Source organism: Ptychodera flava, chromosome 6 (assembly GCF_041260155.1).
Source record: "Ptychodera flava strain L36383 chromosome 6, AS_Pfla_20210202, whole genome shotgun sequence".
In the NCBI taxonomy this organism is placed as follows: domain Eukaryota; kingdom Metazoa; phylum Hemichordata; class Enteropneusta; family Ptychoderidae; genus Ptychodera; species Ptychodera flava.
The window spans coordinates 37,661,041-37,940,292 of record NC_091933.1 but is presented as its reverse complement, the minus strand read 5'-3'; the positions used below and the strand labels follow the sequence as shown (position 1 = coordinate 37,940,292).

General features: G+C 38.4%; 8 protein-coding genes across 34 annotated transcripts in view; 4 read left to right on the top strand and 4 right to left on the bottom strand.

The window, feature by feature from the left end:
* The window catches only part of LOC139134484 (protein TASOR-like), a 6,846-nt gene extending 6,674 nt beyond the window's left edge, over positions 1 to 172 (top strand). Inside the window, exon 3 of the mRNA XM_070701343.1 lies at positions 32 to 172. Within this exon, the coding sequence (XP_070557444.1) occupies positions 32 to 172 (141 nt within the window). The remainder of the gene's footprint in view (positions 1 to 31) is intronic.
* A 20,887-nt stretch (positions 173 to 21,059) lies between these two features.
* LOC139135688 (microtubule-associated protein futsch-like) lies at positions 21,060 to 47,345 on the top strand. 2 transcript variants are annotated; one of them, XM_070703313.1, is made up of 9 exons: positions 21,060 to 22,427; positions 23,154 to 23,872; positions 30,531 to 30,996; positions 31,531 to 32,061; positions 32,782 to 32,887; positions 34,742 to 35,093; positions 36,196 to 36,359; positions 36,897 to 45,652; positions 46,126 to 47,345. In XM_070703313.1, the coding sequence occupies exons 2-9, from the start codon at positions 23,235 to 23,237 to the stop codon at positions 46,372 to 46,374; spliced, it is 11,262 nt and encodes a 3,753-aa protein (XP_070559414.1). In that variant the 5' UTR covers positions 21,060 to 22,427; positions 23,154 to 23,234; the 3' UTR covers positions 46,375 to 47,345. The 2 variants fall into 2 exon arrangements, with proteins under 2 accessions (XP_070559414.1, XP_070559415.1); XM_070703314.1 differs by lacking the exons at positions 21,060 to 22,427; positions 23,154 to 23,872; positions 30,531 to 30,996 and having other exon boundaries at positions 31,839 to 32,061; positions 32,782 to 32,930.
* An 11,957-nt stretch (positions 47,346 to 59,302) lies between these two features.
* LOC139135687 (properdin-like) lies at positions 59,303 to 79,101 on the bottom strand. Its single transcript, XM_070703312.1, has 10 exons — positions 78,882 to 79,101; positions 71,830 to 72,018; positions 70,667 to 70,819; positions 69,824 to 69,994; positions 68,300 to 68,473; positions 67,855 to 68,028; positions 63,453 to 63,635; positions 61,119 to 61,295; positions 60,421 to 60,488; positions 59,303 to 59,913 (listed from the first exon to the last, which is right to left on the bottom strand). The coding sequence occupies exons 1-10, from the start codon at positions 78,940 to 78,942 to the stop codon at positions 59,854 to 59,856; spliced, it is 1,410 nt and encodes a 469-aa protein (XP_070559413.1). The 5' UTR covers positions 78,943 to 79,101; the 3' UTR covers positions 59,303 to 59,853.
* A 13,122-nt stretch (positions 79,102 to 92,223) lies between these two features.
* On the bottom strand, positions 92,224 to 117,623 carry LOC139135686 (coiled-coil domain-containing protein 66-like). Of its 2 annotated transcripts, none has more exons than XM_070703311.1 (15): positions 117,467 to 117,623; positions 115,644 to 115,705; positions 114,785 to 114,810; positions 112,904 to 113,273; positions 109,946 to 110,302; positions 109,464 to 109,627; positions 108,745 to 108,943; positions 103,821 to 104,136; positions 103,349 to 103,442; positions 102,017 to 102,178; positions 99,038 to 99,182; positions 98,392 to 98,577; positions 95,888 to 96,675; positions 95,605 to 95,688; positions 92,224 to 95,159 (listed from the first exon to the last, which is right to left on the bottom strand). In XM_070703311.1, the coding sequence occupies exons 1-15, from the start codon at positions 117,475 to 117,477 to the stop codon at positions 95,100 to 95,102; spliced, it is 3,024 nt and encodes a 1,007-aa protein (XP_070559412.1). In that variant the 5' UTR covers positions 117,478 to 117,623; the 3' UTR covers positions 92,224 to 95,099. The 2 variants fall into 2 exon arrangements, with proteins under 2 accessions (XP_070559412.1, XP_070559411.1); XM_070703310.1 differs by lacking the exon at positions 117,467 to 117,623 and adding an exon at positions 116,817 to 116,995.
* A 6,766-nt stretch (positions 117,624 to 124,389) lies between these two features.
* LOC139135685 (DNA repair protein RAD52 homolog) lies at positions 124,390 to 141,713 on the bottom strand. Of its 2 annotated transcripts, none has more exons than XM_070703308.1 (11): positions 141,201 to 141,713; positions 137,690 to 137,791; positions 133,819 to 133,912; positions 132,853 to 132,920; positions 130,515 to 130,633; positions 130,315 to 130,390; positions 129,200 to 129,507; positions 128,810 to 128,967; positions 128,049 to 128,234; positions 127,167 to 127,460; positions 124,390 to 126,207 (listed from the first exon to the last, which is right to left on the bottom strand). In XM_070703308.1, the coding sequence occupies exons 1-11, from the start codon at positions 141,246 to 141,248 to the stop codon at positions 126,167 to 126,169; spliced, it is 1,494 nt and encodes a 497-aa protein (XP_070559409.1). In that variant the 5' UTR covers positions 141,249 to 141,713; the 3' UTR covers positions 124,390 to 126,166. The 2 variants fall into 2 exon arrangements, with proteins under 2 accessions (XP_070559409.1, XP_070559410.1); XM_070703309.1 differs by lacking the exon at positions 141,201 to 141,713 and adding an exon at positions 138,878 to 139,034.
* On the top strand, positions 139,252 to 188,242 carry LOC139135682 (ELKS/Rab6-interacting/CAST family member 1-like). Of its 22 annotated transcripts, XM_070703285.1 has the most exons (20): positions 139,252 to 140,196; positions 156,421 to 156,828; positions 159,450 to 159,563; positions 161,728 to 161,883; positions 162,877 to 163,044; positions 164,075 to 164,242; positions 164,886 to 164,948; positions 166,607 to 166,885; positions 167,438 to 167,578; positions 167,982 to 168,005; positions 169,906 to 170,102; positions 170,581 to 170,604; positions 171,256 to 171,391; positions 173,611 to 173,742; positions 174,664 to 174,824; positions 175,826 to 175,979; positions 177,139 to 177,219; positions 178,423 to 178,440; positions 181,992 to 182,055; positions 184,176 to 188,242. In XM_070703285.1, exons 1-19 carry the CDS (start codon positions 139,444 to 139,446, stop codon positions 182,016 to 182,018), a joined length of 3,204 nt encoding a protein of 1,067 aa, XP_070559386.1. In that variant the 5' UTR covers positions 139,252 to 139,443; the 3' UTR covers positions 182,019 to 182,055; positions 184,176 to 188,242. The 22 variants fall into 22 exon arrangements, with proteins under 22 accessions (XP_070559386.1, XP_070559391.1, XP_070559387.1 ...); XM_070703290.1 differs by lacking the exon at positions 178,423 to 178,440 and having other exon boundaries at positions 177,139 to 177,195; XM_070703286.1 differs by lacking the exon at positions 178,423 to 178,440.
* Positions 188,243 to 200,252: 12,010 nt separating this feature from the next.
* On the top strand, positions 200,253 to 267,693 carry LOC139135681 (protein Wnt-5b-like). Of its 3 annotated transcripts, none has more exons than XM_070703281.1 (6): positions 200,253 to 200,838; positions 205,362 to 205,452; positions 241,946 to 242,181; positions 242,386 to 242,648; positions 245,954 to 246,243; positions 265,304 to 267,693. In XM_070703281.1, the coding sequence occupies exons 3-6, from the start codon at positions 242,108 to 242,110 to the stop codon at positions 265,760 to 265,762; spliced, it is 1,086 nt and encodes a 361-aa protein (XP_070559382.1). In that variant the 5' UTR covers positions 200,253 to 200,838; positions 205,362 to 205,452; positions 241,946 to 242,107; the 3' UTR covers positions 265,763 to 267,693. The 3 variants fall into 3 exon arrangements, with proteins under 3 accessions (XP_070559382.1, XP_070559384.1, XP_070559383.1); XM_070703283.1 differs by having other exon boundaries at positions 200,322 to 200,838; positions 242,510 to 242,648; XM_070703282.1 differs by lacking the exon at positions 200,253 to 200,838 and adding an exon at positions 204,289 to 204,563.
* Positions 226,471 to 229,254, bottom strand: LOC139135680 (F-box/LRR-repeat protein 14-like). The gene has a single exon (XM_070703280.1). The coding sequence runs from the start codon at positions 229,130 to 229,132 to the stop codon at positions 227,942 to 227,944; it is 1,191 nt and encodes a 396-aa protein (XP_070559381.1). The 5' UTR covers positions 229,133 to 229,254; the 3' UTR covers positions 226,471 to 227,941.
* Positions 267,694 to 279,252: the final 11,559 nt, after the last annotated feature.

Below are 279,252 nucleotides of genomic sequence, written 5' to 3'. Positions count from 1 at the left end.
ATGAAATTCACACACTGACTTCTGTTCACAGTTCAAAGAAAAAAGGAAAGAGATGAAGTGTGAAGGCAGGACAGAGAAAGAATTAACTGAAAGCCATGCTTTTTTATCTGTAGAAAATCTAGAACAGGTAAGAATTCTGTCTCTCCCTCCCTGTTCATTGTTCAACTGCTGAGAGCAATCTAAATCACAAAATAAAATTTTTTTGCAGCCTTAAGTTGTATATTAATAATTAAATTTATACCAGATTCGACAGTGTCAACCCAGTTTACAGAATAATGGTAAGTCCGTGTATTTCCCGTATGATATCAAAGAGTAAACTACTGTTCCATGCAATTTCTTTTCAATGAGGTAACCAGTCGTAACAAAGTGTAACAAAGCCTCACATGCGACATTTCGATTGTCTTTTGATGCTGTAAGGGCTCATGCACAAAACATCACCTTTCATGAAAGGTACTATTGTATGGCTAGGTCAAACATTTCACATGCAAAACTTATATGTATATACCATACAGTCCTGGTTTTTTGTGCATAACCCAATTGTTGCGCATTGTTAGTGCTGTTGACGAACCCAGCTTATATCATAGCAAGGTGTATTTTAGGATGCTTTGAAAACATATCGGTCATCATAACCTTGTACAGGACTGAAAACTTGACAAGCACCCTAGCAACCTATTTAAAAGTTTCCATGAGGCTAACAATTTTGTTGTGGTGCTGAACTATCACATTTTTCATTATTTACTTTGCCTTTAAATAATGGCCCATACTTATTTGTTTTATTTATGTTGATTCTATAGTGTACAATTATCGCACAAAAAGTTGTGTTTACTCAAAATGATGAAAATTTAAGATAAGTTGTAAATTACATCGATAATGGTTCTTTATGGGGGAAAATTGTTGTTTACTCTTGAGCAGTGTTGGGGCTAAAGGTCTTTTGAAGTAATTACATCTGTGTTGAAATACTACAGTAGGGCTGTGAGCAAAGGAGTACCAAGTCCTGTAACATGGCTAGTTGCTTCCTAAATCACAGGCTTCACCTTCCAGTTATTCTTGCCAGCTAACATTCTTGAAAATTCTCTTGAAATATCAGTCCGGCAAGCCATATCACAATGCTCTCCATTCCAACATCTGGGACAGTGTAGCTCACAATCCAAATTTACCAGTCTGTAGGGACATATGAAGTAAAAATATATCAAAGCAGTCGTAAAAATTACTGAACCATGAGTCCAGGGGTTGATTTAATCGCCCCTAGTCTGGGTATGGCTGAAATAACTCGGACAATATGTACCAGCAAACATTGATGTTCTGTCTTCATTAGCAATTGTAGCATAAACACTGGTAATTTTCACTGTTCTGCAGCATGTTCTATGCAAATCTTTGTCTTTATTTCACAAATGCAAACCCCGGCCCCAACATGGCATCATTTGATTGTCTCTGCTCCGCTTAGTATTCGCAAGAATGTTTGAAATTAAAATTACAACATGAAAGTTTTTAGCAGCCATGGAAGAGATGAAGGTCAAAGTTGATGGCAGCCATTGATTAAAAAAAACTGATGGGTCTGCAAGCAGAATATTACTCAGGCACTGACATTTATACACTAATGTTAAATGTTATGATGACCTTTGATCAGATGTATCTGTGTATCATTTTCAACAGGGGGGGTTACATTTCACAAAAAGCAGACTGAATTTCACTGAAATTTTGAAAATAGGCAAAATTTTCAGTGCACTTGAACTTTCAGATCAAACTATCTTCCACAAGTTCCATCGGATTTGATGAAGTCATTATTCAATGTATGCCTCAACAGAGATGTTTTTTTTTTTATAAAGGATCAAAATTGCAGAAACCATCGGCAGCTCATTTGAGTCTGAATATCTTGTGCTTTAAGAATTGTCAGGAGCTCAATCCAGACATTCCATAAAATTTCAGTTTGGTGAGAAAAAGGATTAATTGTCATTCCCCATGCATACCATAGAGTCGCGCAAGATTGATCAGTAACTCAGGTCCGGACCAAAAGGCATGGACTTGAAATTTTCAGATAGGTCACCAGTCACTATATTATCTGTGTCCTAATTGTTTTTGCTTGACACACTTTTTCCCAAGTTTTATCAAGGAATTTTATCTGAAGAGCTTAAGGTAGCTTTCCACCTTTGCGACGACCTATTTTCAAACGTGAATTTTGCCATCAAGATGTGTACTTTTACCCAAGTATTATATATCACCTGAAAGCTATTTCTATGAATTTTTTTGTTTTATCAAGAAAATTAGTGTGCGATAAATTTTTTTGAAGATCTTAGTGAAAGTGTAAAGAAAATGGGTGGTCTCACGTAAAAAAGTTTAAGTCTGAGCGGATAGGGGCTATTGTTTAGGTGTTAACGGGCAATTGGTCTTCAGAATACTGGCTACAAAACCGTGTCTCAGATTTTTGAAAAAGGCCTTAGTTTTTTCACATCGTTGAGTCAAAGTTTATCCACCGATTAGTCTTACAATGCCGCCTAATTAAGCAGCAATAACTCGACTTTAAAAATCTTCATAAAAAGACTGAGACACGGTTTTGGAGACAACCTACTCGACAAACGTCTGTGAAAATCTGATGAACTTCCGTTCACGCGTTCTTGAGTTAAACTCTTTTGAACGTGCTGCAATGTGACAAAATGCCGAACTGGAAAAAAGGCGATTTAGTAAATTGGTTCGGGTTTTTCCTTTTGAATGGCAATAAACAATGTACTCAATCGACAAAACACTAAAACCAGATAGTGAAATCAAAGTGTTCAACTTCAACAGTATATTCACTCATTGAAATCAGTGTCACGGTCGAAATGAGGCTAAAATGGGTGAATTTTGGGAGCGTTGTACTCTTTTTAGAGCGCAATCTACACAGTAGCTGATGAGTAAATAAACTTGGGGAGTGCCAGGGAAGGGATTATACATAATCTGTTGACTGATTAGTTGTAAGGTTTAAATAGAGTATTAACTGTTCGACCTAACTGCCGGAACTGCTACGGCATCTCGATGCCGTCTACACGAGCGCTTGGACTTATTACCTCCATGACAAGCGTACACTGTAGTGTAAGTTTATGGCAGCATTCGATTCGACCTCGGAAACGACTCACGGCTGCGGAATGAAAGCGAGCCCGATGAGTGATATAGAGAAAACAATATTGGCTGACAACAAAAATATCTGCGTTTGTATGTGGATGTACATTTGCGGTGTCTGTGATCATGGAGATAAAAAGAACAGCTCCATGCTGTGATCCATTACGGTTAGAGTAACCGAGGATTCTAGTAAGCAGCCATTTTTTAGATCTTCACGCGCCTTGAAAACCGATTAACACTAATCAAACTACGAGAATTTCTGAGACAATAGTTCGTCCTCACTCTGTACAGCATTTCTGTGGGTGGAGTCATTTATGCTAAGATGATCCAATCGCCTGTCGGCGGCATAAAAGTCAAAGGAGAGAAGTTGAGAAAACATGAACATAGAGAAAAGTACGTCATTTCATCAAGCGCAAGTTGCATGCCATAGACCGCTCGTCAAGCGTCATACGTCACAGATAGATAACTCTCTGCTGTCGTTCGTATCCAACATGAGTACCATCGATTCCAGGCGAATATGATATCAGACCCGTCTTCATTACATGTAAATTTCAGGATTATAGGATGGTGTTTTGCACTGTATTCAAGTAGTTAGCCCGTAAGCGTCTCATTCAATGGTTTACCGACCAATGATGACATGTTGATGAAAACTCAGGGCGATTACGTTATTACGTTGTGACGGTCAAATTCATATTGAAATTTGTCTTCGGTCCTGCAGCATTTTGGCCACTGCCATGATAACTGATAACAATGTTGTCGTGTCCATTCCCATAAAATCATTTGATTCACATTCGTCCGGTGTACGATGAATATTTGTTAGTCGACGTATTACCTTGTCAAGGTCGGTAACGAAATGGGACAAGGAAAACGGGACCGCGGGATTGAAGCGACTTCGACATTTCAGTTCACTGCCGTTGTGCCAAAACGTCTGCAAACCAAAGCAGCTATTGTTTTGTGGCGCGTGATTTCTGCATTGCTACGTATTTTGCCTTGGGAAAATTTCCTGTCGATGTCTTGAAGCCCATGCAATTTGTTTCCACCTTGTATTTTCTAATCCCAAGTAGTTCAAGAGCCGCGGTTTCTGATATTTCATTTTTATTCATAAATTGTTCAACTCACTCAGTATTCTCATCGAACGGACAATGTCGGGTTTCTAGACCTTTTGGCGCAAAGTCGTTTCGGCCGCACAATTTCCGACGCCAAGACGTTTAGGCAACGCGACCAAAGACGTTTCGGCACTACCTGGTTGGGGGAACTCGTGCCAAATGTTACAAATCAAAACACTGAGAAGTATAGTGTCAGCATTTGTGAGAACATGGTGAAAAACCGTGAGGAAAGGAGAGTTTCATATCATTTTCGATAGCAATAGCCGCCGACACTGTCAAAGTTTGAAAAGCGGCGCCTAAACGGCACTGTAAAAGTCACACTGGTCAGAACGCAAAGGTCTTTCTTATGAATATGACTGGTCTGTCAGTTACTTATAAGTTTGAAGGGGAAAAAATAAATCGTAACGGGGGTGTCGAAATGTCTTGGGGCCAAAAGAAGCCGAAACTTCGGCCGAAAGAGGCCGAATGTTGCTTGAATGTTGAAGATGTGAAGGGTGTCTGTTGCGGTATTCAAGTGTTCCCGCTGTCACTGAGGCCGCCAGTGGAACGTACCATTTATGTATACGGGACAGCCTCTTCAAAGATGTTGAACATTACGAAACTTATCCACCACTCCTGGTGCTTTTACAAAAGCACAAAAATGTCCCAGATAAAACATTTAGTGTGTGGGCCATTTTTGTAATCTGAAATTGTACCGTCAACAATGTCATAAGTCTGACCTTGTCCGATTGTGTCGATAAATTATGATCTTTTGGGAGCGGCCACCCCTATGAGAAAAACGGTAAGACCCACCTTTCACCAGGTACACTCTATGGTCTTGACCCACGCAGTGAACGGTAGGTGTTAATGGGATTTTCACAGCGGATGTTGTCTAAGTGCATGTGAATACTGTGACGCTGCTTGCTTAGCGTAATCCCTTGTCAATCAAGACTTAACGGTAGTCTCAAATGCCAAAATGTACACCTGTGCCTCTCGTACATTTTTATTCCAAAATTTCACCCAAAAACAGGAACTTCACGACCAAGATATTCTACACACAAGGAAGATCAATATTATAGGAATACTTTTCAGGGATAAAAGAAAAATCGTGTTTTTATCTCAAAATACCAAAACAAAGGCAGAAAGCTACCTTAAAAAAGTATCATTACTTATCCACAGAAAATGGCATTTTTGATCTTTACTAATAACAGTTATTCAGTAAAATAGAAATGATTTTGAAAAAGTTCATTTGATTTAGAGAGTTACCATTGAACCCTAATCCTGCTATGCCTGTCAGTTCTCCATCTGCTGAGTCAGTAAAAAGTGGTATTGAGTCAAACCTTATACATTGTAGGTGTTTTCACCTTCGTAGCATGGTATGTTATACTGGGTCCGTGAAAATCTAGTTTGCAGCATCTATGTTTTCAGAAACCGTCAAATGTTCAAGTCTTTGAGACATGTTAGCGGTATGCCACATTGGTTTTCACCACCTTGACCTGATGGTGACATAGGAACGCTGCAGGATAAGTGGAAATAGTAGTTTTAATCTTTAAGATTTAAAAAATTAATGATTTGCAAATAGTGGGTTTGGAGAGCATCACCGTTAATGGTATTTGTAATTTTGAAAAAGTAACTCAAAGTATAAAACAGAAATTAATATGGAAATAGCGTGTTTGGTTTTGAGTGATGCCATTCGACTGGGTGTACAAATGATGTGGCCATTCAGTATGGGAAACAAGCCTCACGTCTCAATTTAAAATATCATCCAGGTAAAAAACGAGGCAGTCATCAGCAAGTAATTGAGTCATAAAAATGGCATCAGTTTCATTAGTGTAACAAAGTATCCGGAACAAATTTAAACAGAGTATAATTCAACTCTTATCAGTGTGTGCTCAATATTTGTAGAGTCAGCGGACTGGAAAAAAAAACTTGTTATTAGCAGTACCACTACCTGTCATCTTGTGATTGGCTGAGCTGAAAAGTAGAATCGCTATCATGCTACACTGACTCATGCTAAATGCTGCCATGGGGAAACTCCTGTAATTTATCCCCTGCCGTGGATTACGTGGTGTTGTTAGTTTTGGTAACTTATACTGCATAAAACTCAAGAGCTTAGGTGTATATAGGACAAGTAGCTCTGGCCGATATTTTAAATTTGACTGAACCTTGTTTCAATTACAGTAATTGCTACAGTGATGATCATGATAGATTGTATTGTTTTAGAGAGTTAGTTCATAGAGACATCGATGACTGATGGCCCAGACTGTTGGCTCTGTTCCAGAATGGGAAACCAATGCTGACTGCACCATTACACAGAGAAAATTTAATAATCCTTGTAATTTATTCATGGCATTATTTTACTAATCAGAAAATACATTACTCACGGTGCCTGCTCTACAGTATAGAATGAAATGTGAAATTGCTTCAAGGACATTGCCATGTAAATATCATCGGGCAGGGCAGCTCTTTCCTGCTCTGAAACATGCACAATTTTACCTGTAAAACTTTGCAGCAGTAGGTGTTGGCATCCTAACTCTTGATAATCTATGTATTAGAAAGGCATAAAGATGTAAGACAGAATGATTATGTTAATCAGTGGAGAGGAGCATCCAAAAACACACGACGACAAATGCTACTTCTTCTCTATTTTTCCAAAAAAAAACAAAAAGGGATCAGTTCTTTCGGAGATCTGGTGGAAACAAGGGCTTCATGGACCAATTGTTTCGTTTGGAAAATAAGACTGCACCTGCAATAAATCATGAGAAATGCAAGGTTTTTATGGCTCTTAAATGCATGAGCGACTACAAAAGGTCATTTGCAATCTTCTGTAGCCACAACTTCCATTCCAGTAAAGAAGCCTTATAGTGTTATTTCAAATGTCAGCATGTTCGTCACCGTAGCTGAGCTGCCATACAGTCTAAATATTGAACTATGGACATTTTTTTTCCCTCAACATTGTGTCTTTCCTGATCAATTTTTTCGTTGAGATATATAAAAATTCTTGACATTTGAAAAACAAATATCATTTAACAAATTATTAGCATTTCAGTGAAGAGAGATGTTGATAAATGTTCATTGTTTTGCAATAAAAGAAATGTATTTTTAGCGTGTACTAAAACAAGCAATCAGCAACCATTAAATTTATGTACTGCAGTATACAGTTACTTGTCCAAGATGCTAAATATATCTTGAAAGTAAATAGGATTGTCGAGGATGAAGAATAAATGGGGCAGACTATTTAGTTTATTAGTTTATAGATAAATGGTACAAACTGTTGCTTGACCCAGTAATGTCCAGTGGTTACAGACTGCAGAATTTCTCTTCCATGAGAGACAATGAAACACAGAGTGAGACAAAAATGTCTGATTTTTGTATGTGGTATTTTTGTTTTGTTTCTCTGTAGGCAAAAGAAATATGTCAGCAAGGTTTGAGAGTGAGTAATAGTACCTCCTCATGCTTGGGTAATCCCGCAATGGGTAAGTGCACCATTTATTTACTGTGCTAGTAGCAAGGCTGACAAACCAGACTCGCAAGGAGACTTTGCCTATTCATTCAGACCCACTGTGCTACAGTGTGAATGGGTGAAAGGGCATAGGCTGTAATAACTGGGGCGCAGACCAATTGATCTGTTTGATGTTGTGAAACTAAAAGCGCCTCCGATGAGGAAGTAATGAATAGCAGTAACTGATCAAACTAAATGATGGCTTGGACACTGGCTCCGTATTTGTTATGATTGCAGTACTGTATCTAAAGCAAGACTGCCTATGTTCATGCTCTCCTACGAGTATTAGGCCCAACTCTGTAATAGGAAATAATCCGACTGCACCACAATAAGGCAGTTACAGATTTTATGATGAATTAATGCAATCTTTTTGCAGCCCAAGACTCTATCGTCATACTGCCTGTTTTTATGATCCAGCTGGCGTCTCCCAATAATTTAACGTTTCTTCCTGAACAGGTGTGTATGTGTCAAGATATTCAGACCTTATCCACCGGACGCTAATGAATGCGGGTGCACAGGCAGTACTTATAATCTTCAAGCTCATCAAGGTAATGTCTAAATAGTCCAGGAATTTCAGTTTTCTCAAATATTGTCAGAAAAAGCTCTGGATGCCTTCTGGCTTAGTGAAAAAAAGATTTTTTGTAAGTGATTCAATACTGATTTAATTTTTATTCATGTACAACTAGGGGATACTAACGCTATTTGATACTCAACAATTAGTTATGTGTGTCAAGGTACACTGTTAATATCTTTGATAGCAACTTTTATTTTTAGATCGTCTCTTTGAAACCAAACACTGGTGTTTGCCTTGGTTATACATATCACCAGATCACGCATACAAACAATGTAAACACGACTTTTCTGGTTTTCTTTTCATGCAGTAGCGCATAATGTACTCTCAGTATATTTCAGGGTTTTGTCAAGGGAATAATATCTGTAAGCATCAAAAATATTCCCATTATTTCTGTTCTAGGAAAGAAGAACATTTTCTTTTTCCTCTTCCTATATTAGTCTACTGAAATATGAAATATTAGGCGTGAAAACTTAATGCTGAGTTCAGTCCTGACAAAAATTCAGTATGTACAATAACACGTAAGACATTACACATGGACAGGCTGTGTTAACAAGTTAGTACCTCGGCATTGCCTTGTGATTTAGGAAGTAGAATGAGAGAGGTGGTTTCAACAAAGAGAATCAAAACACAGGGAAATACTTCAAAAGTTCCAACTAATAAGCCTTAAGCACATTTATTTAGTTCATGCGTTACTGCACACCAACAGTGACACAAACCCTAAACCTTCTTCAAGGTTGTTCAGTTGCCAACTAGGTATTCTTAGCAAATAAACCAGTGGCTTGAATTATCTCAAGATCTTCTCCACAATTACCAAAGAGTAAAGGAAAAAAATGGATAGATAACTCTATATTTAAAAGAATATATACAAGAAAATTATGCAATGGGGGTTGTCATGTTAGACTGTATTTGGTTTGTTTGAAACAGAATGTAGAAGTAGTTATATATACACTGATATTGGGTTTCAATATCACTTGATGACTGCATATTGAGGTCGATGTGCATCTGCACAAAGCATTAGTGAAAGTCTGACATTTTAATTTTTGCAAAAGCTGTAAAACTTTAGGATTTGGAATTGACTATTATGTTAGGATATAAGGATCTCTTGCCAATCGTGCCGTTCCAGTTATTTTTAGAATGTTGACTGTATTTTGTCTGTAGCTTTCTCATTCATGTTTTGTTGGATCTGCAACGAGTGGTCTCAGCTATCTGAAAGGAAGGAAGTCAAACTGACAGAACACTTTGAAAAAAGAAAAAATGGCAGAGACTGTCAATTTCTCAATTTTCACGTTCTCCTCATTTTCTTTAGAAGTTGACACCTTCATGGGCAGAGAATTTCTCAGTTTTGGACATTGATCCATCAGATTTCATTAGAGAAGAACTCAACTTATGTGCTGTAGTTGAATTAGTTTCTAAAATGCGCCATGTTACATATTTTATTCTGATATATTGTAGTGAGCGGCATTACCACACATCAGGTAGACTTTTCACGAGTGGCAAAAAATATACAAGGACCTCTTTCTCTGCAAGATGTTATCATAATTTCATATGCATATTACTAAGTAGGAAGTAAATCTGACCGTAAAAGTTTGCATATCAAATCACTCATGTTGTGACCATGGTAAACTTAAGACAAGTTGCAATGAAGGGAGACAATTCATAAGTAAAAATACACTCTAGGAGCTACTTACATGATAGATAGGTGACATGTTGGTGTAGTAACATATACCAACTTTGAAATTTGTTGCTAGTAAAAATGCACATGGCTTGCATGGCATCCTCAGACAGAAACAGTATATCTCCAGAGATTACATTGGCTTTAAGCATATTGTGTATACATTTGTAGGAAGTTGAAATTTTAAAAAAATCATGCCAGCAAGGGAATTTGACAGTCTGTTATCATGTTTTTCTGACAGTGTGTACAAATAATGTACTTATTTTGACTTTAGTACAGTCAGAGTATTTGCTTAGCTGTAATTTATTGCTCCAAGTGTTTAAAGTGAACATTTCAGGGTTATAAATTAAGCACATTTTGAAATTTCTGTGAGTGTAATATTGTGGCAAAGTTTTGTATGTTACGGACCTTTCAGCAAGCAAAAGTTTCAATCCAGAATACATTACTTTATTCTGTCATAGGATTCCTGAAGTGAGGTGATTATTAGTTGCCATGTATATATTCAATGCTGATGAGGGAAAAACATCCTTTTGTGAACAGAGAATCTCGGATTTCATGTGTTGCTTACATGTTGACATCTGTATTCAAAAGCCCAGTAATTACACTTTGGAAACATGGACAGAGATAGACAATGTTTGTATGTGTGCAAGTTTATCACAGTCTAAATTGCTAAATTTAGATCAGATAGTTCAGTGAGCAAGAAATCTTCAGTAAATGGTATGTTATCAATGGGTACAGAGAGTGGTCAAATTCTTTGATGAAAGACCTCGGTGATTGTTATCACAAAGCCCTTTAATGATCGGTAAAGGAATCAGAAAAAGAATTATTTGTTTTTAAATTTACATACTTTTGTTCAGGTTTTGCCATTGTCCAACAGAGAGTCATGACAAATTTCTCACAGAGCACCCCTTAAGAAAAGGTGGCTCAATCTTACTTGATCTTAGCGTGCCTTTCACAGCACATGAATGGAGAAACATGCCTAGGATGATGTTGAAGTATAAGGTCTAGTGTGAACCCAGTTTTCTTCAGTCTTGTAACTTCTTTATCTCAGGGCAAAGTGAAAGCTGTCAGTGAAACTCCACAGAACTGGAACGTTCAAGAACCCACTCCGAATTTTGACTGCCACGTCTCCAAAACGGCCAATGTGAACATTGCCAATCTCACCACACAGCAAGCATTTGACTCAACTCAGGTAAATGCCACAGTGGTCAATTTCAAGCCATCAAGAAAGCACGACCTTCATCCCATTCCTCTTCTTGTAAGAAACGTGATGCTCGTTTTCAAAAGCCTCCAAGTGGGAGTGATTTGAATCATAAACAACCAACTTTCTTTGTCAGACATTATTGAAAACCCTTACTTTTGTAACTGATATGCAATCAAGAAATGTAAAAACTTAAAAATCAAATGAAAAAGTTAATTGACATGCACTGTAGAAATGCAAAAACAAAAAAAAAACAAAAGAAAAAGTTATGAACAGCATTCAAAATAGATTTTGTGCATGTTCATAGAGAAATATATATCATGCAGTATCACCAAGTAGTTAAATAATTTGAGTACTACTTTACGTTATTTTAGGTATTCATATAGAAAGAATGTCACAAGTTGCTGATTTTAAACGTCTGAACGATTTCACCTTTTCCTATGTTGTCAGTGTGCTAATATTTTGTCCTGCAGATTTACCTGTATGAGTTTGGAGAATTAGACATGGTAGAACGTCCCAGACACATATGTCCATGTGCTGTGGTACGTTTCCGGTACCAGACACCACCAAAGTCATCAGTTCACAGTCAACAACTCTCACTAACAACTCCCACCAGGACAAGGTAATGATACTGTCAACATCAGAGTATGGGACACTAACTGGGATGTCTTGCCATGATACTGTGCAATTATATCCAGCAGGTGTATTGGTCAATTTATGACTGTCTTTTTTCCAAAATTTAAGAACTTGGTCCTAAAAAGTTTGCCTACTATTTTCCTCAATTTCTTTTAACAATATCCAAAGTAAGTCACATTGTACTATTGCTGTAAGAGAAAACAAATATCTCCACCCTAAGACGACCATTTATGTTGCTTTTGTCTATAGCAAGACAGTTTAGCCCAGATTTATCTCTTGAATACACTTATTATAGTTCAGCCACAACATTTTGATGTTGTATATGTGATTTTCTTGATTTGGACACAGTAAATTCCAGTTTATTTGAATACATTAAGCGCAAAGGGGGACATGTAAATAGGTCTCTCTTGTCAGTCCGTCTGGAGTCATTGCTCACACATCTCAACCAATATAATTCAGACTGAAAACAAGGACAATGTATTAGAATACACATCCATTTGTTTTGCATTACAATCCAACATGGCTGCTAAATGGCCGTTATGTTGATATTTTTATATCCCAGAGACATTGCCCAGACACCTGCCATTAAATATTTATGTGTTTTGCAATATGATCAAATGCCTATATAACATGCCTGGGCTTACTTGGTTGCAAGGATGATTTATCAATGCTTTATACGTGTGCATACGTTAGTCTGTATCACAAAACGATCCTGTATGGCCCAAGGTAGATTTTTTCATGTCTCAAGCCTTAATTCAGACATGACTGAAATAAGTTTAATGAAACTTGTATGCTTGAACCGAGTTTATTGAAAATTGACTCAAAGACTCATAATGCTATAGCATGCTTTTCATCCCATTTCATAACACTCTTCAATATGACCACATTTAGACAATGTTGTCATGAATTTTTGGACATAGATTTTGAGTACCGATTTTGTACCATTCACATTATTGTTGTTTAGGTGAACACAATTTTTCAGATATGAAATAGAAATACATTGTTGTGAACATACTCATCAATGACCAATTGAGATGTTGAAATTTTTCTGTATTATCATTAAATAACAAGATTGGTGTCATATTTCAGTACATCCTTGAGAAGTCCTGTCACTCCTCCAGTTATGGGCAGTTCACCACAGGCGACAAAATATAGTCCCTTTTTCAAAAACCCAGCAAGTCTTGAAGGTACTGTGTCACTTGTAATCTTGTTGATATTACCAATATCTACTTTATAGTATTATGTTTGCAAAGTTAACGTACCAAAATATAGAACAGTAATCAATTTTAAGAATGACAGAAATCAAATTTTCTAAGGAAGATATATTAAATTTGGAATTAACTTCATTACAATTTTTCTTTTCAGTTCATATAATTGTAACACGCTCATAAGCTCTAGAGGGCGCTTTTCATGGTCCAGTGGAAACATTTTTTCACAGACATTGACTGACATTCAACAGCAGTAGCTAGAAAATCTGTAATAGCAGCTTAATCTCTATTTGACTGGCAGCTTTCGTTCATGAGCTAAGCTGCCATGAAAGAGAATCCAATTACTCTCAGGATTTGTTTTGAGACAGCAGAACTAGGCAAGGGATAGGATTTTTTACTCTCCAGTTCACATTACAATGATGGGATTAGGGTACCGTGACATGCTTTTACACATCTTGAAGTTCGCAACATCCTGTTTCATTCAGGAAATGCAACATAAAGCAAGCACGATTGAACACAACTGCTGCATGGAGCTGCATTGTGTAGATGCATGATATTCAGCTGATGAGTTGTTTACTTGAAATATCGATTTCCATGCCTTTTCTGTTGGAAAAATGCATTAGAGGAGACTGCCCTCGTATTGTTGTGAACATGATATACGTTATTGTTGGTAAACCAGCTTTAAATCTTTCCTGCAACATTATCTGCAGGAAGTAACGCCCAGAACCACAACCTTTAGATCATGTTACGTCTGCTTTTATTCCTGAGCCACAAATGGATTTCCTGTCAGAATAAATATTATCTTTCTGTTAAAAGGGTTAGTAGGATGTACTTGGCATCAGTGGAACAGTAAATGATAATAGTGTAATAAAAATGAATTTTTTTAATCTATATTTTGGTGCTTCTTTGAAGTATAGTGCTGAATTTTCTAGGAAAAGATGGGAATCTGTACACAGATTCCTTCTGCATGGATATGAAAATATTTGTTTTTGGTCAAGCTTTTATGTAATAATATTTTCACCAATGCAACGTGGTGCTTACATACAGAAGGAAATGGGCTGAGAGGATTTGGTAGACATAGAAAAATATATCATCTTCTATTGAGTAGATTTTACCGTCATATTCTCTCTGTGATATTTCAATCTTTCATTAAATGCTATTGTCTCAACCCTGGGTCTCAACACTTATTTAAGCACAGAAATCTGAATCGATTGTCTGTAGCACCAATTGAAAGACATCTGCAAGCTACAAAACAAGTGTCTTATCAAATTTATCTTTTCTGTTCTCATACTAGCTGGTCATTATGAAGTAATGAATGACAATGCTTATGTGCTGTGGTCTGGACTGTTCCATAATAAAAATAAACCACTTTGTAATGTGAAGATGTTATCCTATGCATCACCCATTCAGCCAGTGCTATTGTAAGTATCAAATTTTGTTTCATGTGAGTTTCATGTGACCAAATGCCACCTTTTCTCCAAGTTTTGTTGCGGTATTGTGTGAAACCCAAGAACTTCATTTGCAAGAGCACCTATTTCATCTACTTTTCAGTATTTGTGTGATTGCCACTGTCTTTTCACATTTTGTGATTCTTCCTTTCGTGCATTATCGATCAAGCTTTTTATCATAACGATATGTCTTATAGTTCTGACTCTCATAATCTGCATATGTGAATACATAGCATTCAAAGTTATGACAAATCTCTTTAAGGTAGTATGTCCCCACTAAAGTGAAAGACTTAAACTTTTGCTCAAATTTTCCTTAAGGAAACTTTCAACCATTCTCTTTCAAAATCAAGAATAAAAATCGGGGGTCACCATGCAAATTTCGGTACTAGAGAAAAAGTACCCAAGATTACCGATATTTGAGATTTAAAATGGCTGCTACTCCTGTGTTAACTCTATGGAGAAAAATAACATTTTGGATTTTTGAAAATGTAAGATGGTGAAAATTTTTCTTGCACCAAGAGCTTTTAAATGAGTCCTCACTAGTGGTAGATCAGAAAAGAATTATGAAAGTTTGAGAGTCCAAATATTTGTACCCGAACCGTATGTTACGTATTAAGGTGGGACCTAATAACTCAATTACATTACTTACAGCTTTGGCGCAAAAATCACTGAATGTTGTACTTCATCCCCTAAACCCGAAAATGAGTTAAACTTGTCTTTTGATTGTACATTCAAAACATATCACCAGTAAAGGAATCGTATGCAGACAATATTCAAAGTGTTCTGTGCAGTGATGTATTTTTTTGCTGTCTGTCTACAGACCAAGTTCAGTAAATTTGCATCTGAAGATGCCCATCAGTAAGTTACAAAATCACCTTGCACCAAGAATATTCAGCAAAGGCTTGCCAATAAATACAGGAGAGAAAGAAGGTGAGTGTACAATCCCTTTTTCATTATCCCTGCCTGACTGAAATTGTTGTCTGCATTGATGGGCAATATGAATTTCAAAATCTCCCAGTGCTTCTCAGTGACCTTGGTCTGTTCTTTTGTTACTTGCCAACAATTCAAATAAAAAGGGGCTGTTTTCTCCTCTCAAGAGGGAATTGGTGAAAATTGAATGACATGACAACAGAGTGAAAATGTAAGTCTGATAATGGACCAGTATAACAATCCAAATGGCCACATATGTCCGGACCATCACCATCAGGAGCAGAAACTACATCGACAACTTTTTGGTCTGTTAGTTAGACATTCAATCCACCGGTAGCTTATTAGTGGCATTGCACTGAACAGCCCAACATAGCATCTTAGATAAAACTTTAATCCTTTCACAACCATGGCTTCGGCTCAAACCTATCGGTATCAATGGTGAGAGTGGACCTAGCTGTTTGTGGGAAATGTGGGGTGAACCAGTTAACAACACACATATGGTACTGAACCAGTGCTGACACTTAACTTTTAGTTTATTGTACTGTTCAAGGACAATCACAATCAGGGTTATTCGTCCATAGCTGAGTGTTTTTGTAAGTCAATAGGATAAATATCAACTCAAAATTGCAGTAGAAAATGGTTCTGTGAAATTTCTATGTCAGAAGTTATAGAAGAATCATACTAATGATAATATTGTGATATGATTTCTTGTTTTAGTCCTCATTGACGGCAGATACTATGTGTACTGTGAAGTGAAACCTATCAATGATCTCAAAGGAAGGCTATCCAGGTTAATGAAGTATCTGGAAACAAACAAAATGGTAAGTCCTGATTGGCAGAAAAACTGATGTCATTAATGACACACATTTACATTATACACATACTGATTGGCCATGAGGGTAACATCATGTTTATTTGCCTAAGAGCTGCCCTTACACAACCAGTTTCAGGAGGCCATAAACAAATACATCCTGCTTCCCAAATGTGGCCAGTCAAAATGTGTTTTGTAACATACCTCAATCTAGTTGTCTCAGCGAAAAATCGAGACGTTCCTCAGCTATCACTAGTATAGGTCACAGATAGCAATACTAGATTGTGTGTATGCATAGATGGTGCATTCATAGAATCATCATAACTTCAAGTCCTGTAATGTTCTTTTTTTTTATCAGGTTGCTGTTGTACCACTAGTTGAGATGACAGAACTCTTCCTGTTCCCTACTTCACAGCTGACGCATGATTTGGGTATAACATCTCCAACTTACCCAATGGCATTCCATGGTATTTTTGTTTCATATAAGCCTTCAATTCGCCACATAAAAGGTAATTGTTAGTCCCCATGGACACCGTCCGGGGGGACTTATAGGTTTGGTCATGTCCGTGCGTGCGTGCGTGTGTGCGTGCGTCCGTCCGTTCACACAGATATCTCAGAGATGCAAGAAGCGATTTCATTCAAACTTGGTACAAGGATTACTTCATATGTCATACAGATGCACGTCGATTTGTTTTGGGATACGATCCAATATGGCTGCCAGGCGGCCATTTTGTTACGATTTTTTCATGTACAGAGCCATAACTCAGACATGTTTCAACCAATTTTATTCAAAGTTGGTACAAGGACATTGACCAATGTCATAGATATGCACGTCAATTTTCTTTCTGATACGATCCAATATGGCTGCCAGGCGGCCATTTTATTACGATTTTTTCATGTACAGAGCCATAACTCAGACATGTTTCAACCAATTTTATTCAAAGTTGGTACAAAGACATTGACCAATGTCATAGATATGCACGTCAATTTTTTTTGTGATACGATCCAAATGGCCGCCAGGCGGCCGTTTTATTAGTCCCCACGGACACCGTCCGGGGGGACTTATAGGTTTGGTCATGTCCGTGCGTGCGTGCGTCCGTCCGTGCGTCCCTCCGTTCACGCAGATATCTCTGAGATGCCTGGAGCGATTTCATTCAAACTTGGTACAAGGATTACTTCATATGTCATACAGATGCACGTCAATTTGTTTTGTGATACGATCCAATATGGCCGCCAGGCGGCCATTTTATTACGATTTTTTCATGTACAGAGCCATAACTCAGGCATGTTCCAACCGATTTTATTCAAAGTTGGTACAAGGACATCAACCAATGTCATAGATATGCACGTCAATTTGTTTTGTGATACAATCCAATATGGCCGCCAGGCGGCCATTTTATGACGATTTTTTCATGTACAGAGCCATAACTCAGGCATGTTCCAACCTATTTTATTTAAAGTTGGTACAAGGACATGGACCAATGTCATAGCTGTGCACGTCAATTTATTTTGTGATACGATCCAATATGGCCACCAGGCGGCCATTTTATTACGATTTTTTAATGTACAGAGCCATTACTCAGGCATGTTTCGACCGATTTTATTCAGAGTTGATTCAAGGACATTGACCAATGTCATAGATATGCACGTCAATTTGTTTTGTGATACAATCCAATATGGCCGCCAGGCGGCCATTTTATTACGATTTTTTCATGTAAAGAGCCATTACTCAGGCACGTTTCAACCGATTTTATTCAAAGTTGGTACAAGCTTATTGACAAATGTCATAGCTGTGCACGGCAATTTGTTTTGTGATACGATCCAAAATGGCCGCTGTGCGGCCATTTTATTACGATTTTTTCATGTACAGAGCCATAACTCAGGCATATCTCAACCGATTTTATTCAAAGTTGGTACAAGGACATTGACCTATGTCATAGCTATGCACATCAATTTGTTTTGTGATGCAATCCAATATGGCCACTGTGCGACCATTTTGTTACGATTTTTTCATGTCCTGAACCATAACTCAGACATGTATCAAGCGAATTCATTCAAAAGTATGTGTATCACAGACCTAATGAAGAGGACTCTATCCTCTCTGAGGACCTGTAATCAAAATACCCATTAACAAGTGGGGACTGTGTCATCAACGATGACTTGTTATGATTTTTTCATGTACAGAGCCACAACTCAGACATGTTTCAACCGATTTTATTCAACATTGCTACAAGGACATTGACCAATTTCATAGATATGCACGTCGATTTGTTTTGTGATACAATCCAATATGGCCGCTAGGCGGCCATTTTATTACAATTTTTTCATATACAGAGGCATAACTCAGGCATATCTCAACCGATTTTATTCAAACTTGGTACAAGGACATTGACCAATGTCATAGATATGCATGTCAATTTGTTTTGTGATACAACCCAATATGGCTGCTGTGTGGTCATTTTGTTACGATTTTTTCATATACAGAGGCATAACTCAGGCATATCTCAACTGATTTTATTCAGAGTTGGTACAAGGACATTGACCTATGTCATACATATGTACGTCGATTTTTTATGTGATACGATCCAATATGGTTGCTAGGCAGCCATTTTATTACGATGTTTTCATGTACAGAGCCATAACTCAGACATATTTCCACCAGTATCATTCAAAGTTGACATTGACCTATTTCATACATATGCTCGTCAATTTGTTTCACGTCATGTAGCAGTAACATGTCAATTATTGAAGTTTCGTAAGTAGGCTGATATGTCAAGAAATATGTACTGCATCAAATTCATGAAACTTTATACAGATGTTAACCGATGTTAAGCTCACATTGCTTTAAGGTGGTTGGAAAGGCTAGAGCGTCAGTTATAAATTTCAACAAAACTATTAAAATATAAAAGTAGTCAACATTCTCTGTGGAATAAAAAAAACTAGACATTTGGGCACAAAGGCATTGCAGAGTTATAGCCTGTTAAAACTTCTGAAAAACTGACCAAATAAGAAGAAGTTGGGGAGTCCTTAGTGTATTAACTATGGTAGAGGTCCCCTAGCTTTTAATAAAATGTTTGAAAAGGGAAAGTCATTATTTGCTGTTTTTCAGGAAAGTTTGACAAGGCGGTGCTGGCATTCAGAGTGAGTGACTGCTATTGTAAATGCATTTTTAGATTCTTTGAGTGTCAAAGAGGTGTCAAAAGTGAGATTAACCAAAAAAACTGCTCTATGACTTCAAAAGAGGGGTGCAAATATGGCTTGTTTTCAACATTTTTGACAGAATAACAGTTTTCCTACATAATTGTATACCAATTTAATCCAACTTTGAAATGAGATATGGACATGGAATTTTTACAGCCTATTAACAAGGTTACAGATAAGATTTTTACGGCACAATTTCCCTGTATTTGAAGTACTTTTTGAAAAATCACATTTTGAAATTTGAAAGAATTTTTAATAATTTTTTGATATATAAACCCATGTAAAACCATAAAAACAAATTTCATTTACAAATCCTGCCGTACAAATCTTACAATAAATAGTGTCAACATATTTATAACTAATTTGGTAATATTAATACTATCCAATTATTATAAAATTCAAATAAGTAAAAAAAAATATGAAAAATTAAATTTTAATATTTACTGGTGTCATATTTCAAAATCATGGCTGCAAATATACAATTTTTATATTCTTTGGAGAAAATATTAACGAAGGGAGTTATCCTGAAAATTTGAACTAAATATCTTGATTCTAACACTTGAAATTTTACATTAACTCTGAGAAAAGAATTGGTGCAAAAATAGCCTTTCCAACCACCTTAACATTGAAAAAGACATTTATCAGTGTCATTTTAATTAATTTGCAATTGCATAAGTAATGAACTTTCCTAATTAGGGTGATATAGCCACAAATTAATACAACGTCAAATGTGATGAAACTTGATACAGATGTTGATCTCATAGTGTTGTAAATACTGCATCAAACTTTATGAAATATGGTACCAGTGATAATCTGTTAAGTGTTAGAATTGTATGCAAAAATGTTTTGCAACATCCTGTTGATTAATTCCTAGTTGACTCATTTTATGAACTTTAGGATGGTGGCCTACATTGGTTTTATGTTTTCATCACCATGGAACTCATTCTTGGCCATTGAGCGCCATCTGTATCAAAGTATTTTTATCACAGACCTAATTAATGAAGAGGACTCTATCCGAGGACATGTAATCAAAGTACCCATTATTAACAAGTGGGGACTGTGTCATCAACGATGACTTGTTCATTATGGCAAGCAGTGCTGTGAAGGAATTGTTCTCCCCAACATCTTATTTTGTTGGCTTCAATCTGAACACTTACAGGTATATGGTCACAAAAGTGACCAGTAATAAGTAGTAAGTGATGCTGTGCAAACTCCGTGTATTAGAAGTGAACAAATTTTGTCATAGGATGCGTGTGAGCATATTTTATCACGTTAAGGCCCACTGTAACTTCACTATTTTCATTAACAGTAGACAGCTTTCTCGTCATGAATATTCTCTTTGTATAATACTATCATGTCAAATTTCAGCATATGCTTTTGCAACTACATTTAGAAATATAAACCTGTTAGTGCATACTGGTTGCATAATTACCTTTTACACGGGGAAGTCGCCATTTAGCACAATGGTCTTTTTCTTTTCTTCAGTGCTAGGTGCCATGAGTACTGAGAGGCAGCCCGGTGAAGAAAGTAGCATGTTCACGCCTGTCATTGGGGAGCCAGTCATTGATTCTTCCCCTGCCAAAATCATGGAGACTCGAGCTGCTATCGCCATGGCGGTAGACCAGCAGAGACAGCAGCAGATAAGGGCAGCCAGCAGAGCCCAGGCAATGCCAGCGCCTCTCCCGCGTAGACCGACTCAGAGATTTCCGTATGCCGCTTTTGAACCCGAGGAAGTCCAAGTTGCAACGACAGACATGTGGCAAGATCCAATGAGTGCCATCAGAAGTGTTGCACAGCCGCCAAGTGGTCTTGCGCCCTCACAGCTGAGGCCCACATTTGCTGTTCCAGACCCACTGCAGCACAAACAGTACAAGTATGCCGCCCAGTCGCCAACCACTCCACCAATTCAGCACAGTCCGCAAGGAACACTGCCTCATTATCCTACACATTTGAGTCCCAACCCTTGTGATGTTACCGCACCTATTCCCCCCAGCACACATAGCTTGGACAGCTCAGACAGAGCTGTCCCATCCAGTAATACTGCACAGAAAGTAAACATCAACAGTAACAATTCCAACGGTGGAAGTACCGCACACAAGTCACTGCATTCCAATGAAAATGTACCTTCAGAAGTCACCTCCTTCTTACATAAAATACCAAATATTCATACACTGAGTGCGGACAAATTGAACAAGATCCTTGAACAGTTGAAGCCTGCCCTCAACAAACCCTCTCTCGTCAAACCGGCAGAAGGGGATGTCGCCCCAGTTGCTCCAAAGCAACCAATACCACCTGCAGCTGCTGCTGCTGCTAATCTTCCAACTCCTGAGGTGGTTTCTTCCACCAAAGATATCTCAGCTCCAAAGGAAATGCAGTGTGAACCATCTCCAGCCACTACTGTTGATTCAGATAAACAAGACGATGTTCGGATTGTCGTGTTGGAGGAAGAGGTGTCGCCAAGTGCTTCCGAGAACAGTCAGAACTCAAAAGACAGTGCAAATGCAGATTTCTCCCTGGAAAGTCTCAAACCGGAAAAAGGAGTGGATAAGAGGAAGGAGATTGATATCAAGCTGAAGGAGTTCTCATCAAGAATCAAGGAGTTGCAGGAGGAGCTAGAACGCAACTTGGCTGGTAAGTCTGCCACTCCAAGCGAGACAAGTGTCGATGCCAGTGAACCGGATGATAAATCCCTGACAGATACAACCTCAACTACCACGCAAAAGAAAGAAACGGAAACATCTCCCATGGACAGAGAAGATAACAAAGCAGAAGGCGACTTAAAGAGTGACAACGCACAAATTGTGAAAAAACAGAAAAGTGGCACCATCATGGGTGTTGATGAAATGAAAGCGTTTCTTGATCAGACATGTACGCCACCAAGAATCGACAATGCTGATGACATGAAAAATTACCTAAACGCACGAGTGGCTGGGAAAGGCGTGAAACCAAAGAAAAGGAAACACCCAGAGTCACCAACTTTAGCATCAACAGATGAAGCTAACAATGACAAAAACCAGAAAAGTTTGAAACAGAAGGTGGAAAACTTCAGAAGGTTTGAAAGTAGAGGTAAGTCATACCCTGTGGCACACTAAACCCCCCACCAACCCACTCAAAGAAAGTTTTTGCATCATAGATGAAATTTGATACATTTTAAATCTTTGGCTATTTAATAAATCAGAGACAAATGGTTTTCTTCACATTAATGAGGAGCGACACCTAGAGGAAAAGTGATAAAAACTAACAAAATGGCCAATGCGCAGCATCTCGGAAACTTATTTAATTGTTTGAGGTAAGTCCTTATTCAATTGGTTGGCTAAATCTGACCGTCAAAATTGAATATTACAAAAAGACTCCCTAAGTTGCCGTGAATAGTGACAATCAACCAATCAGATAATACCGTCCGAGCACGCTGCACATCAGCAGAAAAATAGTGATAATGAGAGATATTGAGTCATTTTTAAAAATTTACTGGTTACATCATTGACTTTTCTCCAGCTATTAAAAGCAACTGTCCTTGAACTTCAGATAGAGGAAATGGCAAGATAAACCATATTGCCCGTGAATGATGAATCAGGTTTATATGCCTGACAGGTGGCATGTAGCTTACCGTTGTGTGTGAATTGTACAGCTGAAATGAAACACCTGAAACACTTCCATTTCCACGATTGTAGTGCAGAAGAATGTGGTTAGGAATGGAATCCTCTAGATCCTCAAGTCGCTGTTAATCTGCACTTGAGATTTTGCTTTGAGCAACATCCATTTAACCTTGGTTATGTTGATTTTGCCATCCAGATGTTTTAGGTTTTATGAAGGGTCCTGATATCAGCTCTGTAGGGAGAATTCCAAAGAAGTCCAAATCCCTGGAAAGTTCCGATGATAAGCACAGTGATGTTGATAAACTCTCAGACAGCCAGTCTGTATCAAACAATCACAAGGTCACTGACAGACCTGAAAGCGCAGCGTTGGAAAGGGGCACTACAGGCAAGAATGCAGAAAGAGAAGCGCATGGATGTGAACAAGAAAAGCATGGTTGTACCACTGACATCAGTGAACTTGAAGAGTATGGCTGCACAGCTGACATTCGTGAAAGGGAAGAGCACGGTTGTACAACCAGTGTTCGTGAACGGGAGAAACATGGCTGTACTGGGGACTCTCCCGCACAGGAAGAACATGGTTTTACTGCCAACATGTCTGAAAAGGAGACACGTGGTTGTAACACCGATATTCTTGATATATCAATTGATTTCAATGAATTTGCCGATCAGCCCACTGCCTCAGAAGAGTTCTGAGAAAGGTGACAAGACTTCTCCAGAAAAAGCAGATACTTCCAAACCAGAGACTGATGAAGAGCTTGGGCATTCTACTCAGTCTGTCTTCATGCACCACAAAATAGTGATTGATGGCAGTGACTCTCTTAGGGTAACAAAAATGTGTTCATGGAAACCAGGAGAAAAACAAAGGGAACCAGAGAAAGATAAACTGGCGACATCTATCATTTCTGCATTGCACAGGTTGGTTAGTCTGAGTTTTCCAAGTGTTTAGTTGCAATAGAAAGAGACAGTTTTTAGCTCCGCTGTCAGCGACGCGGAGCTTATCAAATAGGTTGATTTTCCGTCGTCGTCTGCCGTCGTCCGTCGTCGTCCGTCAACAATTGCCTTCTCCTCTGAAACCGCAAGTCCAATTGCTTTGAAATTTTATATGCAGTTCACTTGGGGTGACCTCACTTAAGTTTGTTCAAATTGTGGTGAAATTTGTATTTTTGGGGCAATTTTTGGTGTTTTTGGTAAAAAATCTTCTTCTCTGAAACCGCTTGTCCAATTGCTTTGAAATTTGATATGCAGTTTACTTAGGGTGACTTCAGTTAGATTTGTTCAAATCGTGATGAATTTGCATATTTGTATTTTTAAGGCAATTTTTGTCGTTTTTGGTAAAAAATCTTTAAAAATCTTCTTCTTCAAAACTACCAGTCCGATAGCTTTGATATTTGGTACATATGTCTCTAGGGATGATCTATTTCAGATTTCTTCAAATTGTGCAGAAATATGCAAATTTGCATTTTTTAGGTAATTTTTGCCATTTTTGGTCAAAAAATGTGTATTTCCAAAACTACTCATCTGATAGCTTTGAAATTTGGTATACAGGTTCCCATCGATAAACTCAATGACATTAATTGAAATTATGATGAAATCTGCAATTTTGTATTTTTGGGGCAATTTTTTCCATTTTTGGTCAAAAAATGTGTATTTCCAAAACTACTCATCTGATAGCTTTGTAATTTGGTATACAGGTTCCTACAGATGAGCCAAGTAATATATATTGAATTTCTGATGAAATCTGTAATTTTGTATTTTTGGGGCAACTTTTGCCATTTTTGGTCAAAAAATGTGTATTTCCAAAACTACTAATCTGATAGCTTTGAAATTTGGTATACAGGTTTCTATAGATGAACTAAATGATATTTATTGAAATAATGATGAAATCTGCAATTTTAACTTTTTGGGGTAATTTTTCCCATTTTTGGTCAAAAAATGTGTTTCTCAAAAAGTACTGGTCTAACAGCTTTGAAATTTGGAATACAGGTTTCTATAGATGAACTAAATTTGATCTTTTGAAATTATGATGAAATCTGCAATCTTTATTTTTGGGGGCAATTGTTGCCATTTTTTGTCAGAAAATTTTATTCTCAAAAACTACTCATCAGATAGCTTTGGTTGACATGTTCGTAGAGATGATTCGATGTGATATATTCAAAGTATAATGAAATCTTCAATCGTGTATTTTTGCAGCTTATTTTAGCCACTTTTTCCTGGCCATAGCATTGAGCTTTCAAAGATTTCCACCTTCTCCATCAACATGTGTCAAAAATAGTTATTCTCTACATAAACACAGCGGAGCTGTATCGGCCGCTAGGCAGTGTGCCCTCTAACTAACAAGATTTCAAAAAACTTTTGAGTCAATTTAAAAACTTGGTTATTTTTCTTGAGTCACCATGTATTATTTCCTATTCAGCTGAAAATTTTCTTGCGTCACAGAGAATATTTTGAGTCATGACTCAAAAATTATGCTTAGAGGGCACACTGCCGCTAGGTCGCTGGTTATTTAGTATAATGGAAAAAGGTGCATGTCAGTGTACCGTTGAGTATATCATATTATCCATTTTTTGCTCACGTGTTCACACACGTGAGCATATGGTTTAGCCATGTCTGTCTGTGTGTGTGTCCGTGTGTCCGTATCCCCATTATCTCAAAAACGGCTGAACGTATTTCAGTCAAATTTGGTAGACATCTTCAGAATTCAAATGGCTAGAACTGGAAAGGTTTTGGTGGGCGTGGCTTGCATATTAATGAAGTTATCACAGTTTTAATTTTTGTGATACATGATAGTCTATGGGAAGCATGATGACCATGGTTTCTGGACATCTCGACCCCTAACCAACTCGACCCCAGTCAACTCGACCCGCTACCAACCTAACCCTGGTTAGACCTTATAGCCTTGCTCCTTCATGCCAAATATCAAAGTCACAGGTCTTGCCAATTTTGAGAAGAAGATTTTTAGCTCCCATTTGCCATACATATATGGCAATTGGGAGGTTATATGGTTGAAAAAAGTCTGTATGTGAGATGTCTGTCTGTCTGTATGTATGTATGTATGTATGTATGTATGTATGTATGTATGTTGATGTCTGTCCGTCCAACGCAAAAACTCACGAACTGCTGCACGTATTAAGCTGATTTTTGGTGTAGTGATGCCATATATGGTGTAGATGTGCCGTTGTTAAAATGAACTTTTTAGTCTCGTAGATATGCAAATGAGGTAGAAAAAACGGCGAAAATGGTCAAAAATCAATAACTCAGGAACTACTCATCTGATCATTGTCATATTTGAATTTTAGGTACCTTAGGCCTTACTCATTTGAAAATATAGATTTGATGTCAATATTTGATGCTTTCTATTTTTAATGAATTTTTTTTTCTTTTTTTGCCATTTTAGTAAAAAATCTTTTTCTCTTAAATCAATGGTCAGATCGCTTTAAAATTTGGCGTGCAGGTGCCTTGTGATAACTCAAAATAGAATTCATCAAAATTATGGCAAAATTTGCATATCTGTATTTTTGGGCAATTTTTGCCATTTTGGGTTAAAAAAACCTTCTTTGAAACTGTGTATGCCATTACTTTCTAATTGGGTGTGCAGGTTCCTGAGTGACCTGAAGATGACTCGGTGAACTCAAGGCGAAATTTGCAAATTTTGTGGTACTTTTTGCCATGCTTTCAATTTTTTTACACATGTGAAATGTAGTAGGTCATTCATTCAAAGTCAAGTACTGCCTGTGTGAATGAGCAGATTATGATTGTGCTGTTCCAGGCTGAGGTGTTATTTATAGGAATGATGCAATGTTAGACGGTAATTGATGTTTTAACTGAATTTGACTTACATTGTATGTAACTCTTGCACTGTATAAACCCTATCAATTCACCCAGAAAAAAATAATTAATATGATTTTAAATAATTGAATTAATTAGGAAATCAACAAAGCCAAAATAATTTTAGCATAGAATTATTAGAAAGTTCAACTTTTTTGGCAGTTCATAGTGAAATGCTTGCCATCTTGGATGATTAAAACATGTAAAGGCAACTTTCCTGAATCCCAACTTTGACATATTCTGTACTGTCATGTATTGTTCTCTGTATGTTATCTAAAAGAAATAGTTTGTCATGATAGGTTGGTCAAATAAATAGAGATAGAGAAAGTTCCAATTTCCATTTATGGTTGACTTAGAAAGGAGAAAATAAAATTACTTTTTGAGGAAGAAAATAGAGTGGTCAATTAAAAGAGTGGTCAAAGTGATAGGGTTTTTATGGTAAAGCTGGGTTATAAGATTCCTCATGTTCTATTTATAGCAATTATGCAATCTGTGTAAACAGTGTAATGAAAGTGTTACATGATTCCTTATAATGCTTTTGACAACCTTGAACTTCTGAAGTTGCAAACATTTGTCTCTTCTGTGTGCTTTCTCTGAGTACCTACAGGCTCAACTTATTCAACAGAACTTACTTGCAATGTTAATTTGAGAGTTAAAATGTGCTTGGTTAATAGGATGAAACTACTGAAAAAAATAACCAGCTGAAGATTCTTTATAACCTGACAGATATGCTGTTTTTTTTATGATGTAATCTTGATAAGCAAGGCATGTTTAATTAGAATGTAATTAAGTCTTGTTTATATTATTATAAGCAGTAGTATCAAGTTGAACAAGCTGATATTGATAGGTTGGTCGGCTGTTGGAGGTTAAAAGCTGTAAAAATAAAATGTATGTATGTATGCATGCCTATCTGTCTGTCTGTCTGTCTGTCTGTATGTATGTATGTATGTATGTATGTATGTATGTATGTATGTATTTTAGTTAGTATGTGCGGATGTATGTCCGTCAACATTAAAAACTCCTAAACCGCAGCACCTACCATCTTAGTATTTGGTGGACAGTTGCATCCAGGGGTGGAGATGTGAATTTGTTGAAATGAACATGTCAAAGTCAAAAATATGCAAATGAAGGAAAAAAGGAAAAATCCTGCAAATTGCTAAAACTCTGTAACCACTGGCCAGATTTGGTTGAAACTTGGTATGCAGGCTCTTTATAGTGACTTTAGTTACATTTCTTTAAATTGTGGTGAAATTTTGAAAGTTATATTTTTGGGCGATTTTCCCGTTTTGGGTCAAAAAATCTTCTTTTCTGAAAGCGTTCATCCCATTGCCTTGAAAACTTGTATGTATGATCCCCAGGGTAGGCCTTTGTCAGATTTGTTCAAATTGTGGTGAATTTTCATATTTGTATTTTTGGAGCAATTTTTGCCATTTTCTGTCAAAAAATCATTTTCTCCCAAAGTATTTGTTGGATTGCTTTAAAACATGATAGTCTTGATCCCAGGGTTGTTTTCTGTCAGATGTGTAAAAGTCATTATGATATAGAGCATTTCATATTGCTGGGGGATAAGATTAATTTGGACTTGCAATGGAATTTTCTTTGTAATCATCCTGTAAGAATGCAATGTCATGTGTGTACTAGTACTTAGTATCTCTGTAAAATGGAGCACAGTGTCATTGACACTATTTTTAAAGTATTATTTTTCTGATTTTTCTATGACCTTTGACCTCCCCTATACCTATGCAGCTAAGCTATGGCAATGGCTTATTCTGGCGTATGTTAAAGTCCAAGACAGCCAGCGTCTATTGGACAATGGCCAGTAGGGGACCAAATTGCTCTCCACAATTTTGGGGATTCCACTTGACCTTTGACCTTAGCATCTTCCTGTACCTCATTAATTATGCGCATATCTAATTCTGAGCCAGCCAATAGAGCTGGAGGTCTGATTTTTGGTATATAGGTATAACTTAGCAATACAATTTTTTTGACAAAATGTCATGTGACCCCGATGACCTTTGACCTCAAATATACATATATGGCCATAACTAAGTAACCCCAAGTGCTACACCCTTCATATTTGGTATGATGGGAGACCTTATGACATCACATCCTGTACCTCATTAATTATGCGCATATCTAATTCTGAGCCAGCCAATAGAGCTAGAGGTCTGATTTTTGGTATATAGGGATAACTTAGCAATACAATTTTTTTGACAAAATGTCATGTGACCCCGATGACCTTTGACCTCAAATATACATATATGGCCATAAATAAGTAACCCCAAGTGCTACACCCTTCATATTTGGTATGATGGGAGACCTTATGACATCACATCCTGTACCTCATTAATTATGCGCATATCTAATTCTGAGCCAGCCAATAGAGCTAGAGGTCTGATTTTTGGTATATAGGGATAACTTAGCAACACAATTTAACTTGATTTTAGTCATTGAAACTTGCTATATACATCAAAGATACTGTGATATAACATTATTGAAAGTCAAAAGACATTTTTACTTCAGCCAATTCCTATTTGCATATTAAATTAATTTTCATACTTAGGGATATTCATCAGAATTGACTTGATCAAAATTGATGTAACTTGCTATGTACATTTCAGACACTGTAATACAATATTATTGAAAGTCATTAAGCATTTTCTCTTCAGCCAATTCCTAATTTGCATGTTTAATGAACTTTCCTAATTGAGATATATATCTGAATTGATTTGACCAAAGTTGACAAAACTTGCTACATATATTGCAGATACCATGATACAACATTATTGACAATCATTAAGCATTTTTACTGAAGTCAATTCCTAATTTACATATTTAATGAACTTTGCTTATTAGGGATATATACTGGGATTTACTTGCTCAAAGTTGGCAAAACATGACAACATTGATGATTATACCTGGTTAAAACAATATCGAAAGTCATTTCACATTTTCATGTCAGCTAATTTACAATTTGCATATCTAATGAGCTTTCACAGCTCGGCATATATGGCTTGAAGGACTTGGCCAACGGTAATTACACTTGCTATATAAAATGGTGATACAATAACAGCAGTCAAAGAACTTTAATATTTTTATTTCAGCTAATTACATATTTGTATACTTCATGACCTTTGAGAATTAATCGGCGGTGATTATTGTTCGTTATGTTGATCATAATACTTTCAATGAAGTTGCAAACATGTGGCAAAGGTTCAAATTTACACATAACTGTATGAAACACGTGAGCATTTTCAGTTCATATCTGGTTCATAGTTTCCGATTGCATGTCAGAGAAGTTTTGGTACTTGCATAGTTTAGGCTAACTCATTCAGTATTCAGTACTTCTAGAGACCTATAGCACTTTTATCGCTCAATTATCTATTGATAAAATATTGCTACACAAATTTGATGGTGGTCAAGTGACTTGTCTAAAATTTTGTGTAATATGTTTGCTTTCCTTTTTTCTGATATTAGCAAAGCTTTCATCGACCTGTTCTATCACATTTTATTAAAACCTGTTTCTCCAGTTGGTCAAAATAAATTGATCAAAGTGGTTGGTTGATATTTAACTTTTCTGTAGTACCATTATCACACGTCCTTTTCCCAAAGTAGCCGGAATGAATAATGTTTATAATTAAATGTAATAATTCAGTTTCATGGAAGAATACTCGTACAATTGATATTAGAGGTATTCCAATCGGTTGTGCATTCTGTATTTCAACCACTCTCATTTTTTATGATTCAGCTGTGGAAACTTTGGCTCTGATTCTGAAGAACCAGACAATGATGAGCTGATAGGAACAGTGGTGTCTGTATTGCACAATGTGAAGGATAACAAAATTGCAAATGACAATGCCACAGAAAGGCAAGTGGTGAGGAACGAATGGAGCATGGAGGATGATGCAATGCTGAGTGAGCCTTTAGGAGACGACAATTCATTAGAGGAAGAATCAGTGTCTGACGGGAAGAGACTTGTGGAGGTGTTGCGGGGAAGAGATGCAGCTAAGGTTCCGGCCGGTCTTCCACATTCCAGTTCATTAGCTGTTAGCAGAAGTATTCACACAACTGATGTCAAAGCTGATGATGTTGGACAAGCAGACCCTGTCCAACGGAGTGTTTCCATCTTTACCAAGAGCAGCAGCCATGCAGCTGATCAGAAAAAAGAAAGTGATATGAAGTCAGAAGCAAGCAAACCAATTGATAGTGTTAAAGTAAGTGTTCATGTTCCCTACTGTTGTGTGGCAAGTTGCTATGTTAGAAAAGCATGTAATGACTTTTTCCTTGTTAATTCCTCAAATTGTTACTATTATTCAATGAAATCAGACTACATTTAAGCCATGGAGAGTGAGATGTGCTCACTCATTACAGAACATCTTACACCACTGTCTTGGCTTAAAACCATGTAGCCCGTCATACTTTGATATATTCATGCTAAAGTTATGAAATATATTTATGGAATGTGTTAATGAGTATTTTGGTTTTTAATTGTCTATTGTGAATGCATTTCTCAAACAGGTAAATATACGATAACGATAATTGTTATGGATTGGTATAACATTTTCACATCTGTATGTATTAAGGAGATAGCTGCTCAGAATGTCATTTAGAAATTTTGGTATCTGGGCAGTTGTTTCGTGTTTATTTTAAGCTGTGTGAGACTGTGACTTACAGGTGACTGTGCAGTAGGAAATTGTTAAATTTTGATCCTTATACCACTAAAATGTGAAACTTTTTTTACACATCAGGAGAAAGAAGGAAAAGCTGATGAAATAAACAGTGATGCCAGAAGAGGTCGCAAACTCATTCACATTCGTGATATTCGTCAAAGTAGACGATTTCACCCATACAGCAGTCTGAGTCAACCAGAGGAGAAAGAAACAGGGGTGCAACAGGACCTTGACAAACTCATGCAGAACCTTACTTCAAATTCCTATGCATCAAACAATCAAAATGGAGAGGACTCCCCAAAGGGCGACTTCTACACCAAACCATCGGGCTCTACACCAGCCAGATTCAAGACCTGCGACCTGCCTGCAAGATTTAGGAAGCCAGGCTCCAAACAGACGTCCGATCAAGTGAAAGACAAAACCTGTGAGGAAGAAAGTGAAATCAGCAGCGTTGGTCAGGAAGAGGATCCCAGGAAATACAGATCCAAAGAATTCATGGATAAGTTAGCAATGTTGGATAAAACTATGGAGAGTGAAGATCTGGAAGAAGGCCAAATACCAGACGATGATGAAGAAGATGCATCTGCCACAACGCACAGCCCTAATGCTGTGAGTAGCTATGACAAATAATTCACAAAAAGAACTGCTTTATCACAAATGCATTCCAACAATTTAAATTGATAAGGACAATGTACTCATCCTGTGTATAAACGTATTCTGTCACATAGGATAACATGTATGAAACGAAATGAATTGACATTTTATAATATGTACAGGATGCGATGTCTTTTCAAAGTGTTTGTGCTGATGTCACATGTGACAGATCATTATCGGTGTTAAATAATCTACGGCCGGAAAAGGTTCTTGATTCAGTGTAATAGTGATCAAATTATAACGTGATATTGCACATACATAAAAAAGGTTACGGGATACTTTGTACGTTCCCCAGAGAACACGATTAATTGTTGCACACAAGTTACAAGTACATGAGTCACTTGTCAGTAATCGTTTGCCCAATACTCAAAATGTGTATAAATTTACCTTCAAGTTTGAGTTAAATTTAATCTAAAACAAGTAGAAAAAGTTACGTCTTTTCTCAGAACACAGTGATTTAAAGTGTTTTGTTACTTACCTGTTTGAGAGCTCAAATATAGTTATTGAAAGTGTCGTGTATCATACCTGTTTGAGAGCCTTGCTGGATTTTCTCGCAAAACATAGTAAATGAATGTGTTTTGTATCATGCCTGTTTGAGAGCCTTGCTGGATTAACTGTCACTAAATTAACATTTTGTTGTTTCTGTCAACCTGCTGTTTTTTCATGATAACTCAGATTCCAAAAGAAACCCATGGACGTATTGTACAAGTTCTCCATGAAGGGAAGACTATGGATGCATACCCACCTAAACCAGTCGGTCAAGCCATACCGATACTACAGGGTCAGAACCGGCAACAGCTCCAACCTCAAGCCAATTTCTTTAGGCATGCCAACCTTCTAAGTGTGATGTTGATGTTGCTACTTTCTTAGTTTCCATCAACTAACCAAACATGTGCTAGAAACTCAACCAAGTGGCTGTCTTGATTATCGGGAACTATGGACAAACACAATTTTTCTCCAAATTGGAATCAAAAACCGCACTACCTTTTGACCAGTTCTGTTCAATTTGGAATGTTGGTGACAATTCGGTCCGAGGTACAAAACAAAAGTAGCTATCAACGTGACACCAGGAAAAAGTATGCCTCATAACCCGCACACTACATTCCCATATTATCTAAATTTTTTGTGTTGAATATACTGAGTGCTAAATAACCAGTGGCTTTTAACGGTGTTGTGTATCTGTTTGGCTGTACATATTTATTTGCAGAAACTAAGCATGCCCGGTTGAGGTTTTAGAAACTACATGCTTCATTGTTTCCGTTGCACAATGAAACAACAACTCCCGAGGATGCAAGTTGTTTCATCGCTAGAAGTTGTTTCATCGTGTAACCAAGTATTACCATTCTCCATTTCATGCTTTCTGTTTATTTTGTTTTATGCTATTTATTATGCACCCAACCTTCCATACTAACATCTTTATGCTTTCAGTTTGGGCACCAGTCTCTTTCTGTGCTGTCAAACGTTGACGGTAATGATACAGTGTGAACTATGATTTTGCTGATCCAACATAGAGTTTACGCATGATCAGACAGTTTTTAACTTGGCTTATGAATGGATTATACTTTTGTAAGTCTTTGAACAAAGGAAAGAAATGGTCATTCAGACACATTCTGCAGACATTATGATAAAAGATTCAAGACACTTTACAACACCATACCAAAATTAGTGAAATCTTTACCCTTGTTTGGTTAAATTTCTAAAATTTGTAGTGATTTTGCTAGAGAAGGAAATCAAAGGAACACTTTTTGAAATAATAAGTAATGGTGTGGAAGTTTCTGCATAAGGTAGTTGAAGTCTATCATCCAAAATTATGTATGACATACTGAAGGAAAAGTTTGGTAATTAAACAACAAAGTTAATCTCAATACAAAATTTTAATATGCTGTTAATAGATACTAGAATGTCAAAGTTTTCCGCCTACTGTTTGCTGGCAAGTCTGGACGATTTTGTGATTAAAACTAATTGAAAAGAGACTGGTGCCCATCTTTGTGTGTTCTAAGAATCATGCTTAAAAAGTTTGGTAAATGTTGTGATTCCTCTCCCCTTGCCCCTCCCTTTTTTGTCTTCAGCCCTTGTTTTGCATCTGTTTGGCTAGTTCTTGGACGTACAAACACTTGACAAATGTTTACATGTCAATTTTATGCCAAAGAGCCCTTAGACATTTTCGAAAGACTACTCCGGCCAATCGTTTCTCGCAGTACTGTTCAATTATACATATACCTATGACTTTTTTTATATAGTGGAACCATCTTCAATTTGCAAATCAATAATTGAAAGTTGACAAAGCTACAGTCCCTAATTTGCTTTGATTATTGCTGTAAAGGAGAAGATGCAGTGATATAGAATGTTGTTGTGTTTTCTGTGTCACCTCTGGGATATCAAATATTGTTCTTGTACTTCTAGTCATTGAAACACTCAGATGGTTTTTTTTTCAAATACACAGAGAAAGATGTTGACTCATTTGAATTTTATGCTTGGGTCTTCATTTTTCTCTGGAGAGGCAAATTGTCATTTAGAGGGAAAAGTTAAATTTATAATGATAATCCTCTTGACAAGCCTAGATATCAGGAAAACTCAGTATTTGCAACTCTGCACGAGATTTCATGTTTTCACTTATTTTCCTTTCACTGTACAGAACTGTGCAAGTCCAACAAGCAGACTACCACCGACAGCAAGCTGCAAACGTCCAGACCCCATGGGCCAGAAGAGTTGTCACCAACACAGTGCAAACAGAGCAAGACAAGGGATACCTGGCTTTGCAACAGCAAGCAAGATATTATGCCGAAAGACAGCGAATTCACCAAATTCAAATCCAGCAACAGCAACAGCTGCAGCAGATTCGGTCCCAGTTTCAGCAAATCCATCACCAGCCCCAACAGCAGCCCTTCTACAACAGTTACCAAACCTACAATCAGTACACTCAGCCAGCCAACTACCAAACATGGAACTGGAGGAGATGATAATGAACAGAGTGTCCAAGGGAAGGGGTAGGTGTCTATTACCGGTAGCTATTATCCTCTTTGTCCTTTTCTTTTTCAGTTTTGTAAGTCATCTTTTAAAACAAGTAGCACCTTGTGCAAAGTTGCTTACATAAGGGCGTTCCTAGTATTGTTTCAGATTGCAAAAGCAAACCCTCAAACATATAGTGTAACAGCCCAGTGTAACAGTCAAGTGTAACAGTCAAGTGTAACAGTCCAGTGTTCTCTACTGGTTTTATTAGCTCATAGTTGGTATTTAAATAAATACCAAAAAGAGCTTATATGGTGAGTCGATGGCGTCTGTATGTCTGTATGTATGTATGTGGGTATGTATGTGCGGATGTATGTCCGTCACACGCAAAGGCTCCCATACGGCCAAAGCTACCATCTCAGTATTTGGTGTACAGGTAGATGCAGGGGTTCAGATGTGACGTTATTCAAATGAACATGTCAGTGTCAAAAATATGCAAATGAGGTAAGAAAAAGGGGAAATCCTGCAAATTAGGAGGAGTGGTGGCAGTAACTGAAACAGCCCACACATCTGAGTAAGAGGTTTTTGACCTTTAACCTATTTGTATGCAGGGTACCTATTATGTGTGGGAGTGGTGGCAGTAACTGAAACAGCTTATTAGTCATTTCCTGTCATTGTTTATGAACTGTGACATATTTAACAGACCTGCTCAAACCATGGATGTCTATTTTTGTACATCCATGGTTGAACATTCTCTGCTATGCATGTTGCTAAAGTTGACCTCCAGTACCTAAAGTTTCAGACCTTATTTGCTTTTGTCATTCTTGTTTTTCTGGTTTAAATATTTCTTGTTGTTTTTCTGGTTGTACTGTGCAGAAATCATTGTCATAACATCAACGTAGAATTTTCCTGCACTGAACAGATGGAAACAATACTTATTGTTGATCTTTGGTATGTACCAATTCTGATCAAACTTGAGCAACACCATATAATTGCGGTATTTTTATACTTTGCCATTTGCCCTTTTATGTCTGTTCATCATAAAAAGTAAAAAAGTGGTTTGTGTGAGTGCTATAAGTGACAATACTTGGTCTGCCCTCCTTTTTTTAAATTCCTTTTTAATTTCAATTTCAATTTCAGGGGAGAGAATCATTTACTTAACATAGAAAAAATGCAGATGAGCCCTGATGGGAATGTAAAAGAACATGATGACATATGCTCTGTACCCAAGGAACAGGAGAAAGAGGAAGAAAAATTGAAGGTTGAACACAAACAAGACACCCTTTCACATCTTCAAACAAAAGGTATTGAAAGAGGAGAATGTGTTTTCTGTGAAATTCATCTTAAGTCTTCACTACAGATATTTATTCTTTCAAAAAATGGTCTTATTGATTTGTCAAATTAAGTTTGGCTGATGGCCATTTCCCGAACGTTAATGGCTCTGTGAAATCATAAGGACAAGAATTTTAAGATGAAATGTCAGTTGTGCAGTGTTTTGCATGGTTGTCATGGTACAGCCATAGGTTACAAATAAATGTATCAGTCATCATGTCCAAATGTTTTGTTGGATATGTTCAGGAACAAGCGCATGTACAAGACATTGACAAACAGTGCATCTAAACAAACACATTAATCAATCAACAAATGGATTTCATGTATTTTGAGAAGATATGCCACCCTCTGATATATGTGTTGCGCTGTTCGCATTCCATTTTGTCAGTCACCGTGGGAAGTCACTGTGGGAAGTGGTTATATTCAATGAGGTAGTCTTGCTGTCTTAGACATGTGCTAAAGACGTACAGCTCATGTTGATGGAACTCCATTTCCTTTGTCTATTACAGATGAACAATCAGTACTTATCCATTCATCCATCAATGTATCCAGGGATCCCCGCCTCAGGAAAAGACAATCTGGCAAAACTCCACAAGTGACGAAAGATGCACATTCATCATCAAAGGATATCTCTGAGATGCTAGAAATTACAGAAATCCTGAAGAGTTCACAGAAATTTGAAGCAGAAGCCAAGAGGTCGCGCATATTCCTCACAAAAAGCAGCAGTGACATCATTCAATCAATACGACAGAAAACAAAAGGAGACTCAGAAGGGCAAACTGTTTCAAAAGTTGAGTCTTCCAATGTAAAAGATGCTTACATGTCTCTGACTAAACTGTGTTCTCGTCTGACAGAAGAGCATGGCACAGCGGTGCAGAACATGCCATCTTTGAACGAGGGCCAGGAAAGTAGTGATATTGCATTACAGCAGTTTACTGATGATGCCACTGACGAAAGGATAAGGTGCTGGCTGGACAGCATTGACTCAAATCAAAAAGAAGCAGATTCACAGGATTCCACACGTGGAGAGGATTCAGCAGAGAGTACAAATGTATGTGGCTCAGCTGCTGAAACAAACCAGACTGCTCCCGAATCTCACCTAACCTCTGCCAAGAAAAAGAAAAAAATTAGCTTTTCACAATACAAAGAAAAGGCTCTGAAAGAACAACCTGGTAAGGAAAAACCAACAGCAGATCACAGTGGTATTAGAAAAGGTGTTCTTCAACCAGAAGAGCAAGAGAAAGCTGTAAGGCGCAAGAAGGTCCCTGTATCATTGACTATCCACTTGAGAAGGAAAAACATTACAGATGAAGGGATGAAATTACCAGGGGGAGTAACTCCTCCCAGCAGTTCAGATGTTACTCATAAGGATATATCTTGTAAGAAAGAGAAACCAACTCTTAAAGAAAGTGGAACTTTGATGATCGTTGAAGATGCAATGGCTCATCCAGAAGACAGTTGTAAACCAAAGCAGGGTGACAATGAGTTCTGGACTACTGTAGGCATGAAAACTGCAGAAACCAAGGGTTCCATCCACAAAGATAAGATTCCTTTTCTTTCTGTATTGTCTCCAGTAAAATCATCAAAATCTTCTCAGGAGATGGAGGAAAACAGTGATGTTGTATACCTTGACAAGGACTCTGCCAATCTTCACAAATCACAGATCACTTGTGAGCTCAAGATGTCTTCAAGTTTACAAAGTTTGAGTAATTCTTTAGAAGATGAAACTTCAAATTTGGCAGCTGTTACTTCAGAGACTGATAAAAATAAGCGTGAAGAGAACTACCAAGGTCATGAAGGGGGAAATGGACATGAAATTGGGGTATATGAAAGTGACGATAAAGAAAATATCGAAATAAAGAACAGTGATACTGGAAAGGAGAAGAATACACACGGAAACGAGGAGGAAAGCAAAGATGAGTTGGAAAAGGAAACAGTCTGTGGATTAAAAGATGCAGAATCTATATCCTCAAAGGAGAATTCTGTCGTTGAACGTTACTCTGTAGGAACTTCAAGTTACACCAAGACTGGGTTTGATTTTGACAGCAAAGCTGAGAGTGAAGGGTATTCATATGATAGAGAAGCTCAGCGCAAGGAGAAATCTGCTGAAAGTAAAAGGTCACATAGATTGCATCAGTTACATGCTGAATTAGGCACAAAAACAGATGAACTGTTGCAGACCATGTTTAAGTGTTTTGAAGAGAGGTATCGAATTCTACTAGACGACTTTCATGTGAACATTCCAGCTGGGTGTGACAGTTTATCAAAATCCTCATTTGCAAGTGCCAATGGTAAACACCTTTATCCCTTGTCAAAATGCAGTCTTGGAGATGGTGTAAAAATCAGTGAAAATACTGCTCAACGTTTCCAAAATTGTGTCTTTCAAAAATCTAAGGAAGCCCTACAAAGAATGGAGAAAGAGTTCAGCAAGATATTCACTCCACGTTGTACAGTTAGTGAAGAGGATTCTTTTAAACGTCAAACAACCGAGACATTCTGTAAGGCATTCATTGATCTTAAGGGGGAGATTATGCAAGTCCTAAAGGACTATGGTGTGAAGTTGCATGAACTGACACGAGGAAGCTCGGTTGATTTATATGGTACCAATAAAATTCACTTCGGAAACTTGTCACATTTATCGAGATGTTTTGAAAAATCTTCATCCAAAGAAGCCCTAAGATGCATCGCATTGGAGGAAGCAAAGCAGCACTTTGAAGAGGAAGTAGAGAGTATACTGAATGCTGCTGTTCCAAGAAGAAGAAAATATAAAATATGTGATACTTTACAAGAAGGTGACTCCACGCCAGAAGTTGGATCTGAAGGCACTCCTACAGAATGTGACTTCCTTCTCCAAGGACAACATAGTCACTTTTGTGACAACTTTGCATGTGGGGAGTGTCAAAAGTCTTCTGGTCCTATAACAAGTAGAGCAGCTTCATCAGAACCCCAGTCCAAAATAGCTATCTCTGTATCTTCATCACACAACAAGTTTGAGATCCCAAAACAAGATACAAAAGCAATTCCAGGAACTCAAAAAAGCTTTCCTATCCCAGTACACCGGAATCATAATTCTCCAGGCAAACCTCACTCCCATCAGTATGCAATACCAGTGATTGGGAACCCACAAAGGGAAAATGACGCAAAAATGTCTCCATCAAAGGCATGTGTGAGTGGTATCTCTTCTCGTTACCTGGTCAGCTTTGCTGAACAGAGTTACAGTTTGCCAGCACAGGTGCACAGTCAACATAAAGACTCTAACGGTCCATCCCGTCTTGAAGGAAGAGTGAAACAGGAAGGCATGGATGGTCAGACAAGTTGTTCTTGCCAAGGTCATGAATCATCAAAGGGGCTGTCTCTGACACAGACGAGAGGTTTGCATCCACCAGTGTCACCGGCAAACAGCTTACATCATCCATGTCAACAGAGACATTGCAATGCAGGAAAGACCATCGAAATAGCTATGGTACAGAAACCTGATGGAGGAGACCAATGTCACTTAAACAAGCATTCATGTTGCCATCTCCAGCAGAACTCAATCTCTGGCTTGTCAAGAAATACTGCATTCAGTGCTATTTCTGATCCCATGGATTTCCATTTTACAGAGCTTCAAAGCACAGATACTGAAACTGAGTCACTTCACCTTGAGATGTCAGAAACACCGGCTATTTATTATGGGCTACCACCTGCAGCTGTACCGGAAGACATGCACAGACAATTCCACCTGGTTCAGCCAAGAGGAAACTATGAAGGTATCCAAGAGCAACATTTTCAAGCAATGGCACATTTAACACCATTAGTCCAACTTTCAAATGAACAGCGGCATACCGAAAGCCAAATTTCAGACAAAGAGGACTTTGACAATGAGGCATATTTACCAGATGAAGCAGAACTATTCCCAGCAAGTGGAGATGTCGATGAGAGAGCTTTCCCTTATCCAGTTAAGCAAAAATTCCAAGGAGAAAGTGGTGCCACACCTACAACAGACCGCCCGCAATCTCCACTGTCAAAGGCTATTGCAGACTTCCTTGCCTCTGAAAAACTGAAGTCAGGAATGAAGCAGTCACAAAGCAAGACAAGTGGTATAAAAAGCAGCTCTGCAGGTCAGCCTGCACATTCAAATGAGCAAGACATGGATAGCATAGACACTACTTGTCTGGCTAACACTGGTACTGCTCCTGTCCATCATAGAACAGTTGAAACTAAGCAATCATCTTCAAGGCACAGGGGAGTTTTGGCAGAAAGACATGAAACTGCTATAGTTCCGGTCAAGGATAATGGACATCAGTCTGCACATCTTCCAGAATTACGACTTGCTCCTCTCATTGATCCATCTTTTCAGACTTTGTCCGGGACTATGAAGTCAAAATTGTCAAATACCACCAACAACGCCTTGAAAAAATTTGCAGAAAACAGGGAGGAATTGTTACATAAATATGGATTGAACTCAGAGTTCGTAGCCAAAGTCACATGTGAACAGAAAGAGAATATGGGGCTTCAGCAGTCAAGAAGTTCTTCGAGAGACAGAATTCTACCACTTTCTTTCAAGCTTAAAAAGTTTGAAATGCCTAATAATCAAAAGGTAGAAGATGTTTTATGTACTGTGATTGGCCAAACATCTAGCAGACTCAGTGAAATTCTCCAACAAAGTCAACGGGAAAGTGCAAGGGAACATGACAGGCATGGCTTTTCACTCAAAACAGAAGACAAACCTCTTCCTGATGCTCTTACAAAGACAATTTCAGAGACAACTGAAACTATTAGCCTGGAACTTGATAGGCTATTACGAAACTGTCAGACTGAGCATGTTGCAAAGAAATCCCCATTGCAAATGGATAAAGAAGCGAGGTGTAAAGCTAACAGATATGCAGAAGAGCTCAGAGATGAAGCTCATCGGGAATTAGACCAAGAACAGCATTTTGAAATCAACCCCAGTCATTGTGTAGAGCTCAAGGATAAAATTGAGACCAGTGATATAGAAAGCTCTTCTGACTACAGTCAAACAGAAGATGATATAGCCAAGGATGATTCTATAATATCAAATGAAGATAGTATAAGTGAGCATAAAGATAGTGTGAGTGAGCAAAAACAGGCAGCGAACAATGCTGTTGATGCAGAGAAGATGAATGATGAGAAAGAAAGTTCTAGAGCTGCCTCTGCAGAAAATACTTCAATACAAGGAAATTCAAGAAGTGGTTCAAAGGACCCTGATACAAAAGCTCATAAGACAACAAGATGCAACAGAAGCAGGAGCAAGGAAAGTTCTGAACCCAGGCAGAGCAGTCCCTGTGTATTAAAACACTACGAAGAAGAGTATATGAAAGCTATAAGAAAGATGCATGGCAAAATGAAGAGATCTGGTAGCAGCGATAGCTGTATCAGGACCCATTCAAACTATGTCAGCGATAGTGGCAGTTGTATGAGATCATATAATGAAAGGGATTACTCAAGTCACAGAAGCAGGAAAAGAAAACGACATGATGGCCAGAGTTCGAAGGATGAATACAAGAGAGTAAAGAGGTATGGAAGGACCAGATCAGTATCCCCATATAACAGGGAAAATGAGCATCATTCCAGGGATAGCTCAAGAGAATCTGACAACACATACCACAGAAAAAGGAAACACCACAGCACGAGAAGTTTGAGTCCTGTATACGGAAAGAGCAGAGGTAGATCTTTAGAGTCGGTGTCAAAATCTCACAGAGATGATGGTTATTGCTCATCAGACGATCATTCAGCAAAAAGGCAGAGCAGACGTTATGCAAGGGGTTCATCTGCTGGTGATAATAGGGACATAGACAAAAGCTGCACAGCCAAACAGTCTAGTGTTAAAAGTGGAAGCCCAGAATATGTAAATAGTGAACACACACCTGTGAACCAAACTACTGAGTGTGAAAGAAAGATTGAATACACTGTGACAAGAAGTGAAAGTTCAGAGAATCCGGAAAGCAGAGAAAAGACATTCAACAACTCAAGAAATGGCACTAAGAGGAGTTCAAGCCCTCAGTGCCAAAATAGTAGGTCATTTTCTATTGACAAAGATGCTAGATTAAAAGTGAGTATAGTTAATGATAGAATCACAGATGCAAACACAGACGACAGTGACAAAATTTACTATTCAAGCAGTGCATCAGTAAACTTTGGTAAGGTCAATAAACAACAGTGTGAGCCAGATTGTAACAGTAGAAGTGCTAGCCCTGACTGTAAAAGAGGGAAAAGTGGTTCTGATCAAGAGGAAAGGCCTTCAATCCTTAGTGATTATTCAAGATGTAAGTCTCAAGATTCAGAGGGACAATACCAGAGCAGGCCTATAGATCAAGACACAAGGACCATAAGCCAAGATACTCATGAGAGCTCATGTGCTTCCAAAGGTCAATCTGTGACCAGTCAGAGAGGTGAGGAAGATAAGAGAGCAACAAGTCCAGGTTTAGAAAGCTTTGGAAGTAGCTGTCATCCACCTATCACATTAAAGGATTTCGATGAGGAAAATGACCAAAGTAAACAAGGGGTGAATGGAGGATACAAAATAGACAGGCTATCACCAGACCAAGATTCAAGACCCTGTGAAGATAAAGATCTCCACACAAGAAATTGTAGTGAAGACACAGCTTCTTCTATCAACCAAGGAGCCTATCTTGAGGGTACTCTTGATTCTGATAGATCAAGATGTTCAAACCAGGAAAGCGTTAACAGCAGTCTGTATTCCAATTGGTCAACAGCAGACTCTGATCTCAATAAAACAGTGACTTCTAACTTTGAAAACACTACTCTCTCTGATCTTAACAGTACAAGCATTTGTAGTACTGATGTTCAAGTTGCAAGGAGTGTTAGTCAGGAATGTAAAGCGAAAGGTTGTTTGGATCAAGATCCCACGTCATGTACATCTATAGATCATGATACCACCAGAATTAGAAGTCCTGAACTTACAAAGAGGGATCACACAGATGACAAAGAGAATTCTATGAGGGCCTGGACCAGTTCCGATTTCAGACCTCAAGGGACAACAGAACATCCTGGAGTCAAGACTCCCACTTTAGAAAGTGAACATGAACAAAGATCGGCAAATAGCTCTTCCATCAAGCTTGGTGTTGATGTTTACAAGACCCATGGTGTTGTCAAAAGTGAAAATGCAGAGAACCTGGCAAGTCTTCCCTTTGAGAAAGTCTATTGTGACACCTCAGTGACCGTGAGCTCCAAAAACCATGGAAAAAATTCAGCAGACTTTGAATCAAGGAATGGCACTTGTGAGAAAATGTCACCTTCATATACACAGACCAAGAATGGCCATAAAGAAACTCTCAAAACTTGTGAAAGATCTCAATCAGAGTCCCTGGTTATTACAGTCAAGCAAAAAGAGTCAGTCGATTACCCTAATTTAGAAGTATCTGCCATAAGTAGCCAACTTGAGAGGGATTATTTGAGTTGTGCCGAAAAGGATACCCTGATGTTACTGGATAGTAGAAGAGGAGCATGCGAAGGCAGTTTACCATCAGAAAATGAAAAGTCACTCTCCAAAATTTCAGGGGAGACCATTGAAAAGGGAAGCCAAAAATTACAATTGAAAATGGAGGATGATTTTGTCAGGAAAATAAGCGTCATAGAGTTTGACACCAAGTATAGTGAAAGTGAAATGCATCAGAGCACAAACAATGAATACAGAGCTGGAATGCCAAAAGTGAGAGTGACGATTTCCAATGATAAAAACACCAGCTTGCCAGATGTAAGTTCTGGCAAAACTTGTGATGAACTAAGTGACAAATGGAAAGCTATTCCCTCAATCATTGGCCCAGAAGTGGCATCAGTTGAAGCAAGGGAAGCATCAAAGGATGTTTTGAACAAATTCAAGCCAGTGATTGGAAGGCCTGACACTGTTGATGTCTCATTGCCATGCCTAAAGGAGCCAATTCCGTTTGCAACAAGTGATGGGAATAAAGATGGCAGAAGACCAAAAACATTGGAAGATGCAAGTGAAACACAAATAAGGGAGGCTTCCGTACAACATAGTGTGAAAGAGTCGCAATCAACATGGAAACCAGTTGTTGATACTTTTGTGAGTCCAGTACAACATAGTGTGAAAGAGTTGCGATTAAAATGGAAACCAGTTGAGACTTCTGCCGCTCCAGTACAACATAGTGTGAAAGAGTCGCAATCACCATGGAAACCAGTTGTTGAGATTTCTGTTAGTCCAGTACAACAGAGTATGAAAGAGTCGCAACCAACAGGGAAACCAGTTGTTGAGACTTCTGTTAGTCCAGTACAACAGAGTGTGAAAGAGTCACAATCACCATGGAAACCAGTTTTTGAGACTTCTGTCCCTTCTGCACAAGAGTGTTGGAAAGAGTCACAATCACCATGGAAACCAGCTGCCGAGACTTTTGCTACTTATAATCCAAGTTGCGTTCTTCAAATGGCCACAGATGGAAAGAATGTTTTAACTACAGCTCAAAGGAAACGGAGGAAGTTTTCAGAAGAGAAAATCACCAGTCAGGTTTCTGCAGAAGAACAAGAGAAGAAAATTCCTGAAAGAAGCAGTACTCCCGATACTTTCTGGAAAAAGAAAATAGGCGGTAAAAGAAGTGCTTTTGAGGATTCAAAGGACACCATATCAGATATAAGTGCTGCAAATCCAAGTAGAAAATGGGAGGCTGTGAACCCAACAAGTGGAGCATCCAGCTCTAGTGTAGGAGAGAAAGACAGAATTAACAGTAAGGGTTTTGTCAAAGAACCATTTAAAATGAAACCATCATTTATTCCCATGGCATGCAGAATACAGCGAGCCAAGCCAGTTTTCAATAAGAACATTGATTTGTGGTCTAAGTGGAGAATGAAACCTAACAACAACGCAGATTCTGGAGCAACTGTGAAAACCAATGACCAACAGACATCATCTTCCTTCCATTCTAATGCAGAAGACTTAAATCTGCAGAAGTCTCTGCCAGCTGAAAGAGATTCTGCTCACATCGTTCCAGAATCATCTCAACACACTGCGTGTATGCCCGGGAAAAATACTGTACATAGGCTCAATACACAACAGGTACCTTCTTTGCCAACCCAAAAAACTACTTCCAAATGGAAACCAATACCTGAAAGTACTGAGCCCAGCAATGGCTCAACAACGCTGAAGACTTCAGTGGACAGCTGTGGTGCTCGTGTTTGTCAGAACCCAAATCCAAGAACAACACCTGGAAGTTCAAAAACAGAGGAAGACACTCAGTACAAGTTCTATGTCTTTAATCCTAGAAGAGACCTTGTTTGTGAACGAGTTAAGGTGAGTGGTACCTACCCTTCTCTGTTTGTACATTTTTTCAGTGTGTACTGTCAGACCATTCTTTGTAGAGAAGAGAGAGTTGAAATTACCTGGCTTAGGTGTATTGAGAAATAGAAATATTTGTTAGCTAACATGGTAACATAGTGATTTGTCAAAGCTGTCGTGTCAAGAGTATTATTCTATCATCTACACCACAGAATCAATTGTGTGTGCTATGATTAGAATATCCATAAGCTTCTACAGTATTGACTGAACATTCAATACAGTCCATAGAATTTGCATGATTAATATTTTCCTTCACCTTTCCAAACATATCCAGTCTCTCCCAGTAAGCTAATGACCTTGAAAATATTTGATGTACGAAGTCTCCCTTCCAGTGGTAATACTCTCTTCACACAGTCCTAACATACAAAATTGCTTTGGTAGGTACGTTACAGTCTCAGTTTGATTTTGCTTGTTTTTCTTCTCTGTAGGGAGTGATGAGAACCACCTATCGAAGTGAGATTAATCCTCTGTACGTGAACTTTAGTGATGATGATCTCAGCAACTTGGATTTAGTCATTCTTGTTCGAGAATGTGACGTACTGCGCATCAAGACCATTCCCCACATACAACAACTACTAAAGCGTTCAAAAGTCAGGATAATGAAGTTTACTGAGTTTCAAAACGTCATGAAAGGAGATGTTAAAGATATCACTAACATTGTCAACATGGTCATATAAGCAGAAGATTTATCAAATCTTTGAGAACTCCAACAGAATGTTTAATTTACATGTCTAGACAATTTCTTGATTCTTCCCCACTGCTGCTTCTTTCTCAGAAAATAAATAACATGCCTTCAATTTAAGGCATTTCAGAGTTTCCTAAATGATCACTATTACAGCAATGGGGAGATTTTAAGGACAGAGCAACATAATGTTATTATTTTGTTTACCGCTCTGTTCATAGTTTGTTTGTGTATGCCTTCCTGTCCACGTGGTACTTAATCTTGAAATCATGTTCTTCGTTCCCATCAGAGCCAAGCTCTGCCAGTTGACTCAAGATATATAGTAGAGTTAGCATGATTAATTGTGTCCCATTGTATTACCTTTCTCCATTTGAAGGAAAAAAGATTACAGAGTAAGAGTAGGCCCATTGCACATCCAGAAGAAGAAAAATCAATGACGTTCCAGCTCATATTTATTTGTAAAAAATTGAGAGTAATTACAGACGTAGGTTTTTCTTTCTTATATCACAATCACGTACAAAACCTTAATTGTTTTCATATTGACTTTCAGAGTAACAAACTCTACTCTTTCTACATATATCAAATCAGACCCTCATATTTTTGTATGTTTCGAACCTTTTGCAGAAAAATCTTGCTGTATATAAATATATTATATTTTAGATGGTGCTAATCGTGATTGTTAATTTGTATTTTTGGTAGGAACAAAATGATGTGTTCTTTCTGTTATGTAAAGCCTGATTGTAAAATAGATGTTGGTAGCATATACTCAAAAAGGAAGATTGTTTTCAGCTCTTCAGGAGCGACATCTGTTTTGCATACCATTACACGTCACTGAAAGTATGGTATCACATGTTGACATTTATTGAATTATAGTGTTAATTGTTATGTTTTCAACTGCTATAGTTTCTTCATTTAGGATGTTTCTTTATTGTTTGAGAAGGTAAAAATAAAATTGTGTCACCTGTATATTGACTGTTGCCAATGAAAAATGATTTTTACACTGTGCTTGAAAGAAATCCCATTGAACTTCCTTAACATCAGGTATATTTTTAGCTCATATTTGGTATTTATATAAATACCAAAAAGAGCTTATATGGTGAGTCGATGGCGTCTGTATGTGGGTATGTATGTGCGGATGTATGTCTGTGACACACAAAGGCTCCCATACCGCCAAAGCTACCATCTCAGTATTTGATGTACAGGTAGATGCAGGGGTTGAGATGTGACATACAAATGAACATCAGTGTCAAAAGTATGCAAATGAGGTAAGAAAAAGGGGAAATCCTGCAAATGTGCAGGAGTGGTGGCAGTAACTGAAAAAGCCCACACATCTGAGTAGGAGGTTTTTGACCTTTAACCTATTTGTATGCGGGGTACCTATTATGTGTAGGAGTGGTGGCAGTAACTGAAACAGCTTATTAGTCATTTCCTGTCATTGTTTATGAACTGTGACATATTAACAGACCTGCTCAAACCATGGATGTACATGTTGCTAAAGTTGACCTCCAGTACCTAAAGTTTAAATACTTAGGCCAGGAAGAAAAAATAAATTGTTCATCGGAATCGCCGCTTCTACTTTGGCATATTTGGAAATTTTTTTTTTTTTTGATCGCGGCAAATTCTTACTTCCGCATTACAAATGTTTAGTACTGCCGCTGGTGGCGCCCTACACTTTGTCGAGTTTTCGCGGGCACGGGATTTTTAATGAGACTTCCTACATGTTTGTACGGACTTAGTTGACCGCCAACACGTTGTTGTGACGTCTGAATTTGGCGAATCACGACGCAAAGTGGGTCGATTTGGTTGGGTTAGTACATGTCACATCATAAGTATTAATTTGATCGCCAACATTCGACGTGATGGCCAACAGTTAGTTCTAAAGACGCTATTCAGTGTTTGTCCTGATATTACGTTCGCCGATTTGTTCAACAAGATCGTGACAGCAGATGGACGGTGCATCCGATTGAATGAAAATTGCATCGAAAGTATAAAAAATTACGGCAATGACAAAACACCGTCGATGTTAAAGTACGATCTGAATGATGACTATATAACTTCACTCCGATCACAGTACAGTGTTGTTAGACCATTGTGTAAACTGTGTAGAGACAGTGTAGACAGTGGTAAAGAGGTCAAAACATGAGGCCAAAGTAAAATGAAAAATCTCAGATGCTAGGTCCCACCAGGACAATATTAAAGGACAATACTGAATTGTTGGATTTCAGTGATTTGCTGTACATTTCAGTTTTATTCTGAGAGAATGTTGAAATATTCAGAATATGTAGTGCAAACACTAACTGTGAATGTAATGGCCTATGTTATTGTTGGGAAATATAGTCTTGAATTCAGTTACCAGTATCATTGTTTCTTGTCTGAGATATTTCTGGTAAAAAGAGAAACAATTATCTTGCCTTTTCTGCATCTGTGCAAAAATGCCAGAGAACCGCGTTTACCTTCGGCCTAAAAAAAAATTAAAAAAAAATTTTCGCTCGCCGCTCCTGGACCTTGGTCCAAAAAATCCGATGAACAAGATTTTTTTTTTTTCTCTGGTGTTACGTGCAGAGAAAACGAACAAAAGGGTGAACTCAGCAGTTAACGTTTAAACAAAATTTATTACGAAAATAAAACTAATTGCTAAGTTAGGGATAGGATACAAGCTTTAAAGTGTACAGACTACTTATCTCAGCTGGGACGGCAAAGCTCCAGTCTCAGAGTTGTAACAGTCAGTCGGATGAATGAACAGTCCTTTGGCTTGCAGGCTTGAATTTGCACAAAGTCCACAGTATAAATCCAGCGTTGACAGTGAAGGTCTTGAAAAGTCTTGAGAATGACTACTGCTGGAGTTTAGTAACACACAAGAGACACGATCCCAAAGTCTGACTGGAAGCTGAGCACGTCCCTTTTATAAAGGCATATAAGAACAATCTAGAACTTTTATTGACATGCTAATTACTGTTCTAAAATTATCTCTCTTACACAACTAATTAAATTTCTAGAACATTCCAAACATGACTAATTGAATTCAAGGTTGTGAGGTCATTAAGGGCAGTGACCTTGAGAATGTTCTAGACTAATTGAACTCAGGTCATGATGAGTGTGGGGGAAATGACCTACATAACACACCCCCTCTTCAAAAAAGAAAATTTTTCAAAGAAAAATCTTTCTTTTACAAATGTAATCTTGAAAAAGATTTAAGTACTCAAAATTTCTTTACTCTAAAGTAAAATTTCTTGAAAGTGAACAACAATAAACTCTAAATACGAGAGAGACAGTCTGCAATTAAATGTCTCTGCCTTGGATATGTCTAATGTCAAGATTAAACTCCTGTAACATTAAACTCCATCTTAGCAATCTCTGATTTTTGCCTTTAAATTTCTGCAGAAAAACAAGAGGGTTGTGATCCATATAAACCACTATTGGCTGATTTGAAGAAGTAACATAAACTTCAAAATGTTGTAAAGCTAATATCAAAGATAAACACTCTTTTCAATTGTAGAGTAGTTTCTCTGGGATTTGTTAATTTGCGTGAAAAATAGCAAACAGGATGATCTACACCATGACTATCCTCTTGCAATAAAACAGCACCAGCAGCCGTATCACTAGCATCTACAGCTAATTTGAATGGCAAAGTGAAATCTGGTGCAGACAACACTGGGGCACTTTGCAGTATGGCTTTAAGTGTATCAAATGCCTGTTGGCATTGCTCTGACCAAACAAACTTTACTTTTTTTTTAAGTAAGTTAGTCAAAGGCTCAGTAATTGCGGAGAAATTTGGACAGAATTTTCTGTAGTAACCAGCCATACCGAGAAAGCGCATCAGTTGTCGTTTGCAGTTTGGTATGGGAAAACTTGAAATGGCACTGATTTTGGCATCAACAGGTTTTACCTCACCCTGTCCTACAGTATGTCCGAGGTAAGTTACCCTCGCCCAACCAAACTCAGATTTGGCAAGGTTGACAGTCAACATTGCTTTGCTCAGTCTCTCAAAGAACTTCCGCATGAGCTTGATGTGTTCCTCCCAGGTGTCACTATACAGGACGACGTCGTCAACGTAGGCTGCACACCCGTCTAGCCCGGATATGACGTCGTTGATCATCCGTTGGAACGTTGCCGGAGAGTTCTTCATTCCGAATGGCATCACCTTGTACTGGAACAATCCGTCTGGTGTAACAAAGGCGGATATTTCACGAGCACGAGCCGTCAGAGGGACTTGCCAAAATCCCTTCAGTAGGTCAAATTTCGTCACATACTTGGCTTTTCCCATTCGGTCGATGCAGTCATCAATCCTCGGGATTGGGAAAGTGTCTGTCTTTGTTAAAGTGTTGACCTTCCTAAAGTCTGTGCACATACGATAACTGTGATCTGATTTGGGAACAAGTATGCACGGCGAACTCCAGTTACTTTTACTGGGTTCAATAAAGTCATTGTCCAGCAGGTATTTGACTTCTTCCTGGAGATATTTTGCTTTTGTTGGATTCAGTCTGTATGGATGTTGTTTTACAGGCTTACTGTCCCAACATCAACGTCGTGATAGATGACGTTTGTCCTCGTTGGAACATCTTGAAACAGGTGTTTATATTCATGGAGCAGTTCTTTCACCTGTTGTTGTTGTTCTGGCTGGAGGTGTGCCAACTTTGTAGACTCCAGCTTCTCCAGGATTTCTGAGTTCTGAAGCTTGACCGAGCCCAGCTTTGAGTTTAAGTTTAGAGTATTTTCACTCAAGTCAGTTTCAGTATCACTATCTTCATAATGGTTTGAACTGACTGCACTGACAGGCTGAGTTATAGTAGGATTATCCCTATCCAAATATGGCTTAAGCATATTTATGTGACATAGCTGTTTTGTTTTCGCCTGTCAGGTGTTATTATGATGTAATTTAAATCACTCAATTTCTTATCAATTAGGTATGGCCCAAAGTAACGAGCATGGAGTGGTTTGCCAGGAACCGGAAGTAGAACAAGAACTTTTTGACCCTGGTTCAAACTTCCGTTTTGAGGTGTTTTTATCATATTTGGTTTTCATTGACTGCTGAGATGACTCAAGATTTTCTCTGGCTAATTCACATGCTTTAGAGAGTTTTGTACGAAAATCTGACACATATTGCAAAATATTCAGACAATCATCATCGTCTGATAGGAATTTCTCTTTAACGAGCTTAAGTGGGCCACGGACTGTATGTCCAAATACAAGCTCAAATGGGCTAAAACCAAGAGACTCCTGAATTGACTCTCTAACAGCAAAGAGCAAAAAATGAATTCCTTCATCCCACTGTTTCTCTGTGTCAAAACAGTAGGTCCTAATCATGTTTTTCAAAGTTTGATGAAATCGCTCAAGAGCACCCTGACTTTCTGGATGATAGGCGGATGACCTGTACTGTTTAATGCCTAGCTGATCCATTACTTTTTGAAAAATACCAGACATAAAGTTGGAGCCTTGATCGGACTGGACACATTTAGGGAGGCCAAATAAAGTGAAAAATTTGACTAAAGCTTTCACTATAGTCTTTGTCTTTATATTTCTCAGTGGTATGGCTTCTGGGAACCGAGTTGATGTACACATTATTGTCAGCATGTACTCATTTCCTGATCTTGTTTTTGGTAGGGGCCCAACACAGTCTATTAGTATCCTACTAAATGGTTCTTGAAATGCAGGAATTGGCTGTAAAGGGGCCTTTGGAATGGTCTGATTTGGCTTTCCTACCATTTGACATGTGTGACAAGTTTTACAGAAATGTGCTACATCCTGCCTGAGATTAGGCCAATAAAAGTGACTGAGAATTTTATGATAAGTTTTCCTGACTCCTAAGTGACCAGCCCAGGGAGTTTCATGGGCCAGGCGCAATATTTCAGCACGGTAGGGCTTTGGAACCACAATTTGATGTTTTATAGCCCAATCGTCATCAACCAAAACATCTGGAGGTCTCCATTTACGCATGAGAATACCAGACTTTGTATAATAGGAAACAGAGCTATCTGAAGTTTTACCTTCATCATCTACCCTGTCAAACAAAGACAAAATATCTGGGTCTTTGTGTTGTTCTGCAATGAGATTTGATCTAGAAAATGTCTGACTTTGGTCAGCAGAAGTTTTACTGGAAGTTTCAAATCCACGAGGGATAACGGAATGATCCGTGTCAAACACCTGACTGAGAAAGGTGTCATTTAAGTCAACATCTGTGACATTATTTTTGAGAGTATTTTGATTCTCGGAAGTTTTCTTTGACATGGCTCGAGTAATGGCACATGAAGGAAATAAATCGGGTATCTCTTGTTCAATTGGCTCTGGATCCTGATCTAAACTAGGATGATCAGTCACAAGTGGATTAGTAATGACCTTGTCCCCAGCAAGGTCGTTTCAAGAAGAAGGTGAATCCCTTCAAAAGGCAAAAAAGGCCTAATACCTAAAGCCACAGGTCCAGAAACAAAGTCCGAAGACAAATAGACATTATGGAGAGGAACAGGAATGTAGTCATTACAATCTACCCCCTAATAAGAACTTTAGAACCTGAAAATGACTTTTCAGAAAACGGCAGGGTATCTGCCAACAAAAGAGACTGGGAAGCCCCGGTATCTCTTAAATTTTGACAGGGGTAGCGGAAGAGAAATCACTAGAAAGTGATATAAAACCATTATGAATAAATGGCTCGAAAATACCCATAATGCTATCTTGAGAAGAATTGACCTTGACCTCATTAATTGGGGATGAGAGGGGTTTAACCTCAGAAAATGTGTTGCACACATTATTAGACTCTAATTGAGTTGATGAAGAAATAAAGCCGGTTGGCTTAGATCCACTTTGACCACTTTGACCTTCACGTTTTCTTTCAATTTGAAACACTCTGACATTAAATGGCCGTCTTTCTTACAATAATTACAAGAAGTGTACCAACTGTTTGTCAGAAGGAGATTGAGACTTGGGATCTGATGATGTGTGGGAGTGTTACTTGAACTCTGTGAACTGTTGTCATTTGATTTTCTACTCTCCTTTGAAAAATTCTTGGATGAAAAGGAGGAGTTAAATTTACCTGCATTGTTTCTGTATGAAAAGGACTGGGATGGTTTGCTGAGAAATGAAGATTTGTGGGTCAACGAATAATCATCGGCCAAACGTGCAGCAACCTCCAATGTATCTGCCTTTTGTTCATTGATAAACGTCTTGATGTCACTCCGGATGCACCTTTTAAATTCCTCAATCAAAACAAGTTGTCGTAATTTGTCATAATTCTGACTGACCTTTTCAGAAGAACACCAGCGATCAAACAGTTGTTCTTTTGTTCGAGCAAATTCAACATAAGTTTGGTCTTTCGCCTTCTCACAATCCCTAAATTTCTGACGGTAAGCTTCAGGCACCAACTCATAGCCCTTGAGAATTAATTCCTTCACAGAATCATAATCTGAAGCCTGCTCTACTGACAACTGAATGTAAATTTCTCTGGCTTTACCCACCAAAGCACTCTGCAAAAGCATAGACCAGGACTTCTTCGGCCAATTTTCTCAAAATGAAGAAAATATTTGTCAACATCCTTTTCTTGGAAAGGGGGAACTAACCTGAAATGCTTAGTGATGTCAAACTTGTCCGAAGGGAAGAATTTTCCTGACTGTCCAAGCTCTAAACGTTTTATTTCTACCTGTAATCGCTGTTCTTCTAATCGCAATTCTTTTTCTCTCTGTCTTTCTTCCATTTCTAATCTTTCCTGCCTTTCTTTTTCTTTCTGTCTTTCTTCCATTTGCAATTCTTTTTCTTTCATTTCCTTTTCTAATTCCAATTTCTTAAGCTCCAAATCTGCCTGTCTCTCTTTTTCCATTTGTAATTCTTTTTCTCTCATTTGTAATTCTAGTTTCTTGATCTCCAAATTTGTCTGCATTTCTAATTCTAATTTTCTGAGTTCAGAGGTAGACTTGGGCTCATAATCTTTCAGGGTGGATTCCTCAAATTGGCCTAAATCAACTAGATGTTTGGCAATACGGTACTGTATTTCCCTCTTGCGCATAGATCTTTTAACTTCTACTTTAAGGAAATTTGCCAGTGCTATGAGGTTGTCTTTTTGAGGGAATTAAATGCGTCCTGATCAAGGTCATCCATAAATTCGTCTGGTTTAAATTCCGCCATGATTGGATTTGGCTGAGTTCACAGTGTACAGTAGTTTTGAAAAGGCTGGCAAAATGTTGTCAAACGGCTCAAAATATTCGTCTCCCGGACGAGCCCCCAATTTGTTACGTGCAGAGAAAACGAACAAAAGGGTGAACTCAGCAGTTAACGTTTAAAACAAATTTATTACGAAAATAAAACTAATTGCTAAGTTAGGGATAGGATACAAGCTTTAAAGTGTACAGACTACTTATCTCAGCTGGGACGGCAAAGCTCCAGTCTCAGAGTTGTAACAGTCAGTCGGATGAATGAACAGTCCTTTGGCTTGCAGGCTTGAATTTGCACAAAGTCCACAGTATAAATCCAGCGTTGACAGTGAAGGTCTTGAAAAGTCTTGAGAATGACTACTGCTGGAGTTTAGTAACACACAAGAGACACGATCCCAAAAGTCTGACTGGAAGCTGAGCACGTCCCTTTTATAAAGGCATATAAGAACAATCTAGAACTTTTATTGACATGCTAATTACTGTTCTAAATTATCTCTCTTACACAACTAATCAACTTTCCAGAACATTCCAAACATGACTAATTGAATTCAAGGTTGTGAGGTCATTAAGGGCAGTGACCTTGAGAATGTTCTAGACTAATTGAACTCAGGTCATGATGAGTGTGGGGGAAATGACCTACATAACACTGGCCTTTTAAATACTTATGTCATTCTTGTTTTTCTGGTTTAAATGTTTCTTGTTGTTTTTCTGGTTGTACTGTGCAGAAATCATTGTCATAACATCAATGTAGAATTTTCCTGCACTGAACATATAGAAACAACACTTATTGTTGATCTTTGGTATGTACCAATTCTGATCAAATTTGAGCGACACTGTATAATTGCGGTATTTTTTAAAACTAGGAGTAAGAGAAAAAAACTTTAGGCCCATTGGACAAGTTGTTGGTTTGTCCTTCTGTCTTCTCATCAGGCCTCGCTACTTAAATATGGTGTATCTCCTGCAAAGTTGGCTCAAAGACTGAAATTGTAGAATGTTCCACTCTCCATAATTTTGGTTTCATCATTAAAGCTATTATCCATTTTCACAATCTTTCAAAATTGGTAAAAAGAATTTCACGCTGCTCCTTACACATACATGTCAATTTGTTGTGCTACATGACCCAGTATGGCTCCAAGGTGGTGATACTTTGATCATCCTTTGGACTCCTGTTGAATATGTTTCAGTTGCAGCAAGAAAGAAAGAATTGCTACATCCATATAAGAGTTGGGGAAAGATCATCAATTAGGGACTACTATTATGTACAGGTCTGCAGCCAAAGAGTGGATTTTCTGAAACCGCAGTTTTCCATCAATTATTCCTGTCAAACAGCAGTGACTTTATAAGTAAAGGCCTTGTATGTAGGACAAGAAAGTTAATTTCGAGCCCTAAATTGCAGTGAAGTTTAACTGTTGCCTCTGTAGGCCTAAGAGCTGATCTGATTTAACTATTTATGTTACAGTAATATGATCTAAATTTCACCATGAAATGGGAAGAGTTTCAAATCATTAGCATCATGCGAAAAAAAAAAGTTGGACATGAAATCGGGAATCTATACTGTGAAACATCACTGTCAACACCTCTCCCGCGTCATGGTCTTATCCAATCACACGTGCAACAAGGAAACATATAAGTAAGGTTGCCCGGTTGGTTTTGACTGTTTGAATTGCCACTTTTGGTCTCAAAACGCGGGGATTTCTTCAAAAATATTCATACATTGATGTGATTTCCGAGATAATGGAATCCTAGAACCACGAGGTCATAAGGCGTAATTAGTTGTAACAAAAGTGAAAAAAATGGTAATTTTTTTATGAAATGTTGATAAAAAGTATTGCATACTTGGGCTGCCTTAACAAAAAATGGTACAGGGGCTGAGGAATTCAGGGGGTCAAAAATTTAGGGGGTAGGAGAGGGGGCTCTTGAAAGTTTTACTCTACATATAGGGGTACCTGAAAAGTTTTTGGTTCCCTTTCACTTTTTACATTTTCTGATTCCAATGTTTGGTAGGCAATTCAATGAAAAATATTTTAATGTCATCCAATTGTTCTAATGTTAGTATTAATTTAACAAAATCTAGAACCTTTTTGTCACATTTCATGACTTTTATCTCGAAAAAACTTAATTATGTTTACCAATATTTTAATGTCATCCAATTGTTCTAATGTTAGTAATAATTTAACAAAATCTAGAACCTTTTTGTCACAATTCATAACTTTTATCTCGTATGGTTTTTCGAAAAAAGAACGTGGGCTAAGTAACAGGGCAGAAGCTGCAACTGTTGATAATTTTTTTTTCAATATTTCTATGCAATATGTTAAATACAGTTTCTTGCGGTCTCCCCACAGCATGCCCAAACACACAGTATTTAGTATGTCGACAATGCCTTTATATATAAATATGTATTTGGTGAAAACTGAATTAGAATCCAGACTGAAAAAGTCATTAATTGTCAATGATACAAATGCACGGCACACAGACACAGTTTGTGTTGGCAAGCTGAATATTGCAGTTAAACATGCTGTAGAGGGTAGAACAAGTACGCAGTTGTATAAACTGAACAAAAACATTGTCAAAATCATCAAAGTTCATACACTTATACTGCCCTGCTATTGCAGTGTCACTGTCACTGCAACCGGCAGTGACAGAGAGAGCTCTAACTCTGATGTAGTTGAAGAAAAGTTCGCTCATGACAGTGAAATATATCAAGATCGGGCCAGAGAGCAACATTTGATAAGGAAGACCAGGAGACTTGAAAAGTATCAGATTTTTTTGAATTCTGGCATATGAGAATAATCAAATCTTAAAGAAAAAGATGGGGACACCATGCTTGATTTTCTAAATTTTCACATTCTCATCGTAAAATAACACAACACTAAACCTGAACAGTAAAGACTCTAATTTTAGATGAAAAAAATGTGCGACTAAATGTGTTTATTTATTTTTACCAAATTTGCAATTATTACACCCAAAATTTCAGAGATTAAAATTTATTTTATGGTATATTCTACCCTTCCAGTATTTTCAAATTGAGTAGCATCTAAGCCATATATGTCTTGTACTTTTGAATAAAAATATTTTTCGGTAGGTTACTGTGATCAGTTTGTCACAATTTGGCAAAATGTAGCCGGGGATTCACAATTTGCATACTCTTTCATGATCGTCATTTTGTGTGCTCGTCAAAAGGTGCCATTCGGACCTGGCCAGAGTTGGATTAACTCAAGTCGACTTAGAATGATAAATCCAATAAGTCCGCTGATGCTTTTAAGAATGAATCAATTTAAGGACTTGCCTTATGTGAACGTGGCTCATCCAACTGCTAATAACAGATAGTGACGAACATCTGCGGGCAGAACTGCCTAATACATGTTTATTTTCACTCTGTGTGCATCCCTAATAATATGCCGCTATATGATACTTGGGGGACTTGAACAATTTTGATCATTTCGGGGGAGACTTTAAATTTTTGATGGTATTGAGGGGGGAGTCAAAAAAAAATAAATCGCGATTCCTCCAGCCCCTCTCACCCTTATTTGTGACACAGCTTTACGAAAGTACCCAACTGCACACGAATCCTGAATGATGATCAGTAATTATCCCAAATTCACGCAGTTGTAGTACAGACCATGTTATTGATAAATTTATGCATTGATTTATAATCGATATTCGTGTGAATTGCTAGCTATGTGATCATCGGAGCAGCGCCCATCAGTAACGATCTTTGCTGAGTTCATTGGTGGCGCTCTGTTTCGCCACTGGTGGCGCATTTCACGCGCAATGCCGTATTGCAGCCAGTCCCTCCACTTTCTTCTGGTGGACTGAGGGCAGTGTAAGCGGGTAGTGACAAAGACTACGATATGTTCATTTGTATCTTAGACGACTGGATAGTCATCCGAGTTCAACTAGACACAACGTTTGATACCTTCAAAGTTATTATACTATCTAGTGACTGACCCCAGCTGATAGGTGATGAAAGTCTATTTGAAATTTTGAAGTGATGATTATCGGCCGGTACTGATACTGTATTGTTTTAATTGCTTTGGCTTTTTTAAAACTTGCGAAGTTTGTCGTACAGATACATGTCAGGTTGTCTAACGCCATAGTACTTATTGAATACAAAGTTGCCGTGTGAGTTGTGGTTCAGGGACATTTTCCTAAAAGTGTGAGTAACGTTAACTCTAAAGAGTAAAAAAACTTTTCAGCATATTTAGTCCCTGAAAAAGAAAACTTGAAGAGGGCTTGCACGTTGTGCGATAGCGACGGCGTAAAACGTATAACAAAGAGTTCTGCGGAGTTTAATCCTGCGAAAGTCCTCGGAAAGTCTTGTGCGCAATCTAGGAACTGGAGGCTTTGTAACTTCAGGTTAAAGTTCTCGGTATAAGAGCTTCATGAACTGCTGGTTAAGTTCCTCAAAAAGTCAACCAAATAAAAATCCGAATTTTTCACTTTTGTTATATAGTTTGCTTTGATGGAATTAAATTACGTTTTCTGATAAAGGAGTGCGTGATTAGCTCTGGACGTGCTGATGGATAAATGCTGCAATCAAACATTTAGCCATTACAATGTTCTCTCGTGCGCTGCGCGCTTGGGTGTACGTTCTGAGCAAAGGAAGCCCTTGCCTCGCAACCTTACGGACATGAGATTTGCGAAGGTGTGAAAGACTGTTTGCCCGCATTAAGATGAGTCGTCGGCTGAACTTCGAAATTGGAAAAACAAAAGCCTGTGTGATGTGTGTGTTCAGGGATGTCATTATGTATCCCTTAACAGTCAATCAAAAGGCCTAATTTCCGAAGATATATGTAAGTAATGCGCTTTATTTATTAAAATCAACGAAAAACAGGAATTTTCTTTCTAAGAAAGTGTAAAATAACCTCAGTTTTTTAATTCACTTAAAATGTTCATATTTTGAAAATATTGTACGTATCGAGACCGTGGAAATTGTGATTTGGCAGTAAATAAAAGAGTGAACAAAAACGCCACGTGCATAAATGTGTCACGGCCAAGTACGTCTATACATTCATTAAGATATACAGTCATATAGTGCGGAAAATAATATGTCCTATATATCGTATATTTCAAAATACACAAGCAGAGTTAAGTACATTTACCTTGAACTATATCTTAATAGAGACAGAAACCAGACAGCCATACACTAAAACTTAAATGTACATCCTGAGACGAAGATATGGTTTGCAGATACACGAAACGACCCTCTCCCCGTAAAATGATATTGCTTCAAGTTGAAAAGAAAATAACATGTTCATGAAAGAAGCCTCGAGCTAGTCACAACTTTGGCTTCATGAATACAAAATCCCCCTTTCTATAAGTTCACAATTTCGGCTTGCTCATTCGCCGCTTCCACTCTCTCCACTGTATTCTTCGTCATCGCCTGATTCGCCGTCATCCTACAAGAGCGTAACAAACATATTGTAAGATTGCGACATGCTGTGGTGAACTTTGTCACTCTATTTCAGTAAGGCACTTCTGTCGAGTGCGGGCGGTTTTCGAAATGTATGTAGTGTCTATTTTTAAGTCTTGTAACTCTTGCACAGTTTGTCTTGCAGGAGAAATTGGCAGGGAAATTACCGATTTTTTTCACAAATATAACTTTGATAGCGTATAAGTCTACAATCGATTTATTTCTCCAGTACGAAAATTATGACAGTGACCCCCAATTTTTATTCTTTAGTTTGAAAGATAATGGTGGAAAGTTTGCTTGAGGAAAAGTTTACATGTAAGTCTTTCATTTTTGAGGCGAACTACCTTAAAGGTGCATCCTGGCAGGGGGATACCAGTGGCAAATCGTTATCCACGACCGTTACCACCGATACCTCGCCCTCAACGACAAGGATGTAGCAAATTCAAAACCTGTCGCGTCACATTCTTTCAGAGTAAAGAATATGATATCTTACCATCCCATCGCCCGAACCAGAGCTATCATCTAAATCTGGATAAGGAACATCGATATCATCACCACCGCCTGTTAAAGATAATTGTTACAGTGAACATCATAATGCAACGAATTTACATAACGATTCTATTACAGGATCCAAAACTATGATCGTAGTGGAATAAAGTTAAAGCGGCAAATATAAAAATCTCAATCACAGAAACCGTTATTTTTCAAATTTTCTGACTATTTATATCAAGCTTTGCTCGCCAGGGTTATTTTTTATTTTCTCTGTGCAGGTTGACTTCCCATTTACGGGTGGTTTTGTATGCAAAAAATCATTTTCCTCCACAGTTCCATTGTGCAATATATTCTTTCAGTATGTGAAATATAAAAACAGTTTCTTATTCTTCTGCCGAATCAAGCCGAAATATGCGGCGTCCATCTTGTTTAAACAGCCTGAACGAGTTCGTGTACAACTTCAAGTATTGGTAAAGTTGTATAGGTAAAATTGTGTATCAGAATACAGACTGAATATGTAGATTTGCGCCTTGTAACTTCATATCTATGCACGACAGCCAGACAAAGACAACTTTAATGTAGTCTAGGCCACAAGGGCAATTTTTACCGAAAGGTCACGTACAGTGATATTTTGCTTGCAGGGAATTATAATGAAACTGTGGAAAAGAAAGGGTATTTTATAAGACTTTGTAATATTACCTGGACAAGCTGGTAGGTTTACACACGTTTTCGCCTGATACGGTTTGCCAACACATTTTCTACCGCCGTTTTGAGGTGGTGGATTGTCACAGCTGCGCAGCCTCTGTTGAAAACTCCCACGGCCACATGTGTGTGAACATGGTCCCCATGGTTTCCACTCACTCCATTGACCATCAACTGTAATAGGCAGAAGTCAGAAATGTATGAAAATACATACGTACACATAGATAATACAATATATACATAGTTATACACATATGTACATAATGTAAAAAATATATATAAAATATTTAAAAACCAACAAAGCAAAAAGCAAAAACAAAAGTTCTATTTGTCAATATTATCCATAGTAAAACATTTCAGCCGAGCTTTAAAAATTTCAACATTGTAGCTGCACCGAATATCATCAGGAAGTGAGTTCCAGAAACTTGAGGCACGCATAGAAACGTCCTCTGGCCTGTTTGTGTACGGAATTGAGGGAGTAGCAATTTATGAGTTGAAGCAGAGCATGTCTGGTAACCATGAACATCATTTAATGGCACAAATTTCTCAGAGAGATATGTTGGTGCAGTATTCAGAAGACATTTATAGGCTAAAACACATGTAAAATAAAAGATGCGTTGTTTAACGGAAAAAAACATAGGTTGCTTCAAAGAGTGAATCAACATTGAGAAGAACTCTCAGTGCTCTTTTCTGTAACTTATACACTTTCTCGATATTTTTTAAATTGTATTTCCCCAAACTACACAACAGTAATCAATAGCTGACTGAATTAAACCGTAATACAGAACTTTTCTAAGATGACATGGAATGAATTTGAATAATCTTCGAAGTAAACCTACTCTCTTACTCAGAGTGAGACATAAATCGTCAATATGTTTGTCCCAAGCAATAACATTGTCCAATGTAACACCTAAAATCTTCTCAAATGAAACACAAGAGATATTACACTCATTAATGGCAATATCAAGTCTATCACCCATAGTGTCTGCACATTTTAATTTTTGGCGAGACCCAACCAACATGGCTTTCGATTTGCCTTCATTGATGACCATGCCATTGTTAATTACCCAATCGTTCACTGAAGTGGCGTCGTTTTGGAGCGACTGATTAACATCGGCAACTGAAATGCCAGATGTAAGGAGAGTCTGGTCGTCAGCATACATGTCTAGGTTAGAATTACACAAAGTCAGTGGCAAATCATTAATGAAAATGGTAAAAAGCAGTGGACCTAATATTGATCCCTGAGGCACACCAACAGTAACTTTTTCAACGTCAGAGATCTTACTCATGTGACAAACAACTTGAGAACGATCTGAGAGGAAAGATTCAAACCATTTTAACTCATTTCCATGCAATCCATAAAGAGACAATTTCCTAAGTAGTACATCGTGATTAACAAGATCGAATGCTTTAGAGAGGTCCAAAAACAAAACACCTGAAAGCCGACCACCATCAATGTTTTCAAGTAACTCATCACAAATACGTATCAATGCAGTTTGACAAGAGTGGTTCTTTCGAAAACCAGACTGAGTATCGTGAAGGACACCTTTATCAGACAAAAATTTATACAAAGTACAGTGAACATGACTTTCAATTACTTATAAATAGCTGGTAAAATAGAAATAGGTCTGTAATTGGACATTTCTGTTAAACTACCATTGCCTTTATAAAGAGGAACAACGCGTGCATTTTTAATAAGTCTGGAAAAACTGTAATGTATGTGTGTGTGTCCTCCATTGCAGATACAACATGCTTTAAATATTACCACGAGCGGGTTCAAATAAACATTTCAACATTACGTGTCTTTTATTAGGTTGGGTTCTCTATAAAGAGGTATGATCATGACATAGTATAAAATATATCGTTCTGCGCCATTTTAGTGAGTACTTTCCTCTCTGAAAAGATAACTGGTGTCATCGAGGAAGAAGAGCGTACTCTGCATGAGTTCACACAAGTTTCGAGGAAACAAACACAGTCTCTCGGCGACTATGAAGCAGGGACTGTGCAGTAATTTAGCTTTTCGTTGCTGTAGTTTCAAGCTTTCGCCGTTGCGAATAAGCTAATGATCGCAACGGACTACAGCGTGTATATGTGTTCGTATATCTGAGACACATTGATTATTTCAAATCTTAAACCACCTGTTAGAGTTAGGGTTGTTGAGTGGGTACACAATCTCGATGTTCTTTCCAGAAACCCGATATCACAGGCGTTTTCTTACCTTGGTGGCTCGGTAGGAAATGTTCAACCAGCATGCCGATAGCTTTTTCAAAATACGTATGAGTATGATCGACCATATTTCCGTGAGGAGTAACATGAAATGTCTTTTCTCACCTGGACATCCTACGTTATTGACACACTCGTCCGTGTCAATGATGTTGCCCGTACAGTATCTGCCGCCAAATTTAGGTACAGGGTTGGTGCACGAGTGAGATCGAATGCGGTATCCTTGTTCACCGGTACATGGAGTAGCTGAACAGGGCCCCCATTTGCTCCATTCCGACCAACCTCCATGCACTGTAAAAACCAACATTCACGAGAAAGTGGTCAATAGATGGCTGACTCTTTAACGAGAGAAAACACCGCATCCCTCTTTGTTCAGTTTCGTCTCTTTCACGAATGAGTTGAAATTAAAAAAAAACGAAAGAACCCTGAAACATACTTCGAATTCTATAAAAGGCATTATACGGATATATTTCACTGGTGTGACAGTGTGTCAATGACTGATGTGGTGACTGCTGAATGTTGAGGGGACGGTAGTTGCACCATTTGATACCGTTTAATCCCCTTTGGCTTGTTTTCGTTCTATAAGGTACTCTCTCTCTCTCTCTCTCTCTCTCTCTCTCTCTCTCTCTCTCTCTCTCTCTCTCTCTCTCTCTCTCTCTCTCTCTCTCTCTCTCTCTCCAAACCAGGTATGTTTGCATAGACTTCTGAATTGTATGGGTTATATATTATATATATATTATATATATATATATATATATATTATATATAATATATATATATTATATATATATATATATATATATATATATATATATATATATATATATATATATATATATATATATAAACTTGCATCTTCTCAGAGGGGTAAAGTGCTCGATGCAGGGACGCAGAGGAATATTACAATAAATATGAGAGCACATCAAGTATGTTTGGTACCTATTACTCGAGTTTCACGCATACACGCGATCGTCAGATAGTTAGATTTTATTGTATGAAATTTGCTCCAGGTGCTTACATATAAGTATCAGGTTCGGTCAAACCATTTGTTGTGGAGGGTTGAATTGAAATTTGACAAGTAAAATTTGTTTTCGTGTCGGTACTTGGAGACCAACTCGGAACGCTTGTTGAAAAGGTTGGACTTATCTGCACTGATTATGAATAGCTTCTCTGTAAGACAAAGGTTGCATTTCTTAGACACATTTGAGTGACTACTTCTTTTCGCTGGATTGACCATGATATATTAAATGGTTTGTCCTGAGATTTCAAGTGACATACATACTTTGATAACTCTGTGCTGTTGGCGTATGCCTTGCTTCGGAAAGATTGGACATGATTTGCGTAGCGTGTTTTTTAAATGTGTTGTCAGTTAGACCGATGTAATGTTTCGCCTCATTGGCATCGCTTGTAACAGTAGCTTTATAGATTATGGATTTAGACTGGCAAGCCCCCTGGAGTGGGCAATTGGTCTTGATACGGCATTTATACATTCATCAGTGAGTTTTTTATCATTGCGTTGGGTGACCCGTTTGTTGTGTGATTTCATAATACTGTCCATGTTCTGCATGCAGCTGTAGCTTAATTTGACTGTATTTCTGTTAAGAACTTTAAGTAATTTACAATCGTTCGGGAAATGTTTCTCAAGGAGACGGAAGAATTCCTTTCCGACGTTGGTTTTCACACTCTTACTGTAGGGTGGGTTGAGTCATGTAATTCTACGTGTTGACAAGCCGGCAAAGAAAACAAGAAACAGACAGCGTTGAATTACATATACATACAAGAAAATCTACCTATCTGACGATCGCGTGTATGCGTGAAACTCGAGTAATAGGTACCAAACATAATTGATATATATATATATATATATATATATATATATATATATATATATATATATATATATATGTGTGTGTGTGTGTGTGTGTGTGTGTGTGTGTGTGTGTGTGTGTGTGTGTGTGTGTGTGTGTGTGTGTGTGTGTGTGTGTGATACGGTGACTTTTGAAAGACAGTCAATATTTTGGAACAAGGAACGATTTTTGTCAACTTTGTGTCAATTTAGAAGTCTTATATCGGTCAGAACAATGGTGAGCGAAATGTCCTTTTAACCTCACTTACAGACGCTTAGCAAAAATCAAGAAAAATTATTTTATGATAGCTATCTGTGATATACTCCTGATCACTTAATTCCTGTTAGAAACCGCAATTAAACTGTAGGTTTGCCGTTGCACACAGTATAGCTACATTGAACACTAATACATGTACTAGTATTACGCGTGGCGACGTTATCTCAGTTTGCAGTTGATTTTGAGATGCTCAATGGCATAAAGAACCATCAAGCAGTAACTTTTCCCATGTCTGTTATCTGTTAATCTACACTCATTGTACAGGACGTCAAGAGGAAATCCAGGTACTGCAAGAGAGGGAGAACATACATCCTACACAGTCATACCGTGGTTCAGAGTACCCTGTTTTCGTATCCTGTTTTCTTATCACAGTTTAGCATAATGTCAAAGTGGAGATTACATCGGATCATGCTAGATTGAAATGATTTGCACGCATCCCGTCATTGTCTGAGACACACATCTCAGGACCTGGCTGTTTGCAAAAGAAAACGATTGTATAATGCACACCTTTCCCCTTGCTTTGGTGTATGGTGGGAGTTCAACCTACAAACCGTGGGCATGGGCTCAATACACATTATGTGCTCACGACAAAGCAGCAAATGTTACGACGATGTGCAAAGGTAAATGAAGACACGATATTGGAAGTAGATTTACCATAGAATAATTTACAATCTATAAATTTGAGGAAGAAGGGAGCTATGTCATTCTATGTTGGAGAAACAACAGATCGAAAATCCCCTCTTCTGTTACTCGACTCAACAAGTTACATGTTATAGGATAGTGTGTGTGCAGTCCCTCCACTAAATAAACATGTCAAATAGCTACCTTTAGAAGACCGTTTACAACCCTCATGTGATCTTTGTATTCCGATATTTGATATTGCATAGCATGTGTAACATTTTACTATAATATTGTATCATGTATTATGTATCGTGTATTACGTACTGTTGTGTCAGACATGTAACCTCCCGAGACTTACAGCATGGATAATGTGGACAATACTTTCGATTATATCGTCTAACGTTAATGTTATAATCCACTGATGGGTAAACAAGGGCATCGGTGATGTTAAACTCATCTTTTTTATTGACACGTGGAAGGATACTCCATAACAATTATGCGGTGATGGGGTTCATACATGTCTAAATATTCAGCGTTTAGAATCTACAACGATTTAAACTGACCTTTATGTATGCATTTTACAATAAAAATGATTTGTGTGTGTGTGTGTGTGTGTGTGTGTGTGAGAGAGAGAGAGAGGGGAGGGAGGAGGGATAGAGAGAGGGGGAGGGAGGGGTGCAAGGTGCATATTATGCTGTTCTATCCCAGGAAACCAGATAAAATCGATGACATGCGACGTTGTCCGCAAATAAGATAACAAAAGAGGAAGGGGAAAGTTGCTTCTAAATAATATCAATCACGTAAGATGTCATCCGTCTTTAGGGGTAAATTCGCTTCTTTCCCTCGTTTCACCATCTCTGTATCTTTTAAATCAATCAAGACCTTCAGATAGTCCTTTACATTGCTTGTATAGAGATATGAGCAACGACACCCGCAAATCTGAATGTCATTTGAGTTCGCTTCCTGTACAACACCGTGATAGCACAAGCCCTCCGGTGGTGATAGCATCAGCTTCTGCTCTTTTTACTACTTTCAGGATACTGCACTGTGTTTTTTTTTCACAGAAAACCTTCAATTTATCTTATACTAATCTAAACGCGAAATATAATCTACGGCTGTTATTATATTTTTAAAAAAGTAAACAGAACGATTGGATTTCAATTGAGAGAAAAGGTTTGATCTCCTATTTGCGAAACGCTGTAACTTTTGATATATTTTCAAGTTTTGTTGTTGTTGTTTGTACATCAGTTTCTCCATCCTCTCCAATAGTAACTTTTGTTATATTTCAAGTTTGTTTTTGTTTTTGTTATTTTTTTCTTTTTTTTTGGTAAATAAACAGTTTCCCATAGGCCTACCTCTCTAATTTTATGCCAATACACCACAGTGTTCAACTTGTGACTGAACACAATCTCTATGTGTGTTGTTTAAAACATGGATTTAAGTCCGGCCCAGAATTCACTTGTCAACACAAATATTGTATGTTACACACGAGGTGTGGTGTTGTCAAGGCGAATACTTTCATGTATTTCAACATACTTAAGCGAGGAAAGCAGTATTTAAAGAGATAAAAAAATAGTATAAGCTACAGCCTGTCAAAACATACTTTCTTGATCTTAGCTCTTGAATTTTTCATCAATTTCTTAGAATAGTTTTAAAATTATTTATTCTTTCAAACCATGTTACGCTGGCTATCTTGAAGAACCTGTAGACAACACCATGTTTCTAAGTTCACAATGTTTCATTTTCATATCAAGTTCGTTACTTACCTGGGCATCTCCTTGGAGCATTGCACCTTTTTACTTGTTTTGCGAACCCCTCGCAGTCACGGCCGCCGAACTGAGGCTCCGGGTTTGTGCATGTTCGCCGTCTGCTGGTGCGTCCTTTGTCGCAAGTCGCTGAACACTGGGACCATGGACTCCATCCACTCCAGGAACCATGAACTGATTGTTATCAAAACACAACGATGGTTGTTATAACTGGTAATTTCATGCGCACATTTGGAAGGGGCGAGGAGTACTGATGAACGCCGACAAAGTTGAGAGTTAGGAAGAGTTGGAGATGTCAACGGTAACGTATTAGTCCTTCGTTGATCACTGTACTTGTTGTTTGTGTGCTAAGTGCATCTGTCTCCGCTCAAAAAAGACCATAAAAAAATTTGTAAAACATGCCATTCTAAAATTGCTTTCTCTTCAATATCACCGAATAACTGACCTGGGCACGGATCTAATTCGCAGATCTGTATCTGTTGACTTTGACCTCTACACTGCTTGCCGCCAAACATTGGCGGAGGCTGGTCACACTCTCTGATACGCCTCCGAGTTCCATCGCTGCCGCAGGTCTTAGAACACGCCGTGTACTCCGACCACTGACCCCAATTGCCATCGACTGCAAGTTAATTTGAACAGAATGACTAGTAGCGTCGGCAAATACTTTTTTTCTTGAAATTGTTATGGGGAACACACTTTGGGATAGGTTCGGGTATTTTTTAAGGGTCGCCATGGTTCGGGTAGGGAGAGACAGAATGGCCAAAGACAACTGATGCGTGTTGTGGCGATGAGTAACCAAATCAACTCTGACCTTTATTACTAGTAACACCACAGGTCAATATATACATTACAGTATGGATAATCATTAGTATCTAATAAAAAAGACACGCCTAATTAAATACGAGCTCAATCAGTAATTTGGAAATGAGTTGATAGACGGAGCTTCACCATACACGTGATTCCCAACAGTTGTCTTGATTATCCGGAAAGGATATAAATTATAGCATTCTCATTATTTGGACAATTAGCTCATACATTAATGCACATGATACACACGTCGTGCTAGATGACGCGTTTTTTATGATGTACTATGATGATTTTTACACTTGCAATTTCCATTGTTTACCTGTCGTAATAATTCCTCACCTTCCAAATCGTTTCCGATTAAAAATCAACTCTAGTCGCGATATCGATCGCTTCAAAATTGCATTCATAGACAGGGTGAATAAGATCCGTATGGCTTCAATAGACTTGCATGCACACTCTCGCTCAGTAACCTAATCTGTCCCACAACCAGTCTAATTTATTATTTGTGATGGCATGTTTTGTTTTCAAATGTCCAATGCAAAAACCATCTGCATTCTCTTGTTTTCAAATGCGAAAAGTGGTCAGCAGTTTTGTTCATCCCTTCGCGGTAGATTTATTTGCGTGTTCGTACATTCCATTGAGATTCTTTTGATAACATCTTGATGCGAACAAGAAGCATTATTTTGACGTAAAAAATGATTTGTTGACGGTCATCGAACATCATTCGAGACATATGCGCGTCATGTCGTTTTTCTTCATTCATAAGAATAGTCCTCAAATTCTTCATCATTCCCAACAAAACGACTAACAAAATCTCCTCAGACTAAATAATAAACGAAACTATTTTGCAGTCAGTTGAAAAACATATAAAGCAAACCAGTTACTATGGCAACAACAGTCTTATACAAAAGTGGTGAGAGATGAACGCGAATAAAATGAGAAGCCACACCATCGCATCGCTCATAATCATATCAAATATAAGGGACTAGAACAAACTTTTTTCTCGACTGTAACTTTAATAAGATGCTTGACAGCAGAGAAAAAAACGTTTAGGGCCTATGTCACCTCAAATGATTTTCATATGTATGACTGTGCGTTTAATTCGATTCCTACGCCTTTCGTTTGTTGCGTTGGTAAGCTTGTCACATAAAATTGTACTTACTTGGACAGTTTCCCATGTCACAGTCACGTGATTGGATCTTATTCCCTTGGCAGTCACGTCCTCCGTGCTGGGGAGGAGGGTTATTACAAAAACGCTGTCTGTTTTCCCTCCCAAAGCCACAGGTGACCGAACAGGATGACCAGAGACCCCAATCGCTCCATTCACCATTGACTGCAAATGTTAAGGGGGAAGGGAAAAAATCACTCAGCATCTTACACGAACAAAGTAATAAATATCGTTTTCTTTCTATCATCAGGTTATTCAGATTTTTCCAGCCATGTGTTGAAAGTTTCGCCTCATTTGCACATACAAACGGGTCGAAATCGTGCATCCAACCATGGCGCCGACGACATGTCTCGTGTTTAAGGGCAAAAACAACATTTGAAGTTAAGAATGGGCCATTATATCTTTGGATAGGGTGGCCAGATCAAGAATGTGCATCTTTTTTGCCTTCAAAGTTTGACACATTCTTCGGGGCCGTTCAAGTTTTCATATTAACTTCACATCACACCACATTTTTCAGAGCTCAATTAATTTATTTAAGCGAATTTATTCAGCAAAGTGTCATAAACGTTTCGGCAATATTTTGCCCTCAAGTGTTTTAACCATTTTTGACCACCCCTCGAGACATATAATGATCGATCCCTTTAGATTTCCTTCGTACATTCTGACTTCATCTTTATTTGGCAGACTCTTACAAGTCGGAACTTCAAGATACAATACCGTTTGTTTTCTAGGATTTACGCACCAACAGACCGTGAACACAGTCAACCTTGCGAGAGAGCTGCGTGCAGCTGTTCTTCGCCCCTATCACATCTTGTGACAGGTTGACTTTAGACCTACCTGGACAGATATCTTGCATGACGCAAGGGATGACTTGCTGGGAGTTTCCACGCCCTCGGCAGTCGTGACCATCTTTACACGTGCGTTCTCTCCGGCTGTAACCTTCCTCACAAGTCTTGCTACACTCACCCCACTCGCTCCACGGATTCCATGCTGAAGGAGAACATAGCGGTCATGAAAGTAACTTGAAACCAATATAAACCGACTTTCACAGGTAACACAGGTACTTTACATGCACTTGTCATCGTCTACCCTTTACCCTGTTATGGAAAACAGTTGTAAGCTAGATATGTTTCCATTTTACCGTACGAAACGGAAAGTGTTTGCACAGTCGCAAGACAAAGCTTCGATACGCTTTACGGTACGCAAGAATCCACCTAACTAAAAGTATTAAAATTGCTGCCAGTAGTTGCCGTGGAAAGGCCGGTAGTTCTTCGGTGATGATTAACCGGATATGGGTTCAGGAAACACCTACGACTCTAGGAATAGATTTTCAACGTGGGTAGCACCAGAAACTTTACTTTTCAAATTGAGCCGAAATCCTGGAAAATTCTTTAAAAGTTACAGCCAATAGGGCTTACTGTTACTTATGACAATACTGAAAATTGCCTGAGAAAGGCTAGCTGCAGCCTACCCTACATGTATAAACACCTTCGAGTAGACGGTTCTAGTATCGACCTTGATGTATATTATAATACGTGGTTGCACTTGACATTCATCATTTGGAAAATCGACATTATTTGATTTCATGGTTGCCTTTATACCTTTTTGTTTCTTTACATGTTACAAAAACGCCAAGTCAATAGCGATTTCGCTATAGAAAAACCTGATGAAAATAGTCTTGGTACAACCAGGTTCTACCAAAAGGGGGCGCTAAATTGATCCGCTCTTTTCTGAGCCAACTGCTCTTTGTCATCATCGGTTCCTTGACCTATGCTCTCCTCCAAGCAACGACGTGCTACATAAATACCTTGATGACATATATCTAGAAGAATGACGCAATCAAGGTATTTACGTCACTTGCCTGCAAGGTAGGGTTTGAAGTCGATATATTATGACAATCAACTACTAATCACATCCATTGCGTACTCACATGATACAAACAATAACCAAGAAACATCAAATGTCAATAACACCACTTCAAATGTCAAAATCAAACCTACGATCGTCATCCTCTTCTGGCTGTTCTTCCATTATTTGCCGGCAACTGATGCAGTTGCGTCCTCGGAAATTCGTCCCCCATCCTTTACCGCCCCGTCGACAACAGTCAACGCCATCCACGAAGTTGTCCTCTATTGGCTTTCGACAGCGCCCTTTCTGAGGAAGATACTTCTCGAAACAGTGGTCAGCCCCTTCGGACAAAAACAGGCAAAACAAAACAAGAATAATGAGTACATTGTCAATGTATAAATATTCGGTTTCATAATTTAGCGAGCGAGACTATGGTTGGTATACATCAACTAACGTTCAAAATGCTTCTTTCGGACAATTCAAAGCTATCAACCTACAGGTTGGTATACTGTGGAATTTTCGAGCAAGACATTTGTTGGGCGTGTCTGAGTCTCCACATAACAGTCTCCTCATTCTATTTGTCGGAATCAGCTGTACTGCAAGCGTGATGTATGAGTTTTCATATCGTCACGGAGGAAACTTTTAATATGTTAATTGCCACGTAGAGCGGTGATTTGTAATTATTAATGTCGGCAACTGAGAGTCGACGCAAATGGCATCTGCCAATATGAATTACGCATACACATAATGTATCATAATGACTTTGTGATGAGATGGGTCGTCATCGGAGACTGTAGCACAGTCACTCGTGATCAGTCTATTCCGCTCGGCGTCTAAGCCCCATAGACGTGTATACATATGCCTGAGAAAGACCCAACTTGGGTTTTTCTCAGGCATATGTACACACGTCTATGGGGCTTAGACGCCGAGCGGAATAGACTGATCACGAGTGACTGTACCTGTAGCAGCGCCATATGGCTTTCCGTCAAGAAATGAAACCAGGTCACTACAGTTTGCAGAAAATGATATTTTATTACTCGTCTTACAATTGAATAGAGTGCAACGCTGTGCAAAATCTATACGAAAGGTGCCTGACAGCGCTATTGTGTTAGTAAACCATGCTTAAAGAGTGTAGCTGTACCAGTAACTGCGTGCTGTTTCAACGAACCCCATGGTGAAAGGCTATGGAGACGGACGACATTGCTGCAAAATGGACGACAGATGCCGTCAATCAGTTTCATAGACATAACTTTTTTATAACTTACGGTGTTTCAGGGCGACTTCTAATAGTTGATTCAGTCTTGCCAGCGATTACAGAAAGCGTGGCTATCAAGAATATAGCGTTTAGCGCAATAGCAATGACAATGAAAATCGTATTTCCCTCAACGCTCCGGGATTAAAATCTATATTAAATGGGTTCCAAGCGATGTAAAGCGAAATCTGTAAATTGTCACTTTTGGCAACGCGATGCTGTACACCCCGGCACATATTTGTTCAACATTAGGTATCCTGCAATTTAGAAACGTATTTTTTCGCAACACGGAGGCTGAGTTATCGGATAATCGGATGTCCAGGTTACTTGCCACTTTACTCCGAATTAATTGTTCCCGTTAAGGTAGTACGAGCCCTTAAACTTTCGCTCAATTCGCCTCAAATCTCTCTCGAGGAAACTTTAAATGTTTCTTGTTCATATAAAAGAGTATTTCATAATATTTTCAGAACATTTTACCGTAAAACAGTCAGATTGGGTATCCATCTTTGAACAGGTGTAAATTTAAATTCCTCTTGGTAGTGTCCCGTATTTGGCTTATAGTTAAACTTTGTACATTTAACATTCCGACCAACGGTTCAACATTTCTGAAAGTACACCTTTCGGTGGAGCAGGAAGGGTACACACAAAGACGCTAACACTGAGGATATTTAACGTATCCGTTACCATACCTGGCGGATGTTGACATCAATCAATACTCGCTCACCCGTGACCTGATTATTTCACACGTGAACGTCTCGATCGAGACCAACCAGCCGTAACTTCGATCGCTTGTTTCTATTGCTAGGTTCATTATTCATGGCACTACAGTTCATGGGTGTATTGTTCGTTGGTACTGCAATTTCAGCCATGCTAACACATACCGTGATCAATAACCGGAGACATCACTGACATCGAGAAGTTTTCAAAGAAGAATAGACCCACTTCACATTGTCAGAAACGTAGTCAAGTGGTCGTCTGGGCGTGTCTGGTGTAAAGTAGACCTTAGAGCACTATACTGCAGCTCGTTCTACAAGTGCGAGATGAGCCTTCATAGACAAAAGTCTGTTTCTTTCTAGACTCTCTCACAGCCTCTGGGTTGCCACGCAGCGTCTGATCTCTACCATACACTGATGTGCCCTATTTGTCGGGCTAAGCCAATCCCAAGGCAGACGCGTATCGAAACCAGGATATGCCAACACGATGGGCCTAGTTACAACTTTCTTAATATACTCTCCCACATACATTCCCTCCATACTAGTTGTCCATCGAATACACTTGTTTTCAAATCAAACGTCGACGCTGACCTTTAAAATGAGCGAACGTGTGACCTCTCCCATTCTTATCGCTCCTTTTAGACATATACATAAAACGTTGATTTAATAGTTTGCTGTTTTCTTCTGGCGACCATGCATAATAATTGTATAATTCTGTTCAGCAGTATCGCCATTGCTGGTTTGAAGATCACAGTTGATGTAAGGCTTCCGACGGTGTGTCACGTTTTACTTGCGCACCTGTTTATTCTCTGTTTTTGTCTCACTTTTTATATCCCCCTCTCTATCTCTATCTGTCTCTGTATCTTTTCTGCCCTCTCTCTCTCTCTCTCTCTCTCTCTCTCTCTCTCTCTCTCTCTCTCTCTCTCTCTCTCTCTCTCTCTCTCTCTCTCTCTGAAGAAAGTTGTTTGCAATCGACGTAGCTACGACCATTGTCAGGATTTTTTGATCGGCTCAGGTTATTAAACGGGAATTCTGATTGCTGCTAAAAACTGGCTTAAATTTCATCAAAGCAGTTAGTCTATGTAAAAAAAACTCTGCGAAATATATAGCCGTAATCACGCATGGGTTTAGAGGGCGTTACTCGAGGGAACAGTCTAGTCCCCGCTTACGGTCGTAGCACAGCAGTATTAACTTGTGGGACAAGTACGTTAAAGTCTGCTCTGCTGGCATTCTTAGGAAGATGTGCGATGCATCACATTCCGAACACGAACAGGGGAATTGTGAGTCTCTGAGAATCGCCAGAATAGAAATTCATCTCTGCTTTCCTGACCTACGCTGAAGAAACGCATGTTCCTTGTCAACAAAACTTGTGGAGTTGACATCAGTCTAGAACACTTGCGGATCTCTATAGAGATTTTCCTGTATGTTTATCCACTAGTTTGATAAATATCGCTATTCGGATACATATTTCCAGGGTAAAAAAGCAATTTTAGACCTAAAATGTTCAACATAATGGAGAATAAGCAGATCAGTGATGACAAAACACTGACAAGCCGGAGGAGAGTGACTTGAACATAACTCATGTCCGAAATTTATTGACTTGGGCATACAAATACTGATCTGTGGCCAAAGTTGCAGTTATTGTGGCTCTAAAATAGATCCTCGCCTGCAAATCTTCTATCAATTTCTCTTGATTAGGAAGACGTTTTTTTACAGACAAATTGGATTAACCCTTCCGTGACTCTATCACTAATGGGATAAAGTATACGCCACCATCTTGCTAATTGCATTACATCTGTCGTATCATGGATTTGCACTCGCTATCTCGCCTTCGGGTATGGAAACTACACAGAAATATGAAGCAAATTAATGCTGGAGTCCTCATGGTTGCTGAAGCACTGGAATACACGATGTGCGCGGACAGATAACCGTTATTTATTCACGATGACGCAATATTGTAAATTATACACTTCCGGTTTCTCTAAACTGTTGAAAGGCGGGGTTGTCATATAGTAGGATGATGGTGGCGAATTTCGAGGTACTTGGCTAAAACCACACCGATCAATTGACATATATTTTTTCTGTTTTTAGGGGGTTGGATTAGAGACTCTAGTGCAGAAATGCATGAAAGCTGCTACTTTGTCGGGGTTATCCGATATAAAATAAACGTTTGTGCAGTAAGAGTCGCTGAGCTTGATTGGCTATCACACCAGGTGTTCGCCTTCTTTGTATAAACTCGCAATTGTTATGTGAATAAATCGATAGTACCTACGTTCAATATGTAATGGAACGAAGTATAGCTATAAGTATAAAACGATGCTATTTCAACTCCGAAAAAACAGGTATGTGAAACATCCTAGCGGAAGAACAATGTTGACATAATTTTGTCCATGGTTATGCAACGGTATTTAAAATAAAGTAAACTTGCCCCGAGCAAGTACTTCTTCCGTCCTGTCAAAAGTCCCTAAATTTTGAAGGCGGGCGAGTAATTACCATCTGATGGATCCATCCACGAAAAGCATTCTAGCAAGCCAGAGCTTTCTTCCGCTCCTCGGAGCTCTTGCCGTAAAGAGGCGCGTGGAAGTTTACGACGACGTCCAGTTAAGACGAGTCACCTTAACGTAGGGACAGACGAGCAATTAGGAGTCAGAAGGACTTCAAAAGTATTTTCACTGTCAAACAGTTCCATGACATGTCCAGAGCAGTACCCAAGGTCTGTCGAGAGACAACTCCGATTATGTCACAGGAACTCGAGCAACAACCAAACGCAGCCCTAAAAGTTGACGCAGGGGAGTTGTTCGCATTCGTAATTCTTAGTTTTTGTAATTACGTTTTACTAGATGTTAAAAGATGGTGCCGAAGGTTTGATGACGGAGTTTTAAAAATTCTATATAGTACTAATCGGAAATATAAATTGCGTGGCTGCTCGTGCTTGTGTTTTGTACATTATATTGATTACATTCAAAATCTTTGGCTTCGTATTGTAGATCTTGAATGTTTCGAAAACTGTCACAGTACCAATAATAGCAGTCTAGAGGAACACTCGAGCTACATTAACTTAGTGCTTTTATACATATATACCTGGTAAGGATAGTTCTAGTATTCTACCAAAAGGGTTCTTAAGTATGTGTTTTGTGTAGGATATTCATTTTAGCCTATTTAAAACAGAACGAACTAGGGTTGCGCGATCGACAGTTCGTGCCAAGAATTTCAACTTTCCCCTAGAGAGCTTCTTACAGGTTGCATGATGACGTAATAAGATGACAGCCTTGAGAGGCTGATGGTGTGTGTATGTTGTGTCTCAAATGCAAAGTTCGATCACTCATTGGACTGGGGCAAGTAGAATCCAGCCCAAATTAGAAAAAACCTATTGTTCCGTTCCAATAGGCTTGCTTGGGTTTCGGTTTTAAGCCCGGAGTCAGACTGAACGCATCGCTGGTTGCGTTGTCGGGGGTAACCGACCGCCTTTTGTACCCTCTGACGGGCCTTCCGCTTGCACATTTTATTGTTGAGCCATCAAACTCATCATGGTCTACCTGTAAAACACTCTACGAAGCCTATTAAATGTGCCTCGATGATTGAAATTGTCGTAGAATTCCAGATGAGCGACGGTACCTGTCAGTGGGGAAAACACACTCTCTCTCTCTCTCTCTCTCTCTCTCTCTCTCTCTCTCTCTCTCTCTCTCATCGCGAATGGAACAAACATTGAGTGGGCGTCAAAACGTCTGCAGTCACAATTAAATGTACCGCTATTAACCTGACAAGGATTTAAATAGTCTGCTTCGGCTTGACTACCGTCGGACAATGGACAATTCACTGGAGTCAAACATCAAGTGAGTCTTTTAAAAGGTAGCGACATACCTTATAGACACTTTCAGATTTTTATTTTTTTCTCATTTATAGAAGTCCTAAACTCCAATAAAGTATATATTTTCTGAAAGCCCTGATATTGGGAAATCCGACAGTGCACAGTACAGAGTCATTATTAGCATAATAGTCACGTGACAAGCGTTTTGCTGAACCTTCCAAAAATCGAGTTATCCTCCCTTTAGAGAACGCACTACAAGATTTTCGGTCGAAATTTGTGCACTAAAAAGCCTTGATAATATCCTTCAAATCCGTGTTTACATGCCTTTGTTTTTGTTAATGCACTGTTGAAGGTGTTAGACTAAGGTGCTTTTCAAGGAGTTGTAATTGTCGCGCCATATTAGTTTGAATGGAGACTCGGAGAAAAATCGCAGACACATATTTGAAGGGTATTGCTAAGGCTTGCCATTACACAAATTTCAACAGGAAACCTTGCAGCATGTTCTCTGTAGGAAGGAAAAACTGACTTTTTAGAAGGTTCAGCAAAATGATTGTCACCTGACTATTATGCAAATGATGACTCTGTACTGTGCGCGGTCAGATTTCCCAATATCAGGGCTTTCAGAAAATATATACTTTATTGGGGTTTGAGACTTCTATAACTGAGAAAAAAATAAAAAAATGTGAAAGTGTCTATAAGGTATGCCGCTGGAGAGTAGATGCAAGTGCAAAAATCGAATGCGGACGATGTGAGAGTGACAGGGGCTGGCCCGATCGATGGCATCTGACGCACCAAAAAGTATGGGATCAATGGACGGCTTCCAATGTGATAATAATGTGATTACAGATTTTAAGACTCTCAAATAAATATTTCACACTGAGTCCTTCTTAAATCAATCGTGTTCGAAAAACAGGATTACTGAGTCCGTCCCACTACGCAAAACAAACGATATGCATGAGAAAGGCGTCCATTTTCTTTATTCAGCGATCTCAATCCGTTTTCAGTTTCGTCTGCACACCGACAGACGATAAGTTATAATAAGAATCGGTTATCAACAGAACAGTTGTGTTTTTCAGCGCTTCCCGGTGATAATGCAAAGGGCAATCAAAGGTGTTTCCCGTGAAGCAAAAGTACAACTATGCGTAGCTGTAGTACAGTACACTGAAATGAGCCCCCGCCCGGGAAAATTAATACTAGGCAGTCTGTCGAGAGAAACTATCATTAGACTATAGTCTCGTTACTATATCAAGATTACAAAAATATCCTTTGAGTAACCGTTGGTCTATAAAGCTCGTTACACTCCTGCCTTATTCCCACGGGGATTCGATTTTGTCCTTCAGAAACCCGAAGAAAACAAGCGCCGTTGAAATAAAGAGTTAGCCTGGGAGAATGAACGAGGACATTGGAGGAACATGAAAGAAGGTACTTTACCTGCAAGCGAAGCTAGTAACGCTGACGACATACATAGTAACACAGTTATTATTCCCGTCATTTTGAGCGGTGCACGTAGTTCGCGAGCCTCCTCCGCAAAGGAGAGTTGAACCTCTAATGCATGTACATGAATGCGAATGTACGGCTCAGTGCCGTATCTGCTTCCCGTATGCAAAGAAGCCGGGATGTGAGCGCTCGGTGGTTCTCAGAATAAACCATTCCACGTCAGAGGGAAAGCACCGGGAAGGAACTGCGAGGGACAACCCGAGTTTCAAGTTACGGAAATAAGGATATATATGTTCGGACAACGCAAAGAAAATTCGTAGAAAAAAATGACTGCGGCATAAAGTTACCAATGTAGGTTAGAGATAGATAAATAGGTGAGGAGAAATTATCAAAACCCGTACACAATGTACCTTTACTTTATTTTCCCGTGCTTCACACCGTACGGATGACATGGCTTGAAGAGGTACGCTCTGTGGTCGAGCAACGAGCTTTCCGTCTTACCTTTCATTACGCATGATTACAAGTTTCTCGTCGACATAAAGTCGCGAAACGTAACACTAGCAAACCGAAAGGTATTGCGATATGTCACAGAAACTGAACCAGGCATTCCTCCAAGATAAATTGTCGAGCAAAAATGCACGTTCAGCGCCAGCCCATCTTTATGTGGGGCCACCGAGTTCACAGCAAAACACATCGAATCACTCGATAGGATACCTTGAAGGAAAGTATTTAAACCCTCTGACAGGATCTAAGAAACGTCAGAGATTTGTTCAATGGTCTAAAAGGGTGTCTAAGCGCTTTTTTGTATACGTCATCGAGCACTTTTGCACTAAAAATGTGGACACTTCTTCTTACCCAAAAATGTTCTAGTGAGGGTGACTTTCTTGCGGTATCGAAAAAAAAAAGGCCAAGCAGCAGGCATTACGTAATCAGAGTCAACTTTATATTAGCAGATTTTTACAAGATGTGAAATGAAAGATTAAAGAATATAAATAGGACAAACTGGTTAAGAACAGATCAAATGCTCAATGGCTATATCAATATAGCCCGCAAGCTTGTTATAAAGTTATCAAAATCTTTACATGAGTGAATGAAAGTGGCTGGCTAAATAGGAAGGATGAGGTATTTATCAGATGGTTCAAGTTGAAGTCATGTACAAGCAACGTGCAAAGGAAAATGACCGTCAATTAGCAATTTCAATATCATACCGCTGCAATATCTGTGAATACATATTGAGAAGCTCAAATACACTCCATCGCTATCGGAGAGAGAGAGAGAGAGAGAGAGAGAGAGAGAGAGAGAGAGAGAGAGAGAGATGGATGAATTCTACGGTCGATGAGATTCGAATTATAAAACAGTTGCAAAGTTTCGTCATGGTTGAAGTCCAGATGAACAGGTGAACATTAAGATGATGACCTTGGGTAAAGGTTTGCTGTTAAAAGTAATAACCATACCACACAATAATCGGAGCGTAATAATTCAAAATCGGATCAATGAACACCATGACAAAAAGTTGCAGAGTCCTGACGGGCGGCACAGCTGGCAGGAGCTTTGAATTTTAATTAGCGTAAAAACTGAACATTGACGGGAAAGAATGTGCGTATGCATGTGAAACTAAAATCACGGGCGACTCTAGAATAATGTCGTTCGTGGCAAATAAATTAAACGCATTTTGCTTTAGGAAATGTAACAAACACTTGTTTGTTGTTGTGTACAGTTTCGCTATTTCAACGTTATCGATGTGAGTTCACGTACAAGAAAATCATAATATGGTATCCTGAACGGCGTTAGGGATTACTGGGGAATTTCCCGCGTGAACACCACGTGATTCCTGGATATAACTCGATCCCACTCAACTTCCTGACATTGTTTTCAAAACGTTACTGTCATACATTGCAAATACGCAAAGCCTACCTAGCTGACTTATCATTAACCAACTTATCCAAGGAGAGTTGTAATTATCGAAGTCGATCCATAAGGCTGCATTCACAGACACCTGCGGGGATTCAAAAAAAGTTCGCAGATTTTTTCAAATGCCCTCCCCTATTGATTTGACTCACAATGCGCTCAAGCCCCCCCCCCCTTAAAGGAAGGCAAAATGTGGCTGATATATTGCTTCATCCAAAACTATCAAATCATGATACATGAGAGTCTGTTTGGCAAACTATTAACAGTTTATCTCTACATTTATATGTGTTTGATAATTCATGTAAATGTACTTTGCTTGAAGTGGTAGGTAAAAGTGCATGTGTGTGTATAAATAATTCATCGATAATGTTGATTGACTACATGGTAGTCTATGACAAAACTGTGAATAATTTTTTCCATATATAAAACTAGCAATATCTGTTCATTTATAGACGTTGGATAATTGATATAAATGTACTTGATACTTGATTAGAAAAGGGTAGAAGTAACAAATACTTCCTAGGTTGGAGAGGGCACATGGAAAAAAATCTGAAATAAATAAGTTGTTTTCCATGGAAGATGATACACCTCTGAACGATATTAAAAGCATAAACAATAAAATGTTGAATTTTTATAAAGAATTATATACATCTAGATCTCAGACTGGTGACCCCACTGCTACTGCAGAAATTGAGGATCTGTTTCTAAACAATCCAAATATTCCAAAACTTTCTCAGGAAGAGTCTGATCTTTGTGAAGGTTTGATTACTTTAGATGAAGCATGGATAGCTTTGAAAGAAATGCCCAACAATAAAACGCCAGGCAATGATGGTCTCACGGCAGACTTTTATAGACATTTTTGGCCTCTACTTGGCAATCACTTAGTGAATGCCTTAAATCACAGTTATCAAAAAGGGGAATTCTCTACATCACAAAGACAAGGAGTGATCATTCTCTTGGAGAAAAAAGGAAAAGATCGTAGATATATAAAAAATTGGAGGCCAGTGTCATTACTCAATGCAGACTATAAAATTGCTACAAAATGTTTGGCTAAAAGATTACATAAAGTGTTACCAAAAATAATTCATGAGACACAGTCTGCATTTGTTAAAAATAGATACATTGGGGATGTGATAAGACTGGTTGAAAGTATTATGACATATACAGATGAGAGGAAACTACCCGGACTTCTACTAACTATAGATTTCGAGAAAGCATTTGATAGTCTGGAATGGAAATTTTTGATAAATTCATTGAAGTCTTTTAATTTTGGAGAAAGTTTCATAAAATGGATAAAATCAGTGTACAGAAACATCTCCAGTTGTGTAATGTATAGAGGTACATCCACTGGGTACTTCTCATTGGGCAGAGGTGTCAGACAAGGAGACTGTATTTCTCCGGCTCTCTTTATTCTGAGTTTGGAATTGTTTTTGATTTCAATGCGTAACAATAACAATATTAGAGGTATAAATATAAATAATCAACAGATAAAAAATGCTACATTCGCAGATGACTTGACATGTTTCTTGCATGACATAAAATCTGCAAAACATCTCTTTGGTCTTCTTGAAAAATTCCATAAAGTTTCTGGTCTGAAGATCAACTATGATAAGTCTGAAGCCATGTGGCTAGGTACAATGAAAAATCGAAGAAAACTCCCCTCCGGGTAAAATGGCCAAAAGGCCCAAAAAAATTGTTGGTGTTTATGTATCACACGACCATGAGATAGCTGGCAAGCTGAATACTGTTGGACCAATAGAAAAACTACAAACTACCTTAAACATGTGGAAAACTAGAGATCTCACCTTACTGGTAAAATTCAGATAATTAAATCATTAGCCCTGTCCCAAATTCAATATATTATGAGTATGACTATGGTTCCTAAAAACAAACTAAAAGAAATTAACAAAATGTTATTTCAATTTCTATGGAAAGGTCCAGATAAGGTTGCCAGGTACACAATGGTAGGAAATGTAGAAAATGGAGGACTAAGAATGCCAAATATTTTTGCAATGTATAATGCCACAAGAATAGATTGGATCAGAAGGTATTTTAATGAACAAAATAACCACCCATGGAAACTATTTTTACTAGTTTACTAAAACCAGTTGGAGGTTTAAAGTTATTACTGAAATGTAATTTTAAAGTAGAATTACTGCCATTGAAAATCACTGGTTTCTTTTACAGTATGTTGAAAACATGGGAAGAGTTGAATTTGAAAAAACCACACTGTGAAAATAATTTGAATCCAAGAAAAACTATTTTATGGAACAATAAGGACATTTTGATTGGAAAACGTTCTATTTTTTACCAGGATTTTGTAGATGCAGGAATCCTATATTTAGAACAATTGTACAACGAAAATGGCCAAAAGCGAGACTGGGATTCTGTACACAATAATGGTATCCCTCAATCATCCATTTTGAAATGGTTTGGACTAAAAGTGTTATCCCAGCCAACATACAAGTGAATCAGCAAAGTACAGCTGATGATGAAGATGAAGTAAAAATTGTATCGAAACACAGGTCAATCAGTGTGGAACTGTGTAATATAAAAGTAATCACACAGCTGATTAATGACATTAATTTTATACCACCAAAATCAGAACTGTATTTTGAACATGAATTTAAAATCAATGTTACTAACTGGAACGAAATTTATCATCTTCCATTTAAGGTAACTATCGACTGTAAGTTAAGGGAATTTCAGTTTAAAATTTTACACAATATCCTGTATACGAATGCTAGACTGAGTAAAATGAACATACCTACAGTTGATAATGCTCTTTGTTCTTTCTGCAAGAACAAAGAAGAAACTTTACTCCATATTTTACATGATTGTCAACATGTGCAACTATTTTGGGAAGCATTTTTCATGGGGACAAAAATTAAAATTGAGAGTAAGACCAAAAATATGGCAGATCATGGTGATCCCAAACTTTCTAGTATTGTGAATTTCCTACTGCTTATTGGTAAAAGGTACATTTATATTTGTCTTTGTAAAAAGACCTTGCCTAACTTTACAGCATACAAAAGATTTGTGAACTCTATACAAAAAATTCAGTATCACATTGCCTTGAGAAAAGATAAAATTTTTGCCCATAATAAAAAGTGGAGAATTTACAGTACTAATATCCACCAAGACCCTAGCACAACAGACATACACAATAATGATGTATGATCACTACTTTATTGATTTCTGTAATGTCTTTTTTTTTCTCAGATTTAATGAGACATGTATTTGAAAATTTATGATAACTCCAATAAAAACGCTAAAAAAAAAAAAAAAAAAAAAAGGGTAGTTGCAAGTGCATATTTTGTGTACAAGAAATTTGATTTTGGAATTTCACCGAAAATGTTGATTCACTATACATTGGAGTCCATGGGAAAACTATGAATATTTATTTACAATACTGAACTAAATCTGTGCTTTTAAATGTTTGACAATTGATACAAGTGAACTTGATTCAAACAGGGTTTTTGAAAGTCCAGAAGTGGACAACAAACATAATATTGGAATTTCACCCAAAATTATTATTTCACTTCTCATGGTAGTCTACGTGTAAAGTTTTAGAGATTTTCCCTGACAAAACTTGCTATATCTGTAATATATGAGTAAATATGTGTTTAAATACAATGTATTGACTTTTAGGCTGTAATAAGTTTCTCGATAAACAATAATAGTGCTCTCTGTACAAATTCAAGCCAAACTATAAACGGAGGTAAACATTACAGCCATTGTACCTTTTGTGATCATCTAAGAAAGGTTTGGAAACAGGATGACTTCCATCACCTGTCGGGAAATCTGGAAACAATTAACATATTTGTATAAAAGGGAAATTAGGTGTACCTTTTGGCCAATCAAGTATGTTTTGTTCTGTGTATCGACTGCAGTTCTGTTTGGCAAATACTCTGTATATGCCCGTGTAAAGACCATAATCACTGTTATTGATGACAAACGAATTCTTGTCTGGACTTGAATTCAATTTTAAACAAGAACAATGCTGACTGTACACATATGGCTATGCTGGACTTTTCATCACGCTTTAGGGAGTAGACAGTTTCTTCGGCCTGGGGGGGGGGGCCGGTGGATTTTTTTTTGCCGACGTCAAAAAGTGGCTGACCCCCCTATTCCAAATTTTGAAAACAGGGTGACCCCCCCTATTCCAAATTTCGAAAACAGGGTGACCCCCCCCCCCCCCGCGCGCAACATAGGTAAAACAAAAGGTGGACATAAATTTTATATTATATATATATATATATATATATATATATATATATATATATTATATATATATATATATATATATTATATTTTACGTTTTACATATATTTTAAATAGTCATTTTATGTTTTAATGAAATTGTTGACATGTCAGTTGTAAGATAGGAATTTCAAAGTGTCAATCTTAAAGTTTGAATATAGTACATTTTGAATGAGCTGTATTTTGAATGAGCTGTGAATGTATTTCACACTTTCTATGCTTAACCAGATGTCCTGAACTGTTGTACATAAATCGATGTCAATCATTAATATCAAAGAGGAAAAAAGCAGTGAATCAAAAACTTTGATGGGTGTTAAGACTTGCCAACCATCCAATTAAATTCCTGAGGAGCCATAGAGAGCTTTTGTAGCCAAATCTGATGTGTACAGTGTCTGAGAGGACCTTTGAGACCATAAAAGCACAGCTAATAATGACAAAAACTGCCTTTTTAACTGTTATTTTGTTCATAAAAAAGCATCTTTCTACAGAAAATCTGAGACACAAAGGAAAATAATTTCATCAATGAGAAGGAAAGATATCCTGTCATGTTTCTATCTCTAAAATAAGTCACTGTATCAAATATATATTGTGAAATAATAGTGCATGTCGCTTTCTCATACTGAATTCTCATAGAGAGAACAGAAAAGTATCAGAAAATTTGTCATGCTTTTCATATGAACTGCAGATTTCATAATGGTACACTTTCACTTAGCAAACATCAAGATATCTCTGGCATATATCTCTGATTTATTAAAGTATGGCGCCCAAAGGGCGCGCCGAAAAATATGAAACATCCTGATATCTCTGATGTATATGCCTTGTATATTAAAGTCATGCACCTGAAGGGCGTGCTGAAAAATGTCTGATATATTAAAGTAATGAGCTTGAAGAGCACGCTGAAAAATATTGAACATACAGATATCTCTGATATATGTATGCTTGATATGTTAAAGTTGGGGGTGCTGAAAAATATGACTGATTATTAAAGTTACGCGCCCAAAGGGCGCGCCGAAAAATACAACTGAATGATGAAATTTGTGGCTGACACTAGCATTTTAGGCAATGATGAGCCTGTGTCAAAATTCAAAAACACACTGACCCCCCCTATTGGGCATTTCAAAAACATGGTGACCCCCCCTATCACCAAAGTCAAAAACAGGGTGACCCCCCCCATGAATCCACCGCCCCCCCCCCCCCCAGGCTGAAGAAACTGACCAGTCCCTTAGGGAGTAGAACCAGAAACTGCAGTGGATACACAGAACAAAACCACACAAATATGAGCCAAATGTTGTAGCTTAAATTGACAACTCAACACATATTTCACATCAATCAGAGTCAATTTTGTTTCGAGTGTCCCATTTATATGTCCTCAATCCTTTCAAGTGCCCCCAACATACCCTGGATATTTTCAAGTCCCCCTGTCAATTCTCTCACCATCCCCCTCCAGAGGTGTTTGTGAATGCTGCCTAATTGTGAGAAACACAACAACATGCTCTATATTAGACGTTAATGAGCCAAGACGCTCCCCGTTGTGAGTCAAATAAATGTGTGTAGAATCAGCCCCGCTAGCTAAAGACACAAGAACACTGACAATTTTGGAGGACAAAAGTCCACTATGACTATGTTTAAGGGGGAGGGGGGGGGGGGGGGAGATCTATTTTTCTGCTGACATGACACATTCACCCCCTCTCCCAACGAAATGGTCTGTTCTTTACTGTGACCACAGTGAATAAACGTGTCACATTTGGCAATTGGCTGAAAAGAGTTGAGATTGAAAATAAAAAGTGTATATACAAAAACAAACCAGATATGAACTGAATATGCTCACGTGTTTTACAACAGGTTAATTAATAGTAGTACGCTTCACAGAACCATGAGATATATGTTATCACTATATGTAGCAGGCTTTTTTTAAACTTCGCACAGTACTCTCAGAGTTTAATCACTAATTACAAAACTTTATTTAATATACAAATGAGCTGTCAATTAACTTGACACTGCTCAATGCTTTATGGGACAATTAGATATCCATCAGATCAATATTTGTAGCACGTTTTATTTTATTTAATGCTGTAATTTTAGAGTAATGTCACTTATTAGAAAGTTCATTAAATATGCAAATAAACCCTACATTAACTTGACACTGTTCATAGCACAATTAAATATTTATCAAATCAATATCTGTAGCACGTTTCACCAAATTTTAGTGCCGAAATTTCAGAGTTATATACCTAATTACAAAGTTTATTAAATATGCAAATGAACCCTTAATTAACTTTATACTACTAAATGCTTTACAACACAGTAAGATATCTGTCGTATCAGTATGTGCAGCAGTTTCATCACATTTGATGCAGTTATTTCGGAGTTATATGACTAATTATAAGACTTCATGGAATATGCAAATGAGCTAATTATTAACTTGACACTGCTCAATGCTTCTCAGTACAATTGGATATTTATCAGATCCACATCTGTAGCAAGTTTCATCAAATTTAACGCTGTAATTTTGGAGTAATATCACCAATTACAAAGTTCATTAAATATGCAAATGAACCCTTAATTAACTTCACACAACTAAATGCTCTACACCACAATTAGATATCTGTCGGATCAGTATCTGCAGCAGATTTCATCACATTTGGTGCAGTTATTTTGCAGTTATATCACTAATTACTAAACTTAATAAAATATGTAAATGACCTATTTGTTAACTTGACACTGCCAAATGCTTCTCAGTACAATTAGATATTTATCAAAACAATATCTGTACCCAATTTCACTGACTTGGGTGCCGTAACTTCAGAGTTATATACCTAATTACAAAGTTCATTAAATATGCAAATGAACCCTTAATTAATTTCACACTACTTAATGCTTTACACTACAGTTAGATATCAGTCGGATCAGTATCTGCAGCAGATTGCATCACATTTGGTGAAGTTATATCGGAGTTATATGACTAATTACAAACCTTCATAAAATATGCAAATGAGCTATTTATTAACTTCACACTGCCTGATGCTTCCAAGTATACTTAGATATATATCAGTTCAATATTTGTTGCAAGTATCATCACGTTTGGTGCAGGAATTTCAGAGTTATCTCACTAATAACAAAAGTTCATTAAATATGCAAATGAGAAGATAATTGACATGACACTCACAGTATCATCATAATGTTCTTAGATTGTCATCTGTGAAGAGTTTCATGAAATTTTGTGCAGTATTTCTTGATATATGTCTACACTGTCATTACCGTCTCCATAGGGAAACCATTGTATGGAAAAAAACGATATTGCAAAACTTCATTAATATGCAAGCCACACTAACCAAAATCTAATCAGTTCTTGCAAGTAGCACATGGTACCTGTGTACCAAATCTGACTTGAATTCGTTCAGGCGTTTTTGAGTTATCGTGTAAACAGACAGACAGACAAACACACACACACACACACACACACACACACACACAAACACACACACACACGGACAGACAGACAGACATCGCTATGTGTTTACACACGTGAGCTAAAAACGAAAAGTATTTGTACTTAAAAGCATGAAGTGGTGAAGTTGATGGTATGACTAAACATGACCTTGGAAACGGAAATGACATTGACATTGGATGGCAATCACCACTAGTTACATATAAAGTGTTGATCTGTCAAGTTTGTTTCAAAATTTCTTCCACTTGCAATCAAAGAAAGTTCCAAGAACAAGAGACTACATCCAATGAGTAAGAAGATGAAAGGATGACACTCACGTTTTGAACTTTTCTATTAATTTATTAACATTTTGAAAAATTAAAATCAGCATTGTTATTAGAATTGACATAATCGGTATTTACAGAACATAAAGATTTAATGAAGCTACATTAACATTGAGAAAACACTTGCAATAATAATCAATAACATATATACATATATCACTTGGTCATTTCCAAACTGATATTGGCAAGGTACTTGAAAGGAAAGCAGACTGCATGATAAATTAGTAAACAAATAAACATGCAAACAAACAAAAGAACACAAAGAAATCCACCAGCTAGAGAGATGACATCTGATTACTGAGTGAACTAAACACTGTTATTTTTCCAGTTTTTTTCACTTGAGATGTATTTTTACTCCCTTTGTATGAGTTTTTCTACAAATTAGCAAGCAGGCTGGTTTCTATTCCACACTGTAACAAGAATGAAGATACAACAATAACTTGTACTCTGATCATTGACAAGCATTTTATCACACTATTAAATATCAAACGTGAGGTAGATGTGAAAAACATCTAAATGACCCCATTCTCAATTTTTTGTTTTTATCCTTTTTTGAAATTCTTGTTGTTTTTTGTTTTTTGCGGGGGGGGGGGGGGGGGGATTTAAAAAATAGTGACAATGTCACTGGTCGCTCCCATATAGTTATCAAAACAAGCTAAAATCAAGCTAAAAGATTTTTTTATCACAAATAGAAACAATTCCCCCAATAAAATAAAATTATGCAAATTTCACCAGAATTTGATCAAATCTTACTGACGTCACCCGTAAAAACCTCTACACTAAGTTTCAACTCAATCGGACGTGTGGTTTCAGAGTTAAAAAAAAAATTTTGATCAAAAATGAAAAAAATAGCCAAAAAATGCAAATATGCAAAGTTCACCACGATTTGCCCAGATTTGGGAAAGGTCACTCCTATGCACTTCCATACCAAGTTTCAAATCAATCAGACTTGTGGTTTCAGAGAAGAAGATTTTTGACCAAAAATGGGAGAAAATTACAAAAAAATTCATGAGAAATAGCAAGTCCAAGATACTGACCCAAGATGTGCACAATCATTTCATGTCAGCCCAAAGTACTTACATGCTAATTTTTCATCTAATCTGCTCAATGGCTATTGAGATTTTCAATAAAATGTAAACTAGTAAACATATATACATACGGCTATAAGAGCTAACAAGCGACCCAATGGTCGACAGAGCTCTGCTGTGTTATGTAGAGAGCAACTTTTTGTGACATATGTATTGATGAAGAAGGTTGAGATCTTTGATAGCTCATTTCAGGATGGCCTGACCTAAAATGGCAAAATTAGCTGCAAAAATACAAAATTGATGATTTCATCATAATTATGTATAAAAATGTATTCCAAATATCAAAGCTATCACATGAGTAACTTTTGAGAAACAAATATTTTGACCAAAAACGGCAAAAACTGACCCAAAAATACAAAAATTGAAGATTTCATCAAATTTCACTATATCACACTAAGAGAACCCCCAGGAACCTGTATACCAAATATCAAAGGCATCAGACAAGTAGTTTTTGAGAAACACATTTTTTGACCAAAAATGGCAAAAATTGCACCAAAAATACAAAATTGCAGATTTCATCATATATTCCGTATATCATATTCAGTTTATCTGTAGGAACCTGTATACCAAATATCAAAGCTGTCAGACAAGCGGTTTTGATGAAATAAATTTTTGACCAAAAATGACAAAAAAATTCCTTAAAAATACAGATTTGCTTATTTCATCACAATTTGAACAAATCCAAGTTGGGCTTTCCCTAGGGACCTGTATACCAAATATCAAAGCTGTCAGACAAGCGGTTTTGATGAAATAAATTTTTGACCAAAAATGACAAAAAAATTCCTTAAAAATACAGATTTGCTTATTTCATTACAATTTAAACAAATCCAAGTTGGGTTATCCCTAGGGACCTGTATACCAAATATCAAAGCTGTCAGACAAGCGGTTTTGATGAAATAAATTTTTGACCAAAAATGACAAAAAATTCCTCAAAAATACAGATTTGCTTATTTCATCACAATTTGAACAAATCCAAGTTGGGTTATCCCTAGGGACCTGTATACCAAATATCAAAGCTGTCAGACAAGCGGTTTTGATGAAATAAATTTTTGACCAAAAATGACAAAAAAATTCCTTAAAAATACAGATTGCTTATTTCATCACAATTTGAACATATCTAAGTCGGGTTATCCTTGGGGACCTGTATACCAGATACCAAAGCTGTCTGACTAGTGGTTGAGATTTTTTACCAAAAACGCCTTTTTGGCACTAATTTGCATATTTTTGGCAATGACAACTTCATTTGAACAAAATCTCATCTACAGCCCATCATCCATGTACACACCAAATATCAAGATGAAATGTACAGCGGTTTTGGAGTTTTTGATGTTGACGGACAGACATACAGACATACAGACATACAGACGTACAGACATACAGACATACAGACATACATACATACAGACATTTCCCTAGCCTATAAGAATAGCTTCCATTGCCATATATACATATGGCTATGGGAGCTAAAAAAATGAAATACATAACAGCAGGAGGCCCAGTCATCTATTAAAGCGTCAATTCATGATGACATTGTGATTCATTCAGTGATTACAGTAACAGGAAGATGGCAGAGGTAAACAGAAAGAGAACACAGCCAGTAGATAGCCATCAAAAGCCGATGTCAATAGAGATCTCCAACTTCCACAGTAAATCGTAATTGAAGACCATTTCCTAGGAAAAGTGACTCAGATTACCTCATTGCTGTTTCTGTGTCAACGGCCTTCCTGATGTCATATGCAACGGTTGTGTACTGAATAATTATATTATACTTTCTTCCCTTCCTTTAACCCTTTCACCCCTGTTTCTCTTTACAGAGGTCCAGTTTTGCCATGGGAAACATCACAAGGTTGTACCAAATTGGGTTCGGAAAGGGTTAATATGTGATCATTGAATCAAGCTTTGTGATTTGACATAATTACAATTCCTGAGAAGTGCACAAAAAGAGCTGTTCTTTGAAGTGCAGGAAGACATGCTATGTTTTTAATCATTGATGTACAGGAGAAATAGTGTATCTAACCCGTGGGATTTGATATTTGAGAGCAATTGCACATCCTTACATCAAATATAAAAAAAAATTAGATGACATTAATAATTCAGCATGCAACGTAACATTTATCATTGATTTTGATAGAGAGAGGTCTTGTAGGGAATATGGAAAAATATGGACTTAATGCACAAATGTCAATTTCACTCAGTACATCCGTTTGGAAAGCCGTTTGAAATCATTTCAAGATGTGAACATGATCGTAAAATTTCATCACCCCGATAATTCACAAGTTCATAAATTTGGGAATATGCACAGGAAGTTTAATAAATGCACGTGGTGGCAATCTGTGCTTTAATAGGAATGGAAAAAAAAAATTCCAGCCAGAATATATCACATTTGTACGAGTCGGCATTTCAAGGTAGTGGCAGACAGTCATAATTCTGACTGGAGAGCCGTGAATAAATTACAACGGAGCTCTGAAGGCCAGACGCAATGCAAGATGAATACACAATCAAGACGGCTATTTGAATGATGGGCCAAAGCACGCAAGTATACACAAATTAGTACAGTCAGACCTTCAGGTAATAAATCATTTAAACCATTTCATTGTTGGTGTATTCACTGAGTCCTTTTGCTCCAAACGGAGTAGAGTCAGAGTGATTGGGGAGGGGGAATTCTTAAGAGGAGGGTGGGGACAAATATGTCATTATTAGATTTTCCGCTAGTAGATAAATATTATTTTTCAAGTTGATGACTACAAATCATTTGAATAGATGCAATGAATGATTAACAAGTTGATCAATCATGCACTAATGATCACAACTACATGGCCTCTTACTAGACTCCACACAGTCGGGGGAAAAATCACTCAGACAATACGGCTTCAATGATTCCCGCCTAGGGCTGTTTACTTTCTTCGAGAATCAAGTACTTCTCCCTAATGCTTCCATGGAAAGGACAACATGTGAAAATGTCTGCCAGACTAGCTTCCACAACAAACTGATCACAGTGTAACTGCCATACTGACATATTCTCTGTCTACCTTCAAGGGCCACAAATCACTCCTTATGATGTTTATGCCCAACTCTCCATCAGGGAATTACTGATCTTCCGGATATCAGAGTCGTTCAATTTTCAAATTACTTCATAAATATTGATGATTAATGTCTTTGCATGCCACTCCAGGTGAGACTGAGTGATGAAGAGAAAAAAGTGACCGGATAGTGATGGTAACCTTGAGACGCTAATGGTTGTTACTTAAGGCGCTCTTAGTAAGAAAATAACTATAATTACAATAAAAAAGCCAGTCTTATGTGCTTGTAAAACTCTATCAAGTCTCCAACTTGAACAAATAATTGAAGATGTTCTTAATGGCTTCATTGTACTTTGTGATCAGTTATGCTAAAATTAGAAACAGAAAAACGTGCCAAAATGTGGTCAGACAGCCGTTGACTTAAAAGGATACAAAATCGAGAGGAATTTTACTACAATAACATGTCAGGTGTTGCAAGGATAACGATGCAGGCCCTCTGGTTACAAATTCTATGTCTTTCTAAGTTTGTTGTTTTCTGACACGCTGTTCCTTTTAAGTGTGCATCCATTTAGACTGAAAACTAATTGATCGGAAAAGCTGAATTCCGTTGATAATGCTTCATAAAAGAGGAATGCATCATTGCATGTTTATCTCACAACAGCATGACTTTATCAGTACACACTGGTAAGAGATTTATCTTGTGAGCTATTACAACTCTATGCTCATCAACTTCTCATTGGCCATGTGAAGTAATTTCTCAGATGCATTATGTGCTGGGGAAAGCCAAAGTCTTGTTTTTTAGCAATTACCAGTTGCACAATAATGCAGGTCTGTAACCACACGAAGAAACAGTCATACAATATGTCAGTTTCAGTTGAAACTGTATGATCCTGCTCATCAAAAGGTACAAAGGTAATCCAATATTTCCTGTTCCGGAAGAATCGGAAAGTCTGGAATACGATCCCAGATCCCTGACACTGTGTAACCTAAAAGCTACAGCCCATCCTGCCATTGGCATCTCTAAAATCTCGGGGGAAAAAAATCTATATAATTTCTATTATTTCCATTGTGAAACTTTTTTCCTGGATTTGCTCTCAACCAAAACATGATGGCTACATTCCATGAACAAGACAGAAGATAGAAAGATCCAGGAGAATATTAAAGAATTTGATTTATGGACATGAATACACTTTACATTTTGAAGACTGACAAAGCTTGACAATTAGTGGTAGGTATTTTATGTTTTCTAGTTTGCCATATTTCCCGAAATGAGTCTAAAACCAATGAGCTTTAAACTAGAAGCAGTAAAAATTGTGAAAAAACAATCAAAACAATATAATATCAGATAAATATCAAAATAGCAACAGTATGGCACAAACGGAAAGTGTAAGATATAAATGTCATAACAGCAGATTTGTTGGACAAAAATCACTCTGAGAATCTCAATGCCTGTGTACAGAGTATTAGAGAGAGCATAGTTGGGATATTAACTATTTCTGTGATGGACACAATGTAATCTGGTAGATTACATGGAAAACCACTGAACCATGTAAGATTAGTGTAAAATCTTCAATTACATTCCAACACTCTCTTCATAACAGCTTTCTTATCCAACCAAACCTGACATACACCTGCTGCTTTTGTTGAAGCCACTTAATGTACTTTACATATATCTTGCTATCACAGGTTAAAGAAGTTGTGATGAATATGTGGCATATATGAAATCTGATATGAAGAATCATCAAATTATTCAAGGCGTTGAAACCCCCTAGCACCCCTCAGAATGCTTCAAAATATAATTACAGCTGCCACTTATGAAGTTGGACAATGAATTCAAGGTACAATGTACAAACTGAAGCAGGTTATAAGTTCTATAAAACTACACCTGTGCAGCGTTCTTGTCTGATACGTTACTGAAACGTAACATTGTGTTATACAGTCAACTAAGGATAGAGAAATGGAAGTTTGGTAATCCTTTGTAGTAAAGTTCTTGTTTAACTCTTTCACAACCATGGTTTAGCTTAAACCCATTTTTATCAATGTGATTGTGGACCTGTTTACAGGGAATTAGGGACGACCAGGTTAAAAGTTACAAACTGCACTTGTGTGGTTTATGTAAGTTTAGCCACAGTGTGTCGCTTTCATTCCGTTGAAGTCTGTTCTCATTGGTGATGGAATGGAGTCAAACCAACTTCTAGCTCTCTCTGCTTCATTATCAAACCCTGAAATAAAAGAGAGAAAAAAAATCTTAAAATGCTGTACTTAAACTCTACTACTCTAGTGTAGTACATGTTTGATGTGTTCAGTGTATTTGAAATATTTTGGAGGGTATGAAAATAACAGAACAGCATTTTCATCAAAAGAGTCCTGTTCTCTTGCATAGATTCAAAACAATTTTTCTGAGGGTCAGGGTTCAACCCAAACACAATTTTTTTATGTATTCTCTGAAACAGTTTTATGTTGCCAAACAATTTTATGTTACCGTTTATTACTTTCAATAGCTTGGTTGGGCTCATCCTGTATGGCTACCACTCATTGACCTGAGTGCTCATTTGTCTATGTCAACATAGAAATTTGAACTTTAAAGTGTACTTGACATGATACCAGGCATATCTTTTCAATTGAGGACAGACATGACAGACATGAAATAGTTGTTAGTGTACATACCTGTCTTAAGTGTGACAGTTGCTTCAGTATCATCTCTTGTCGATTTTCCTTGTCTTTCAGTCTGTCTGGATTTAACAATGGATCCTGAAATGACGAGATACAAAGATATCATCACACAATGTCATCAGTGCTTCATTGTCAAAGTCATCATAAATGTCTAAATAGAACCCTTTCATTGCCAGCTCTGTGGTACAATCCCACTTGTTTTCAGTAAGCGGGTGAACCCATACACAGAGAAACAGGGGTGAATGGAGATATCAATAAAAAAAACAGTGTTCATTACCATTTCTTGGTCAGTTTTTTTTTCTTTCCTCAAAGGTCTATCTTCCAAGCTTTCAACAGAATTCCTCCGTTGCTTTGGTTTGTACGTTTTTCTGTTCTGCTGGGGAGTGTGTGGAACACTGTCTGGATTCAGCTCTATAGCTTCACTCCTCACGAAGGGAGTAAAGTCCCCTGTCTTCAGAGGGGGAGAATCTGGGATTTGAAGTGGTGGGGACTCTGCCCGTGAGTACTGTTTAGTCCGTCGACCCTCCGGTGAGTATGAACGGTGTCTGGTGGACCGTCCCTCGGGTGAGTTGTACTCCTGTCTCCTTGTTGATCGCCCATCAGGTGATAATGTTCGTAGCCTGCTTCGCACGGCAGGTACGGGAGGAGAAGAGGATCTGTCCCTCACTAGCAATTTGTCTGGAGCATTCATCTCTTGAAGCAACAATAACTCCTGCTGTCGCTTGCGAAGTCTTTCCTCCTTTTTGGCTTTGTCTAAAGTCAAGTCTTTCTCTGATGCTTTCTTCACCTTTTTAGTATCAACTGGTGGCTTCCCCCACTGAGGTCGCTCGGACAATTTCTTGTAACGCCGTTTCGGTTTCTCCTCAACCGGTGACGGGGTTCTTGCAACTTTTCTCGGTTTGACCTCCTTGACTCGACTTCGACTCCTGTCAGCGATACCAGTACGATTGGGTTTACTTTGAGGTTTCTGTTTGGGTTTGAACTTGAATTCCACACCTGCGCTATCTTCTCTGGCTATCCTCTCAAGATGTGGTGGAAGACCATCAGTATTTAAGTACGGGACTTCTATAAAATTCAGAAGAAACAGGAAATAATTTTGATGATGTTTACCTACATGTACACCATGGTAGTTCTAGATAATAAAGGATAGATGTATGCTCTGCTGGCACGACATTACTTTGGTCATGTTTTATTGCTATACTATTGGTAATACCTGTAAGGTTTTGTCTGCTTCCACCTTCTTGGCAGGCAGAATGCAGTGTTAATTTCTGATATTTACTCAAATTTCACAACATTTCAGTTTCAATTTTGGTTCACTGTTACATCCACAAATATGGAGATTCACACCAGGGGAACAGTGCGGTTAACAGAAGATCTAACATGGACTAAAAACTACTGTCAAAATGATAGAGCATTTTAATATTTGCCTCTACACGTTTAATATGAATGAGGTGCTGCACAGAATTTTCTCAGAATTGACTGCAGTAATTCCAAGAAGAAGGGTGCCCAAGGCGTATGATGTATCCTTTCTCTGTAAATGTGTAAATAATTGATAACGACAGCAGGAACCCACTGTGAATGGCTGGTCGAATGGTGACTTTAACCATGTAAATACTGCTTGCAGTATCTAGGTTACACAGTGCATCAACAAAAATTTGCATCAATAATAGAACAGACAGCTAGAAAAGTCTGACTGATATGCAGACGGAGTAAAACCAATTTGTTTGTCTTTCATTACTATTTCTCACTGACAAAACATTTTCCTGAGAGTCCTGTGATGTAACAATGGCTGTCTGGGATTTCCTTTTCTTACAATCAGCTGTTAATCCTATCACCTCCACAGGTTACAGTGAACAATGTTCAGACCGAATCAAATTAAATTAAAAGTTACTCAAGTTTCAACTTGTAGATCACGCTGCCTGTCTCAAGTTCCATTGGACTTGATATGTCATCAGTTCAGTGAACATCAACAGTCTGTACGTTGTATGTTTATGTTTGAAACATTGGCGTGATTAAATATGACACATGCCAGTGGTAATTATTTTAAACTTGAAGTTGACGTACTTGTGGAAATACCATACACACAAAAGATACTTTCAGCAAAAATTAAACTTGATATAAAAAGCTTATCCTGTCTTGAGGGTAGCAATTTGTCCAAACAACCCCAACGCCAACGTCAAAGCAGTTATTCTGAAATCATATGCCCAGAGGTCTAGCAATTACTCAGCGTCAAAATTCTCTATTTCACCATCACAAATGAAATGGTTTTATTGTTCACTGTGAAATGTTACTAGACGCTTTGAAAGACACAACAATGGGGAGCCAGAAGGGTGACAATGGTGTGATTTGGTACACAATTTCATCCAATACTAAGCTTCTTATTTGAAAATGAAGTTTCAGAGTCAAAAGCCTTCTGGAGGAGGTGGATTTACAGACGTCTTGCCTCTGTCACCATGTAAATATTGCATGCTCACCATAACAGGGTGAGATTAAAAGATTTCTGTCACCTAAATTTATATTGTAAAAGCCAATCACCTGATTTTCACTTGAGAAGCCATGCGACACCTAGTACACCAATGTTATTAGCACTGTTGATGTTTATGAGTGGACATGGCTCAAACACTGCTTTTACCATATATGAATATATGCAAATTTGTAATGACTGAGCACTATCATGTGGGTGAAACTATGTTCTGACAAAATAGGGGTGAAAAGGGTCAAACACATTTCTTTTAACATTATTTCTGTTGTTAGAGATATAGATAACATAGACGTTCTGACCTGTTTGAATTGCCTGTTCCTTGACCGGTGACGACGTATCACCTCCAGGTTTGTGCACTGATCTGAAATCTTCCTCCACCAATGGCGGCTGCGTTAGAATTGAAGGGTCTACCACACCGGCTCTGGGTGAAAATTTCTCCTGGGGTAACGCCATTCCCCTCGGAGAAACATTTGGTGAGTGATGGGCTGTGTATTCAAAGACAGCGAAAGAGAGCTTCAGTGTAAAATGAAGAGGTTAACATGGACTGTGTCTTTAAAACACACACTGAGTGAAAGTTGTTGTTTTATTTTCTCGCTTTCAGCATTACCATATCATTTTATGGTTATGATATAAAGCAAAAAAATTACATTTGTCACAAAATATCAGCAGCCTGAACAATGAAAATTGCTTAGGATACAGCACCAACTAGGCTATAATGATATAAAGTCATATATTTTATTTAAATTTGAAGGAATACAGGAGGATTACAAAATGTTTTCAATATGCCACAAGGATGGTATTGCAAAACTCATAATTTTTAAGAAATATACTCAGCTTCAGTCAGGGAACAAGAGAATCTACCAAAGATTACAAAAAAAGTGTAATCAAGTATGGATAAATTGCATTAACATCAGAAGAGAAAACTATGAAAGAAATATTGCTTACCATCCCAACTTTTCTGTAAATTGTGAACATCATGTCCTCCGTCAATCAAATGCTGCATTCTTCTGGCATGTCTCTCCTGTGCCGCTTGTTCCTGTGCGATCTGCATACTCAGCATTAATGCTTTGGTTTTACGATCCAGTTCCTCCTGTCAGAGACAAGAGCCGTCCATTTGTAAAAGCGATATGAGAAATTACTGTGTTCAATATAACTAGTGCACACATACCTTTTGAAATTGCCACTACACACCCTGCATATACCTCTTGAAATGTACATTTGTTGTATGTTTAGCCTACATTGAGTGTGATTGGGCATGACAACCATCTGTCTACTTACACATGTAAACAGTGTAAACTGACCGCAATCTACATGTAACTAGGAGCGCGCAGTACAAAAAATTTACGCACAATTCTCTTTTATTTGTATTGTTGAAGGTTACTTTTCTCATAACTTTTTCAGTTCTGCATGTAAGCAATAATGTGCAACATCAGAATAACTGTTAAATAATATCTAGTAAAAGTACGTTTAGATATTTGAGTGAAAGTTTCCAAATGACCATTAAACAAAAATAAAAAAGTCACATTCTGTGGGTACCACAAATGCCATACTTTTGGGCAGCAAGTGGGTCATTCTCTGTGAAAACTTAGCATGCAAATTTCCTAAAGTTTGTCATTTCCTTTGGAAACAATCAAGAATATCCTTTTGTTTCATAAAATAGGTGCAACTAGTCTCCCGACTTTCCATCACATTATTCGGTATGGCTGAAGACACAATCACTGGAAAATTTTACAAAAAGGCTATTTCCTCTCTCAATCATGCATAATTTGCCAAATCATTAAAATAAGAATTGAGAAGAATAGTGTCCTTAAAATACGTCTTCAGAATTTTTACAACTAGTTTGTGAATTCGTCTACACATGGGAGACATAGTAGACTTCACTGAGGAATCTCTGAGGATACAGATCATAATGAATTATGGGAAATCTACAGTACAGTGGAGCTCCAGCAATCTGCAACCTTGTGTACCTTTCAAAATATACCACTCTACATGCCTCTCGCAGTGTGCCACTCTTTGCACCTCTTAAACTATGGCACCACGTACCTCCTGAAACATGTATTCACTATACTTCATGAAACATAGCTCTTAAAATATGCCATTCACTACACCTCTTGAAACATACATCTCTTAAAATATGCCATTCACTATACCTCTTGAAACATACATCTCTTAAAATATGCCATTCACTATACCTCATGAAACATACATCTCTTAAAATATGCCATTCACTATACCTCATGAAACATACATCTCTTAAAATATGCCATTCACTACACCTCTTGAAACATACATCTCTTAAAATATGCCATTCACTATACCTCATGAAACATACATCTCTTAAAATATGCCATTCACTATACCTCATGAAACATACAAGTGACCAACATACTTGTATTATGTATGATCAATAAATACGCGGCCAAAACTGTTTTAACAAGTCATCATTGATGACACAGTCCCCACTTGTTAATCAGTATTTTGATTACAGGTCCTCAAAGAGGATAGAGTCCTCTTCATTAGGTCTGTGATAAAAATACTTTTGAATGAATTCGCTTGATAAATGTCTGAGTTATGGTTCAGGACATGAAAAAAATCGTAACAAAATGGTCGCACAGTGGCCATATTGGATCGCATCACAAAACAAATTGATGTGCATAGCTATGACATTGGTCGATGTCCTTGTACCAACTTTGAATAAAATTGGTCAAAACATGCGGATATGCCTGAGAAATGGCTCTGTACATGAAAAAATCGTAATAAAATGGCCGCCTGGCGGCCATATTGGATCGTATCACAAAACAGATTGACGTGCATATGTATGACATAGGTCAATGTCCTTGTACCAACTTTGAATAAAATCGGTTGAGATATGCCTGAGTTATGGCTCTGTACATGAAAAATCGTAATAAAATGGCTGCACAGCGGCCATTTTGGATCGTATCACAAAACAAATTGCCGTGCACAGCTATGACATTTGTCAATAAGCTTGTACCAACTTTGAATAAAATCTGTTGAAACGTGCCTGAGTTATGGCTCTGTACATGAAAAAATCGTAATAAAATGGCCGCCTGGCGGCCATATTGGATCGTATCACAAATCAAATTGACATGCATATCTATGACATTGGTCAATGTCCTTGTACCAACTCTGAATAAAATCGGTCAAAACATGCCTGAGTAATGGCTCTGTACATGAAAAAATCGTAATAAAATGGCCGCCTGGCGGCCATATTGGATCGTATCACAAAACAAATTGACATGCATATCTATGACATTGGTCAATGTCCTTGTACCAACTCTGAATAAAATCGGTCAAAACATGCCTGAGTAATGGCTCTGTACATGAAAAAATCGTAATAAAATGGTCGCCTGGCGGCCATATTGGATCGTATCACAAAACAAATTGATGTGCATATCTATGACATTGGTCAATGTCCTTGTACCAACTCTGAATAAATCGGTCGAAACATGCCTGAGTAATGGCTCTGTACATGAAAAAATTGTAATAAAATGGCCGCCTGGCGGCCATATTGGATCGTATCACAAAACAAATTGACGTGCATCTGTATGACATTGGTCAATGTCCTTGTACCAACTTTGAATAAAATCGGTTGGAACATGCCTGAGTTATGGCTCTGTACATGAAAAAATCGTAATAAAATGGCCTGGCGGCCATATTGGATCGTATCACAAAACAAATTGACGTGCATCTGTATGCCATATGAAGTAATCCTTGTATCAAGTTTGAATGAAATCGCTCCAGGCATCTCAGAGATATCTGCGTGAACGGACGGACGGACGGACGGACGCACGCACGCACGGACGCACGGACGCACGCACGCACGCACGGACATGACCAAACCTATAAGTCCCCCCGGACGGTGTCCGTGGGGACAAAACTGTTTTTAATAACAAGGCACTGTACCTCTTTTTGTTTCTGTTTGAGCTGATCTGCCTGGAACCTGGATTGAAGCTCGGCTCTTTCTAATGCTAATTTCCTCTCCTCTTCCATTTCCTCCCTCCTCTTTCTCTCCTCCTCTTCTCTTTTCAACCGCAACTTCTCCTCAACCTGCGCCTTGATTGCCATCTGTGAAAGAAAGAAAGATGGCAAAACATCAAGATGTTAGTCATTCCACTGCAAGATTACCTCGTCTAGATTTTCATCAGGCTTGTAATCTTCCAGATATAGCTGATGGTAGAGCTTTGAAGCTAATGGAGGACTATGAAATTGAATCTACCAGGAACAGGTCACCCATGTAAGCTGATTTTACTCTGTCATTGTCTGCAGTGTCATTCACGATACTTTACCGTTTGAAAAGGGGAGGGGGAGGAAGAAGAGGGGCTAATCCAACAATACTGGGTTTCACAGAAAATACTAATCACTCATAAAAGGTTACATTTCTGAAAGCCAGTCCCGTGATCTAAACTTTACCGAAAAATATGTATGGGGCTAGGAGATGAAGTGACAAATAATAAATGGATACAATATTCTTCCATCAGCTAAGTCTAAGTGTCTAGAAATACAGGGCATACTGCTCTACTTTTCACAGTGTATGCCACCATCATTAAAATTTTACAAGTAATGAAGGCATGTCTTTCAGTCATGTCATCTGGAAGATAATACCACTGTTACTGGGCGTTGTGTCAAAGATGTGAAAGCAGAATGGTTTAAAAGATACAACAAATCACTATCAGCTATCAAGAACATTTCAGATAAGCATGCAAGACTACCCATGATGAAAACTAATTTCAGTTCCTTCGTAATTGCATGGAAGTCAGCAGACAGAGATAATATTAGAAATTTTGGTTTTCTCAGGTCGCTTTTTCAGATAAATGTCATGGAAACACATCTTAGCCTTTCACTTTATGAAACTAATATTGCTTTAAATGGCAAATTTTAGTTGTCAGGGAAACAGGAATTTGAAATTAAAGTACTGTCATTAAAATGATTATCTTTGAGAGACTTTCCAACATTTCAAGACAAAAGTGAATTACTGAGCAAGTCTGATACATACCAGGTCAAATTTTTTAATGAAATTTGCAAGGCTTTGTGAAGAAAGAAATGTAACTGCCATTTCTTTATCAAGCACGGTCACACAAATTTTTGGATGCATTTTGAAATACAGCATCTCTTACGTGAAAGCTCGAAGAACATGGCCAATGTTGCAATGGTATTTCCCTGCATTTCTACATGCAAATCAACAGAATCAGCTGACACTGCAAACCTAAAGAATTATCTGAAAATGTGTGCCTGTACCTGATGTTCTAGTTGCTTCTGTCTCATTTTATCCAGTCTTTCTTTTTCAGTCGGATCCATCAGAGACTGGTGGCCTCGTCCCCTTGCATGGATTCTACGGCGACACAACAACAGTTTATGTTAGTACCAATTGTACAGAAAAGAGGATTTGCAGATCTTTTATTTTCTGATCTCTGAAATTTTAATTTCATGTCAGAGTATGCCTCTGTGTGTATTTGTTGAGTGAGATGGTACGCTGAAATCTGAAAATTAATAAATGACTGTTGGATGCTGAACAAGATAACTGTAACAATGTAAATTATTAACACTGAATGCCTTGACATTAATAATCAATAAAATCAGGGACAATATTTGTCTGAGGGCATGAAGAAATATATCATGACAGAATATTAAGAATAAAGAAAGAATTCTACTGGTCAAAGGTCGTATGCAGATACTGGTCTTCAAAGAACTTTGTTTATCCAAGTCTTACATTTCACTTGCTGCATTATTAGGGTTAGCTATGGACAGCTCGACTGGCTTGTTGTAGCTTGGGTCTGCTGTCTGCGGTGCACTCTTGGACTGCGTTTGAAAAGCTCTTCCAGCATCCAACTCTGGCTCCCGGTGAGTCGCCGTTGTCTTGACAACAGCATCATCAACCGTCTGAGTTACAGCAGCTGCATGATATCGTGGATTCTGTGGCAGGCCACGGATTGTGTCAAACTTGTCGGCCCACGTTTCTTTGAAGTCTCCGAGGCGTTCTCTCTTCTCTCTCTCTTTCCTTTCTTTCACCTCTTGTCTCTGTTTCTCTGTAATTAAAGAATCCATTTACCCTGATAACATAATTGTCTATTATGGAATTTTTGCAAATTAACATAGCCATTCATTGACGATTGATCAGACTATCTGAAGCTCTTAATAAAATGAACAATATTGATTGAAATTTCTTAAAACTCATGAAACTACCTATGTAATACTGATGTGTTCATTAAAGAAGTGTCTGACTCAAAGTAAATTATAACAGACAAATGCTGATTTCAACAGGATATTTGACAGGAAACACCATCAGAGAAATTTCTTTTCTTTTCACTCTCAAAGAAAGAGATGGTTGTGGTTTGTCTCACAATTCCCATCCAGTGATTCATTTAGTGGTAACAACAGAACAGTTAATAATTCTGCTGAAATGCATGGTTGATGAAGTCTGAAAACTCCGATGGGGCAGATAATTCAACGCATTCACAGCGCTTTCAGTGTTTTTATAACTCACTGATGAGTGGAGAGTAATCCTGTGTTGCAGCTTGTACTGGGTTCAAGGATGTCTGGCAAATGATTCATTGACTTACAGTATTTCAGTTCAAAACAATATGACTGTGAATCTATGAATATCAATTCTATGCACGGCGGCCAAAGCAATGACTGCTTCATCTTCTCCTTACACCTAAATGCAGGGATGAGCAAATCGGCTAGCCTAACCTCCTGGGCTGGTAGTTTTTTACGACTGTGCTGGTAGTTTTCATGCCTGGGCTAGTGGTTTTTATTAGCTGGGTCAGCCAAATGGAAACTTGAGTTATTTAGTTGTTAAATGGGAAATTACAGGATCGTGGGCATATAATAGGGGGATTACTGATGACACAGCCATTTGCATACACTGGGCGGGAATTTTTGAATTCTCATAGCATCGCTCAGACCGTATGATAAATTTGAATAATCATGATGGGCACTTTCATGACATATGCAGAGCAGGGTCAAATGGTGGTACAGGGAACACATTTTGAAACATATGCGTTCTACGACAAAACGGAGCATTTTTTCTTTCAGTTTATTTTTGACTCATGTTTAGTTGCTATGTATTCACAAACATCATATGCAATATTCAATGACAATAAATGCCTGAAACATGGCAAAATTATGGGATTCTGGGATCAAACACACCACTGTGATGTCCGATCAGTAGCGTGGCTTTTTTGCATTTCCATAGATTTATGATAATCCGGCTTTTATAGGGGAATATGTTTGCTGCAAGGATAATGGGAAGTGAGGCTGGATACAAGCTAGGGGATTTGATGAAAATCATTTGTTTGCCCTGCTAAATGTATGCTTTATGCACATGTCACTATTATTCCTTGCGTAGCCCTGACTATAAGTACACAGTTACCAGGTATTATAGACTCCCATGATTAAGTTCAGCAACCTAACCTTCAGAAGGTCAAACATGTTTGGGCTGTAACTTTAGTTGGTGTTTTCAAAGCCATGGAGCTTAAGAGAAATCTTATATTGACAACACCTATCCCAATATTGCATTGCTTATTATCAGAGTTACAAAACAAACAACTTCTTTATTCTAGTGTGGCCATGGCACACTGTCAAGGGCCAAGCAAAAGAAACAAAATTTGAGAACCTCATGCACTGTCTCGTGACTGATTTTGACCTCAGAAAATGATGATACTAGCCACGGATTTGATCCTAGGGGTGAAAGATGTGCAAAAAACTGGGATGAGACAAACTATCATACAAGACGGGCAAAAAAAGTTCAATTTCATTCAATTCCATGCTGCTACTCTGACATGGTGCTGTGGTGAAATTACAATTGCTACATTCAGTCAGAAAAGGTGGACAGTCCGCACAGCTTTATGTTTCAACCCCACTGTCCCTATCTGTAGGTCTACCTGACTAGTTTTAAACAGCAGCAATGTACAACAGTTAGAAAGTTGAAGGATTAATCATCAAGCCTACAATTATTTCCTTATGCAGAGTCTATCAGAAATAAATGAACAAGCCAAAACTGGCAAGATTGAAGAACCCTGGACCTACATGTATGCTCCGCTCAGGGTTTTACATGACGCGCATTTCTGCGTCCTTTACGCATAAAACCGGACACAGGACCCCTCAAAAACTAAACTACGCGTCCCTTCGGACGCAGAAATACCTGTTGCTAGTGTACATGGTGTATATCTCGCGAAGCTACTGGACACGTAAAACACATCCCAGTAAACCTTACCGACCCCATACTTTAATGGAATGCTCCGTAGTGCATTGGCCTCCACTGTTTGATGACCAATGGTACCCGCGGAAACAAATTTTATTACCGTAAAAAGTGACTTTCAAAATGTAAACTCATTCTTAATTGGTCGATTTCTTGTTTGCGTCGATTAACACATGTTTATGCATCATGGCGGGTCGTGTCAAACACCCAAACAGGCCGATCTGCGAAAGTTTTTTTGGCGGCCGCAGCAACCAGCACGAGGCAGGTTTGGTCGAGGCCGAAACAGCAGATGCGATACTGATACATCAGGCCCCCGGCCAAGTCAGCAAAATTACGAACATTCAACAGAAGTTGGCTCGATAGGTTTAAATGGCTTCGATACTCTGAAGAGCGAAACGTCATGGAATGCGATGTATGTTTGAAAGCAAATGTCACATGCCCGTTCATGAAGGTTGTTCCAATTTTCAACATTCAACTCTCACTCGTCATCAGGACTCAAAAAGTCATCTCACAAGTGTTAAAATCCTAAGCTTGAGGTCGCAATTTACTACTGCTTGCGAATCTGCAGAGGACCGGCAGTTGCAGGGTAAGAGTAACGAACTCGAGGCATACGCTGCACAATTACGTACTGTTTACCTGATCGCTAAACGTGACCTTCCATGCGATGTATTCACTGACATCATGCATCTACAGAATCTGAACGGCTTAGACATTGAAATTACAAACGTCCTCAGATAGTTATAGAGTTTGAAGAGTGTATTCAACGTGTGATCGAGAAGTCCCTGATTGATAGTATACATGCAAGTGACTTCATCGGTATAATGTTGGATGAGACTTGTGACATTACCGTTCATAAGAAACTGAGTATATGTTCGATATATTCAGAATGGCGAGGCGAATGTTTCTTTCCTCGGTAACCAGCAAAATTACAGATGCCACTGCTGCAGGGATCGAAAACGCCTTGATTGAATTTTTGATTAGGAAAGAAATCTGTGACGCGGCCGTAGACAAAATATACGGACTAGGAACAGACAAATGTTCATCAAACTGGTTGGCCCCATCATAGATGATTTTGACTTCATGAACACTGCTAGGTTATTTGCCGAAGGAGTTGCTGGCAGAGTGTGAACTCAAACCTACTTGACTTGCTAGGTGAATGCCATTTCAGAATATGGAATTACTTACCTTCTTGTCAATTTGCCAAATTTGAATACTTGTTCAAATTTCACAACGTTGTGAACTTGTCATTAAAGTTATGAGATAATTTCAATCATGAATAGTGTTCTTTGAATTGATCAATGAGGGCCCTCAGTATGAACTAGAATTTTCATGTAAGAGTTATTTTAAGAAATGTGCAACCCATTTGCCGTGTTTTAATACTAATTGAACACAGTGAAGACCATGGCATGGATAAACAATAAAATATTCTTGTGAAATAAATTGGAACCCCCATATTTTGATGTAGGACTCACGTTTTTAAACACCAGGGGTCCCAGGGACTCTCAAAAGTAAAAAGTGATGTAAAACCCTGTCCGCTGTAATACAATTCAACACTATCCTGGGGGGTATGTTTTTATTATCTTTGTTAATTGTATTGTGTGTATATTAATCACAAACATCACCCTTATACAAGCACTGATTACAGTAATAGCTATCAAGAAAGATGTGCAAAGTGTTCTTCAGGTGACACAGAGCCTTGAAATTGTGACTTTGCAAATTTTTTTGGATATCTTTTATTCCTGCAAGTATTAAGCATGGTTACTTATGCAATGGTCCTCTTCCATTGTCATTGAGCAAATCAGTAGCATATTGGAAAATTCAACTTCTTGGCTTCAAGTAAAATTCACAATGATAGTCGAAACGGTTCTAGGACGGTCACCCCTGGACAAGGTTACCCAGCAGTCACTACCAGCCTTATCCCTTACCCTGACCCAAACTGGTTGATGGGAATTATCTGCATGATAAATGACTATGACACCTGACCTGATAGCAAAGATTGTAACATCATATCTAGATTGGAGTTCATTACAAGGAACGGTACAACAAAAGTTTCACCATGCCACTAATTTTTTGTGATTATCTATGTTTATTATAGGCACAAAAAATGAAAACTACAACTATAGCGACAACAACTAAGTTTACGTGTTTATCTAAGTATATCTTAGTTTATTTAAGATTATCTGTTAATCAAATTTGATTAGGTTACAAACACTTGATTGGAAATATTTGAAGCATAAAACTTTAAATGCTCAGGATCTTTGCTTAAAGGTAGGGGAATCGATCCCAGGGATTGAGTTTGTTCTAGTCTGTAAGAGGATTATGAAGGTGTCATAGCCTTTTGTTTTCCATTGAAATCGTAATCTAGTAAGTAAATTTCCTGGCAAGACAATCTGACGCCTGAACCATGCCTTTAATAAACAAAATTCAATAATACCTAATTCTTCTAACCACTGCTGTCTCTCTTGTCTTTTGGTTGCACTGTGATAGTGTTCTCTCGGTGACCCCTCACCCAGGACGAATGAACTTCTCATTGCGGCAGGCACCTTGTCAGGTGTGTACTGGCCTCTAGAGGGCGCTCCTCTCTCCACAGGCTCAGTTGTTGGAGCCCTGGACTGCCTTGCTTGGGGTTCTGGCTGTTGATGTGCAGAAAAAGGAAAGGATAAGTTATGCATAGGGTATATATTGTGATTTCAATGGTGAAAGGTTGTGGCTGAATACGATTGTTACATCCACACCTTAAACTTTCAAAGGTAAACCACAAAAGTGCGGTGCTTTTCAGCAAGTCAATCTCAGAATGACAAAAGGTGTAAAGGCACAAAAATTGTAGGTTTCTTTCTCATCACAGGTCTCTAGCAAAAGTGATGCAGTGAAATAGCTTTTTGTTTCATTTTTGCTGCTTTATCACGTATCTCAAAAGATACAACTGCCAAAGAACAACGCCATGTGAATGCAAATTCTCAGAGTAAAACTGTACGGTGCATGTACCTGTGACTCCACAGACTCACATGCAGGGGAGTGCAGTGCTAGTTTTTTCAATGCAAAAAAATCTGATGGGGACTATGTCTAACTCATTCATGAGAATGGGAAATAAAATTGTTTTTAGCATAAGTGTTGCAATAATCTTATTTTAGGTTTCACAGATGCAGTTCCTACCTTGTACTCATTGGTTGTTATTGTGTAATTTTTATTAGGAGCCCCGGCACCAGCCTTGCCAAATGGATCCCATGCCGAATACGCTTGCTGCATTTCTTTGTCATGTGATCGTCTGACACTTCTCCTCGTTTCCTGTTCTTTTTTCTTCAAAGCAACTTGTTCATCTGTGCATTCCAGAGAAGTGGAATAAATGCAAGAATACCAATGGAGTGATTTGCACATTTAGACACAGATGTCACCAAAACATTAATGCACAACCATTGAATGAGTCTTCAGTAAAATGATTTTAAAAAAAGTTATATTGATGTGATATTTAAGTTTTTCATTACTCTATCCCAACTATGCATAAGAGCCTGACCACACCAAGAAAACCATGATACCTATAACATATGGTTGTGCTGGTGGTGCTAGCTGTAACACTACCTTTGGTATTTTCCTGTCACCATCCATGATATACATGGGGACTAGTTTACAGAACTCACCAAGCTCTTGTTTCCACTGCAGTCTTTTCCTTTCAGCCAGTGACTTATCATTGAATCCCGTTGTACCGATCACGCTGCCAATGTTTCCCATACCAGCAGTGTAGTTATCATCAATATCATCTCTGGTTTTCTGATTTGCCCTACTCTGGACAGTTTTACTTCTCTCACTGGCCTCATCAGCTTTGGATGTCTCCTCTGCTGTCTTCACATCATCTTTGCTCTCGGTTTTCTCTTCTGTTTTTGCAGTTTCATCCTTGACTGCTGTGTCTTTCTTTTCCTCTTGTTTGCTTGCCGGTCTTTCTTTCTCTTCATTGTCTTTCTCCGTGCTTTTTGCTTCTCCTTTAGATTTGTCACTCCCTAGAGACAGAATAATATATCAAATACACTGATTGCAGTCTTCGCTATGTAATGCTTGAAAAGACACATGAAAACAAAGAACGCAAAAAATGACAAATATTTTTCAAAAATCAATAGGCTTATCTAGTTTTTCTCCATCCATAAACTAATAACATAGCTAATAACATTAAAAAGATGAAGACGTCACCGTGTTGATATTTTACTATAGTAATCAATAGAGAGGGTCGGCCAAAGGATTTTACTCTGTGTGTATATTTGTATGTGTGTGTATGTTTGTGCATGTGTGTGTATTTGGATGAGTGTAGTATGTGTGTGTATTTGTACTATTCGGATGTGTGTGTATTTGTGTGTGTGTGTATATATTTGAATACAACTGGGTGGTTTAGGGTCACTTTTGACTATTCTTAAAAGGGACTATCATTACTTTTCAAACAAATTATGCCACAGTTATTGCTGTTTCAATGTGAGAAATTAATATGTTGTTCTGCTAATACTAAAACATGTTGAACTATCAATTATCAGAGCTCGACTCAAATCTTGCATGTACACATAACATGTAAAATATGCTGATGACATAATTTCTGGTATGTACCATAATTTACACCATTTATTGTTATATCTACAAGCAGGAAGGGAGTAGAGATCTGATGATTGAAAATGTTTCAGTGAATAGAACAACATGAATATAGTTGCTCACATGAATAACCAAACAAAAATTAATGAAATAATTTGAAAAGATGGTGACTATGTAACTTCAACTCTCATGACTATTTTTGAAGTTTTGGCTGTAACAGTTTTGCTATGGGTGCGGTACTTCAAGATGTGGGCACTGCCTTTAGTTTACATGTATGCTAAAATCTGGAGTCACTTTGGAGTCTTATTTATAGCAGAAACTGACTGTGATAGCATTGATCTTTAGCTAAAGTAAGCCTTTATTGAAATCGTATCCCAGTTGGGATCTTGATCATAAAGTACAATAAAGGTTTTGCAAAAACAACAATGAACGAGTATATATAATATATATATAAATATAAATATCTATACATGAGGTCAACATATTAAAGGTTCATAAATAGTTTACTTTGTCTTTTTCATTTTGTCTTGTCTGAGTTTAAAACATGTATGTATGTATTTTCCCAATTCACATAGTGATGCTTTATCTGTCCTTGAAAAGATGCTTACAAGGTCTTGTGTGCCTCTGAATGCGTTTTTACAAATGTTTAGTTTACTGAAAAAATCATGCCTAATGTCTGTGTATCCTTTGCAATGAAAAAGAAAATGTATCTCATCTTCTACTTGTTTGTTTTGGCAAATTGGGCATGCTCTGTCTATGACATCAAGGTTTCTATATCTACCTGTTTCTATGTGTAGTATGTGTGCACTAATGCGTAACTTGCAAAGGGCTGACCTGTGATCTGGGTTTCTAGCTATGTAATATTGCTCCACTCTAATTAAAATCAGATGTAGGGATTAGTTCACAATTCCTCCCCGCCTTGTCCACTGTATCTGTCTTGAGCTAGTCCTCACCAGATACTTAAGCAAGCACAACCATATAGTAGGGTTGAAAACCAAGTTAAAGGTTGAAGGCCAAGCTATCCCTATATCAAATTTTTAATGACATCAGTTTACTTGTGATTAGATTGACACTGCTCGTAGATCAAATGCTATACAATAGTGTGGTTATCACTCAACAAAGAGTAAAGCTGCACCGCATTCTGTGGAGATGCCATTTAAAAGATCATGCTGTAATATAAATTGACAAAACAGGAAGATTTTTACAAATAAGACTGGGATCACTCTGGGGGGTTCTCTCTTTATTCATTGTACAAGCTAACCTGAACCAAGCAGACTGCAATCATTCAGCATGGTATATTTCAGGCGCCCCTATGTGTTGCCTTATGATAACATCTATAGCATGGTTGCGACTGGACAGCTTGTCTATGACTAATACATGAGTTAAATGTCATTGAAATGATGCACGAGTTCCTATGTATGCATATTTATTTCCATGGGAAGAAGTGTGACTGGGACGACTGATAAATAATACTTCTGTTGAACTCACATTGATTATGATATTTCCCATGACTTTGCAGCGACTCACTCATATGGATGCAAAGAAAGAATGTCATGATAAAATGACTGACTGTGGCACAGATTTCCCATGGGCTTACTTTGATGATTTTCACATGATAAAGGAAATAATTTCTCTCATACTGGGAGGAGGAGCGTCATTTGAGAGGTTGATAAGCAGATGACGTTACTTAACCCTTTGCACCCTGAACCCCTGGTACTCTATGACGTCATCGGACATTTCTGTCCGAGCCGGTTCAAAGGGTTAATTAAGCCATCAATTTATATTACCAGCGTTACAGCAATACATTAACATGTAATGTTGTTACAATAGACCTACATATGGCAATACAAAATTATCAATTCTTTTTGGGACTATTAATCCAATTTTGAGATTTTAATTTGATGTTATTACCATTGTTTTAATTTTAGCGATGAATAAGTCTTCACAGAAATTACAGTATATTTTCAAACAGATAGCATGTTACAACACACAGAGAGAATTGCCTAGCGCCATCACTCTAGACTCACCTTTGACAGCCAGGGAAGCTTCTAACTGTGCAGATGTACCGATAGCTGCCAGTATGGCTTGTAATTGTTCCTTTGTCAGCGTCACAGTGTCACTGTCTTTCTTACCATCATTTTCTTTCCGACTCACGCTTTTCTTGGAGTTCTTCGACTCCTTGCCCTTCCTCACAGACAATGCATTCTTCTTGATAAAGTCCACCTCAGGTTTCTTCTTTTCTGTCTCAACATTTTCGTTGTTTTCTTTATTTTTGCTCTCTGCTGCCCCATCCTTCTTGGCAATGGTTGTCCTGGGTGCAGGTTTTGGAGGTGGGTTCTCAACTCGGCTTTCTGTCTTGCGTATTGGAAATTTCTGGGCTTTCTTCTTGTAACTGAACTGCACAGGTGGCAAGAAAACGCAGCATAAATGACAAAATCAAGAGAAACTTGTCTGCAACATGACATGATTTCATCAATGAGACAGTATCTCCATTGTAACAGGAAAGATTAAACTTGAAAGAGCATTATATGTATGATATTAATGTAATGATAGGAAACTTGAACTCGGGCACATGTATTGGCTTCAATATGTTATCAAGACTTCTGAACGCTACAGGTAGAATCCATGTCTCTCTTGCGTTTGTAGGAGTGGAGTACAGTTGCATATGTGTGTTTGTTGTGTGGAAAAATTTTGCCATGTAACTCAGAAAGTATTTGGGTGTTTTCATGGGTTTCAAAATGTCTTGCAAAGACTAGTGTGGATCTGTTATAGATTGTCCTAAATGACTGTCAAACTTTATTCAAACTTTTCTCAAAGCTGTAAAAGTTTGACAAAAATTCAGTAACTTTGTTTTTCATTCTATGAAAAAAACAGTCTACTCATTCATTCAACACAAAAGGTCACCAGGGTGCCATTACGTCTCACTGTTGATTATTTACTCATACAATGTACGTCACACTATGACTGGAAGGTAACTGATGCCCAGACTCCCAAGAGAATGAACTCAATGGCATGCTTGTAGACAGTGTCTGCAATTTTCCATTGGTTTAGGCTTTTGCAAGAATTCTTCCATAAGTTTTACTAGTACTTTCAACAATTTGTGAAGATATAATCTAACCATAGACCCTTGAGATTTCTCAAGGGTCTATAAATTGTTACTGGTAAATAAAAATACAACAAAACAATGCACCTAACATCAATGTCCTACTTTCATGGTAGTCTGATCGGTTGGCACCAACCACAAAGTACATGTATCTCATGTCCACTGTAACTCCTTTATGACCAGGTTTTGATAACATCCTACAATTTTTCTTGGAAGAAATTGTACCTCCTCAACAACATGAAACATGAGAAGAGATGAGTGGAAATTTCTGAAAATGGTTGCATGTAAAACTTAAAGTTTATTTGTAATCTAATAATCTGGTAAGGATCCAATATCCACGGAGATATCGTACTAGTCCAGCAGTTCAGTGACATGTGACATCTGCCTTATTACTTATTCACATGTATGTGTTTGTGACTTTAGTGACTTTTCTGCTCACGTTGCTCACATGATTGAGAAATGCCTCTAAAAGTAATACTATTAACAAATGTGAATTACCCTGAACTGAAATACCCATGACAAATGGCAAGTGTCAATTATAACTTTGAGAATGTGGAACTTGACATTTATCATCTGCTTAAATTTTCTTGAGATTATCAGAATAACCTCTTTCCTTTCCCTCGTTTTGTCTTTACATAGTGGCTGACGTAAATTTTATCAACCATTCTTTCAGCAAGTTTCATGCAAATAAACATATGGCCTCCAAAACAACACAAAACATGACTAAAATAATGTCTACTGATCGCAAATTTTGTCCCTCTATTGTTTCTTTGAAAAAATTTAAAAATCTGCAAATACCACTCACCTTCTTTTTCTTCGGTGGATCAGGATCTATAGATCAGAAGGCAAAAATACATGTTTTATATCATTTATTTTGATATGCTTATTGCTTCTTGTAAAGTTAGGGAATATACCTAGGATGAATCATTAATACTTGCATGTCTGTATAATTTACTTTTTTATTTATTTTCATTTATTTTTTATTATATTTTTTATTTATTTGACGACATTAAATTTTCATGTGAAGGCTAAACTGTAAAGTGAACTCAGGTTGAACCCAAAGTTAATCTGGTGACCTATTAGTAAATCTGTAAGTATTGGGTGTTTCATTTATAAATGAAGTTACACTTAATATGGCATGTTTGAACTATGGACTGAAGCAAGATTTGCTGCTCCTGTCCATGCTTTAACTTTATGCCAGAATGATTTTGTGGCCACATTTTCAATGCATTAGAAGGGAACCAAATTTTCATGGTGGCTAGCTCTGCAAGACAGTAAATGCAATTCCATTGTATTACTGAAAGTTGAGTGTATTGATTTAGGAGTATACCAAGGTGCTATTGAAAACACTCTAGAGTCACTTTGAACATTTGTTGGAGATATCTTGTTCCTTACAGACCAGACAGACATCTTTATTTTTATGGCTCACTTTTTTTCTCTGTAAATTGAGGTATGTAATATTCTGGCAATGCATGGATGAACATCAAAGAAACACCATGTCTAGTGAATCATTGATATCAATTATAGTACAATGAATGTAAAGAACTCATTTGCTACACACATTTTGCTCATTCTGGGTTAAAAATAAACAGAAAGGTCCTTTTCAGGCTCACAGCTTGATACAGAAAACTATCCTTATCTGAGCACGTTAAAATAAGGCTTACCTCCAATGAGATAGATTCCTGCACTGCCTTGCTTTGCAAGGGCTGCTATGCGCAATCCTTCTCTGCAAAATGAAGGCAAATCTTTGTCAATAAAATTGTGGGTACCATTAGCAATAGCTATGGCGTACATGCAATTTTGGCCATTAACCCTCTGAGTACTGTAATTTTTTCCCGCCTAAACTTTAGAGCAACATTTTACAAATTTTTGTGATTTTTTTCTGTAACTTTTTTGACAATTTTGGACCAAATGGACATCATATTTCATTGGCTACAGTTTTTTCTCAAAATTTTGGCAAAAAATCTGAGAAAAATTGACTAGGATTTATTTTATAAAGGGGACAAAAATAGACTTAGGTGCTCAAAGGGTTAAAAAAGCTGACGAACAATGCATGCATACATGCATGCATTGTTCATCAGCTTTTTTAACCCTTGTATATTGGTCTCTATTAGACTGCAAATTCAGCGTTTTTGTTAAGGCCGGTACCCTGGTAAATGTTATCAAGGTTCCCAAGTAATTTTACCCGGGTTCCCCTTGGTACATCAATGAAATCAGATTTAGGGACTGTAGAAATGTTTACCGGGGTTCCCAAATCATTTACCAATGTTCCAGAACCTTGGCAAAAACACTGATATTATTGTAGATCTGAAGTTGTATACTGAGATTTTCTGTATGAAAGTGTGTCACTCTTTCAAAGTTACAAACAGAAAGTCAATCTTGCCACCATTTCTTTATTCTTACTATAAAATATTGTCAGTCAACACCTTTCATTCATTACTGTAACAGTCAGTCCTACAAATATAAAGTAAAATCTGGTATGTCACTGAGCTTCATTTCACACTCAGAAAGCTGTCAATGTTTGATTTGTACAGGGCACTGGTATCGCACTCGAACAGGTTGCTTATTGAGAAACATACTGCTAGGCTTACAAGAAGAAGACAGAATCATTTTTCATATGCTGCAAGCTGTATCTATAAAGCACATGATTTCCCCCCCCCCCCAATCCGGCCAAAAAAAGGGTAAAAAATCTGAGTAAGCAACTGCAAAATCGAAAACTACAGCGAAATATAGATAAAGAAAATGAAAGACTATCTTATTTGTGACTCATTAAAAGCTGTTGGATTCTTTAAAAAATTGACGCAGATTTTTAGACTGAAACTTGACGAACAACTTACGCATCAGCCACTCTCAGTTCACTCAGGACTTTGCGGTTATTATCCATTTTCCTTAAGTTTTACAACTTATGCCCCAACGTCGACTTGGCGTTATATTGGTCAATATTTTTTTCCGTATTCGGTGTGTGGCGCATAAACTTGATAAAGCAGACTTGCCCTGCACGGCTGCTGTCCGTTAGTAGGTTTTTAAAAAAATGTCACCTCGGAATTTTATTGTTACAACAAACAAAGAAGGTGAAGTAGATTGGTTTACGGACTGCATGATATGCATGTTCAGGGGATCATGTTGGAACACATCTCACGATAACAATCGCCATGCTGTGTCCGGGTTTGTTGATCAACCATGTACTGAACTTCACACGTCGTGTCTTTGACTGCTGTCAATGACAAGACGCTTATCAGTACGAGTGCCTGACAACGCAATCTGCTCGACTGTGGTCATTCGGCTTATTACGAGTCAGTTTGATTTGTTAGCCAAAATAATGAGAATTTACCAATCTCCTGTTTGTAGTCTGCGGCCATACACCGGTCTCTTTAGTGAATGCACATACATAAATTGCAGGCGACATACGGTCTAAGTGGTCGATCGATCGACCCGCAGCCTTTTTACGACAAGGTGATATTTTTGTGAATGTCGATATTCTACTCACCCTGTGTTCATCCTGGCTATTCACAGGTCCTCATCATGTGTACTTTCAAATTATTTGACCGACGGGTACAAAAGTTCGAAGTATTCGCTTATTTGACATACGAAACAAACTGAATACTGTTGGTAGATGTCGTTGTTAGGAATCCATTTTATGATTCAGGGGTCAAAGGCTAATCGTTACTGAGCGTGAACATTGAGGGCGATGTGCTGATAGTTGCATGTGGACGCTTGACCCGCAGTAACACTCATGCATTCCTATGTAATACTGATCTAAGGGGAACACCATTTGATTTCGGGGGGGGGAGGTATTGAGGATTTTGAGAAAAAAAAAATTGTCGCCAGGTGAGATAGAAGAAAAAAAAATTGATCCTATCATGGCCTGAGAAAAAAAAATGTCATACCAGACAGAAGTGAAAAAAAAAATTGTCACAATGCACCAGAAATTAGCAAAATTTGAAAACCCTATTCTCATGTATTCTTTGCTGGCTCGCTGCCATAAGGCAGCGCAAATGTTTTTACCACAAGCAATTCTTATGTTTTTTCCCAGCACTTATGATATAAGCATGCACTACATAGGTCGCTACTTCACACCTCAGTACACTCAATGTTTTCCTTCCCTTTTCTGACCCAAGAAATCATATTTCATGATTTCTGTTGCAATATCTCAATGGCATAGGGCACTATCTAAAGGGGACTTTTTGACTTCTGTAAATTGTGAAAATTTAAAAACACAAGACAGGAGTCAATAAACCAATATATTATTCTCTCAATATAAATATATTAAATGATGTACAAGATGACAATGAAAAATTGAGGAACAACAAATATAATGAAATACAAGGGAGGGGTTACTAAAAAAATTGAAAACTTCAGGGAGCGTTACTCAAAATGTGGAGAGGAAGAAGGGGGGTGGGGTTACTCAATTTTTTTGCGCGAAATAAATTGAAACACATCTCAGATTGCACCATTGCACATATCCATTTCTCAAAATTTTCAATGCGAAAGGGGGGCACCCCCTCTCGTGGTTGCTCTCCCCCTTGGGTCTTCTAACAGATTTACTGGTAAAAGACAAATTTAAAATACCTATCAGATTGCACTACACTGCACCGTGGCGCACATCAATTTCTCAAAATTTTCACAGGATCTAGGACAAAACTGACTGTTGTGAATTCATCCTTTATTATCACAGAAACATGTTTTAAGTTACCTCAGTTCAATGACCATTTTGATGGTTAAACATACCATATTCATGCTTTTCATTAGAAGCTGGCAGCTGGAGAAATGACACAAGAAGGTCACAGATTTTCCGTTCCTGTATATATATTTATCTTCAGTCTCTGGCAAACAGAACTGTTTTTCACAAATTGTACTGGCCTGGCATATTGTTGCATTTCAATGAAATCTTTTAATTTTAATTTTCACCTCCACTACAGAAGGTAATGCTAGTTTATTATCACAGATACTATTTAAAGGTATACTGTCACCTGTTCCAATTTTGCCACAGTTACCATGGAAAGAAAATCTAACAAATCACAAATTTTAAGCAGGTGGCCGCTTTTTAAAAACAGCGCCCTCACATGGTCATTTTGAATACCAAGGAACGCCCCTTTTACCATATATGGGCATACCAGTACTTAGATTACAGGTGACTGTATACCTTTAATTGTGTCCCCTTGAAATTCATATGAATGCAACTGAGTAACATTGTGATTTGAGACTCAAATTGAGAGTTCCTGAAATAATAGAATGTGAGCCAGGTAATTTATCCCATGTTCATCATCTAACTGATATATGTAACTGAAAACCTCTATGAGAACCAAATATTTATGAATGTTCATCACACTATGTCGGCAAAAAATAAGGTTCCTTCAGATATTGTTGTCACATTTTCATCAGCTGCTTATTTTCTTTGACAATGACTGCATGTCATGTTACTAAAGCTTATGTTTTTTGGCGATGAGTCTTTTGAACTCGGTCATGTGGCAGTATCATGTCAATTCATTGCTGATTTGCATATACAATGAATTTTTGTACTTTATAGGCTGACATGTCAAGAAATGCTTCACCAAATTTCATGAAACTTGGTACAGATGTTGAGCTCATGTTGCTTTAACAGTGAATAAAGAAATTTCTCAGTGTCATGTTAGTTAATTTTAATTTGCATATTTCATGAATTTTCTTAATGCGAACGTCAAAATGAACCGGAGATCAACTTTGATAAGCCCCTATCAATTTCCCTCGCAATCTTCCAATATCCCTTGGAAAACACCGAGGTACTTTGGGTTAGGGGTGGGACCATTTGATATCCTGGGGGGGGCTTGGAAGATTGGTGGAGAGCCATTATTTTTTTTCCCACGTGCTTCACCATGAATTATTTTTTTCTACAGGGCATATGCTGGCAACTTTTTTTTTTCACTTTCCTTCTTCGAGATATATTTTTTTTTTTACCAAATTTCGGTGCAATGTTTGTTTGCTTGGTTTTTCACACCCAGTAACAAGATGCTGTTCTATCGCACACAGACTATATTCAAGAAACTAAATGAAGTTATGTAAATACATGTACATTTTTGATTCACTTTACAAAAACATATTTGTAAAATCATGTACATTTATGGCATTTACTTGTTATTGTTGTCCTTACATTGAAAGTAGCCGGGTAATTTAAGAAAGTAGACGGGTGGACTGCGAGGGAGCGAAGCGACTGAGTGGCGAGTGAGCGTAGCGAACGAGGGGGGGGAGAGCTCGAGAGGGGGGTGTCCCCCTCTCGCAAGGCGAAAAATGAAATTTTGGAGTGGAAATGGTTTTCTCTGGTGGCATCTGAGGTGACATTTACTGACTGAAACAGTACTTTTGTTGTGTGTCTTAGACGTGGCTCACGTACAACAAAACAAACAAACATGATTTTGTTTTGTTTGTATTATTTATGACACACTTATGGTTTTATTTGCAGTGAAGATGTAACATTTAATCGTAAATCACCTGCTGTCTGCTCATTTCATTGCCCATTTCCCATTCTTCATTACCACATAGTAGTTTCCCCAAAACCATCAAACTCATTCAATTCTAATCAAAAACACATTCGCTTTTGTTAAGAAAAACATTGGTAAGATAATTCACTATAACAGTGTTCGCATTTACGAATAAAACATGCGTATATAGAAAACTCATAACAATGAAAAAATGTGTAGAGAGTCGATCCAATGCGTAATAATATTACGCATTGGATTGAGTCTCTACGCATTTTTTCATTGTTATGAGTTTTCTATGCGCAAACGATAATAGTAAAATGTTTGCAGGCTGTCTCTCTTCTTGTGGTATTTTGACAAAATCCTTACATTCAGATTTACACATTTCTGGAAAACACTGGTGAGCAATTTCAATTTCAGCATACTTCCTCTAATCAGAAGGTCATGTATACTGTACAATTGTTCATATTCAGTTATTGTTCCTCAAGCTTGAAACGGTTTATGCTTTATAAAACTCTAGAGCTACTGCTTGATTTTTATTGATGCTGCAGTGTGCATCGAACAATTGCCAAGATTTTTTTTTCCGAGTCGCAATGGTCCATAATTTTTTTTCCATCAGCCACCTAAAGCCAGATTTTTTTTTTCGAGCAACTCCACCTGGCATCTTTTTTTCCCCCAAATCTTCCAAGCCCCCCCCAGGATATCAAATGGTCCACCCCTTACCACTCAAACCACGTGGTTAGAGAGGGACTGTGCTCTATAACAGCCCTGATGACAATTATCACGTAAATTATTGACCTTGAGGCATTGACATCAAGGTCAAGACTGTGATGGGATGTAAATCACATGAACAACACTGGTGTAGGTTTGTTTGGTTTACCTTGTTGATGCTTTCCTGAAAGGGTTCGTATACTGTGTATGCGCATGTACAATTACGATGACTACTGATGCTTACGTATTAGTAACATCTATCCATCAGTGTCTTTTGTGTGTTTATTGACGGATCATCAACACGGTTGTTAGGGTGGTACTAGGCTGAAAAGCGACCAGCAGATAATACCTCCTAACATCCCCCAAATGTATGCAAATGGCCATGTCATAATCCCCCTATTGCACACCCTAGGTCCTGTAACTTTCCATTTAACAGTTCATTTCTAAGTGATGCAAAATTCTGTCTCAGTCTAGAAGAATATGGCGCCAAATTACACCAAATTGATGACTTTGTGATGGACAGTTGAAAATCTTCTGTTGTGCCCACGGAAGTGGACAATACTACAGTATTGATTAACCTTTTTCCTGCCAAGTCCACATTTCACCACCAGGTCAAGATGGTTAAAATTAATGAAATACAACGTATTCCATATGATGTATTTTAACATAATACTGTACATTTGAAGGCTGTTGGACAAAAGATGCTATAACATACCAAGCCAAGTGGGTGACTATACGTCATGTTTTGGCTCAATACCGCTTTTTACTGACTTGGCTGATTGGGGAAGTGATACAATTATTACTGTCTGGCAGGAAAAGGGTTAACACAATATCTTCAGTAGACAACCATGTAAGTCAATCATGTTGAATGCAAGGCCTTCATACTGTTTGGTATATTTACGTACAGCTATGTAATTTATCTCTAATGAGAAGCTATCTCCAGATTTTGAAAATCTAATCGTGATAATTTTATTCAGTTCAAAAACAAACTGACAAATCACATTTGATCTTGGAAATAAATGAATTTTTTCTCAACTTTACACTTTGAAAAGTGGATCTTTAATGATTCTATTTTGTAAAAATTTCAAAAACAAAAATAATTTAGATCTTCAAAAATCAGACACTTTACAAAACCAAGGCCTTGTTTTATGAGCTATGTTGGTCAACTTTTTAGAACATTTTAATTCAATGCAAGTCATCATGGATGACAATTGCTCTTTGTCCAATTGATTGTTGATGACTATTTGGATTGTAACACTTGTCTGTGATTGGTGCCATCACAAATTAACATGCATAACAGTGCATTGTTCTTGTATCAAGATTCGATGAAATTGATCTGCTGAAACATGTCTGCCAATTATATTCTCAGACCTGAAAATTCATGACAGAATTGCAGCCCAGCGACCACGATGGATATGTAGCATGACACGAGTTGACATACATATATATATCACAGTACATTGTCCTTGTAGAAATTTCAATTTAGTGGAATTTCCTCATGCATGTCCAAGTGATGGTTCCAAACTTGGAAAAAATTATAAACATAGGGCCAAAGTCCCTGAAGCTACTATAGACATGGAAACAAAATTAAGTATTTCCTGACTGTATGAAATTATCTCACTAAGGTCATCCTAGGGACATGTAAACCAAATATTAAAGCTGTCTGACCAGCGGTTTTGAAAAAACAAGCGACTCAACAGTTGACAGAGCTCTGCTGTGTTATGTAGAGAATAACCTTTTGTGACACATGTATTGATGAAGAAGGTGAATATCTTTGATAGCTCATTTCAGGATGGCCTGACCAAAAATGGAAAAAAATTCCGTAAAAATACAGATTTGCATATTTCATCAGACTATATTAGTCTATAATAGCAAATAAACGAGAGTTAATTACATTCTAATTAAAGTAAACTGGACTTGCTTAAATCAAGATTTACGTCATAATAAAACAGCATATCTGTCAGGTTATAAAGAATCTTGAGCTGGTTATCTTTTAATATCAGCATTTTCATCCTATTAACCAAGCACATTTTAACTTTCAAATTAACATTGTAAGTAAGTTCTGTTGAATAAGTTGAGACTGTACGTACTCAGAGAAAGCACACTGAAGAGACAAATGTTTGTAACTTAAGAAGTTCAAGGTCATCAAAAGCATTATAAGGAATCATGTTACACTTTCATTGCACTGTTTACACAGATTGCAATATTGCTATAAATAGCACGAGGAATCTTACAACCAGCTTTACCATAAAAACCCTATCACTTTGACCACTCTTTTAATGACCACTCTATTTTTTCCTCAAAAAGTAATCTTATTTTATCCTTACCAAGTCAACCATAAATGGAAATTAGAACTTTCTCTATCTCTATTTATTTGACCACCCTATCATGACAAACTATTATGAGCAATTCTTTTAGATAACATAAATGGTAGTTCAGAATACATCAAAGTTGGGATTCAGGAAAGTTGCCTTTACATGTTTTAATCCTCCAAGATGGTAAGCATTTCACTATGAACTGTCAAAAAAAGTTGAACTTTCTGATAACTCCACACTAAAATTATTTTGGCTTTGATGATTTCCTAATTAATTCAATTATTTAAAATCATATTAATTATTTTTTTCTGGGTGAATTGATAGGGTTTATACAGTACAAGAATTACATACAATGTAAGTCAAATTTGACCAAAAATGACAAAAAAATTCCTTAAAAATACACATTTGCATATTTCATCACAATTTGAACAAATCTAAGTTGGGTTATCCCTAGGGACCTGTATACCAAATAACAAAGCTGTCTGACCAGCGGTTATGAAGAAGAAGATTTTTACCAAAAACACCTTTTTTGGCATTAATTTGCCTATTTTCAACAATATCAAAAAATTAAAAAAAACAGTTTCTCAAATCATATTTTTCATCTACGCAACAAATATCAAATCAGTAAGTACTGCGGTTCTCAAGATATTTGAGTGGACGGACGCCTCACAAACGGACATACATACATACATACATACATACATACATACATACATAATACATACATACAGACTGACGCCGGACGCCGGACGGATACCCATCCCAATAGCTTCTATAGACTATAGTCTATAGTAGCTAACAAAATGGCCCCTCACAGCCATATTGGATTGGATCGCCACACACGTTGATATGCAAATGAAAAATAGTGCAATAAGTTACTGTACATGTCTGAATGGAATGAAATTGACAAGCATGTGTATACGTCATTGTACACTCTAAATGTACCAACTTTATTATGAGATTTGTTCAGAAATGTCTGCATAATGGATCTGAACAAGATAAAATCTCAACAAAATTGAAGTGTATATGAATGTTATAGCACATTGTCCTTGTACCAGGTATGCAAGTTTGAATGAAATCGGTCCAGGCTTGTCACAGTCATGAGCAGCAGAGGATGGACAGATCAAGTCCAATCCATAAGTGCCCATAGACAAAGTCCTTGGGTACTTACAAAAACAGCATCAAATTTGAGGTTCAATTCAAATATAGTTGCCCTGAGCTATGGATCCATAAATTGGTTTTCATGCATCAAATAAAAAAAATCATAAAGATACAATAAAATGAAGCACATCATAGAGTTAAAATTGAACAGAGACTGACAAATGTTTCAAAAAACTGTTGTGAAAAGGGTCAAAGTATCACCAGCACAAAACAAAAAAACAAGAGTAACATTAAATTAAAAGGAGTAAATATATACATGTATCAGGATATTTCATCCAAAAAATTGGGCTCAGATTCAATTGTGTGATATGAATGAATGAGTGGGGAGATTTAACAGAGTTCATTAGATAGGAAGTTTGTTCTTGTGTTTGTCATTGAAATAAGGTTGACTTGTTAGTCATTGCACTTCAGCACAGACTTGCAGAAATAACATATATACATTTGGATATGCAACTATTTTTCTTTGCGGATTTACATCCGTTCAATCAGTGAGTCAGTTATGTACACGTCCTGCCCCGAGGCACCCGTAGAGTAGTGTATCCAACCTTTCTCACTTAAGCAATCTGTTTGTCTTCATAGAATGTTAATCAGTAATTTGAATTATGTTCCATTGTAAAATGGCTTGGTATGGTCCCAGTGTTTTATTTTCTTGTTCATGCCCAACCAGTTCAAGATGTATCACTCTGATGACTGATCATTCACTCATTTACACATGTTCATGAAATCCTCAGACAAGTTTGTAAACATTTTTTGAAAAGAATCACCATCTTTTGATTGAAACTTTTGCCAATGCGAGATTATTTCTGATATACGGGTGACACCAAAATTCTGCAGCCAGGTGATTTAGCTATAAGTATTTAATACATCATTTTTGCTTTACACAGTTCTCTGAACATCTGTTTAAGGTAGAATGCACTTAGTACAGATAGTCAGACTCTCAAATTTCTACAATTATTTTCTGATCTACCACTTGTAGGGGCTCATTTAAAGCTCTTGGAGAAAGAAAAACTTTTACAGGCTTAATATTTCAAATATCCAAATTTCAATTTTCCCCCCTAGAGTTAACGCAGGAATGGCAGCCATTTTGAATTTCAGAAATCGTAAAATGTTGGGAAATTTGTTTCGCTTGTTCCGAACTTTGCATGGTGACCCCCTATTTTTTAATGTTGATTTGGTAAGAGAATGGTTGAAAGTTTCTTTCTGGAAAGTTTGAGCAAACATTTAAGTCTTTCACTTTTGAGGTGCATACTACCTTAATAGTGCATATTTGTGAAAAAGTATAAATCTTTATCATGAAAAACAATAGAGTTTCTCCAAAACTTGTTGGTCGAATGGTTAAAATGAGCAGGGAATCACTGGATATATTAAAAGTATACTCTGGGCAATTCTTTTAATGTAAAACACTCCTTTAATAAACAATAAATTTATATTTTGTGTGCAAAGGTCTAGTGAAAAGCATGTGTCTGAGGGACACAATTTATTCCATCATGGCTACAATGTGGATGGATGGAGATAAATGGCAGTGTCATCTGACAGAAAATTGAAAGGTCACAATGAATCCATTTTCCTCCTCTTTGCAATGCAAGGTTCTGAAAGAAAATGAAAAAAACAATAAAAATGTAATCAGAATTCATTTCTGTGATACTGTTTTCTGATTTCCTAAACTAGTAATGATTATGACAGGCCTGTATATCAAAAGTAAAAGCACTTGACTCAACCAATGATGTGAAAGATTTGACCAGTTTAATATGTGGATCTTATCCAATACAAGCTGACTGTGATAAAATATTAGGGGCAGATTAATAGTGAAGGTCCTTTTGATTTTTAGCAAACCACTGACACACACAAATACAGTCATGAAATGACATTGGAAAGAAAATTCATGTGTTACAGTTGAATATCATACTTCTATAATAAACACTGTGCTTCTCATGCAGGTCTGATGCATTTATAGGAAGGGATATGTAAAATTATGGAACTAGGTAAATATTTCATTTACATACAATGGGGATACCCTACATACATTCTGAGCTGTTTTCAAACTTTGTAAAATTGAGTTAAAAGTATTAATACGAAACTTTTGACAATTCTTACACTTGTGTGAAAATTTTTATTGTGAGTTAAACTACAGCCGTCTACAGGGTATTGCAAACAATATTTGTCCAGAAGTTATGGTACATAAATGTCATGCATTATTGCAATAAACGTTTTATTATGTATCATCATACAAGACTAATTAGCAGCTCATAAAAGACAGACTTTGTCTTTTACCCTATGAGCTGGTAACAAGTTATTAGATCAGGACCATAAGCCTCCCTGTCCAGTAGAACAAATTAATGAAGGGGATTAGGGAGGGTAATTAACAGATATGGACTGTTTTCTTTGAAGTACTATAAAGAGATAGTGAGGATCAAGTTATGGGCAAACACATGACACAGGTAAAACTTGTCATGGAAGCAGAAGGGGAGATACATGACTTTCTCATAGCTTCTAGAGGCACATTGTTTGCAATACCCTGTGTGTTCACAATGCACATACATGTACTTACCAGTGTTTGACCTATCACATGCTAAACCTCTGCCTGTGATGTACCCACTCTTCTGTCTTGTATTGTAGGAGTTTGTTTTCACATTTGGGAAATGTTCATTGATTCTGCCATTGCTGGAGTTTGTTGATGACTTCCTCAGAGTTTTGGATTGGTTTTCTTTGTCTACTGCACTATGGCTGACGAAGGCAATGGCTGGGCAATGGTTTTGATTTGGCGTGTCAGTTTTCATGTCTGTAGCTTTCGTTTCACAGATGTCATCCTTGGCCATTTGAGATGCCCAAAATGCAGGATCATCTAATATCATCGTGTAGAAAATTTGTCAGAGATTTCAAAAATTGTTTTTGTAATACTCAGTCATATAATCATGTGGAAAAGTTCAAACCAATTTACATCTATGTATTGGATGTCTTAGAGCAATGCCATTACTAATTGCTGGATAATCTGTGTGGTTTGGTATACTCTGTAGCTTATGTGCTTATTGAGCTCTTTCGGTCAATTTAAGAATTTTTCAGAACATCTTTGAATCAGTCCTGTGTCAATTCTTAAGTCAAAGAGAACACTTGTACATCAATGGAAGGGAGAAACTATCAAGTTTGATGTGGGAAAGATATAATGCACTTCTCAGATTAGGCCTACTCTGAAATATACTCATGAGCACTGGATACTGCAGTACTCTGTGAATACAGGACGCAAAAGAATGAAATAATGGCGGTTCAAGTGTAGGATATACAGCCATACACAAGAATAGAAATATGATAGTTTATTTATGTACATTCTGTTTGTGCCACTGTCCAGTAGAAGTTCCTGTTTCAGTCATCCACACCAGTCATCTACACCTTTTATTCAGATGCTAAATTTGGAAAGTAGACAAATCTGACCCACCTTCACCCATGAGTATGTCTTCCAATGGAGTGTCAAGTACAGCATCAAGCAGCACTTCATCCTCCTGATTTAATTTGGTTTCCATGGTCACAGCCGTTGTTTGTGGAGGTAGCATTGGTTTCTGTACGCCGGTGGTCCTTGCAGGCAGGTCAAGAGGAGTTGATGTCGCTAGGGGTGACAATTTATCTACAAGAAAGAAAGGCATTTGGTATGGATATAAATGTAAGACAACGCTACGAATATCACTTTACAATACGGGGGAATTAGAGAAAATGAATAATTTAACTTGGGACACATGACAAAAAGTAAGCAAAATTTTTTCCAAATTTTAGAAAAATATGTCAAGCTGAATTTTGTAGTGGTTCATTTCACAAATGATGTGTATTGAACGATGATCGTCAACAGAACCTGCAAATGGCGGACTTTCTCCATTCGGAAACAATTTGAATCCATAATTAAACATAAAACTGAAAATGGAGTCAACAGAAGTTTGGTGTTTCTCTGACAATTCTTAAGGCCTAAGTTGTGTTTTGTTTACTACAGTACATGTGAGAATTTTGTACTGTATGGCATTGTCTTGGGGAAGACTACACCATCCACTGTCCCCGTTTCCCCATTCCTGGATTCTATTCTGGCCACCGGAAACAATGGTGACAATGTAGAACATGGAAATGAAAAGAATTGGCAGATACAGTCACACAGTGACAGACCAAAAGTAATTATGGTATTTGCATCGAATGGTTGATAACCATCTCACTCACCAAAGGGTGGCAGTTCATCTGCTGTACTTTGTTGTTGTTGCTGTTGCTGTCGTTTTTTCAAGTTCTCTCTGAATTCCTGCTGTTTTTGTTGCTGTCTCAGCTTCCTCTGAAGGAGTATTTCCTCTGGTGTTGGAACTTTGCCTGGCGGCTGCTGGGGACTGAACTCAAAGAAAGGAAAACATTTTAGTAAAGTTTCATGATACTGAACTACCACACTGCCAAATATCTGATAGTGTAAAATTTCAGATGTAACTGGTGTTGTAGATTATATGATGGTCGAGACAAAAGTACTGAAACATTGAACAGAAACTATAATATATCACGTCACAGAGAAGTAAAAAGATATATATGATCAATTTTCTATGTGACATCAGTTTCACAAAATATTACCTTGCTTCTTTTGATGATCCAGGATCATTCTGGGAAGATGTAGCTGTATTGCAGTTGTTGGGGATGTTGATTGGTTGAAGTGGTGGCCCAGATGGTTCTCTTGGAGTGATGATTGGCCGCAAGGGTGGCCCAGGTGATTCCCTGGGAGTGCTGATTGGATGGGCTGGAGCCTTGTGTGGTTCTTTAGGAGTGTCCATCGGTTGAAGGTGAGAATCAGATGGTTCCTTGGGTTTTGTGTATCTGGCTTGTTCAACAACTTCATCAGTGTCGTGGCGTTTCATCTCACTGACATCATAGGATGGCTGAGACTGGATTTAAAGGAATTATAAACGTTGAAATTCTAAACTCAAGTGAAGATGTCAATACATATAAATAATTATCCCACTTTTTTTGCCTTCAATGCCTGTTATCTCTTTTAAGGCTGTTATTCCTTTGATATCACCTCATCATAAAAGTGCATTTTAAATGCTATGTATCCATGTGGGTCTCAGAAGTGACAAACAACTCAATGAAAATCTTGGCTCCCAGACTGTTGGTTTTACCATTAAATATCAAATACAAGTTTACTTTACTATTATTAAATATTTACATGTTATAGCTTGAATGCCAAATTGTTGAGAGGTAGATAAGATGAACAGTCCAACATGAAGGAAACAAGTAATGATTAAAAGTCTGGCATACATTGAAGTAATTATTAATCTTCCATGATGTCAGACATCTTTGGTCACAGATTCGAGGCAAAAATGTTTCCATGGAGAACACTTAGTTGTTCTCGTGAAAAACTGTCTTCACAACACAATGACAAATGTTGAAAGTATTATAGCACTGACACATGATGAAACACCTGTGGAAGATGTCCTTAAATAGGAATGCAAAGTTTTTACTTTTGTTCAACAATCTTCTTGTTGATCTTTTCTCATTTTATTTTGTATTTCCTAAATTTCCTTATTTGTCAGTGTTGTTTTCTCCCTTACCTCTTTGTCTTTTTCCAGATGTTTATTCTGGTTGCAATTCTTTGGAAAAATGTTGCGGTTTAACTTTCTGAAAGGATGATAAAATATGTGATGTTGATGTTTCTTATTTTCTTCAGAAATGGCAACTATGTGACAACTTACTGATTTTGGTGCTCTTCCTATACACTTCAGATAATTTTTGTCTCCAAGACAGTTTCCTAAACCATGACCAAAACTCCTGAAAAGACAATAAATAGTTTGCAGAGATGATGAGCAACTTCTCATGATAAAATACAGATAACTGAACAAAAGGAGGAAGACCTTCACAGCTGCATGCACAAAAAATTCAGACATATGCTTACTTGAGCGCCCTCTTGAGGCCATCTGTGACAGCTTCTTTCCTGGCCTTCTCTATTGACAAGGCTTTTGATTTTAATCCTTCACTAACTCCATAGCCAATGTCTTCATGGTGCATCCCATCCTAAAATGTTGAAATCAATTTCAATGGATATCATATTAATAACGATAATCAAGACAGACTTACAAATAGAAATGAATTTGGTAAATGAGAACTAAAGTGAGATGCCACAGTCAGAAATTTCAGCCTTTTGACACAGAGTACCAGCCCAAACCAAAATTCCAACAGATATTATCTGTCCACAGATAAAAGAGCTAGGAAAAATGGACAATCTGAGATTTCTTGGTCTTTTGATTTCAGAGAAAGAGGATCAAACCAATATAAATGAACTCAGAATGCAAGACTGGAAACCTTGATTACTGAAACTGTTATCTGGAGTTGAATTCATTGAACATTGATACAAAAAATACTCTTTAAATATGAGGATGGTTTGAATATTTGTTTAGATAAATTCTTGTTTGAGTGTTCTTAATTTGATAGGTACCATGTCTTTGGCACGGAGGGTCAAATAACTGTCAAGTTAACTTTGTCAATCTAAATCAACTGGCATGAATCTGTTTTACTGCGGTATACTGACACCAGAGACTGTTCAACATCATGTTTTAGATTAGATTATGTTTTTTAATTTAAAAGTGCCACTTTCTACACCCCAAGGACTCATTAAAGCATGGTCTCGCCACCATAATTAAAGGCAGCCCAGTTAACAAATTGGAATATGGCTTGCCTAGAGTTTGCAACTATTTCAGGTCATCTGATTAATTGGTCACCATTAGTTATTGAATAAATTAATAAATTAGATAGTTGCTTTCATGTTGTGCTCAATTGCATGAGAATATATGACAAGCTGATCATATCACCAAAAAAGACTTTGTGTCACACGAAAGATTCACATTTCTATACTTGGTTGTTCCAGGGGCAAGGATGGCAATCATTTTGAATCATAGTTTTAGGTAATTTTTTTTCTAGTGCCAAATGGTGATCCTTGGTTTTTATTCTTGATTTGGTAAGAGAATGGTTGACAGTTTCCTGAAGGAAAGTTTGAGCAAAGTTTAAGTCTTTCACTTTCCAGGTGCCTACTTCCTTAAAAGAGACAATCACACAATACATGTAAATGATAACCAAACAATACATTTAAGTTATTAAGTTTACCCTATTCTTAGGTAAACACATGAGATTTAAGTGGAGTATTCCATACTCATAATTGCAATAAAATAATGTGTAGAAATGTCTTTTCACTACAGTGGTTTCAATGGTATGAAAGGAGAGGATGTTGGCCATGGATATCACAGAAATACACGAGGTTGGCCAGACGATGGCATGATGAAGACCTTGTTGGTTTCCTGTCATTGTCCAATTATAGCTTGACATTTAGCCTTTGTTATACACATATGCCGTGACACAACATACATGAATATGTCTGTAAATTATCTGAATTTGTCTTTAAGTTAAGGATGCCCTAGTAATTTTATATGCCATGTGAACTGAATCTTCAGAATCTTTATAATGGGATACTCAAGATTAGTTTTTTTTAATTAATTGTCGGTATATTTTTGGCTTAGTTTGATAAAAAAAGCACACATTGCCTTCAGTTGTGAGATAAAAAAGACAACATTGGATGTAAAGGGAATACAGAGATACAAAATGCACAAGAATACCAGTATTTTGGAGAATAAAATTGCCCTGGGTTTGAACACGGTTCGCGTAATGAGTTCCAATTGAGATAATAATGTATTTCTTGGTAATAAAAAACAGCGGAAAAGGTAAACCTTAAATTTTTGGTTATCAAACTGTTGTTGCTGGCAATGTTCAGAAACATTACAAAGGAACAAAGCAAAAAGTGTAAATTGCTGAGCAAGCACATTGATTTTCTGTGGGAAAAACAAAGTCTGACACCTCTTGATATTTTTCTCATCTCAAAGCAAAATGGAATATTGATCTGTATTTGACATTATCATCTTCTGTTCTGCAGATTGCTTGCCTCAAGCATTAAACATCTAACGTAAGCATCTGAGTTTGATTTTATCATATATTAAGGACAGCAAAATGGTAGACAAAACTCAAATTTACCCCAAGCTCTCTCTCTATCCTCCCTTTTTCAACATAGATTATTTTATGATTATATGGGATTCGATGGAGGCTGTGATATTCTTCATCCTGTAATATATTTATTAAATTGTCTTCTTTCAATATATCTATTATTAAAGCTACTGCATATCATTTTTGATGTCTTTTTTCTTTAACTTTTTTGACAATGGTTTATTGAACTTGAACATTGACCTTACCTTAAGCTGCACACGAACAATTGCACTGACACCAACATAATACTTGGGTCCAATTTGATCAACAAAGTCTGCAAGAGAAATAGGCAAGAGAAAGCAAGGCAAGGGACAAGTTAGGAAATAGCCTTGTGATATGAAATACAGGCAAATTATGGAATTTCTTCGATATTTTTGGAATTTGCGTGTCAAGAAGTGGGGAGATTGTCGAATATACTGCATTGGTCTCTGCAGTGACTTGCAAGCATACTCTAAATATTAATTTTAAGAAACAAAGCTGCAGTACAAGATACCAATAAACAGTTTTGATTGGTAGCCATGAATTTTGCAAGTTGACTGCATTTAAAGATTTGAAAATATTATGCATACGATATATGAGTCAGCAATGTTTAAAATTAACTTATCAGGAGACAGATAATTACATGGTAGAAATTGAGCTTCCTTTATGTCAAGGAAGCGTTTTTAGCAGCATACAACAGCTTACCCTGTCATTTTGATCATTCCAGTAAAATGAAAGTTTTGCAAGGGCTTTCAGAATATTTGTCAAAGTATCAACTATGGTATCTTGGACAATTACCTAAAGCATCTTGAAACACTTAGTAGGCACATTAATATGTGTGTCTGACACATATCAGTCATTGTTGACTTAAACACTAACTTATTTCCAGGCAGATATATATTCATTACAATACACAACTCGTACTTTACAGGGTAGTTTACACAAACTGAAAAACAGAGTATGCACACAAGTTATAGGACTAGACCAAAATGCAGCTGCTGTAGTTGATACACAGAATAGAGCTACTTGTATAATCCTACATCATTATAACAGAAAATTTGAATGTTTTTTTTTTCGCCTCCAATGCTATATATTGTGTATGTAACTGTACCATTGATATAATGAGGTTTCACAAGATCTCTGAGAAAGCTCTACAATAAAAAGGCTTGACATTGAGAGCTCTTCAAACTTACCAATATTCTGATGAGTGATAGAGTGAGACCAGCCATTGAATCCAAAAGTCTCATTTGCAAGTTGTACTATTCTCCAACCCTCTATGTACGCCAACTGAGAGGAATTGAAAGTATATAACAAATAATTCACTTGCTGTCAGAGAATTAGCCTCATAATGAATACGAGCATCATTATTTACATGCAATTAGTTTCACTTCCTGTGATTTGGAAGTCCTGAAAATGTTCATTACTGGCAGATAGGCCTATAGAAGACAGTATGCAACATCACCTGGGCGTTTTTTATCAGAAATAGGAAGTATTGACATTATCTAACAGATGGTGAAAGGCTATTTTACCATTGTACAGAACCTTATGATCATATTACATGTATGTACCAGTGTTTTTTTAGCAAAAGGTTAAGGTATTGCATTGATCAATGGTTTGGGAACCCCAGTAACCTTTACACTCTCCTAGCGTGATTACCTTAGCCTTTTCAAGTCTGAATCTGTATACCCGGTATGTATAGGGGTAATTCAGGTATGTTACTAGAAATTCAGGCGTAAAAAGGTTTTCAATATACAAGTGGCAATGAATGGTCTCTGGTAGTTGTTTTTAATCTACTGAACAACAGTCATTAAAATTACATGTAGTTATGATGTACACTAAATGTGTCTATGAACAGTATAATAAAGGTCATTGCCTGGTCATTGCCAGGCAACATAAAAGATAATACTGCTTTTCTATAGGCCTCCCAAAAAAGAAATACTACTTCACAATTTACAAATAAATAATTTATCAACTTTGAATTTTTTTATCAATCAAAAATACATTTGCCATTTACCGGTATATATTTGATATTTCTCTGCAATATTGCAGGCTTTTGAAGTATCAACTGTATCAAGACAGCTGTACAAAGAAAAATTTTTCTCTGCTGTCATTAGAGAAGCAGATACAAATGATCACCACTATTTTGCTGAAGTGTCTTGTTGCTTTATGGCTTGCAGGTTGCTACAGATGGAACGGAAGCTCCGTATCAATCATTCAGATGACACGATAATTATGCATTCAGCTTGCCTGAATAGATGTAAAGATTTCACCATTGTGATATTGTGTTGATTGATGGGCTTGTACATGCGGATTGTCTGAAACATTAGATCACTTCCTCAGAATACAATAGATCCGCCTGGCCAAGATCTGATATTAATCAGCTAAATGGGAATATGAAAAGACATAAATTTAACAATGCAGATGATTTCTCATCTGAGGGAAAAAGGGCATCAAAGCTCACTTGAATATTAACATAAGTACATGGTGCATCAACACTTTCATTTTCTTTCTCTGTTTGAAAATTACTAATTTTGTTTCCCCACTCTATCAAAAACGGCCTTAGAAAACCAAGTGAATTGTAAGCAGAAACACTCAATAGGAGATCAAGTCAATTTCCCCTCATCAAAGAAATGAAATTCTACAGAAATCCTACTTTTTCTCATCTGAGGGAAAAAGGGCATCAAAGCTCACTTGAATTTAATTTCATACTAACATAGAGCAGACTCATTTGATTAGATGTCTGGATTATGAGTAACAGAATATGTTCTATTGTCATTTGTAATATTCCCTGTAGTTTAATTTTGCATCTTTCTTTAATCCATTGAATTTGCAAAATTAAAGTCTAGTGGGGGTTAATACTTTGATGGTAGATTTTCTGGATGATGAAAAGAATGACTGACATAATGTTACCACGAGTCATTTGTGCTTCTTGGATCAATTATTATCCTCATTATTTCTATGCCACCAGCAAACAATATTTCCCTCCATGTGAAATTGGAGTTAACTATCAATTTTATATTTAGAATTAAGAGTGGCATGATCAGGTACATTTAGCTGTCTCCCCACATGGACATAGCAATGAGAGCAAGTCTGGTGTGTCATCTGCTTGAAAAATGAAGAAAATAAAAAAATATAATGGGTTGGGATTTGCCTTCAAAATTTCTCTCAGAATAAGGATTTCATAAACTGTGTAATCACAGTCCATTAGAAGTCTACTATATTTAAAGAATGAACCACAACCTTATTAAATGTTGTTGCTTTTTTCGTAATTCTTTGAGAGTGTTCAAATTCTGTCTCCCTCTGTCATTTGCACGTTGCTCATACAGGTATTTATAGTAAAAGCTTTACAAGATTGTATGCACAGTCCTACATATGTACTGTGACTACAGAGTTTCCATAAAAATATCTATGCCACACTTAAGCACTGTCTTCCAGTCACATGATGAAAATGTTTTGCTGTATGGCTGGACATATACATAAATTGCATGTAACATTCATATCATACAGGGTTCAAAAAGACCTAGTAAGAAGATAATATTTAAGCAATAAAGCACACCCAGCGATGGTATACCACGAGATTTTGACCAGTTCACGACATGTATATGCACGAGCTATAGTGAGTGCATATATGGAGTGAACTGGTCAAAATCAAGTGTTATACCCTCGCTGGGTGTGATTTATTGCTATTACATCATAACAGTACATTGAAATTCTGGCATGGAACGTCAAAAATGGATTTTGCTCAAGCTGAGAGCTCGCGCGTATGCCAGCCGTGGTATATCGCCAATATACCACGGTTCTTTTCGCGTCCCGACCAATCAGATCACTGTATTTGCACCATCAATATACTGGTATGATATAATATCCGATATCCATGTATTAGAATGATCATTCTGTCTTTCGCCTGATACCAGATTAAAATGTTTTCAAGCTTTTCCTTAGGATTGTACCATTGACATACTTTCTATGGTAGTGCATATTCTTGGCACTGAACAATAAAGGTAGTAGATTATGTGGTTTCATGAATCAGAGTGGTGAATCCTGGACTCTTGTATTGGGGAAAAGCCTGGGCTTTGATAAGAAATAAAGTAATACATTCATGAATCATTTGTAGACAAGGTATACTATCAGTCAGTGTGACCAGCACATTTTACCCAATACAATTGTGTTGGTGTATCATAGACGAAGAATTCAATACATTTATGGTATTACAGGTAATATTTATGCATTACATATAGTATTTATATTTTACAATTGTACGTCTCCAAATTTTTCATTTGTTACTCGTTCATCATTCTAGATACAACATGGCAGAAATAAGACAAGGTGAACCCCTGCAATTCTTGTAGATCTGTAACAACATTTGTCCCTCTTGCATTACCTGATGATTGGAGGCACATTGTCCTTCACTCCATCTCAAAGAATAATGAGACACTCAGGCAAAAATATACTACACCTGGTGAAACAATCACCATATCCTTGATTTTAACTGCATACACATGACTATTTACAAATTACTTTTCCCTTGCTTTTCTCAAGCGGAAGTTCACCATGCTCTGTACTATGTTGGTAGTTTCTGCTTCTTTTCTATTATGCACATTAAGTTATAACCCTTTCCCTGCCAGACAGTATCACTTCCCTATCAGCCAACTCAGTGAAAAGTGATATTGAGCCAAAACCATGCTTATTCCCACTCATTTGACTTGGTCTATTCCAACAGCTTTATGTAATTACTCCACAAAAGTCATGTTTACAGTATCTGTAATTTCAGGTGCCTCCAAATGTTCATGTTTCTGTTAGAATGCACCAAATGGGATAGTGTGCTTCACTAGTTTAAACAAACTTGACCTGATGGTGAAATATGAACTTGGCCGGAAAAAAGTTAAGCCAAGTCATACTCATAATTTTCCTCACTGATTGGTTTCTAATCACACCTTGATGACTCTCATTGCTATACCAACATGCCCTCAGCATTTTGTAATGACATCATTCAAGTCTTTCAACAAAATGACACACAACTACATGCAATGTGTGAAATCTATTGCATTTTACAGTATATATCACCTTTTGTCCTCCTGGACCAACTCGTTGACTTATGAACTCAGGTCCCAATCTTTGACGGAGGGCAGCTTGTATGGCTTTATGTTCCTCATCACTGAATTCCTTCTGTTTTGAGCAAAAACAAAGGAGTGAAGAACGTTGGGACAATTTGATCAATGCAAGGGATGCTGTAGATTATTACTGATGTGAATTTATGGCAAACACAAAGTGAAAGTGCCCATCATGACTTAATTTATAATGCACCAATGCAATGAATTTGATGATTGATATATTACAAGAGATACTTCAAATGAGTATACATACAGAGAGACTTCAGTTATAGACTGACTCTCACCACTTGCAGTAAATTTATGGTTTGAATGGTTACACCATGTGTGTATGAATGATGATCAGTGGGTGCACATGTCTCTCCCATTGTACTTAAGAAAACTTGCCCTGACCATAAAACTTCTCCATGCCTTTTGATATTGAACAAATGTTTCACTGCAAAATTTGAACAAAGTATTTCCACTGTTTTGATCAATAATTCATATAGCCCTGACCCATACATGGATGTTCACCACGGGTCACTCCACAGACCACAAAATGTTGTAAGTTTGTTTTTGAAAAGAATTTACTTTTGTTTCTTCATAAAGTTCCGAAATTAAAATAAACAGCAAAAAAAAATCTTTGACTTTGGTGATGTTGTTGTGAGTGGCATGCTGAAACGACTGTCGTGATTGTAGACAAAACAATGTGTACTGGAAACGTTCGCCGCGCGCTGTAATCTAACACCAAAGACTCAATTTGTTGCAAATGTACTTTTCTAATTAGTAATGATAAGCAGCATGCAGACTTGTCGAGCTCTCCAAGGCAAACCGGATACTCAATCAAATTCCACTGTACTTGTTTTCACCGCGCTGAGACGCGAAAATCACGCAAAACCCCGCAAGTACCCGGATGGTCTGCGTTTGAGAATACATGAAAACCATGCCCTTCCACAAAAATTGTGGAGAGACAGTAGTATAACCATAGACCCTAGCTATGCGTGAATGGTATCGTGTGCTCTCTGAACGGTGGAAATAAACATGATGCCATCTCGGCGTTGCTGCAGACAGAACGGAAGTCTTCCGCTGGACAGCTCCACTGCCTGGTGACAACAATATAACTGTAGCTTTCATTTGCATTTAGGCGTTCATGTGCACTTTTTACCTTTCCGAAACATGTCGTGTGAGCTTTAGCCATACTCCAAACACGGTCACTCCACCAACGTTTTAACACGGCTATCAACACAAAAAATATCCAGAGATTTCTGAGAGGTCATCCACTTTGCCGTCACGATGTCTTTTAAATGCGCACATCCGAACAATTTGAATTTTGCGCACTTTCCGTTTATAAACCAATCAAATCACTTCGTACGATTTTTGTCACGATGACTTCGTGAACGACAATTTGTGTACTATTTCATAATCTTAAATTATTTTCTCGGAGATATGTTGAATTTTGGCACAATTTTACAGTTTTCTGAGTGTTTGTGAACGAAATTAGAATATCTCGTACTATCATGAATTATTAATCACGAAGCCATTTTGAATATGATTCGTCGACTAATGCATTCAATTCAAACAATGGCACGGTGAAGTACGCTATCCGCAAGTACACATGTCGGAAGAATTCCCCCAAAATATTGTTTGGTTTTTGTGGTATTGATACTTTTACTTTATGATGAGTAGATATCGTATATAAGCACCTTGGCGGTGACTTATTGGTCTGAAATAATGTACAGCCCGCGTCGTTCACCGCGACCTCAAAGAGATGGGCAGCAGCAGTATCAGTCATTGGAATCAACTGCAATCGGAGGAGGGTATCATCATCAGCAACGCAGCAGTCCTGCCCACGCTTCTCCCAGACTTTTAAGTTCCCCACATCGGTCACAGACCGTAAGTGGGAGTATGTCGGCCAGTTCCGGTCACCTTCCGATGGAACAAGTCCAGTCACTGAGTGCCGTTTACAACACTAGTCTTGAATTTATGGGAGAAGGCTTGCCTGCTAGTGCCTCCGCCAGTGACAGCAGCTCCACGGGAACAACAAAATCACACTCTCTACCCCGACAAAGCTCATTTGGTCTCTCGGGAAACATGATGCCCATGTCTCCACAACACACACCGTCACACAGTCGGTCCAACAGCCTCGGGTCGGGAAAGGAATACCGGAAACAACTTCCAGAACATATTCACACGACAGAAGCAACCATGTCATCCCATGCCAGCGTACCCCAATCTCGTGAACTCAGACACGTCAGGGACACAGTTATTCTGGATTTGCAAACCCAATTGGCGGAATTGCAGAAAGAAAATGCCAATTATAAGAAAGACCTCGAAGCAAAAGAAAGTAAACTCCAGTCAAGTATGAACAGCATCAAAACCTTTTGGAGTCCAGAATTGAAAAAGGAAAGAGCTCTGCGAAAGGAGGAAAACGGCAAACTGGTGCTCGTAACAGAACAAAATAACTTTGCTCGAGAAGAGAACGAGGTAATCCATTTAGAGTTTTATAAAAGTCTTAACTTTTGTTTTTTGGGGGGTCTGTCGATCTGTTGTGGTCATCGATAAACAGTAGTGTACATTCCATTGAAACACCAACTGCTACTTCCTGTGTTGGCGACTACAGCTATACAGTGGCCTTGTGTGACACATGCATACAGTCAACAAAACAATTCACACATTCACATAATATTGCCTTATACGTCAACATTGTATGGTACACCCAACCAAAGGATTGAAAGTAGCGCTTACATCATCATGACATACACCCTCAGTATATTAGAAGTTTTTCGAGTGATCTGAGTGGATACCATAAGTTCAAGGAACATGCTATGTGTATCATGAAATATTCAGTAGCACATGAAGTAATTAAATATTACAATCCTCTGAGATGTTCCCCAGTATTGCAAGTTATATCAGTCTCTTTGTTTCGTTGTCTTCATTTTATTTTTTCTCTGGCAGCTCATTTCCAGTGTTTACATTACGTATACCTAATGTTTGTAAAATCTGCCAGGTCCAGTTAATTGGTTGTTTGGCCATGAATTTATGAATATTTTTATCTTTTATTATTCATTAAGTGAAGAATGTCTAGATAAAAACCGGTAGGCAGTGAATGTAGCTACCACTGTCAATATTTGAGATTTATGCCAGCAATTCTTTGCAATTTTCCAATTTTCCGTCTAAAATCCTGTTTTTGAAAAATGACAGGATGTCACATCATATTAATATGAACCGGAAAGTTCTGAGTTTCTTCATGTCCTTGTTCAGGCTGGTATTACTCTATTTATGTTGATTGGTATACTGACTGATTTCTTATAATTACAGCAAGACCACAAATTTTTAGATTTCTTTTTAATTAATATTTGTGAAGATGTTTCTATGATCATCATACAGAACTGTAATGAATAGCCTAGTTAGAATCTATCTATTATTCAGTTATCTCCATAATTATATCCATAATTGTATGTAGACACTGGCTGACAATATAAGCACACCTGTAGAAAATGCAAACAACACATTGTTAGACCATTGTCTTCACTCATTGATGTTGTATCTTCTGGTACTTCCTCTTGATCTGTTCCAGTCTGTGTTGTTCATATTCTCAGTCTTTGATCTAAACTCGTTGATCATTTGAGTGCCCTTCTGCAGGCATCTGCATTGATCTAGTTCATGATAAGAATATCATGACACATAATCTTTCAAATCAAACTGACTATTCTGTTCAAAAAATTGAACTCAGTTAAAATATTCATGTTGATAAACATTGCAAATAAGTATCGTTTGATGAAAATGGTAAACTTCATATGTTGATGACATGTATTATAAACTAATTGTGTGTACGCTAGCTGTCAATCAAATAATAGACTGGTGTAAACTAATAAGAAATGTGACCATAACCTCAATAAGGATGTTAACTGGAACACCCTCTCTCTGTTTACAATACATCATGGAATGTTAAACAATGCTCATATATCACCACCTTTATTTGTAACCTTTGAAGTAAATCAAATAGCGAACAATACACGGGGAAACTCCATTGTTGAAGTATGCATTTGGGAAATCTAAATTACAGCTGCTGTGGTGACCTTTGACCTTAGCACGATGACTATTGACATTTGCTCTGATAATGAATTTTAATCATTGATTTAAACCAGTGTAGCCATTAAGATCAGCAAACACAGTTAATTATGTAACTAACAGAAATGATACATTATGCTTCCGTGGATGTAATCCTCGAAGATGGACATCTCGAAGATGGACAAGTTCTTGCATGCATTCAGGGGCCATGAGTTGTCAAGGTTAACATTGCCATGTGTGCAATTGAGACAGGGAAAGTAAAATGTCATATGGTGCTATGTTGCCCCTTGCTGACTGTACATAGACTTGAAATAAATCACATCTTTGTTAGATTTAAGTTAGTCATTCTTGTTTGCCAGAGTGTGCAATTCTCGTGACAAAATTGATTTTCAAAAGAAAGAATATTGATATGAAGCATGATTTTGTTATAGAATATGATGCTTTTGTCGTGGTATGACACATCATGCACGACATGATCAAATTTAGAAAAATTCTGCATACATGTTATTTATCTCCTTGTATATATCTGTGTGCTTCTTGAGTAGTAATAGAATATTTGTCTGTGACATTGAAATGAAACATATCAACCTAATACAGGTAATTTATTCATGGGTTTTATTGGTTATGTTTGTTTGACGTGTGTGTCAACTGAAATTGTTTGATGTAGATGTAATTTGGAATTTAATACAGTGAATTATTGCCAGGTGAGGCTCAGTTTATAGGGCTGGATTTCCTTCCAAGAACCTCCCAACTTTTGATTATCAAGTCGATTTAGCAGTCAATGAACAGAGAGATCCCCTGTCTGCACCTCACTCTAATTCCTTGATGTAGGTTAAGTGCAGAAACGGGAAGATTTTGAGAAGGCTCAAAAATTTATCTCACTCCTTCAGAATAAATAAGGATTTAAACAGATAACGATGGGATTGAGACAAGTATCCTTTTCTTCAGATTGTATCGGAGCCGGTAGCAAACTTGCAGTAATTACAGGTCTAGTTCACATGGCTACATCTAAAACGTGACTTTCTTTCATTCCTCCTATTCACTGTAAATCCAGCATTATACTTTATCTTTGATATTGAATATTGACCATTTAATGATAGGTTTCGGAGGCTGTTCTGGCAGCCCAGAGAAATAAATTATTTGATGATGAAATAAATTAATTGATGGAAAAATGAATGTAAAAAACCTAGAATTATTTTATTGTACACTAGCATGAGAGGCAGAGTACAGAGTTTTATATTCATTGCTGTACATAGAACAACCCTCAATAGTGAATTATGTCAGTGAACTCTTGTATGATACAAGGAAAAAGTGGAATATGGTACTACTTGTCATAACTGTATTATCATTTCAGCTGTTTGTTTTTGACAGATAGATTGTCCAATGATTAGTTCTAAAATGCTATGAACGCGATCATTCTCGCCCCTCTGGCAACCATGATTAGAATTTAAAGTTATTCTCTGAAGGGTTCCTTCATGCTGTATTGTTGAAACGAGAGGTTGCTATTGATATATAAATTCGCACAGAAAACCATCAGTCCCTTTTGAAATTCCAGACAAGGAAAATAATAAACTGAAGTAAAACCTTCCTCAGGACTGAACGTCAACAACAAAGAATTGACCCTGTAGTCTGCTGAGTTGACAGTTTCTGAATAATGGACCTGGCCAGGGAAGTATTGTCCTCACAAAAGATGAGATCCATTGATGAATACACCGCCAATGAGCCTTAGACTCTGAGCGTCAGCTACTTGGCATGGAAAGTAGTATACTCCCAAAAGGTGAAATCCATTGATGAATTCACCAGCTATATGGCTGTGAGCATCTCCTGCTTTGGCATGCTACTCATGTCAGTGTATTTCAAAAGAAGGTGAAAAGGAGCTTGGAATATGAGATACTTTTTTAGGGTGGGCAACCAATGAATATTCTTATTATAAGCTATCCTATTTAGAATTGATCTCACAGCTCCTATCAAGTGCATAGGTATGTTTTTCATCTCTGGTATGTGGAAACTGAAATCTTATAATATCACACTAATGACATGTTTCAATTAATTTTCTTGATAGTGCAAGCCACAATGAATTGTCAGAAGGCTTGACATGACATTTCTGTATTTAAAGTACTCAACTTGCCCAATCATACTTCAGAATGTGAAGAATTTCTCATTTATCGCCTCTCATTTATCAAGTTTCCTATGATCAAAGGTTGCTAGCTTTGTTGCTTTATCAATGTAAAGAGGGGCAAAAACTACACGATGCCAACGTCAAACTGGTGTGAATATTTACGAAGGATACAAATTGTAAATCAAAGATCTGGTCAGCTTTTCCATCTGAATGTGAGTCACTGTAATCTCCCAACATGCTTTGTGGCACATCTCAATTCAACTCCATTGTATGCATATACATACTGCAGTGAATGGATCTTAGTAGCTGTAGGTCATACATTGCTGGGACTGAAGGACTTTGTTCCTTTATGAACAGCTGGAGTGAAAATCAGGTGAAGATAAAAAATAAAATGAATTTGGTCGGTTAAAACAAAGAAGAGAAAAGTATTTGGCCAGACTGTATTTTAAAACTTAGACCAAATTCTTTTTGCTTATCAGTGTATTCCCTCAAGTTAAACCTACGACAGTGCAACGCCCGATAATTGAATCCTACATCTCTCACTCAACTTCAAAAGATACTTTCCAGAAACTATAGTTGGATTGTGACTGGGCTACATTTAATAAAGGAGTAAAATAGAATCTTTTTGAGGATGTCCAGCATCTAGCACTGTGTGCAGATGTGTCAAAGAAATTTCTGTCTGCCATCAAAACAAACATCATACCTGTACAAAGGGAACTACACTTTACAAATTTAGAATCATATCCCTGAACTATATAGTGCTTTTATGCCTTTTGTCTTGATAGCAAACAATTCATGAACCGAAAGGTTGATGCATGTACCCTGTACGTTCTTCCTCTTTCATATCCCAGTTCCACATATATACAGTGTCCATGTGGGTCCAGCCATGCCAAAAAAACGACAAGATTGTTTTTGCATAAGGCTATGCCTTCAAAACCCACTGATTTTGGTGTTTGAAGGTACTGGATGGTTTTTAAAAGACAACCCATTCCCAGTGATGAAGGCAGTATCTAAGTCGTAATGATGATAATACTTAGGCTGCAGGTTTTAGTACAACAATAATGGAAAATTCAAGGTCACTTTAATGCTACTGTTCAGTTTGTTGTTGTGGTCAAGTACATGTACCTTAATGAATTTCTAAGAAATGGACTCTGAATGAATGAAGATCTAACTAAATTACTCTCAATATAAAGTGAAGTACAGTAAATATGTTTTATTCATTCGCTTTCTCTAAGTGTATGCTTCTATTGATTATTGGTATTGGTTATTGGTATAATATTTGAATTCATTTAGATGAGACAGACAATCCTCTATGGGTGGCATTGTATACATATACATATAACATCAAATATAGAATTTGCAGGAAAAAATTTTTACTATAAATATCACTTATAAAATGCACAAGGTTCAAGTGTTGAAATGTGAAAGGTACAGAGGTAATACAGTACAGGAACTCACGCACAACTGAACAAATATTCTGTGAAATTGACTTAAATTTACTCTATGGGGTATATTATTGTTAGTAGAGGCCTCTTCATTTTTATGAATAAAAATGTTATAAAAACTACATGCTTTGCAGACAGGTCATAAGTGGTAAATTTCCTGTTCATTTGCCATTTCATATCTCAAGTAGAAAGCAATAATTGCAACACTTTTTTCCATGTGATAACATTAAAGTTCTGATGTGCCTGGAAACTTAATTTGCTTGATGACATTCTTGTTCACTTTATGACTTGATTAATGTTTTTCTTGGAATTTTTGATTGGATAACTCTGGCAAATTAACTTAAATTTCCCATTAGTTTGAAATAAAGTTGTCCAAGACCAAACTCATTCCGTCAAAGGGATGTACTTTTTCGTATTCTTCAAATACAGTTGTGCTATTTTGAGATATGCAGTCATTCTCATTGATTGAACAAAGAAGGGAGGAAATACTGATGGGTAGAAAATTTGCCATGGATTGCAAAAGACATGATTGCTACTCGACTCTCAAGTACATTCATCCAGAGTACACTGATGAGCAGTGCCATTAGGGCTTTCATAATAGCCATGTTGTCCCAGGCATCAGTGAGCCCTCAGAGAGGAGTGTCTGCGTAGAAGGCAAAATGCCCAGTACTCTGGCTAGTTGTTTATGGGAACAGATCTGTGACCCTGGGAATGATGTCATTATGGTCTGAGCATCATCATGGTATTATAAAAGGATAAATGATGTCATTACTAGGATACTAGCATTTCCATTGTCTGATGGTTGTGCTGCATGCTAGATTGGAATATGCAAAGAATTCTGTAAAACATACAAGCTATGCTATGATTGAAGATGAATTATAAAATTTGCAGTTGCAAATTATTGTGGTTCTTGACAAGAATACTATTTGTTTACATTTACCCTGTATTTGTCAAAATCTATTTTCTCATAGGATATATTCTTGTATTTGATTTTCTGAAATTTGTTAATTTTCTAATCGTAATTTTTAAAGAGGGTGGTTGACCATGACTAAATAAGGTAATTTACTGTTGCTTCAGAAAATGCCTGTCTGACCTCTATGTGTCAACAACTCAGTTGATAAATTGTCAGTGTTGTTTAACAGTGTCTAATAATGGATATATCTACAGAGAGAAATTGCTTAATTTAATGTGTTTATAAATGTCACCCATATGGTATTGGTGTATCCAAGAAGCAGTGTGATGAAAATATGGTGAGCCCAAATTCAAAACATATTACCATCTCCTGTACCAGATGCTGTGCTATGAAGTGCTCTCCCTCCAGTATACAAGGATACTGTTTCACAGTAATCAAATACTTGTTTAGGTGAAATGAGATCAGGGAAACTGTACTATAACTGTTTGATATTTTGAACTGTGTTACAGCTATGGGTCATTGCTGTTATTTACATTTACATGTAACATTTTACATTTCTTGTTTTCGAAAATAAAATGATACTGAGCTGTGTTCACTCAAGTGGTGTTGTTTAGCAATAAAACTACTAGACTGAATGAAGATGACTCATGAGAGAGATGAGACAATAAAGTGTCAAAATACAAAGTGACATTACTGATGACACGTCCTTTGGCTGTTTTTGTAAGGCCTTCTTCAGGAATGGGGTGGAATGGAATGGAATGGCAATTCTTATTTTATCCATGTGTTTTATATTGATACAATCATTCAAGGACTATTCCAAATCTCACAAGGAGTAGGTTTATGACTACAGCATGTTGTCATTAATTTCTGTGATATCTGCATATAATAAATATCCATGGGGCATAATACTCATTGTATTTATACAACTGCATGTGGTAAATAGATGATTTGAATAAAGCACACTAGGTCAAGCCACTTCAGATAAAACAGTCAGGGTTGTATAGTATAGTTCAAGGACAACAGGTGATGGGGTAATTTGCTGGTCAACCGCAAATACATGATTTCGTGAGTGCTAAGATGCAGCCAGGTGATTTAGCTATAAGTATTACATCACTTTTGCTTTACACAGAACGCGCCCAGGGTACAGATAGTCAGACTCAAATTTCTACAATTCTTTTCTGATCTACCACTTGTAAGGCTTAATTTTGAAGCTCTTGAAGAAAGAAAAACTTTTGTTGGCTTAGTTTTTCGAAAATCCAAAATTTGATTTTCCCCCCATAGAGTTAACACGGGAATGGCAAGAAAGAGCAGTTAATTTATTTATTTGTTTGTTTGTTTGTTTGTTTGTTGATATGTATTTCCGATGGTTAGGGTTAGGGTTAGGCTTAAGTTAGGGTTAGGGTTAGGGTAAGAGTTAGACTTATTCACTCCCTCTATATATTCAGATATAGAGGGAGTGAATAAGTCTAACCCTAACCCTAACCCTAACCTAAGCCTAAGCCTAACCCTAACCCTAACTTAAGCCTAACCCTAACCCTAGTCATCAGAAATACATATCAACAAACAAACAAACAAATAAATAAACTGCTCTTTATTGACAAATATTAACAAAACAGCTTTTCGCTGTTATTTTATTAAAAATAACAAATAAACAAATACAAACACATACACACAAACAAACACAGACACAAATAAACAAGGAGTACGAGTCCCCTATGCTTGAAGTAAAATACAGGGTAGGGTAGGAGTTTAAAAACATCACTTTATGTGTCTCATCGCGTACCTTACCGTATGTTGGTAGCGTATTCACAATTTTGATACTTAATTAAAGAAACACTTTTTACAGGTATCCAAAACTGAGTACCTGTAATAAAAACCCATCATTTCATTTACCGGTATATGCAGATACTGTGGGAGAGTTATTATTTTTATATTGTCATGAATAGGACAATGACACGAACAAAAACTGTAAACATAATTGCAATAAAAATATCTCTTAATAGTTCAAACTATGGCCATGATATGAGAATGCTTTGTGAGAACCAACTGTGCATCAAATGAAAAATTATCCCAACACGAATGCCAAATGGCTCAATTCAGATACACTGATTGGAGACTAACTACCATCAATGAAAAGCGTTGCAGTTTTATGACGTGTTAGGCACCCTCGAGAAACATCATTAAATACAGCAAAAGTATGTAGTGCTTGAATTGAAAACCTTGTTCAACATTGCCAATGAAAAGTTGAAGGATGACTGAAATCAAACTGATGTGAAAGCTTGTACCCGAAAGAAAACTGCCATTCCTGTTTTGTCCAGAAAGTATACAATCTTATCCAGACATGATGGAGCCTTTCCCTACATCAATTTTTGACATCTTTTTCAGTATTGATTAATTTTCCTCTTTGCATACATGTAGATGATGAACACTGGCATCAGTAGCCCAAACGATGACCTTCATAGGCCTATTCCTTGAATTTATTTCAGGCTTTGACAGATGTATATTGCAGCAACATACCGGTATTGAAGTCACTGCACAATTCATCAAATTTTTTCCCGCGAGCCACAAATGAAACCTGCATCTCACTTTGGTTGCCAGAAATAATGATACATCAGCATGGAATCATTTTTATTTGAGACTGCCCAGATATAATTTTACTGTTGGGAAACCAATGAATCATAAAATAAAACTCATTTAACCAGTTTTCGCCTTATTTAATCATAATATTTAACTATTGTCAACATTTTCCAATGGCAAGAGAGCACATTGTGACCATTCAAACAGAAATTTCCTGCTACTACAAGTTGCCTAAGTTGATGTCTTCTGTAAACACTGACATTTCCTGCAGGTTTGTTTGGACCGTGGTAAAACGACAAAAACAGTCTATTTAACCCTTCATTGCATGGATCATTATTTTTCATGAAACTTGTCAATTACTGTAAAATAACTGGTTTTTACCGCATCAATTGTCATTCTCTCTCTTTCCTTCTGTGTACATTTATCTTTGGGAATAGCTCAGGTCGAGCAGCTCAACTGTACAAATATTTTACAGGTTCATTCAACTGAAAACTGATCACGCAAAGCAAAACTAGCAGTCAATCTTCCGGGCATGTACAGGTATATCAGCTATACATGTACCTACTGCTACTTTACTGTATGTCTCCAATCTGCCATTTAGTTTGTGAAATTGTAGGGTTTTTTATCAATTTATACAGAAAATGATATCTGATACCCATCCCCATGATTGATAGCAATGGTTCAATTCATATTGATTCAATAATTCTCTGACATTCTCTTTTCTTTCATTTTGATATTTATTTCTGAGTCAATATTCCATTTGATCTGCTTCTTGAGAGTGCATGCCTACGAGACAAAAACATACTCTACATGTATGTGTGTTAGTCAGAATAGTATTTTGCAGGATGGCACACTGGGAGATGACAGCTCGTTTTTCAATACAGTCTAATTGGTGATATAGGACATCACCATGGCAACTGAGATGATGTCACAGGCAAATTCAAAAGTAAATTCAAGTTCAAACATTATTGTTCAACCAAGGGAGTGTTTTAAAATAGATATTTGACATTTGCGGAAAAACATGCATTTTCAGCATTATGTCCATTAGATGCAACAATGGGGGCTGACCTTCGGATTTGATGGTGTTGATCACTTTCAATAGAATGCTCCAAAGTAATATGTTACTTTCAACTGTAAGCTTCAATTGATTTTAACATTTCAAAGACACCAATTCTTTAATTTAAAAAAGAATGAACATGGTCCAGTGTATATATTTGATTGAGATTGCTGCATCTCCAGCAAATGAGCAAATTCATATCATACTAAGCACATCTTCCTACATCGGTTTACCATCAAAATAGATTGATCACATTCATCAAATGCTAATGATGCATGAGTTTATAAGGAAAACTTTACCTCGGTAAAGATAGACTGGATCTCCCTTCCCCCTTCATCCAAGAGCAAAGTTGTAAATATAAACACATCTTTGGGAATGTGGCAGGAAGCAATAAGGTACTGTGTATGTAAATAGCGTAATTACATAACTTGTGATTGCCCTACAGTGTGTTTTGGTAGACCAGGATGATTTGTTTAGTTTACATCACAAGGCCTGCAGTGGTTGTTACCAAGGTTTTGGAGCATATCTTAGGTGGCATGTCAACTTGATGGTAACATGGCCACTGTCTACAATGCAGACATAACGAGGGGGACCTGGAACCCTGGGTAACAATAAGCCACATACTGTGCTGAAAAAAGGTCTGCCCTGGACGTCACATGACCGTACCACATATGATTAACATCATTTACAGCTAAAACCAATCGGCAAATAATAAGTTATTATCACTATAGCGGCACTAATGATCTGTGGTGATAGTAATTTCTAACCAGCCCAAGGCTATATATGGGCTGGTCTTGAAAGACAGAACTGTCTACTATACTTCACAAGTGAAGATCATTTACATATAGTTTGCATATAGCAGTGGTTTTGTTATTGTTCATCTTAGATGTTGCTTTAAATACATCCATATAATACTTGAGTGACAAAAAAATTAAGTTTGCCATGCAAGTGACTCAAAAATCAACCAACTTCCAATTGGCGGTAGTTGATTCAGGAGTGGTTATCTTACTTTATTGTACTAGACATTGTAGGAAGCGCTAGAAAATTTCTGGAATGTCTGGTTTTATATCTTTCTTTGGCAGAAACATAGTTTCTTTCGGAATAACATGAAAATATCCATGGACAGTTTATTTTTCTTGGAATTTCTTAGGAATCTCTGATTCCCCCTCACTATTGCAGGTGCTCAGCTCATTACTAAGTCCATGGTCATGATGTAACAGTTCGAATACATTTACACTCAATGCAAATGAAAATTATGATGGCCGGTTTAAGAAAGGGCAGACATCCCTCAGTCCTGACTTGAATGATGCTCAGTTGCAATGGCTTAACTCGCTGTATAGCCAAGTGTCAATGCATAGTATATTTATTGCAGTAATAATTTCTGGGAATATTCTTATTAGGTTATTATCTTGCTATCTCAGTGTTTGATTCAATTTAATGTTTAATATGTTTTCCACAGCATATTTGTCGCCAAGAGTATCTTTCTTTTGCTTATTCACAGTCATTTTATGATCATTACAAAGAGTTTCTGTGACTTTGGAACAGGTGCAAACTGCAGATCTAGCCATCACTATCTACCCCTAATGCTAAAGGTCAAAAAAATCCAGCTGAACTAGTAGGACTTACAGGGTACTCTGTATCAGAGTGGAGTACACCTAGTATTTTTTGAAGTCATCGTTGGGTTTCAATAACCTTGCAGACAGAGGAGATCAGAAAATGAAATAAAAAATTGTTTTCACACTTTTATGTGTCCTTTTACCCTGTATTTGTAAATGTGTTTACTGTGAATTAGTCCTGCAGTAGGTGTTGATATGTTCTTGTTGGATGATATGGTGTTTTTTAAGTGAAATCGTTATTAATATTTCATGTGCCTCATATGATTTTATTTAAACCCTGACGTCAAAAAATTATGGATTTGGTGTTGAACAATCATATACACCAACTGTTGCTGAGCAACTTATTCCCAAGATCCAAGTTACATGTGGGCTGTCCTCAGAATTTTATATAGAGTTAATAGTGGTACATGAATCATATGCTTAATTATATTGAAATGTTTATGATTAGTACACATGTGATTGTCATTTACTTTATGTTGCACCATTTCAAAAATGATTTCCCATGATATCAATAAACTTGAGCATTAATAGCAATACGTAATGATATATCAAATTAATCCCCTGTGTCCTAAGGTGTGGAGTATAAATTACAGTCGTCATGTTCAACTTGGCAACTTCATAGTACACAATGTACCCCACACTGCTTATGACCCTCCCATTGAGATTGTAATTAGCCTGAGATAATTCAGTCTGCTCTATTTGTGTAGTTACATGAAACAATCATGAGGGACCTTGCCTAAACTTGTGAGCAGAGCAATGGACACATCCCATTTGAAATGCAAATACATCATGAAAGATAGGTCTGAATGCGTAGTGTGTGGCATGCATGGTTGAGAATGGGGCCCTGTACAGGACAAGGCATACTCATATACACACATGCACACACATCCTGTAAAACTGCTTTTAATTCTGCAATAGAGAGAGAGTATGGCATATCATTATTAAAGGTAAACTTCAGCAAAATGCTTGATGTAGTTAACATCATTTTATTATCAAAACTTTAAGGATTAGATTACAGCTCTCCTGTGTTACATGTGTAGCAGTGGCTGTTTCCCTTATTAGTAGTTCTACAACAAACTAACTCAATAATATTTTTCAACCTCCTGGCTGTGCAGTAGCCAAAAATTAAATTTATTTTCCAACAGCACTAAATTATAGAGGTAATTGGATATCACTGAGTCCACATACAAAGATGTTATCTTTCAGGTGTACACGCTCTTATGGAGGAATTTGCCCATCAGTTTTTCTAATTATTTATCGTTAAAATATTGCATATTTAACATTCAGTACATCCCATTGTCTTCCAAACCTTAAGGTGTTTATTTTAGTGATTTCAGTCAAAAGAAGATGGTGTATCAGTTTCATCAGCAGCATACTTTGTCAAATTGATTATACAATACAATACAGAAAAAAAAATGAAGGTGATAATTACAGCATGGTAGTTTGCCATAAGCTCCAGTAAAATGCAGTTAATTTCAGAAAGCAATATGAGCCAAAAGGGCATTTGAAATTGAATGTTGCTGAACACGATTTTCATTCAGCTTCTCTACTGTAAGAAGAGATCTGGCCAATTTTTAGTTTGTGAGTGTAGGATTGGTTTGTGGATGTACCATAGAGGGGATGAAGATGATACTAGGTTGTTGGAAGTGTATGTATCTGCAAAGAATGTAACCTAAATTAGTGAGTCAGTAAAGAATAATCATCATTCCATGCCCTATTTATCCTGACACAGTCCATGTAGCCGACAATTAGATGCAAATGATATGCAGTTAAGGTCTCCTCAACTAACTTTCAGCTGGTTGTTCACTTTCTACTATTTTTATAGTATTTTATACAAAGACACAGACTTATTCTACCTGCAACTTAAAACTGATAGTGATTTTGTAGCTCATTCTTTACCATTTTTCATAGTTTTCGGTAGCCGGTAACAGACACTTCGTGTTCGTGTCGGCTACATGGACGATCTGCCCTATTTATCCTAATATAGTAGCTGTAGGTATTTGACTTTGATGTACATGCCGCCCAAGTGTTTTCTTTCAGAGTTTGAAAGAGAATCAATAAAAAGTTGTCTGAAAATGCCCGACTGATTGTGAAGTGCATGTGATGTACATGTAACTGGGGTCATTACTGGACCCGAAGAAAGATACCAGCACAACTGGACTTGGGTCCCACTCCATTGTGTTGTGATTGAGTGATGTGACCCTTGCCCAGGGTAATGGAGGTGAAGGGTCACAGTGGAGAATAGACACTGAAGTCCAATTTGATAATTTGAGGTAGACTAGATCACCACCTATGGTAGTATGGTACATGACACATATCAGTCACATACCTTGGTGTTGAAGTAATTTACATTGTTTGTTTTTACTGTTCACATGCCCTTCACGATTTTGTGTACTTGACGTAGCTTTTGCAACATGTATTGGTAGTCTTGTGTGTACACTCAAATCCATATAACATGAATGATTAAGAGCCCAGTTACGATTTGAATTATTTAATTCCTCCATCGTGACTAATTTTAAACATGACTTTCCCCAGGTTGTCTAATCTTTGAACTATCATCTGGAGTATAAATAATAGCATTAGTGATAGTTAACTTTTATGTTATTTTTTCAAAGCAGTGAAATAATAAATACAGTTAGGAGATATTTACATTTATACAAACATAATCATAACTTGTTAACATAGAGCTACTAGAGTTGGGATGATGTTTAAATTATAATTCCAGAACATTTGCATGTTTGCTCTTATGATATCATTTACAAACCATAACAGGCCATTGAAGTGGCCACATCACATGAATTATTAAGGAATCTGTTATCAGTTTCTACCATTGTACAATCCATTTGATAATGGCAAGTTTGTTTCTAATTGGTAAGAGAAGGTTGCTTGCTAGCAAGTCAGCCAAGTGGGAGAGGTCATTTCTGGGCAAGTAGCCTTGCGGTAATTGAAAGAGTAATGTCTATAGCAAGACCTGCATGAGATCTAGTAAAGGTACAGTGCAGAGGCTCTTGGATGTATCGTTTTCCAGATGTTTGTTTCCAACTGGAGAGTATTCCATTAATTCTCATACTGTGAGGACATGAAAAGCAAATTAGGCAATGATGTTTTGTGGATGTACCGTTGACATTCTACAGCAGTGATGGCAAAAGATTGATCAAATTATGCTGAATGACAGTAAATTCTTGCTCACAGTAATGCAATACTGCCTACATACCCTAAATACAGGAAAACATTACACAATTCAAATAACATAATGAAAATTGCATCGCTGTAAATTACTTCCTTTGAGGAATGGGTCATTTGAGTTTGAAATATTAACTGTTATTTCAAGTTACTGAAGAATACAGGTGAGCCGGATCTAATAATCAAGCTGTTTCTACATGAAAGGCTTGCCTCATTATTACATGTTTAGAAAGGGTATAAATATGCAGTACATCAAACAGTTGGCAGACAGGTGAGCCTGAGAACATAATAAATCTTCTCATAAATGGTGAATCATTTGGCCACATAACATAGCGCAGGCTGTTTATGTATCTCCTGGCTGATACATCCCTGATTGTAAAAGAGGCTGGTGCTTTTAAAAATCTGTCAACCATAACATGAATTATTATCACATTTCTGCAAGTCTCACTGATACTTCGAGAATTATAAACGGGGGGCTCATCATGATATTACATAAATAGTACTCTGTGACACCAAATTTATATGTAAATTACTTCTCCTCTCTGAGATTATTTTTCTAAATTTGGATTCTTTTATTAAAATTTTAACATTTCTACCTTCATGTTTGATTAATGGGCTACCTGATAATAGTCTACAAATGCAGGGAATTGCTGGTGAAAATGACAAGTGAGAAAACATAGTGACAGTTTTATTCAATGTGTTGATTACTTTCAAATGCCCTTCATCTGTAAACAATATGACTATATTATTTATTGTCTACCATGATATTCTATAGATTTACATGTCAAAAGGCAAAAAGCAGGCAAAAAAATAGTAAAGTCTGTTGGTTATTTTGCATAATATAGTTGGATTTTGATAAATCCTCATTTCTATGTATTATGCGGGGTATAGAGAGTATACAGGCATCATACTGAAAGTGTAAAAGCAATTATGGTACATATGTGTAGCTGCTTTCTTTTGGCAAATGATCAACTTCTGGTGGAAAGTTTCGGAAAACTCCCCCATGATATATCAAAGACAGAAGACATAGACGCTCATTGTTCTACTTGTAGAATCCACACAACATGATTACACTCACTCACCTGACTTGAATGAACAATAGCAAAGGTGCAGTGAATAACGCAACAAAGGCTGTGAGGTAACCATTCCTTCAAGATGACAGTGCTTTTGAAAGTGTCCTTGCCAATAGCATCAGTTCATGTAGGGACTGTCTGTGATGTAAAGAACAAAATGGCAGATATTAAAACAATGGCCATCACTGTTGAAAGTCACTTCCTCAAGTCTTCTGAAATTCACAGATGAGTTTCCTGTAATACAGCTTCCAGCACACTTCCTGGTATTATGCTGTGTGCACCCCTAAGAAGCCTGGGTGATGTCCAAGCAGGGGTTTGCCCTTGTCTTGTAATTCTACCCGGTCATTCCAATGAATGCATGAGTCACTTTCACAATATCGATTTTTATGTACCACAATTGGTACTCTTGTAAGTGGTGCGTCAGACACTCTAGAAGGGTGAGATCAGAGAGAGTTACATACACACTGTCCTGGTATAACAGGATATTGCTTGTTAAAGCACAACACAACACAGAAATGGATTCGCACAGCTGCCTGTGTTCGATATCAGTTCTCTATTGCACAAAGGTAGGTGTAATTATTGTTGAATAGATCAAAATTCAATAATTCTGTTATGTACAGGGAGTCTTACTTTTTCTTTGCATTTTACCAACAGCAACTGACAAAGACTATCCAGTCTTTGCAAGATGAGTTGCGCACCCAGCGAGACTTGAAACAGCATTTGGAGGACCTGGTACAGCTGAGTTCCTCACCACAGGAGCAGGAAATCTTAGCTCTGAAGACAGAAAAGGAGAGGCAAGCCAAGGAACTCTTCCTGCTCAGGAAGACCCTGGAAGAGATGGAAATCCGCATTGAGACTCAGAAACAGACACTTGCTGCCAGGGATGAATCCATCAAGAAGCTGTTAGAAATGCTGCAGAGCAAAGGCTTACCGGTCAAGAGCCTGGAAGATAATAAAGAAGCTGACCGTATCCGCACCAAACTTATTGAAACTGAAGCTAAAGTTGCACAGTTGGAGAGTGCATTAGGTAGTAAAGATACAGAAATAAAAAAACTAAAACAGGTAAGCAAAGGAAGTTTTTCGATAATCAGTAGTGTTTAAGAATTTAAGAATAAAGCTGTTGTGGCTATTTTATGAAGTTGGAGTGTGGTAATATAGATTGAGATGTCTGCCTAAGAACTAGCAACTCAAGAAAAGGGTAGAGACACAGATTACTCATTACAAGGAAGTGAAAGTCTTTAAGTTTAACTATTGATATTTTGTTTTATGAGAAGAGTTTTATTCAAGATACTGTACCGGATGATTTGCAAATGTCATACAATCACAAAGACCAAAACTGGTTTAAAACTAGTATATGGTCCATCAAAACTTTACTAGATTTGTGTTGCTTTCATACCTTGTTGAATTCAAGAATATAGTAGGGGAGTACTGCAGTACCCGAGGTAATTGGTGAAACACATGAAAAAATTATAACAGGGATTCAACAGCAAAGATCAAGTAGAGTTACATAATTACAGGATTCATCCCTGGATTTCTGGGTTTGGATTTACTTTGATTGTGTTACCATAGCTTACATCATCAAACCTCAGTTTTGCTCTCTGATATGACTACTCAGATCCTAAATATAGAAACAGATAGCCCTGTTGCTCTTTGTGTAAATATCCCATCAATGTTTCACAGACTTTGATGGTACGTAGTAGAACATCATGCTTTACCTGACAGGTACACTTAAATAAAGTTTGTGATACAGTAAAATTATTGTACCCTGGCTTTGAACATCTTACAAGATATGGACCAAACATGTTGTTATTGTACAGTTATAATTCAAGTCTGCTGTCCTTTAATCAGCCTCTTCAACATGAAAGTTATTTGGCTGCTTTATTTTTCTGGGAATGCTATGCCCGATTTCAATCATTGAGAAAAGTGATATTTGAGAAGAGTCCACATATACTGTGGTCAAAAAGTTCAAAGTTTGTTGATATCTCTTGGCTGAACACATCTGTACCTACTCAGATAATGTTTTGTGTAGTTAGGTTTATATTAGTAAAGTACTTGGTCCGTCCAAGTGCTTACATTAAGTTTTTTTGAAATTTATGCAATAGAAACACTCTTGTTTTTTGGTAAATTGAGCAATCTTTGAGAAAAGAAAGATTCATATTTTTGAGCCAACACCCTAATCAGTTGAAATCTGATAATAATGTTATGGACCTTTCTAGGTCTCAAATGATCAGTTTTCAACTGTACAGAAACACAAGGGCATGCTGTTTTCAAGTTGTCACTTTTCAAGCTGCTTTTTCCAATACTTCAGTGTGTCCCACAGAGATAATTGAGTTAACATGCACTAGATTTCTGTACTGATTCCCTGACACATATTTTATTTTCTAAAGGAGTTTCAAATTTTTCCCATTTTGCGACTGAAGAAACCTTGATATTAACCAAGCGTAATGTGTTAATCTTCATTTGATTATGAATATAATAATTTACTGTACTAACAATTGCTTTTGGTGGTTATCATATCATAAATGTCAGATATATTACTTTCATGACTATTGATAATACAGCTGTTGTCTGCCTTCTGTCACTTGCATATTGATAATGACATGTTTGCCGCCACAGAAGCTGTGACAACTCTCATTCTAAATAAATATCCAGGCAGGAGAATGAACCCGAGATTGCATGGCTGTCAGCATCCATTGTAACTGTTGACAATTCATCACAGCGTCAGAGCAGAGTATAGTAGTCGACTCCCTCATGTCAGCGTGTACTTGTTTGAATGTGTATAATGATGTGTCCTTGGCTGTGTTTAACTTTTCTCAGAAGTTTGTATCAGAAAGGAGAATATAAATCAACCAAGATGGTGGAATAAACATCTCTAAAATGGAAATATTTTCTTTGGGACCCAAACTTTAAAACTTATAGGTTTTGCTGAATTATTTCACATAAATTTGGGAAACCATACAATTACACTCTTTCATGGTCAAATCACTTACAGTAGTCAACTTTTGCAACTTTGGCTGAGTCAACAGTTTCGTACCATGCAATCAATATGTCCTAACTTGAATACTGTGGGTGCTATCAAGTGTCTTTTGCATGAGCGTATGACCAGACACTAATATCTATGTTTACAGAAATGGATGCATCATCCTTGTATGTACACGTACATGTATACTTGTTTGGGACATCCATCCTGTTCAGGGCCCTGGTTCAGGGTTTGATGGCACTGTTTACATTGTGAGAACCATAAACCACAGCAGTTTTGAAAATATGCTTTACCTCAGTACACCAAAGTTCGACTCCTTTTCTTTAAATTCGTCAGAACACAGGATGTTTTTCTATAGACAAACTATGATAATATGTTTCCAGTATCATAGTCATAGCCTTGCAATTATAGCTAAGAACATGTAGGTCCTCCATTCTAACATTGTCTGCGTGTTGTAGTACATTTTATTGTATGTTCAAGTGAAAGAGGGACTAAGGGTTCTACTGCCATTGGTCTTTACTCTGCATTGTGATTGCAATGTAAATTCCAAGAATTAATAGACAGCTATGCAGTACAAACTTTCTTGAACGTAACAGCATGATATTGAGTTCTTCTTTTCTTACTCTCAAATGTCTTCTCCTTCTTTCCTTGTCAAATTTATCTTATCTTTTTTTCTCTATTGACACCTGTACCTGTCCTGAAGGGCTTAGAAATTAATGCAGAGACAAGTAGAAAGCTTGAACGGCAACTTGGTTCTTCCTTGCAGTCCCAAGACTCCTCTAGAGCCAGTGCTCTTAAAACAATCATAGAAGTCAAGGTATCCTATTTTGTGACAGGTCATATGGTAGTCATGTGATAGTCATGTGGTAGTGATCAAACTGTCCCAGTCTTTTAAATGTATGTTTGTAATTTGTTCTTCCTCTGATGTTCAGTTTTCTATAAGCAATACATACAACTGTACCATGTTGTGTGTGTTGCCACGTTAAAGACCCCTTCTGCTTCTAAATTTGGCAGTGTGCAAATGAAGCATGGGTTAGTTCATCACTGTCTGCTGTGAAAATAAGTATTGGTTGTAACTCTGAAGAAGTTTGCATGTGTATGATTTTGTCATTCATCCTCTAACACCATTATTTAACCCCAATAATAGTGCAATTCAGATTATATCCTCCATGTAATTTCTCATATCCTATCAGCAACCTCACCTCTGACCCTACATACTCAAACTTCTCACATTTGACCTGTTTGCAGGTCAGGTAACACCTACCCTAAATACCTGTAGGTTTCTGTTCTTTTTCGTAGTTTACTCATGTGGTTATGAAAACTGTCATCAATTAAAATAGTCATATTGTTGTCATAAAGTGCAATACTATCAGTGCATGCCCATGGAGTTTCGAGTGTAGAGAAATAAAACTTTATGAAAATGGCAATGAATTGTTTTGCATTTTATGCTACACATAAAAAAACCTGTATTGTGATATAATTGCTGAGTTTCAGTCAACAAGTATACAGATCGAAACGTATGAAAAAGACAAGCCGAAGGTCCATGTACAGTGCTCAGTGGAACAGTCTCATCAAATGAGATCACCAAGCCAGTCTCACAACAATTGGTATCATGTTCCTTAAACTGATACCCTACTGTCAACTGAATATGAGTATCAAAAATCAGTTACAGTGATAGTTATGGTTGTCTGGTGACAATGTTTGACAAGTTGTAAAGTTTTCAATTTGATTAAATCAATTTACATGGTCATTTATCTTCCCATTTGATCTGAAGATTTGTACATAGTAGGGATAGTGAGCTACACCTGTGTGTATCTGCATGTATTGTACTTCTAGTATTAGATGAGAATTTAAATTCATGCTTTTAAAATCACACCTATTGCTTAACATTTATACATAATAAGTTTTTCTTCAACCATGTTTGTATATTATTTGGACATAACTGACACTTTTCCTCAGTGTAGTGTGTGTTAACTATATTTTCATTTCATGCAATTTACACTTTCTCAGCATTGCCAAGTTCAATGATGTCATTGTGCCATAAAACTATTAACATGTCTGTAGCTTTGCAATGTACATTTGAGGACAGAATGTTGACACCATCATTGCAAAAATGTAAAGCTTCACGACGATAATTTGGGTAGAATTTTCTCTCACAGTGTTTTCCCTTTTGAACCTGAAGTTTTTCATTATAGTAACTTAGGCAAGGTTTACCAATAAGTAATGAAATGATCAAGAATTCATAGGTTGTTCTGTGTACATATAAATAAGGCTGTTTTTTATTTGTTTCATGTCACGTTTTTAATTTGGCAGTCAAATTAAAAAAGTATAACAACCACTCTTTCAAGAGAAGATTAGATAATCATGAGGGTTTAACATCGATGCTTGGATAAGTTGGAAAATTCATCCATCTGAAGAGGACTTGCATGTTGTTTGCGGTAGTTTGCACCTCGAGATTGAAAGACTTAACTTTTCATCGACACTTTCCATAAGGAAACATTAGACCATTACTTTTGGAAATCAAGAATTAAATTCAGGGGTCACGGTACAAAGTTTGGTACAAGAGACAAATTGCCAATATTAACTGATATTTGAAATTCAAGGGCTGCTATCCCTGTGTTGACTCTATGGCCAGTATGGGGAAAATTTAAATTACGGAGTCCCAAAAATAAGCAAATGAAAACTTTATTTGCTCCACAAGCTTCAAACTGAACTTCCACAATTGGCAGACCTAAAATGTAAGAGATTCAGAGTCTGAATATCTGTCCCCAAGGCACATTCAACTTTAAGATGAAATTGTTTGATCGATGAATTACTCCTACATCTTTGACCTTGGTAATGTAGACTACTACCCCCTTTACCCCCCCCCCCCCCCAAAATTGATGTTTAAGATGTTTTAATTCTAATGTTACACTGCTGGTTACTACAGTAGATACACTTGATGTATTGAATTTTTGTGATCTTTCTTTTGACTGATCCAGGACACGAAAATATCTTCTCTTGAGGCCCAGATTCAAGAGCTTGAAGAAAATCTTCAAAAACTCCGTTCCAGTGGTGCTATTAGTCCTGAAGAAAGGAGTGAAGAAATCAAACAAATAGAAGAATATAAAGGACATTCCAAATTCATGAAGAGACAGGTCAGTTGCCCTATTTCACGTGCTTCAGTCCAGGCTGTTACTTATTAAGACAATTCTAGTCCATGTAGGTTTTCAAGGTCAATTTTCACTCCAAGGTAAAATTTCTCTAATGATGCCATTGCATTTGAGTTTTGTCATCATTTCCCAACGTTGATGAGGACCCCATTCATTTGACAATGGGACAAAGATTGTAAATGGATGAAAACACTGTACTAATGCATTTGTATGTAAGAATTGATGGTACAGAGTTGATTTGACTATCATTATGTTGCATGTGATGGGTCAGAATGAGAAACCTAATGGCAGTTGATAGTTATACCTGGCTGTAATACATTGCTGAGATAATGCTGTCGTGCATATCCTATGTCTGTCCTTTGTGTCCTCAGCTCATCAACAATGGCAACTTTGATCTCTGTGCATTTCTGTGTGGTAAAATGTGTCCTAGCTTTGACACAGCAGATTCAGGGACAAAAGTCAACTGGTAACAATTCTGTAGAGGTACAAATTTACACAGAACAAAGGTTACTGGGCTATACATTGAATCAGGAATGAGTGTACACAATAAGTAGTGGCTTAAGAAATCTTGCTTACCTTAACACTTAAACCTTTTGTGGCAGTCCATTGCCCTTATACAATAATAACTTTTCACGATCTTTCAAGGTTTTCCCAAACTTCCTTAGTCAACTGTTCATTCTTTGAGAAATCGCTTGCTAGTAAAAATCACACAAAATGGATTTTTCATGTACTAAAACATATTCAATATATTATTATATGTATTTACTCTTAAGTTTTCCCCGATAACAAATAGATGTAGTTGCAAAGTATATGTAACTATATACTGTACTACTAATATCACAATATATGTTCAGAAACACTGGAAATATGAAACATAATTCTGCACTTTATGGTAGAGTAAGTTAAACGTGACAACTAGGGACTGCAGTTAACTGCATTGTAACATGTTGAATTCTAATACCTTTGTCGTCTGCACAGATTGAGCAACTGAAGTCTGAGCTAGCCCAGAAGGATGCTGACCTCCAAGCCACCAAGACCAAGCTGGACACACTGACCATTCAGTTGTCAGACAAACAGGCCCATTTTGAAGTCCTCAAGGAGTCTCTGGCTGCCAAGGAACAACATTCCAACATCTTACAAGCTGATGTAAGTTAACAAATATTAGCCTATACTGTCAGTGAACTTTGTGCAGGTTCTCTGTACATGGACACTACACACTTTGTCATTACTTGAATGTAACTCTGAATAGTCTAGTTGAGGTAAAACATTCTTTGAAAATGAAGTCAAACACTTTTGTTTACCTTTTGTATAAAGAAAGTTTTTATCATGTGTCTTTTCAAAATATTCTTAAATTTCTTCTGTTTTATACTTTATTACCAATGAAACAAATGATTCTAGATTAAGTAAAAATATTAAATTCTTTATAGTGGCATCTTTTTTGTGCACCTATGGTGATACTTAATTGTATTTTTTTTATTGCTAATGAGATTATGAATAACTTGTTTGTTTTCATTTTATGATTTTCAAATTGAATCCACAAAAGCTGTGGTGTATTATATACAGTTACTGAGTCAGCTGATGGTAGATTTCTAAAATACCAATTGTGTAGAATTCAATTCAGGCATTGTTGTCATGCACATGCGGCAAGCCATGCCACCGATCTGCACTATCTCAGTTGATATAAATATTTGCAACTTAGTATGGAGCATAAATCAAGCCTTTGGAGACATTGGGACTGTGTGATTCACGGCACAATATGCGATGCGGTCAATATAAGCATGCACTTTCATACCATACAGTCTTGGAGCAAGACTAGCTGTAGTGGAGCTAAGACTAATCGGACCATGAGAACTTTCACCTTTCGGAAAATGTATCCCTTAGGAGCATGCTCATCCCTAAAGAAGGCAAAACTAACAGATTTAGTAGGAAAGGAGATGGCTTGATTAAAGATAAGACACAGACAGGTGGATGGATGGATTGGTCAAAGAGATCAGTGGTTAGACAAACACAACTAAACTGAGAAGTCATGGATCACAGAGATAAGGAGAGACATGCTTTGATTAGGAGAGATGGAAGAAAAGGCATGGGAGAAGGTGGAAGCTTAGACAAGAGGAGCAAGTGATTGATGGAATGAGTGAGTGTGTAGTAATGACAGTATTGTTTTGTCCTTTCACAGGTGGAAGCTCTGAGAAGCCGTATAGAAGAAAAAGACATTGTTATAGATAAAAAGAATAAACAAATTGGGAACTTCAATCAGGACAAGAGTAAATTCAACAATGAAGTCACTGAGCTCAGAGAGATGTTGGATATTAAAGACAGAAAGATCAATGTCCTTCAGAGAAAGGTAGGCAAATAAAAAATGCATTAAATATATATCACAACTCGCAGGTCACCGGTTTTTATTACTATTGCCAGAAATTCAAGAAAAAATATCGAAATTGATCACAGGTTTTTGGATCAGTAAGGATTTTAACAGCCATGATGAAGATTAGCTTTTATGGAAGAAAATGGAAAGTTCTCTCTTTACTACAGCTGTTACCGTTACAGTATGGAAATCAGTTGACACTGTAGGTGAAAACTGCTAGATTATGACAATCCTGTGATTCAGAATTTTCTAGACGTTGTCTTGTTAAGAGCTTTACTGTAGATGTCTCACGAAGCTTGGTTTGCGGAAAAAATTAGTGTAGAAAAATATATGTAATATGCTTTCAATAGTAAATCTGGCTGATTCAGTTTTTTGTGTCAATAGAGAGCCTCCCACTACCACTATCACGCTCACCCACCTATTATTGACCACAGTTTTACAGCACCAGTGTGTAAGTAGCAGTGTTTAGCACCATTCTGCACATATATCATTACAGCTCCTTGCCAGCTCCCTTATCCCCTACCCCCAATTCCTACCCTTCTCAGAAAGAAAGAAAAAAAAACAGATGTAAATCTCCAGATGTGATCTCACTTGTGATTCTTTTTCTCATTTGTGTCTGGAGCTATCTGACTTGAAAAATATGGTGGATATCAAGGATAGGAAAATTAATATCTTCCAAATCAAGGTGATTTATTTTGTTTAAAACCCCCATGTTGTAATGTGGAAACTCCCTCCCCATATTCCCTGTGCAGTTCCCCCTTACATATATCATGTTTTCCACATTGGTTGCCATGACATGGTTTGCACTTGAGTTTGCCTCTCAGCAATTTGTTCATGTTCCATATCAGTAATTGTTCCCTTCTTTAAGCCTCCCATTGCTCATTCCATCTTGTTTTTCTGGTTTGTCCATGATTGAACTTAATACTTTAATTTCTCTGTTTCTCTGCATGGTCAATACTTTATTTATGTACATTATTATTACCTGCCAATAAATTTAACATACCGTAATACACTTGTATTTAGATGTGTGGTTTTGACATCTATCACTTGTAAATGTAAAAGTGTTGACCAAAAGTGTTTCACATGTTTCAGGATTTTGATTTAAATGATTCAGTAGCTGTGATTTTTTGTCAGTATTTGTTTTTTGGGTGTTTTGCTATTTTGTAATTGCCTAATATTTTGACATTTGTTACAAAATCATATGGAATCACTCACTGTGTTTGAGCTGCACTCACATACATAATGTATTTGTGAAGGAGTAAGTGTAACTGAAAGATTTATTCTTTTCAATGTGGTGCATATCTAGACATGCACATAAATTGTGCCTTTTTTTCGACAATTGTGTGATTCCACTATACGTACAACAGTAAATAAAGTCACCCTGAGATGAAAAAAATTAGAACATAAAAAACCCAGACTTATGGGTCTCCTTTATCACATTCTTTTTTGATCGTGCCCTGCAAAATGTTTCTGGTGTACTTAAAATTCCATGAGTGTACAAAAAGGATAGAACTTTATTGAATGTTTGTCTTGTCACAATAGACAGGTACTATTCAGTGGATTTGGGTTGGTTCATTTGATGAAACATCCATATGTTCTGCGTGGTATCAATTCAGAAATGCCAATACAAAACAATTACTTAACAGTGTCCTGTTCAGTAGCAGCACCACTGTACCATATGCCTGAGTATGTACACTAGCATAGTTAATATGTGGAGCTCATCATAGTATGACTACGAGACAGACATACATACAGTGTATGGAGGTGACTTGAACAGTGCACAACAACTTACAATGTTTATTGACCTTGTTTGATACTTTTCTGACATGTAATTGTAATGAAAATTACCAAAATTAATGTTGACTAAGATTTAACTATGAGCATTTATGTGTCAATGACAAACCGCCAAAATATGAAAGTTCACTTCTGAATTAAACCTGAGAATGCTGTTTCCATACCAGAGTTCCACATATTTATGAAAAAAGTGTTGATGTCATCACACAAAATATTGTCCTATGTTTGGTCACTATTTGCTCTTCAACAGTAATTCCATATTGATAATCCAAACACATCCATCATTATAAACATGCTTCCCTTGCTAGTAAATTGCAATGGTTCTACTCCGGAATAAAAAGGACGTGATGTGTTCTATAGACTCAGTACGCCCAATAGATCACGTGATGACAGTACAAACAAACCCACGTGTAGAAACATGTGTGAAAATACATGTTTATGTGCGCATTTGTGCGCATGGCTTTGTTTGTACCATGGTCCATTTGAATTCCGGGTTTAACCTATTGAGAGAATATAAACTGTCTCCTATTTTCACCCCTGGTATTGCAGTTGGACAATCTGCAAGAACAGCTTGGAGATAAGGACATTCAAATGGGCAACTTAAGGGAGAGGATGACAGCGTTACAATCAGACCACACCAGCTCAGACAGTACAGTGTCAAGTCTTGAAGATACCTTGGCGGACAAGGAAAGGACCATAGAGAGGCTGAAGGAACAACGGAATAGGGAAGACAGGGAGAGACAGGAGGAGAACGATTTGACCATGAAGCAAGTTAAGGAATATAAAGACAGGATGCAAAGCCTGCAGAAGGAACTAGATGAAAAAGAGGTGAGAAATGCCTTGAAAAGTGAAAAAGAATATTCACACCACTTCCTTCCGTAGTCAGTTTAAATCAATCAACACAATTCAATTTTCCTCAAATTGCAACTTCCTGTGTGTGATGACTCATACAACAAAAAATAAAAATGATCGCCAAGTAGTGGTACTTCAATAGCACTTGTGCATCACAAATCATTTGTAAAATGATGCAATTACCATGGAAACAGAATTGATTACTACGGAAACTTAATAACATTTCCCATGAGAAAGCTAAGTACATTTTGACCAGTGTAATTTCCTTCAGATATTTAGGTACTCAAATTAACCTTCTGTAAAAGTGTAGATTTTGTTGTACAAAAGTTCTATATGTTATTTCTCATCCATACTGAAACATGAGAAGGCAGTCAAAATTGACAACTTTCAGCTACTGTTATGATGATCAAATGATGTTTGTTACATGCCATCTTTCTCTAAGCCTTCGTAGTGGCTTGTAGTAGTGGCTTGTATTTTAATTGAACCCTATAAGTTTTGAAATCAATTTCATGTTGTATGCGTATACAGAGTAGTTTAATGGACCTGAAAGAACACTCTTCATCGTTGGCATCAACGGGTCTCAAGAAAGATTCTAAAATCAATGCCATGGAAGGATTAGTGCAACAGAAATCAGAAGAGATAAACAAGCTAGAAGCTGAACTGAAACGAGTAAGTTTCCAATCTCTCCATGCGATAACCAGGAATATTAAGTACCCTTCATATCTTAAAGGCATTACCAGGACTGATGAAAATGACAATTACCAAAAGGAGGCTGATAAATTTTTGCCATAAGAAGCTGTGAGGTCACGTGAAAATAATTACATTGAATCATCATTTTATGTCAAAATTTGAAACCAGCAACAAGAACAACCCATAACAAGTATTAATTCGTGCTAAGAAGGTAGTTTTCCATTGATGTAGTTATAGTTGATCATATACATTGTATCGTTCCACAATGTGGTGTTTGTGTTCTTTCAAATCCTCTGTAAATATCTGCTCATAATGTTATGCCGATGCCACCCTCACAATGTGATTGCTTGCTTTGTCCCCTTTTTTGCTTGCTTGTTGTCAGAAAACCCGTCAGTTCTCATTTTGGGTAAGTTGTTGTAACATTGGCAAGACAAGACAAAGAAACTATTTACTTCTCTTTCTGTCTTTTTATGTGTCTCATTATGTTGTCTGGAATCTGTTTGTGGAAAGAAATCAATCATCTTTGACATTTCACAAAGTATACCAAAGCTGATCTTTCTGATAGATGTTTAGAGTATCTTAAAGATGATCAGCCTGGGAGATCTACATTCCATGTTGCAAGGACGCAAATGTCTAATTTTATGTCACCATAAAATGATCTCCAGCTTTCTTTCAACGAGTAACCCAATGAAGTAATGCCAAAATAGTTCCAAAATTCGACATAGACTCAATTAAAAGCCAGAATACAATTTACTGAGATGAAGATATTAATTTAAGAATTTTCAATAAATGTGTTTTGAAGGACAGTGCTTTGTTAACTCTTGTTATCAAACAAAATTAGAAAGCCCGATGTAGACCATACAGCTGTAGTTTTACTTAGACATTATTGGGGGTTCGGAATGAAACTTTTTGTGTACGGTATATTCAGTGTGTTCTATATTCTACCTTGGCCATTAGTCTTGTATCATGTTCTGTGTGAAACGTAAGAAATTGATAAATATGTGTATCTTCCATGTAATAAAGATGAGGAATTCAACATCCAAATGGAAAGAAATGAAAAAAACAAAACAAAAAAAACACTAGATCAAATGCCTTGTGAGAAGATTTGAAAGTGATTCCATTTATAGCAATATGGGTATCATTTTTCTATTAATACTCAAAATCAATATTTTCAAAGATATTTGCTTGAAACAAGAGTCAACACCCTTGAAATATTTTCCTTTGCAAATATAGTCTTTAGTGAAAACATGGTATTGAGTTACAGTTGTTGAATTACAATAACTGGTGTTTCAGTAAATGTTGTTCATTGTAGTCATTATCCATAAATGCAGAATTTGTAGGTTTAAGTAAATTGAATATAACTTGCCTTGTGTGCTTCATTGGTGAACAAACATGGGCAGATTGACCTGTCTGTTGCAATTTCTAACACCAGTCATTGAATTCTTTTGTTAATAGTGTCAATTTTTCATCATTCGTTTTGACAATCATTCTATTCACATACTTCTTTATCAAATACTTGCTCGTCTAATCCCAGATGTTAACTGTGTATCATGATTCATTAAAAACAAAGTACATGAGCAAAATATTGAAGACCTGGTAGAGTTCATTTCTTAGAGGTTTAAAATATGACAAATGAGTAAAAATGACCAATTCTTTTAACAGATGCCAATCACTTAGACTACTTATAGGCTGTATGTTCCTTTCATATTGCAACTCACACTCACAACCATATAACATACACAGATATATATATATATATATATATATATATATATATATATATATATATATATATATATACACACACACACATTCAGCTGGTCTATTATATGTGTGTAAATTGGTGTATTGTTCATTCCCTTTATTTTAATGTAATTTTTTTTTCAGAATTTGCACTAGCTTTTTGTTTCCTGTTGGTGGTCTCCTTGTGTCTTTAACTTCATTTCTTATTCTTGAAATTGGCAAAGTATTTATGATGAAGACAAAATTTTTGTTCTTACTAACGGCAATTATAGGTGTGTTTTTACTGCATGAATCTACTATAACTACATATCTTTGTCAAGTTTGTATAGACTTGCAACATTTCTATAAAATTACAAATTTTAATGTTATTCTTTTCTATGTGAGGTTGTTTCTGGCTACAGCTTTTTATACAAAATGCTTTCCTTACTTAAAAATTATTGTTCATTTGCTTTCCATCACTTGTGATTCATTTTGCATTTAGTTTTGGCCAATTTATTTATACCGAGAAACAAAGTAAAACCGGTGCACTTTTAATTTGATTTTTTCCTGGGTGGCAATTTCAGTTGAAGGAAGAAAGAGAGAGAGAAAGTGGGAAAGACTCAGATTTGGCTCAGAAGATTGTGGATTTGGAAGACCAGGTGGAACACTTCAGGGAACAAGTGAGTAAGTCACAGCTGGAAGTGGATAGGTTGTTGGACATCCTCAAACACATGGAGGAAGAGAAGAACAACAAGGATCAACAGATTGCAGAGCTGGAAGGGTGAGTTTTGTTCTCTACCTGGAAATTCTGATCCAATCACTGCAATGCTCCTTTGTTATATCCAAAAGATCTGAGACAGCTGGTGATACACAAACAAGATCACAGTGTCTGTTATGTCTGTCCTGTGATTCCTAGATCACACCATCTGTAGATCCACTCTGAACTACAACAGTCACCATCAGCACCAAGTTCAGTAATATTTCCAAAGTCATCAAGTCACGGTTTAAACTATCACCATTCTATTTCATGTCTCCTTCCATCAATTAACCTATGACTTTTTCTTCACGTCAGAATTAATGAAAGCTCTGTATATTCTGCACCTTAATTCACTCAACTCTATTAAGTGTTTTTCTTTCCCAATATTGTCACTGTGGTGAGTCATAGTTCAGGCCCCTTGGGGCTGTGCACAATATGCTCACTCGCACTCATTTCCCATAATTAATGAACTAACTTCTATTAATTAAAATGCTTACTGTAGCAAACTTAAAGGAGACTTGCAAGGGTGAGTGGTTTCTTCTCTCTGTCTGACCTTTGAACCTTGACCCTTACTTTGCTATCCATCCTACTGTAGTGGCTGTTAACCTTTCAGATGTAGTGAGATTAGTATATAAAGAGCAATTTTCCCACCATGCATTTGTGTATTATGTTTTTGTAGAATGTTTATATTGTATGTTTGTTTTACAAAAATTAATGGTAACTTTGTTCCCAAAGAGAGACACAATACAGCATTTACAAAGCGTATTTGATTTGCAATCCTCGAAAGATAGACATTCTGCAAAATTATAAAAGTAAATTGTAAGATCATCTGTAAATTCAGAAGATCCTTAAATTGTATTTAATAGGTATAGTTAATCAAAAGCTGGTCAGTCAAAAGGAGAAAAAATTAAATTGCACGTTATTAACCCTAAGTCAGGAATCCATTTTATCTGTTTTATTTCATTGACATAGACTGACATAGACCAAAATAGAAGCCATGTGTTGATCTCTATTTAAGTAAAAAGAAAGAAGAAAAATCATAATATTTTTGCAAAGTGAAAGCTATTCTGCATTTGACAATTTACAGATTACCTTTAATGAACAGTGGTATGATGATGAACTCAATTGTATTTGGATATCTTCCATATTAATTATGTGTTTACTCTGACACTGACAGGCAACTGAAAGATGTCAACAAGAGGCTAGCAACACTGAAGCGAGAGCAGGCCACTCAGAAGAAGAAAAATGCCCAATTGTTGGAAGCAGCCAGAAAGCGGGAAGGTGATCTTAGCGATGATTCTCAGCAATTACAGGTAATATACCAGAAAATACATGATAAGGCCAAAAAAAAAAAAAAAAGTTTCTGGTCAGCGCGTGCGTCACTTGAACAACAGCGCGTCACCCTTTTTTTTCCTAGTTTGAGGCCGGCGGCTGTGGCAAACTACATACTGATTACTATAACACCAAACCAAAACGGCTGAAAGAGAAAGAAAATTCTTTGGGGCACATGATCAGTGACTGCATGAACAGTTTAAATGTTACTATATTGATAAACTACAAAACTCAGTGTTATCCCCAGGCCATAGCGGTCCCGCTACGCTTTCGCCTCCCCCCCCCCCCCCCCCCCTACGCTTTGATTCTCCCCGCTACGCTTTAAAATATTCCCGCCATCCTTTAGTTCACACGCTCTGCGTAGCTACCAGCTGATGCCTGCATTGTCTACACATAAGCGCTCACTGCAACTTTTAACCTGGTGAAAGAGTGGAAGGTGTGAAGTATGGTATGCATCAGATAAGTTGTCCGGAAGTGTTGAGAGGAACGTTAAAACAATAGAAGAATCGGCTGGGTTGTTCACAAATTTTCATTCCAGAACGACTATTACGACCAACAAAGACAGTATACATCGCGGACAAGTGTTCACAGAGGTAGGCGGTGTAGCACTAGCAGGGCCTTTGATCACATTCCCATGCTTTGATCAACGAAATGGACCGCAAAAGAAACAAGAGTTGACTGGTGAGGTTGATTATGATTGTACAACGATGAGTTTTGTCTGAGTACGATCGCGATCGAGTTCACATTGCATAAATTTCAATATGGCGGCGGCCATGTTGGTCGACAGGTTCATAACGTGTTGACATTGATCCTGGCGTCGCGTGTGGTTCCACTCTGACACGTTCTCTGAAAGATTTTACACCTGATTTTCGAGGGATTCTAGTCGTACTTAGTTCATGTCTTGTGATCATCTTGGTGGTATTTTTAAAATCAAGAATCGAACGACGATGTTCAGTGGAAGTAGAAGTTATGCGGGGAGGGGGGGGGGGGGGCGCTGGTTGAAATCTATCTGGTATTACTCTTGTAAAAGTAATGTAATGGCCAGATTTGAATGTGCAAATACTGTCAATGCACCCCAGAATATGGCTGCCAGTGTACAGCTTGAATACAGTTACTTTTTTTGGCAGTTATGTTTGTCGTTCAAAAATGATATAAAATTCAATTGCATTTGAATTGTGTAAAGCTTAAACTTGTGAATTTTCCTCTTTGTTGGCAAGTTTTGACAATTTATTAGCAATATATATATTAATGAAACTCCAATCAGACGAACCATTTCTTGCTCTCAAAGTTTCGATCTGATCTTCTGTTTAATTGCAATTGTAATTACAATACTGTGATGATTTATTTAAGTGTAATAAAGAGTTTCCATGATGTTCAAACTGCACACTTTTGTGTTACCATTGCATTTTGTTGTGAGTGTACATGTATGTGTGGATGCATGTGCAAGCTTACATCCATATGCAAATATAAATTAATGATATGCAAATGATTATGCAAATTAGCCGCTAAGCTTTGGCGCTTTAACTGACCCTGCTCCCTCCCTTGAGGAGGAGAAAAAAAAAAAAAAAAAAAAAAAAAAAAAAGCCGCGTCGCCGCACCATTTTTAAAGAAAGGCCTGACCAGAAACATTTCTTTTTTGTTTTTTGGCCTAACCAACAACATGCATTTTATAAATTTGGTATATACCAGAAAAATTTGTAAAAAATTTAAACTAAGATAAGTTTATATTATAAATGTTGTTGTATTATACATGTAGTATTATAAATGTTGTTGTATTATACATGTAGCTATTATCAGCTTTGTGAAATGCCACACTTGAGTGTTAGTGATGCAAGAGATCATATCTATAGAAGCAGGGTCTCACAGAACTATAAAACAGAGAAAGATATGAAAGGAGCCTGTTGGTGAGCAAAAAAAATTGCATGGCCTTTCACTACCTCTTCCCAGTGTCAGACACAGGGAAACTGGTGAATATCGATGTTGTATTCTGGAAATTGCCAAACAGGACTTCTGCTGGTAGTGATGCAGAAATTTTGCATGAATTGATGTTTTGATCGTAAAATGTGTAATATGTATAAATGAATTTGAGTGAAATAATGGCTGCATGAATCTGTAGCAATAGTGTGGGAACTGTTGCATAACAGTATGGTGGATGAAACGAAGCGTATTTTTATATTTTATACTTCAACTGTGTTTTCAGGCAACTCTCAATCAGAAAGATGAAAGAATTGAGGAGTTGGAAGAGGCATTGAAGGAAAGTGTTAGCATTACTGCCGAGAGAGAAATGGTGCTAGCTCAACAACAAGCCAAACTCTCAGCTGTTGAGAAACAGGTAACCTCATCACCAGTATAGATGTGGCAAAGGCAGAATATTCGTTGAAGGTTGAATGTTACGATTGGCCGCTTGTTTGGATTGTAGTACTTCACCAGTGATTACTTTTCTGTTGCCACACACAGTTGCTGTTTTCCCTGTGTTTGTTCACACTTGTGTCCCAGACAGTCAGTTAGCAGAATATTCACAGCTTGTTTTGAAAATTTATTTGAACTGAACCTGGTCTCTGAATGCCCATGTTTTGCATCAAAACCAAGAACCTCCCATGTAGTTTCTGCACAGTTAAAGCCCAATGATCTGTGTCTCTTCACAAAACTTTAATTATTCTACATGTATATCCAAATTAATGTTATGTAATTTTATCATACTCCAAGTTGATGCTTGGTATTACTCTTGTAAAGTAATGTAATGGCTAAATTTGAATGAACAAATACTGTCAAATGTACCCTAGAATATGGCTGCCAATATACAGCTTGAATACAGTTTCTGTTTTGGGCAGCTATATAATAAAAGTATAGCGGCTCTGATGGGATCACTGTTAAAGTGGCAGGTAGAATATGACTGTCCGATGTTTTCATTTGACTCCCAGGTCTGTAGGGTGGAGATGTCAACAAGGAAACTGTCCATATTACTTTATATGTAATTTGGAGACAGTGGCAATAATATTTGGTGATATATTTTCAAAGAAAAAAAAGGAATTAAAACACAGATCCTGGGGTTGTAATATTAATGAGCATTTATGATTTCAATGGTAACTATATAGACATGCTAGTGATCATACATCATAAAAATTATCTTCAGTTATGTATTACAGTTATGTAAAGCTAGTGCTACTATCATGATATGATTCAGTTTACAATATGGTAATCGCAAACCAGTCTTCCATTTTCAAATTATTGGTTTTATGTGGTTTACTTTCAGTTGGAAGAAACAATCAAAGAGAGAGACAATCTAAAGAAGCAGCTTTCAGCCACCAGTGGTAAGCTGGCGGACATCACCATGGCCTTGAAAGACAAAGAGGCCAAGATGCAAGCTATGCAAGTAGAAAAGAGAAAACAGCTAGCAGAAGTGTTGGAAATGAAGTAAGTCATCAAACTGTTGAGGCAGTGCCATTGTTCAGACCTTGTTTGAAATGTCTGAGTCGTAATTACATATGACACTCACACGAACAGCATGTACAGTGACTGCAGTATCTGTCTGTGTGTCATGTTTACATATAAAAAATGAAATCTGTAATCTTCCCAGAGAGAAATTCTACTAGTGTGTTTGTGAGTGTATCAACTTTCTTCTTGAAACTGTAAATTTTGAATTGACTGTCCTACATTCAAGTACCAAAGCTTCGGACATTATATTTTGCTTGACCTAAATGTCTAGAATATGGTGACTTTGTTTTAAACATGGAATTTCTTGTAGAGATAGAAAAGGTTCTGTTTCTCTTCCTTGCTAGCATCAATCTAGACGTGTCAGCCCTTTTTCATTTTCACCTTAAAAATCATGATTAGAAAAAATGGCAGTGCTCTACACATGGCTGACAAATTTTCTAGGATATCGTTGACACTCTGTTCATTTCTGAACTGTTACAGTAAATATATCTTCATCGTCTTGCTTCATGCCACATTTATCGATGTATGTAAACATTGCTATACGGTTTTTGTGTTAGCATTTGGATTGTGTCAGCTCAAAAAGAACAAAAATTAAATAGGAAGGTCCTTCTGTTTTGCTGGAAACATTGTATGAGAAGCAAACATACAATTTTTTGCCATACTGTATCCTTATTTGACATTATGATCTATTTCCAAGAAGTACAGGTGACTCAGTGAAGGTTGCATTGTGAAGGTGCAATGTCAGAATTGAGTAAATACACATAGATCACATGGGCTGTTAATGGATATTTATAATTCTTCATTACTGTATGATCCTTCACAAATATTGACTGACAGAATTCAAAATGTTAATTAACTTCATACAAGGTACTAACAAAGTTATATTTCCTGAACTAATGAATCGTTACACTGCTGACCAAAGTGCATGCTTATTGATGAAGCCCTGATTTTATAATGACATTTTTCTGTGGTTGCCACAGGCAAGAAGCTCTACAGGCAGCCATATGTGAGAAAGATGCCAACATTGCCTTAATAGAAATGAGCTCCAAGTCACTGAAGAATGCAAGGACAGAGGAAGAAGTTAGGAAACTTAAAAAAGAAAAAGATGAGCTGGTTAGACAACTCAAACAGCAGGTGAGTTGTCTGTGCATTTCTGGCATACCAGTAACATTTCAAATTACTTAAACAAAAGAAATGGCATTCAGCTTAGAACATCATCAAATTTGTTAGAATTGAATGTAAGACATAGAGGATCAATATTGTAGGAAAGAATAATAGTGGATATGAAGCAAAATGCTGCAAATTATTGTTGAATGTAATTTATGTTGATCGGGATGAAAATTACAGAATTCCGGAATCATTTTGTTTTTCCAAAGGGAATTATACTTCACAATTATCAGACTGAATTTTTTTGAAAGTGTGCTCAATTTTTTACAAACTTTCAGATTTTCCAAAATTTCCACTTTATTTGACAAGTCCTCTCCAACACCCATCAATAGTTTAAATATTGATGAGTACTTCTGAAGGACCAAAAGTATGCAAGCTATTGGTAGCTGTTTTTTTGGACTGAATTTCTCATTTGTTTTTTGAGATGTCACAGGCTCATACAGTCTTTCCAGAAATTTAAAGGATTAATTTAACCCTTTTCCTGCCAAGTCCATATTTCACCACCAGGTCAAGATGGTTAAAATTAATGAAACACAACATATTCCATATGGTGTATTTTAACATAATACTGTACATTTGAAAGCTGTTGAAAACATAAATACTGTAAACTTGATTTTTTTGGATTAAAGATGCTACAACAGAACAAGCCAAGTGGGTGAAAATACGTCATGTTTTGGCACAATACCACTTTTTACTGACTTGGCTGATTGGGAAGTGATACTGTCTGGCAGGAAAAGGGTTAAACATGTTACAAACATACAAGTGATATATGCTGATCTCTCTTATTGTAAGACTGAAATATTCATGAATGAAATTTGATTAATGATCAGTCTGTAGTCATTGTGTATTCCCAGAAGAAGTTAAATACCCCAAAGTATGTCTCCAGTGTCCAACATATTGCAATAGCAATTTCTGAACATGTTGTGCTTTGTCAAAGAACACTACAAAATATTCTGTCAATTTTAAAAAGAATCAATCAATCATTCTGTGATGCATGTTCAGTGTACAACTCATGAAATTCGGCCTGTACATCAATAGCATGGGAATTTATGGAAAGTCGATGCTAGAAAGGTAGAATTGATGCTGCTAATCAATATTTTCATTGCCTGTATTTTGTTTGTTTCAGACTGAGAGACGTATGAAACTAATGCAACAAGGGAGCGCCAATGGAGAGCATAACGAGGTACAAAGTCCTTCTCCAGACCAGGTCTCTAGTGCTCTTTCCTTCATTACTTATTTCTCCTTCACTTTATTAACACTCCTTCATCTATCCATCTTAGCATCCCATTCTGTCGGATTCTCTTCTCTTACACAGTAATTTGCACATTAGCGTCTAAAACACTCATCATTTCTTTCTAGAGTCTTTGTAGATCAGAGTCTTTTCAAATCTCTCTATCTCAACACCTCTGTCTTTAGTGTAACTTGATATTGATAGTACTAGGGAAATGTGACCTGGTTTGTTTCTGTGCATTACCATACACTGATAATGCTCCTTTCACAAATGTAGAGATGTAAATAACACAAACTTATCATTACAGTGGCAGCTGTCACTTCCAAAGTACAGTTCGTCGTGTTCTGTGTCTTGTTAGGAGATTTTCTTTTCTTGATTGTACTGTTGTGAGTTTTGTTGGTATGTGATGTAGGAAGTCGATACCCCAAGTAAAGTAAATTGTGTCACCTATAGTTTTATAAAAACATTATAACTTAGTTTAATACACCAGGCAATTCACTCTTCTTTTTTAACACTGACAAACCCTCTGTCACATACATGTAGCACCAAGCACACGTGGTTTGCAGAAATAACGCCACCAGTTAAATTAAAGTGGCACGCATGAAACACATATTACTCTGCTAAAGACTTTTAATGCATGTACATCTTAGCTTTGCAATTTTTCAAGTGATGGCTGAAGCCACAGGGAGTGACTGTGCTAGGAAACCAAACATCATACGCTATCACATAATACGAAACCATCTACCTTTACTGTCGTACTTATGATGTACCCTATTGCCAGAGTGCTCTTTTCAGCAATCTCAGTATTTTTCCTCCATAAAATGCATTTGAAATTGTCTGTTGTATCGTTTATGTCCACATGTTCTGTGCCAATACTGTATGGTTTGAGGGAATACATCTTTCCAACAACCCACTCACTGTCAATGCCCACACAGATGTTAAAAGTGTCCTAGCAGCATGTCACTCATGTGTTTCAACTCCTAGACGTCCATAAAACACGTGCTCTCCCCTCTCATTTCACTGTCTTGCTATAGTGGGCAGATTTATCAGCAATACACCCTGAGGTCTTGTAAGACTGCCATCACTACTAACCAGTGTACATGTAACATTCTGTACTTTGGTGATGTAACTTGCATTCTTCTGTTATTATTTCATGGCATTTCTTTGCAAACATTGTAGGACGTTAGAGATCACAAGGTACATCTCTGTCCTGATATTTTATGTTGCATGTTATTTCCATCCTGTCTTGAAATGCATATAAACTGACCACAAGTCATCTTGGCACCAGCGTTTCACATAACCTGCTTTACCATTCATAACAAGCTGTTTACTTCATGTAATCTTTATTATCATAACACGTGTCTCACCCTGGGTAAATGGACAATGTTTATACATAACACATAACTTAAACATTAGCTGTAAGCCATTGAATTTTCTCAGTAATACCAGAGCAATAAGTGTAGACTAGTGTGATCTGTATGAGAGAAGCAAGGCATTTATTTATAAATAATTCTTGGTGCAGGTAGCTATTTAAAAAAAGGTGGGAAGATTTTGCCAGCATCATGATATTTTTTCTATTGCACTTCAACTGATAAGCTCATTCACTTGTCAAACTCATAAATCTGATATTAAGATTTGATATTTCTTGGTTCTTTAATTTGTTTTGTTTTGTTTCCTGAATAAGCAGAGAACATGCGTGTTTATTGCATATCTCAGCACAGAGAAACAATGAAATAATTATGATAAAACACAAATCTCAAGTTTGATTAATTAAAGTGGAATGAAGAGAAGTAGGCAGTATTTTTCACAGAGGAATTATTTTTTTCTTACCATACCATTGTTCAGTTCTTACGATACTGCAAAATTTTTTTTTAAATCTCATGCTTGAAGCAAATCCATGCATATATGACTTAATTTTTTTTGCTAACTGTATGTTTGATATCACGTTATGACCATGTAGGGAGTTGATCAAACTAAAAGGTGTTTTACATTGCATTCTGTTCCATTGTAAGTTAATTTCACTGGTAACCAGTTCTGGGCAACAATGAAATATCATCTTAACCAAAAACAAACAGTTTTGAAGCTCCATTGTCAATGACTTTACATTTTCAGGTTAATTCAATGTATGTGGTTGAGCTGCAATACAAAGTCCTGTATGTTTTGATGAAATTGTTTTTGAAATCATACAAAACTAACTGTTAGGCTCAATCTTATATAGAATATTGGACCACTGTGATTTGCAAACTGAGGCTTTGCATTCCAAATCCCATATGCTATATTCCAAAACAGTAGCCATTTTACCCCAAATTATCATTTGTTACCTAAACTTGAAGTAAAACTCACATTTTCTGGAATTAAATCCCTACTAAAACAAGAAAGAATATCATCAGTCTTTGAGATTGGAGCTTTGAAACTCTATGTTTTACTTTTGTGATATATGTTTTCTCATTCTCATCATCACAATTACCGTGTACTAACAATCCATGGAGCACAAACCCTGGATATTGTCAAATGTTTTATGAGTGTACTGTCATTGTTGAATGTAAAAGTGCAGCCTACAGTTTTTATCTCCCCTCTATTTTACCTTAAGTGGTAAATGGACCAGAGCTGAAATAATATTTGAAAATGTATTTGGACAAAGGTGCTGATATTTGGGATGTAAGCAGGAATGTTGCAGTCCTGGCTTTTTTCACAAAATCTGAGTACTTCTGTGTACATTTGATTATTTCCGTCACAATGATGCATTTCATATATAGGCAGATCCATCTGAAGTACATTTTAGAGGAACAACCTGATTTGAAGTCTCTGTCATGTGTCTGTCTCATTCATACTTCACCAGTGGCCATTGGAAACGATTATTTCAATCATATCTTCTAAGAGTGGGTCCATTATTGATTGATGCAATTTCAATCCAATCGATGGGAAGTGCAATGCATCAGTGAATCTGATCTCAGGATCCAAGAAAATGTCATCCATGTAGCACTGAAATGAAATCAGCAATTTGCTGGTAAAAAATGTAGTATTTTTTCTCCTGTAAGATTTGTGCCAGGAAACCCACTACCAGACACATCATTTCAATCCTGTTTATTTCAGTATTTATGTATGGCCTCTGGCAAAAATATACAAACTGTAAAGCTTGAATACAGATCAAACAAAATAATGTCTACCATATCAGCTTTGTTTTGAATACCATTGACAAAATATTTAATTTGATTAACATTCATGCTCAAAATATATATCATGAACGGATATGAAAAAAGAACATTGCTTTTCCAATACATAATTTGCTCACAATGATGTGAAAGCACAAAATACATTATTGTGTTCAATATGAAAGATAACATGTATGGAGAGACAGTACAACATCATGCAAGATTTGGAAATATAGCAAGATATGATGTATGATATGGACAGATAATACAGAAATGTATCATGCACATCATCCTTAATTGTAATTTGAATCATGACCAATCATCTCATTTCATCTAGGATGATGAATGTTTTACAAAATCTCACACATCTCTGTTACAGGAGTACAAATTGTGTTTCATGATGGACATATTTTGTTTATTTCATTTCCTGTGGAACAAAGTACTCTTCCTCATATTGCATCTTAATTTTTTATACAGAGTTCCAAAGACTGCAATTTTGTGACTAATTTGTATTTATGTAACGATTTACTGGTCTGCATTTTGACACTATGTAGCAATTAACTCATAGGCAATTCCTTCCTGAGGTCCAGCATATAGATCAGAGTTTGCATGTCCTCGTATAATTTTGTGTCAAGTTCTCTACATTTCATCTGTGCAATGCTTTGTCCAAAATGTGTTCAAGCAGAACACAAAAACAATGTTATTCCATGTCTACCAACAGGAAGATTTGTATGCACATGTTGCATAGGCTTAACTGCATCCGATGGTTGTTAAAAAACCAGAAAATTCACAATATCAAAAGTGTTCTTCATATGTTTTGCCATACATGTTTTCACTTCAGGCCATCACCTTGTACATGCTACATCCTCTCTCATAGAATATCCCCAGTCTTGTCATAAAGAGACCATCAAAAAATCTGAAAAACTAGGAAGTACTTGCACAGAACTGAAAGACAATCATTTTGATAATTCTTGATGGCTACTCGTCTTGTTAGCATTCTCATCAATTTCAGAGGAAAAACTCAAGTAAAATGTAGCAGCAATGAAACCTACTAGGAGCCTGTACAATACATGTGTATATTCTCTCACCAAATTAATTCTCAAAATTTTCCTCTCCTTTCTGATGTCTGAGAAGGGAAATGACACAAGTATGTGTGGATGGGCATTGACATATAGCAAAGAGAAAGCAGAAAAAACGGGGTATAAAAAATGACTCCCTTGATATTTACCATCCGTGTGATTTTAAAACCCCCAGTGGACTGTATTTGTTCACACATTTGAATATTTGTCCACTGAAGCCTTTCAGTCTGATATTACAGGATGAACAAATTCCATGAAAGCAGCTTTCATGGACTTTCTTGTATGTGTAAAGCCAGCTTTCCAAAGGCAATAAGTCCAAATGTCATACTTCAATACAGTAGCATTCAATGGTCCTGCATCATGACGGTGTTCCAATAGACATTGGCTTTCACACACAGGAATCAACAATGTCTTCTGGCATAAAAGGAAGCCATGAAAAATCTCCATTTCTGCTCTTGGTGATCACTGTTGTCGTGGTAACTCATTGTTTCTTCATCTCTTTGTCATCATTACACAGGATGAAGAAGAAGGGATCTGGGCTTGAAGGGATGTAATAGGCAATAAAGTCATGCTTGCATTGGGTAAATTGCTTTCTCTGTCTTTGCATGTTATCACTGTCTTCCAATATGTTCTCCACATGATGGTAAACTACTATTTTTCCCTATGTGCCAACAACCTCACCAGTGAAAAGTTTGACTCTAGAGGGCGCTATGCTCTACATTTCAGCATGCATCTGACGCTTCAAGATTTGAAGTGAAAGTTTGGACAGACATGAACACATCATCAGTGTCTTTGAAATTGGCTTGATGCTGAATTGCTTGTACCAAATCTGAGTGAATACAACATATATACCTGTAGTTGCATGACTTAATTGATCATTTACAAGACACTGTGCATATCTGTTTGCTCACATTGTAACAGTCAATTCCTGTACAGAATACACGGCAGAAATTTTAAGTTTCATCAAGTTACTGGTCCAGATAGACCTGTCATTTCTTTGTTATTCATCTTGCACATTCAGAACCTCCATCTCAACGCAATACTGATGTGCCCATGTACTTTTGTATTGATTATGTCATATGTGTTGATGTGTGTAACGTTTTAGTTTCAGCTCGTGGTTTTACACAGAGTTTATTTTATGTCAAATGATCCAACATTTACAAGTATCAATATTAAACATAAAAAGATACTCACTTTTTTGTATCTTTTGTACTAATATTGTAATCCTGCTCCTTTGGTTTTTTTTATGTAGTGTACATTGTGATTGTGATAGTTTATGTGTTTACTGATAATAATTGTTTTCTAACCAAAACCTGACACCCTAATAATACATGAACGTAATGTAAATAGGCATGTGCAGTGTTTTTGTCAAGGTTGATGAGATGATAAATGTTACAGGGCTCCCTGGACATTGCACTAGAGTATATGTTGGTGATCTGGTGAAGTTACATTCTTTGGAAAACAAATTTTACTGTACATCATGACTCACGCTGCCCAACCTTGGCAAAAGCATTGTTCATGGCCACTGTGGAAAGACCTATTACTTATCAAGTATTTATTTACACACCATAAAGTAACAAACAGTTTATGGACATCATGTGGTAACACAATTATTCCCTGTAAAAGCGATGTATGTATAAGTACTCACAAGCACATACTCATGTACACACACTTGAGCCTATAGATGTAAGATATACTATGAAATCAAGAATCGTTTGAGCCTATAGATGTAAGATATACTATGAAATCAAGAATCGTTTGTGGCTTGGCAAATGATTCGATGAAGACTAAATCCAGTTGAAAGTATGTCTCCGTCATCCATGTGAAAACTGACATTAACAAGATTTTCATTGAACGAATTAATGTCAAAGATATCACATATGTCAAAATAATGAAAAAGCTCTGAATGATTAATATCTCTTTCACACTATTCTTACATCTATAAACCAAATGATACAAACTTAAAAACATGTAATGCATGCATGTATATTTTTTTATTATACAAATACAACGTATACAAGTGGAGTATGTATAGCAGATATTTACAGAATCATACCATACTTACCCATTAGTATCTAAAAATAGTTTTTGTATTGTGATAAAGTTGAATTGTACTAACAGTGAACTCTTCCCACAAATGTACAGTTTTACGTTTAATCCTCTTAACTCAATTCTCACGTCCTCAGTACAATGTAATGTGTCATGTCATCTTGTATTGTTGTACTGTCTGTTCACCATTACGCATTCCACCATAGAGACCCTGGAGTGAGATTCACTCATGATCTATGATAGTCTCTTCATTTACATGTAACAGTGTTTCTTTATGCCAGTATTATGAATCAGTTCACTGCAGTTTCAAATAAGTGTCTTCAAAGAGATCACATTTGACAAACGTCTTGTGAATCGGTTAGAACTTCAGTGAGAATTTACCAGTACCTACTTGGTGCTTTTTAATTATATAACAGCTGAAAAATTCATTCAAAACTTTTCATGTTTAAGGGTACCAACAGATTTGCTTATCTTGTCTGTATCTATTCAAATTTCCATAAAAAAATTCCAAGATGAGAATAAGCTTTTTTCGCTAATTAAAAAAAAAATACTGCCCAGTGTAAACCATACTGAAATAGCACAATACATTTATCTTGCCTAACATTTTCACAGTTTTAATTTATTTTTTCATAACACTGTTTTGTACCTACAGGAAATGGAAATGCTATTTAATATTGCTCTGGATTCTGCAGTTAGGTGAAAAGAGGAAAACGTAGAAAAAAGAAAAGCAGACAGATGGAAGGACATGATGGCTCCCTTTCACCAAATGTATCCATGGTCTGTAACGCTGGAGGTAATCAGAGTTATCTACTGGCATCACTGTTTAGATTGGCTGGAACAGAATTTGTAAATGAAGAGGGGACAAACGTGATGTGTTTGAAATTTTGAGCAGACCATATTTGCCTATTCAGAATGCTGCAGGACTTTTTATAAACTCCCCCTTGATGCATGTGAAATGGCATTTATGTCTCACTTGTTTTCTAGATGTAGTTTAAAACTTCCACCATTGTATAGAGCAGAATGTCTTTGTTGGGTAGCATTCATTATTGACTGTTGAACTGCCTCCATATCAGTGTATTTAGAGACAACCTCCGTGCTAAAATCACTTTTGATTTGTGTTAGGTAGTAAAGAATGATGTCTCACATTCTGTGCAAATAACTGCAATATATCCTGCCTACTGAGTGAATTCCCCTCTTTGGGAAGGGCATTGATATCAAGGTGTCAGACCACAGATGATCTGAGTAACAAGTGAATTTCAGGACGGTGGGTCATCCCCAATTAGCACACAATATTATCATTCCATGTTTTAGTGGACATCTGATACATGTACATGTAAATTGGGAAAAATTTCTTTTTAGACTGAACGTTTGAACATGATACATGAAATTCTGAAAGACTCATCACCTCAGCTAATCTGTAATCCTTTCGTATTTTGCTGTCAAAGACAATCACTGAAATCGTCGAGTTCTATGTTGTTATAAGATTTTGACACCCTAAAAACACGATACTTCCCTACCGTCAGTGATTGCACACAAGCTATTGTCTTTCTTGTATTAAAGCAGTTACATCCTTTGGAATTTTTTTAGAATGTTGATTCTTAAAATTCAGAGTTACAAGCTTTGTGTCACTTCATGACAGGGTTAACTAAAACGCTTCACAGAAATACTTAGGTAATTACCAGGAAAGTATTTGCAAAATTCTCACAAAGGTAACCCTAGCAAACTGCTTGTGCAGATAGTCGCACACCAGAAAATTTTTCTTTAAAAGGCAATCCTTGAAATTTTCACCACCGTTTTTGGTTAGAAAGAAGGAAATTGTATGTGTTGCTATAATTCACCAGTTACTAGTATGTAAATGTCAGAGATAGAAGACCAAGTTAATTATCCAGTACGCAGTACAGAAGGTAGTGTTTCAGCAGTTGAGCTTGCCAATGTTTCTCATAGAGGGCAGTGTCCGTCAAAGTGTTCTATCCTGGCAAATCTTGTAGAGGGCAATGTTTTTATTATGATGTTCACAGCAAGTTTTTACATGTAGGAACCATAAGGATTCAGGAATTTCTAAAAGCTAAAATGAATGTTCAGTGAAGGTCTCGAGTGACATCTGCTTGTTTACATTTTTATGTCAAATTTTCCAGTATGTGCCTATTTTGAGGTCGCACAAATTAATGGATATTTAGACTAGGTTCCACTGTAGACCCTAGTCTCATCATAGGAGCTATGATTCTGCCTGTGCAATTATTAGTGTGTAGTTATAAATTTAAAAAAATATGGTTAAAACATTGAATTCCAGTAATGTTATAATTGATGGAATGTGCCTGTCAATGGTTATAGTCTAAACAACATTAAGTGGTGTCAATGGATTGAGACGTGTGTAAGGAAATGAAGGAAATTCATTGGTGTATCTGTCCCGGGCTATGTGAGACTCAGTATAATTTGTCCTCCTGAAGCCATGTGAAATCTCACCCTTCACTGTGATTACAGTGAAAAAAGTAAGTGGTTTGATGAACTTGTTTTGGTGTGTGCTCTGAACATACTGGCACAGCATTGATTTTTGTATAGTAGATGTAGACTGAACAAAATTACCTGCAAATTAATGTCACTCAATCTGTTCATCCCATTTCCCTATAAACAGGTCCACATTTACCATTGATAACAATGGGTTTGGGACTAAACCATGTTGGAGAAGGGATTAAAGCACCTATGTTTGTAGTTGCCAGTCAATGGTTTTCTACTAAGTACTAGTATGGTTCAAAAAACCCTAGTGCCAGTGACATGTCTCTTTTACCATATATGGATGTATGTGTTGTACATTTGCAATGACTGAGCAAGTTTAACCCTTTCACCACAGTGGTTTTGCCCAAATCCACTGTTACAATGGTGATTTTGGACCTGTTTACGGGGAATTGAGTTTAACAGATGTCAGAATTGTAGAGTCTCCCCAGTTGAAGGAGTGAGTAAGAGTTTAATTTCAACAGTCAAAGCCAGACTTCAATTGAAAATGAATTGACAACCTGTTTGTGTAGCCTGCGTTGACATACCACAGTCAGGACAGGAAGACTGGAATGGAAATCATCAATCCAAGCCTCAAAGGATTGCAAAACAAAGCTACTGTACATATCTGCTCTAGATACTTATGAAAAGTGTAGCATAGATGTTGATAAGCCAGTAGTGACAGTTGTAGATTAACAAAATAAAAACCCAATCACACACAACAATCAGTGTTTACACATTTTAATGTGATTATTGTATACTTTGTAGTTATGTCCATAGATAAGAAAATATCTAAATGCTACCAAGAAAAAAAAGAATTTAAAAAAACTACAGATTTTTTAAATTGTTTAAGATAATTTTTTCTCACAAGACTTCAGCAATACATTCACTAAATGCCATTAACAAATTATCTTAGACTTGTAAGAATATGAAAGCTCATTGTTATAACTTGCCATTGTATTTAATTTACAGTTATATTTGCAGAAGTATGTTGCTGTAGCGTTCATAATTTTTTTCCCCTAAATTATTATTGGTCACAGTGAACATGCTCATCTAAGTTTGAATTTTGATTGAAACAATGGTGCAAATACATAGAGTGCCTATAAACGTCCTAATATTATCCTTGTAAGGACCCAATACTTAGGCACAAGTGGAATACTTTGTGATTCAGATAGATATTTAAACAAAGTTTTGTTTTATTTGTCCTTAATTTAAAAGTTTATATGTACTTATGTTAATAAATTCTGTCCTGCCACCAATTGACAAACAACTGCTGTATTGGTCTCATCCAGCATCATGATCCAGTGTTCATACCAACATAGAAAAATTTAATTCACTTTACCATTCAATAACAGACAATAAAATTTTTTTTTTTACTTTTTGATTCAACTTCACTCTGCCAATAGCCTAAAAGTGGATAGGGTTCTGTCTAATGCAAGCCAGTCTGCCAACTCAGAAGTTAATTCAAAACTTTGTACGGTGTTGCTGTACGTTGTCACCAAGAAGACCATAGAGTTGTCTATTATCAATGACACCCTTGGTGCTTTCAAAAATTTGAGACAAACTAGTTGCACGATGTGGTAAACATTTATGAATTAAATGAATGGCCGTGATGCACCAAGGACAATTCTTTGGTTGTAACAACATATTATTAACTCTCAGAAAGTGCAATTACCACGATTGATATCTTCTGAAATATAACAGTGGGAGAGTTGACAAGGTTTAAAATCAATAATTTACTATGATTTAATACATAAAATTTACATGTGCTTTTAACAAAAATGAGTTTGCAAAATTATGCCTAAGTAGTGAATTTTAATGCTATTTACTTTTATTGAACACAACTCACATTGGTAAAATAATAATCTATATTATGAATGTTACTTTATATTTCTGTTGGGTAGTGTTCGTTTCAGAAAGTGGGATAGGTAGATTACAAAAACATCTCCATGATTTCAGAGTTGTTAAACTTGGCCATACAGATATCATTGATGTGGACCATGCGTTTTGTTTTTGTGACCATTTTTCCTCGCACCATCATCAATTTGAGTTTTTGTATATTTTGTATCCTACAATGTTGTTCGGTAAAATTTTTGCATATTTCGCCCCGCATTAAAATGTTCACTTTCAAAGATCTCCAGGGGGTTTGTTATGAAGTATATTCCTCTCTTTTTCTGTATTTTTTTCTGTTTTGAAATAAACTTTATGAGACTGAACCTGCATACTGCATACCATCACTTTATGAAATTTTGATTTCAGCTTATGCTTATTTGAGTGAGTGTATGTTTTTGTGTGTATATGTGAAAAATATTCCTCAAGTATAGAGAAGATCCCTGACAACAACATGTACATGTTATTTGTTGTCACAGTTGATTCTAAGACAGTGCGCCCTCTTGAGGACACACTCTGAGTGTCACCGGTGGATGTCATAACCAATAACCGGTGTGGCTCTAATACTTCATCACCTACTGCTAATATAATTATCATGTATCACTGTGTCTGTATACTATCGAGTGGTAAAAATCATCATCAGTCGAGAAGCAGGATACAAGGGACAGACAGCCAAGCTGTTCTTGTTGAAAATTACTCCGCTTTTCTTTGTCTGACAGGCCGAGGAGAGCGGACAGTGTTTCCTCATTCCTCTTCATAGCTGGCGCGGGCAGCTGGGAAGAAACGGCCCAATGAGCAAGCGTGGAGTGTAGTATATATTCGGGGGTTTGCCGAGGGGTAAGGGAAAGCTATGTTCAGACATGGCAATGGGAAATTTTGTAGTTGGGAGAGGGCAGTGCAGTGGAGGGTTTTATGGTGGAAAGAGGGGAAGCTGAGAGATTTCCTGATGGGGGAAATTGATAGCAAATTATTGAAACTGTAGAGGGAAGGCAAGTATGAAAAGCTACCATTTCCCATCAAAATATTAGTTTGGTTCAAAATACATATGTAAAACAACTAGGGAGAAAATGTCTTGAAATCGGCTGAGTATTGATTTTGAGAGCTGAATGAATAGTTATTAGTAAGATGCAGTCCGTTGCTTTGTTTTGCTCTCTCTCTCTCTCTCTCTCTCTCTCTCTCTCTCTCTCTCCAAATACCCTGAAAAACGAAATTCGCATGGCAAACACCACAAACATAGGAAACACTTAGAAGTTGCAATTAAGTATCATAATTGAAAAAAATGATCTTCTTGAAGTAATGTGATTGTCGGATTATTGGCGAAGGCATCAACATGTAAATATTATCAATCAATAAATACTGCACTGGCATCTCAGCGGCTTTCAGAAGACGTCTTGGCCGAAAAGGGCCCATCCATTCGCAAGTTACCGAGGAAAATCTACGTGACACGTCTATTCTTTTTCTTATCTATACAAAGGGTATAACAAACTTAGGTGAGGCTGTAGACTTGCTGCAAGTCTGTGAGCATATTGATTTATCAAAAAAGAATAAATTTGAAGGACTAAACTTCAACAGACTGTCGCACTAAGTGGTAGGCTGTTTTGTATATCGTGGGGTGAACGCCTTGGCCTAAAGTAACTCAGCTGCCGAGAAAAGCCAGGCGACTGGGGGGACAGTATAGTGAGGGTGCATTCCCTGAAATTGTTTTTGTGTACAAAATTGTTTTTGTGTACTATTAAGATATAAATAATACAAAGTGAATTGCCGTTTGGGATCTGTGCTCACGTGTAATAGTTGTCGGTAAGTCTTTTGGGGAACGCCGTCAGAAGATTGTGTGAGAACAGTTTTAGAATAGCGCTTACCAAAATACGACCCCGTCCCCGAATTTTAGAAATAAAGACCTTGCCAATATTGACGGATTATGGGCCGCGGAAAGGGACGTGTAGGGTTTGTTGATTCACAATTGTATCCCGGATAACTTTAGAAACCGCTCTAAACTTTTTCATACCCAATCAGAATCTTATGTCGTCAAGTGCAATACTGAGTAAAGGACTGCAGGTCTTATTGTCCCATAATTGTACTGAATACAGTTCAGTGTTGCACTCCTTGAATCCCTTGTAGAAATACCGAGTATTCAACTTCTCAACGCGGGCTTGTACGTGTATCATGACCAATATCACTATTGACAACTGAAAATTAGTCCGTACCAGAATTGTGTTGGCATTCATTTGTAATTTGCATTTCAACACACGCTTCTGGAAGATGAAGAAGATACGAAAATGTGCATGTTTTATGGATAAAACTGATGAAGACATGAATGAAAAGTTTCTGCTATTTTTCCATAAAGTTTAAAGCAAGACTAAGAATGAATTTGTAATTTGCGAACCGCGATAGATTTATCGAGATCTAATGTTTTAATGATTAGTCAATGTCACAGTCCCTCTATCCCATAGAGGGACTGTGTTCAATGCCCTTCGTGCTGGAGACTTCAGTCAGTCTTGTAGAGATATAAGTCTTCTTACTTGTTGACTGCATCAGTCGTTTCTGAAACCATGCAGCATTCCTCTTCCTGACCATGATACAAACACCTGATTGTTGATTTCAGACGGTAGCGGCATCACAGTCCACCGCCATTTTACAGACCAGCTCCGAATTATGAACCCAAAGTAAGGCAACATTTCCTGTACCAATCTAAATAGTCCAGTCAATCTACGAGATTTTGGCACCTTACCCACCACAAATTGCAACAGAATTTTTTTCTTCAGAATGCATTTTAATGAGGTACCCAGAACAACATATTAAAAGTTTACTCGAATCCACCTTGGGGAAATATGTCTAATTTGCATAAATCAAATATGGCGGCCAACCATCCGACAAAATAATATAATTGGCTATATATCACATATTAAACAAGCTATTTCAGTGATTTCAAAGTCTGAAACTAGTTATTTGGCTCAGGGAATCATTTTGGAGGTATAATGTTTCATATAGGCACCTCATTAATTTGCATAATTCCAATATGGCGGCCAACATTCCTACAAAAGACATTTTTGGTCATATACCACGTATTAAACAAGCTATTTCAGTGATTTTAAAGTTAAAAGTATATTTCTTAGGCATGGACAATCAATTTTCGAGATGCTATGATTTACATAAGTAGTTTTTTAATTTGCATAAATCCAATATGGTGGCCAACATACCTACAAAAGACATTTTCTGTCATATACCATGTATTAACCCTTTTGGCGCTAAAGTATGTTTTTGTCAACTTATAAATTATACCACAGTCAATTTTTCTGCTTTTGCAAAAATTTTGATAAAAATATGTAGCTGCTGAAAAATGATATCCATTTGGTCCAAACTTATGAAAAAACCGTAAAAAGTTCACAGAAATTGGTAAAATATTGCATTAAAATGTTGGTGTAAAAAATTACAGCAGTCAGAAATGTTCACAGAAATAGGTAAAATATTGCATTAAAATTTTGGTGTAAAAATTACAGCAAAGGGTTAAACAAGCTATTTCTGTGATTTCAAAGTTAAAAGTATATTTCTTTGGCGTGGACAAATGATTTTTGAGGTGCAATGATTTGCGTTGGCACTTCGTTTATTTGCATAAATCCAATACAAAAGAAATTTTCTGTCATAAAATGTATTGAACAATCTATTTCAGCCATTTTGAAGTCTAATTATATTTCTTGAGCATGAAGAGATACCTTTTGTGGTTCAATGTTTTTAAAAGACAATGTCATGATTTTCAGAAATTAAATATGGCTGCCAAATTAATGCCCAATTAGCTTCTAATATAAGTAAGGTTATGGTAGAGTTTTTAGGAATAAGAATATCAAGAAAAAATGTCAACAGGGCACTGCACCTAACGCACTGTATTTTGCTCAAAATATATTTTTGCAAATATTCTTCCAATTTTTATTAATCTGTTAACCCAAGATTAAAAATTGGTTAGGTTCACCTTTTAGCTTGGCAAGCAGTCGTAAGTTGCATGATATAGAAGGGTTAATTTATGCAAATGTATGCAAATCACCCGAATTCCTGCTTCCCTTTTTCAAGATTTCCAAAGAATATGACTCTGTTCTAGCTGGGTCATATTCTGAAATTTTCACATTATGTTTTTAAATGCTATATAACAAAACAACTATTTTGTTTTGCATTAAAATTCTTACATTTTAAATAAGATGCATTTTTATTTTGCTAACCGTGATTTTAAGCACTTTTTTGCGTGTCAGTCATTCAGCCCATGCCATTTTAGAATGAGCATATACTCTTGTTTCAAGTAAAATATTACATTTCACAAAATAGTTTCTATGGGTTTCCTTGTCATCTTAGATGAGAAATATTCCTTCGAAAAAAAGTGTGTCGGCAACGTGCAGCTCCACCTTAAGTCCATGAAAATTTATTTTTAAAAATATGGAAATATACTGTAAAGTTACTTACAATAACGATCCATTAAGAATAAAAGTTTATTTTAATAGGTGTCTGTGATACCTGAATTCGTTAAAATACCCCATAAATATATTGTATTTTTAAAAGAATGTTAAAGCAAATTTGGTAGACTTACATGTATGACTTCCGAACGGATTAAAATACGTATATGTTGATGTGCGTTTACTAGTGAGATGTAAGAAAGTCATGCAATTTTAATTATTTGTGATTTATCTAAATATGACAACCGTTAATGATTGTTAGTCATCTAATAATAATCTATTTCGGAATATAACATTGGATTCATCTGTGTACGGCATTATTTGTGATTTTATAGGTGCTTTATACTCTACAGTGTTAAAACATGTAATCTTTAATGTTTACTGTTTTAAAAAAGTAGTGGACAAAATCTTTAGTTTCTTATTTAAACTGAACCCCTTCCTTATGGACGAGTGCATCTTTGGTACGTCCCCCTGGACGATAGGCAAGAAGTCATCACATGTAAGAGCAAAAATACAATAAACACAACAAAGATAATAAAAACGTCAAAAAAAAATACTGTGACCAAAAATAACACATACCACAATACAGACAAATTAAAACTTAGCGCTGATGCAAACAATATCAGACTTTTAAAAACTTGATCGACACACAAACTCACAAAAATTGAAAATTGTTAAAGTTATTCAAACAACTCATTAGCCCAACAGAATCCAACTGTTACACGATACAAACAATGCCATGTACATCTGGAAAAATGACACTTGGAAAAATGACTCAAGAGATGTACTTCTTTGTATTGTGTAATAGTGTTGGATTCTTTGTTTGGACTAATTGTAAGTCTTTGCTAAAGCATACAGTTTTCAAATTTGTTTGAGTTTGTGTGTCCATAAAGTTTTTATGAATCTGACATTGTTTGCAATAGTGCTAAGTTTCAATTTGTGTGTATTATGGCATTTTTTATTTTGGTCATATCATTTTTTCTGTTTTTTAGCTTCGTTTTGTTTATTGTATTTTTGCTGTTATGTGTGATGACTTCTTGCCTATCATCTAGGGGATCTTATAAAGACGCACCCATCCATAAGAAGGGGGTTCAGTCTAAATTAAAAACTAAAGATTTTGAACACGTCTTTTTTAACAGTAAAAATTACAGATTACATGTTTTGACACTGTACAGTGTTAAACACCCATACAAATTACGAAAATGCCGTACACAGATGAATCCAATGTTATATTCAGAAAGAGAATATATTATTCAGAAGACTAACAATCATTAACAGTCGTCATATATAGAAAAAGTAAAATTTAAAAATACCGCAATTATACGGTGTCGCTCAAATTTGATCAGAATTGGTACATACCAAAGATCAACAATAAGTGTTGTTTCTACCTGTTCAGTGCAGGAAAGTTCTACGTTGATGTTATGACAATGATTTCTGCACAACAAGAAAAACAACAAGAAATATTTAAACCAGAAAAACAAGAATGACAAAAGTAAATAACGTCTGAAACTTTAGGTACTGGAGGTCAACTTTAGCTACATGCATAGCAGAGAATGTTTCAACCATGGATGTACAAAAATAGACATCCATGGTTTGAGCAGGTCTATTAACATGTCACAGTTCATAAACAATCACAGGTAATGAATAATAAGCTGTTCCAGTTACTGCCACCACTCCCGCACATAATAGGTACCCTGCATACAAATAGGTTAAAGGTCAAAAACCTCTTACTCAGATGTGTGCGCTGTTTCAGTTATTGCCACCACTCCTGCACATTAGCAGGATTTCCCCTTTTTCTGACCTCATTTGCATATTTTTGACACTGAAACAACGTCACATCTCAACCCCTGCATCTACCTGTACACCAAATACTGAGATGGTAGCTTTGGCGGTATGGGAGCCTTTTCGTGTGACGGACATACATCAGCACATACATACCTACATACATACATACAGACGCCATAGACTCACCATATAAGCTCTTTTTGGTATTTATATCAATACCAAATATGAGCTAAAAATGAATGTCGAAGGACTTAACAGTGTTAAAAGTGCTTCTTCATACCCAAGAAAAATATTAAAAGTTTAAAATCACTGAAATAGCTTGATTAATGCGTGGTATATGACCAACAATGTCCTTTGTAGGAATGTAGGCACCATATTGGATTTATGCAAATTAACAAATTACCTATGCAAATCATCGCATCTCGAAAATCATTTGTCCATGCCAAAGAAATATACTTTAACTTTAAAATCACTGAAATAGCTTGTTTAATACGTGGTATATGACCGAAAATGTCTTTTGTAGGAATTTTGGCCGCCATATTGGAATTATGCAAATCAATGAAGTGCCTATATGAAACATTATACCTCCAAAATGATTCCCTAAGCCAAATAACTAGTGTCAGACTTTGAAATCACTGAAATAGCTTGTTTTACATGTGATATATGGCCAATTATGTTATTTTGTGGGATGGTTGGCCGCCATATTTGATTTATGCAAATTAGTCATATTTCCCCAAGGTGGATTCGAGTAAACTTTTAATATGTTGTTCTGGGTACCTCTCTGAAATGCATTCTGAAGAAAAAATTCTGTTGCAATTTGTGGTGGGTCTAACCCTATTTTGACTGGACCAATCTAAAGAATTAACAGAAGAAAAGTGGGAGCAACGCTTGAGTTTAATTTGGCCCGGTAATCGTATCTTTCAAAACAGTGGAAGAGTAGCGGGTTACCTGAGGAGTCAAACTTTTAGCAAGTAGCTGGTGGAACGGCGTGCTTTAGGGTCTGGGAAGAATTAACGGCGCGGGGAGAGGGGTGTTGTGATGGGCGGTGGGAGAGTTACAATTTTTCATGCAACAGTTATGAAAACGTCGTTTCATTTCAGGGGCGTCACCAATTTTTGTGCAAGGATGACATCCTCTAGCCTCTGTTCTTCTTCATCATCACCACCGACACCACCATCATCATCACCACCACCACCACCACCACCACCACCATCATCACTACCGCCACCATTATCATCATCATCATCATCACCACCACCACCATTTTCGTCATATGGAAATGTAACACTGATATTGATCAGTAGATGTATGATGAAGGGTAGACGCTGCATGCCCATCATCATCATCATCATCATCATCATCATCATCATCATCATCATCATCATCATCATCATCATCATCATCATCATCATCATCATCATCTCGTCGTCGTCGTCGTCGTCGTCGCCGCCATACATTCATGTAACACTGCCATTGATCAGTGGATGTATGATGAATGGTAGACGCTGCATGTTTTGATGGCTTTTTCAGTACTTTCTGTTATCATAAACGAGTTCCTATTTCATCCATGCACAACATTCCAGTGCCTATTGTATGCTTGGTTGGATTGTCAACACACAATACATATAGTCAGCAACTTTATGGTTGACAAAAAAATTGCTCATGCAAACTGCTTCGTCGACAATTCGCTGACTGACTACACACATACTGTATAGATTGAGTTGACAAGGTAGATAACTTGTATTTCTAGAAAGACTATCAGGCTCGTGGTTCGAAAATGTATCACTGAGTTTGGCTGCACGCGGGCGACATCGGACACTGCTGCTTGAAATTCGGACAAATTTGGAATCTAAGTCGTTAAATGTCTTTCTAGTGTTCATCGTATACTTTGGCAGATGCCAATTAAGTTGTGTTTTCGCCGTTTTTGCATTCGTAATTTCCAAAACTGAAATCGAAATCTTCGGACAAAATTTATTTTACATAGTAATGGGATAATCCATCATTTTGCAAAAGGGCCACTGAAATTAAAATTATTTATCAAAAGGGTGGGTCACTTGTTTTTTGATCAAGGAGAAAGGGGGGCAAGCATTTTGTGTGCAAACAATCGGGAGAAACTCAGTATTTTTCATTCATCAAGTTTTTAAAAAGCACCGACCCTCCCCCTGTTAATTCTGTCCGGGTCCCTCTGACAACAGACCCGTTTCAAACCATGATCTTGTTTCGCCCCTAACCTATAGAGTCTCTTACTAACTGGAGCGCTGACGCCGCAGCGACGGGTTCAATCACCGATGCAGGGGCCCTCCGGTACAAGCGTCCAGTTTTCAAACAGTTCATATACGCTCCAGTCGGCAACTTAGAAAGGGAGGTCAAATTTACCTTTTTTCCACCACGTACCTAGCCTCCGGTAAGGTATGAGCAAACCCGTCTGCAAAATATCCCGAGTGAATTGTATTACGGAACAAGTAAAGTGTCGGGTAGGAAGAATCGACTCTTTGCTGCAGGGTGTAACTTTATAAAAACTACTTGTCTTTATCTGCAGTACTTGTTTGTATCAAAGAAAGCGACGCTTATGGATATGCAATTCACATTTTCAAGATTACAAACATATCAATATTGTTCCATTGAAATATTTGGAATTTAAGGGATTTTGCAAAAATGGCGTGGGAACTCTAACAGAGGGGGGGGGGGGGGGGTGAAAACTTAGTTTGCCAGCGGTAGCTCCGGTTTACAATATCTGCCATGAAAGCAGCATTGACCTGGAGAGGAAACGTCAACTTGTCTAATACTAGAGGGAGTTAGGTAATGTTAACAGCCAAGCGCAGATTCTATTTCAACCAATCGCCTAGTTCAATTGGGGTTTTTGTAAGCAGCTAGACGAGAAATGGTATCCGGGCTGGCCGCACGGCATTCTTCGACCACGATGCTAGCATATTATAGACCACTTCCCTCACAAAGGCAGAGACTTTTTAGCCTTTAATCCAACACACTGTCAATCGAGCATATCGCTTAAACAGTCGAAGACCCCCTTCAAACGAAATGCATGACTGGCTTTGGTGTATATGTACCGACTACTTTAACTAACAGATATGTCAACAAAAAAAGATAAGTGTAATGTTTTGCATACTGTTATTCGTAAATTATTTAACTGACTGCTAAAAATTGAATGGAATAATGTGAACGGTTGTGTCGCTCTTTCACAAACATATACAAAATGTTTTCCTGCAATATCGAGTGATAAATGTCCCTCAAATTGCTTATACATGGCATCCCTTCCATTCAATGATATTTTAAAAAAGTCCCTACCCTTCACTGAAGCGAATACTCCCGCTCTCTGACATCAACTCTTTCAATCTCTGAACCGTCTAAACGTTTTAAGGAAACCTTCAAGTATCATCGAGCCTGTCTCTATCTTTAAAGTACCAATCACCACCGAAAACATTCAATTGTCAGCACTCTGCAAACAGACAGCAGCTGTTCTAAATCTCACTGATGAGGGCGCCGTCCATGAACAAGTGAAACAAGATAAGTCACGGTGAGCAGTTGCCCGAGTCTTGAACATGCTGAAGGACGTTGACTTCTCATGGTGATGGATATAATATATATATATATATATATATATATATATATATATAATATATATATATATATATATATATATATATATATATATATATATATATATATATATATATATATATATGTATACGTATAAAAAATTTATATATACATATATACGTATAAAAATTTATATTTATATACACATACTGCTGGAGAGAGAGAGAGAGAGAGAGAGAGAGAGAGAGAGAGAGAGAGAGAGAGAGAGAGAGAGAAGAGAGAGAGAGAGAGAGAGAGAGAGAGGGGGGTTTGGTCACAATATGTCACATACTATTCTCTGAATGTGAATAGCGTGACTTCAATACTTGGTTTCATCGAATTAATTTTCGATATCAACGGTGCATCGTATAGGTTTGCCTTAAAGTCGGCCCTTCTCACATGTTCACATTTCTGCATTTAAATTCAGCAAAGATCTATTTGAAGAGAAATAAATCGAATTAAGAAATCTCCTAACCTTTTCGAATTTCTTCTTACGTCAGGTGAACACCTACACAAGGTGAACCTGTCAACCGATGAGGGCGCTTTGAATTGTGTCAAGTGGATGTGACATCGCAAGTTGCTGGTGCAGATAAAGTATCTAACATGAAGACTGGCGCACGGAATCAATCATTAACCCGAGGGTTAAAGTCATGATAATTCCTTAGATGTTTAATTTCGTGTTGCCAACAATGCTGCTAATGAGTTTCACAATGTATATTAATACTTGACAACAAAGATGTTACGTGCAATATTCATTACAATATTCATCTCTGGAAGCTACCTTTTCACAAACCATCAGAAGAGTGACATGTTGCCTTAAACTGATCATTTTCATATCGTTATCTTTGTATTATGTTTTGCCATCGTCAAGTTGAAAACGACGCTGGGATGACGTTAAATTTTCTTTATGATTTTATGAAAATACAGGCTACTTTTTCTTTTTCTGAACAAAAAGGTCAACATTAGTCTTACACTATTGAAGAACGTTCCCATATTTTACATTCCCTTACAGTGTGTTCCGTTACGTCTTCACAGACGGCATCTTCCCGACTAGAACAATCCCATAATCCACCTACCATGGGCAACGTCTGGTGTTTTGTTGCAATGCTGACTTCTCAGCAAGTATCATGACATGGTAGAATGTATGAACTGATAATATCAGTTACCTTGAACAAATCCCTGATATCCAATTATCGAGAACAAAGACTGCGACTGCGTCACCAAATACATGTAATACTTTCCGTTTGTCACTGTCCAGTTTACTTAATTGAATGTGAGTTATAGACATAATTGAAGAGATGACACGGTGCCTTGCATACTCACGTACTCATTTACTAAGATTAGCAAATGTTACTCCTGACGACAGTAACGCCGATGGTGTAACAAAGATCATCATCATCATCATCATCATCATCATCGTCATCATCATCATCATCATCGCCACCACCATTATCATTATTTGTGTTAATTATTTACATTGTTTAGTGCTTGTATGCGAGAGTATGACTAGTCAATATATGAAGTCTTGAAGGTAAGACGGTGGCTCAAAATCGTTCAGTTCTAATCTCCCTTCTTTAAAAAAAGACTGGCAACACCGAGACAATCAGGATTGCCATGAAAAGTTTCATCAACTGACAAAATATCGCTTGTCCACTTGCAATGTTAATGCTCATCGCGAATAGAAGAGGGGAAAAAGCTATCGTATGCTCACACATGTCCTTTGTTCAAACGCAACCAGTTTTGTTCGTTTTATGCTTTTCACAGAGCAGAGTTTCCACCGACAGAACAAATTAAGCCACATGTCTTATCAGTCTAAGCTCGACACAGTGAACATGATGTATCCGTTGGGTTCAATTAAGGACATTAATCTTGTTCGGATACAAGTACAACATGCGCTGTGTATTTATGAATAGCACAACCTGAACACAACCTGACCATCCGACGAACTGTTGAAAAATCTGAGATCTTCCACTATTTTGAAAGCACCCTCGAAGTCGACATAACATAATTTCCGTTCTGAGCCCATCGCCTGTTCTGTTGAGTGATTTCGTATACACCAATCTCAAGGAGCTGGAGTTGTTTTATTAACTCCGAGAGAGCGGAGTCAGAATATTGAAACGATAAGTTGTCTAAACACATATGAACGCTAAAAGCTTATTCTAAAAGGTTTGTAATACAATCTCATATCTCTGTTTCCCCATTAGCAGGAATATAAGCAATAATTCAACGGCTCCAAAATAGTTGTAAGCGTTATTTCTACTTTTTTCATCGAAGCACTCTGTTTGTCTTGTCCCCGTCAACGTCAAATGACCGCAGATGTCAGGACACCAGGTTGCTCGCTACAACGGATAATTAAAGGTAAAAAGGGGGAAATTTCAGTGCCGACATCCGGCGTATATCCTTTAAACATGATAAAAGAGCAGCACGCAATGAAACCATTCCAGAAATGGTATACCTATGTTGCGAATAGCACAGGTCATGTAAACAAGTTTGTTTGGGGTCTTGGGCGATATGCCTCGTGCTCATGCGTCGGTACTTCTCTGATCGTTGACGTCTTACAATTCGTAAAGTTTTGCCGCGCGTTTCGCAGGAGCGGCCAACTATACTCTGTATCATGTAGCGGTGGGTAACCGTATCTTTCTGCAAGTTTAGCACAAAAACCCGACCGTATAATTAAATGTATTGGGTTACCGGAGCCCATTCAGTCCACTTCTTACAAGGGGTTTACCACAGGCGACTCTCTACTCGGGTTCTGACTTCTAAGAGTCGATAGAACGTTTTATGAAGTTTACACGAACGGAGGGTGCGCTCCGTCGCTTGGATTACAATTGACAGGGGAGCCTACACGGAGCTGATCTGTAACGCCCCGGCAAGACCGTCGTCTCCAGAAAGGAACGTGAATGTTAACCCAAGTAAGAAAATCCACCGAGGAACATGATACAGGATTTCTTAGCGGAGAACTTCTGGCGGTAGAGAACGAGAGACGATTATCCGTCGTTTGTTGATAGAGGGGCCAGTATTTAAGAGAAAGTGGTTCCCCAAGAAAATCAACTGTACCTAGGATCCCCGTTGGAGAGTTTTCTTTCATCTGGGAACTCGTCACTGAATAATCGTCTAAAGGTAGGTCAATTGTTTTATGATGAGTCTTTGGACCACTGAAAATATGTTGTTTGGTTTGCCATTGCGGAAACACTGAATCTCCGACTTTCCTTTGAATTATATCATATCGACTCAGGACCGTGGTTTCATTCATGTGTCTTATCGGGGCAGGCCAATCAACTAACAATTAGCAGGTGGTGTAGAGCGGTGCGACACTCTCACGGGGTCGAAGCAGGGCGGGATAGGTTTACGGCTTGCTTGACCGCTGCCTCCCGCCTCGGCAGACCTAACACCGGCGCAAAATCTGATGCCTAATTAATTGGAAACACGACACCGGATTCTCGTAGATTTATTAATTGCTGTGTAATGTTCACTTCACCTTTGCAAACAAGAATAATCACACGGAATATTTGTGAATATTTATAGGTGTCTATCCTTGAACTGGTCGCTTCGAGTCAGTGTGTTCCCGGTCTATATCGGGGTACACAGTCACTGACTGCCAAGAACCGGCCGTGAGAGCGAGAGAAAGCTGCATGCTTGTCGCGATAGTTGGATTTTGCTCGGTTTTGATGAGCTGATTTGCTCGGTCTTGATTGGAGCTAAATATGACTTCACCTTGAAAAGAATGATTCAGTCTATGTTTCTTGCCAGATACCCTGTGTGGATGAATGAGATTTTTTCCCATAGGCAGGTGTACTTGTGTAAAATTATTGGCCGTCAAGCCGGCTTTATGGTTCATATGGTGTCAAAACCGAGGACTGGAATGGATCGCTAGAGCTATTCGCTGTGAATGTCGGCTGTTTTGGCTTTGGAGCTGCGTATTTTGCTTTGTTGTTCCCAGATACAGGTATCGGTAGAAAAAAACTAACCCTTTCATTATCCCCGTATGTCGTCTGCGGAATTCGCTCACAGTCAGAAATATCAATCGTGGCGCGCTCTGCACTGGCCGAGGAATTCCTGATACGTCCATTTCTGTTTTGGACCAAAACGGGGATTAAAATTCTTCAAAAAAAAGTTTGCGGAAAAAGGGGCAAAGAAAGAGTGAGTTGAAAGCAAAGACAGGATGGATGCCTTTTAACTCTATTTTGCCATGGTCTGACCTATACTGTTAAGCTCAACTCACGCACGTCATTTTAGTGGTATTGTACCTTGTGATAAGTTGCTTATATCTTACGGTGCTTTGTCTTAAAATGTAATTGGTCGCGGTCGTAAAATATGTACGTTTCACTGTTGTTGTTTTCATGGATGTCCATGTGGTTTCCCATCGGAGGTGTTGTTGTTTTAAGATACATTTCTGAGTCTTATCAAAGCGTCTTTGTCCGTGTGAAATTAAGGAGAACTGCAAATTCTGTCAGCCAAGCTCTTTGGTATCTACCGGGTATTTTCTACACTCAATTACTCGTGTAATCTTGGGGCCGTTCCAAAATAATCACTTTATATACGGTCACCGACTGTTCAATAGCTATTTGAAATATTTTCTACATATTTCCCCATAAAAAATCATATATGTGAGACATTCTGTGACCTTAATTACCGTGTCCACGATCAGCTTATGCTGGGCTTTACGCTGCCTTTGTTTGTGTTTTTATTGTTTTTTCTTACCCAACGTCATGGTCCGCTGACTCTGTGACAAACGATGTATCATTCCAGTAAACCAAGCGATCTGTTTCTGTCGTTGAAGAGCTTGGTTTCTGATCCTTGCCAGAACGGCCAAAAACAGCGACCTGATTTATGATGTTGGGTGCGAGTGCAAAATCGGAAATTTCACACCTCATAGTTTGCCGGGGGCCTCTCAGATTCAAGTTATTGACCGGCTCATATGGATCTGCCTGAATTCTGCCCATCACCTGAATAATCCGAAACACATTCAGAGTTGGGTTCGGACTCAATTTAACATGAATTTACAACATTAGTTCCCGCAGACTGAGACTGATTTATCATCGTCGTCTTTGACGGAAGCCAATATTTCAAAAGATGACTCTTTCTAACAGCAGGAAAAATGTCAAAATTTACAACGGCAAAACTGAGGAGTAATGGACCCATACTGAATTGTATTACAATAAAGCATTATCCTAGGGAGCATGTTGGTACTGGTTTATCAAGAAAGTCATCCTCAGCTAAGCACTGATTTTTACCATGCGAGGGATGTGGTCTTGCATCCTCCAAGTGTCGTATACACTGCCTTTACGCATAGGGAAACGTTTGACCACTTTGTCGTGAACCGGACTGATGCTTGTGTCCGAAAGAAATGGTGACCTTTTGTTCGACTTTTGCACAGATCATTTAATCCGAAGCTTGCCATAACCATCGGATCGTTTGCCCAAACCGTAGACTGGACTCCGAGGCACCAGAATCGAAATCAGTTTCCCTCTTTGACAGGCACGCCAGGGATTCAGATCCCCCCTTTACGATCTGACGCCAACTTGAAACGAGCCTGCGGTGTCGTGGAAAATTACGGGACAAAATACTGAATGCCATCGGACTAGAATTATTACTTGAGCAGACATTTCTCAGTTTCATCACCTGCATTGAGTGTTACCATTCCTTAAGAGAAAGAAAGTTCGCATATTGGTTATTTCATAAACAAAAAAAATCATTTTAAATGATAGAATTCCTTGCTCTCAACCTTTAAGTGTTTTACAAAAACGATACCGCAGGTATGTCTATCCTATGGGCACACACTTAACGACAACGGTCACGGTAAACCGATATGATCGCCCAGGCAAAGCCTTTTCAGACTTATACAGCACCTTAGCTCTGAGCTCGAACTAGCCTGACCCAAAACAAAGACACATATTCATGTATTTGTTGTCAAACTTTCTTAAGTTGTATTGGCTTCCGATACCAACGATTGTATATATACCGTAAAAAAACGGTTGTTCATTTAAGGCCGGGACTTGATTAACAATGTCCTCAAAGGCGAATTCAGTCGAGATAACTTTTTGCACAATTATTTATTAAGTACCTCCAACGTTACGAGCACATTCAAAAGTATATACTGTGCCCCGTATAATGAATGGGTGTATTTATTCGGGACCACACAAATGCAGGTACGTGTGTCTGTCTGGACATATGTGATAGAATTTACAATAATTACCCTTGCATTCGCATTCCAAACATGTTACACAGGTTAGTCGCAACTTGTTCCACATCGTCGAATCTTGATTTTTGATTAATTTGATAATGCTGTAGAACTTAATACGTACTCGATTATGCTTAATTAATTAGCCCATTATGTGAACTCTTGTCTGCTACTAAATTTTGGGCGAAGATATACTAAGGACACAGGTAGGCAAATAATTTGATTTCTCTGCCTCGGGTCGCTTCGAATTTCAATTTTCAGTTTCTGGAAGTGGATTGGGGTTTAAAAGTTTCGTCGCACCATTTTGCAATTTTAATACAAAACAATGCAAGCTAGGCGAATATCACGTGTTAGGGTTGAACGCAAATAACACGCAGTTAAAGGGTACATTTCATAGCAACATCGCTCTCTCCTCGGAATGACCTCAATTGTATGTGCTCATACCACCCTATGAATGGTTTCAGAGCAGAGGAATCCCACTTCCGTTGTCACGGAAACTAGCCTTATTCGTATTCAGCGCGGGCTCCGACACTGGCGGATGGCTGTGCCCCGAGGTGTTGCGAGGGGCGGCGTGAATAGGGTATTCTGAGTGGGACAATCAGAGATTCCAATGGGAGGGTTTAACAAGCCACACAGAGTCATCGGTTGTACATTCAAGAAGTCAGTAAGTCCGTTGATTGTGATAAAGACGCACTCCTTGTTCATATTGTTGCTGTTGACCTCTTAAACTGCTGGCGTAAAATCAGGGGTATTTAACTTAACTATTATTGTAGCTACCGAACAACAGTTTTTCATCTGTGTGTACACACCGGTACACGCTGTGTCCAACTTTGGCATTCGACTTTTTAACCTTGGCGATCATATAGTCGGAAACGCGTGCAACTTCTGAAACTTTGAAGGTGTTTCCAAGCCTATGACGATACGATTCGGCTAGCATAAAATATTGCGGTTTTTTTTATTTTGTACGGCCCTGTGTACCGACACAGTTCGCAGCAGTCTTGCCTTGTGTACCTGTGCGTGTATTTACAAACTCTTTCACAATTGGTAAGTGGTGGGTTCGATTGTTACAAATTGCTGGGACCGAACTTGTCTTAATTCCGATCAGTCTACTCACCATCACGTTCCTTTCATCGAAGTTAATGGTTCTCTAGTGCCTAGCCTCTTTAAACGCACTCTACACGTTCGGTGTCTGCGACTACCAATATTTGCAACCGACAATTTCTAACTGTTGGCATATGCGGGCCGGCGACGGCGAGCCCTTTTAGAGAGTGCATGCTCCCTCCCTTCGGCGATCGCTTTTCGTTTGAAGTAATTTCTCTTAATGCACCCGTTCCAACGATAGCCTTAATAGTCAAGTTACAACTTTCCAAGTTTGTTTGTTTGTTTGTATGCCTACAGTGTGTGTGTGCCTATTGTTTGGACATCTCACTATATAAGACTCTTTTTTTCGCTGACTGTGCAGGTGAGCAGAACCGTTTAGGCGCGGACTATTTCGTCACTTTCCTCTAGACCAGTTCAGCAGTGAAGGGACCCTCTCAGTTGCCGCCTGAAAGGTAAGAAAACTTCAGTTATTATTCGTAAAGTGTCAGTCACTTGACGACGCGGAATACCTGAAAATCGTCGAGGATTTCTGCCTCGGATGTGTGGTTTACTGATAAAATCTTTTTGGTCGTGTCATTTTTGGCCAAGGGAATGTCGAATGTTGTCAGATGAATGCTTGAAGCTATTGGTTGTAAAAGGATACACTATATGGGCTTTAAGAACTGTTTGTTCGCGCGTGGTCTTCCTTAGCAAAACAAGCAAACCCGAAAGGTAGTCAGGAAAACATTACAAGTTAACACTGGTCTCGCATTGCAAGCTGTCGGCGGCTGGGGAGAGAACCCGTCCCATCTGCAATTTATACTGTTGCATACGGCCATCTCTGGGATATCGTTACCAGGACCGTGGACAGCTGTTGCACCATTCATCTGAGAATGCCGGATAAACTGGGTACACTTGATCGTCGTTAAATAGGGTCGTGTGATTTTAAATCTTTTTGACTGAAAACTAAACTGTTTAGGGTAATTGGTTTGATATGCGCGGTATCATCTGCACGTTTTTCTTTTGCGGTACAGTCAAAGGGCGGCCGACAGTTCGGGTTCACTTTCTTGTGTGGGTGAAACTTCCTCCAAACCCGAGGCCATGTGGACAAAACTGTGTGCGCAGACTTGCCGCAACCCAACCTTAGTTAGTAAACAGCAAGAAAAGTTCACATTGGATGATGTTTAAGAGCTTGTAAAGATGGCATTGCATTTGATTTGGGGCAATTTAATAAGTATTATCAAATGTTCTTCATCGCAACTCTCGCAAGAACAGTTCGGTTTATGATGAGTGTATGATGAGTGTCTCAAAACGACTAGGATGCTTTTCACGTACATGTCGTCCTGCACGACCTTATCGGTGCCATTGACTCAATTCTGGTCGGATTGCAACCAGGTGAATTCCGCTCTCCTCTTTTCTGTCATTTGCTTGACGAGGGTGAAATGCTTAACCAAGGCGTGTGCAAGGTTGACCGGCGTCTATTCACCACCCGCCTGGCCTTTTATCGGTGAACCTTTCACGAAGGTTGCTAATGTAGCCATATTTGTTAAAGTCTTTTTTTTTCAATTCTGAAAAGCCGACAAGCGACACTCTTGAAGGCAACGACTGGACAAGAGAAAATTAAAGCAGACGAGAGAGATTGCTTTAATGTCATTTCTCAAGCACAGGACATTGTGGTGACAACAGGGCTACCTCTCACCTTCCATCACACCGCACTGGGGTAGCCATGGCAACAAATTTCTCTGCAAACTTCCCATCCATCATCGCGTGAATGTTACACAATATCAACTGATTTCAAAAGTGGCCAATTTTGACAACTTTCCGTGCGCTGTTGACTTTTGCACACTTCGGTCAATATTGAGGTCAGCTTCATCTGTCAGGCCCGATTAATGTCGAAATTTTTAGGTCGCTACCCAATATCCCTGACTCCCTTTTTTCGCCAAACCGGTTCAGTGCGAGTTTTTACTTACAAGCAGACCCCGTCGGCCAAACGGAACGCAAATTGCTTGCAGAAACGCAAAATGGACTGGAAAAAAATTGACTGTGAAAGAGGACACAAACTTTCTTACCATATGGAGACGTCTGCACGTACTTTGTGTGTCGGCCAACTGTAATTGCTTTCATTTGAATTCAACCATGTCGCCAGTGTAGGTATTGGAATAAGGGGCAGAGATAATATTACCAGAGTAATTCATACTTTTGCACTGACTCAAACCCAATTCAGCTCACACTGCATTAAAATCCCCGGTCATAGCCAGTCCCAACAAGTGGCAAAGAGAGGCAATCGATTGTCCGGGGGTTTTTTTCCGTTGCCGATTTCACCCAGCGTGATTCAGTTGGCCCTATCCAAGAGATACCAAGGCGATAGACAAAACAATTAGGGATGATGAGAAATAACGTTTCCAATAATTATACAAAACTTTGCAAAGATGATTACCCATGGTTCTCTTCCTTTGTTGACCTGAATAGATGGGTCAACTGGTTTCCAAAATTCAGCTGACACAATTCGCCTTTCTTCAATGCAAGCATTTTGTCCGTTTTAAAAAAGACTTTGCTGCTAGTCGGAGCGACCATCCGACAAGCATATTCATAAAAATGATGAGATGACGATACAAATATTTCGTACGGATCCGAAGCTATTTTTGACGTGAATAAAGTCCAAAGGCTGGGCTCACAGGTAGAGCGATGATAAACACGATATAGTCAGATGAACAGCAGAGGAAAGAAGATATACGAAACAAAAAAGAGCGGGAATGTGTATCAAATGAACGACGATGGATGTAGGTATTCAAAATAACATCGATAGATAATAAAAAAGGACACCGAATTAGCCAGTTTACCTTTGATGAAACGGGTGTTGTAACACCACGTTTTGAAAGAGCTAAACGTTACCCTGCTAAGGTATAAATTCGATTCATAGCTTGGGGGTTATGGAGGTTGCACACAACACTTGCCACATGGTAGAAACCGCGGTTATCTACTTTTCGTGTCGTTTCAAATTGATTCCTCTCCTGTGTTTGGTGCACGATAATAAAGGTCGGCGACACCATGACAGAAGACATCAAATTTCAACCAGAGGCGTATCCGATGAACGACTATTTTAAACAGACCAGAATGTCTCATGGAACTCTCCAGCATAGTTTTAATATTCTACGGATGTTTCTCTTATTTAAGATCAGATGAATAGATTGTAGACTTTCTTCTGTGAAAGATTGATCACCCCACAATCAGATTTGGTGACTGCCTCTTCAAGACTACCCGTTCTGATTCACCGCTTGCCAAGAATTTTCACACGAAATTACAGTCTAAACTTCTGATTGCTTGTGAACTGTACTCCTCTTCAGGTTCCCGCCAAAACACTGAGGACACATTCTTCAGAAAAAATTGCACAATGTACCCACCCCTTCCCATAACTTCAGTGATGAAACACACTGAGAGTGTTTATTGATATAAAGTACAGTCGGAGTTCATGACGGATAAAATAGGGCGTAGAAGAGGATAAGAATAGATAGGCATGTTTCGCCAGGCCGCCTTATGCCTCTGTGTACTACCTCAATGCCTACACCAGTCTATTCGTGCACATGTTAAGCAGATTACTGGAGTAAATAGATACCACCTCAACACTAATGAAAATATGCAGCTCTCGACTCGCAACACTTAAAAACTTTTGTCGGTCGAATCCGATGTCCTCTCAGAGACAGCTTCAGGTCAGCGAAGCGTTACACGCCACATTTCGACCACTACAAATGTTCAACAGCTTCGGACTGCCACACACGTCTTCAAACATATTATGCAAATACAGACCATGAACCATGCGTATTTTAGGAACTAATGAAGGCAAAGCAGAGAGTGTGTGTGTGTGTGTGTGTCGGGAAATGGATTAGGCGCTGACAGGCAAGGTTTTTGACATCAATCGAAGGTGGGCGGGTTATTTACGAGTTAGATGAAAGTTTGATGTCCTGCGTGTCCCCAGTGCTATACAGCCGCCGAGTCCAGTCATTTCTCTGGGGAAGTAGACCTTTTCTTGCTCATAAATCTAAAAATAGAAGTATTTTGAAATTATCCTGTTTATCAGTTGTCTCCAACATATACTGCTACAGCTATTATTTCTTGCCACAATCATAAAATGTTGGGTGACTTCAGCAAGACATCTCAAATTAAAGACTAACCCTTCGGAAAATGGGTCTTCAAGTTGTGAATTGCTAGGTTCGCATGGTTCTTAGGGTATTACCAAAGCGACCCTTCTAAGTTCTTCTAAGAACTCATAAGGCTGGTGGAACTTTTTTATTTCGTGATAAAACAAAGTTCATGTTATGCATTTCTTAGATATAAATCTATCGAATCATTTGCCTCTGGTGGAAACTGACAAAGTCGTACATTTCAGGATCATTGACCTTTTTCTGCTGTCTGATCGATGGGCGATCTTGGAAGACACTGCAATTAACATCCATCAATGACAGACCATCAACCTTCATAAGCTTTTGTCGCCCTCATGCGGTCACAATTTACATACAGTGTGCACCTGACTTTCAAATGCTCTTTATAATGGGTGGTATGGTATAGCAGTCTTTACGGACAAATAATGAGAATACATACGTGCAAACGTGGAAAGTAGATAAAAAAATGTAAATGTGGTTGACCGAGGAAGAGGATCCGTTTGATAGAGGATGAAACTTCCTCTATCGCCGATTATATCGCCTTTTTCAAACCTGCAAAGAAAATGGTAAAATCGATAAAAAAACTGATAACGACTGCATCGTTATCTATGAAAACCCTCGGCGATGTTGTCATGACATTATCGCATCGGTGTATCTGAAGTGTCATACTCATCGAAGTTAACATGATTGTGATGGATAGTCTCAGCGCCTGGTGTTATCCACTTCCATCTCGGAAATTCGCCAGAACTCTGATCAAAATGATCCAGATAGGATTTGGATGGTTTTAGTGACTCCCATAATGCGTTGTTGTTGCTGACGGCGTATCGATAATTCCTACGCCCATTAATTTTATGAGTACACCGGCATTTCCCGCAGCCCGTGTAATTGCCGGATTACCCATTTATCTGCCATCTTCATATGGCCGGGTAATGCTTAACGTCGTCGGGTTATTATTTGTAGACGGGCTCCACTTCCCACTCGAGATTAACACAGTGGCAGCGGGGCCTCACTGAATGCTCTTCTGACATGCAAAAATTATACATCGTAGCCGTGCGTGAGGTTAGCATCTTCTCCAGACCGTGTTACGTTTCTAAACGCCCACCGACTCGAAAGCTGTGCTGGATTGGTAAAATTTTACTGCCACCGACGGAATATTACGAGGACCAGATTACGAAATATCGGTCAATTTATCTTCGCAGTCAAACATACACACTATGCATATCGATAAAACTGAAAGAGTTCCCTAAATATCTACAATTGCAGATATTTAGGGAACATTCCATTGTTATAGCCGGGGTAAGCAGGCGAAATCCGGAGGGAAATCATCCGTAATTAGATAAAACAAAAACTCCAACGTTTTTGTCGAAAGTAAACCCCGCTGGAAATTCGGTACAGAAATTAGTGGATGGAGTTGGAATCTGCCAAACAAACGGAACAAGGGAGAAAAAAAGTTAAGTCAACTGGTCTTCCAAAGAAATTACAAAAAAAGGGGAGGGGTTATATCATTTGTAAACTGAACAAGACAATGACGGTGATATATCACAACCGCAGATATACTCTGATGAAGATGATTGTGTTAGTTGCATCCTTGAAAGTCTTAAAATTGGCTCTCTGAAAAATGATTTTGCCGTATATGTTATTGTACCTATGTGTATCACCAGTGGCCATTGCTGGAATTGAACATTGACAATAATTTCAAACTTCGAATCTCTCTTTAGGTGGATCGCACCTCGAAAGTGAAAGACTTTTTGCTCAAAACTTTTCCCAAACAGCTCAAGGAAACTTCAAACTTTCAAAACAAAGAATAAAAATCATTCGGTCACCGTGAAAATTTGGGTACCTGAGAAACAGCCTTATTTATTGATATTTGAAATGTAAAATGGCTGCCATCCCTGTGTAGTATAGGGGAAATTAAAACTTTCGATTTTCACAAAAATAAGACGGTGGAAATTATATTTCCTCCAAGACCTTCAAGATGAACCCATCCAAGTGGTGAACCAGAAAAAATTGTAAAATTGAAAGTTTGAGAATCTGAATATAAGCTTATGCCCCCGAAGCGCTTTCTACCTTCAGGTAGATCTTGGAGAGAGAAATCATTTGGCTGGCTTAGTTTTTCGAAATCGAATTTATTTTTTTTCCATAAAGTTAACACAGGGATGGCGGCCATTTTGAATTTCGAAGATTGGTAAATCTTGGGTAATTTGTTTCTCTAGTTTGTACGGTAATCCCCGATTTGTATTCTTGATTTTGAAAGAGAATGATTGAAATATTCTTTGAGGAAAGTTTGAGCACTTTCGAGGAGCATACTACCTTAAAAGGAGGGTGTCGTCGGAACTGCGCGTGCGCGACTTACTTGTTTATAAACATCTATTTCATGCATTGTATCTAGATGCATCACGTCAACATAGCTACAACATCAAGATTTACGATATTCAAGATTTTACGATATTACAATTTACGATATTGTTAACAAACATGTTTTAATTTTTATCAATGGCCAACGTACCCTTGATAAAGTGTTTACATCGGTCGTGGGGGTCTCTCAAGCAACCTTTGAGCAGAGTTTCGACGACATCCTCCCCTTAAATGTACACAATGACTGAGATACCATACCAAGACACATCAAATAATATTTATTTTTACAGAATTTAGATAGCAAAAATACCAGAATATTGACAAAGTCATCAGCAATTTTTACTCCAGCAATGGCGCGTGAGGGTGAGGGGATCATTAATGTTTTAGGGTGAAGGGTTGGTTATTTTGAAGAGCCACGAAAAGAATTTGCCCCCTGACCATATTAAGTGAACGCTCCCTTATGTGGATCAAGCTCGTTTGGAATCTGTATGAGTAGTACGGAAATGATTTGTGCTTTACGTCATTGGGAACTGAGAAGGCCTGCAACCGATGACGTAATTACATTTAAGTCACATACTGATGCATTGAGTCGGCGGCAAAGCAAATCACTTTTGTGCATATACATGGAACATCATTGAAACTTCGAACACGATCACTGCTAACGCTCTCCGTAGCGTAATATTTTTAGGTGATTGTGCACAAAATAAACCTTCGTTATAGGGTAGCTGGTGGTATAAGCGCGACCTTGGAAGTTTGTATGTACTCAAACAGTGGACGATTCTCTCAATCGCCGCCTGGTTGATATTCGCAATTACGTCGAACAGTGGTAAGGCGTAGATAACCTCCAAAATTCTGTAATTTTGTTTAATTCGTTTGCGGCAATTTCCCTCAACGACTGAAAATGGCATTTACGCCGTCGTTAGTTTTTAATGCTAAGATACTTATCGATATTTACTTCAGGTGAGCTTCTCATCTCACCTATTTACATTTTTAAAGCTCTAGTTATTCTTCATGGACAACATATTTTCAAATGTGGTTAAATGGTATGCAACGTTGATAAGAGACATCATACCTCATTCATTTATATGCCAGCGGCATATACATTTCAATATGCAAATCACACAATAATCACGCACCAGTATCTGTCTTTATGGAACAAGCACCGCATTTGAAAGCAAATGTGAACATTCTACAGTATACGCGCTGACGCGAGTAACCTGGTAACAGGGACACGCAGTCGCTGAGTAGCTCGTTCTGTCGCTCGGGATTGAGCGCCCATTTTAGCACTTTTTGGATGTTTTCACAATGCAGAGTAAGGCTTGCGGGGGATTCTTCAATTGTTATTTGTTAAAAATCTGAATCTTGGTGCGTTGAGCTATTCTGCTCATCCTCCTGTTCACCTAGGAATGTTTAATTCGTGGTCGTCACAGCCGTGATAATGCCTTTCATCATCAGATCGTCTGCCTTGCTACGTGACGAGTGCCATGACATCCATGTTAACGGTCGCTTACGTCATCAGAGGTAGACTGCTTTACAGAATGTGTTATAGCTGTAAGCAAACAAGGTACTAGCGCTGCACCAATACAACAATACGTAGACATTTAGTCCAATGCGAGAAAACGGGGTGAAAACTTATGACACAAACTAGAATGTCAATACATAATTTATCAAGAAGTCAACACTCACAAAAACGTACAAAATAATTTGACGGCTTGTTTGTTTGAGATACTTCAAATGCTTTTCAGTTAATACGGAACGCTATTGATATTTTTTGGCGCAAACATTTTTGAATCGCCAGATCAATCAACTATGACCACATTCCAGGCTGTGAGACTTCCTGTTGAAGTATTGGAAATTTTTCGGTCGCCCTCCAATGGACTCGGGAGAACAACTAACTGGTACCCGCCACCATGGCTCACACAATAGTGCGGCGCCGTGCATACTGCAAATGACTCGCGGCAGATGACTCGGAGGAGAACGCTATCAAGTGTTCCTACCTTCGCCTCTACAATAATTGTGCAGTCAGTAATAGTATTTTTGTGGAGGTTGGATGGAAAAGATCTAAAAATTTCTAGTTCTACAGCATTTTTGGTCTAGTTTCAGCGGTTCTCGGGTGGTTCCGAATTCCCCAAGATCTTTATTACCATGGCAACTTGATCGTAAGGACTACAAAATATCCTCCATCAGCCAAACTGTCACCACAATAGTTGGGAATTATGACACGATGGCGCCCCGAACGAAACGTTCACTTGTTGTCATTTTAAAAACGATAGAATAAGACAACTAGCTGGTAAATATTTTGAAGAGAAGAAAATGTGTTGTTGGTACACAGTAGAGGTTCAAGCACTGAGCTGTCAAATTTGCCTTCATACATAGCAATACGTCGCTTACGGCCTCCGTGCCTCCGACCCCACTCCGGTCGGAGGCACGGAGGCCGTAAGCGACGCATAGAGTCTAGGCACATAAAACTTGCTACTGCTCATGTGTTTCCTTGTGGGTATGTGTTTATATATTTGATCGACAGCCTGGCGTACTTCCCACATCCCCACGGAATGGCAGTGCAATGGCGTATAGTATCATGTACCGATCGATAAAATACGTCTATAGATTTCTTCTGAAGTGGAAGACTCTTCTGTCTTTTTGTATGGAAAAATGTCCACATTCGCGTAAAAATATCTAGTCGCATGATTCGACCTGTTCACTGTCTACAGAGTGTGCCAACATTGATTTCAAATATTCACGTTTTCAACGTTAACAACAGCACCTGCATGTACAGCTAAACGACCGCCTGAACTGATACAATTTTAGCATTACTGAGACACACAGACAGACAAACAAACAAACAAACAAACAAGATACCTCTGTGATGCAGCTTGACCTTGAGCAACAAAAATAGCAGTGGTGAAAGAATACTTGACAAATACTTTCTTTTGAGAAGTTGGTGTTTTGTCATATCAAGTTTTAAAGAGCGCATCTATGCTCATGAGCTCAATAATTTTGATAAACGATACGACCTCGCTTTGCTTATACACGGAGTTTTGCGGCTTGTTAGCCTAAAACATTATAGTAGTTCATTATAACTTGTCTTTCTAAAACAGTAAAAACCTGACAACAATGTCAAAAGGCGGAGACTGTCCCATAACCGGTACAGTGTTATGCAGTATTTGTCGACTGTATCATGTTCCAGCTTTGTGATGTCCCTTGTTGCATCCATCTGAACTGCAAAATACAGAGAGAGAGAGAGAGAGAGAGAGAGAGAGAGAGAGAGAGAGAGAGAGTCTTCGCCGTATAAACACAGGCTGTAGAGGGGCACCCCTCTATCGCCTATGGTATTAGCCAATAACCATCAATTGAACGTGCCAGCAGGGTGACAGGCTGTATAATGCCAGAGTTTATGCAAATCTTGGCAATTAGTGAAGGCCTTGGAAAGTTTAAGGTTACGTTATACCGATCAAAATGTCACAAGTTAATCTCACCTGCTTCTGTGCTTTGGAATACTAAACTTACAGTAATGTAAAGTAATGCCGCCACTGAATGTTACCATCGCAACCAGGACAGCGCCTTCCCATCACAAGTAACCATGGAAACAAGCCATCGCGTACCAGCAAAGGTAAATGACTCAGATTTGTTAGAAACATCCTTTGTGCATGTAGAGGCGATGATGATTCGACGTTGAGAGGAAGGGTGAACGCCCCCGCTCGGTCTCGTCGATGAACACGCAAACAATAAACGAAGATGCAGCCTTTAGCTTACAAACAGATTGTCTGTTCGTAGACTTCATGGCGCCAGCTCGAATGACACTGGCAATGCAGTTTATCCTATGTGCTTTTAAAACAGGGTACAAGCGTTTATTTTTAGGAAAGCGCCATGATGGTCACGGAAGCAGAAAGATAATCATTCTCCATCAAAAACAATTCTGTCTGTTGACCTTATGGGAGAATCATGATCGACGGGTGATCCAAGAACTTCGTGCACAATACGGCGAGTTTCAGGGTGAACGAACTCTTCTTTTCGACTGTGAGAGTGAGGAAATCTCTGTGATTTCGCACCCGTATAATGGAATCAATGGCGGGAAGGGAATCTCATTGACAAATAAACAAAACCCGTCAGCAATGACTACCATTACAATACACTGTATGGGAACGCTTTACTTCGTGTTGAGACAAACTATTTATTATCGCCTTAGCACATTTTTAATTATTCATATGCATCACCCGTCCATTTCACGTCGAGAATGCAGTCATCTGTCAACCGCCAGAGGGCGTTCTCTGACAAATCCCCGCGGAAATCGTTAAACTTTGTTATGATGAACATTTGCTAGGACTGTCAGCGCCATGGTCGGTTATCATCGATATTATCTTGTTATCGATGAAGTTCTACGAATAATATGGACATTCCAAGTTTTCTTTAATGATAAAGTGGAACTAATTCAATTTTTTTCGCCATGGGATTAAACCATAATCAAAAATACAAAAACGGCGCCAAGAAAGAACACGTCAGTGTACCAATATGTTTTCAGGTGTCGCGTATCAGTGTTAATTATTTTATTTTAATGGAAAAAAACGCAATTGTGAAATCAAGACACGTAAGCATCGTCTCCATCAAAACACACACATGTGTGTATGTGTGTGTGTGTGGGTTTGTGTGTGTGCGTGTGTGGTGATTTCCCTATAAAATATTGCACCATTATATTTTATTACACAAATTTCTGTATTAAAATGACTTTCACGACAAAATGTGTAGATGTGAAACCGGCCTCTGAACTGCACGGCTGTATTTCAAAAAATTTAGGTTTTGACTTTTTGCCGCCTTTCAACGAGACTGTGAAAAGATAATAACCAGATAAATGCGTTCGCTCATCTTGGCAACTTCTTCTTTGCTGCGGGTATCTTTCATACAATCAGTGTGATAGTTGATTTTTTGATAAATGGGTACAATTCACCTGCAGACGTTCTTCGTCACCCGACACATGTATGGCACAACTACTCCTGTTTGTTACATAAAAAGTTCCCCATGAGGGTAGGGCGCTACAGTAGGGTAGCGTCTCGTGGGACCGATACGTTCTCGCAATTTCGGAGAGAAGCCCCGTTAACGACCGCTTCGTTGTCATGGTATTTTCATGGGCCTAACCTTTAATAGTCATTGGCGTTAAGAGGTACGATAATTTTCTTCTCGTCAGCACAGCCGGAAACACTCCGGCTTGATGGAAGACGTTCTGCGGCAATCGAAATCAGAAACGCAATGTAAGATATCAACGAAGGTACATACTGATGAAAGAAGGCACTTATGTTTCTCTGGCAAAACTCAATTTTATGTTTTCGTTTCCAAATGAGGATCAATTCCTGATTAAATAAATGTAGTGCGTAAATCATGATACAGTCTAGGTCATTGAGACCGGGTTTTCTTGAAATGGGTAAAATGTTTTCAAAAGCTGCAAAAAGATTTGAGTCCAGATAACCTACTTGGTCGACAGAGCTGTGGTTTACAAATATGCATGCATGCATGCATGCATGCATGCGTACATACATACATACATACATACATACGTACATACAACATAGACATACATACATACATACATACATACATACATACATACATACATACATACATACATACATACATACATACATACATACATACATACATACATACAACGGCACGAGTTCTAGGGTGACAGGAACCGAAAGAAGTCGATGTACACACACAGAGATTACTGAAGACAAAAAACTGGAGGGAAATAGGGACAGGATGAGTTATCAAGTAACTTACAGTACCGACTAGACGAAAATTAAAAAACTATGGGGAAACAGCGACCCGTGAAGCACAAATGAGAACGAGTAATGTCAAGATCCTAATCTCCCGCTGAGGGGTTTCGATATGGATTAGTAGAGGATAAATTAGCATAGACGATAGATAACTGTGGACATTTGACAGCGCGATGGATGAGTAGTAGCGTATTAAGGGAATATGAAATATGTCAGGAATACAATGAATGAGAACGGACATCATACCCTGAAAGTTTAACTTCCATTCACTTCTGTGAAGTCAACCGTGACACAATTAAAAATTATTGGATTGGAAACAATGTCGCCATGGTAACGATTGCGAATGGTGTCATTTAAATATTACGGGCAAGGTAACGGCGGGAAGAGTTTTAAATCCCGGCTTGAGAATATTGCGTTATTACATGAAGCGCATGATCCCTTACTTTTGTTCTTGGTGAAGCACAGCTGTTCGCCCACTCACTTGGCGGGTACAGGGGGCGACACTGTCATCGCGTTCCGCCGCGGGAGAATTATCGCTTTATAGGGATACCACAGCGGTAAGTTTGACATGTCGTCAAATTTAGTAGCAAAATTGGCGCCGTCCATGTCAGCATTCAAAATATGCATAATTGGTTGTTGCTTGAAACCATGCTATTCGAAGTCTCCCTCCCTCTCTCTCTCTCTCTCTCTCTCTCTCTCTCTCAACATATATAACACAAAACAGACAATGAGCGTTTACATGAGAACGCATCTTCGATTAATTTTGGTCCTGTCTGAGCTATGAGTGGTAAACTGTCTCATCTACGAAGCGCTAAAGACTACCGTGTTTGTTGAAAACAGTTGCTTGGGATCATTGATATAAAAGCTGGACATCGCCTATGACAAGGAAAAGGAGGACACCCTCTTCACGTTGAATAAAACGGTTTCCAAGCTGTGACATGTCAAGCACATTAATTTGACTACCATGCCAAACCGTTGTTGTGGTTACCAATGGATGTTCTATCTCCGTCGTTCAGACAACTATGCGCGCTTTTATGCCAATGGTTTTTAAGGACTGACCATTCGACCTCATAGGAAGTGTTCGGAATTTCAACAAGTTCGACGTGGGTCGACATTTTGAGTTTAAAAAAGATAAACAGGCTGCATTTTAGGGCAATATTTGTGCCGCAGACTTTTTTCATTTCTCAGTACCCACCTCAAAAGATGGAGTGGTAGATCCTTAGCTGCTTTATAGTGTCGTGTGGGCTTCTTGTGAAAGAAGTAACATGCACTATAGTGACAGAATCAGTACGGAGAAAATACAGTGATTGCAGTTATATGATAGCTTTGAAAGTCCTTGGTCAAGCCTCGGCCTAGGGAGCATAATCCACGCCGAGATTCAGACATACATTTTCAACTTTCGCCCTCCCATTCGCATTTTCAATATACAAGCCCGTTTTAGCCTGGGTTAAAACAAACTCGAGGTCCCCTGGGATGCCAGAAAGTGAACACGTGCCAAAAAAGAGAACAGGGCGAATCAAATATGTATCGCTCAAATACAGAGCTGTCAAGTTCTTGAAGTGACCGATCGATTTTTAAGGGGGTGCATACCAAGCAGTGACCCATGTCTCTCGGTGCGTCAGGGTCCGGACAGTCAGAGGTTACCAGATTAATCAATGGCTATTTCTAAAAAAAACACCGTGCTTGCCTCAATCGCTCTCTTTCCGTCGATTGAGGGGCCAGTGAGCTTTTTCCATTGTACGACATGAGTGAAAATTTCATCTGGCAAAGAGTCCTTGATGAAACCGGTGGTATGACACTAGACCCCTGGAAACTTTAATCCGCAGCTTGAAAAGTGCCTATTAAGGGGAAAGCCTTCAATTATTATGAGGGGGTGGGCCGGAGGAAATTGAGGGTGGTTAATCATGTAAAATGTGACCCTCCACCTGATGCCCCATTCTAAAATGTGAGCCCCCTTCAAAACTCAAAAGTTTGAAATGTATGTGTAACCTTGATAGAACTGCTGACTTTGTTTATTACAGTGAAGATAAAAGGGACATTTGCTGCAACGTTCGATCATACTTTTATTTATCTTGTCTTGTGTATCAAATGCTGTTTCCTGTCCATCTCCCTGTAGCATGTTAGTATGTCAAGTATTCTGTTTGTCAACAAACCCCATACAGGTGTATTGTTATTTTTGATGAATGAATTCTAGTCGTGACTTTAATTCGATTTTCAACAATTATATATATAACAATGCTGACTGTATAAATATATGATGTGTTGATAAGCTAAATACTGGGCATTTCATTATGCCTCAAGGATTTGAACCAGACACTGCAGTTGATATACAGGACCATTACCATCCTGTTCTAATCAAGTACATTTATATCAATTATTGAAATGCACAGATATTGCCAGTTTTATATTGTAAAAATATTGTTCATAATTTTCTCATACACTACTATGTATAGTGGATTAAATGCACTTGTAATCATTCTATTCTAGTCAAGTACGTTTATATAGATTATCAAACGCCTATAGATGGACAAATATTGCTCGTTTTGTATTGAAAAAAAATTGTTCTGAGTTTCTCATAGACTACCATGTATAGTGGAATCAACATTTTCGATAAAAAACCAAAAATCGATTTTTTTGGTACATAAATGCGCTTTTTATCTCCCACTTCAAGCAAAGTACATTATCATGAATTACCAAACATATATAAAAGTACTGATATAACTTGTTATGTAGGGGAAAAGTATTAATAGTTCGCCCAATCGACTTCAATGTATATGATTTGATATTTTTAGACGAAGCACTATATCAGCCATATATTGGCTTTACAGTGTAAATACGTTCGCAAAAAAATACTGATCCTCCCAAAAAGACGTGTGAAAACTGCTTGCGCGAAAAATTGCGACCCCCGCAAAAAACAACAACACCGGTCTCCCCCCTCGTAATTTCTGTCCAGTCCCTTACACAAGTCATTCAGACCTTTCACATGTGAAATGTGACCCTCCCCCAAGCTAAGTTTGTAAAATGTGATCCTCTCCAATTCCTTCAGCCCACCCCTCATAATAACTGAAGGCTCCCTGACATTGCCCCAACTGATACAGCAAACAAAACATCATTACGGTTATGAAAAATCCCAATCAAAAGGAATTTACTTTACGCTTTGTACTCTTCAAATATACATGCTACCAACTGTGCATCTGTTATTATAGGCACTATATACCACTCTTGACCGTAGATGAATCCAGACTATTTAGTGGTGTGAAACCCGAGAACATCAAATAACAAGAATTTCCATTATTTTTGTCAATGTTGTGCTATTGAGAAGTTCATAAACTCTTAATCAAAATGTGACGGAGTAGTTGTCATCAGTACATGTGAATACTTAAGCTCCGCTTTGTACAGAATAGGAAGCAGAGATAATATTGGTAGCCGGGGAGAAATTCAAAATTCTTACAGACTATCTTTAGCTCATTTTGCGCAATATGCATACAATTACCCTCCAAAATAGAGTTACATACTTTTCAAAGTTTATAATGGCCAACCTTCGTGAGATATTAACAAAATAACCTGACTGTTAAATGAGCAGTATTTGCGCTGCAGATTTCTTAGAAAAATTTGACCACCCTCTCCACAAAGGGTCCATCCCTAATGTTGCACTATTAGTCAGTAAACCTCGGCTTGCGGTAAAGCAACGGTTTATGCGACACTACGTGTCGTACTCAGTAAATGTTTCTGGAGTTTGTTGTTGACTTTCAAAATACAATTTATCATGTGAAAAGAACTTCGGGCTTGCAATACCACTAGGTCGTCCTTTCTGAGATAATGCTAACCATCGGTTGCAGCGTGATTGGTAACCGGCTTCACCATGTCAGCTTTCATAATGCTTCCTTCTCTCGCAGCGCCATATACCAAATTAACGCGATAAAAGACGAGACGAATTATTTGTACCTGCCAGCCTTATTAATAAGACAAAATTACTTTTCTTTGTCAGAAAGTCCAGTGCTTTGATGGGCGTCTATTATCTGAGCTCAACGGTGCGCTATTTTGCTGTGCTTTACACTACTTCATAGCACTCGAAGAGATACTTGAGCTTTTCAAAGCGATAGCCAAGATGGTGAGTTGTACTTGGCTGACCTTGTGTAAATGTCTTTTGTGCGACGATTCGCCATCACCAGACCCTTGAATAAAGGTGAAGTTAAGCAAAGATGACAGCTACTTGAGCTCAAAACAATTTCAGACAGAATGTGATGTCTTACTTCGTACTGTGACAGCAAAACAACGGTTTAGCGCACGCGCCATAACATGCATCTCTCTCTCTCTCTCTCTCTCTCTCTCTCTCTCTCTCTCAGACATACACTGACAAACCTCAACACTTTTAGCGACCCACTTCCTGCCGTGTTTCGTAAATAATTCCAGAACTGGCTCAGATATGCCATATCAAATCTTACGCTCGAGTGAAATCCGAGGAATTTGTTTACCACTTTCGGCCATACCAAGATTTGTTGTTTATCAAAGTTAATTAGGATTCGGAGAGATAAATCTCACTATAGCCACCTACATGATTAACACACATATGTTGACTAGTAAAACCTTCCACGCAACATTGGTTTTGTCATCAGTACACGCGTCCTAAGGGATCGACCATACGTTTTGGTAGGGGTGGTCAAAGTAGAAAAAATTCTGCACAGCGAAAATTGCTAAAAAATTGCATAGTTGGTGAATCTGAATATTTAGAAAAAATGCTCGCAGGAAGGTTGGCCGAGAAACGTGCGGAAAAAGTAAATGACATGCCATGCCAAATTCTGTCAAAATTTGAAACGAAAAATCAATTGTGCTTGTTGGCAGTCTCTGGCCATCTCTCTAAAAAATCCAATGGTCTGTCCCTAAATCTAGGTGTTCCTTTCTACAATAATTGTTCTATTCACGGTACAGGAGTACTTGGGAATTGAAGAAAGAAAATGCACGAAATAGACGGACAGAGTGCATGTATATCAGGCCGGTGTTTAAACTCCATCATGGACTGTGTATTCAATCAAATACACTTCATGCACTTTGGACGGTCGAATTATAAATCACTTCCACAGTCGTAGTTATTATCTTTTTCCAGTACATGGATAAGGTAAATCACTACGAACGAGATAATTTTACACCAGCAGTATTGTACCAATCAGTCGTTAGAAAAATTGTCGACACAGCGCCAAATCTTAACCTGAACGCATACTCTGACAAATTAAACCTTTGGTGCATCATCACGTGACGGGGATGGCCAATTTGTTTCCCGGTCGGTTATAGAGTCAGGAACAAGACAAGTTTAATCATATATAATAATCTATCCTTCGAGGGAATCGATTTAAAATTGCAAGACAGTCCGACGGCGACGCATGCTAATTTTGGAGCTTCTGTATAACGTCATCGGGTTTGCTGAGAAGGCTGCAGTTCGCCGGGGACAGTGCTCCGATTTCACAGCCTGTACGACACCGAACTTTTACACAGTTTTCACTAAATTTGAATCCCGGAGACAACATGAGAGCGACACTTTACACAAAGTCTGGCTGTATATGAACTGCCATTGGTCTGGCAACAAACGCTCTAAATTTTTTGGTTGAGTTTGAATTTTAACCTAAGGCAACGATTAAACCCTTTAGCTTGTGCGCAGAATTTTATGGTTTTTCAGACCTGTAACCCAGGGGTAGAGAATGCAGTCGCACGATGCAGAGTTCAAGCCGGCACCTTTGCAGACCTGACCTTTTGAAACTCGGGTGTTACCGTGTAATAGTCAGTCATAACTTCAGGATATTATTCTGAATGTTTGAAGAAAAAAAAATTACCAGAAAGTTTTTGTGGAGGTTAGCCAACTTCTATCGAATTATGCGAGGTCATATTTAAATAGCTACCGGAGGTCACGTGCTAGCCTTTTCAACTTGGAGGTGTGGCCGGATGTAACTTTCAACTCTGAGGCCGAGTACACTGCGTGTATTCAGTATAGGATAAAGACTGAATCACGTGTCACGTGGGACTTTTACATCGGAACCTGAAACCATGGCAACCATGCAGCCGTCATCCTTGGTGTCAAGTTGTCTTGCCAGTGCTTGGGTTAAAGACTGTCGTGGACCTCGTATATCACGGGTTTTACGAGTTCAACCGTGCTTTTCTCCAAGTTGTACAGGATGTACAGGATGTAGAGATCCAATGGTTGGTGACCCTTCAGCAGAGTATTGTCGTCGTTAAATGAGACATTGAATAGCATTGTTTTCCAACTTGTTCAAACATTATGCCGCGCAGATTGCTCCTGCGAGGTCCCTATGCTTTGCTGAAATGAACTTGACAGGACGTCCGACAGAGTGCGCCTAAAGTTACTTGTTGCAATAAGCAAGACACCGTATAAAAGAAGGTGGGTGGGGATAGACTGTGCAGCACTATCTCTGTCTCGATTCATTTCAGCCACATTCAGGCACGTGCTCCTCTCTTCTTTAGCAAACTCCGACGAGCGTGATGCTATGTCGTTTGAGAAGCCACAATGACCCGTCTTCGAACAAAGCGACGGACTGTGATAGTTAGATCGAACAGGCCACATCGAAGTTGAATGATTCGACGTTACCATAGCAACAACACCCGAATGGGATGTCGAGTAAATTGGCTCATCATCCTTACTTACAACAGAAATATTTGGCTCCGCATCATGCTCAAAGCACGCGTGCTATGTGTTTGTCTCAAACTTGCGATCTTGTTATAACAAGATTTTTGCAAGTAATATTTAATGAAGCAAATGACTGGCGAAACCAAAGGCTTTATTGTTCATTTCAAATTCATTTCAAACTCAGCAACACCGTCATGTAGGCTATCGCTCGATACCATACAAACCCTGCAGCATGTGGTCGAGTATCCTCATTTTTGTCACAGGTAACAGACTGGCCTGGCCGCAGGTAACGGGGCAACCCGTGATCGAGTATCGGCCGAAGTTTTGCTCAATTCTTTCATTTCTCTTAGAAAACAGTTTCTCTGCGAGGGGGACCAAAATTGCGCAAAGTTAGGTTTTCCCAGTAACCTCGTGGCCTACAATATCGTGTCAACCAGTTATGCAGCGCTGACCCGATAGGCTGCCTCATAACGCTTACATGAGCTACCAAAATATTTCTATTACAAGCGCCAAATATTATTGACTTGTAACAGTCACTAGTTTGTGCCTAGACATGACAATTATAAGCGTCAAATACCAGTCTAAAACAATAAACGGCGAGGAACTCTTGCTCAAAAGTTACACCACAAACAAATCTTTGTGAAACGTGCAAACTATACCTTCCGCAAAGACAAAGCGCGTGCGTACTAGAAGTCGCTATGTTGCTGTTGTCAGTGAAACGGACATCAGACCATAGTTATAAGGCAATACTTCTATAATATTGAAATGATGTAAAAAGGATCCCGTCGAGAGTACAGTGAACGATGCCATTTTACATCGTCGAGCTTGCTGACAGCTCGGAGGTTGGGGAGACATCTTCCCATGCCCGATCACCGTGACAACCAATGATCTACAGGGTGCCATCATCGAGGGGCATAAATAGTAATCGGAGAGAGTGAAAAAAGAAGTTACCTTGTGAACATTAGTTCTAAAAAAAAGCCCTGCAGCGTGACTGAGTACTGCCTCGCTTTAGCAATACTCAATACTGAAAGGCCGGGTATAGCCAATTTCCTTAGCTCCGTGCTGAAATAGAAGCCAGGCGGCCCTGGGGCAACTCATATATTAAACCACGCAGACACGGCTGCCTCCCGCTGCTACAGTCCACAACTGCCACGCAACCCTGTCTGAATTTTTCAAGTCTGTAACAAACATTAAACAACCTCGCAGCATCAGAGTAAGCCAAGAATTCTGGCCCAGAAAGTAACATGTCCGCTCTCTTCGTAAAAAATCGAATGGAACAATCGTAATATGGCCAGGGTAAAGGACGAACTTCCGAATTTAAGGGAAAAACTCTCTCTCGGCACATCTGGCATAGTTCGACTAGTCTTTGTCACCACAAGGGGAAAATAACTGTTCTTTAGTTGGAGTTGAATTCCTGGTATCGGAGTATGATGTATGCTCTTTATTTATGTGTGGCATTTTTATGGACAGCGTCTCTTGACAAACACAGCTACACTACAGAACTCCATGTAAACTGATCTCCCGTACTCCTAGACGCTCGTCTTCATCCAAAGTGAAATATGCAGAATGTCAAAAAGAATAGGGGGCCATCCGAGCAGCTGTGACGTTCTTTTTTTCCAGTTCATTCGCTCAGAGATGTCTGGGAGAGCCAAGACTACTGTATGAAGGGAACAGAACCACGGGGGTTTTGTTGATACATGGTAGTGTTTGAAAGGAGCGCACGGGGGACCAAGGTATATGTGTCGGCGAGTCAAAAACACAGCGTAACCACGTGAATAAGTAATGAAGTACGATCAATAATTAAAAATCTGGGTGACCTGAGAAGAATACCTAGGTAATTTGCAACCCAGGCGGAACATTCCTCTATCTCCTGTGGCTCTGTTGGTAGACATGCATGGCGATTTAGAAAAAAAAATGCAAAATGGAAATCGTCTGCTCAAAATGTACTGGATGGATTTTAGAACTTTCTTGGCTTGTTGCCAACGAAAGCTGAAGTCAATGAACACTGAAACAGCAGGGGTATAAGCCATCTCGATTTTCACATCGAGCTCTTGTCGTCATTTTTTTCCGACTTCAGCCTTACATTTTAACCCTCAGAACTACAGCATTTTTCTGCAGTTTTAGTGTTTCGGCAGACTAGCAATCTACGCAGTGCAGTTTTTTTTTTGTTTCGTACGTCCGCCGCCAGTTTGAACGCCAATTCTTGCGTGAGACTATACGAAAATAGCAGTTTTTCTCACGCCAGACAATAAAATTAGAAAGACTGGTTAAAATTACGAAACAAAGTCCCGGAAGAAAGCTTGAGAGGCGGAAAACGGTGACGAGCTATTTCCCATCGCGCGTGTCTTTTAATATCAACCGAAGCACTCGCAAGCTACGCCACAATATCTGTGCGTATATTAGCGGTGTTTCTTCATACAGAGGACTGGCACCAGAAAGGCAAAACCCAGCCTCTGTAACCTGATCCATGTTGATTGAAATACAGCGGTGAAACATGAACCTCGATAAGCAAAACAGCTCCGAACCCCAACATGATGCGACTGAGCTAAGAGGAATAACACACGTACAGTCAAGCACTGAGTATTATCACTTTTTTCTTTTTCTTTCTCCCCTTCAAGTATGTCACAATATCACAAACAGGGGGAAACAAATATGATAAAATTACAAAAATTTCGATACATGATTTTTTCCTGAAATACACAGAAAAACTATGAAAAAGCTATCTTTACAAAATTTCAGAGGTAGCTTTGAGTAAAAAAATTCTGTACACGATTTTCTTTAAAGCCTTGTTTCTTCTTTGTCCATACAATTCTGTGATTCGTTAAAAATACTGAGTCTTTTTCACTTTCATTATTAAAATGTTCAAATTTGGCTTCACTTTGGCAATTTTCACTTATTAAACTACGTAAAATTATACAAATCCACTTGAGCCTGACAAGAAATTTCCCGTCGGAAAAAAAAATGACATTTGCTGTTCGTTGGAGGCACCAATGGTCCTTGATGAATCGGTGAATGCCACATTTTGCGTCTAAATCTAGCAACACATGGTACTAAGAGATATCAGCTGGTGTTACTGTTTTGTTCGCCGAGGCTGTGTGTATATAGTATACACACATTGAGACGCTGTGGCAGGCTACCGCAACAACGATAGCACGTTGCCAGCCATATTGTGTATACTCCTTTTTGGCATACCTCAATTTACAATGCTGACAGTTATTCACAGAGGCAACGAAAAACAACATTGAAAAATGAGGTGTCCAATTCGAGCTTCAGGCGCCACGTATATCAGTCACTGCAAAAAAATGGCAGCCGTGGGTGATCACATCGTTAAAAAAATTTAACACTTGAAATTATGGCCGAAACAGGACTTGTTCATCAAGTCTACCGTTTGTATTTGCTCAACAGTCTTCACTCTACAGAAACGCATATGCATGTATGATTGAATAGCAAGCGAGTCCAAGGTCTCTCATTTGCATACATTACAGTCAAATGTTCCTAAATTCCTGACGAAACGCTTGCTACCATGCATGTGGTGCTTCATCACCCCATACCTAAAAACTACGCGTTACCCAGTTTTACTTTAAACTTCACCCCAAACAAATTGCCACACATGTTCACTCGCTGTTTTGAACAGATTTCAGTTTTTGCCATCAGTGTGTGTTGTGATGCAAGGCATGAAAGAATTCGAATCCCGTTGCAGTGAATGGAAGGTGCCTCAAACCCATTACTTCTTTTCAACGGACACACTCTTTTCAAATTCTAACAGTGTGTCTCTCTACTTTGCATTTACCCGCACAGCGAGCATTACAATGACCCAATGCCACGCTATCCAAAGCATACATGTGCGGAGAAAAGTCTGTGTCGCCTTCGCACGATGGTTGAGTTGTCCGTGAAGAGAGAATATGAATCAGTTGTTGTGCATATGTATGCATGTAGGCTCGCCAGATCGTCCATTCTGGCTGCCAGCACGCTGTCCTGTTTCCTAAACGGCGCCGTCCAGTATGTTCAGGCTTGTTAGTGTTATGCTCCCGGGTTAACTGCGTTCTCTTCACCTTTTGTGCCACAGACCAAGATTCAGTACGGTCAGACATGGCAGTTGCATTATCTTCTCCAGTCCCACGGTGGTTATTTTGGTACAACCGTAAAGGTCTATGCAAGTCAGCTTTCTGAGATATGTCGCAATCAGACCAAGCCCTTCGTCGGTTATGCGACTGCACTGGCCAATGTTTAGGGTTTTCATATCACGTAGCGTTGACACTAATCTAGCGATGCCATCATCAGTGATCGAGCACGAACTCAGACTTATACTGGTTAAACTATGCATTCCCTGTGCGATATGATTTAGCGATGCATCACCGACTTTATCGCAGAAACTGACATCCAGCGTCCGTAAATATGCGCCCCCCTCCGCTAAATGGGCGATGCCAATGTCGCTTATATTGTCACAGCTTCTGAGGTTTAGCTCTTTCAAACTGGCCATTTTTGACAAGTGTACCATGCCAGAGTCGGTAATCCCGCCGCAGAAACTCAAGTTCAAGCTCTGTAGCTTCACGAGTCCCCTCGCGGCGTTTAACAACGCAACGTCGGTTAGTTTCTGACAGTCCTGTAGCACCAAATGTTGCAAGAGTAGCGTCCCTTCGCCATCGCTCTTGGTCAAGCCGGCAAGATGTCCAATGCCCGAATCCAGTATGTGTCGACAACTTCTAAGGTTTAGGTAGTTCAGTTTGGTAAGCCCCCATGCTATGAGCAAAAGCCCAGTGTTCGTTATATTACAGCAGCCGCCCAGATCCAAATGCTGTAAGTTCCGTAGGTACTGAGCAATGCGTCCCAGACTACTGTCCGTGATCTGTTTACAGAGACTCAAGTTCAACACAGTGAGGCTGGGCATTTCTCTCACAAAAGCGTGTGCCAACCCAACGTCTGTCAAATTATAGCATCCGCTCAAATTAAGACTCTGTAAGTTATGCATACCTTGTACAACTGAACTCAAACTTCGACGTAAACTCAGAATCTGCACACGCCTTATTCCGCGATTCACTAAACTCGGAAACAAAGACGGATTCGCTCGCCGCAAATGCAGTTTGGCTTCTACTCCTTTCCACACGGACCGATGGTACGCGGCATCTTTCCACTTCCGGCACACTTGGGCGGCTCGGCCTTTGTCTTGGACGTCCAAATAACTGAAGATCATGGCCAGAATTTCAGGGAAGAGGCAGGAAATGTCCAGTTCGCCCGGCATGTTGGGCAAGTCAGTCGCTGACACGGTTTACAGGATTACTGCTGTGTGTGCTTCACGTCGAACTGGCGCGGCGGCTTGCGGCTGAATGCGTGTATGGTTTCCTAGTCACGTGACATGTTTTCAGTGTGTTTGACCCACGTGACGGCATGCGCATATTTGATTGGACCGCTTGTCAATCAATTTCATTAGGTACGGTCAGGATAGCTCTATTCCGACTCCCTACAGTTCTGACTCAATCGACATTCACATGACTCCGCAATTCCTACCGTATCGCACAGCGCCCTGCCTGGAATCACTGCGTGAGAAGACAACAACCTCGGCAAAGTATATGGCATGGATTAAAGCGGGAAAAGGAAATATCACCGTGTGCAACTGTCTCGAAACGATAGTCTGGGTAAAGCTCACACTCTGTGGTACTCGGTGCTGATGCACGGTGTGATGTTCAGAAAAAATACATTATTGCTTTGAAACCAAGCCGACCGTTACGTGTTTCCATTGAACTTTATAGGGGAAGTCGATTATACTTATTTTTTGTCTTTGCTCAGAAATAATTTTGTGCATCAAAGTAGCAAAAGTTTAGTTGGCCCAGTCCGTTTTTTTAATTTGCGCAACAAGACGGAAAAACATCTTGTTTTAGGGAACGGACAATGAGATGTTTGGATGGGTCACGGTGGATAAGATGAAAACTTACATTTTTTTCGCGTTTCAAAATTTGAGAAATTACTTTTTTCGGATTTTACACATACCATTTTTCAACATTAACATTTTTAACCTATCATCATGTGAAGTTTGCCATGGCCTATTTTTTTTAACTTTTTTTCCTTAGATTGTTTCTCTACCTCTGCCAATCCCCTTAAAACCCCCTCACAGATCAAATTGTCCATTCATGATTTAACACCGAGAGTGATAGTCCAGAACAACACCGTGAGATTTGATACTGCCACCTACGACAACAAAAATGGTGAATCAAAGCGTTCAAGTGGTTCATCATGTAACTCCGCATAGCATAATAGTATGATATATGCTCTCCGGCTCCCCCCCCCCCTCTCTCCCTCTCCCTCTCTCTCTCTCTCTCTCTCATCCCAAGCAAATTCTTGCCGAGAAACACTCATTAATTGTCGGGTTAGTCATGTCGAAGTAGTTGAACCCATGTTATGTTAGCAATGCTTATGAAAAATTGATATGTACAACAAAGCCTTTTGTAAAATGCCTCTCGTGGAAAATATACGATAGTTGATTTGAGATGATTCTCATCTCAAGATTAATGAAAGGGTTGTATGTAGGGAATATGATTTCATCTTGTTCGCTTGATTACGTAATATATTCAACAGTTTGATAGTACTAGTATTTACTTTCTTTTGTGCCTGTATATCGAATCCAGTAAGTAATGTTTGCGACCGTTCTCTAATTCAACAATGATGTATTGTCGGTGAAAAGTTCTGATACAGTGATCGAAATAATTTACTTCAATCAATTAAATTACTGTGGAAACAAGGAGTCAAGGCGCCTTCCTGTCGAGATTCGTACATCTTCCTACCCCATAGACCATCGAGGGTCTAAACCTATCCAAAAAATCACGTTATCGGTGGAGTATCTCTGCAGATATTGGTTATATAATGCGACGGTGTGTGTGCCTTACCATCAGTTTTTGGTTCGAATGTTGTCCCACCCAGTAAGTTTGTAGAGAACAATGTACTATGCTTATGAATGTTTTTTTATTTCACTCACACACAAGTACACCCAACACACATATACATATGTATGTAGCAAACACAGACACACATACACATACTCATACACATACACACACAACACATACACACATAAGCATTCATCCAGAAAGTTGTAGACGCGGCTCATCTGAGGTGAACGAAAACGCTTAGGAGACAATGCCATCCTATTGCATACGGTCTTTGTGTTTAATCGTGTTTTGTTTTGAGTGTTTTCAATTGACACACGTGATGCCATAAAAGTCAGGGTGAATCGCAGATTTACGATTTTTGAAGAGCTGCTGAAAAAATTAAGATAAAAACCGCCTTTCAGAAATTGACCATTTGAATAAAACGAAGCCGGATGTCGCACACATAATAAGATTTTTCAGAGGCCTGTCCCCTCGGGCGAAGTCGGAATCCATCTTTCAAACTCGGTTCGTGCACTATCTCCCGCCCTTCGGAAATAGACGACAGGCCTGCCATGGTGTGTTTGTAGAGTGCCCTTAAGACGCTTTAAAATATTAAAATCATGAATTCTGGGAAAACGTGTTTGTTGCAATTTTCGAACAAAATATTTAGGTTTGTGGAGTATACGATCTGAATTCGAAATAATTTCATCTATATTGATAGTCATGAGAAATAGAATTATGAGATATGTTGTAATGTGATTATTAGTCTCGGACACACGTGTTTATATATATATATATATATATATATATATATATATATATATATATATATATATATATATATATATAATATATCAAAAAGCAGAGCGTTTGTGTAATTAATATATATATATATATATATATATATATATATATATATATATATATAACAAACGCTCTGCCTTTTGCTATCTTGTATCAAGCAGTAATATCCTAGGACATAGGTGTAGTTATATAGTTATATACATATATATATATATATATATATATATATATATATATATATATATATGATTTATACATACATGTGTGTATATATACATATATGTGTGTGTATCGTTCCATATTTTAACTATATCTGTGTACTGAATCAAAAATCTTCGGCAAGTATGTTAGTTGTATGTGTCCTATGAAGTCCAAAAATAGTTCGCTGATACTTGCTAGGTACTACCATCAGGTTTACTACCCATATACTGAGTCCATCATCCGACTTCTGCCGTTGCATACATCTCTTTAGTTATGTTATCGTCATGAGACATCAGTAGAATTGAATTATCCGTTTAGCGAATCGTACCGACAAGTTGGCAATCGCAAATTGATCTTGTGAACAGAATTCTAGCTACGGGCATGATGATATTTTAAACGATTGTCCTCCAAATTCTGTGTAAACACCACTAAAATACACACTGTGCATGTTGCGGGTAGCAAATAATGGAATGAAGTGTCGGGCAGTTGTAAACAGGCTACCCAGCAATTTCGTAGAAAACAAAATATTGGAAGTTTCAATCTATAAAAATGACGCAAAGTCTATGAAAGCTGTATAGCTACGAGATAATGCACTGACAATGTTTACAGAGTGGCAGATGTTGATATGGTTCCTATTGAACATCATCAGAACAGAAATTATGTAAGAATGCATGTCTGTTGTCGATGAAATTGGAAATCACCCGAGCGTAACCAATACTGTGTGGGAAGTGAAAACTGAAAATTGCTGTCCAATTTTACCGAGGAGGTGGGGGATGAGCTTCTGCAACGCTGGAGCGTGTGTTATTTTGACACCACTGCGACTTGCAAATGCTATACGTATCGACTGTGATGGCTTATGTATTCACTCCCGCAGTATGAGGAACTATATCATCTGGCACCGTACGCTCGGCACAGCTCAGCCTCAGACATGCGTTGGATGCCCAGTGGTGTAATAAACAACGCAATAAACAGATGTCAATTTTATGCAAATTCTCAACGCGTCCTAAATTTGAAAACGCTATTTATACGGCAGCACGTACCCCAATTACTGAGGCAGGGGCGCAATCAATTTTTGACCCCTTTACGGTCGGCGGTGCTGTACGCCTGTGAAATGAGTTCACCTAATCTAATTTCGGAAAGCCTCAATGATAACTTCTTATACTCGTTAACATGGGAATGTGCATAGAAAGGCACATATTTTACTACAAATATGAGAATGGACCATGGAATATAACTCATTATCTCCAGCACTGCACTGCAGTGGCCAATTATCTGTAGCACAACTGTCGCCCACGAAAAGTCTCTTCCGTAAGCACTTTATCCAAAACCGATTTCGATAATCGGGACATTTTTTGACGGCAGCAATGGAAATCCTTTGGTAAAGTACCATTAGAAAGCAGAGATGCGCCTAAGGAAAAAAAGCAAAATGAAAACACGAATGTAGATTTGACATTTTGTGAACACAGCGCGCTTACGGGTGTTTTGCCAGAGCAAGAATTGCCATACCCGTAGTTCTAGAATTCCGAAGCCGAAAAATTACCTCAGGAGAGAAATCGTGTAAAACATCAATACATTGACATTCGATTACTACCATTGTGAATTTCTGACCAGGACCGATAGAAAAATTTAAATGTTGTTTGGCTCTATGCCAAAGCAAGCGGAAATGAACAAGTTTGCTGCCCATTAGATCCATCGGTCACTGCCATTACCCGAGGTTCGTAGACTTAATATACTCCCTCTACACGTCATGACCAATACAACAACAACTAGGTTGCGTCCTCCTCGAGTCGAAATTTTCACAACGGATCACATGAGGGCGTTATCCAGGAAATTGCCCTGTTAATATCGGTTGATGCCAGCAATGAAGTCCACCAATATTGTCACCCATGCTGTATATATGGGTAAAACAATCAAAATGTCACGTTTTTTAAAAACCCAAATATGAGTCACACTTTCCGTGAGACTTATAAACGAGATGCCCGAGGATGTGCTGTATTTAATGAGCCAAAAGCTTGTTAACATACATGTCGACGAAAATTACTTTATAGTCATGGGTTTATGTGTAGCATATAGTATTGCGAATAAAATCAATCAGCTTTTCAGTAAAAGTACAACCACAGCAAATTTTCAATGCCGCTGCCGTGTTTTGCTTTCCAGATTCAATTGTGAACTTGGCTGTCAATACAATGTCGTCATTGGCGTTTTAAACAGCGTTAATTATCCTCTGCGTCAGCTTGTCGTAGCTCACGTCAGAAAACGGACTCATCAAACTTTATCAATATCAAAGAAAAGAACATACAAATTGAAATATTTTTCAGAGTATGAATTAGAACAAATACTAGAACACGAATACAATGAACAATACTTTGCCGACAATTACAACAGGAAAAGTCCATATTTTGTTTTTCTGCTCCTTCGTGGCGTGCGTAAGTGTGGTTTTGATAATTTTTAGGCTACTTTCATTTTACTTTTTATTTCAACATGCTTTTTATTGAGTTTTTTTCTTTTGCTAACTTTCCCTTTTTACATATGATTTTAATGTACAGTACAATTGAACAACTTTATTGGATACTGGCGCGTTATAATTTTTCTTAATTGCTTGATTGCTTGATTGTACACTACTAGTTACCCTATTTGGGCTTCTTTACATGTAAAAACAGCTATATCAAATCATACTTCAGCTCAAAGTCCCAGTTAAGTAACTCTTCACTGTTTTCATTTTTCTCGTTCTACGCTTCAATTATAGTTTCTTTGTCCTCTCTATACAGCCTGCATGGGAAACAGCTTGTATTTTCCTCACACGCATTGTTATTGTTGACCGTTGAATTTTTCGCTGCACTTGGATTCAAATTGCCAACGACAATGTGCTCAAAGGGAGAGGACCACTGTATATCAAGAATATTGTGAACATTGCCAAAAGTCACAGTTATATGGGCTTTGAAAAGTCAAATAGAAACGGAGAATGCGAATACGACTTGGGCACTATCATCATTATAGAAAGCCAACCCATCTCTGGATTTCTGAGTTCCGCTGCCAGCTGGACGTTTACAATTATATACTCAACACAGGTACTGGCATTGTTTAGTCCAACATGTGACTGATATGTAACTTTGTCGTTGAACACTGACAAAAATGTGCTTGGAGAGGAAACGTGCCAACGTTGTAATATCAGTGACCGATGCAACCTATTGTGAATACATTGTGATCATGCAAACCATCGTTATCTACGGTTTAAATATTTATAGTCATGTCGTACTTGATCATGATGATGATTATGATCATCATGATCATGATCGTCATCATGACGGTGATGATCGTGATCATGACCATATTCATAACAGTGATACCTACACCACGGCCATGGTCCATCATCATGTTCATTTCTTTTTCGAACAGTTGTTTCATCAGCAGTGAAGGGACTAAAACAATGGCGGTATTGCGAACTAACCACCTTCCCCTGTCGCAAATACCGGTAAAACTATTATCGTGTTTTCGATAGAATCTAATACTGATGCCACTGAGGGCGCCAATAACCCTGTTCGCATGGTATTTACACAGCAACGCTTAGTATGCTCTCGTCGAGGCATGTACAGAGTTGTAACATATTGATATCGTGTTCAAGCACTGTCCGCTAGCACGGGACCGCACGTTACTTCCGACTAACTCCTTGGTAAACGAAGATGGTGCTCAAGAAGACGCTTTTCTTCTTTGACAATCGTAAGATATGTGATACTCAGACATGCAGTCAAAAGTTACTTCCTTAAAGCTAATATTATTAATAGAACACATTTTTCATTTCTGGCAGAAGATGAGCCCTCTGTCCCTGTTTAGTCACCCTGTCTACAGTGAGACTGCTTTCTCAGTTCAGTAGTTTCTGATTAAGGTAATTTCAGCTCAGTGCATTTGTTGAAGTTTCATATCATCGATAAACCCTAAACCAAGAGAGAGTAGATTTTAGGTTTTTAAAGAGATGAATGCAGTAATCCTCGGTCTTTGCACTCTCAAAAACACTCAATAGTCAGCCGTGCAGTGGCCAGGTAGCTAATGATTGTAGCGAGGAATATAGATATAATGTGTTCCTCTGAGCCACGAGCCGCTGCCGATAAATAATACGCAGCAGAAGTTATATGTTGACTTAAAAATTGAATTTTCTGACAAGTCGCAGACCAAGCAAGCAATATCGACAAGCAAACAACTGTTTTTGCACAGTCTGACTTTCAGTCTCGTTCGTGGGAAAAGGTACTGTCCATTCCGTGCGTGATGCACAGATGCAGAGTTCATAGTGTCCCTAAAATGGAAAACTGCAACTTTCTTGTGTGTTTATATACTAATTGTAGTGGAAAAAAATACATGTCTTCTCACCCTCCTCTCAAGAAGTGTAAAGTCTGTCTCGATATGGAGGTAGACGCTACATCATTGACCTTGCCAGCACAATGCACGGTGCGTACAATGTGCAATGTTATTGTTGACGTTTGAATTCCAGCCCGGACTAAAATTCAACAGTAAGATTTGACATTACATTGGAACACAGGCTGTGTTGACAATTTTGAACGCAACACGTTTTAACATGATTTGAGGTGAAGACAATGAAGCTGCATTTTACAGACAGAACATCAATATTGATAAAGTACAGCGAAAGAGGATACTTGTGGAGCTAGTGGTTGTAGAGTTTCCAGCACTTTTAAAATTAAGCTTAAGTAAGCACGTTACAGCAGACAGACCGTCAACAATTTCAAATTGACTAGCAAACAAAACAAAAGCAAGTACCATAAATTTTAATTTCTTAGCTCTCTCTCTCTCTCTCTCTCTCTCTCTCTCTCTCTCTGTATGTATGTATGTATGTATGTATGTATGTATGTATGTATGTATGTATGTATGTATGTATGTATGTATGTATGTATGTATGTATATGTATGTATGTATGTATGTATGTATGTATGTATGTATGTATGTGTTATGTATGTATGTACGTATGTAATTGTAAAATGGGAGAGATCGTTATGTTCTTGACCTTCTATTCTCGATAAACTAGAACGTCTTGTTTAATCATCCAATTGACTTTTTGACATGTGCCGTTCATTTCAGAGAACAAATTGACACAGCTGGTGCGCCCTCAAACGGTTATCATACACCTAACGATTTCTAAAATGCCTCCAAACATATATGAGGTTCATAGATACATATACGGTTTCGAAGGGGCTAGACAAAACTACGGATAGATAACATGTTCAACATTTCAATACGTTCTATTTCCAGAGAGAAACGTGGACAATTCGTTCCACACAAACGAAAGACAAAAGTTGATGTCAGTTGCCGAGTTTTCCTGTACCTCCGAAACTACACAACTGTGTCTCTGTAACAGCGTCTCTGACACTGTCTCTCCAACTGCGTCTCTGTGACCATCTCTGTGACAATGTCTCTGTGACCATGTCTCTGTGACTGTATCTGTGTGACTGTCTCTGTATCTATCTCTGTGACTGTATCTCTGTTACAGTGTCTCTGTGACTGTATATCTGTGATTTTGTTTCTGTGACTGTCTCTGCGACTGTGCTTCTGTGACTGTGTATGTGTGACTGTCTCTGTGACAAGTGATTAAACCTCAGTAGTTTGATGACAGATCTAAGGTAACATATGGCGGCAATGGCAAAACCGACAATCGGAAATGATCAAGGACAGTTTTCATATGATGATACACACGGCAACTGTCAGCTGACAAATTCCCCCGCGCACGAACGCCGGGACAAGTGACATTGACTTTTCAAGTTATTTATTTTTCTTCGGCAAGCATGAGTGGTTTTTGAACTTGACGCTGATCATCCTGAGGAATTTCAACTGTCTTTCGTCATGCACCATTATTGCTTCCGTGGTTTCGGGTCTTCATTCTTGAGATTCCTTGTCATTGGCAAGGTCCGCGCTGCCATGGTTCTCTTCGCATCAACTTTCTTCCGTTGAATACACTTTTGGTGGCCATAGCTTGCAGTGTTGAATCACAAAGAAATGCCGAAAACGTTAAATTAAAAAAAAAGACAAACTGGTAGTTCACCACGCAAACTGGTCTTTGAATGTTTGCATACGTGTATCCTTGTCACTCTTTATATAATTTTCCCTCCGTCGCACAAACAGAATACCTGGATGCTTTCATCCTTCCCCTTTCTGTCCTCTTTCCCTCCCTCCCCTCTCTCCCTTCTTTCACTTTTGCTTAAAATATTAATTGGAGAAAATAAGCGAAAGTCAGAATTTAGTCGGAAAATTCTGTGAAGTCGTGTCACATGTTGTAAACATATGCAGGTATACAGTTGGATTTCACCATCATTCAGTTCAGAGATTGACGTCATCAACACATATGCAGTTACACTGTTTGAAAAGGAAGCAGTGCATGGGAGGATGAGTTTCCTGAATTGGTGAAATACAGCATTTCTTGTTTTTTTCTCTCTTCTTGCAAATCTACTTACCCCCTCCGAAAGACTACAATGGGGGTAATCTCTGGTGAAATAAACTAAAGCAACAAGTTCAGGGGTTTGATCTTGTAAATGTCGATCAACAATCAAGGGAAAAAACACTTTTCACATTGAGAGCGTGGGATATTATAAAGACCTTTCGTCGGATAAGTGACGTAATTGAAAGCCGAGACGAATCCTCGCTAGCGGCGAAGGGCCACCCATCGGACAACACGATGGACGGATGATGTATGCCTACAAGGTCGAAACAGCGTACAAACTTTCGCGGGGGGGGGGGGATCGTCGCTTGAACTTGTAACCCGGAGAGCTAGAAAACAAATCAAACAAACACTGACAAAAGAACTTCGGAAGATTGACGTCGTAGTTGCCATGACCCCACATGACGACACTCGCACAAGATACAGACCGGGAAGCTGAGAACCGCGCACGCGCACATAAAAGCACAAATGTTGGGAAATATAAACTAGTGCTGTTGAGGATGAGTTTACAGCTTGAGATTTATTAAAAGAGCAGCTGTAACTTCCGAGAATATTTTCAATACTTTCGTTCTGGAAAACAAGAACAGTTTCTGCTCCCTAAAATATGCTGAATACAAAGTATTGGCCTGCCCAACACGATGCATTGTTTACAATATGTAAGTTGATGTTGACACACGAATTCTTGTCCGGACCTAAATGTAGCCGTCAGTGCTACCGTAGGACATTGCACACACGCTGTCGGCTGTGTTGAAAATCTGAACACTGTGGGTCGGCATTTCCACACGATTTTGGAGCAGAACAAGAAAATGTATTTGACAAACGGAACAAAAACACCTGACAATACATCAAACGTTACCGCTTACGGAGCTGTAGCGAGGTATTTGTAGAACATGAAGGGTGGCGAGAACTGTAGACCTGATTTGAGATCCAACGCATGCTCCATACTGCATCGTGGTGTCAATCCGCACTGTGCTCTGTCCAGCTTTTCAATGACAATGGAGCAAAGATGGAAAAAATGTAATAACAACAACAATTTCTGTAGAAGAACGCCACCGTAAAGGACTGAGTGCCCTGGTAATCACGCGGTTTGTGCATGTGATGCGATCTGAATTTTCCATTCTGTTGAGGCAAGTTTTCGTCTGAGCCAGAAGCAAACTACAAGAGCCGCCGACGAAAATCCCCCCGCGTGTATTGTATATCACAATATGGCGAAAAACCTAATTAGACTCTTAGAGCGAGCTTTCCAAGCGATGGATCCTCGCCAACCACAAATGAATGCAAAGTAGGAAAGTTATAAAAAAACACCAAAAAGGTAATCCGTTGCACATGGCTCAACTAGATTAATGAGAAACAAAGAACCCGCCAATTCGGGAATGTAATTACAATATTCAACGGAGTTCAGGGGAATAGAACTACCGAAGCAGATCGATATAAGGGGGAATTAAGTTGATTCGAAAATACCGCAACGCCGATTTCAAATTTAATCAGGTCGGTTTTCAAGGAGCTTTGACGTTGACCAGGCAGTATTGAAATGTGCATCCTTTCCATCAAACCTATCTTGTTTTCTCTTTGGCCGGACAAAACCACGGAAGGAATACACCCAAAGCCGGAAGCGAGTTATCACATCTACAAAAAAAACCCGCAACAACAACTTGAACAGCAAGCTCGAAAACACAAAAAAATAACAAAATTATTATGTAAACGTCCAGGAATCTTGACAGAATGAGCCTAAAAAGTGCATGGGCGTTTTGGACAACAATTGCGACGGATGCTGTCAAGACCAAATTCTGATAAATTCTAATACAACAGTGTTGAAGACAACGATGGTGCTAATATATGTAGATTGGATTCTTTTTGAGTGAAAGGATTTTTAGGCACTCTATTTGCTCAATAATATCCCAAGTGTCTTTGTAACTTCTAACAAAGTAGCTGTCATCTCCATATCCCGGTGAATGGACTCAATCAAGCCGAATAATTCGTTTATTTTTCTCGCTATCAACTTAACTGGTATGCGCCAGTTCTATTCGGCAAGTGCGGGACTAGGGCAAAATGATGATAGGCTGTGTTCCGTTTTGATTCTATTGCATGGCTTCAAATCGCGTAAGTTTGTAAGCCAAATGCTGATCTAGTTAGGCGCAAGAGAAGTCGGCACGGTTTGGTCACGGAAACCACTCATGCAGGTGGTTAGAAACGAAGACCCGTCGTCGACTTTCTCCGTTACCAACACTGGCCTTTCTAACCCCTACAAAACAAATAATAGCTATATCTGTGTCGATCATTATTGAGAAGTAACAGATATATAAAGCATGGAGGCGTCAGCCAGGGACACTGAAGCCGAACCATGACAAACGCCAACGTTTTGTTCGTTACCATGATGACTAACAGTGTTGGCTGTAGAACAAGATCGAGTATCATGTTTTTTTGCCGCTAACTCCGGAAACCGCTCTTCATCACATTGGCAGCCACTATAGAAAGTGACAAGGCGATTTGTTAAGGCATGTCCAGTCAATTATATCACACTTGTCAGATCGAAATAGAGATGGCCCTCTGGCTAAAGCATTCCGATTTCTTCCCGGCAAATATTCGAGTGTTATCAGTGACAATCCGCTGCATTGCACTGAGCAATTCCCCCTTTTTAATGGCGGAAACAACTTACGTCAAAAATGTTCCTGGGACAATATTTCGTTCAGTTAGTTTTAGATCAGTTTACGCGAAAAGATGATTTCAGCCCAGTTTTAATGAATAAAAATCAATGTAGCCTGTGTGGGCATGAGTGGTGAACAGATAGTGTCGCACGTAGCAACAGCCTGTATGGTCTTGGAAACGTACACTAAGTAGCTTCGCCCCTAAGAAAGTGGTATTTGTATAGATGTGCCGGGCCATCTTTCACCCTCTCCCCCTTTTTTCCACATTGGCAAGTATAAAATGCGTATTCAAAGAAGTGAGCTCCCGAATGGTCCAAATCCAGTCCAAAACTAATTGCTTACTTTAGCAATGCCCCAGGCGAAAGCGCGAAATTCTCATGAAAGCCCACTTTTCTATGGCTAAGATTGAAAACAAAGCATTCTTTCATCGAGGTAAAGGTGTATTGGAGTTTGAGATGTTTACTGAGGTACAAGAGAATTGTATAGATACAAGCCTCCCGTGACATATTCATTCTGTTACACTGAAATACAGAGTTCTTGTTAGATTTATTTTCATAATGTCTTAATCAGAATTCGGGGTTTGTTGATGAATTTACACGGGTTCATTAATGGTCAGCGGGCCAAGAAAAGGCTACGTGTGTATCACCGTTCCCCTTTCGTGGTCGCCCCCTTCTCTTAAGGGTCCTTTTTCTTCGTGTGCATTTGGTTGAAGGGTGCGTTGTAAAGGCAACTGTTGCACAGACAAAGAGTAGCTTCGAAGCCTTTAGCCGTGATTATGGATGGACAATTGGTTTGGACCAGTCAAGAATTTCCTCCTGAACAGCGCACCAAACTTTAATTATGTTTAATGGCTGGGGCAAATTGGCCAATCAGAAAACGTGTCTCAACTCTTCCCGAGCACTCCCCACTCACAAAGAGAAGTGCTTGCTGGCGATCCATCAAATCTTCAGTGCATGTGTACATGTTCAGTGCGGGTCCCGTGTTTAAAATCCTGACACAGTTCTATAACAAGCTCCTTCTAGCGCTTGTTTGACAGTGGTGCGCGTCCACTTCAAATTTCAGTGATTTTCACACTCGGAGACTGTCTAACCCTGCCTCTGTGATAGTGTGTCCGTTACTTGCAGATCTATGACGGGAGTTTCCTGAAACAGGCCGCCGGTGAGAAGTGTGTGGGTGTGTGTGGTAGGACGGCGAGGGAGTCTATCGGTTACTTTATGCCTTTATGCTTCAGCCCAGAATCGTTGATAGAGCTGGTTTAGAAAAAGACAATGGCTAGGAGCTTAGCTGTTGTAGTGTTCATCTTCACGTCGCTGCATAGTATTGGCCATGGAGAGACTTGGTGGTGAGTACCGTGGATATATCGCCATTATTTTTATAGCTCAATAATTAGTATATTTTAAAGCGACCCCTTCTCCGTTTCATGGTCCTATAGCATGACCAACTGGCACATTGTTCACAGCTATGGCCGTTTTCTTTTCTTCTCTCCAGTGCGTTATCGTATCGTTTTAATAAGCTCACGCAGCGCCCCATTCTTCCAAACTTACAGGCTGTTGGGTCTCCAGTCACAACTCGTCGAGACGTGGAGCAGGGTCGGCATAATTGGCCCCTCCATACATTCGCAGTGTAACGAATTACAAGGGCTTTCCCATGACCAGGTTCGCTTTTGCCAGATGTTTCAGGATCATATGTTGCCCATCAGTAATGGAGCCAGGTCGGGAATCAACGAGTGCCAACACCAATTCAGTCAACGCCGATGGAATTGCAGCACCGCCAACGATAAATCTGTGTTCGCACGTGTTATGGCAATCGGTAAGTTGGACACTTTCACCATATCTATTTATATTCTGATTAATCCGTATACAAACACTGTCAGCTTCTTCATTAGAAGGCCATTATCCACCACTCTGATATCGCTTACTGATTTCCTCAATACCTTGTCAGTTCAGAAAGCTGTCGCCCTTGCCGAGTCAAGACTGCCCCCATTTTTTTGGCAAAGGTAGGTACACGGAAAGTGGCAGTCAAAACGTGTATTCGTTACCATTCTGCCTCGTAATAGAGAACAACGATGGCAAAACGCGACAAGTCAGAGACAAAAGCAGTCTTTGAAATATTTTCATTTGTTGGGCCGAGCAAACTGTTCGATTTGCCCTCCCTCTTGTGTCCTTTATTTGGCTATGTTTGCTCGTATTTACCAACAGGGGACAATGCTTGCACCAGTTCGCCGTTAGATACATGAATTTCTATTGCACAGCCGTGATTGACGGTCGACAAGCCCACAGAGCCCATTGATACGCTCCCGCAAGTTGAAAAAAATGTCCGATGGCCAGGACTGTGCTTTTGGACAGGCATGTCAACCCGCGACGAAAGAAAATAAATCCCAGAGTTTGTACAGTAACGAGCCTTCTCGAGTGACAATGAAAGAAATGCACCCGAAAACGGAGCGAGCATGACACAAGTCGCTCTGTGCAAACATCGCAGCAACATGTCAGCATTGGTTTGCGGTACCTAATCTCCATCGGACAATTCGTGGGGTCACGTCGCTACAATCTAAGGGAGAGAGAGAGAAGAAAAATAGAAATGAAAGAACGTCAGAACGTTTCATCGAATGTTTTGCTAACTCTCCACCACCCTGTGCGTACGTATGCCAAAAAGGGTCCCCGTCTTCGAATTTAATTTAGTATGCACTCTTTTGAAGTTGAAAAATCCACGTCGTCTATATTAAGTGTCTTCTTTGTTGGGAGATGTGTACCGTGTATAGGTCCATTGAAGGCAGACAGACGGAGCGTTCTTATAGTCTATGTTGATATCAATACTCGGAAAGATCCCACTGGGACATCTCATAGTGCACAGAGAAGCCTGCCCCGTGAAAAGACAAACCAAAGACACGAAGTGGTGCCAATGTTACTAAAATATCGATTGGGATTCCCGGCTCTTCACAACAGTTACCACCAAAGAGTTATCGATGTTGACATTTATGCAGAATATTCCAGGCTTGCTTCTCTGTTTTTCAACACGTGTTCATGGAAAGGACTGACCACAGGGAAGGATACACATTGCTGCTATCTGAATTAACATTCCTCCCGACAGTGTTTGGGTCTGTTATTGATATTACAGCGCTTGTCTTTTTAGTGTGGAGTTTCAGGGTTTGGCACACACGGGTTTCTTGACTGTAACGTACAAGTTGTTGTACTCCGACACACAAACATCAAAGGATGCGTCGATTGCCGCACGTTCTCTTATCATACAGAATGTTACGGAGCTATAACACTGTAGCAGAACTTTTACCTAAGAGTGACAGTAATCTTTCCCGATACAGGCGTATGATTGGTTCAAACCTTCGGAGTCTCGGTCAAACACACCGGAAGACTATTCCATTTAACATCAAGGGATGTGATTTGCACTAAAGGGCGTGATTTTTACCGGGAATATTAAAATAAATGCAAAAATTGAAGCTATTTGTTATGAAATTGACTAAACATTTATTTGTATTGTACCCTGAAGGTAACACTCACTCAGTGTAGCCAGGTTTGACTTCCATAACGGAAACCACCTGTGTATTCAGTGTTCATCAAAACTTGCACATGAAAACTTGTTCCCGCCAACTTTGCTCTCTGAGAGCAGCGGCGCATATAGGCAGGCACAGATTGAACTCATTGCAATAAACAAGCATGAGTCTAGTACCAAGTCCAAGTCCAATACAGGGGAAAACGCAGACAATTTTGGACTCGTACCACGAGTCCTAATTAACAGACGTTTGCATGGATGTGGCTAAGAAGTTTGTGCACTGGCATCTTTGCTACACGACTAAACTTAGTGCGCCGCGTACCGGAGTTCAAATCCAAACCGTGCGGGTAAATTTGACATATGTGTTTTGGTTATTTTTCATCGGGGGGGGGGGGGGCTAAGAAGTTTGTGCACTGGCATCTCTGCTACACGACTAAACTTAGTGCGCCGCGTACCGGAGTTCAAATCCAAACCGTGCGGGTAAATTTGACATATGTGTTTTGGTTATTTTTCATCGGGGGGGGGGGGGGGGGGGTCATCAAATGTTTTCGTCTGACAAAGGGGGGGGGTCATCTTTTTTCACGAAAAATGCAGGGGGTCTATATTTTTTTCGAACACCGGCGACAAGATTTTGCCGGCCCCAAGGCCGTAAAAACGGTCCTTAACGGAGGGCTTCTCAGATTTGATGGCTTCTATGAACTCAACTTCAACGTCCAGGAACACTCTTGGTCGACCACGGCGATAGTTTCTAGGGGGATTTACTGAACCGGTCTTGCAAAAATGTACCCAAATCTTCTTTTAATACGGTCGTTGCTGCCAATCGCAATTTCTTCGCTGTTTGTACATATGATCCACGAGGTACAAAACCAGTCGCCTTATCACCACCTATCTCCTCTATTTCGTGAACTACTTATTGCCGGAGATCACTGCTGGTTGCCTTTCCACGGGTGTAGGTTCTTCCCCGTGTATTTTGCATTATTTCGATAGATTACTCCAAGCTATACGAAGATACGACGATCAAACGTGGGTCTTTTTCTGTTCAGACCGACAGTTGTGACCGTTAAAACAACTTGCTTAAATTTGCATGCAACAACAGTGCATTGTGCGGCATTCTCAGACGAAGACAGAAATGAAAACGTGTCGTCTGTCTTGGATAAAATGTTGCATTTCCGTCTGGTATTTCTTTGTGTCGAACTGTAAACCTTGGCTGTGCCGAACAAAAAATTCGTGTGTGCAAAACCCTGAAACTCCACACTAAAATGACAAGCGCTGTAATATCGCGGTGATGGCGTATCGTGTCTTTAGACACCCATTCATGGGAATCGCCCATCTGTGAACTGCGATCTTTTCGTGTGATACGAGTTTACGACACTGATGGCTTACAAATATGAGGGGAACTTCCAAGTGTTTTTGCTTATACTTGTTGTCTTTTGTGTTCTGAGATCTGTAATTGCACTCGTCGACTTTTCGAGACTTTCGTTTGTTTTTCACCTCCAACCGCCCAGCCTACGGTTAAAACTTGTCTTGCTGGATAAAGCAAACCATTTCTAGTCTTAATTATTTTTGTTTTAATAATTACATTTATTTATTTGTGTTTTCGTGTTTTTCAGCCAGTCGCGAGGCGGCGTTCACCTATGCGATATCGGCGGCGGGAGTCATGAACGCCATCAGCAGGTCGTGTCGGGAAGGCGAGCTGGACAAGTGCGGTTGCAGCAAGGCTGTCAGGCCGGTGAATTTGGACAAAGACTGGTTGTGGGGCGGCTGCGGGGATAACGTAGACTATGGCTACCTTTTCGGCAAGCAATTCGTGGACGCCAAAGAAGAGAAAAATGCTGCCAAGGGTGCAAAACAAAAGGCAAGAAGGGAGATGAACCTGCACAACAACGAAGCCGGTCGAAAGGTAATAATATCGCATCTCAGTTTCGTATTGATAGAGTGCGTGAACTTTAAATCGTGTCGAACGGCATGTGAGCTACACACCATGTTGAGGAAAGGACGTTTTAAGGTTTGTTCAAAACATGGCAGCATGTGTACGAGGGGATAGGGGTCTTTCTGGTTCATAGTTCTGTGGAATGTGAAGAAGTGACGAAAAGCCCGTCGGTAGTTAAAAATGTCAGCATAGTAGTCTGGGCCATGTGATACCTTAGACAACCAGGATGGTGGCAAAACTCTGTTTAGATCATTATGTCAATAGACCATATATCTTCAACAGGCAATAACTGGACCGATCTCATGGCATCCACAAATAGTGACCTTCCTTCACCCCCGCCGATGAAATGCCGACATCATTAATTTTATGGCCGTTGACAATGGTGATGAAACGAAGCATTGTGGGTATTTTAGCGGAACGAGAATGTTTGACGCTTCACAAGACACCGAGTATCAACTAAAAAAACAACTATTTGACCAGTATTTGTGTTCCAACACTTTCATATTTATGCTGGTTTTTAAGATCACTTCTGCTTTTACACATCAACATGACAACAAAGACGCTGATCTTCTTTTTCGTTGTGACGAGAATTGGCCCTGATTTCCGGTCAAAGTATACCGTCGGACATGCAACACCAGCTCGGTAAATAATCTGTAAAACATTGCCAATGGATGTGTCATTCGTTTTCTACTAAGTTTACTTTTTATAAGAAAGGGGAAATGGACTTTTCTTGTTGCTGCCTTACTAAACCATCATCAATATTCCCGGCAGTGACATCTCACTACTGTCTGTAAACAAACAGACGCCAGAACTGTGAGAAACTGGCGGCTTAGTCCAGAGAATGGAAAACTGACGGATCCTCCGCTGCCACACGGTCCGCGGATAAAACCGGTCGACTTTAGGTTGTTGTTTTTTTTGCTAAAGAATTCCGTGTCCTGGTCATTTGAGGTCACAAATCTAGTTCATGCAAATATCAAATGTGTTAATGACAAGCGAACGCAACTGGTCTCAACTACGACTCGGTTGGCCACGTCGATTGGGAGAAGTGTCGCTTTGAATTACCCAGCCACCGGGCGACATTTCCCCCTCCGAACTCTATCACCAACAAAGTTTGCTTGATCTCATTTTGAGAGCCCGAAAAGGATGACTCGGTACAGCCACTTTCTAAGCGTTGTTGACAAAAAATGTGTTTATCGTTATACGTGCAATTCGAAATCAAGCAAGCACTGTAACAACGCGAGGAAGGCGAAGTTGTGATCCTTTCAAACGAGCTTGTGCTCAGCTTTGGTTCCTTCTGTTTCTAGAAATCTTTGTTTTTACATTTTGTTTATCGGATCAACAAATTCAAGAACATGACCTTTAAGATGCTTCATTTTGCAAATTATAGAGAAAGAATTGAATCTGTTTATTTAGACGTTCAACCTGGTCGCATATTCGTCATGGCACACGTACACTGTACGTATCAAATGGCCAAAATCAAATCTAATCAACTTTTTGAGGTTTTTTTTATGCTGTCATATAAAGAGTGCACTTACACTCATGATACGCGAAGTTAAAAACTTTTTCCAATGTGAAGATATTGACTGTGAGAAGCAAAACATGAACGGTATGCGAGTTAATATTATCGAGATATAATGGAGAAGCTCTCAACGCCTATCTCCATGGTAACACCACCGATAGAATGTGTCCCGGCATTTTGATGACCATATTTACAACTTACCTTTTAATGTCCACGGGTATCCATGAGCAGCGGAGATACTCGGAGCATGTGTTTGTTTGGGGTCCATAAATTATTCCCGCTAACGAACCAAGCACAGACTGCAGTGGGTCAGCGATGGTCGAAACGACGACCACAGACAAGCGTACCCCTCTGTGAACATTAAGTTTTATGTTCATAACGTGTCCGGAAATAAAAATGCATTTTTTTCACACACACATTGCCACTTCCGACTTCCTACAAAGACCCACCCAAAGGTTACATGAAAAGAGAGAGAATGTGTTCGTTTGAGGCGTAGATAGAAATCTGCGAAAGTGCTGTAATTGGTAGTGTGTCTTACAATTCACAGATCGATTGTACACACTAAATACTATAGCGATCATAGCGCTTTGTTGACTGAATTCATACAGCATTTCTAATCTTGTTTTTCATAGTTTCCTTTCAACAACAGGGTTCTACTACTGTGTCAATTTACTCGTAAATGAAACCCACCGATCTGCCTAGTTTAAAGCGCTCGGGACCCTCATTTCTTCACACCGTTTGAACAGACATTCAATGCATGTCCACGATGTTGGCAATTGAACGATGAACGAGACAATTAAAAAAGAGTAAAAAAAAACATGCACACAAATCTATCAATGGTTTTAAGTTGATGCCGGCCGAGCCAATCGTTTGTTCCGCTCGAATCTCGTCGTAGGATGAACTCATTCTGTACCACGGCAGAGCCCTGAACATCAACTTACAGTGATCAGCTATTCAAACGGCATTGTAGTAAGTCAGCGCCCCCTGTTTACTACATCGGCTATAATGTCGAACGCTAAAACTTTACGTCCTTAATTTTGAAACCTATCGGGTAGTGCAGTACAAAGTATGAAACGTTCTGGATTCCACATTCCTACATGTAAACCTTTAGCTGGTTTGCCCAATGCGGGTAAGAGCTGTAGTACAGCATCGTACGGGCCCGGGAATTTTGTTTCGGATATTGATGATAGTGACCGGCCCTGGCCATTGAAGTGTTATGTTGCATAGTTTGATGCTGCACTTGTCATATGCGATTGGTCCATTTTTCAGGGAATACTCCACATATGTAGGGCGTAAATATACGATGTCATATATCATCAACAAACGGCCACGCGTCAGCGCGCTCAGACAACCGCAAGTTTAAGTCGTAAGACCGGGTTATTTTGGGCCTCAGCCCAAGTACATTTGTTTTCATTCCGTGGGAAAAAACTCTGTAAGGTATAACCATTTCTGGCTGAGACCAGGGAGGGCAAATTGTCTTTGCTTCATCTTTCTTGGCATAATAAATGGCGTAATGATGCTAACTTAAAAAAGTGCTGCTCTCAGCCAGTCATGAATAAGTGAGATGTGAATATAAATGCTTCTCTATCTGAGTTTTTGCCACAAAATCTTCTGAATATAATCAAATGTGCATCGAAATGCAACAATTAATGCACTCTCCGTTTCCTAAGCGATGGCACGACCCTTGCTACACCCACTGGACGAGCCAAAGTGGGAGGGGTAATTTCAGTTTGGTCGAACAGGAGGGCTCGAGACCAGAATTTAACATTTAAACTTGACACATGTTTAATCACTGACAAGAGTGGACTAGTGTTAATCACAGTGAAAGTTTGAAAAGGAAAGGTTTTATATCCCGGACACATTGAAAAACATTACGACTGGAAACTGTACCCCCGGTTGAGAATAGTAATGCCCACAGCGATGGAGAACACTTATCCTTGAGCTGAGAAAACCAGACCATCATTTCGAAATAGAGCTGCAGATTCGAGAAGCTCGTTCAAAATAGCTAGGTACACCCCATAAAGGTGGTTTCGAGTTTTGAGGGCAAATTTCGCCTCCTTCATATAGAAATCGTACGTTTGTTTTTCCAGGAGAACACACCATTTGACACAAAATTTGCATGTAAAGGGGTCGCCAGTAAGTACGTGGTCAAATCTGGCATAAGAAACAATATGAAATGTTGGGTAAAGCCAGTCCAAAATAAACTGATTTGAACTTTGTGTTTTGTAATTTATACCACTGCAGTAACATTACCTTTTTTTGACAACATCACACAATGTGATACGTTTTGAAACTGAATACTCCGACGTATTCTGTGTCTCCTTTGCTAAAAAATACGGTATGCCGATTACCATGTAAGGAGATGATGACGTCAAGACAGATTTGTAGTGCGTTTGGTCCTGGATGGTGCACGAAGTTTTGTCGAGGTAGCTTGTGTATTTATTTCCTAAATGGGAGAGATTAGGGTCGATCTAAACGAAGGCCGAAGAATGTTATGATACTCTAAGCGAGCTGAACTCTAACGCGAATGGTTGGATAATTTGGAGGATGTCTAGAACCGGGGTCTAGAATGATCTCGTCTCATTAAGATTATTTGGCGGTCAGTATTGAATTTCAACTGCGTCACAAGTTTGCAAAATGAGTATTCCGTCGAACGGTCAACGAACGATGTTTTAGAAATCTGGAGACATGGCACATCGCATTTTTATTTTAGTATTTTATATTTTACAAAAGATTTAAGAAGCAATGATTTTGTCGAAAATTCTGAAAAAATATAGGAAGATTTGATCGCGAACACATTTTCACTTGGGGTCAACTAGCCCTGCGTACGATGCTGTGTGTTCCGCTACAGCTAATCGCCCCGCTCACCACAGCCCTGCAAAGACCCGTACGTAGGGTCGGTGACTTCAAATCCATTTTGGGACTTCACGTAAAAAGCCAAATTACTGCCGAAATTCAGCGTTCTTGGGCCCAAGTCGTATCCCAGCCTACCTCAGCTACTCGATCGCTTCCAAAAATGACAGTCTTTTATTCAGTTCTCGTAAATAACCGTCGATGTCGGCAACTCTCTCGCTAGCCCTGCGTACGATGCTGTGTGTTAGCTGTAGCACATAGCATCGTACGCAGGCTAGGGGTCAACCGGATGCGCTATTTTGCGGGTTGCGGGCTGCGGGTTGCGGGCATGAAAAAATGTGTGTTTTTGATATCATTTTCGCCCTTCTCACACTTCAGATTAGTTCAACCGCCGAAAAAGCACAATTTTCAAAATCGTTTTCAACGCCGTTTCAAATAATTTTATTGTGGTGAACACGATTATAGTCCTAGGAAACTTTTCAAAGTCACGCTGGATCAAATGCTTGAAGGGGGCATACCGGCATGGAGCGACTATCATACTGCAGGTGCAAGTCATACGTTCATGATATTAGGAGATAAATTATTGAGAGCTGCAGAACACAAACTCATCCAAAAATATTCCTATTAGATCGATTCCTGAAAATAAGGCAACGCACCGGCGTGTTTTTCCCACTGAAATTCTCGCGTAAATTTTAGCAGAATGTCGTTCTCTGAGGTCGCGACCTCGCTTGAACCGAAACGGCAAAGTAAACTAAGTCCTTTGTTGTACGTCTTTTTTTCTTTTAAAGATTTCATGAAAAATACACGGCATTTACAATACACATCACTTCTACGCTTTTTTAAGTCAAATCTTTCCTTATGCATTGCATTTAACTAGGCATTGTTTAATTTTCTGTATGAGTTGCCCTGGAACCGAATTGTGAATGGATGCATTACAAAGAATTTACTTCCTATGGCCTGATACTAGAAATGTAACAATTTTCATTCCGCGATAAGTGGCGACATTTCCGAGGCGCGATTTTTTTTTTGTCAGTCTGGTATTACGTATATTTCTCACTCACATCCATGGCAAGAAAGAAAAGTGATTCAGATCCCTAATTATTTGTAATGGCCAGGCAGCTCGGAATAAATCAATTGGTCCTCGGAATCGCCGCTTTTAGTTTAGCAGATTTTGATTTTTTTCAGAAACATGACGTATTTTCACCCATTTGGTTTGGTCTGTTATAGCATCTTTAGTCCAAAAAATCAAGTTTACAGCATTGATGTTTTCAACAGCCTTCAAATATCAGTATTACGTTAAAATACACCATATAGTAGTGTTTCATTAATTTTAACCATCTTGACCTGATGGTGAAATATGGACTTCGCAGGAAAAGGGATACTGTACGATAGACCTGATCATCATTATTGATAATAGACACATTCTAAAGGTTTTATTTCTTATATACTATATGCCATACTACATATATTAGAAATCTAGCCATAATTCTAAAAACCCGCAGCCCGCAACCCGCACTTTAGCAGATACCGGGGTCAACATGGGGTCGCAACCATGTTGCCTCAAAGCTTATTTCTGTCTGCACTCAAAAATGTCGGATATGAACCTGAAAAATCGATGCAATTTCGTCAAAATTCGGCGGAATTTCAGCCTATAGACAAAATTTCATCTAGGTAAGGTAAATTTACTGAAATTTGATCGACAAATAATCCTGAGCATTGAACGTGACAGCTCGCCTTCTCCGGGAAGTCAAGTATCCAGCTGCCCATACACAGTTGCCCATATGGCCAGGTTATGAGATTGTTTTCAAGCGAGCGAGCCAATAGAGCTAGAGGTCTGATTTTTGGTATATAGAATAACTTAGCAATACAATTATTTTGACAAAATGTCACGTGACCTCAATGACCTTTGACCTCAAATAGATATATTTGTCCACAACTCAGTAACCACAAGTGCTACACCCTTCATATTTGGTATGATGGGACACTTATGACACCACATATTGTACCTCATTAATTATGCGCATATCTAATTCTGAGCAAGCCAATAGAGCTGGATGTCCGATTTTTGGTATATAGGGATAACTATAGCGTAGAAATCTAAATATGCCCATCTAAATATTAGACATCTACCATCGAGAACAAAAGAAATTTGCTGTAATTTGAATATTTAAGGAGTTTAAGCAATTTTCACTATAAATAAAGAACCCCTGCCTCAAACTCCACAAAAGTTGCTAGACATATTTTGCCGTTGTCATGCCATTGCTTCGTTTAATAACCAGTTAATCAAATGCCTAATTGACAGGAGGAAATTCAAGACCATATTTGAATAGTAGTATATATTGTCCTCAAAATTACTCTATCACGGCCCAAGTACTCATTGCCTTCAGCAATACTGCCTTGTTTTGAGTTAAGTTCATCGATCAAAATGCCTCTCTATCTGATAGCAAATTTCACTTAAACGTTCAACCTGGCTATTTTTACCTGATGATCTTTAATCTGTGCAACTCGCCTACGTTAACATACCAGTCGAATCAGTTGAGAATGATGTAAAAGGGAGGAAGTGGAGTGTCGCTAACTATTTTGACTGTCGAAACGCCATCCACGACGGTATTGTGTACAAAAACTCACTTTGGAATAGGGATTTTACAGTATGTCCTGATAAAACTGTTGGAAACTATGTACTTAAATTGTCGACCGAAATCCGAGAATTTTCGGCACTGCCAGGAAACACCCCACTTTCCCTCCAGTTGGAAATCTGTCTTCAAGTTCGTCAGTGCATGTCACGGGCCTAATGGGTTGTCTCGGGCGCCTTTGTCGGCACTCCCAAAATTAGATTCCGATTCTGAATGGCCAAGAACGAACGAAAGAAAGATCCCCGAGTAAAACATCTGTTGAAACGTTTGTAACGTTAATGGCGTTTTGGGTTTTACTCTGGTCACCGCGATCTTTTCAAGTCGAGTCGTTGGAACACGTGTCTTTGACCTGTAAACCCGCCCGGGGGCAGCTCGATCTAAAAGCAAAATATGCTCGGAGTTTTTGTTTTAGGGCACTTTGCTGGATTACCACGAAACTTCAAAAGTACTGAAATCTACTCCAGACCCGTGATCGGTTAACGGAATCTATGAACTAAACAAAACTTTGCGCAAAGTTAAGATATTGTGACGCTAACTTGGATTCTCTTTCCATTTTGCTCTTAAGGAAGGATTCTAAACTGCCTGAAGAAATGTTCCTTGAATTCCTTGCGGAGACAATGGAAAATCTTTATTTTGAGGTGACCGCTGCGGCTGTAATCTAATTTACTTTGCTATTGATTTTTTGCGGAGGAGGTCAAACGTTAGAACCCGTACACTCGGAGATTCTTATGAAGGCGCAAGATTCAAGAAGAGCAAGCCCCGGTTACGGAAAACGCGGAATTGAGCTCTCGTACATGTCTTTGAAAAGTGGCCTTTTTCATAAAATTTGGTAGCAGGTGCCAACGTCCGTATCCATGCAGACATCGTGTCGACTTTGTTAATGCCCTGGCGCTCGTAAAAGAGAAAGTTTCTGACACTCTCTCTGTTGGACGACTACAAGTGGCAGGCCAACTCAGATGGGAGCTCCACGCCGAAGCGGTGAAAACATCCGTGATGGCGATCGCAAATGCTAAAACCGCCGCGAAAATGAAACAAGCTGGACAAAATGTCACGTGATGTGAGGAGAGGGCGGCCTGACCGTCACCGGACCTTACCGAGGCTCGAACACTTAAAAGGCCACTTGAAACACAAGTACACCATAAATTAAAGAGCGTAGTCGATCACACAGTACTTTCCTGGTCGTCTTACCGGGAGTTAATAGAACGGTAGATGAAACATTATATGAAAACACTAAATAGATTGAAATATAGTCATTGACTCCAGTTATTTAAGCTTTGCCTGTAATGCTCTTTACGGAGCGATAGATCACGGACTGCGAAAATGCGGTTTTAAATTACTTTAATGCGTCCATCAGCTATACGCGATGGTGGAGGACCTCTCTTGACACCATGTTTTTTGGCTGTGAGTGGTAATTGGTCTTAAATTTTGAAGCACATACCCTTACCGTTACCCTAGAAAAAGATCTGTTGGTATAGGTAAAGTACGCCGAGGCTCAGCGGTCAGAACTCGAAGCATCGTTACATGATTCGTCACTTGGTTCGGTTCAATAATAAAGTGATCGCTTAACCATCCATGCGCATCCTTTCAGCAACCGTGTACAGGCAACAAGTTGAATTTGTTTTAACAGCGGACAAAAACCAGACCGGGGTTTTGCAGATTATTCGAAGAATGCTCATTCTTCTTCTCTTGGTCACAAAACAATCAAACGACACCCGGTCTTCTTTCTCACTCTCAGATGCATTGAGGGGGATTACGTTCTTCTTTACTCCGAATGCTATGGTTTGGCTGCCTTGGGGAATTCACATCCTCAAAAGTGTGAAGCTGAACGTGTGAATGTTGTCGCTGAAGTGAGGCGCGGGGTACGAGATGTGGCCTCATGGAGCTACGGATGTTCGCGGTGACGGTTAAATGGGTTCACGATTTATCAGGGTCGCTGAATGTTGTAACGCTGATTGGCCCTTGTGTTACAACTTGTGGGGGAACTGCTCATTGCAAGTTGTTGCTAATTAATGTAGTAGATGATGGGGAAAGGGTAACTTTTCGTGCCAATTTCGCGATTGGTTCACGTGATCCATACTCATAATCACATGATTAACAGGGAATGAAGGGGATTTCTCCGGCCTATCAAACCAGCCATGGTTAAGTGATGGGTAGGATTAACCCAGTGGGTTCACGGTGGGTTAGGAATGTTACCCGGCGGGTAAGAGAGGGTGTGCCTGGGTCTTTAATTTAAACAAATTCCAATAGGTAAGCAATTTACGAAAGGTTGGCCAAAACTGACTTCCAGGAATTGTGATAAATCAGCATTTAATAAGTTAGACTCGGCAGTGATGTGAAAGAGTTGCAGACTAAGCAATGGTTGGTCCACGTTGAACTAAAACGTATCCCTTGGTATTTTTCCCGGCGACTTTAAGAAGTGCAACAGGGTCGAGGCAGGTGAGGTTTGCAGCCCAGCTCTGCATGGCAGGGCTGTGTGTTACCGGCGTTATACGGCCGCCCGTTTAACGCCGGTAGCACACAGCCCTGCCACGCAGAGCTGTTTGCAGCCCAGCTCTGCATGGCAGCAAAGGGTGGATTTGTAGCTCGACGGGCGTCCGTGGTAAACTCAGACTGATGCAGCATGGTGATTATCGGAAGGAATTTATTTTGAGCACAGGTCGCTGGATCGTCCCGCCTGATAATGGTTTTGATGGCCATCATAAGGTGAAGGGCTTACATCCAAATAGGGCCCAAAATTGGATAGGTGGTAGTCGAATGAGCACGGTGTAGTGGCGTATTCAATTTTTGCCCTGAGTTTAGGCGTAAATGTTGTGACATCATGATCGGTAAATGTTGCCGAACAAGTGGTAGCTGGTGATTGTTATATATTACTGTATAGTACTGGACTGGGTTATCGCTGTTCAGAAGCAAGTTATACGTTGTGAGAACCGTATAGCCATGTCGAAGTGATCGGGGCAGAGTTCACAGGACGCACTAATCTGGCAGAGACCCTGCGATTCGCGTTCTTCCCAGTGTCAGTCAGTTGGAACACGCGCGCGCCCTTCAGAGACGCGACGCGAATCCCAGGGTCTGGACGTTCTTGCAAGCGACCGGTCGGATTTCTGCCTGATCCGGGTACTTTGTAGAACTCCACACATCTGTTAATCGAAACAACAACGACACGTACCATAGCCAAATAAAATGAAAAATGAAAAATAAAACCATACCGCGTATATAGGTTTACTAGCTACTAGTACAAATTCTCTCCGCCCAGTTAGATAGGTGTTTCTTTTGAAGTCACAACCCTTATGAATATTCATATACTTGCAAGAACCGACAGTCGCTGTGTCTGGCAGCGCGTGCTCACAGCTGCACAGCGTCGCCTTCGAATGCAGGCCCAACTTTGGCGCGCACAAAACAAGGCACAGCGACTGTGGAGAGTTCACAGGACGCACCAACACTTCTCCACTTTGTTTATCGCACATTATTGAGTATAAATGTACCTAGAATGACTATATTGTTATATCAACGAAGGGAATAGTTAGTCAACTGACCTACGGGCCAAGCGAAGAGGTTCCCAAGTGAAAAATGAGTGGGTTTTAGTCATGACATTTTTTAACTTAAAAGAATGAATGCTGATAACTAGCCAGGCAATCATCTGGCATGTGTAAGCAAAGACGTCTTTTACGGTCGAATCTGTGTAGTACCGATATTGTAAACTCTGTTGTTATTTTCTGGCATATTCAAATATACACAGCTAAAGCTAACGTAAATATTGTAGCATAGACTCAAAACAACAGCAGAGGTCTGTGATGTGTCCTGGCTCGGGACACCCGTCCTCTCGCCAGGCAATCTATGCTTCGCGGCGATGCTTTGTTGTTTTTTTTTGTTTCTCCCTTGTCCACCCGGAAGATGTCCAGTGGCGCCCACTTCTCAGCTCCTCAGTATAAACCCCAGCAAACTTCGAAACGTTTTTGACGCATGGATATCGGTCGAAGTCGATTTTACGTACCCCGTATACGTTTTGTGACGGTGGATCGCAAAACAAAAGAAAAATAGTTGGCACATGTGTATGGTATGTTTGCAATTCAATTGGTGCATTGGGAATTAACTGCCTTCGTTTGTTGGCAACATTTGTAGTGGTTTATCAATCTGATGTAAGCAAATTACAAACACAGCAGAAATTAGCCAAGCAGCAATCTTCGCTAATGGTTTAAAGCTGCGCAACTGTGACGTCTAGTTTCATTTGAAGACTTGGCTGATCAGCACATACGTAACTTTCTCCGACCCTGTCCCAGATACTGCATGTACCGACAGAGATCAGGGAAAACTAGAAGCAGATGCTGGCAAGTCAAATTTCGACAATTTTTGTTTCTCCTCTCCCTTGGACCAGTGAATCATGGCCTGATTCATCAAACGGTTGTGTTTTCTTCCCTCGAGAAGTAAGTGGTTTCTCGTAAATCGATTCGGAAAAGCGGTCCGGGCATCTTTTCTAGCCGATAAGCTTAGGATATGCGAAGCTGCAATAATTGTAGCCCTTGGTTGGTGGGGATTGGGCTTCTGTCGTGCGGCTCGCGCCTTGCCCGGGCCCAACCAGGGCTACAATTTCTCCCAATACCTGCTCGTGTAAAAGCTGCAGTGCGGATCTACACTGCATGGTCCAGGCACACACGGGGCCGCATTATCAGAGAATCTCCCCTTACCGTGTGCAAATTTCACCATAATCCTGCTCCCAGATAATGTTAGAGCCCTTGTAACTCCTATCGATGGTCAACTTTACTCCTTGCGGCTGAAAAATGACAGTTTAATGACTCAGGCGCGAAGTCAATTCGAACCTGACCGCCGTCGTTGAACTCTGTACCCAGCCGACTTGTACCATTACATTTTAGGGGTGGCCGACAGGTGTGAGGGAGCTGAATGAGCATGCTTACGGGTATCGACGATTTCGGGATTACTGTGAAATCGCCGATCGACACTGGACGAGAATGACTTGCCTTGTGCCTCAGCACGCTGCGTCTGTGAAATCGCCTATACTTACCGAATATTTATCGGCGATTTCCGGACTCTAGATGATACTACAATGACTACCGGGTCTGTGAAATTGCCGATATTTATTTATAGTTTAACTATACTTATACTTTGCCAAATACTTTGCTATTTGTATACTACACGTAGGTATTTTACTGTTTTTGTACGGTCGTAACATTTTTTATCTTAATAAACTCATTACACAAACGCGGATTACATTCCAGGTTAATTTTCTCACAGGACATTTATGTAGTCTCGCTTCGAACCATAGTGAACTTTACAGTGTGCATGATGAATTCAGTATGGAAATAGGGTCAATATAGGAACGACTTCCTCCAATCTGATTAAAATCAGATGTAGAGTACAGCGACGTCTTCTTATGCGTACGCGGTATTCTCTCGCTGTCGCGTAGTGAGAGGCGACAGCGAGAGAATACCGCGTACGCATAAGAAGACGTCGCCGTACTCTACCTTTGATTTTAATCAGATGGACTTCCTCCATCCGTTTGTTCATGACTACTTCAATAATGCAGTGTTTATCAGTTTAAAATTTCGGCATTTTCTTTTCTGTCAACATACATCTTTATGACGTAGTAGGCCGGGTTGTATGAGGATTTCTTTACATCATTTTCACGTCTGTGCTTTTTCATGGATACATCTTTCTCTTTGTAACAAATTCCTTGTAACCAGCATGTTTTACATACCTGCTTTGATATTGAGCTCAACAGTTTTTGATAAATCTAATTAGATTTGAAGCACCGCAACGAAGACTTGTCCCTTTATTATTATTATTATTATTATTAGTAGTAGTAGTAGTAGTAGTAGTAGTAGTAGTAGTAGTAGTAGTAGTAGTAGTAGTAGTAGTAGTAGTAGTAGTAGTAGTAGTCGTCACAGTAGTAGTAGTATCTAAGCTTCCCATTTTTACACAAAGTTGAGAATGTTCCAGACTAATTAAAGTCATGTCATGATGAGGGTGGGGGGGGGGGGAAATGACATACATAACATGATCAAAACCAGAAGTGGACCAAAAATGGACTCCTGAGATACACCACACCAATCGACAAAACATGAGCGTGTACACCTAAAACTAACATTGACTTCTTCCTGTAAGGTATGATCGAAACCACTTCAGTGACAAATCAGAAAACCTGTACACAGAAAGTTCGCTCAGCAAAATGTTATGATCAACGATGAAAAAATCTTCACGTAAATCTTCATCCATATTCTGTAAAAGTTTAGACCCTGGTCAGTTAACTTGACTAAAGCAATGTGACAAGAGTGATGTTAACGTTGTCTGATGATTGTGAGTTGTGACAAAAAGATTAAATGCATAAAACTGTAAAAACTAATGTAAACATGTTTTTCTAGTATTTTAGGTAGAAGAACTGGTAGGAGGGAGATAAGCCTATAGTTGTTGACATCACTCTTAGAGCCTCCCTTATGAATCGGAACTATTTCAGCACATTTGAAACAGTCGGAAAATGTACCACTATAAGCTTCAAGATTAAAAAGAGTCGCGAATATATGTCAGACATTTCACCACTTTACAGCTCTGGCCAATCGCTAGTCTGGCTCGAACTTCGCTACTAGATGATACTAGAGTTTGTTAATTAGGCGGGTAAATATCCGATTATATCAAAGATTTTATAGCCTTAGAGATCTATATCGTACAGTATAGTAGCCGTAAATATCGATTGGATATCTTATAATTATATTGCGGTGTCCTCTTGTTGTCAGAGCATCTGTATAAAATGACAAAGACCAGACGACAGACTTTGCATGGCGTGAATATCTCTTTCACTTCTTCAGAAATAAAGATGGCAAGTTCTTCAATGGCCACTGGTCTCTCTTTGCTTTCAGCGATAGTTGTATTCTTGCAGTAATTGAAAAGGAGCAAACGGTCCTATGACCTTTTTATTACAATCCTTCGAAAAGATAACGTTAAAATAACAACTACTGCCACTAGCGCGCTACTGCTAGTGCCACCGTTTTCATTAGTCCCTCACACCTGTCGGCCACCCCTAAAATGTAATGGTACAAGTCGGCTGGGTACAGAGTTCAACGACGGCGGTCAGGTTCGAATTGACTTCGCGCCTGAGTCATTAAACTGTCATTTTTCAGCCGCAAGGAGTAAAGTTGACCATCGATAGGAGTTACAAGGGCTCTAACATTATCTGGGAGCAGGATTATGGTGAAATTTGCACACGGTAAGGGGAGATTCTCTGATAATGCGGCCCCGTGTGTGCCTGGACCATGCAGTGTAGATCCGCACTGCAGCTTTTACACGAGCAGGTATTGGGAGAAATTGTAGCCCTGGTTGGGGCAAGGCGCGAGCCGCACGACAGAAGCCCAATCCCCACCAACCAAGGGCTACAATTATTGCCGATAAGCTTAGGATATGCGAAGCTAGGGATGCTGAGGTTTATTCTCAATATGTCACGTCAGCAGATACAGATCCGGACAAAGGATTTTTTAAACTAAAATCCCGGAAAAAGATCTACTGCGCTTACAGCGAAGAGCCGGACCAATGACGGCAGTAGTTCTGTTAAAGGAATGATAAACATCACTGTCGATAATATTTTCACAAGTTTTGTTCTGAAAAAAGACATGTTTTCTTATTCTCACTGGCGCATGTTGAAACAGAAATTATTTGCTCCGTTAACATTTGTGTACAAGTGCCATTTCATTGTTGACCAATGAATATTAGTCTTTAACTTCTCCCCAGAGGTAGTGCATCCATGGTATCTCCATAGAGGTAGTGTATCCATGGTATCTCCATGGAGGTAGTGCATCCATGGTATCTCCATGGAGGTAGTGCATCCATGGTATCTCCATAGAGGTAGTGCATCCATGGTATCTCCATGGAGGTAGTGCATCCATGGTATCTCCATGGAGGTAGTGCATCCATGGTATCTCCATGGAGGTAGTGCATCCATGGTATCTCCATAGAGGTAGTGCATCCATGGTATCTCCATAGAGGTAGTGCATCCATGGTATCTCCATGGAGGTAGTGCATCCATGGTATCTCCATAGAGGTAGTGCATCCATGGTATCTCCATGGAGGTAGTGCATCCATGGTATCTCCATAGAGGTAGTGCATCCATGGTATCTCCATGGAGAGGGTGCATCCATGGTATCTCCATTGAGATAGTGCATCCATGGTATCTCCATAGAGTAGTGCATCCATGGTATCTCCATACAGGTAGTGCATCCATGGTATCTCCATGGAGGTAGTGCATCCATGGTATCTCCATAGAGATGGTGCGTCCATGGTATCTCCATGGAGGTAGTGGATCCATGGTATCTCCATAGAGATAGTGCGTCCATGGTATCTCCATGGAGGTAGTGGATCCATGGTATCTCCATAGAGGTAGTGCATCCATGATATCTCCATAGAGGTAGTGCATCCATGATATCTCCATGGAGGTAGTGGATCCATGGTATCTCCATAGAGGTAGTGCATCCATGGTATCTCCATGGAGGTAGTGCATCCATGGTATAGTGCGTCCATGGTATCTCCATAGAGATAGTGCGTCCATGGTATCTCCATAGAGATAGTGGGTCCATGGTATCTCCATAGAGGTAGTGGATCCATGGTATCTCCATAGAGATAGTGCATCTATGATATCTCCATAGAGGTAGTGCATCCATGATATCTCCATGGAGGTAGTGCGTCCATGGTATCTCCATAGAGGTAGTGGATCCATGGTATCTCCATAGAGATAGTGCGTCCATGGTATCTCCATGGAGGTAGTGGATCCATGGTATCTCCATAGAGGTAGTGGATCCATGGTATCTCCATAGAGATAGTGCATCCATGATATCTCCATAGAGGTAGTGCATCCATGGTATCTCCATAGAGATAGTGCGTCCATGGTATCTCCATAGAGGTAGTGCATCCATGGTATCTCCATAGAGGTAGTGCATCCATGGTATCTCCATGGAGGTAGTGCATCCATGGCATCTCCATAGAGGTAGTGCATCCATGGTATCTCCATAGAGGTAGTGCATCCATGGTATCTCCATGGAGGTAGTGCATCCATGGTATCTCCATAGAGGTAGTGCATCCATGGTATCTCACAGTGAGATACCAAAAACTGCAGTGATGTTCTGGACGAGTGATTATAGTACAGAGTAGCATTCGGTCTCAAGTAAGTTAATGCATGGGTGTTTGTACCCATCAAGCCAAAAGTAAAAAATGATCAATTATCTTTAAAAACCACCAGATTTGATTGATATTTGGCTTAATTATTGGAATTATTAAATTCTTCAAAAAATGTCTACCTAAATCTTGACGAGTTGAGTCACGTGACCAATCGGATATTTTCCCGCCAAAATTTACGTCTTTATTAATCTTAATATTCCAACCGTAAACCGTTAAATTTTCTTGATTTTCTCTGCACTTTTGGAAACAACATCTATCATATTCTTTCAAAAATACATGGCACTCATGAAACTCTATCTATACTTCTTTCTGATATTCAAAATATTCATGTTAAACGTCAGAAATATTGTATTTGTTGTTTTTTGTGAAGAAATAATATTCAAAATTCAATAATTTTGCATCTGCCACTAGTTTTAACACAAGCTCCTATCCCATTTTACATTAATTGGTAATAATGTTTTAAATATTTTGATGTTTAGCGGTTGGAATATTCAGTTATATGCAATATACAATTTTGGCGGGAAAATAACAGATTATGGTCACGTGACCTGACTTAAGTAATATGTTATGATAAATTTCAACTTAATCAAATGCGAAACATATTTTTGGCAATTTTCACAATTTTCTGACCAGGTCTGATTGAAAAGTATGTTCAAACTGATTTTGCATGTATGTAAGCCTATGCCCATGCATTAACATACCTGAGGTTGTCAACAGTTAATATACTACACACACATACAGGGTGTGTTGAGATGGTTGACGCGAGACATATCGACGTGTTTTTGGGAGGAGAACAAGAAACTGTATTTCCCAAAGAGAACAAAAACCTTGAGCTGGAAAACACAACAATAGTTGAGCAGATGGAGCCTTAAAGGCTTAGAAAACCAAAGAATGTAGTTTCACGTTTCTCTCTGCCATTTTGAATTAGCGTCGCAACATGAACGTTTAGTCTGAAAATTGATGCGCAGTCAATGAAACATTGCAGGTGATCTCTTAAAGTGTGTTTCTCGACGATACACCACAGCCACATTAATGGCTTTACCTTTCAACATGTCACATATTCTTTGCCATTCTCGACATTTCCCCCGTAGGTATTTCCTTCTAACCGATTTGCATACCATTGACTGATCCCATGATCAAATGTTGGTGCTGAGGGGCCCCCTCTCTAAAGCACAGTTCATGTGTCTTTCTTGGACAATCTCGCTGTCTCATTTTATTTCTTGTGTGATGCGTATCGCGAGTTACAAAGTTGAACAGTGAGGCTTACACTTTTGCCAGAGCCACCATTCGTAAAATTATATTTTTGTTCGTAGAGATAGATGATGGGGTTAATCGTGGCGTGACACGTTTCGACGGACTGAATTCAGCAATCTTGGAGCTGATATCGGACATTCCAACATGACCACAACTCAGAAAATCAGGGGTTTATTTCCACCGGTCTCGGGTCGAGCACATCTTGGACTCAAGTTTTTCGTGACTGATGAAAATTCACTTTATCCGTCGGCAAATTCAAAAGCTATTAAAAGTAAAACTTATCATCATAGCAACATATTTTGAGACTGTACTACAAGTATCCGCGCCATACATCCCGATGTGTCGCCTTACTATTCGTTTTTCCACACACATCTCATTCTGAAAGCGATAGAAAAAGAGCTTTTACCGAAACTCAATCATCTCCCGATTGTCAGCAGCTGTTTAATATTCAATCGCATGACATCACTTTCGATAAATCACAGCTTTACACCATTACACCATAAAGTTCTGTTTTTGCTAGTGAAAGCATCCACAGATGCTGTAATTGTTGTAGTTTGTTGGTTTGCTTCTTTTTCGATTCAAAACCCGACAAGACCATCTGGAGAGGTTGAAGGGAGGTTTTGGTTTGTGAGCCGGGAGCGAGGCCATACTGGATCTAAGATTTATTCATACTACCTACGGCAGTGTATGGTTTTGTTTACATTTGCAACTGACGAGTTTTCACCCCGACGAACAAATTGATTTCGCCTAATCCCGTGCGTTGACTGCAAATAAGGAAAAGAAAAAAGAAAGAAAGAGTTTGAACGACTAATATCCTTTTCATACACCCTGGAAACAAGAAGCGTGTCATGGTTGAGAAACACAGTGCTCCCGCCCCGTCAGTGACGTCAAATTCGCCGATACATGTCCACATGTTTCAATATATTTCAGCTTATAAGTCAAAATAGGGAAGACTTTAATGTGTTGCGGACCTTTTTTAAGTGACACATGATAATTCGGATTCATTTGTGCCATACCGAAGCAGCTGTGAAAAAATAAAGTCTTGTTGGTGACGGATAACCAGACTTGAAAGCGCTCTAATAACCTTTTTCCACCCACAATATCATTTACAGCAAACCAAGTTGGCAACAATGCATTTTGGAAAGAAACAACCCCCGGCAGTGGCGTCTGAAATCCCTCCAAAAATGCTGTTAACTGCAAAGAGCGGGATCAACAGCTACGAGGGATAAGTTAAGTAGCCACTCGAGTAGGCAGGGAAGTCCCAGCCCTCGAAAAATAAAACCGAGCCACCAGGCCTTGGGTTTCTTAGTCTCACCTTCGGGGGACATAATGTTTTCTAAGTCAGAAATTAGTTGGGTGGTACGGTATTGTCCGCCACAAAATACAGCTTTAATCCGGTCGAGTGAATCGTAGACGTGCATCGCAAGCCAAGAGCAAAGGCGGTATCCGGTCTGCTTTGAGAATAGCTGTGAACCAAAGAAAAGTGGATTGCGTGAGACACTTCAGGCCTTGATGGACAGTTGAACACAACTATCCTCTTTTTGACTTTGATGGACAGATGACAACAATCATCTTTTGTTTTTTGTGTTGCTCTTTTCAGGTCGTCCAGTCTATGGCCGGAGTTGCGTGCAAGTGCCACGGAGTGTCCGGGTCGTGTAGTATGAAGACCTGCTGGCTGCAACTGGCCAACTTCAGAGATGTCGGGGAACGCTTAAAGGAGAAGTATGATGGGGCGACGGAGATGAGACACTCAAGGCGAGGGAAACTACATGTCGCCAATGAAAAATACAACGAGCCGACCAATTACGATCTCGTATACTTAGAGCAGTCCCCAGACTATTGTGTACGCGATGATCGAACGGGCTCACTTGGAACGCAGGGCCGATTTTGTAATAAGACTTCCCAGGGCACGGACGGCTGCACTATAATGTGCTGCGGACGAGGCTACAATACTTACAAGCAAGAGGTGGTGGAAAGATGCCATTGTAAATTTCACTGGTGCTGCTATGTGAAGTGTAAAAAGTGTAGAAAAACTATAGACATCAACGTGTGCAAGTGATTGCAATATGCTATTCTGGAAGGAACATATGCATGAAATGAACAATTTTGTACCCAGACTAGTCCACGGTACAACTACAAGCATATGCAGTTCTTGGATGGCAGCATAGCGTCTTGAAAATATACACGCTTGATTAGTCGGTGTGTTTTCTTTGGTTTACTATCTGGAAATAAACAGCACGGGATTTATTAAACATAAGAGGATCATTACACACTGGGAACGCTCGAAAGCCAAAACCTGCCACCCAGACGTAATTCTTGGACAGAAATATAACAGTGATGAAACAACGGCAGCCTATAGAGAGCCGCTTTTTTCTTTTGGACTCAAGTCATTACAGAGCGACAGCGCATGAACATTAAGTTTGGGATCGCGAACATAGTTGAATATCAGACATTAAAACGATGAACTGTTTAATAGGAAGGAAACATATTAGGATGGAACTCATTGTATTCTCTTTCTCTTCAATCCAGTTTTCTCAAAGAGGGGATACATAACAGACACTAGAGGCCAATATATATGAGTGATATTCACGCAAAGATATATTTTACTTTTTTCTGTAAATAACTTACAACCCTAAACCGACCAAATTTATACGTATTACAGTGAATTTTTTGATAAGACACATTTGCACATTAGAGGACGTATATAACATTTCCAACATTATTTAATTTTTTTATTTAATTTTTAAGCTACAGAACTTATAAATAATATCGTATGCATTTTAGGCTATTCGTAGGTGAGAAAGGGACTGAAACTCGTTCTCAGTTTGTGTCTAGTAAAGCCGAGACCTTGTTTCCATTTGAGAAAAAAATCTCCTTCAGTTTCACAAAGTTGTAAAATATCTATCGTTATCAAGTATCTTTGTGTCTTAAAATATTTTATCATCGTATATTTTTGTTGTTGTTGTTTTTTTAATTTTCTGTGAAGGCATGTTCACATCGTCAGTATTACCAGTGAACATCACAGTGATAAAATCATGCTAGGAGTGGTAGTTGTGCCGGGCTAAAGGACTCGCAAGGCCCTCTGGCAAACCATGGTTTGATAATAAGCTGATAAAAGAGCACGCTGGCAGTCCATGCCTACATTACGAATTGTGTCTGAATTCATTCTAAACATCACTAAAAAAACCAAAACGATGATGTTGTTGTAGGAAATTACAGCTTTTAAATCGTGTTCAGCAGCTCTTAAGCAACGCTTTTCAAGTTAAAGAAGTGGCTCTCAACCAGCTGTCCCGTCATTCATAGCGTTCAATTGTCCCACGGTCATTCCATTGACAAGCACCTCTGGAAATCTCTTGACACGATAAATCAAACGTGTAGCCTACGTTCAACACACTCCTTGATCGAGATTAACTATGTACCATCCAAATACTACCCTTACTTGTCGTATCTTCCCCAGCTTAGCTTGAAGCACCAATAGATTCTCAACTTTTTCATTCAATTCGCTTTCAAAATCGACTAAGTCCTTGACCCTAGGTAGCTTGGTGAGTCCCTTACTATACTGCCAACTTTATGCTCCATGGCACCGTAAACCCAAACTGAAGGACAGTGATGCGAGTTGTCGACCGCATCAAAGAGAGTCTTGCGACTGGGGGTATTCAGTTCCACTCAAAACTCAATAACTCTTTACGATGCCGGAATTGCCTAAAATCTCCAAAAGACCCGAACTCTTGGGAAAATGACCGCAACAGCAAGTTCCGACGACATTTCACATTTCATAGAATTATAAAAGGATGGCAATTGTGGTCGACATGTGAAAGAATTCAATGTACCAAACGACAGTGTCGTTGACAGATTTTTGTACCGTGTTTGCTTCGGACAATCTCTATCAAATTATATCGCAAAGTCATATTAGTCTAGTTTTGTGTGCTCCAGATAAGACAGTGTATGAATTAATTAATTAATAAAGAAAGGAAAATTCACAAACGATAACCTGCTACTTTGGTGATATTTCAGTGACCCGCAACTCGAGTTCTGTCCTAGTAATCATTGAATTTATCGCCAGAAAATCTACTTTGTATGGCCAAGAATTACCATGTCACATATGGTTTCACTTGCTCGCGATCTTCCATTTTCGATTTGATATATTGGAGTACATAGACTAACAAATTATCCAGAATTATCGACATGGAACTATTGGACAATTGTGACTAACATAGGCTATATATCATTGTATCATTACAAGTGCAAAAGGTTACCTCTTGTTTGAATATTCCTTCTGGGACACGAATTTTAATAGCATAATGGGAAACCTTTCACCCTCTGTCGCGATTTGACAATCAAATTCTTCTTTAATGGTTTATTGTGGTATTTTCCTATAAATTGTTCAAATTCCTTCCTTTGGTCGTATTCACTGGTTGACTTTACAGTAAAACAAACAGACTGCTGTTTATTGTTGTTGTCAACAACAGGAAAGGGGGAGTTACAGAAATGGGTCGATAAACAGTGTCAATAGGAGATGTTGAAACATCTGGTCATCAGCGATGAGTTCAACAACACTATAAAAGCCATCATTTTCCAAATAATCTTGCCCAAGGACAGACAAAACAGGATATATAACAACTCATTGATGGCATCAAGTGTTTGTCTTTTGTGGTATATTGAAAGGAATATTCTGCGCCTACACCTAGCTATGATGAGCAATGAAGGCCCTGTTATCTGGGCTTCGGTCTGAAAGTACGCGCGCTTCATAAATATTGTCTATTACCGGATACTTGAAGAGAATCGAGTCGCGGCGTTTTCCGCTGTTAGTAGCAATTTCTCATCGATTAGTGTGCATCTACGTGTATATGATAGAGAGAGAGAGAGAGAGAGAGAGAGAGAGAGAGGTGGGTTGCATTAGAATAATTTAGTCTGACAATTCCTCACTCACCGATATCTGACGCCACGTCTGTGTCCCCATTTACTAACGTCCCTTCCACTATTCCTGTTCCTTGTCTGTGAAAAGATGTCGCTCCTCTTGCGACCGGTACAATGTTAAACTTCAAACACTCCTAACATAAGATTAGTGTACAGGAAAAAGGGGAAACTTTCTTGGGTGGCAGTTGTTATGCCTCAACACTTGCTGACAAAGCCAGCAATGCTTCAAAATTATGTTCAGAGAATCCAGTATCATTATGATTAGTAGAGTATTATTCGGGGGGGGGGGAACTATTGAAATCGTTAGTTGGACGTGATTACTGAAAGTGCATGTTTCTCGAGTTAAAACCCTACTATCATGGACAATAGAATTACCGATTTATTTACTCATTGTTTATTATTTATAATATTTTTAATGATCGACAGAGAGAGGGAGTAGGGGATGGAGAGAGATAACGGGGAGAAAAAGGAGATGAGAGAAAGGAATAAGCCAGCATCAATAGTATGGCAGGTATAGGCGATTCCCTTTCCAATGTCATTAACAATTCTGGGTTATTTGAAAAGCTGAGTGAAAGGAGAGGACTTGCAGTTTTTGTAAAATGACAGACCGTATGTGTGTGCCGGTCTATGCAAAATGAAAGACCTTCTCAAGTTTATGCGGCAAGCATAAATGCCTTTTCAATGAGGACTGCCAAGGAGCTCCGGAGATCTGTTGCGGGTCTAACGAACTTGACAATGATCATTATCGAATGACCATTTATACAAAATGTCAGCACTTGGAAGGATAAGCCTGGACTGGACCTCACACATCAATGATCGATTCTGACCACATCTTCTGTCATTTAAACTTTTAAACTTAGGGATTTAAACTTAGCTTGAAGTTGGAGTCTTCATCATGAGTTTGCATAATCTTTCCACTCAAAGGGGATAGTTTCAGAGATTATATATATATATATATATATATATATATATATTGTAAATGTGTGTGTGTACCACAATTTACTTCAAGTACACAGTTATTATATCGATCACTTAAGTTTCATGCATTAAGCAATCTTCACGCTTCTAGATGCAAAAAACTTAAGTAAGCTTTCCAAATATAATTACCTTGTACTTGAAGTAATTTGTACTGTAATTTCCCACAAGGAAAGCTATATATATATATATATATATAATATATATATATATATATATATATATATATATATATATATATATATATATATATATACATATATATGTATATATGTATATATATATTCCACTACATACATACATATACGTACACAGATCTACGTGGGTCTGAATCAAGTGCATGTTATACACTAACGTTTAGGTTTCATCTCACTTAGATATCCTCATTTTATGAATGCTAGATTCACAGAAGCGACCGGATACTTATCATTGAATGTATGCTATGGCGATGTTGGCTTCGACAAAACTTTACATTTTTATGGCTCAGAGTTCGCCATAATTGATATTTAAGAGACATTTCTTCTACTCTCCTTGTGTCTCTGGGTGTTCAGATCACTTGTACAGTCGATAACGGTGCCTTGTTAGCGCCTTTAATCACCAAATTGCGTGCATACAGGGACATTCTTGCCGCCCTAAAATATTCAAGTTGTGGTTCTTGATTGCCCTGTAAGAATTCTCAACGTTGCATACTGCCTGTTGTTACAGCTGGAGCACTTTGCCGTGGCTTTACTAGATCTGGATAAATGCAAACGTCATAAACAGGAAAAATATAAAACATTACGTAAGTCCCACAGGACACATATACTTGTTTTGAATATATACTTGGAAATTCTTTAACATAGGATAATAAGGATTTCTACAAAACTATTATTTTGAATTCGGGAGTCTTTCGTTCTTAGACATAAACATTCATCGCCAAGTTTCTGTCCCATGATGTCCCAAAAATAGAACAAAATGAACCTTTTGCAAAGTTCTATACTGATTGAGATTTTTGTTGTTATGCACTTTAACCAGATAGTTGAGAAATATGGAGACATACTGGGGGGCTTTGGATCGGTCCTAATACATTTGCATAATCAATGGAAATCAAAGCATGAACGATCTCCTTAAATGAGTGTTGTGTTACTCATATATCAGTTAGTTTGTGCGTATGTAAAGACAAAATGTGTTATTAGAATATAACTTTAAATGACTGGACAATACTCCAGCCAGAGGTCGTCCTTTCCTTTTATCTAAATCTAACACTAAAATTCATTGACAGAATTTCAAGGGAACTTCAATAGAGTTTCAAAGAATTGGAATATTTTTGTTTATTGTTCGTTTGTTTGTCGACGGTTCAACATCTGATCGTCAGAAGGCAGATTTCTCACAAGAAGAAGAACAAGTTGATATGTAGTGAGCTCATGAGGGCGTTCAAATACAGTGTCGATTGCTGGCTGAAGACGTTGACTAGTGGAAGGATGAAAAAAAGGCCAAAACGAGAACATTCCAGTATAAATCTGTTATACAAGTAAACGTGAGAAACACTTACGTAAATAAAAGTTAGGAAGCCAATATAGGTGGCGCTCTGCTACTCAAGCTACGTGACGTCGGTGGAGTCTGAATATACAGCGGGTCTTGTAATACCTGCAGACAGAAAATCAATTGCTTGGAATATCTCACACGTTACTTTGACTGTCATAAAAATATCTGTAAAGAAATGCACAGAAACAACACCGAAATAATTTCGAATAATGTCTATCCATGGATGGCAGGGAGGTATTATTACCTATAGTATTTTAGTCATATACACACGACTAGCCTAGCTACGCAATTGTTGTAAACCTATGTCGTCTTTGAAAAGATTCAGCAAGGACGTTGAACCCTATCAATGAACATCCATTCCAAAGTTAGGGATCTAGTCTGTAAACTCTACCAATATCCTACAACCGAAGAATGGGATGGCCCTCTACAGGCCTATAAAAGCACGTATACATATTTTAAGTTTAAAACACGATACATGATTACTTGAATATGGTCTCCGAGTTCGAAAAACCAAAAGTTTGGGCCGTACTTTCTACGTTGACACTGGGGTATCTGACTTGTTACATTGACTATTTTACATGTAAATTAATTTTGTACACTTAAACAAAACAAAACATTTTTTCTCGACTCAGTGTGTTTGTGATGGAGGTGCTCGCAGAGGGCGCTTTCCAAACCTATACCTCAGAGCTGGAGAGTTATCTCAATCCTGTCGATTCACTTGTGTTGGCCGGCAAAGCTACTCAATTCCTTTGCTGTCTATATTTTAGCTGCATAATTAAAATAACTATGAACAGAAAAGTTGGCAAGACATGAATATAAGGAATTGACTGATCGTTATTTGTTACAAATGTCTTCCAGAATCACGCCTTTGAAATACATAATCTCGTTGGCGTCACCGTACTTTAATACCATTCCTCCAGCCATAGGCGATAAATCTTGAATTATGCACTGACATGGTAGCGGAAGTGGAGACCATAAAAGAAAGGCTAGATTTATGGAATCAATTATGTTCGTGAGAAGCGCCTGAGATGAACCCAGTATGACTTACGGGCGGCGAGTCGTTCTCCAAAGCGCGGCGGCACGGAGCGCGCCCTCTTCGGTAGCGATCGAAATGCAGGCCCGGGCATCCAGGCAAACTTTTTTTATCAATTACGGCAGCAGGGAAAGGATGTAGCGAATTCAAGTTCGTCAAAAATGCTCGCAGTATCTCTGTGCATCTGGTCATAACAATCAACGAAACGTGGAAATTGACCTGGGAAAAGTCCGTCATTAATCCAAGCATTGACAGTCGTATTAAGGACAGATCGCATCAATACGAATTAACCCGTGAAAGAGATAAATGCTTCATCCCCGAGATAATCTATTTAATGAGGAGAAACCACGATCTATGACAACGAGTATGAGTCACCACATCACGCAACTTCAAGTTTCAATACCAAACCATGCGACGTCTGCCTCCACTTTAATTTCTTTCCTCTAACTTTGTACAATCGTACTGGTCACTTCTGGCGAAGTCTCTATTCTCGACTGCAGAGATTCTATTATCCCTCTTACCTGGGGGCCCGTTTTTACTCTGCCTGTTCCACACATCTTATAAACACATTCCCTAGCCTAACATACCGTCTTGATCCCTTTTCATGAAAGTCTCACCGAAAAATCTATTAGTCTCTCATTGCACTTTCACTCTTTTCTTCATTTTTCTGTCCTTCCCGACCGTCTTCAAGTTCCTTTAAACACGCATCGTGTTTCATTTCAAGTTAACTCAAAGAGGCATTAAAAATCCTTTGGATATTTATGAACAGCAAAGGAGCGTCACGCGGTGGTCCCTCTCTTTCTAAGTTGAACCACTTATTAGTTTGGTTGGGTTAAACTTTCATCACGCTCTCAGCAAAACCTCGAAGGTGAAGCAATCTTTGCTGCGCGCGTGGAACACCATTATCCGTAATTCTTTTCTGAGTCGCTAGCGGTAGCTTTGGTTTCCCCGAACTGCTTGTTCCCGGCAAAGTAAAGTAAAAAGCACAAATTAATCGAATACATGATTTCTGAGCCAAAACATGTTTGTAAATAATTTTGCGCGCAACATACGCCCAAGTCCAGAGATCGAATTACTCACAGTTTCGTTTCTCTTCTCATTGCTCGTTCTGATGTAAAACCGTTTGAAACTTTTAAAAAAATTTCCGCGAGATGCGAATGGATACCACGAGCTGACAGACTTCTCTGATCGTCCGATATGACATTGAAATTCATCCCGTGGTATCCATGTCCATTTCGCGTTGGGGATAATCGTTGAAGTGTCAAGTTTTACGACCGGTGCGCACACTCGACGGAGCAACTGCATTATCAGGCGGATGACTCATACAGGAATGACATCATCCTGCAGATACATCCAAAACAAATGGTCTCCTCTAACAAATCGAACACTTTTTTCCATACCCTGGTTGCTAGATTCCCCCTCCAAGCAATGACTATGCATGCCAAAACGACAGCAATCCCAGGCTTTGAAGTGTGTTGGCGTTGAAATATTCAGTTTCAGATTGCTCGGGACGATATAGGTACGGATGTTCAACTCCTTAATAGTCTCTGTTCATTAAGTCTGGATTCTCAAGAAACAAGAATTTCTTTCGATTGGACACTTGCTAACACAAGATCAATGCCCCTGCACAGAATCTGGCCCCTGGTCCCTACATCGAGCATATGATGCCAGTTCTTACGTATTCCGTGATAAACCGTACTCGGTATAGATTCTGCGAGATCCGTAGCTTATTTTCATCACTCCAAAGACAATATGGCAAGACTTTTACGGCTTCAAGTAACATTATCGAGATGTGTTAACAAATTTTAAGGAATAACAGCAGGCCAAAAGGGAAGACTGGACATTTTTTCGGGTCGGGGGAGGGACAGTTCGAAATATTGAAATAAAATAATGACATGGAGAGAGTTTCTGACCGAATATGCCTAAAAAGGATAATTTTTAAAGCGATCTCTTTGGCTGTGTCCGACCTTTGTAGATTACGGAACTTCTCAGCGAAATATTACGTCAACGCGACACGTAATGCATCAATGCGTCTGTGGGCTATGGGGTACAATTCAAGTTATTTCGGCAAATTTCGTCACAAGAGCATTTCCAAGAAGTAAACTTCCATTGGTACACATCGGTTTTCCGGTTATACCGAGAACTGGTCTGGTATCAAAGGTTTATCTCATTATATATTCCATGACGCAAACGTTTATGGGAGTCAGGTGAGTTTCCTTTCCATCGTGGCTCAGTAAGTCTCGTTTTTAAACAATTTGTTGTTTTTCCCCATGAAATCCACCACCATTACAAAACGTAAAGTGGTTTAATTGTGACCCCCACTGATCGAACAAGGGCGTCGCGTAGCTCGCCCTGGCTTATTCAGGTTACCAGTCGATGTCTGCGACACTCCGCAGACTAACTTGCAGCCTGCACGCATTCATTTATGATATTAGGTAAATGCAGTGCAAATAGCCCCGAAGGAGACAGGATGTTAACTCAACTCTGTGTCTGGAGACTGGCCTGATTATCACCCGAGAGTGTGCTTGAGCAAGTTTGTCTTTAGACAACTGCACGCAATTTTGTATCACAGACAGTTATTTGGCATACAGTCACCTTGTGAATTAATCAACTATGAACAGAGCGGCGAGTCTGGAAGTTGTTTGTTCTTGGAAATTCCTTCGTCTTTTAAAATACACCTACTCAAACATTGAGTTATATCAGGAAACGTATCAGTGAAGGGATATTTTAATAGTACAGCCATCGGCCCGGACGGTGTTCTCGGGGCAGAAAAATTGAGAAAGAAATCTAAATCCTGTCTTACCGCCTTAAAAACGAAGTACTGCCATGTATGGATACTTGAAAGAAATGGTATAGCCCTGTGGTGGGGAGGGGGTATACATGCGCTCTGACATCGAAAATATATTGCATTTCGTCATTTACATCAAGTGGTCAATGCTCGAACTTCGTTCAACAAGAAGAAGACACGAAACGTTTGCTAATTTACTTTTTAAGTAAGTGAATAAGTTTTTCCTGAATGTAAATACTTTTCATAACCTACACAATTATGGTGTTATACGATTGAAAGCTCTTTGATATTACAGGGGAAAATCCTATTCAGTTATTAATTTTCCCAATATATTAGAAAGCCATTCTTTTAACCAGGATGCCCATCGTGAACATCAGATTTTCGAAACTCTAAATATACCGCAATTTATTCCTGGCCTATACCCTGTACAGACTTTGTTTTGAAACATATGGGGAAAAGTTAGATTTTTATTTACACAAAAATCGCCATTTTCCGTGGTTAACATTCCCAATGGCGGCCATTTTGAATTGTGAATACTGTGAGCCGGTAAATTTGCGGGAATTTACTCCGAAAAAGCAAATATTTCGCTCCCCCACCCAACCCTTTCTTTTTTGCATCATCTATTTTAGAGATCTGATAAACTTAGAGACTAAGAATGCTTTTTTACATGTACAAGTACTTTAAAAGATTCCTTGATACGGAAAATGTTAAGAAAGTTTTCGTAAGTATCCAGGGGAAAACTTTGCAAAATACTCCGGAGTTACGACGGGGAACGAGTCACTTAAAGCACAAAGACATTTTTGACTACAAGACCTCATTTGGCACGAATGATCGTTGTATCTGAAGGGGACTCCGAGGCGAGTGTTCTGGAAACGGTTACTTGGACTCGAGGACAGATACCCAGTCAACAGTTTATAGCTAGCTGCTGACATTAAGAAAATTTAAAATACATATATACATGTATACGACGTATATTTCTAAGGGCATTCATGTCTATGAATTGTCTGATGTTAACGTTGGAATTTTTAATCTTTAATCCTTGATTATCGCACTAGTTTCTGTAAAGAATCACGTTTTAAATGGTGTTATTTTTTCGTATTTCCCTTTGAAAGTTTTATCGAGTCAATCAATGCGTTTTTAGACAAAACCGACACACTACCAGTGCCCAGCGCTTTTCAGTATACTTGGAATGTTCACTGTAACTCCCTTCACAGGATAAGGGGGAGCAAAGGAATGGGTTTATATAACCCGTACAACCCAGTCAGTCGATTTAAAAACTTTGTTTCGTGGAATGCCGGAAAATACACCTGAAATATCCACAGTTTACTTCAAAATTCTTTGAGTAACAGGTGGGGATGGAAACATTTATCGGCAGAATGCAAGTTGCCATGACACCGTTGCCTACTGGTTACTGTGAGGTTCAAAATATAGACTGCACATCACTAGGGCTGTTACAGAATGTCGGAAGGTGGAAACCTCAATTACTGCCAACAGCCTGTTACTCTAGGTGATGAAGTGATTATTTTGTATTGGATAGGGCAAAGAATAGGTCTGGGTGAGCTACGGTTGAAATCCTCTCTCTCTCTCTCTCTCTCTCTCTCTCTCTCTCTCTCTCTCTCTCTCTCTTTCTCTCTCATGCGCACTAGAAAATCATAAATGGAAGGACACCTTCGAACGATCAACACACAAAATCGCATTAATTTTGGTAGTTTTATTCTTCGGTGGTTTATCTGAAAAGTTTTACGCTTGTGATTGAGCTGGCGTAAAAAAAAAAGAATTCTAGGCTCTGAAATTAAAGTAACAATCAATATTTATAGGGTGAAATTCAACCACTTAAATGAATTATCTGCTGTCCTATATGGAATCTGTAAAACGTTCCGTCTATCTCTGTCCCTGCCCTTTTCCTCCTCTCTCCCCTCTCCCCTTAGAAATAAAGGAGAAGCCCTTTCAGAAATCAACACAACCCCCCCCCCCCAAAAAAAAAACCGTATTTCTTCTGGTGTTTACCCTAAAAGGTTGTCGTCCGACAAATGCGAATTTACTTTTAGGTGGAGTCAAAAACAAAATATCAGAAATTAAAAAATGTAGGGGTGGGGTTCAAACGCTTTAATGAATTGTTTGTTGTCCTACATTTAATCTGTAATACAGTTCCCACAACTTAAAACATATTTAATATCAGAAGGCGATGGCGACGATTTTCAATCACCATTATGGACGTTTGAATTAAAGGTGATTCAAAGATTTCGGGAATGGGCGTTCAGGGTGCGGCTTTGCACTTCCTCAGTGAATAATCTACAGGCGATTTGAATCATACATTTAATACGAGGTTAGGGGCTGTGAAAGTTGCTGCTAGGATTTTAAAAATCTTCAACTGGAAATAGAAACGGCGTAAGGACAGGGTGGATATTAGTTTACCTATCAGGGACTTGATACTTGAACATCGCCACAATGAAAGAGGAGTTGCATCACCTCATGGTTGTCAGAGGAAGACGTTACTGGAAACTTCTGATGCTTGTTACGAATGCGCAATACAAAATGTATCACTGGACTTCATCAAGTTTGCAGGGGGAGGGGGGTGCTGCGTTTTTTTCACCCAAGTTAACGCGATGTACCCTTCAAAAGACTGTATTATTTTGTTCTTGGCGCTTGCTCGTAAAGACATGGCTCAGCCTATACGACATGCGAATGCAGTAAAATGACGAAAACTCCACAACGCAAACTTGCGATAAATACAACAAAACGACCATGAGCGCCAATCTACCCAAATTACTCTCCGATGATATTATTAGAAGTGGGCGCGGTGATTTTTAGAAGAATTAATTCCTTTCTTAATCACGAATAGCTCGCTCGGCCTTAACATCACCCGGAACTACAATTTTCTTACAATCCACGTCGGATACTTGACGCTAAATAAATAATTATACACGGTATATGGTCGGTGTACCCGATACAAAATCAACACCACACGCAAACCACACTCAGCTTGTCGTAGTACAATTTCCCCCTTCATTCATGGCATTTGAAAAATGAGATTACCTGCCTGAAATATCTTTACTGCGAGACAGAACAAGGAAACTTGCTATGGTTGCCGGATCTGCATCACTCTACCATCACCAGCTGATTAAACTTTGTCAACGCGTGAAATGACTGCGTTGGCAATATACTATTTACCCGAGACTAACACTGCGTGGGAATAGGCGCTTTTTCATAAGCGCTACACGCTGCCTGACAATGGAATAAAATGGATTTAGGATGTTGCCATTACACAACAAAGTAAAGATTTCATTATCATTCGATAGAGATAAGGGATGTAAACAGACCGATTTTCATTTAGCTCGCAAATTGCAGCGGAGAAATGGAAACGCATGCGAGTGACTTTCGCACCTGTTTGAGCTATGACTCATTCTTTTCTATGGACGCCGTTGGGGGCGTCATTCTCTGTTAACATTCCACTGCCAAGCAATATTTTGACCCGATACGTGTTTTCGCGCCTGTGTCTTCCACGGAAATTGATGCCAAATTTTAAAAGTTTAACTTTAATTAGGAAAACCAAGCGAAATAAAGTGTTATTGGTACAAGTCTGTTTAAGCACTTTTGACGTAACCCGTACGTCAACATATGATATCTAATTCAGAATATTTCAATAAAAAACCAAATTTGGAAGATTGGCTGGTATTTATGGAGAGAGCGTGTTCTTCTGTGTCTTGCAATTACATCGGACGGACGTCGAAGCGAGCGGCGTTCTATTTATAGCGAGATGATTCAGGCTATAAAGTTTTGAGCTTGTTAAACAGATCTCCGTCTTTCTCACATTTGAAAGTCCCCATGAGAGAAATGCCGTGCATCGTAAAACACGGCTGGGCCATGATGTCAGTAACCGTCGCACAGACTGTAATAAGGTCTACCGGTGTTCTACCCGTACGTATAACTTTTCAAAGCGTTTTTTTTATTGGGAAAGCGCTTGAATTCATTTAAATGATGGAGGAAAATCGAAAATTCACCGTCTCTCTCTCTCTCTCTCTCTGCCTGGGATGATTCATACACTGGTGAACTGTAATACTTAATGATACAGACACGGCGGCACCAAAGTCACGCATAAAAACCGACGGAGAAACGGTGGCACTCACGTAGCTCGTCTTCCGTCAGAAGTGGCCATCCCGCGGCGTCGTTCCAGTTTCTCCTTCATCCTAAGCTCGCTTACATTCGTTCGTCTCGTGAGAGGAACAAACAGAACATCGAAAAAAAGTCAACGTCAGTCGCACCCAACCTTCGTCCCTTTGTAATGCCTGCGGATTATCCCTCTAAACACCAA

What these genes read in the sequence shown, in the direction of transcription:
- LOC139135688 (XM_070703313.1), top strand. Translation starts at nt 23,235, where the DNA reads ATGATAAGCACAGTGATGTTGATAAACTCTCAGACAGCCAGTCTGTAT. An exon ending in ATCATTTCTGCATTGCACAG is followed by an intron (nt 23,873 to 30,530) that starts GTTGGTTAGTCT and finishes TTTATGATTCAG; the next exon opens with CTGTGGAAACTTTGGCTCTG. An exon ending in CAGAGTGTCCAAGGGAAGGG is followed by an intron (nt 35,094 to 36,195) that starts GTAGGTGTCTAT and finishes TTTCAATTTCAG; the next exon opens with GGGAGAGAATCATTTACTTA.
- LOC139135687 (XM_070703312.1), bottom strand. Translation starts at nt 78,942, where the DNA reads ATGACGGGAATAATAACTGTGTTACTATGTATGTCGTCAGCGTTACTA. An exon ending in CGAATTAGATCCGTGCCCAG is followed by an intron (nt 68,029 to 68,299) that starts GTCAGTTATTCG and finishes GATAACAATCAG; the next exon opens with TTCATGGTTCCTGGAGTGGA. An exon ending in TGCTCCAAGGAGATGCCCAG is followed by an intron (nt 63,636 to 67,854) that starts GTAAGTAACGAA and finishes TGGTTTTTACAG; the next exon opens with TGCATGGAGGTTGGTCGGAA.
- LOC139135686 (XM_070703310.1), bottom strand. Translation starts at nt 116,863, where the DNA reads ATGGATAATAACCGCAAAGTCCTGAGTGAACTGAGAGTGGCTGATGC. An exon ending in AGCTTCCCTGGCTGTCAAAG is followed by an intron (nt 110,303 to 112,903) that starts GTGAGTCTAGAG and finishes TTCTGTCTCTAG; the next exon opens with GGAGTGACAAATCTAAAGGA. An exon ending in TCAAACAGAAACAAAAAGAG is followed by an intron (nt 99,183 to 102,016) that starts GTACAGTGCCTT and finishes TGTCTCTGACAG; the next exon opens with GAGGAACTGGATCGTAAAAC.
- LOC139135682 (XM_070703284.1), top strand. Translation starts at nt 139,444, where the DNA reads ATGTACAGCCCGCGTCGTTCACCGCGACCTCAAAGAGATGGGCAGCAG. An exon ending in TCAATGTCCTTCAGAGAAAG is followed by an intron (nt 164,243 to 164,885) that starts GTAGGCAAATAA and finishes TTGTGTCTGGAG; the next exon opens with CTATCTGACTTGAAAAATAT. An exon ending in GCAGAAGTGTTGGAAATGAA is followed by an intron (nt 174,825 to 175,825) that starts GTAAGTCATCAA and finishes TGGTTGCCACAG; the next exon opens with GCAAGAAGCTCTACAGGCAG.
- LOC139135685 (XM_070703308.1), bottom strand. Translation starts at nt 141,248, where the DNA reads ATGAGTGAAGACAATGGTCTAACAATGTGTTGTTTGCATTTTCTACAG. An exon ending in GGATCATCAAAAGAAGCAAG is followed by an intron (nt 128,968 to 129,199) that starts GTAATATTTTGT and finishes CTTTGAGTTCAG; the next exon opens with TCCCCAGCAGCCGCCAGGCA. An exon ending in ATGTGATAGGTCAAACACTG is followed by an intron (nt 126,208 to 127,166) that starts GTAAGTACATGT and finishes ATTTTCTTTCAG; the next exon opens with AACCTTGCATTGCAAAGAGG.
- LOC139135680 (XM_070703280.1), bottom strand. Translation starts at nt 229,132, where the DNA reads ATGCCGGGCGAACTGGACATTTCCTGCCTCTTCCCTGAAATTCTGGCC.
- LOC139135681 (XM_070703281.1), top strand. Translation starts at nt 242,108, where the DNA reads ATGGCTAGGAGCTTAGCTGTTGTAGTGTTCATCTTCACGTCGCTGCAT. An exon ending in GGCCATGGAGAGACTTGGTG is followed by an intron (nt 242,182 to 242,385) that starts GTGAGTACCGTG and finishes CCAAACTTACAG; the next exon opens with GCTGTTGGGTCTCCAGTCAC. An exon ending in CGCACGTGTTATGGCAATCG is followed by an intron (nt 242,649 to 245,953) that starts GTAAGTTGGACA and finishes CGTGTTTTTCAG; the next exon opens with CCAGTCGCGAGGCGGCGTTC.